Source organism: Maniola hyperantus, chromosome Z (genome assembly GCF_902806685.2).
Source record: "Maniola hyperantus chromosome Z, iAphHyp1.2, whole genome shotgun sequence".
Classification (NCBI taxonomy): domain Eukaryota; kingdom Metazoa; phylum Arthropoda; class Insecta; order Lepidoptera; family Nymphalidae; genus Maniola; species Maniola hyperantus.
The window spans coordinates 1,126,722-1,415,079 of NC_048564.1; the positions used below are offsets into that span (position 1 = coordinate 1,126,722).

General features: G+C 39.8%; 8 protein-coding genes and 2 long non-coding RNA genes across 12 annotated transcripts in view; 3 read left to right on the plus strand and 7 right to left on the minus strand.

Moving 5' to 3' along the window:
* Positions 1-679, plus strand: part of LOC138404556 (uncharacterized) — a 3,789-nt gene extending 3,110 nt beyond the window's left edge. The window contains exon 2 of the long non-coding RNA XR_011238449.1: positions 1-679. This exon is cut by the window's left edge and continues 1,232 nt beyond it. This is a non-coding gene — a long non-coding RNA (uncharacterized lncRNA).
* Positions 680-4,410: 3,731 nt separating this feature from the next.
* On the plus strand, positions 4,411-34,380 carry whd (carnitine O-palmitoyltransferase whd). Its single transcript, XM_069508988.1, has 17 exons — positions 4,411-4,772; positions 6,881-7,040; positions 8,427-8,563; positions 11,108-11,216; positions 14,886-15,053; positions 16,681-16,802; positions 17,865-18,063; positions 18,826-19,025; positions 21,869-22,047; positions 22,593-22,726; positions 23,480-23,505; positions 24,438-24,500; positions 25,291-25,469; positions 25,589-25,794; positions 26,037-26,235; positions 27,100-27,260; positions 28,147-34,380. The coding sequence occupies exons 2-17, from the start codon at positions 6,900-6,902 to the stop codon at positions 28,255-28,257; spliced, it is 2,334 nt and encodes a 777-aa protein (XP_069365089.1). The 5' UTR covers positions 4,411-4,772; positions 6,881-6,899; the 3' UTR covers positions 28,258-34,380.
* A 711-nt stretch (positions 34,381-35,091) lies between these two features.
* gb (solute carrier family 7 member genderblind) lies at positions 35,092-48,384 on the minus strand. Its single transcript, XM_034983507.2, has 10 exons — positions 47,636-48,384; positions 46,755-46,857; positions 45,846-45,961; positions 44,872-44,997; positions 44,077-44,176; positions 42,705-42,873; positions 41,516-41,716; positions 40,239-40,388; positions 38,950-39,121; positions 35,092-38,486 (listed from the first exon to the last, which is right to left on the minus strand). Exons 1-10 carry the CDS (start codon positions 47,838-47,840, stop codon positions 38,425-38,427), a joined length of 1,404 nt encoding a protein of 467 aa, XP_034839398.1. The 5' UTR covers positions 47,841-48,384; the 3' UTR covers positions 35,092-38,424.
* Positions 48,385-48,558: 174 nt separating this feature from the next.
* LOC138404489 (uncharacterized) lies at positions 48,559-50,466 on the minus strand. Of its 2 annotated transcripts, XR_011238416.1 has the most exons (6): positions 50,325-50,466; positions 50,066-50,193; positions 49,511-49,587; positions 49,266-49,386; positions 48,935-49,013; positions 48,559-48,847 (listed from the first exon to the last, which is right to left on the minus strand). It is a non-coding gene; the product is annotated as an uncharacterized lncRNA (long non-coding RNA). The 2 variants fall into 2 exon arrangements; XR_011238415.1 differs by having other exon boundaries at positions 50,066-50,466.
* Positions 50,467-52,536: 2,070 nt separating this feature from the next.
* LOC117995498 (uncharacterized) lies at positions 52,537-54,974 on the minus strand. The gene is made up of 6 exons (XM_034983509.2): positions 54,892-54,974; positions 54,715-54,807; positions 54,519-54,606; positions 53,827-54,062; positions 52,981-53,116; positions 52,537-52,693 (listed from the first exon to the last, which is right to left on the minus strand). The coding sequence occupies exons 1-6, from the start codon at positions 54,955-54,957 to the stop codon at positions 52,542-52,544; spliced, it is 771 nt and encodes a 256-aa protein (XP_034839400.1). The 5' UTR covers positions 54,958-54,974; the 3' UTR covers positions 52,537-52,541.
* Positions 54,975-55,658: 684 nt separating this feature from the next.
* LOC117995642 (E3 ubiquitin-protein ligase UHRF1-like) lies at positions 55,659-74,339 on the plus strand. Its single transcript, XM_034983627.2, has 16 exons — positions 55,659-55,903; positions 56,776-56,941; positions 57,350-57,542; positions 58,853-58,993; positions 59,559-59,761; positions 61,076-61,176; positions 62,913-63,117; positions 63,907-63,995; positions 65,277-65,361; positions 65,983-66,109; positions 66,188-66,337; positions 66,842-66,980; positions 67,631-68,192; positions 69,372-69,502; positions 70,662-70,760; positions 71,928-74,339. Exons 1-16 carry the CDS (start codon positions 55,754-55,756, stop codon positions 72,069-72,071), a joined length of 2,685 nt encoding a protein of 894 aa, XP_034839518.1. The 5' UTR covers positions 55,659-55,753; the 3' UTR covers positions 72,072-74,339.
* Positions 74,340-74,880: 541 nt separating this feature from the next.
* On the minus strand, positions 74,881-146,378 carry LOC117995492 (proton-coupled amino acid transporter-like protein CG1139). Its single transcript, XM_034983501.2, has 9 exons — positions 146,170-146,378; positions 97,359-97,438; positions 86,404-86,538; positions 83,915-84,033; positions 83,421-83,574; positions 82,478-82,838; positions 81,863-82,044; positions 81,235-81,410; positions 74,881-80,663 (listed from the first exon to the last, which is right to left on the minus strand). Exons 1-9 carry the CDS (start codon positions 146,236-146,238, stop codon positions 80,347-80,349), a joined length of 1,593 nt encoding a protein of 530 aa, XP_034839392.1. The 5' UTR covers positions 146,239-146,378; the 3' UTR covers positions 74,881-80,346.
* A 6,879-nt stretch (positions 146,379-153,257) lies between these two features.
* LOC117995643 (katanin p80 WD40 repeat-containing subunit B1-like) lies at positions 153,258-177,810 on the minus strand. The gene is made up of 12 exons (XM_069508976.1): positions 177,679-177,810; positions 176,535-176,665; positions 170,202-170,535; positions 168,438-168,636; positions 165,777-165,927; positions 164,994-165,168; positions 163,397-163,498; positions 162,728-162,789; positions 161,907-162,038; positions 158,836-158,948; positions 158,679-158,753; positions 153,258-156,679 (listed from the first exon to the last, which is right to left on the minus strand). Exons 1-12 carry the CDS (start codon positions 177,725-177,727, stop codon positions 156,421-156,423), a joined length of 1,782 nt encoding a protein of 593 aa, XP_069365077.1. The 5' UTR covers positions 177,728-177,810; the 3' UTR covers positions 153,258-156,420.
* A 19,926-nt stretch (positions 177,811-197,736) lies between these two features.
* Vps13B (vacuolar protein sorting 13B) lies at positions 197,737-285,378 on the minus strand. The gene is made up of 84 exons (XM_069508987.1): positions 285,178-285,378; positions 284,700-284,854; positions 283,808-283,985; positions 283,490-283,547; positions 282,404-282,594; positions 281,589-281,727; positions 281,042-281,238; positions 280,323-280,498; positions 279,472-279,651; positions 274,870-275,010; positions 272,652-272,833; positions 271,578-271,708; positions 270,571-270,778; positions 269,677-269,909; positions 262,113-262,244; positions 261,017-261,136; positions 260,207-260,264; positions 258,645-258,796; positions 257,322-257,395; positions 255,710-255,835; positions 254,543-254,742; positions 254,100-254,203; positions 253,147-253,421; positions 252,477-252,550; positions 251,917-251,938; positions 251,436-251,561; positions 250,877-250,995; positions 250,149-250,258; positions 249,538-249,721; positions 248,856-248,972; positions 248,055-248,118; positions 247,493-247,635; positions 246,392-246,503; positions 245,304-245,350; positions 244,476-244,605; positions 242,636-242,736; positions 241,729-241,899; positions 240,981-241,096; positions 239,571-239,718; positions 237,886-238,045; positions 237,238-237,369; positions 235,758-235,868; positions 234,875-235,025; positions 233,800-233,921; positions 233,601-233,697; positions 232,776-232,989; positions 231,892-232,072; positions 231,364-231,509; positions 230,168-230,306; positions 228,585-228,708; positions 228,051-228,166; positions 227,236-227,420; positions 226,045-226,185; positions 225,023-225,215; positions 224,323-224,507; positions 223,437-223,513; positions 222,729-222,913; positions 221,525-221,640; positions 220,761-220,849; positions 219,866-219,996; positions 218,671-218,840; positions 217,474-217,599; positions 216,546-216,657; positions 214,904-215,080; positions 214,009-214,164; positions 213,054-213,155; positions 212,454-212,545; positions 211,616-211,808; positions 210,245-210,397; positions 209,464-209,617; positions 208,780-208,922; positions 208,033-208,110; positions 207,298-207,418; positions 206,935-207,089; positions 206,087-206,321; positions 204,950-205,167; positions 204,683-204,818; positions 203,495-203,702; positions 201,420-201,490; positions 200,733-200,920; positions 200,035-200,193; positions 199,724-199,819; positions 199,145-199,219; positions 197,737-198,735 (listed from the first exon to the last, which is right to left on the minus strand). Exons 2-84 carry the CDS (start codon positions 284,790-284,792, stop codon positions 198,562-198,564), a joined length of 11,619 nt encoding a protein of 3,872 aa, XP_069365088.1. The 5' UTR covers positions 284,793-284,854; positions 285,178-285,378; the 3' UTR covers positions 197,737-198,561.
* A 1,135-nt stretch (positions 285,379-286,513) lies between these two features.
* The window catches only part of LOC117995646 (uncharacterized), a 4,184-nt gene continuing 2,339 nt past the window's right edge, over positions 286,514-288,358 (minus strand). For both annotated transcript variants that reach the window (XM_034983630.2, XM_069508622.1), the window contains exons 4-5: positions 287,649-287,887; positions 286,514-286,924 (exon numbers count right to left, since the gene is read on the minus strand). In XM_034983630.2, the coding sequence (XP_034839521.2) occupies positions 286,750-286,924; positions 287,649-287,887 (414 nt within the window). In that variant the 3' untranslated portion in view covers positions 286,514-286,749. The remainder of the gene's footprint in view (positions 286,925-287,648; positions 287,888-288,358) is intronic.

A 288,358-nucleotide genomic window follows, 5' to 3' on the forward strand; every position in this document is an offset into this window, starting at 1 on the left:
GTAGGAACAGCATTCCGAACCAGTGGTAAATTAAACTAGTTAACGATTCAAAAGCACTTGTAATAAGTCTACTTGAATAAAATATACCTATTCTATTCTATTCTAAAAGAGAGGAAAGTCGTAGATTATTACAGTTTTGTGAAAGCTGAGTGATTAGTTATTTAGCGTTTTTAGAAACACAAAACTACAGAATCAGGAAGTACTTAGTACCTAAATACAAGCCTAAACCACTAAGTGTCACTCTTTTTTTTATATCCTCATCTGGTTTTAATACTAGTCTAGATTTATGATTAAAATCCTTATTTCCCTTGAAAAGGCATCTAGCATAAACAGCGCAATTTATGAGCCTTTTAAAGGACAGGCCCTAGAAAGTTCATTTTCTTGTGAAAGTTTTGAAACGATTGGCTCGGCTGGATATCTTCTATTAAACATTCATCATTTATCTATTAAACACATATTTTATCCATACTAATATTATAAATGCGAAAGTGTGTCTGTCTGTCTGTCTGGTAGCCTTTCACGGCCCATCCGTTCAACCGATTTTGACGAAATTTGATACAGCGATAGCTTGCATCACAGGGAAGGACATAGGTCACTTTCTATCCCGGAAAATCAAAAAGTTCCCACGGGATTTTCTAAAACCTAAATCCACGCGGACGAAGTCGCGGGCATCATCTAGTCATCTATAATATGTTACCGGCAGTGTGTGTAATTCAATCATTCTATAGGATACCTAGCATTCCATGAAATACCGGGTTTTTTTTAAAGTATAAAATATATAATCTACTATAGCTTCTGCCCGCGGCTTCGCCCGCGTGGCCTACAGGAAACAAATGGCTTTTTTTTTCAGAAACAAACATTATAACATCAGGACGCGCACTCTGAACAGCACCGAAAAACACATAACCGTCCAACCACCATTTTACCCCTTTTGGGGGGCAAGAAAAAACCTACTTTCCAAATTTCAACTTAATTATAATATCAATAATTAAAACTTTCCCTTACAAACTTTCATCCCCTATTTTACCACCCTTATGGGCGAATTTTCCAAAAATCCTGAAACACGTATTTCTTCATTTGTGACCGAAAACCCAAATACCAATTTTCATGCAAATAACTTGACAAATGACGGACTTTCATACAAACTTCCATCCCCCATTTAGCCCACTTAGGGGTGGAATTTAGAAAAATCCTTTCTTATTGGATACCTACCTTTACAAAGAATAGACCTTCCAAATTTCATGTTTTTAGGACCAGCGGTTTAGGCTGTGCGTTGATTTCACATACCAACTTTCATCCCCTATTTTACCACCCTTATGGACAAATTTTCCGAAAATCCTGAGACACACATTTCTTTATTTGTAACCGAAAACCCAAATACCAATTTTCATGCAAATAACTTGAAAAATGACAGACTTTCATACAAACTTCCATCCCCCATTTAACCCACTTAGGGGTGGAATTTCGAAAAATCCTTTCTCAGTGGATACCTACTCTTTACAAAGAATAGACCCTCCAAATTTCATGTCTTTAGGACCAGCGGTTTAGGCTGTGCGTTGATATATATGTCAGTCAGTCAGTCAGTCAGGACTTTGAATTTTATATAAATAGAAAATTGTTTACCATTGCATTGTATAAAATTCTTAGGCATTCCATACAATTCGTAAATGCTCGTAGAAAATGTATGAAATGTAACATTACACTGTAGAATTCGTGAATAAGTAAAAAATAGAACGCAGGTAAACTAAGAATTATGATTATGATAACGGTATTCATGATGATAATGCTCACCATACTCAAGATCATCATCATGGTTATCATCATGATTCTCAGTTTATGTGTATTTATTTTTCATGATGATGGTGATCATATTATATAAAGGTTTTTCAAATAGGCTTGCTTCGTAGGCCCTTCATTGAAATTGTTGATTTGTTTGTTCATTAATTTAATAATATATTAATTAATTTAATAATAATAAGACTGAAAAATAAAGATTTTGACTATTGAAGATAATAATAGGGCCTGCGTACATTGGAGAACAGGACGGCAGAGGATTTTAAATGCTCGATGCTCACTGAGCATTGCAATTGTATACCTTGATCTCGATGGCATAAAATGTTAAATTCAATTGTTAAATTTAAAATCCTCTACCGTCCCGTCCTCCAATGTGCGCAGGCCCTTATGCAAGTCATACCTAATGTGATTCATTAAAACTGTGATTCGTGATTAAGTTGTGATAAATAAAATGTTATTAATTTAATTTATTCACAATGTTTTATGTAATAAAATGTTATGAATTTAATTTATTTACAATGTTTTATTTTTAGGGTTCCGTACCTCAAAAGGAAAAACAGAACACTTATAGGATCACTTTGTTGTCTGTCTGTCTGTCGTCTGTCGGTGGTCTGTCAAGAAACCTACAGGGTACTTCCCATTGACCAAGAATCATGAAATTTAGCAGGTAGGTAGGTCTTATAGCAGACATTTGGGGAAAAATCTGAAAACCGTGAATTTGTGGTTACATCACAAGAAAAAAATTGTGGTCATGAACAAATATTGCTATTTTCAATTTTTAAAGTAAGATTATTATAATGGCCAAGTGGCCGGATTGGCCGATTGGTCGAAAATACTATGAAAATTTAGGATTATTATCTACACTAATATTATAAAGAGGAAAGATTGGGCATATAATGCGGAGGGAAGAAAGCCATGTCTCTAGAAGAATGTTAAATATGTATATGGAAGGAAAGATGAGGAGAGGACGACCAAAGAAAAGGTGGATAGATTGCGTGAAAGAGGATATGCGTGTAAAAGGGGTGGATTATCCACCGTTGACGGATGACAGAAGTGAGTGGAAGTGGAGTCTACCTCATTTCAAAAAATTAAAAATTACCCTACCTTCCATATATATATATCCTCGAAATATGCAAATTTGTAAAAAGAAATATACACTCATACACAAAAAAAGAAAGCGAAATCAAATCCCGTCGATTTCCCGAAAGACATGCAAATGAATTAAATCTTCCGCAATCAAAATTAGTACTGCATACCTCGAGTCCCCTACGTAATGTCTATAAAGATGTATAATAATTTACCAGACAAAATTCGTAATATAAACAATGAAAATAAATTCAACAAAATATTAAAAAACTTTTTATTAGAAAAGGGCTACTATGCCGTAAATGATTTCCTAAACGACGAACATAAAAATAAATAATAATATCGGTTTCCCTACTAAGGTTTAAGGACCAAATTGCGACACCTAAACTGGGTACCTATCCATAATACTTTGTGCATACTTAATGTGATGTAGTTTATGGAAATGCAATAAATGAAAATTGAAATTGAAGAAAAAGACATGTTGTGCTGACCCCGTCCCCACGTCAAAGAGAATATAATCTAGGGATGAGACGTATTTACGCTAAAATTTACGCTAAAACCAGGGCTTTGCTTGGAAGTAGGGCGCCCTGGTGCGGGTGGAATTTACTTGCAAGTAATTCTTCACAAATAGGATTGTGCTCCTTATACATATGAAAACACGGACCGAATTTCTATGCAAGTATTTTTGCAAGTATTTTCCACAAATAGGAATGTGGACTTTATATGTATAACAACACGGATCGATTTCATATGTCATAAAAAGATTTCGACCTTCAACGTATTTTTTACCTGACTACGGCAAAGCCAAAAGTAAGGGTTATGAGAACGGCCGGGGCTTCGAACTTGCAAGTCTTTCTTCACAAATAGGATTGTGCACCTTAAACTTATGAAAACACGGTCCAATTTTCTATGCAGTAAAAAAACTTCGAACTTGCAAGTATTTCTCACAAATAGGATTGTGGACTTTATATGTATGACAACACGGATCGATTTCATATGCCATAAAAAGACTTCGACCTTCAACGTATTTTTTACCTGACTACGGCAAAGCCAAAAGTAAGGGTTATGAGAAGGGCCGGGGCTTCGAACTTGCAAGTCTTTCATCACAAATAGGATTGTGCACCTAATACATATGAAAACACGGTCCGATTTTCTATGTTTTTAATACTTTAAAGTATTTTAAAACCTGGTTTTAGACCCTGGTATTTTTACGTACTCTTACTTGGAAGCCCTGGTATTGAATTTAGCAAGTATGTCTCATCCCTAATATAATCACTACGTTTTTTTGCCCCACGTAATGTGGGATGATGTGGGATAAGGTACGGAAGAAGAAGATCTAAGGAGAACGTAGACAGAGTAAATAACTTCTAGAATCCAGAGCCGTAAAACCAGTTAAAAAAAGTAGGTAAATATCTGTGGAGACCTCAGACTAAGAAATGTAGGTACCTAATGTAGGCACAGCATAGGCACCGGCACAGAATATGATATACAGGCCACAGAGTACCACCTCCGACCTAAAAAAAAGGAACAGTGATCTGTGCGGACTGCGGAGTAGAAAATATGTGGAAAACTTTTATTTCTGGTCGGTGGTGGAAAATATAATACGAATGCAGGCTGCTGCGTTGTATTTTTTTCAATAATTATATTTTTATAAATCGTTTACATATATTTCCAATTTGCCATTAATTATGCGGATGAATATAAAATACCTTCATAATTAGGTAATCGGTTTCCATTAGTAATAAATATGGTGATAAAAGGTGTCGTGTAATAAATTAACCAACAAGGTACTGTTATTTCAATACTTATTTCAGTACCTATCTATCTGCATAACTGAAGACTTGCATAGGTATTCATCGAAGCTAAATCTTCACTTGGTTTTCCTAACAAAGGTAAGTAGTGATTATTAATTATTTTGCATAGATTGCTACTTTAACAATATATAATTCTTTTTTTAAATATCTACTGATGAAGTTAACTTTTAACGTGTGTCACGTTAAAGGTTCCATAGTAATATGTATCTGTTTGTAAAACTATTAATATTATGGTCGTAATCTATTGTGATATTCGTCGATTGTGATTGTTTTCTCGATATACCACAATTGCGATGATATCCACGTATGTAAAGTACCCAGCGTTCTCGGATTAGACTTTGACACCTGTTATGCATGTGTGCGTGCACAGTTGCGAATATTTAATACGTCCAGCTACGTGAATGTATTTTAGAACGATTTCTCTTAAAAAAAAAGGCAAAAAGTGCACACCTACTTTTATATTTATTTATTTATTTAAACAACTTTATAGTAAGAATACAGGATACACTTAAAAAAAGGGTGACCTTATCACCAAAGTGATCTCTTCAAGGCAAACCATAGGTACTTAAAAACTTATTTTTGGAAAAAAATCTTTTTAAAAAGCTGTGTCAAACTTGCACTTAAATTTGGGAAATCTACAAAACTAGGTTGCATGCCGCAAAGTATAACAAACAACAAACACTTATATAACAAAGTTATAACAAAGTTGGTACCTTACCAGTGGTATGCATGATCATTATCATCATCATCATCATCAACCGATAGATCATAGGTCTCTTGTAGGGACCTCCACACGCCATGGTCTTGCGCCGCCTGAATCCAGCGGCTCCCTGTGACTCGACTGATGTCGTCCGTCCACCTAGTGGGGGTCTTCCAACACTGCGTCTTCCTGTGCGAGGTCGCCTTTCCAGCACCTTGGAACCCCAGCATCTGGTTTAACGAACTATGTGCCCTGCCTTTTGCCACTTCAGCTTCGCGACCCGTTGAGCTATGTCGGTTATTCTAGTTCTCCTATGGATCTCCTCATTTCTGATTTGATCACGTAGAGAAACTCCAAGCATTTGCATTGAAATGCATATGCGTTTCCAAACCACACCTTTCTTAAAAATAAAATTTTCTATGTACTTAGATTACACCTTGGTCAATCCTCTACTTATCTGTGAAAGTCCCATCAAAATAGGTTCAGCAGTTCCGAAGATTAGGTTCAAACAGACAAAAATTTAAAAACGTGTGATTCGGTTATGTTACAGTTCAAATAACGAATTATGAGCTTAATATGAGGTAGTTGTTTTGAAATTACAGACAGACATTTTATTTATTAGTACAGATTAATTTATTCTGGTCTTTTGGCCGTCTCCTTTATAAAAAGTGTGAGTAGCCATAGTGGGCTCCCGCAATGCGAAATTATTACAAATGCGAAAGTGCGTCTGTCTGTCTGTCTGCAAGCTTTTCACTGCCCAACAGTTAAACCGATTTTGATGAAATTTGGTACACAGCTTACATCCCGGGGAAGGATATAGACTTCCTCTGTACGTATAATACGTACGTACGTACGTACGTAATTCCTCATATAAATCGTTTGAATGGATGGGCCTTTAAGGAACCCGTAGGAAGTCTTTGTTTTTCCAGGATAAAAAGTAGCCTATGCCTGTCCCTGTAATGCAAGCTACTTCTGTACCAAATATAATATGATATCAGCAACTTTGTCCAAATGGATTTAGGTTCCTTGAAAATCCAGTGAGAACTTTTTGATTTTCTGGGTCAAAAAGGAGCTTAATGTCCGTTCCTGGGACGCAAGCTACCTCTGTACCAAATTTTGTCAAAATTGGTTAAACGGATGGGCTATGAAAAACTGGCAGACAGTCACACTCTGCAATAATAATATTAATATCAGTACCCTTATTATAATTGCGAAAGTGTGTTTGTTTGTTGGTTTGTCCTTTAATCACTTCGCAACGGTGTAACGGATTGACGTGATTTTTTGCATGGGTATAGATAAAGACCTGCAGAGTGACATAGACTACTTTTTATCCTGGAAAATCAAAGAGTACCCACGGGATTTTTAAAAAACCTAATTCCACACGGACGAAGTCGCGGGCATCAGCTAGTGGATTTATATTAGCGAAGTAAAAAAGTGAAAAGAGAATGTAAATACGTAATTAGTTATTGCATTACTACAATTGCAGGTTGTGGTCGTGCGCCAAGATGGCGGAAGCGCACTCTGCGGTGGCATTCTCGTTCGCGATCACCCACGACGGATGGGATGTGAACTTTGACCGTGAGGTCCTCTACTTGGTTTGGGAGTCGGGTCTACGATCGTGGAAGAAGCGATTGGCGCGTTTTAGAGTAAGTAACTCGATTTTAGGGTTCCGTACCTCGAAAGGAAAAACGGAACCCTCATAGGATCACTTTCGTGTCTGTCTGTCAAGAAACCTAGAGGGGACATCCCGTTGACCTAGAATCATGAAGTTCGGCAGTTAGGTAGATCTTATAGCACACTTAAGGGGATAAATCCGAAAACCGTGAATTTATGTTTACATCCTGAAAAAAAAATTAAAATGTGCTCATGGACAAATATTGGCATTTGCAACTTTCAAAGTAAGATTAATATACCAAGTGGGGTATCATATGAAAGGGCTTTACCTGTACATTCTTAAACAGATTTTTATTCATTTTATGCATAATAGTTTTTAATTTATCGTGCAAAATGTCGAAAAAATACGACTGTAATACTGAACCCTCGGTGCACGAGTCTGACTCGCACTTGGTAGGTTTTTTTTAAGTCTTGAATTTAACGGGACGTGCCTTCATGCCAGTAGGCGATATGATGTGTACAGTACCTACAGATGATTGCAGCTATACACCAAGTCTCGGCAGACGGCGCATCACGAGGCCGCGAGGCCGTGGCCTACTATTGCCAGACGACGAGCTCTTATCAGTCGCGTGCTATCACGTAGGGTTGCCAAGCGTCTTGAATTTAATGGGATAGGCTGATGGGTAATGAATGAAAAATCCATATTGTGAAACATATATAACATACATAACAGACATAACATATAATATTAATTTGTGTTGTCTGGCTGCTCGCTCATCTGAATTGAACTTTCCTATCTACCAGCCGTCGACTCATCTTCTCCCCACCTTCACCTACGAAGTAGCAGTTGATTTTTTCCCCTCTTCAGGTAAAGTTCATACAAACTTTTGTATTGCCAAGCTAAAGGTTAAAATTATTTAAATATGTTTTAATAATTGACACACTAAACAAAATTTATTTATTTATTAGATAATTCTTCTACACATGACACATATAAACAAATGATGACAATATCTCACAAATATATCCCTGGTTATAATATCCTATACTTATAGGCATCGATATAAATAACAAGATATGGTCAAGCGAACAAAATTTTTTACAGTTTAGACACCAACTAAATCAGCGCCACCTCTTAGATACTAATGAACGACCGGTTTGAAATCCAGACGTCACTGAGGTTGCATTGGTGCTTATGCACCAATATGTATGCAATAATATGAGTCGGTGCCATTTTGTTTGTGCAATAACTCTGTACAAGTCAATGCTTATAGGATATTCGATTCGATATTTTTATTAAACAACTTAAAAATTGTTCGAAACTTCATTTCAGTTTCTTGGTCCTCCTGTAAAATTGAATCTTGTGCGATTACACCATTTCATTCGCCAGCTCCTCAATCGTTATCTTTGGTCCACAGAACAGCATCCATAACGGCGTGTACCCGGGCCACCTTCAGTCGCTGTACTTCCTTTGGACTGTGCTCGTGGCGGCACACTTTGCTGGGCTGAACATACCGTTCGGGCTGGTACAGAAAGCTTTGACGATACTCCCGAGGTGAGAACCTTTGCCCAATCATCATCATCATCATCAACCTATAAACGTCCACTGCTGGACATGGTCTCTTGTAGGGACTTCCACACGCCACGGTCTGGCGCCGCCTGAATCCAGCGACAACCTGCGACTCGTCTGATGTCATCCTTCCACCTTGTGTGGGGCCTGGGTCCAATACTGCGTCTTCCGCATCTCCTCATTTCTGATTTGAGTAGAGACGTAGAGAAACTCCAAGCATAGCTCTCTCCATCGCCTGCTGACTGACTCTGAGCTTTCTTATGAGGCCCATAGTTAGCGACCATGTCTCGGATATGTTATCACTGGCAACTATTCGGCCATCACTTTGCCGACTAGTGACTGATTGGCCGCAAAAAGCGGCGTAGTGGGGAAAAAAAAGGGCGACTGATCACAACTAGAGGTGTCAAATACAGGTTCATGTGTGTATCACAATATTATCACGTGTTACAGACAAATATTTAATAATTATTAACGTTACATTATTTTGTTACAAAAAAAAATTGCTTGAACCGTGAGGCGCAAGCAGAAAAATGGGTGCAATCGATTTTCGACCTTATTGACATACGTCAGAAAACAGCATTTTAGCAATCTATGAATTATACTGAGCAAGAATATGACAAAAAACAACTTTCTCATAACCGTCAATAAGGTCGAGATTTGCTTGCACCGATTTCACCATGAGGCGCAAGCAGATAAATGGGTGCAAGCGATTTCCGACCTTATTGACATAGGGAACAACATTTTAACAATCTATGAATGATACCTACTGAACAAGAATATGACAAAAAACAACTTTCTCATAACCGTCAATAAGGTCGAGAACTAGGGTATAGCTTGTATTTAACTCGATTGATTTAAATTTTAAATTTTACTCTTAATAGGTACCCAATCCATACCTTTGCGACAGGTCGAAATGGCAATCGGGGAGGGAATGCCCTGCACACCCGCACGGGCCCTGTGCTAACCCAGTGCGGGCGAGCGAGGGTGACGTGCGGGTGTGCGGGGTGTCACCCCCGCCTCATACCCCGATTGCCATCTCAACCTGTCGCGGAATACAGTACCTAGTACCTACCTATGTATGTAAAAATAAAAACAAGTAGAACGATAAAGCAATGTCAAGTAGATACCTACAATACAATAGGTAGGTAAGTTTACCTAGTTACCTATAAAAAAAACTTTTTAGTAGGTAACTACTATATTTATTATCATACATTTCTACATATTTATTATCATACGAATTATAAAATGATGATGATGATGATTTCTAAAAAGAACAATACCACTTCACGTACCTAACCTATTACCTATAATACTTAAATGTATGATAATACCTACACTTTGAAAAACATTTTCTCATACGACTTATAAAATGACGCAAGTATTTCCAAAAAGAACAAATCTACTATAATAGGTATTATTAACGCGCGACACAAATCTATCACAACACAAAAATGTACCTAATCTACATTATTTTGCCTAATCTACATTACAATTATTCGCATTAAATATTTATCGACACTCAAGTTCACAAATAAATAAAACTGCATTCAAAATTTATTACGAAACAAACAAAATGATAAAAATACTAGCCGCATACTCGTATCATCACAGTCAACATGTAACAGGCCAATACGAAAATTCGATGTAATAATTATTCACCGTCGAATCGCGACGATATTTATATTCAGCTGTACCTACCTAATATATTTTATTCTAATATCGTCGCTCGGTCGCGCCGCGCGCGGCGTATCAAAGATCTAACGCCTGAGTTATTTTTTAGGAAGGATTTTCTCAAATTTTCACTACTTATTATATATTGTATTAAATTTTGTTTTAATCTAAAAACGAATATCTTGAATACGTTTATATATTTAATAAATTTATTAGGTACATTATTTTTTGACACCTCTAATCACAACCGATCCCGTGCGGTAGAAATCCCAGTCTAAGATGGATACGGGCTAACTTGGAAAGCATGTGGTAGTTTCATTAAACCCGTACCTTTTATAGGTTTCTACTTGATATCGTACAGGAACGCTAAATCGCTTGGTGACACGGCTTTGCCGGTAGAATAGTAACTAGCCACGGCCGTAACCTACCAGACCAGAGGCAATTTAGAAAATTTTAATTCTCAAACACTCCCTGCCGGGCATTGAATCTAGGGTCGCTCACTTATAATACCACAGCGCTCATCACTGCGCCAGGGAATCCTTCAAATATTTTAATTACATATCTATAGATTTTTTTATGGTAAAAAAAAGACTTGTGCTTGATGACAATCATGTCTGCAAAACAGCAATGATGTGGTCTAGGTTGGAGCGCGCTTCCCTAGAAAATGCCTATTCACTCTTACCGTGAAGGTATTCCAGTTATACTTGGCAGGAAACATAGACGCTCGAAGGGCAATCCAACTTAGTGGTTTGTTTTGGTTTTTTTATTACAGAAAGAAAACATACAGCATAACCATAAATTAATTCACGATAATATATTGTATTATATTTATTTTTTAATTTAATTTTTTCTCTGCAGTAATTCGACGCTATGGCAAATTATAGCTTGTCTTCTGGCTGCTCTCGCGATGTGGTTGACGGTCATCTTCTTGATGCGGTATGCGCTGAAACTCCTGCTTATGTACAAGGTGGGTATCTAGCGTAGATCGACAAGGTGTAAGCTTATATAAAAATGATATTTTTATATAAAATTGTAAATGCACCCTGGTACATCAGAAATGATGATATTTTTTTTTTAACGTTGAAGCAATCCAGCTGCTTGACGTAACGGAGACAGTGAGAAGACTAAAAAGGACCAAACCTTTTGAGTTAGTGTATAGTGATTAGTGATAGTGTACAAGTGCTGAAAGAACACGTGAACAAAGTGTCATATCTCAAATCAAGAAAGACTAAGATGCGTCAGTAGACAATTTCTTAGTATATAAGATAATTTATAAGTTTAGGTTAAAATAAAATTACTTATTAGTCATACATTAGGCTAGATCGTAATATAATAGAGTAGCTAATTGGCACTCATCAATAAGGAAAAAAAATAAAAAAAATTGATAAGTTGGCTTGCTTAACAGCTTTCTGATAGTTCTAATAAGTTCAAGTGTTTTTGTCAAGTGGTTATAATAAAATAAAATAAAAATCCGGCCGAGTTTGTTGTGGGCTCTTCTCAGACCTGGGCGCGTTTGGAACCCTCGTAGCTTTCGTTTTAAGTTTGCGTAAAAATTATCACCACTATATCTTACAAATCCAACAACTAACAATCAAAAAGTGTAATTTATTATCTATTTTGAATGAATAATTGGATTTTTATTTTTTATTTTCACACTCAATCATGGTCTCGATGAGGTTTTTTTTTTTTTTTTTTTTTTTTTTTTTTTTAATACAATAAAACTTAAGGCTAGCCTTATCTAATTACTATATAAATCATGACCGCGTGGAATGGTGCCAAGAATACTGGCTGCATTTCCGCGCTGGACAGCCAGGCTGATCCGCTGCGCAAAAAATGAGCCAGCCCTTCTGTCACCAGTTGAGGCTATTAATCGCGGTGAAATGTCTCGTAAAAAATTTTTAGCACTAAGACTCCATGGCCCCAGGGTCTCCACGGCAAACGGCACAAAAATGTAACTCTCTATAAGAGAGGCATACTTGCGCCGCTTGCCGTTTTCAGCTGTTTCTGCTGCGGCTCCCGGTCTTGATGCTGTCTTCCTGATATGACACGGGGCCAATGTGTCAACGCAAGTTGCGTCCCACATTAGCGCCCGTCCCCGTTCCCAGGGAACCAGCGTCAATCCATCAGGTCTCTTGCCATCATCCCGACTAATCCCTGCCGGCTCAATGAGCGCAGGAATATTTATGGTGGCAAGAGCTCTTTTAATTGTATCGTTAAGAGAGCCATGCCTAAACAGCCTACCGGAGCTCCTTTGGCAAGAGAGTCCGTGGATTCCAAATTTATCAACCTCTTTTCCACACGGACATCTGTGCTGATGGCACAGTGGTGTTCCCAATCTGAGACCTAGAGCCACACGAAAACTTTCGTTATCTAAAAGTGTGCCGAGATTTTTTGATGGCAAGGCATGCAGCCAATACCCAGATTCCTTTTCGGATAATGCTAGAAGCCTGGCACGATCTCTGTCACTTGTAAGATTTTGAACCAAATTCGTATGTGTCAGTTGAACCAATGGCAAATCCCAAAGTTTTTGTGTAGTACGTTCCTTCGGGATGTCGACATTGGGACATCTGACCTTCCAACTCTCTAGGGCCTCTGCGGCATAGGTCAATGATGAATTGGATTTGAGAATTTGAGAGCTAAGCTCTTTTATACTATGCACAGAGGACAGAAAAGCCGGAAGAGCTACACTGGAAATTTTCCTCACGCCGATGCCACCGTACTTGACCGGTAAAGTTGCTTGGTTCCAGGAGTGCTCATCAAAAGTTAAATTTAGAATTTGTTCTAGTGTACTTTTAAGGGTGGCATCCATGTTATCGAGTAGTCCATGAAATTTCCAAATTGGGCTCGCGCGGAGAATGTAAATTAATTTAGGTACAAAAAGGCAATATTTTAGGATCGAAAATGCAATGTGAGAATTTAGAGTGCCCAATTTGTCGGTATTAGCCGAAAATGTTCTGACTTTTTGATCCAAGAGTGGTTGTATGGATTCATTATAAAGAGGAGCACCGAGAAGGCAAAGTGAACGTTTATCAAGTATTTTAATATTAGGTGAAATTTCATTGAATAATTCAGAGGCCAATAGAATTCTTTCTTGCGACAGTTTTTCTGTAAAAAACAATTCGCATTTCGAAAAATTAAGTTCTAAACCAATTTTCCCAAACTGTTGCTTAATATGATTAAGATCTTTTAGAACGTCATCCACGTTGCCCCCAATGGTTCCATCATCAAGATACCATATGTTAAATTTAGATGTTAAATTTGAGATATGGTTATGGATCCCTAAGCTGAACAGGGCCGGACCTAAAGGATCCCCCTGCTGAACGCCTACAGAAGACTTAATATCGCTATCTCCAAAGAATAATTTAGAAGCAGAGCTGTAACATTGCCAAACATATGGGTAAATTTCAGGAAGTTGCGTTGAGACTTCTGTCAGCAAAGTTGCCCTGTCCAAAGAATTAAAAGCATTCTTTACATCTACTTTCAGCAGTACCTCAACCTCGCCATTCGTTAAGAAAGTACGAGCCGAATGAACTGCTGCTTCACAACCTCCTTTACTGCCGAATCCAACTTGAATAGGTTGGAATTTATCCTTTAGGGTAGAGACTATGTGACTACACGCTAATTTTGACGCCAAACGGCGAAAAGTACAGCCAACAGCGATGGGACGGATGCCACCATCTTTCTTATTGAAAGCACAAAGCCTCGCGCCATAAAGGAATGGTAGAAAGGATGAATTTACCTCGCCAGATAACATGAAATTACATAGTCTGGTAATGTCGCTCAGTAGCGCCTTGCCGGCGTCCCCAGCAGTAACTCCCACAAGATCCTTAAGATGTTGTGGCGTTATGCCGTCCATGCCACCAGCAGAGCCACTAGAAAACGACATTATCGCAGCGTAAGTTTCTTCATCCTTTATCTGTAAATAAGAAGTGTTAGAAGGTGGATCTGGCAGCACAGAATCGGTATTTGGTAAGGGATGCTTGTCACGTAAGGCTTCCAGCGTTATATCATTGAATGGAGCCAGTGTATCACTAGAAAACAAAATGCGGGCGGCGTTTTTAAGATCCCCATCCATAACCTTGTTTTCCACAATTTTCTTCAAATTGTAATTTTGTGTTCGAAATGAGCAGTCAGGGATTGGAAAAACGCGATCAGCCAAACTATTTTGAATTATATATTAGCCAAACTATATGAGGTTTTAGATTTAATTTAATTTATTTTAATTTTAGTTTTAGTTTAATGTAGAAGAAATTGCGAAAAGAGTTATCGAGTCAACCGGGGACCCGAGAGCTGGCAGCTACCTTGGTCAAAGAATTAGTTTGGCCATCCAAAGGGGTAATGCTGCCAGCATCTTGGGTACAATGCCTCGCTGCGGTGGTCTCGATGAGGTTTTAGATTTAATTTAATTTATTTTAGTTTTAATTTAATGTTGTTTTTTTTAGATTTAAGTTTATTAATAGTTTATTTAAATAAAATAATTATTGCTGTTTGTCATAATACCTACACGTTTAATGTTGTTTTTTTATTAAATTTAGATATTAAAAAAAATCTTTGTATACCGTTGGCTTCCTATTAAATAAATAAATCCCGAGAGTATAATTAGCTGGAGGATTCGTTAACGTGTTTATATTTGCAGGGTTGGATGTACGAATCCCGCGCGCCCGGCTCGCGGATATCTATGAAGACGATGCTATGGGCCAGCGTCGTCAAGGTGCTCTCGGGCTGGAACAAGCCGCGTCTCTACAGCTTCCAGGGCTCCCTGCCTCGGCTTCCGTTGCCTGCCGTCTCTGACACCATGCGACGCGTGAGTTCAAACTTGAAACCGACTGCTCAAACCTGTGATTCACCTACAAACCCAACCCCTTTTTTTTTTTTTTTTTTTCGCTGGGAAATGCTTTTACGCATCTTCCCCGGAAGAAACGCAGCTAAACCACGTTTCTTCCGGGGAGGTATGTGGGACTCACTGTAACCCAGAATACCCACTAAAACCCAGCGGACCCGTCAGCGCCATGATGAGGCGGCACAGGAACGCAGTTTGCATACTACTATGCCGTCTCAGCGGTACAGATACCTCACAGGGCTTCCCTACAGGATGCCCCTGCCTTCCTCCTCGGGTTTACGGCCCGAGGTAGTGAGCACATCGGCGCCTCCTTTGCCCTTGGCGTTTACGGCGTATGGGATGAGCGTTGGGATCCAGCTCTCTTTCTCGTTCAGCCGCCTCCTTTAATGCGAGCACTTGCTCGCAGAAAGACACTACTGCCGTCCAACAAGTCTCGCTTGTGATCATTGCGCTTATCACGCTTGGGAGCGATAGATCACTGCCCAAGGTGAACGACAATAGATGCCTCTGCGGCGCCCAGGCTGCGCATTCCATCAGGGTGTGCTGTGCCGTATCGGATGGAGCACCGCATTCGTGACAGGCTGGGGTCACTTCCCGCCTCGCAATCTGGTGCAGGTACTTACCGAAACAGCCATGTCCTGTAAGCACCTGCACCAGACAAACCCAACCCCTCCATTTAAAGAACCGGCGGGGTAATTACTTAAAACGTTGCAGTAGCGACAGCAACGCGACAGCAGTAGCAATGCGATAGTTCATATGCTGTCTCTCTTCTTCTTCTTCTTATTTTGCTTCGTGGCTATTGCTGTCTCTCTCTAGCCGGACGTTTGACAGCAATGATCGCGAGATTAACGCATGTCGCAAGCCGGTCGCGAGATACGTTATCATCCCGCCGGTCAAGTGCGAGCGCGGGTTACGTACGGGTGTGCAGGGCGTCCCCCCACCTCATAGCCCGATTGCCATCTCAACCTGTCGTTCACGTTGTCTCACTTCGCCATTTTGGCACTATTACCATGTCACTGAGGCTATGATAGCCTAGTTAGGACGTCCGCCTTCTAGTCGGAGGTCGGGGGTTCGATCCCGGGTACGCACCTCTAACTTTACAGAGTTAGGTGCGTTTTTAGAAATTAAATATCTCTAGCTTTAACGGTGAAGGAAAACATCGTGAGGAAACCTGCATGCCTGAGAGTTCTCCATAATGTTCTTAAACGTGTGTGAAGTCTACCAATCCGCACATGGCCTGCGTGGTAGACTATGGCCAAAACCCTTATAACTCTGAGAGGAGACCCATGCTCTATAGTGTTAGCTTATTGAAGTGAGTTTAATGAATTGGGCAATATTTGACTCATCCGATGTCACGCGATCTGTGGCGGGGAGCCATCTTGAATCGATTTGTATAAATACCAGTGTTTGAAGGTTTTTAAGCAGTCTCGTAATAACATAAAATTAGTTAAATTTAACCTGCTTTTCTGACTATTGCTTTTAATAGTGAGCCGGCGATGGGTTGATCATGATGATGATGATTGTGTAATAAAGATTTTAATATAATTCTTATTACTAGGTCATCAATAACTAATTGATTGTAAATTTGCAGTACCTATTGAGCGTACGCCCGTTATTGGATGACGAGAACTACAGGCGGGTTGAAGGACTGGCTAAGGAGTTCGAAGAAACCATAGCTGTCAAGTTACAGCGATACTTGGTCCTCAAGTCATGGTAAAATATACATTATATATAAAATATCAATGATGAATACAGACACACATACACACACACATACATATGTTGTGAATCACCTACTAGGTATTTTTACTAGTTAATTGACTTTTTTTTTATTTTTTTATTTGTTTTTTGCAATCAACAGCGATATATACAATGTAATTTTACATAATAACAGACTAAAAATAAGGCCAAATAGGATTACAATTTTTTACAGATTACTTAAATAGATATTAAATATAAATTTATAACAGTACGTTTGATAATTTAAACAAGCTTTACAATAATATAATAATATGAAAATATAAAAGTCAATTAACTAGTAAAAATACCTAGTAGGTGATTCACAACATATGTATGTGTGTTTATATTTTCATATTATTATATTATTGTAAAGCTTGTTTAAATTATCAAACGTACTGTTATAAATTTATAATTAATATCTATTTAAGTAATCTGTAAAAAATTGTAATCCTATTTGGCCTTATTTTTAGTCTGTTATTATGTAAAATTATATTGTATGTATCGCTGTTGATTGCAAATAAACGAATAATAATAAAAAAATATCCATATATTTGCTTGGAAGTCATTAAACTATAAAAAAAACTCTAAATCTTGACAGAAAAGATTATAGGGCCGGGCTCCAGTATTGGTTCCGGGACCCTGCCATATAATATACATTTATTTATTTTATTTTTTATTTTATTTTTTACATCTTATTAGAACGGCAGTGCCACTTACACTAACTAGATAATTAATAATAAATTTAAATACAAATAAAGGTACAAGAAAAAAGACATAAAATACAAAACGATAAAAAATCAAAGGATTTTGAATATGTACGCTGAGAACATTGAATGACATATTCATGTAATGCTCTCAGCGTACTTCAGTTACTCCCGAACCAGTATTATAGACCCATCATTAAATGGGTCCCATTGAGCATTATTGTCCAAAAGCGCGTTGAATGATGCTAATGAACGGGGTATAGGTGACATAGATCTAGCAACAGTGCGATGATGTATGTATGTATGTATATTTTCACGATCACCCTCACAGGTGGTCAAGCAACTACGTATCAGATTGGTGGGAGGAGTACGTGTATCTACGCGGCCGGTCGCCGCTGATGGTCAACTCCAACTTCTACGGCACCGACACCCTGCTGCGACCGACGCGCGTGCAAGCCGCCCGTGCGGCCACCATCATACACTTCTGTCTGCGCTTCAGGAGACTCATCGAGAGGCAGGAATTGGAGCCGGTGAGTCCTACCTTTCCATACACTCCTCTCAAAGTTACGCTTCTTAAGAACTTCTCCGTACAAAGGTATTTACGTCTATTTATTTTCAATTTATTTATTATTAAATCGGACAACAATTGATCCATTATGTGTTAGTAACAATAAATACTTAATAACTATGTTAATACTTAAACACTAAGGAGTTAGTAACAAAATACTTAATCACTATGTTAGTACTTAATAACTAAAAGGGATTTAATCCTCTGCACGAGTTTCCCCATCAGAGGACTATCCATTTTGTCCGCTATCATGCGCAGGATCCCGTTGCTGCTTCCTCGGACTCTGGACAATAGTGATGCTGTTTTCTTGCGCCAGATGGCATCGAAGCCATCTGTCCGCGCCTCAGCAAACATAGCTGATGCACTACAGAACCGAGGTTGCCGCAACAAAATCCTGAACGCATTATTATATTGGACTCGCAGCGCATGTCTATGATCAACCTGCTTCCCTCGGGAGTTGCTCTAAAATCCCACGTTACGCTTGCGATTTATCCCGGCGTCCGTACCATTGGATTACTCCATGTTGAATAATCTACTACTAGATGATGCCGGGATTATTTTTCCGGGATAAAAAGTAGCCTATGTCCTTCCCCGGGATGCAAGCTATCTCTGTACCAAATTTCGTTAAAATCGGTTGAACGATTGAGCCGTGAATAGGTAGCAGACAGACAGACACTTTCGCATTTATAATATTAAGTAAGGATTTACATATAATTTGTCACAGATAATGCTGCAAGGCATGGTGCCGCTGTGCTCGTGGCAGTATGAGCGGCTGTTCAACACCGCGCGCGTGCCCGGCGTGGAGCGCGACCGCATCGTGCACTACCAGGACTCGACGCACGTGTCGGTGCACTGCCGCGGCAAGTACTACAAGCTGGTGGTGTACTCGCGCGGCCGTCTGCTGAGTCCCGCGGAGATACAGAGGTGAGGCCTTCCCCGCGATACGCGCCTGCTCAACACGGCGCGCGTGCCCGGCGTGGAGCGCGACCGCATCGTGCACTACCAGGACTCGACGCACGTGTCGGTGCACTGCCGCGGCAAGTACTACAAGCTGGTGGTGTACTCGCGCGGCCGTCTGCTGAGTCCCGCGGAGATACAGAGGTGAGGCCTTCCCCGCGATACGCGCCTGCTCAACACGGCGCGCGTGCCCGGCGTGGAGCGCGACCGCATCGTGCACTACCAGGACTCGACGCACGTGTCGGTGCACTGCCGCGGCAAGTGCTACAAGCTGGTGGTGTACTCGCGCGGCCGTCTGCTGAGTCCCGCGGAGATACAGAGGTGAGGCCTTCCCCGCGATACGCGCCTGTTCAACACGGCGCGCGTGCCCGGCGTGGAGCGCGACCGCATCGTGCACTACCAGGACTCGACGCACGTGTCGGTGCACTGCCGCGGCAAGTACTACAAGCTGGTGGTGTACTCGCGCGGCCGTCTGCTGAGTCCCGCGGAGATACAGAGGTGAGGCCTTCCCCGCGATACGCGCCTGCTCAACACCGCGCGCGTGCCCGGCGTGGAGCGCGACCGCATCGTGCACTACCAGGACTCGACGCACGTGTCGGTGCACTGCCGCGGCAAGTACTACAAGCTGGTGGTGTACTCGCGCGGCCGTCTGCTGAGTCCCGCGGAGATACAGAGGTGAGGCCTTCCCCGCGATACGCGCCTGCTCAACACGGCGCGCGTGCCCGGCGTGGAGCGCGACCGCATCGTGCACTACCAGGACTCGACGCACGTGTCGGTGCACTGCCGCGGCAAGTACTACAAGCTGGTGGTGTACTCGCGCGGCCGTCTGCTGAGTCCCGCGGAGATACAGAGGTGAGGCCTTCCCCGCGATACGCGCCTGCTCAACACGGCGCGCGTGCCCGGCGTGGAGCGCGACCGCATCGTGCACTACCAGGACTCGACGCACGTGTCGGTGCACTGCCGCGGCAAGTACTACAAGCTGGTGGTGTACTCGCGCGGCCGTCTGCTGAGTCCCGCGGAGATACAGAGGTGAGGCCTTCCCCGCGATACGCGCCTGCTCAACACGGCGCGCGTGCCCGGCGTGGAGCGCGACCGCATCGTGCACTACCAGGACTCGACGCACGTGTCGGTGCACTGCCGCGGCAAGTACTACAAGCTGGTGGTGTACTCGCGCGGCCGTCTGCTGAGTCCCGCGGAGATACAGAGGTGAGGCCTTCCCCGCGATACGCGCCTGCTCAACACGGCGCGCGTGCCCGGCGTGGAGCGCGACCGCATCGTGCACTACCAGGACTCGACGCACGTGTCGGTGCACTGCCGCGGCAAGTACTACAAGCTGGTGGTGTACTCGCGCGGCCGTCTGCTGAGTCCCGCGGAGATACAGAGGTGAGGCCTTCCCCGCGATACGCGCCTGCTCAACACGGCGCGCGTGCCCGGCGTGGAGCGCGACCGCATCGTGCACTACCAGGACTCGACGCACGTGTCGGTGCACTGCCGCGGCAAGTACTACAAGCTGGTGGTGTACTCGCGCGGCCGTCTGCTGAGTCCCGCGGAGATACAGAGGTGAGGCCTTCCCCGCGATACGCGCCTGCTCAACACGGCGCGCGTGCCCGACGTACACTACCAGGATATAACCGAATAGCAAGAATAGCAGTTACCGACCTAGTTTTGTTTATAAACCACTAGGGAGGTACTCGTCTTCGCCTAGTCCTTCCAATGTTACTCGGCCGGCGATTGCTTTATTTCCGGGGTTTCATGCGGGGTGATTACGTAAAACGTTACAGTAGCAACAGCAACGCGACAGCAGTAGCAATGCGACAGTTCATTTGCTGTCTCTCTTCTTCTTATTTTGCTTTGTGGCTATTGCTGTATCTCTCTAGCCGGACGTTTGACAGCAATGATCGCGAGATTTATGCCTGTCGCGAGATACGTAATCATCAGACAAAACTAGTAGTATACTATGCGTTAGCAGATTCAGTAATTAGTTATGGCTTGAGTATTTATGGCAGAACATTTAGTACCTATCTCACAGAAATTAAAAAAATACAAATTAGACTATTAAAACATATTTTAGGAAAAAAAGAGAAGAAAAATACAAAGGGCAATATGACAATGTTTTTAAAGACTTGAAAATTTTACCTGTTAACAGGAAAGTAGAATACTTAATAGTAAAAAATAATTTTTTCTCAACAAATTTTAAAAAAAAGGTTAAAATGAGGGATAATGTTAGGAAAAATAGGAAGGTGAGATTTGTAGAGCCAAAAATGTATAACTACTACGGTAGAAGAATAAGCGCATATTTAGTTCCTAAAATATTTAATGCAATCGGTTGGGCTGGGGAGGATATCGATAGGCTCAGTGAGGGAGTCCTTAAGAAGAGGTTAAAGAAACACTTACTTAGGGACTCTCTAACTGACTATCATGCTTCTTAATTATTTATTTGTATTTTTGTGTTTTCTTTGGTTATTTATTAGTAAGTTGTTAGAATACTCAATTGTGTTAGTTTATCTTTTAGTGAAGTAGGTAGGTTTAAATTTGTATGTAGTACAGTTTTTATTATAAGAATAGATATAGGTGTATGAATAGCGTTAAGGAAATATAGTAGTAAGTTATGTACTTAGTATTAAGAGCGCCACCTCGCCAACAAACTGGCCCACCAGTTTGGCGAGATAGATATGTAGGAAACTTTGTAAAATTATTATGAATAAATTAAAAAAAAAAAAAAAAAAAAATCCCGCGGGACAGTAATGTACCATTGCCTGATACGAGGAGTCGCTTCGATCGTTGTAGTAAGGAATGTGCGCGTTCCACAGTCAGCTACAACAGATCCTGGGCGACGAGTCTGCTGCCGCGCCGGCGGAGGCGAGGATCGCGGCGCTGACGGCGGGCGAGCGGTCGCACTGGGCGCACGCGCGGCAGACGCTCTTCCAGCGCGGACACAACCGCACGTCGCTGCACTGCATCGAGCGCGCCGCGTTCCACGTCTCGCTAGGTAACAACACACCACACTAAACTATACCGTGTCGTTGTACATACTATATTTTTAATCTGTGGTGTGGTTATTTTCATTCTAGCTGCCCCGGCGAACTCGTACCGCCTAACAGTTGATTCAAATTTTTAAATTTTTCTCTCCATAAGAACTATCCCCGTACATCAAGGAATCTATATATATAAAAGGTATAGGTGACTGACTGACTGACTGACTGACTGATCTATCAACGCACAGCTCAAACTACTGGACGGATCGGGCTTGCATGCAGATAGCTATTATGACGTAGGCGTCCGCTAAGAAAGGATTTTGGAAAATTCAACCCCTAAGGGGGTGAAATAGGGGTTTGAAATTTGTGTAGTCCACGCGGACGAAGTCGCGAGCATAAGCTAGTATTATATAAAAAGAATTAGCGAAATCGGTTCAAGCAACACATTTAGCGATTCATTTCTATTATTATTATTTTATATTTAGAAAGAAAATATATTTTCAAAGCCCATTCTTTATCCAAGTATAGTAGAAAGGGTGTAACGAGTCCGTTTGCACAGATGACTCGGAGTACGGGTTCGACGAGCACGACGTGTCGCGGCTCGACAACTACGGCCGCGTGCTGCTGCACGGCAAAGGCTACGACCGCTGGTTCGACAAATCCTTCAACCTCTGCTTCAGCACCGACGGTTCTGTGAGTACCTATCTTTTTTTAGTCCACTACTGGACATCCGCACTCCACGGTCTCACGGTCTCCATGATCTCCGCCGCCATCTAGCGGCTCGTCTGATAAAAATAAAATAAAATATAAACTTTTATCTATTTATTTATTTTAAAAACTTTTTTATTCAAATAAACTTTTACAAGTACTTTCGAACAGTCGGATGCATCTACCACTGGTTCGGAATGCCTTTCCTACCGAGAAGAACCAGCAAGAAACTCGGCGGTTGCTCTTTTCGAATATTTGGTATAGGTGGTATATTGACGTCCGTCCACCTAGTGTGAGTCCTCCAATGCTGCGCTTTCCGGTGCAAGATTGTCATTCCAGCACCTTAGGACCCCATGCCTAACCCCATAACGTTGCAACCTAAAAGCATTTCGACTCTTGGTTGTTTTCGATAATATGAAAGTTAGTTATAATAACCATTGGTAAAGCTCTCCGGAGCACTATTTCATAAACCAACTATGAAATGATATATTTAAATATATAAAAGGAAAAGGTGACTGACTGATCTATCAACGCACAGCTCAAACTACTGGACGGATCAGGCTGAAATTTGGCATGCAGATAGCTATTATGACGTAGGCATCCGCTAAGAAAGGATTTTTGAAAATTCAACCCCTAAGGGGGTGAAATAGGGGTTTGAAATTTGTGTAGTCCACGCGGACAAAGTCGCGAGCATAAGCTAGTAACTAAATATGTAATATATAAATAATATTGTTTCAGGTTGGCTTCAACACTGAACACACATGGTAAGTAACTGCACAAAATATTTAAATAACACCTATACTAATATACTAATAATATTATAAATAAGAAAAGTTTTTTTTAATATCACCGGTAATCCTCCGATTTGTGTAAGAATTCTTGTCCAAATCTACAGTGCAAAGCACTGATATGTCCAGATATACAACTAGCGTGGCCCTCTCAGTCCCTCTCGCTCAAGCAGAGGTACTTGTGAAATATTACTATTGAATATTATCTAAATATATAAAAGGAAAAGGTGACTGACTGACTGACTGACTGACTGACTGACTGACTGACTGACTGACTGACTGACTGACTGACTGATCTATCAACGCACAGCTCAAACTACTGGACGGATCGGGCTGAAATTTGGCATGCAGGTAGCTATTGTGACGTAGGCATCCGCTAAGAAAGGATTTTTGAAAATTCAACCCCTAATAGAGTGAAATAGGGGGTCAAAATTTGTGTAGTCCACGCGGACGAAGTCGCGAGCATAAGCTAGTTCCTTATATGTAATTTAATATGTAATATCCAATAAATTTAATTTTATTTAATTTAATTTAATTTAATTTTATTTTATTTAATTTAATTTAATTTAATTATTCCGTCTATTTTACGTTCGCTTCAGCTATTGTAGCCTAGTATACTGCAACTCACCATTGCATAATAACTTCGAAAACAACAAAACGAATCAATTTATTTATTTACAATACTTGAGTCAACATAACCTCACTTCACGTTGTTTGCCAAAAAATCACGTACAAATACATTTTGGCAAACAAAAAAAAGTGGCCACGGTGATAAGGACAAAACATAATCATTTTGTCACGTTCTAATAAGAGCTTAAATGCATTTAGCTATCTCGCTCTAACAGTAAGTGTCACAATATGGCTACTTCTAATAGTCCTTGTTCTGAGGTGCAAAGTTTTGGTTACAGGGCAGACGCACCAGTCATGGGCCATCTTTGGGAATATGTCATCTGGTCTGAGCTAGAGTACGGGTAAGTTTTCTGCCATTTAATCTACATAAATCTATCTCCCATAACTCAGAAACTAAAAGTTACACAATTACAATTTTGCATTTTAATCTTTCAGTAGTGTTTACAGTACTACCACTTTTATAATAATAAAAAAAAAAAAAAAAAACTTAGCCTGATGTACCTGCGCAGAAATCTTATTTTTGAATGGCGGGAAAAATATCTCAGACAATCAATTATAACACGCGTCCCTAATGGTTGTTGCCTAAAGCGAGGCATCTCCCGGGCGAGGGAATCGCAACGAATTCAACCAACTATCGTCGTCGATAATACCGCCCTGTGGAGATTGGCCTATAAGAGTTGTATCGAATTTGGCGCAACGGCGAGATTATCGCAGCGACTCTCTTGTGGGTGGAGACGGCGCCTACGCGATGTTTTGTACGCGCGAATTATGAGCGAGATAACACGAGTCTCTGTTCCTGTGTTTAAAATTTTATCGTCAAACAATAGGGTCTGCATTTCATTGGTGTACAGTTGGTTTTAGTCTGCATTAGTTGCGCTTTTCTGCATAAAGTGTTTTTGCCAATGCGACTTGTAAAAGTGGTAGTACAGTACGTGACGTACGCGTGGGATAGCGTACGGTTATCTTCCCACGCCGATCTAGACTTGGCAGATCGACATCGCGAAAGACACGTAAGATTGCGTTGCGTATAATTAATTGTGTAAACAGTAAAATCAGGTGTCTAGATGCATTTGTCGCGTACGTAAGCTCAGTCTGTCTCTACCTTAAGAGTTGCACCGTTCTGTCGTTCAGGTACGACGAAAGTGGAAACGCGCGTGGTGTGGTTGCAGCACCGCCGCCACCCCCTGTACGGCTAACTTGGGAGCTCACGGAGCCCTTGGTGACGGCGGTGGACACTTCGTACCGGGTCGCGGACTCGTTGCTCAAGGACCTGGATCTGCGCATACTCATGTTTACCGCTTACGGGAAAGGTACCGTACCAGCTCTTAATGGACTAACCTTTGTTATTTTATACAAGCTGAAAGTTTCTATGCACATTGTCATATCTGAAGGGCATGGTCACAACACCAAACACAATATTTTTTGCCAGGTTTCATGAAAAGCTGCCACATATCGCCAGACGCGTTCATCCAAATGATCCTGCAGTTGTCGTACTTCCGCGCGGCGGGGCGGTTCTGCCTCACGTACGAGGCGTCCATGACGAGGCTGTACCGCGAGGGCCGCACTGAGACCGTGCGCTCCTGCACGCTGGAGAGCTGCGCCTGGGTCAAAGTCATGCAGGATCCCACTGCGACGGTGAGTGACGCGATCTTAACGCCCATATGCAAATGATCCTGCAGTTGTCGTACTTCCGCGCGGCGGGGCGGTTCTGCCTCACGTACGAGGCTTCCATGACGACGCTGTACCGCGAGGGCCACACTGAGACCGTGCGCTCCTGCGTGCTGGAGATCTGCGCCTGGGTCGACTGACCCTTTTGATTACGCCTCATTGTATTTTACTCGGTTCTAGGCTCTAAATAGCGACTATACTCCCTTCAGGTGGAGGAGCGCGTGAAGCGCTTGCGAGTGGCGGCGGCGCGTCACCAACTGGGCTACCAGGACGCCATGGCCGGCAGAGGCATCGACCGCCACCTGTTCTGCCTCTACGTGGTATCCAAGTACCTCGAGCTGGACTCCCCGTTCCTGCAGGAGGTGTTCAACGAGCCCTGGCGACTGTCCACCAGCCAGACACCACATGGTAAGCCAAAATGAAGATATATACGTATTTCAGGGTTTTTAGGAATTCTACCCTCAAGGAGTTAACCTCCTTTTGAGGATAAAAGTTTCATCCCCTAAAGGGGGTTAACCCCAGATTCTCATACAGAGTCACACCCAATCGTGCAATATTGTGACTCGTTGGGCATCCAGCAAAATTTTTCTCCCATCACACCCACAGTTACAGTGTGACTTACGCCACGTTGCATGGTTTAGGTTGCAACTAGTAACAATATATCTATGTATACCTACGTCTTCTGGGTTCGCGCTACTAGATGGCATTAACAGTGGCTTCAGTAGTAAGTGAACATACATATCGCTGGCAGCAAGTGAACCATAGCCTAGCAATCAAGGCGTCGGGCGCGAACCCAGAAAACGTAGGTTAGAATCCTGTCGGTCCGCAATTTTTGATAAATATTTAAAACTGGAAGCTGTCCGCGACTTGGTCCGCGTGGATTTAGGTTTTTTAAATCCCGTGGGAACTCTTTAATTTTCCGCAATAAAAAGTAGCCTATGTCTTTCCCCTGGATATAAGGTAATTCTGTACCAAATTTCATCTAAATCGGTTGAACGGTCGGTTGAAAAGTGTGTGTCTGTCTTTCTGTCTGCTGACAGAAATTTTCATTTATTGCATTTCCATAAACTACATCATATTAAGTATGTACAAAGTATTATGGATACCCAGTTTGGGTGTCGCATTTGTAATACTAGTATGGATTACTTAGAAATTTCCTTGAAGTGTAGGTATATACACGATAAAGAATAGTTCCATAACTGTCGTGAACTACTGTGGTACTAGCACTTTTGTAAGATACGCCGTCTTACCTCCTCAACGTCCTCGTGTCAGGTCAAACAAGCCTCCTGGACCTCAAGAAGTACCCCAAGTGCGTGAGCGCGGGCGGCGGGTTCGGGCCCGTGGCGGACGACGGCTACGGCGTGTCGTACATCATCGCGGGCGAGGACACTCTGTTCTTCCACGTCTCCAGCAAACTCAACTGCCCCGTAACGGTACGTCGCTTATCATTTTTAGGGTTCCGTACCTCAAAAGGAAAAACGGAACCCTTATAGGATCACGTTGTTGTCTGTCTGTCTGTCAGTCAAGAAACCTACAGGGTACTTCCCGCTGACCTAGAATCATGGGCAGGTAGGTAGATCTTATAGCTGACATTTGGGGATAAATCTGAAAACCGTGAATTTAGGGTAAAAAAATTAAATTCTGGTCTTGAACTAATAATTAGTATTTTCGACTTTCGAAGTGAGATAACTATATCAAGTAGGGTATCATATGAAAGGTCTTCACCTGTACATTCTAAAACAGATTTTTATTTATTTTTATGCATCATAGTTTTTGAATTATCGTGCAAAATGTCGAATAAATACGACTGTAGTACGGAAGCCTCATTACGCGAGCCTGACTCACACTTGGCCGGTTTTTTTTTCATGGTCGAATTTTTATTCTCTGTCCAAATACAATAGAGCCTCAATAGCTCAACGGTTAAGGAGCGGACTGAATTCCGAAAGGTTGCCGGTTCAAACCCCACCCGTTGCACTATTGTCGTACCCACTCCTAGCACAAGCTTTTCGCTTAGTTGGAGGGGAAAGGGAATATTAGTCATATATAACAAGGCTAATATTCTAAACAAAAAAAATTGTTATACAGCGCGGCAAGGCTCTCTTGGCGCGTAGCGAATATCAGGACCGCGCTATTTTAGCTCTGTGTCAAATGTCATGTCAAAAGTACGGTTCACCCAAAGAATTTCTAAGTACTACTTTCACCTTTAAAATAAGGACTAAAATCGTACTTTTGACATGACATTGGACACAAAGTTAAAATGGCGCGTGAGAACTCAATTTTTACGCAGTATATTTGAAAAACTGTTCCGTTCGGTTGCAGAGCTCAACCAAGTTCGTGCAACAAATCGAGCAGTCTCTGAACGACGTGCGCGATCTCTTCGCAGAGTACAAAAAACTGAACAACGGTGTCGAGAAGAAAAAAAACAAATAGGTCTTGTTATAGATAATAGCATATATAAAGAGAGCTGTCGAGCATAAGTAGTCTTGTTCTGACGACGTCTCTGGACGCCTGGCTTTTGTTCAGAATAAATGGACAGAGGCTAATTTGTAGTCATGACGCTCTATAAATGGACAGTGGCCAATTGTACTCATGACGCTCTATAAATGGACAGTGGCCAATTGTACTCATGACGGTCTATAAATGGACAGTGGTCAATTGTAGTCATGACGATCTATAAATGAACAGTGGCCAATTGTAGTCATGACGATCTATAAATAGACAGTGGTCAATTGTAGTCATGACGATCTATAAATGGACAGTGGCCAATTGTAGTCATGACGCTCTATAAATGGACAGTGGCCAATTGTAGTCATGACGATCTATAAATGGACAGTGGTCAATTGTAGTCATGACGATCTATAAATGAACAGTGGCCAATTGTAGTCATGACGATCTATAAATAGACAGTGGTCAATTGTAGTCATGACGATCTATAAATGAACAGAGGCCAATTGTAGTCATGACGATCTATAAATAGACAGTGGTCAAATGTAGTCATGACGATCTATAAATAGACAGTGGCCAATTGTAGTCATGACGATCTATAAATGGACAGTGGCCAATTTTAGTCATGACGCTCTATAAATAGACAGTGGCCAATTGTAGTCATGACGATCTATAAATGGACAGTGGCCAATTTTAGTCATGACGCTCTATAAATGGACAGTGGCCAATTGTAGTCATGACGATCTATAAATGGACAGTGGCCAATTGTAGTCGAGACGATCTATAAATGGACAGTGGTCAATTGTAGTCATGACGATCTATAAATGAACAGTGGCCAATCTCGTGTAGTGATGAGCGGTAAGTTGGGCGTCCCGGGATCGATTCTTTCAGAGGCAGTTTTATAATTATACAAGGTTATACAAGGTGTTAGAAAATGTCCGTAACAACGGAATTCAATTCGCATATGTTTAAAATAAACATTCGAAATTCAATTCGAACATAGTTTCGTCTGTGATGGTTGGTGATTCAAAATGGTTAACTCCCATTGAGATTTTCGTCTCTGTGATTTGTATGGGATTGCGTAGCAGAGATAACCCTATACTAACTTCTTTCCGTGGATAAGGTATAGTAGGTCTGGCCCTGATTAATATTTTGGGGATACAAAATCGTTAGGACAAGTCTTCAGCAGTTCGACATGTACAAGGTATAACCAGAATGCTAGCAAAAGCGAAGCCAGGTGATAGTACTGATGCTTACTGGTAAGGTACCACAAAAAAACGCAAAAAATAATCAAAAATCCTGTATTTTTAAAAGTACACAATATATTGCGAATAAAACATCAAACTGACGATAGAGGTCAACGAACGCTACGTAAATAGGCCATTCGGTGTCAATGCGGCGTCGTAGGTTGGGGCATTGACCCGATTTTTGCATGCTATACATTGCGGGTTTGAAAACTACTAAATCACTGGTTATTGGTATTGGATTGTGTTTAGGTAGTATAATAATAACACTAAGTTTTTGCTAGCGTTCTGGTTACACCCTGTATGTATGTTATAGTCAAGGTCGTAGGATGTGCAATGTCGACACTGCCCGGGCAGAGTCTATTTTGCTCCTCAACTAAGCCTAGTCGACTTTTACTGTAACATATATTATTTAGTTAGTTCATTAATTAGTTCGTTTTTATATATTACTAGCTGATGCCCGCGACTTCGTCCGCGTGGAATTAGGTTTTTTAAAAATCCCGTGGGAACTCTTTGATTTTCCGGAATAAAAAGTAGCCTCTCCAGGTATTTTTGTATACCCATGCAAAAAATCACGTCAATCCGTTGCACGGTTGCGACGTGATTGAAGGACAAACCAACAAACAAACACACTTTCGCATTTATAATAACGGTACAGATTTGTTGTCTGTTTTTCGTACTTGCTAAATTATGTAGTCTATTTTTATGACTTATGTAACGTTTCTGCTTCTTTTTAACTATATAACATATAAAATCATTGACGATAAAGTATTGAAAACAAAACAACTTTATGTACTAAGTGAATAGTTAGATAATGGTACTGATTCTGAGCGCATCTAAATTTTAGAGTATTCACATCTTTTTCTTGTCAATGTAATAAGAATAGGAGAAACTAACCCAATTTGATGTAGAACTGTCAAACCCCTTGACTTTAGGTGCCAGTTGTGAGCCTAAAAATTCATTTTCCGTCCTTTTTTAGGAATAAAAACTACAAAATGAGGTAATATAACTGTAACGCTAAGTTTTGGCTAGCGTTCTGCTTACACCCTGTATAAAAACAAAAAAAAACGAAAGACATCAGAATCGGCGCTGTTTCTGACCACTTCCGAAGATTGGCTGTTTTGCGGCTTCATTGACTTCTATAAGTACACAATTACTATTTATTGATTAAACTATTTATATACTTTCATCACTATTATAAGTAAGTTTCATATTAATTTATTATAAGTAAGTGGGATGTTTCATTGCAGATAGTGTTTGTTTTTTATCGTTTTTAATCTCAATTATTTAAGCTTTTTTGTTTTAGTAGTCAAGTTTACGTCTATTTATAAAATGGTGTATATATAAATCGATGGTGTACTTTTAAGTACTTACCAAAGTTAGTTGAAATATTCTTATTTTTTCGAAATATTTTTGAGGCGCACATATTGTGTGTGGGTTACCCTTTTCTGGCCAAATTGTAATTGCATTGCAATCTCTCTCCAAAAGAATTAATTAATAGACAGATTGACAAGTTTACACAAAATATTTATTTCCTAACTAGCTGCCCTGGCGAACTTCGTTCCGCCTAACAGTCGATTCAAATTTTTTAAATTATTCTCTCCGTAAGAACCATCCTCGTACTTCAAGGAATATTATAAAAAAGAATTAGCGAAATCGGTTCAGCTGTTCTCGAGATTTGCGATGACCAACACATATAGTGATTCATTTTTATATTATGGAAGATATAGGCCTCTGTCTAGAGAAAAAATAATAGAGAACCAATAGATTTTAATGCAATCATGTAGAACAACAATACGTTCACACAACATATGTATTTTTAATGCCTTTTAAAATATTTCGAACCAATAAGGTAAGACATTATACATTTTTTCCCTTACTAATAAAATTTACACATTGCTTATTAGGAAAGGTGTGTATGATATTAGCGTAAATGTTTTCATAAATCACAATATTTATTTTTTGTATATCGAAACTGAAGTTGGCTATTTAACTATTTATTATATTAAACGATATGGTTGCTTTTATATGCATTTTACACGTTTTGTCATAATATTTAGATTAGATTTAATTGTTATTACTAGTTAGTTAATTTGTTTTTAAGCTGTAATTGGTCACATTAATCACAGTTAAAATGTATTTTACATATATGTATAATTTTGTCATAAAGAGAAAACGAGCATATCGAAATATCTTTGTATTTTTTTTGTTTTTTTTTCGTAGGCAATTGTATTTTTAAATTGTTCTACGTCGCTATATTAGTTTTGTGTTTGTTTGAAAAATGTTTTGGATATAGAAGTATTATAATAAGGTATATTTAACAATCATTTTTAACGATATACTAAGTTGGTGGAGGGGGTTATTGCGTGACGCAATCCCTATATACACTTTGATAGTTGGCTCAACGGGTCGACTTGAAAATAATACTCAATTTCGATTTATTACAATTTGTCAGGAGATTATGATTGCGACTGCGTTGCGCAATTAACCTTATTTTACGCTATCACTGTACTGCGAGCCTATTATTACACTATGATCATCGCAATTTTTATTAGTTGATTTTATGGTGTGCGAATATTTTTTTCGTAGACTTCGTCTGTCGTCGTGCTTGGCTATTCGGGGGACTTTTGGTAGGTACGGGGTAATTTTAGTCCCGTGTGTAAGTAAAATGTACCCCGAGGTCTGTCCCTCGTAGGTGCTGGCCTTCATATAGTTAAATATTAAAAGGCTCGGTTATTATATTATACATAGACTACAATAATAGAGGCAGCTACGGATTCCTGTAAACATACGTCCGAAATTATTAATCAATCCATCCATACTAATATTATAAATGTGGAAGTGTGTCTGTCTGTCAGTCTGTCTAGCCTTTCACGGCCCAACCGTTCAACCGATTTTGACGAAATTTGGTACAGAGATAGCTTGCATCCCGACGAAGGACATAGGCTACTTTTTATCCCGGAAAATCAAAGAGTTTCCATGGGATTTTTAAAACCTAAATCCACGCGAATGAAGTAGCGGGCATCATCTAGTCTAAAATAAATGTAATTTTACTTGTCAAATGGGCTTTTCTGACAAGCATTATCGACGATAACTTATCGACAGACTAGCTGATGCCGGCGACTTCATCCGCATGGATTTGGGGTCTTACAATCCCTTGAGAACTGATTTTCCGGGATAAAAAGTGTATGTCACTCTCCAAGTATATATACATAAAACAGTGTCCATACATAAAAGCACACCGATGTTGTAGCGTGATTGTAGGACAAACTGACCGAGCAACAACCAAACACACTTTCCCATTATTTTATAATATGAGAAGTGATCATTGATAGATGGATTATTACTTTCGGTCGATAGCAAACAAAGGGTAACTTTAAAGGCTCGTACCACATCTACAATATTGCCATCGGTAGAAAAGTACACATTGTGGCTAATTCCGATGTACACAATCTTTAAACTATACTAAAATCTAAATCTATTGCTATCCCTTTCATAATGTTGCTTTCGGAAAAGCATAGTACTAGATTTAAACCTGTCAATTTAGTTTAGATAAGAGATTGCGTATTCCCCGCAAATCCCAATAACGATTGTTCAAAAATTTAAATAAATCAACGAACGAGGCGCGAATGGTAACGAACAGATAGACAGCCAAACATTATTTTTATAGTACATATATCTAGATATTTACGGGAACGACTTGCTATTATGTGCGAGCCTTTATATGTTCAATAGCAAACATATTGTTAGTTCTAATTTAATCAGGCGTCGATCCCACGTGTGCATCAGGATGGCGGGTGCGTGTGTACATGAGAACAATGTACGACCAATGTACCGAATATCATCATCATGATCAACCCATCACCGGCTCACTACAGAGCGCGGGTCTCCTCAGAGTGGGAAGGGTTTTTGGCCATAGTCTACCAAGCAGGCCATGTGCGGATTGGTAGACTTCACACACCTTTGAGAACATAATGGAGAACACTCAGGCATGCAGGTTTCCTCACGATGTTTTCCTTCACCGTTAAAGCAAATGATATTTAATTAATTAAAACGCACATAACTCCGAAAAGTTAGAGGTGCGTGCCCGGGATCGAACCCCCGACCTCCGTTAGAAGGCGGACGTCCTAACCACTAGGCTATCACAGCTTCGTACCGAGCCGTGTATACATATGTACCGAATATACATATGTACAATGTACCGCTTGAATGCGTGAAACCGCTTACTTCAAAGTCAAATGATTTATTCAAGATAGATAATAAATTACTCTTTCTGATAGTTAGTTGTTGGATTTGTAAGATATAGTGGTGATAATTATTACGCAAACTTAAAACTAAAGCTACGAGGGTCCCAGGTCTGAGAAGAGCCCACAACAAACTCAGCCGGGTATTCTTTTTATTATCACCACTTTACAAAATTATTTCAACGTATTAGAACTATCACAAGCCGTTAAGCAACTCATTTCCAAGCTTGCTTATCATTTAAATAATCCTTTACATTGTTATAGGATTTTTATAGATAATTATTTTTCATCTTTAGTGGTGATAGTATTTAGCGCCATCTATAAATTTTTTATCGAACGTTGTCTGGAAACTCATTTAGTTAATTACTTGACAATTTTTAAGTAGTAAACTAGGCTTTAGCGACTCACCCTGCAGATCGCGGCCAGCGGGATCAACGCCTTACAAATTGATGTACAAAACTACACCCTACTGTGGCCTTAATTGTGTTACTAAACAATTTATTGTGAAAGTAGTCTGTATCAATCTGATTCACAATTTGTTACGTAGACGTTTTACAACAGTTTATTGTAAATATTGATCTTAAATTATAATACAATATATTGATTTTAAATTATATAAACCTTTGTTTTTTTTTCGTTCGCATTCGTTCCTTGAAATCTAAATATATGAAAGGAAAAGGTGATTGACTGACTGATCTGTCAACGCACAGCTCAAACCACTAAACGGATCGGGCTGGAATTTGGCATGCAGATAGCTATTATGACGTAGGCATCTGCTAATAAAGGATTTTTGAAAATTCAACTCCTAAGGGGATGAAATAGTGGTTTGGAATTTGTGTAGTCCACGCGGACGAAGTCGCGAGCATAAGCTAGTCATAGCTAATTTTTTTTAACAAATACTTTATAATTTTTAGGAAGTGTCTAGTAGACGGCCATAAGCGATCGATCGATATCAATAAACTAAACAGTCGCAATTTTTTTATTTGCTTCAAAAATTTGTTCCTTGATGCTAACTATTTAAGGTTCAATAATTTTTAATCGAGGTTCAAGTCTACTTCCGTTAGCCGGAGTACCTTCCCTTCATCACCCTGAACCCGCGCAGTCTGGTGGGAGGCTTCGGCCGTGGCTAGTTAACACCCTACCGGCAAAGCCGTGCCGCCAAGCGATTTAGCGTTTCGATACGAAACCAAATGGGCATGGGTTTAATAAAAAAAACTGCAATACCCTTTCCAGGCTAGCCCTACTTCCATCTTAGACTGCATCATCACTTACCACCAGATGAGTTTTTCCTATGGTTTCATTAATTAGCAAGGTTAAGAAATCAAAACAAATTATTTTAATAAAAACTTTATTTAAAAAAGCTACAAAAAGTTCATTATATAATATTATATTCAAACCAACAATATTTTGCCATACTATTTATTATAGTTTAAAGGTGCAGACCCATTGCCGTGGAGCGTTGTAACGCGACATGAGGCGATCGGAAATTCGCATTCTATATAGTACACAATGCGTAGCGTTCTGGCGTGTTTTACTCGAGGCCTATTGGTTGATCGTCGCGCCAGATTGCGTTGCAACCACCGATCTGTACTAATACAAGTACGCTGGACCTGCGATTGTCGACCTGTTTTTGAAGCAACTTGATTTTCGGCATTTTGACGCTGATAGCAGTAGTGAGCGTCATAAATCGGAACTCAATGTTAGTGATATTTGTCAACAGTGTCAACACGAAAAACATTTGAAACAAAGTGTCAATTTAGATTCCCGGTACGCTCGCTTCGACGCTTCGAATCGCCACAAAATCTCTGTCATTTAGTAGGGCGCACCGATTCCAGCGTACTTGTGTATGTCTATTTCAGTGGTTGCAACACACCACTATACAATAGTGATGCACCTTGATTTAGATAGTATACATAAGACATTTTCGCGGGTAGTCAACGCGCATTACACGGCTATCGGCCGCACAGCTCATCCAAGTTCTAACAAAATAGAAACAGATTTTTTAAATTTGAGTATAAAAATGAGACTTTTTTTTAAATCCTTTCCATTAAAATGTCATTAGCAAAATTTTTAGTTGTAAAAAGCACCAAATGGGTTATAACTAGGAATCGACCGATATTAAATATGATTTAAAACATTTATTTCATAATGTACGAATTTAATAAGTATACATTATTTTCTACAAAGACACAAGAAATCAATTTTAAAGCTGTCTATATTTTCTAACAATTTACTAAAAAGTTAACAAAACAAATTTATTAAAAAAGAAACAGTGTAAAATGAGAACAACTATAAAGAAGTTAACAAAATCAATAACACTTAGAAGCTAAACAATAATATAAAAACGTTTTAAAGATCTCAACAGAAACAAGGCCTTGAGCCTTATTTTTGACATAAATGCATATTGGCACAGAGCAGAAGCAATGCAACGCCACTCTCCAAAGTTTGAAGATTGTCCAACACAAATGTGTAAATTACATTTATTTACAACTAAACCATACAACCAAAGTTTAGTATCATCATCGTCACCATCCATTGCGGTCCCGCCTCCTCTCAGAGTGAGGAAGGTCATAGTCCAGCAGAGTACACCTAGCTGTGCGCCGCGTACACTTATGCACTATATCTCACGCTAGTTAGCTAGTTGGCCGCCGTGACCTAAATTCGATAGGGAGGTACATTTTATAAAAGACGCGTCGCGTCGCTTAGTCTCTGCGTCAATTTGCGTTGAGCCTAACATGTTACAAATTACAAAATTCGAGTAAAAAAAATTATAGCCTCTATAATTCAAAAGTACTAAGCTATTAAAATCGAGAATATGCTTCGAGCTTGGGCTCGTATGACTTATCTTATCGAGTAACATAATATTGTGATTATAAGAATAAGCGTATTTTTTTTAGTTTTTAAACTAAGTATATTTTTATACAAATGTGTAATTTTTAAGCCTCTCATGGCTTATAGTTTACGCTCCACTCTCCGGATTCGGTGAATGATTCGAGTTCAGACTTTTTTACGATAGTTCGGCATTCAGCAAATCAACTGGCCACACTATTTGAGATACGGCGAATTTTTGAATAAGCTTGGCAAATCAGCCGGCCGGCAGCCGCGACGTTCTCCCTGTGGTGTATTAGATATATTATCCCGGAAAAATAAAGAGTTGCCGAGAGATTTTTATATATTCGCGCCAACCATTCGGGTTAGCCCGAATATGTGGGACGATACGATTGCCGCCGCCCAAACAAATCGCGATATCAAAAACCATTTGCCGAATCCCGATAGTGGTGGCGTACCATTAAACTAACCGTACATTACATCTATAGTAAAATTGCGAAGCGTATGGTAACGTAAAATCAAAGAAAAATCTTTCTGCGTCAAATGTACTAACATTTGACGCCTGCCTGCGACATCGAAGCCTCGGCGTTTTGTTAGAAGTTCCATAACAGCCGTCGTGAACTGTGTTAGAGGTCAAAAATAGTTTTTTTGACAAAAAACATCGTTGCTAACAACTTATCCACAAATTACAGATATATTATATATCAACAATTATCATAATTATCAATTAACCAGTATTATAAACAATATAAACTCCCAGTATATGTTTTATCTAAGTATCACATAATAAAATAGTGAACAATTTTCTTATGTTTCTTATTCTAAGCTGAGTTTCACCATAAAATTGCTTCAACACCGTTAGCTTGAATATCGTTGGCACATCACAAAACTATAAGGTCTATTTTCGCTTACAACACCTGTAATGCATCTTATGTATCATGTCTAGGGTCTGTTTCACAAATGGCGGCATTGGGTGACAGACTGCGGTGGCGCCCTACGTGTCACCCGGCCGATTCTCCGCGAGATATAGCAATATGTACCGTACCGCATGAGCTTGATAGATTCATAAAAGTCGGAATATTAGTGAAATTGTTGTCGAAAAGGGTAAAGCAATTTTTATGTTCGACTATACATTTTCGAGACCTTGTAAGATTGTATGAGATTCTTAAAAAGTAAACATAATTAAAAATTATAATCATCATAAAGCGAAGTGTTCACTAGCAATCAAAATTGCAGAAGTTGCTTTTCAATGGCAAAACTTTTCCTTTTCTTCTCTATGGCTCTTTGTGCGGTTTTGTTTTTATACGGTTTTGTGGTGAGCAATAATTCCGCCATTGTCGATTCAGTGGAGAAAACAACGTGGTAATTGTTCGTTGGTTCTTGAATTACTTTCTTGAGACTTCACCGTCACATGACATTACAACTGAAAATTATGTAATTGGTGACTTAGGCAAGTTTTATTGCTAGTGGACACTAAGAGTGACCAATCAACACTGAGCTATGCTGCGCTCGAAGTTGTTTGTAGATAAAACATAGCACCAGAAAGTTAGCTGAGCACAGCACAGCGTAGCACAGCTCAATGTTGTTTGTAGATAGCACCAGAAAGTTAGCTGAGCGCAGCACAGCGTAGCACAGCTTAATATTGTTAGTAGATAGCACCAGAAAGTTAGCTGAGCACAGCACAGCGTAGCACAGCTCAATGTTGATTGGTCACCCTTAGCCTAGGGTTTCCTAAAAAAGCAGTTCCGCCACATAAATTTAAAAAAATGATATTATGGAGGGTGGTGATTAATTAGGAGAATCCAACAAGTTCTGTCTCTACTGTACCACTCAATTTACTCTTCCTTATCTTCGACGGCGGACATGAACAGCTTCTGGCACAGATGTGTGAATTTAACTGGAACAAACCAGTTTTACACATTAGTTTAGTAAAGCGAACACCATTCGTAACCGAAATTCCACGGATACGTACGAAGCGATTTGCCTCCTCGTTTCTAATTCGAACCGCTAGTATATAGAACACCCTTCTGACATCTGTTTTCCCCTCCAATTTTAATATACCTTCAAGTAAAAAGTGAATAGATAGCTTCTAGGCATGCGCACTCCATTTTAGGCTGCATCGTTACTTGCCAGCAAGTCTGATTGCAGCCAAGCGCTAGTCTCATCATCATTATCAACCGATAGACGTCCACTGCTGGACATAGATCTCTTGTAGGGACTTCCACACGCCACGGTCTTGCGCCGCCTGAATCCAGCGGCTCCCTGCGACTCGTCTGATGTCGTCCGTCCACCTAGTGGGGGGTCTTCCAGTGCGAGGCCGCCATTCCAGCACCTTGTCTATAAATTAAAAAAAAACTCACCAGATATGTCCCTCACGACTTTGGGCTCGGAGTTAACAAGGAGGTAGTACACGGGCACTCCGGCGAGTGTCATCAGGGCGCCGGCCACTACCGCCACGGGCTCGCTCACTATCGGCACCACTAGTAGCACCACACACGTTCCTACGAACACTATCGGCATCCAGAGTGACACCTGAAAATTTTATATGCCTTCGAGCGGGTTACACACTAATCCGATCCGAGTCCGTGAAAATACGGATGTAAAAAACTCGGACCGAACTCGAATATTGCTTACGCACTAATCCGATCTCTGATCCAAATCCCAGCTATTCAGTGGACATCTTTGACATATGTACGTCATATACGTCCGATTTGAATCAGAGGCACATCCGAGATGATGGGAGTGCAGTGCGTAATCAGTCTAAGAGCCCTCGCCCACGGCAACTTTTTGTAGCGATGCTGTCGCGCGTTTACTAAACGCACGCCAGCATCACTACTAACGCGTGTTAGTCGCATTTGCAACGCGCTACTGCATCGCGACTGTATCGATGCAAACGCGCGACTGTGTCGGACGACATCGGGGGAAGAACGGAGGGAGGGTGGCGCGTGAATGGAGAACCGAGCATCAGTGCAACATTTTTTCTCGTTTGCATCGACACAGAAGCGCGATAGTATCGCGACTGAATCCGTGGGCGACGGCACACAGCTGGCGACCGCTTCGCGACTGTATCGATGCGGACGCGCGACAGCATCGCTTCTGTATTGCTACAAAAAGTCGCCGTGGGCGAGGGCTCTTACGGTCCATGACAACGATCAGCCGAGGGCTAGAAGTCAAACTTAAACTCAAAGCATTTATTATACAGTAGCAGTACCTAACTACTTATAGTGTGAAAAGTAGAGTATTCAACGGAGGGGTAAAGTTGTCTTCGTCTTAGGCTAAACCCTTCCCCTAATCCCCGCGCTTCACTCAGGATTCTAGATGCAACACCCTCGCTACGCTCGAGAATTACACTAATATTCTTAGTTACGCTTTTGTTTATCCCGGTGCCCGTAACGTAAGACCTTGCATTACCCCCATCTATACCTATATTATAAACTTTACTAGTTTGTTTGTTTGTAGGAAGTAATCTCTGGAACTACTCAACGGATTTTAAAAATTCTTTCACCAGTAGAAAGCTACATTATCCCTGAGTGACATAGGCTATTTTATTTTAAAAAAAAATAGAAATCCCTACGAAAATTTGGATAAGCTACCCGTGCTAAGCTGGGGTGGGTTGCTAGTGCTGAATTATCTAGTAGTATGAACTTACTTTGATAGGCCTGACAAGGTCCGGCCTCTTATACCGCAGCCAAAGCACGGCGCTGCAACTAAGCGTGGTGAAGAAGGACTCCACCACGGTACAGTATGTTATGAGAGACGTCAGGTTGTCCGGCACCAACATTATAAGGGATACCAGCATCTGAAAACCATTCATCATCATCATGATCAACCCATCACCGGCTCACTACAGAGCGCGGGTCTCCTCTCAGAGTGAGAAGGGTTTTGGCCATAGTCTACCACGCTGGCCATATGCGGATTGGTAGACTTCACACACCTTTAAGAACATTATGGAGAACTCTCAGACATGCCGGTTTCCTCACGATGTTTTCCTTCACCGTTAAAGCAAGTGATATTTAATTAATTAAAACGCACACTCTGAGAGGAAACACGTGCTCTGCAGTGAGCCGGCTATGGGTTGATCATGATGATGATGATGCTCTTGTGTATCAAGGCTGTGTTGAGCTGGAATCTTTTTCCTGGTTGTGCCACCCTCGCGATAGCTCATTCCAGCGTTTCTTCTGCTTGAGGCATGTTGATAACAAACTCTGTTGTAAGATGTGATGTGTGGCACAATTTAAAAATAAACGTTTTTCTTCTCGTTTATTAGGGATCTGTACCTACTTAAAAAGAAAAAACCGGCCAAGAGCGAGCCAGACTCGCGCAGCGAGGGTTCCGTGTCTCCAAACCACCCGTTCACACTGGCGCTCTGAGCTCACTGCGAGTCTTTTTGTGTTGTAATGCTCATAGTGTGTGTACGATGTGTGAATTTGTTACAAAGTGTATTACATAGCATGATACATTGCACTAATGTGGACGGCAAAATCTTTCATTTCATGTTACACTGTATGTAACTTTCCATCAATCTATATGCAACATAAGTGCTCAGTAGTGGGCCGATGATGGGATGATTGACAACCTCCCTGGCCAAGCAATTTAGCGATTCAGCGAAACCAAAGGGGCATGGGTTTATTAAAAACTGCCGTACCCCTTCCAGGTTAGTCCGCTTTCATCATAGACTGCGACGTCACTTACCACCAGGTGAGATTGCAGTCAATGTTTCTGAATAAAAAAATTAAAAAATGATAATATTACTCATCTGCTTATATTATAACACGGAGAACGAGCAGCAGGGTGCTACTACTAACTACTGCCATCTACTGCGATCACCAACCCACGTGCCTAGCATCGTGATTATGGGCAAGCCCTCTTGATGGGAGAGGCCTTTAGTCCAGCAGTGGACTGTCACATGGTGATGATATCACTCACCAGGAACACGAGCGAAGGCATCGGCGACATGCACTTGACGTTGATGTGAGCCAGCAGTTCGGGCATGTGGCCGTTGCGCGCGCCCGCGAAGCACATGCGCGATGACGCCATGATGTGCACCGACAGGCCGCCCAGCACGGCGATCGCGACCAGCGAGGGCATCGCCCACTGCATCCAACCCAGCGCCGACACGGAGAAATCCTGAAGGCCAGCGCAAACAGATGGAGTGAATGGAGTTGTCTTTAAAATAACAACAAGATGGTTATTTTATCCCTTTTTGAAAAGTGTCTTAATTTGATCCTAAGACGATAATAAACTATCAGAAAATTCACGAAAAAATTATTCGATCGATAAATGCAATAAAAATGCATTTAAATTAGGTATTTCAAATTTCCCCGCGAAAACGCTAGCCGCCATTTTATTTAGGTTAATGAGCTGTCATGACGTCATACGGATTGGTAAACAAAAGGTGTTTAGAGAAATTCATTACAAGTATAGTATGCGATAGGTCGAGATGGCGATCGGGGTATGAGGCGGGGGGACGCCCCGCACATCCGCACATCACCCGCACCAGGTTAGCTCGGGGGATGTGCGAATGTTCGGGGCGTCCATTTCAACCTGTCGCAATACTATACAAACCATGTGACAACTATTGGCTTAAGACAAACTTTGTTATTCTATAATATAAAAATGAATCACTAAATGTGTTGCTCATCGCCAAATCTCGAGAACAGCTGAACCGATTTCGCTAATTCTTTTTTTATAATATACCTTGAAGTACGAGGATGGTTCTTACGGAGAAAAATTTGAATCGACTGTTAGGCGGAACGAAGTTCGCCAGGGCAGCTAGTTAATAATAATTATTTCAAATGTCTTTACTTTTAAAATAGTTTAGTGTCCGGTCGTGTCGGTTTCCGCCCCTACGGGCTACGAGAATGAGGGAATAGAGTACACCTGTGCACATCCACTTGTGCACTATAATATCTCCCGCGCAGTTGGCTGATCTAGGAGATTGGCCGCCGTGACCGAAATTCGGTCATCGTCATCAACGACCGATAGACGTCCACTGCTGGACATAGGTCTCTTGTAGGGACTTCCACAAGCTACGGTCTTACGCCGCCTGAATCCAGCGGCTCCCTGCGACTCGAACAAACTCGGTCGGAGGGACATTATTATGCACGGTACTCACAACAGCAATAGCTTCCGAGGCTCTGACTCCAGCTGGTCCGAGCACTGCCATGTAGGACACGTTCGCTAGCAGGTAGATCGCCGTAACCAGGGGCAACGACAGATAAATCGCTCGAGGGAGATTCACGAACGGATCCCTTAGCTCCTCCGTCATGAAGTTGAGGTAGCTCCTAAAACAAATATTTTCAATTTTATTATGATACTGTTTTTTTTACCTACACTTTACTTACCTACCACTTACCTACACTACTACCTTTAATTTTTGATATCCATACTAATATTATAAATGCGAAAGTGTGTCTGTCTGTCTGTCTGCTAGCCTTTCACGGCCCAACCGTTCAACCGACGAAATTCGGTACAGAGTTAGATTACATCCCAGGGAAGGAAGGGCATAGGCTACTTTTTATCCCGGAAAATCAAAGAGTTCCCACGGGATTTTTAAAACCTAAATCCACGCGGACGAAGTCGCGGGCATCATCCAGTATGTATATAAACATTATTTAGAAATTTCCTTATACACATATATCAAAAATTGCGGAAACGGCAGGATTCGAACCGGCGTCTCCGGGGATCGCGCCCGACGCTGTGTGACATGACAAAATTTGTGATATGTAAGTTCACTCAGTACTTGTTTGTTTGTTTATCTGTACTGAAGCGACTGTTAATGCCATCTAGTAGCGATACTTTGCAGCTATCGAAACTACAAATACCCATATTACAAAGCAGCTCCTAAAACAAAATTTTAAATTTTGAAGTCAAAAACTTCTTTAGCTACCACTTTTATAAGTAACAGTACCCGGTAGAAAATATTGTACTTCAACCTTTAGAAAGAGATAACAGTTTTGTAGAGCGTTGTCTCTGTCGTTGAGACCGACAAAACGTCACAAAGGTATGAGTGACAGAGACAATGCTCTATGGAGCCGAAACCTCTTTCTAACAGTCGATGTACAAATTACAATATTTCCGGCCAGCTACTGTACGCCATTGTACCTGCGCAGAAATCTTGCATGTAACTTCGCGTGGACTACACAAATTTCAAATCCTTATTTAATCCTCTTAGAAAAAATTCAAATTAAATTTAAATTAAATCAAAATACGTAAATTTTCAAAAATCCTTTCTTAGCGAATGCCTACGTCATAATAGTTATCTGCATGCCAAATTTCAGCCCAATCTGTCCAGTAGTTTGAGCTGTAGGTTAGACGGGTTAGATCAGTCAGTCAGTCAGCTTTTCCTTTTATATATCTAGATAAACCTACAAAGAAAATCCCCTCCTGATACTTTGCCTTCGTCTCATTTTCTAAGTTGATCAAACTCAATAACATACATTTTCTAAGTTTAGTTTTGTGAACTGCACACTTTTTTTTAAACTTACCAGCCTGAATAAGAAAAAATTCCGGAGTAAAATGCAACAGACCAGTCGCTGACTGAAGACTTGGTGCCCGCCCAGCCGTCTTCGAAATGTTCAACGCCTCCTATAACCAATATATCTTGATAAGGATTATACACATACAGGGTGTCATTAGAACGCTATCTTTTTCTTATTAGTAGCTCCTTCTTCTTCTTCCTTATCTTATCCCACGCTAAGCAGAAAATAATGTATAATGTCAAAATTGTAACTAGAGCTGACATAGCTACCATTTTAAAATCCACGCAGACAAAGTCGTGGACAACAGCTAATATTGCAATATATTAAGCTGTATTTTGAATATTTGCTATGAAGAAATGCAATTCTTAGGAAATTCGCTTCGCGAATACCAAATACCAAAATATACCAATACCAAATTCTTCACTAGTGAGCCTAGTGGTTAGTACGTCCGCCTTCTTATCGCAGGTCAGGGGTTCGATCCCGGGCATTCACCTCTAACTTTTCAGAGTTATGTGCGTTTTAAGTAATTAAATATCACTTGCTTTAACGGTGAACGAAAACATCGTGAGGAAACCTGCATGCATGAGAGTTCACCATAATGTTCTCAAAGGTGTGTGAAGTCTACCAATCCGCGCTAGCCATGTTAGCGTGGTAGACTATGACCAAACCCTTCTCACTCTGAGAGGAGACCCGTGCTCTGTAGTGAGCCGGTAATGGGTTGATCATGATGATGATGATGAGCCGTCACCTGAACAGATAAGTTGGTGACACCAGCGAAGTTACATACACGCAATGAATTACCTCCAGCCATCCAAACGATTCCGCCGACAATAATAATGACTAGTGCTGATATCTTTGTGAACATGAACACATTCTGAACGCGTGTCGTGAACTTCACGTCGTAAGCGTTTATGAAGGTGAGGAAACCTGTAACCAATGTGTACAAAAGCTTTCAAAAAGTAAAATACATAAAAATCATATTTAGGGTTCCGTACCTCAAAAGGAAAACAGAACCCTTATAGGATCACTTTGTTGTCTGTCTGTCAAGAAACCTACAGGGTACTTCCCCTTGATCTAGAATCATGAAATTTCGCAGGTAGGTAGGTCTTATAGCAGACATTAGGGGAACAATCTGAAAACCGTGAATTTGTGGTTACATCATACAAGAAAAATTAAATTGGGGTCATGAACTAATAATTTGTATTTTCAATTTTCGAAGTAAGATAGCTATATATCAAGTGGGGTACTATATGAAAGGGCTACACCTGTGCATTCTAAAACAGGTTTTTATTTTATTCTTATGCATCATAGTAACTATCTATCATCATATCTACTATCTATCTTTACCTTTGCATAAATTTAAAAAATCTATTAAAAATATGCTCGTGAAAAAAGCATATTACACAATTGAAGATTATCTAAATGATAAAAGAGCGTGGATTTGACCTGCAGCTCGTTCCAGCAACGCACAAGACTGCAAATACTTTTGTATACATGGCATAATCTTGTACCTATATCAAATATTTGAAAAGAGCAACCGCCGAGTTTCTTGCTGGTTCTTCTCGGTAGGAAAGGCATTCCGAACCAGTGGTAGATGCATCCGACTATTCGAAAGTACTTGTAAAAGTTTAGTTGAATAAAAAAGATTTTTATTTTTATTTTATTTTATCATCTTACTCCACACGGACGAAGTCGTGGGCATCAGCTAGCAATCTAAGAAAAAAAAATAGCATACGGATATAGTCACAGACAAAAGCCATGTGAAATATACTCACAAATAGTAACAGCGGCAATCAACTTCCGGCATAGTGGATCTATGGCACAATTAGGAAATATTGGCTGAAGGATATTACTGGCAAAAGTCAACGACATTATTGCATTGGTACTTGGCCTGAAAAGAAATTCATTCTAGTTAAGTACTTTAAGGTGGTTTGATACATCCGGCGCGAAAATTCAAATTTTAGTTAGTTTTTCTAAAATAGTAGACTAATAATTCATCGAAGGCTTAGGTAATGAGTTTTGTGGGCATAACATTTAGGCATCTACATACATGTTTTTCCATAAAAACTTTGGTCAAAAATACTAATTTACTACATTTTTGTGCAAATCTGGGAAAATTCAGAAAATTATCTTTCAGGAACAAATAAGTAGTCTACTATTTTCGAAAAACTAACCAAAATTTGATTTTTTGCGGCTGAATGTATCAAACCACTTTAAGATTTAATTTTCGTTTTTTTAGAGAAATCCAAATTAAACCATTTACAACTGAAATCGATTTTAAGTACAAGTTTGAAATTAAAACTCAATTTGAGTACAGTGACTGCAAAACATGTCATTACCATCATCAAGAAGAACCTATCGCCGGCTCACTACTGACCACGGGTCAGAGTGAGATGAATGGCTGTGTGAATTGGCAGATGTCACACACCTTTGACAACATTATGGAGAACTCTTACATGCATGTATCCTCACTATGTTTTCCTTGCTGTCAAGTGATATTTAATTGCTTAAAATGCACATAGCCCAAGAAATTTGAGGTGCATGCCTGGGATCTAACCCCTGACCTGTGGTGTAACAGACTATGGCCTAAGCCCGTCTCATTCTGAGAGGTGACCTGTGCTAGTGGGCTGGCGATGGGTTGATCATTATGACAGTGGAAAGGTTTATTAGCTCTTCATACTTACACAAATACTAAATTAGCATCCCATAGGTATAAAAATGCAGGCAATGGTCCATATGCTTCATTAATATAATGATAATCTCCTCCACTTTGTGCCAGGGCTGTGCCTGTGGAACAAGTGAGCTGTACACAAATGCATGATGCCTCTAAGGGCACGGTCGCGGTGGCCAATGTCCATAGAGATTAACCAACTGCACGGGAGATATTCTAGTGCACAAACACAGGCGCACTCCCTCTTCCCTCGCCCTTATAACCCAATGGGCGTAGAACAGACATCCAACATTTCTTAAAGTACAACCTTTTCATAACATTCGCTGCTAACAGACGGAAACGTTTAAGTGCGGAAACCAGCCCAGAGTGAAGAAGAAGAACATTCTCTGCTAAAGATTGTTTTTTTAATTGTTGAATCCATATCCATTCTCATATTATAAATATATGGAAATGTGTCTCCCTATCTGCTAGCTTTTTTACAGAAAAACCTTTCAACTGATTTTGACGAAATTTGGTACAGAGATAGCTTCCATCTTGGGGAAGGTCATGGACTACTTTGGTCCCAGAAAATCAAATAGTTGGTATAAGGGTTCTGTACCTCAAAGGAAAAGTGACCCTTATAGGACAAATAATTTGTGTTTTCAATTTTTAAACCAAGATAACTATACCAAGTGGGGTATCATATGAAAAGACTTTACTTGTACATTCTAAAACAGATTTTTATTTATTTTTATGCATTACGTTAGTACTATTATATATTCTGTGATAATACATAGTTTTTGATTTTTAGTGTCGTGAAAAGTCGGAAAAAATACCCGTGTAGGTACGGCACCCTCGGTGCGCGAGTCTGACTCGCACCTGGCCGGTGTTTAAGATATTATGGAGTGTATATACCTAATTCCGCATATGAAAGAGCTCCAAGCGTCGCCAGCACTCCGCAAGCTGCCCACACTGCTAAAGCACCCCACACCGATCCAGTTTTTTCTATCACTTCTCTGGGCGATATAAAAATACCACTGCCGAATATTATCCCGAGTATTATAGCCACCCCTTCCAGTAGACCTAGCTGCTTCCTCATTTTCACTCTTTCCTCACTCATATTTGAGTTTAATCCAAACTGGTGGTTACAAAAACCTTTATGTTCAGTGAAAACAAAGGTGGAAGACTCAACACGCTCTAGAATCTAGGTGAATAACCAACATAACCTATTGAAACCAAATTATAAATCCTTCGCATGAATAATAATAATTCATAACCTATAATTAGTTATAATATCGGACTAATCAGTTAATTACACATTTAAATTGTCTTGAGATTCTTCTCCGAAATCCAATAATATTTTGATGGCTATTTATATTTTAATTTTTAGGAAGATTATTGCTGTGCTGCTGACAGCTGACCATAATAATCTAAGCCACAGAACACATTTACTCCAGGAGAAGAAGCCCAACTACATACAAATAAAGTGCAGACTGTGCACCGTCACGCCATCTATTAGTGATTCCATAGAATTAAACTTTTGGCGCGAAATTACGAACCCCGTATTGTTTTTTTTTTTTTCTATATTAGGCCCGCATTTCAATCGCCAAATAATCTTTAACCGAGGAGTTTATTCCACAGTTAAAGATTATTATTTATGGCGATTGAAAAGCGGTCATAACAAAACTGGAATAAAACAAGTAAAAACTTTTTAAAATGCTATAATTTTTAGAAATAAATTTTTATATTATACTGTGAAAAGCATACAAAGATTTAAGTTATGTTTTTACTCATTTTTTTTCTAAGCTATTAGATGAAGTAAAAAAAATGTACTTTTAAAGTGTTTTATTACAAATACGTCATAATCCACAGCATACATAATGAAGAAATTACAAAAACAGGTTATAGTTAAACCAAAGTTGGATTACAGTAATAAATCTTAATAGAATTATTATCTTTTAAACAGATTAATTATTATTAAAGATCTAATACTGAAATGTTTTTCAAACTAGGGAATGTTACATAGCAAGAACTACTTATTCAATATATCATAAATAGAATAATGAACAGAACCAATATAGGCATATAGGCATATTTAGTAGTGGTTTGTGGAAGCACAGACAGGTCCTGAAATAAGGCAAAATACACAAAATTATTATATTTTTTTAACTGATGATTTATAAAAAATTGCAATAGAAACATTATATTACATACCACTGTGATGTATCTGGTGGCCGAGATAAGATAGGCACATTTGGTACCTAGTGGGTTGTGGAAGCCACACTGACTGTTCCTGGAATAAGGCAAAATACACAAAATCAATATATTGGTTTATCTACTGAGAATGTGTTAAGTAGGTACATATTGCAATAGAAATTTATATTATGTACCAACTGAATTAAATGTTGTTGTGATGTGTCTGCTGGCAGAGACAAGATAGGCACATTAGGACAGGTTCTAAAATGAGGCAAAATGAACAAAATTGATGTTTTTCTGAGATTTTTTTACAAATTGCAATAGAAATGAATAGTTACTAGGTACATACCACTGAAATTGAATGTTGTTGCAATGTTTCTGCTGGTGAGCCAGGCACACTGCTGGTGTGCAAGCTTTTCAACACCTACTCAGTTACATTGGCAAAACAATATTCTGCCCAAATTCGAAGTCTGAAACATTATAATAATACTATATAATAAACCAAAATATCAAAAACACCAGCGTTTCTGACTTCTTTAGCCGGTTTGTAGATAAAAAGAACAGCTGGTACTTAAGGGACACGACAATATTTACCTTGCATAATTAGATGCCTTTCCGGCTCTTGGTAAAGAGTGGATAGTAAGTGTTGGGTCGAAAGCCGATGCACAGCACTTAAGGCAGCTCAGTTCGGTGCTTTCTCCATACAAACGTAGGAGGGAAAATACAACAATATTCGATATTGTACGCACAAAACTAAGAATTATATCGATTTATCTCGTCATTATCTAGGTTTATTGATATATAAAATATTGAAAAAAATATTGATTTAAAAGTTACGAGGCTCAAAAGATTCCTATTTTAACACTAAATTAATGACAACTTTGGGCGTAAATAAATAAGATTAGGGATATGAAAATTCTAAAACAATTTATCATTAGACGTTGTTTATTTATTCATTAGTTGAAATAACTTTACTTTGCAAACATAAATTCAGCAGTTTGTTCTCAAAAATACTTTTCCTAAACCCTTTTCGCGCGCTTGATTTCAGTGAAAATCATCGTGCCTCTCAACTTTCTCATACAATGTCAAGTGAAAAGCAAACATGTTACCCACGTGCGCTGCCAATTTTGGTCGAGCGTCCTGCGTCACCTTAACACGCTTTCTATATTTATCAGACATGATAAATTTAATCTTACAAACGAAAAGAGTCACCAAACAATAAGTCACTGTTCTTATTTTTCTCTAGTCTCAATCACACTGCTGCGAGTTTCTTCAAGCTAACAGGGAGAGAAAAATAGAAGCAAAAACACTAAACCACATGAAATACAACTAAAAAAATACAAATTTATCACAACTGTTGGGAAAGAAAACTTTCATATTTAAACCAACAACCTAAAAACAAACGTACCATAGAGTAGATAGTTGCCAGTTGTTTATAGTTTGAAACTTTGTCTCTGACTTTGAAGTCTAGAATGAGACAAAGAATTTCTTTGTTTCATTCTAAATGATTCCATAAAAAAGTCTGCAACGGCCCCATACAAAGTTGCCACCCCCTGGATCTAAGCAGCTGACACTTGACGCATAGGGATGAAAACGTAGTGCCCGTCAAAGAGTACATACTACGTGCCCGTAGTGGTTACCATTGACCATAGATTATCTACTATATGACCTTTACAAGTTATTGTTTCGTAACAATAAACAAATTATTGATTTCTTGCGATTATTTATAACTACTATAATTTTAATTTTCAGCAAGAATCGAAATTTAAGGCTGAATGCGGTTGTGACCTTATAGGCCCCGCACACGGTCAAGCATGTTTGTCAAATTTTACGTTTTTTGACGTTTTGTTTGATGACGTCATCAAACACAAGAGCATAGTGCAAATAACTACGTAGTAGTACTTCCAACTTCTTTGCAAATAACTACCATTCAAACAGGTCTGTCAAACCAAAAACAGGCTTGTCAAAAACGTTTGTCAAACAAGGCGTCACTTTCGACGCAGTATCAGTAGAAAGGGATACTGCACTGAGCATAGGCGCTGAGTGATGAGCACCGCAGACAAAGGATTTCTTGCATTAACTTTAGCAATGTGTTTAGAAAAAAAGAAAAAAAAGGAGACGTCGGGCACGAGAATGGTTAAAACAGCGAGATATATTCACACATGAAAATTTACTGAATATACGCTAAAATGGAACGTTCGTTTGACAAACATAGCCGTACACCGTCAAGCATATTTGACAAACAGACCGTCAATTAAATTTATCAAACACTTAGTTTATTTGACAAGCACGTAGTTTGTTTGACAAACACGTGAAAAACGACCGCAGACGGTCAAGCATGTTTGTCAAACACGTAAAATTTGACAAACTTGCTTGACCGTGTGCGGGGCCTCTTAGACTATGGGTGATGCAAAGTAGTTGGAAGTACTACTACGTAGTATTTCTTGTGAGTTATGAGGAAATAATAAGGCAGATTAGCAGTGGATGAACTGGATCAATTTTATTAGGTATAACAAATTAATTTAGAGAGCTAATTAATACAATGTCGATGCCGCCATGGTTGCCCAAGAGAAGAGCAAGTAAAGGTTGGCTGTCAAACAGCAAACACTATTGGTTGTCTGTGGTCTTAGATGAAAATCAGGGTTGCCAAGTCATTTATAAATTGACCCCTAATTTTCATATTTACAACAGTATTCCTATGTCGATGGGGTGGTGAACGTTGCCTCATTGCAAGGTTTGTTAAGTACAGAAATGTCAAAATGACTTCGTAATGGAGTTTTACCGCCATAAGTTTAAATAAGTACCCCTATTATAATTAATGTGAAAGTGTCATTGTTTGTTGGTTTGTCCATCAATCACGTTGCAACGGAGCAACGGATCGACGTGATTTTTTGTTGTGATAAAAGAGAAATACCACTCACTCACTGACGGACGGACTGACTGACTGACTAATCACGAAATCTCAGAAACTATAAAGCCTACAAACTTGAAATTTGGAAGGTAGGTTCTTTGTAGGACGTTAGTGTCATCTAAGAAAAATCCCCCCCCCCCCCCCTAAGGGTGTGAAAGGGGGGGGGGGAGGATCGAAGGGTTGTATGAAAGTCCTATGTTTTTGAAGTTAGGGACGTGAAAATCAAAATATAAAAATCTGTATAATTCAATTTGGGAAAATCAAGCAACCAGCCCAGAGAGAAGAAACGTGATTGAGATACATGTGTGTAGGTACATGCCAGGTTTGAAACCGCAACCTGATGAATCTGTGCTGGAAAGTAGTGATCTGTAGAAGATAGTGACACAAAAATTAAAAAAAAAATCAATTACCTGCCTGCAAAAACTAATTTTGAAATAAGATAAAAGCATTCTTCATGTTATGCACTCAATAAAAGAAATAATACATTAGATATAATGTACCTATACTTACTACGGTGTACGGGGTATCTCCCCGCTTCATACCCCGATAGCCATCTCGACATATCGTGTACTTACTATAAAATACAGACTGCGGATACGTATACTTAACGTTAAGAAAAACGCATGGGCGTAAACCACTTATTAGAGAGCCATCAACTATTTCGCTCCCATCTTTATTTAGGTATACTTATGAACACAAAATTTAGGTACCTATTTATTTTTTAAACAATTTAGGTGATATTTCTGGATCAGGATCAGGATAATACTGTAGCAAGTCTGCAACGGGGGCTTCTTGATCTTCATAAAAATCACAAGCTAACAAATATTCACGCTTCGAATAATCGTCTCCTTTGCAAAACATTTCACCTGAAATTAAATTAATAACTTTAACATTGCAATTAATATTGATTAAAGTAGGTGTTCCTTGGTACCTACGTAGGTATAAACACACGTACGAAAGAAGAAAGCTTTATACGTTGAGTTTGTTTTGGGTTACGCTTGGTTACGCTGGTTGGTACGCTGGTACGGGTTACGCTGGTACGGTGTACGCCTAGCGTATAGATATGTATCCAACTCATACAACTCGGAATATTATGTTGATAGTTAATAACAAGGACTAAGGAGACAATACGCTCAAACCTTTTTGTACCCACCTTCAATATCCATAATGTGAACTGGACTCCTCGACTCCAAAGCGCCAACACAGTAATGCTCTTCTGTCAAACTTGGATGCCAATACATTATAGCATCTCTACAAGATGTGCCAGCTATTGGCAGTAATATTCTGTCCTGGAAAGGTAAAGCTCTACACACATAAGCCGCCGACCCAGCTGCTTGGTGCTGACGTCACAACCCGAAACGGCATGAGGTACGCGGTATCCGCGGCATACGGCCGAAATTAATAAGCTATCTATCTATCCACGATTTGCCCTACTAAGGATAGAGATTTGTGGTAACTATGGAGTTTATGCCTTTGTATCTTTAGTGGAGCAAATCGTGGATGGATAGCTTATTAATTTCGGCGGATAGGCTGTTCGCAGTTAGTGACGTCGATATACACATTGTGTTCCTCAACCGACCTGTACTCAGTAGCGATGGCGCTAGCTCACTACTGAGTACGGTTCCGAATTAGAAGTGTTTGACCATAGTCTACCACGCTGGTCAAGTGCGTATAGGCCGACTTCACGCAACCTTTAGATTGTGCAGTTACCTTACAATGTTTATGATATGAATTAATGGCTTTAAATACACACTAATGTCCGTAGCGCCGACTGCGTGTATTTAAGTTTTCATAAATCTCGGCCGTGAAAACTCTGTTGATTTTCCGGAATAAAAAGTGGCTTATGTCACTTTCGAGATCGAACTATATCCGTGCAAAAAAGCACTTGTTTTGTTACGGCGTGATTGAAGAACTAACAAACAAACAAACCCACTTTCGCATTTATAATATCGGTAGTATATACTGTTGGATATTGATATTTCTCTACTAAGAAGCTCACCTTGCATATGATTTTGTTATTAACAATAGGTTCTTTAACTTCACCAGTGCAAAAGAACTTGCGTTTTTTTCTCATGATCACTGTACTGACTTCGAGCACAGTCTTGATACTGTTACCCTTTTCTCCATTAATCGCTTCTAACTCACGCATTCCCCTCACTTGGGTTTCTCGACTGTTTTGTTGTTTCATGTATGTGGCAAGTCTACTCATTGCGTCTACAAATTCGTCTATTGGACCTAGACCAAATACAGACCGGTCACTGTTTATTATCCCATGACGTCATATTGGCATTATTACTTTATTCCATACCTACTAGCTGACCCCCGCGACTTAGTCCGCGTGGATTTAGATTTTTAACAATCCCGTGGGAACTCTTTGGTTTTCCGGGATAAAAGTAGCCTGTGTCACTCTCCAGGTCTTTGACTATGCAAAAATCACGTCAATCCGTTGCACCGTTGCGACGTGATCGAAGGACAAGCCAACAAACCAATAAACCAACAAACCAACAAACAAACACACTTTCGCATTTATATAAGGGTACCTACTGATAGTTTAGGATTTATTATTGTGTGATTTGCAATAGTGCCGACATAGCGTCAGGGAACATACTAGGTGTAGTCTGTAAATATTGAATTCCACGAAACTAAAAGTAAATATTAGGTACTTTTATATTTTCAAACAACGTTCATTACCAGTTCCAAAACTTCCTCCGTCTAAATAATTCAAGAACTGATAAAATCTTAGGGCTTCATCAGATTCAATTTCGTCCATCACTGGTCTCTGCAATTTTAACAAAAATTAAATTTAGACCTCAGAATAAACACCACTCATTCTCGAGAGCCGGAGCTCAGTATCGGAACGGTGATGGATTGAGATAATTATACTTACAAATTTACCACTCCAAGCGCCCACATCGGAATAAAGGGAGTTGACTCTGCTCGGCATCCAATCTAAGGACGAACGAGCTACCAACACAGGGTGCTTGAAACAACATGGTAAATATTAGTGATAGAGAAGATTATTTAAAAAATATATAGATCAAATACGTTAGTAGAGAAAACCTACTAAAGATGCGTGTCTAGCATAAATATGTTTTACAAGAACAATTACTAGAATTAAATTTATTTTCATGGTGGGCTGTCTATTTGTACAATTTCACGCTAACTTTAAATAGGTACGCATTTTGTAGAACAGAGCAATTTTTTTTTTAAATTGAGATAAAATAATTGGCACTACTGTAACAATTAAGGTATGTACCAGTTAGCAATATGTTTGTAATAAAAAGTTGACTTTGTTATTCTAATTGGTTCGTTATAGCCCTCGTGCTATAAAGTACAAAAGTAAATAATGTAGAGATCGGGGTTCGATTTCGAGCCAGCCCCTTTTACTGTAAGGAATAAGGTAAGTGCGTTCTATGCAAATAAATATCACTTGCTTTATTAAGGGACAACCTGTCCTCAGTAGAGGGTTGGTGGTAATGATGGCGATGGACCTAGAGTACAAGAATAATGTGTATTTTTATCCTTAATATTATGCTCTCGGCAGTGAAAAATTTGTGTATCAGTTTATGTGAGCCTTGGCTTTGAGTATTTTTTTACTACAGGACCGGCTCAATGAAAATGGGCCGTCGATATACCTACAATGTTTAACACGCTTACAATGTTACCCTTGACGACTGTACTGTGTCTATGGTATATAGTCCATGTTTATAATCTATAATCCTACTGCATCCGCCATAGAGATAGAATCGGTGATATCTGTCAGTTGTCATTTCGCCGATTTCGATGTTGACGTTTACAGAGACTTTTGGCGTTGGTACTTTTGGCGGGGTTTCTATCGGAATTGGTGACTGGTGTCCAGTCCAGTCCCTACTTTGATTAGCAAAATACTATGTAATTAGTTTTAACCCTATTCCAACATTATAAAAATGCATGTCCGAGTGCGGTTTTACGGACACCCCGAGGCTATACTCGTAGTTGAATCCAAACTCACTAAGATCGAGCAATTCAGACGTGTTGTTAGGGATAAATTCAAAGTGGAACCAAAGTTACAACGGTTAATATACGGTGGAAAGCTGGTGAGTTTCCAACGAAAACATTTCTTTATTCAAAAGGCACTTATAGGGCAGGGGTCAAATTCTACTTATCCATGAATACACAAAATTGTGCGCCAAAATGTCCTTTGTGCGCGCTCAAATTTGCTAACTCGACAAAATTTATGACGTTGATACATTAAAGTGGTTATTTAATAGCCTATGTCTTATTTAAATAGCTAAGCCCCTTCCGCATCCTCTGACACCACTTGGCACATCCACTCACAACACTGACTTAGCTTTCATTTAGGTGTAATTTCTAGTTCATTCATAGTTAGCTTAGCTATTTTAGCTTAGTTTCGTCATAGCTTAGCTGTTGGTCCGTAAACAGCTTAATGCCAGATATGTTGTTAATGTTGAGAAAGTGGAACAAAACATTTCTGATAACTTGCTGCCTAAAAGTCCTCCTTTCCCTAAAGTTAGGATGACCGGCGGGCTGATTCATTATCTGAGTGTTCAACATTGAATGATAGCCCCCGAGCTCATTTGACATTAGTTGGTTCTACATTGCTGCTTCATTGAGTGATATTTAAAAAAAAATTCATAGTGGATCAAAAATAATTGTCAAATAAGCTTGGTGGCTACCATTAATAATTGTTGAACACTTAAATAGCGAATCGATATTATTAGACTTCTAACATTTCAATAGTATATACTTTTGCTTTTGTATCTAGTGTGTATGCTCTGCATTTATATGTACTAACAAACTAAAGCTTCCTTTGAGCTTTGAGAGCAGGAATCCATCAGTGTTAGTCTGAAATTTAAAAGGTTGATGGCTCAAAAGACACTAAGTAGTGTTATATCCATTTCTAGCACAAGTAGTTTTGATATAACTTCATTTTCTTAATAATTTGCAGCTGGAAGATGGATATACATTCCACGACTATAATATCAAACTGAACGATGTCATACAACTGATGGAGAGAGTGCAGCCAGTGGATAAAACAGATAATGTGGAAACTAAGAGCCAGGAGATTGATTCAGCTTCCAAACAGACTGAGAAGAAGGACATCCAATATAAAGGTTAGTTTTGGTTACGTGAGGAAATGTGTTTACTGGCAGGTCAATACATTTAGTAAGCCACATTTTTAGAATTAGTATCATTTTTATGTATCTACTGTAAATGTCTGTAAATAAACAAAATAAATGAACTCATTTCTTAGTGGCCAGCACAAATCAGTACCCTTATTATAAATGCGAAAGTGTTTGTTTGTTGGTTTATTGGTTTGTCCTTCAATCACATACAACGGCGCAATGGATTGACGTGATTTTTGCATAAGTATAGTTGAAGACCTGGAAAGTGACATAGGCTATTTTATCCTGGAAAGTCAAAGAGTTTCCACAGGATTCTTAAAAACCTAATTCTTGGCATCAGCTAGTTTATAATATTAGTAAGAAGTAAGATCTAAGTGTTAGACTTTTAACTTTTAGATGCCACCAGCAAAATGTATAAAGTGGGAGACTACATTGATACAAAGCAAAGGGAAGGTGGTTACTGGTTGGAGGGTTCTATTACCAGGATAGTTTTTGATCCCAAACTACAAAAGGATGAAACTTTCTCAGAAAATGATACTGAGACAAATTCTGATGAAAACATTCTTCTAAAAGTTAGATTGGATCAGGAGTAAGTATATATTTATCTATAGATTATAATCTCATGACCTCAGCTACAACATCAATAGCCATCATCATAATATTATGTAGTTAGTCACAAATTAAAGATAAAGTATGATAGTCACTACCCCTATTATAAATGTGAAAGTGTGTTTGTTGGTTTGTCCTTCAATCATGTCGTAACAGAGCAACGGATCGACGTGATTATTTGGATGGGTATAGTTCAAGACCTGGAGAGTGACATAGGCTACTTTTTATGTTTTAATTTTACCGGAAAATCAAAGAGTTCCCACAGGATTTTTAAACTCCAAATCCACGCGTACGAAGTCGCGGGCTCAGCTAGTAGTTCATAAAATAGTTGCAATTTGAGATACGATAAATGTCACTTGCTTAAACCATGAAGGAAAACTTGGTGAGGAAACCTGTATACCTGAGAGTTTTCCATAATGGCCAGAGTGTCCGTCCCTTTGGCACTTAGTTGTGCCTAAACCCTTCCTTCTCATTCTGAGAGGAGAATTTTGAAAGAAAGAAAAGACGTTTATTTACAAAACTGTGCCACACATCACATGTTAAAACTAAGAGCTGGTTACTCATAAGCTAAGCATAAGCCCAACACGCTTCAATTCATAATTCATAATTTTTTATTGCAAAAAATACACGTGAAGTGGTGTTACAATATTTTTTTGGAAACAGTGTATTACCAAGTATGGCGTGCAATGTTATTAATTAGGTACAATAAATGTCAATAATGGGGCCGATTCTCTTGTACACAATCTCTAAACTATACTAAATTAACAGGTCTAAATCTAGTGCTATCCTTTTCCGCAAGCAACATTATGAAAGGGATTGCAATAGATTTAGACGTGCCATTTTAGTTTAGTTTAGAGATTGTGTACAAGAGAATCGGCCCCAATATATACCTAATTTAAATAAGTCATCAATAATCAGTATTTTAAAGGAGAATATTGAGTACGAAACAAAAGAAAAGCAAAAGAAGCGCCGGAAAAAACTGTCATGTGTGGTATAACCTGAAAAAGCGTCCCAGCTCAGCATTATGCTGTACGCCTTGTTGCACAAGAACATACAGTGCTGATTTTCAGCTGGTACCCTGAACCGGGTCACCCCACTGAATAATAATCTCACAATTACTACTAACAATAATTCTAAAATACTCATCATAACCTAACAATAATACTACAATACTAATCATACTATGTTGATTTAAAATTATATTTACATTTGTCGTTGTTATCCCAGTTATTTTGCTCAGTAGTGCTTCAGAGTTGAGATGATGACATGATGGCTATTTAATGATTGCAGTACAGAAGATGAAGAGATATTTTGTAAACTGACAGAAATCCGACCGAGAGCGAGAAATGAAATCAGCCCTGAAGACATACAGATAGGGCAGACTGTCATGATAAACTATAACATTGATGATCCCAGAGATATCGGTGACTGGTAAGCAATTCATCATTTTGTTTCTTCTTTTTTTTAAATAGAGATAGCGAGCAAACGAGCAGGCGGGTCACCTGATGTTAAGTGATTATTTATTATTATTAATAATAATAAAAAATATATTTATTTAAGAAAAAATATTTACAGGTTACACAAATTCAGGTATAATCATATTTTTAATTTGCAGCACCAGAGGAACCGGCGATGCGTTGCCGGCCTTTTAGGAATTTGTTGGTCAGCACCTTGAATAACCCCATGTTGTAATCTAGTGGAAACACCGCCGATGGGAGTTGGTTCCACAGTTTGCATGTGCGTGGAAAGAAGGATCTGGCACAGCGGACGGTTTTATTGATCTTGTACAGTACAAGCCCCGCAAATTGCTATTGCGCTGGAACCATGTCTCATTAACATCGAAATGACGTCATTTTGACGTAAGCTGAAATAAAAATATACCATCAGCTCGAAACTTCAGTCTAGTGCTGACAATAAGCAATTTGCGGGATTATATTTATTATACATGCTAGCTCTTGCTAACCAACCTGTACAATAACTATTAATTTGTTCACAGGTATGATTTCAAAGTACAGCAGGTAAAGAAACAAAGAAAAGCCTACGAGTTGACTGGCACATTATACTTGGGATCAGAATCAGTGCCTCAGAATGATACAAACATAGTGGTCAGAGATAAAGTGTTTTCTATAGAAGAGCCAGTGCCTTTGTCAAAGAGAACAGAGGAGTATAACCGAAGTATTGCAGTGGCACCGCCAAAAAGTATGTATGGCTTTAAGCTTTTTTAAATCTTCTATTGTCTGTTACAGCTTTATTATAGAAACAGACAGATTTTTTTTACAAGTTGTTTTGAATTGTCACTGAATCTACTGGTTCTGGTAGGAAGGGCTACCACGAAGAACCAGCAAAAAATTCAATTTACAATAATATACTATCATTATCATGAGCCACCCATCGCCATGCAGGTTTATTCACGATGTTTTCCTTCACCGTTAAAACAAGTGGTATTAATTTAATTAAAACGCACATAACTCCGAAGTATAGTTAGAGGTGCGTGCCCGGGATCGAACCCCCGACCTCCGACTAGAAGGTGGACGTCCTAACCACTAGGCTATCTCAGCTTTCCGCTATCACCGCTTGTAATATAATAATAATATTTATACGCAAAAAGCGGTCTTGCTGGACTCGGCTAGGATAGTCCGCCGATTTCTTCACCTGTCGCCCTGACCCTCGGCCGTTTGGTCTCCCCTGCCGGGGTGTAATCCTCCGCCCGGTACAAATATGTATGTATGTAATGTTTATGTAGGTTTATTTATTTTTGTGTATGTAAGTATATTATAACTCTTTTGGCTTTTATATGTATCTATTTTGTACACGGGCGTGAGAGTAGATATATCGAGATAATAATAATAATATAGCCTTTATTTACTGAAAACATTACATGCAATTACATTTTATTATAATATTCAGTATATACAATATTTTAATAGAATCAAAAAGACAAAACTTATACATAATACTTATTTACATTTATATTTATATATCATCACTATTATTTATGTCATCACTATTTTTTAATTATTTTTTAATTCTTACTGTATATATTTTCATTTTTTAATATGTACACAATACTATTCTGTATATCACTACTAATTTTCATATTTTATTAGGTATATACATTCTTCTTCCACTTTTATTTTTCAGTACGCCCCATTTGGACGAAGGCCTCCTCCAGTCGTTTCCACATTTCTCTATCTTGGGTCAATCGTTGCCATGTTGCTCCCATAATTTTCACAAAATCATCATTCCACCTAACTCTTTGTCTCCCTCTTGATCTTTTACCGTCTCTAGGATACCATTCTGTTACTGTTTTTGCCCATCTGTCTTGGTTTTGTCTGCAAACATGTCCGGCCCATTTCCATTTTAGTTTTCTAATTTGTACTTGTATATCTACTATGTTAGTTCTATTTCTTAATGTTTCGTTTGCTATTCTATCTTTTCTTCTTACATGTAGCATACTACGTTCCATTGTAATATCTTTGTCTAAATAATAATGGGATCTAATGTATATTACAGGAAGGCAGCCGATAAACTGTAAAAAGTGTGGTGATGACGAAAGCAGGCCCTGCAGACGCTGCGGCTGTTACGTGTGCGCTTCCAAAGACTCGCCCGGAGAAGTAACATATTTTGACTTTGACCTTTAATAATAACTAGCTTATACTCGCGACTGCGTCCGCGTGGACTACGCAAATTTCCAATCCCTATTTCATCCCCTTTATCATCATCATCATCATGATCAACCCATCACCGGCTCACTACAGAGCGCGGGTCTCCTCTCAGAGTGAGAAGGGTTTTGGCCAAAGTCTACCACGCTGGCCATGTATGGATTGGTAGACTTCACACACCTTTGAGAACATTATGGAGAACTCTTAGGCATGCAGGTTTCCTCAGGATGTTTTCCTTCACCGTTAAAGCAAGTGATATTTAATTAATTAAAGCGCACATAATTCCGAAAAGTTAGAGGTGCGTGCCCGGGATCGAACCCCCGACCTCCGATTAGAAGGCGGACGTCCTAACCACTAGGCTATCACTGCTATTTCATCCCCTTAGGGGTTGAATTTTCGATAGTCCTTTTTTAGCGGATGCCTACGTCATAATAGCTATCTGCATGCCAAATTTCAGCCTGATCCGTCCAGTAGTTTGAGCTGTGCGTTGATAGATCAGTCAGTCAATCCTTTTATATTAGATAATTTCCTACTGACTACAAGACAAAGTCAAAATCAAAGTCAAATTATTTATTCAGAATTCGTAACATGTTATACTGATGTCAAAATTGTTGTTGTTTTTTTTTAACAGAATATTAGCCATGTTAAATGACTAATATTCCCCTTTCCTCTCCAACTAAGCGTAAAGCTTGTGCTAGGAGTAGGTATGACAATAGTGCAACGGGCGGGGTTTGAACCGTCGTCGACTTTTCGGTTTTCAGTCCACCGGTTGAGCTATTGAGGCTCTATTTGTAAGAGGATATAGTGGTAATAATTAATGACGCACATAAAACTAAAGCTACGAGAGTTCCAATCGCGCCCAAGTCTGAGACAAATTTCAAACCTCTCTTATCCTTTCTTAGCAGATGTCTTTGTCATACCAGATATCTGCATGCTGTACATTGACAGATCAGTCAGTCAGTCAGCTATTTCGTCGCCTTCTTCTGGATAAGGTCTTAGATACATTTACTATGTGATTTATCCACTTCTTTTTAACCGACTTCAAAAAAAGGAGGAGGTTCTCAATTCGTCGGAATCTTTTTTATTTTTTTTTATTTTTTATGTATGTTCCCCGATTACTCGAAAACGCCTGGACCGATTTTGAAAATTCTTTTTTTGTTTGAAAGGGTATACTTCAAAGTTGGTCCCATTTCAATTTGGTGAAGATCTGATGAACATCTTCGAAGATAGATACTGGAACTCCTCAACGAATAAGAGTAAATTGCTCGCGATCAGTGTAATAGCTTAGTAAACAGTAGACTTTTAACCAGTCATAGCATAATTCCATGGGGCCACTAAAAATTGTGAAATAAATTTTTTTTACAAAAAAAATAAAAACCGACTTCGTTACACAAACACTAAAAATTGAAAAATAATTTAATTTATTACCGAATATATTATGTATACAAGAGTTAATATAGTTCCATAATAATATTTTTTGGGGTCGGTGCCAATGAGGTGCCATTGTGGAGTCCCATAAAAATATGAAGTCTAGACGATTTGCGCAGCTAAAGCTAATTGGCACCGGCACCAAAAAGTATTATTATGGAACTATATTAACTCTTGTATACATAATATATTCGGTAATAAATTAAATTATTTTTCAATTTTTAGTGTTTTTACATAATATGTACGATATCATTGTCCAGATAATACTCTGCGACGAATGTGACAACGGATTCCACCTGAAATGCCTGAAACCGGCGTTGGAAGCGATTCCGGTCGAGGATTGGTACTGCCAGTCGTGTAGACGAGACCCCACAGACGTGGTGGCGCCAGGGGCCGCGAGGCAGACCAAGAAGACCACCGGCTCTGAGACCACGCGGGATTGGGGACGCGGGATGGCCTGTGTCGGTATGTAGTTCTTCACCTTTCTACTATCATACCACAAGGCATCGTCAAGATATCCCTCCGTACGTCGTCGAAATTCCACGGTCACGTATGAAGCGACTTACCTCCCCGTTTCTAATTAAAACCGCTAGGATATTGAACAACCTTCCGGCATCAGTTTCTTCCGGTTTTGATATATAATTGTTTACCTCTATATATAAAAATGAATCACTGAATGTGTTGCTGATCGCAACAGCTGAACCGATTTCGCTAATTCTTTTTTTTATAATATTCCTTGGATTACGGAGAGACATTTTTTAAAAATTGTCTGATAAAGTCTAAAAACAACACTTCTATATTCCCATACAACAGATTCGTAATAATACTTAGGTTAGGTTTAAAGACTTTATTTTGTCAAAAAGGAACAAAAGTTCACTTACATGAGAACAATTTTAAACATAGATATAGAAGAAAACATTATTTAAGATACGGTGAATTTATACAATAATAAAACTTATATATATTTTAAAACTATAGTGTTTGACAATATTTTTTTAATTTTTCTTTAAATTTTGGAAAAGATTTTTCGTTAAAAATGTCTTTCGGCAAGTTATTATATAGTAGCACTCCCTCAAACTGTATAGTTTTCACCCCCCAATTAGTCCTACTTAAAAGTCAATTTGAACTGTAATAGCATACCATAAAGTTTAAGTGTTAGTGGAGGGGTTCCGGGAAGGCAATACAATTGAGTGACGTGTTAGGCGGTACGAAGTTCGCCGGGTCAGCTAGTAAACGAATAAATAATTGTTTCAGGTAAAACGAAAGACAGTGATATGCCAGCTGATCACTTTGGTCCCATTCCGGGTATGGAAGTGGGAATGATATGGCGATATCGCATGCAGGTAAGATGCTACCAACTCCAACTCCCTACCAACATAATGTACACAGCTCTATTTTTTTTTAATTTTTTTTTTATTCAGATACAAGTTAGCCTTTGACTGCACTCTCACCTGGTGGTAAGTGATGATGCAGTCTAAGATGATAGCGGGCTAACCTGGAAGGGGTATGGCAGTTTTTATTAAACCCATACCCCTTTGGTTTCTACACGGCATCGTACCGGAACGCTAAATTGCTTGGCGGCACGGCTTTGCCGGTAGGGTGGTAACTAGCCACGGCCGAAGCCTCCCACCAGACCAGACCAGAAATTTAGAAATGATAAAATTCCAAACCCCTGCCAGGAATCGAACCCGGGACCTCCCACTATTAAGACCACAGCGCTCACCACTGCGCCAGGGAGGTCGTCTATGGAGGGTAGGGGAGGCTCACCTGGTGTCCGCTTGGTTGCGCAATCACGCGCTGGTGGCCCACTTATATGCAACAGTCTACTGGTGCCCGTGACCTCGTCCGCGTGGATTTAGGTTTAGGAGTTAGGTTCCTCCTCTGAAACTATTTGATTTTCCAGGGTAGAATAGAATAGAATAGAATGTTTTTTTATTCATGTAAACTTTTTTAAAAGTGCTTATGAATAGTCAGGTTTAATTTACCACTGGTTCGGAATGCCGTTCCTACCGAGAAGAACCAGCAAGAAACTCGGCGGTTGCTCTTTTTAATTTTTCAATTTACAATGTTATTATACCGTACTATACAAGCCATTGCAGCCCCGTGCATTGCTGGAGCGAGTCAAATCCAAGCTTTTTTATCGTTTACATAGTCTGCAACTGTATAATATGCTTTTTTTAGGAGCATACTTTTAACACATTTTTTAAACTTGTATAAAGGCAAGTCTAAAATTGCTTGTGGAATTTTATTATAAAATATTACACTCATTCCCACAAATGACTTTCGCACCTTCCAGAGGCGGAGCGCAGGAGTAGCTAGCTTATTTTTAAAAAAAAAGGGGTAAAAAGTAGCCCGGTCTTTAAAATTCATCCATGCAAAAAATCACGCCGATACGTTGCTCCGTTGCAGTTTGATTGAAGGACAAACTAACAAAGCAACAAACAAACACACTTTGTCATTTATAATATGGGTAGTGATTTGGTCTCTCAAATTAGTGGACCACCAGGGGTTTGACCACCGGCCAGCGTGGCGGACTGTCGCCTTCTCATTCTGAGAGGAAACCCTAACGGGGTCTTAGTGGCCCGCCGACGGGTTGATAATGGAGACATCTTTTCTGTTGCCAGCTCTCAGAAACTGGACTACACAGGCCCAGTGTGTCAGGGATACACGGTCGAGACGCACTCGGTGCTTTCAGCATAGTATTATCGGGTAAGTACTGATGCATGCTAAAGTCTGCGTTGAGGAGGGACTATTGTCCGCGGAGGACCAAAATGGGGCACTAAGAACTGCATCGCATAACGCACACGATGGACTAATAGAACGGCGAAACATCGAACTAAAAGATGACGGGTTTTGTCCTCCGCGGACAAATCCCTCGTCTGTGTTGGCCCTGAATATTTATGTACTAGAAATTAGAATATACAAATATGTACAACAATAATTTTAGACTTAAATTATAATATAATATGTATGTGTGTCATATCTCTCTCTGTTCTAGATCTGTTATTTGTATACACGAGGAAATTTTAGTTGTTTTTAGAGCCGCGCAGTACTTATACAGTAATTGTTTTGGAAAACTAGGCACTCCTTTAGGATAATTGTTGTTTGTTAGGCAAGGGTGCAAAGTTGTTATTTTGGCGCTATAGCTGAATTACTGATTCTGAGCGTAGCGAGGAATTAAAAGGCACAAGCGCACATATATTTTCATCTCATTACACTCGTAAAGAAATTAATGGAGAAAGGTTATTGAATGAGTTCTTTATTTATGTTTATAGATTGATTTTTATTTTTCACCCTCAGCCTTCACTAGACAATATTGTTTTATATCAGGTGGGTACGAAGACGACGTGGACAACGGATGCGAGTTCACATACACGGGCAGTGGCGGGCGGGACCTGTCCGGCAACAAGCGCACAGCGGAGCAGTCCTGCGATCAGAAGTTCACCCGCGAGAACCGGTGAGACTGTTGTTCTCTATCTCCTCGATCTGAGAGGTGCTAAGTAGTGAGTCTGATAATGATGGACTGTTATTTCAGGGCTTTAGCTCGGAACTGCGCTGCGAAGTCAGTGAACGAGAACGGCGGCAACGCTGGCAAGAACTGGCGTCAAGGGAAACCCGTGCGGGTCATGCGCTCCTACAAGATGCGCAAGGCGTTTCCTAAGTACGCGCCGCTCGAAGGGATAAGGTGAATATAACAAACATACACGCACACAGCATAGCCTAGTGGTTAGGACGTCCGCCTCCATATCGGAGGTCGGAAGTTCGATCCCGGGCACGCACCTCTAACTTTTTGGAGCTATGTGTGGTTTAAGTAATTAATTATCACTTGGTTAAACGGTGAAGGAAAACATCGTGAGGAAACCTGCATGTCTGAGAGCTCTCCATAATGTTCTCAAAGGTGTGTAAAGTCTACCAATCCGCACATGGCCAGCGTGGTAGACTATGGCCAAAACCCTTCTCACTCTGATAGGAGACCCGTTCTCTGTAGTGAGCCGGCGATGGGTTGATTTAATTTCTTATTCGGTTAAAATGAAACTTCCTCGATTTTAACATTGACATTTTCAATATGCTCCCTAAAATTGAGAAGATTTTATTTGCTGGCAGCCTTTGTTCTAACTACGCCCCCGTCAATGTCATTCAAATGCCAAATGAGCCTTGTCGTACTGTATGTGTAATTTGTGTGTGTCAGATACGATGGCATCTATAAAGTGGTCAAGTACTATCCGGAGAAGGGGCTGTCAGGGTTCCGTGTGTACAAGTACCTGCTGCGGAGGGACGACCCCAGCCCCGCGCCCTGGGAGCCCGGCGCGAAACAGTTCTCCATTGTCGTAAGTGTACTACGACCTACTATTACTAATTTGACTACCTAGCCTAGCCTACTAATCGAAAATACTAATTACTAGATGATGCCCGCGACTTGATCCGTGGATTTAGATTTTTTTTAAATCCCGTGGGAATTCTTTGATTTTCCTGGATAAAAAGTAGCCTATGTCCTTCTCCGGGATGTAAGCGATCTCTGTACCAAATTTCGTCATAATCGGTTTAACGGATGAGCCGTGAAAAGCTAGCAGACAGACAGACACACTTTTGCATTTATAATATTAGTATGGACTAGCTTATGCTCGCGACTTCGTCCGCGTGGACTACACAAACTTCAAACCCCTATTTCACCCCCTTAGGGGTTGAATTTTCAAAAATCCTTTCTTAGCGGATGCCTACGTCATAATAGCTATCTGCATGCCAAATTTCAGCCCGATCCGTCGAGTAGTTTGAGCTATGCGTTGATAGATCAGTCAGTCAGTCAGTGACCTTTTCCTTTTATATATATAGATTATTTGATCATAACACACATTGTACACTGTACGTACTGTATTTACACATATTTTTTTTATGTAACCACAAATTCACGGTTTTGTTTGAGAGGAGTTCAACAGTTACGTAAACTACTGTCAGAAAAACTAAAATATTATTGTTCCAGTACCCCGACGGCTATTTAGAAGCCGAAGCCCAGAAACAAAAACTCAAACAGCAGAAAAACAAGCCAAAAGACAAGAAAAACGTTTCACCCGACTCAAAAAAACAAGATCTGAACGATAGTAATCACCGACAGACACGCAAAGGCAAAAAACCCACCAACGGAAGCCCGAACAAACAGACGAACATAAAGACAAACGGTGCGAGAAAAAGACGCAAGATTTCCTCTAGTGAGGACGATACAGACAGCTCTGAAGTAAACAGCAGCGAAGACTCGATTGAAATTAGTAAGAAATCTACTAAAAATGACACTCTAGACACCAGCGCAAAGTCCGTAACGAAAATCGGCGAATCTCCAGATAAATCTGGAGATAAATCTGACTCAAGCAAAAAGAGAGTTAAACTTGGCTTCGCTAAAAGCCAGGATGCCGAAGAAAGTTCGCAGCAAATTGGTAAAGGCGCAAAGAAGACGAGGAAACGGAAAAATTCTCCCGGAGATAACAAAACTCAGACCAAGCTCACGTTCTCTCCGGTTGCGAAGAAGGCCAAGAAATTTTTCAATGAAGGTATTTTGACACGTTTTGGTTTTTATTGAAATGAAATCATTTAATTTTGCTACATGTGAGTAGTAAATGATCGTACATATATAGATGGTCCTTTCACATTTTGCCATTTATGTATGGCGTGCAAAATATGTGGTACTTACAATAAAAATAAATTTAAGAAAAGAACAAATAGAAATGACCACGACAGTAAAATTTTAAAAACTTATAGTTACATTATCAAAACGTCATAATTCAAAGTAATAATAATTTATGTCAAATCCCACAGTTATCCAAAAAATCCTTAACACTATAGAAACATTGGTTAATTAAATAGTCAAACAATTTTTTCTTAAATTTAGACATTGGTAGACTTTTAATGTTGTCAGATAGTTTATTATACAAAGTGACAGCCATACAATAATAATTGCGGGAACATATCTCTAGTCTTCGCCCTGGTATTTTTAATTTAAGTTTATGTCGGCGGCGTCCGTTATCAGGCTTCATATTGACTCTCTCTTGTTTGTTTGTTTGTCTGTTCGGCACAATTTTGCGATCGGTTTTTCACTAACTACCCGATAAGCTAGACTAGCATCATTCAGAATAACATCGCAAAAACAAACAAAATTAAACATATATAACATGTTGTATTTGGATGATAATGCAACATTAACTTGCTTTCTTGTCTGTCTGTTTGTTAGTTCTTCGTGTTAGTCAGTTAGTCTGTTGTCAGTTGTGTGTTGTTGTGTTAGTCAGTTGACTAGCATCATTCAGAATAACATCGCAAAAACAAACAAAATTAAACATATATAACATGTTGGATTTGGATGATAATGCAACATTAACTTGCTTTCTTGTCTGTCTGTTTGTTAGTTCTTCGTGTTAGTCAGTTTGACTAACACTAACACTATCTTCTCAATGAGCTACGGACTGAAAATTTTAAATATGGGATGGAAGTTGATGACAATGCAATATGAACTCGCTTTCTTGCTGTGTTTGTTCATTGAGCTAAAGGCTTGAAATTTCAACTTTGGTTGGAACTGGATGCAATGTTAAATCTGTTTGTCTGTTTGTTCGTTTTTGTATAAGTCAGTATATTAAAAAAGTTTTCAATCTATTTTAATTGTCTCCGTCATTTGTACGAGATAACGTAACAGAGATAAGAACTATACTAACTTCTTTCCGTGGTATGTATTATTTTAGATTCCAACTCGAACTCGGACAAGGAAAATGCGCTGACGAAGCTAACAGACAACGAGCTGAATGCGATCCGCGCGGACCAACAAAACGCCAAACTGTGGGAAGAGTGCCTCGAGATCTGCCAGAGCAAAAAGGTATGTTAGGGTCCCGTCTTGGTCCCGTACTTCCACAAGAAAGAAATGAACATCAAAAATAAATTATTTCTCAGTGATTATTAAATAGACGATTTTCAAATATACGTAAAATCCAAGGAATAATATAAGCTGTGATAGCCTAATGGTTAGGACGTCCGCCTCCTATTCAGAGGTCGGGGTCCGATCCCGGGGAACGCACCTCTAACTTTTCAGAGTTACGTGCGTTTTATTTAATTAAATATCACTTGCTTTAACAGTGAAGGAAAACATCGTGAGGAAACCTGCATGCCTGAGAGTTCTCCATAATGTTCTCAAAGGTGTGTGAAGTCTACCATTCCGCACATGGCCAGCGTGGTAGACTATGGCCAAACCCTTCTCACACTGAGAGGAGAGCCGTGCTCTGTAGTGAGCTATTGATGGGTTGATTATGATGATGATGATGAATATAGGGTATGAATATATAATATGCCGTTTGCCGTGGAGACCCTGGGGCCATGGAGTCTTAGTGCTAAAAATTTTTTACGAGACATTACACCGCGATTAATAGCCTCAACTGGTGACAGAAGGGCTGGCTCATTTTTTGCGCAGCGGATCAGCCTGGCTGTCCAGCGCGGAAATGCAGCCAGTATTCTTGGCACCATTCCACGCGGTCATGATTTATATAGTAATTAGATAAGGCTAGCTTTAAGTTTTATTGTATTAAAAAAAAAAAAAAAAAAAAAAAAATATAGGGTATAGTTTGAGTTATTATCATGAAAAACGTCGCGCCTCGACTCTTAGTGTATGAGTTGCGCCTTCAACATCATTCCATGATTGAAAAATGTTGTTAATTATTGTCTCATTATCATCATCATCAACCAATAGATGTCCACTGCTGGACATAGGTCTCTTGTAGGGACTTCCACACGCCACGGTCTTGCGCCGTCTGAATCCAGCGGCTCCCTGCGACTCGTCTTATGTCGTTCGTCCACGTATTGGGGGTCTTCCAACACTGCGTCTTCCGGTGCGAGATCGCCATTCTAGCACCTTGGGACCCCAACATCTGGTTTTACGAACTATGTGCCCTGCCCATTGCCACTTCAGCTTCGCAACCCGTTGAGCTACGTCGGTTACTCTAGTTATTATAAATGTATTATTGTTTAATATTTGTTAATTTCAGGAGGTCATAGAGAATGTGATGCAAGTGTTCCGTTGCATCATTTGCCAGGGACTAGCCGTTTCCCCCGTCACCACACCTTGTCTGCATAATTTCTGTTTGGTGAGTATATCGTCATTAACCCATTGCCGGCTCACTACTGAGTACAGGTCCTCCCAGAGTAAGAAGGGCTATACCACGCCGGCCAACTGTGGATTGGCAGACTTCACACACCCTGCACAGCATTTTCCTGCGGCCCGAATCAATCTTGAAAATTTTATAATAATTAATTTACATGTATAGTTATTAGTGCTACAAAACAAATGCTAAAAAAATATTTTCTGCGTTGCAATTCACATGCGTAAATTATTTCAAAGAAAATGTTATTTTGAAACGCTATTTTAAAGTATCTTACCTATTTTTCAGTATACCCTACAGTACGCGGGAGAAAGTAATGTACATCGACATTTAGGAGATAGCAGATTTGTAGAGCGTTGCCCTGTCGTTGAGATCGACAAAACATCTTAATTAGTTTTTTCAGTTTAGGTCATTATTTTTATTCTAGTTTATAATAAAGTAATAAAAAATGGAGTCAAATACCCAATTTGAATGATAAGAAAGCTCGGGAATGAGTTGCTTAACATCTTTGTGTTAGTATAATATAATTTACCAGATCATCAATAAGCGTTATTTATTTTGAATAAATCATTTGACTTTGACTTTGACTTTAAGTTTAACTGATTTTGTAAAGTGGTGATAATAAATAGAATACCTGGCTGAGTTTGTTGTGGGCTCTTCTCAGACATGGACGCGTTAGGAACCCTCATCATTTTACAAATTAAAATTTTAACCATCACTAAGCGTAAAATTATACCTATTCTTTATAAACAATTTGAGTTTGAGTTTGAATTTTGTATTTGGTAAAACTAGGATAAATAAAAAAGATTCCGACAAATTGAGAACCTCCTCCTTTTTTTGAAGTCGGTTAAAAATGACGTAAACTGAAAAAACCAATTAAATCGATCAAATAACAAAAAAGTTGTAAGCATTTAAATATTTCTGATTAGACAGAGATAGCGATATAGAATTTTGACGTCACACCTTACTAATGCCAGAGATAATATATTATTAAATATAGTGCCATAGTAGCTTCGTGCGGTTTCATATAAATTTTCGTTTTGCGAGAAAGGGATAGAAGACCCTCCCAATCCATTTATCCTAGTTTATAATGAAGTAATAATATTTATCAAATTCAAAAGTAGGAAAATACCCAATTGTTACTTGTTACAGTCATGCACGAAACGGGCCTTCAAGTTATCGAAATCCTGTCCTCACTGCCGACAAAAGCTGTCCGCCTTCGAACCCAACACCAACACCCAGCTCAGGACCGCTCTCCGCACACTCCTGCCTGGTTATGATGCTGGGCAGAAGTAGAACAACCCTTGAAGAAGGCCGGCTCCACATTAGAAATTGTCTGTCAGAAAACTTTCTTTGGGACACTGGCCTCTACAGATTTGGAGACATGGGAAGAATTTAATATAGGGCTATCTCTCTTTCGTAATCCCAAACAAACGATATAGACAAAAATCTCAGTGGGCGTTAACTATTTTAAATCACCAACCAATCACAAACATTTTAAGTTTTAATGAAGATTTGTTGAACTTTTATTTTGGTGTTATACTTTGGTTTTTGAAAGACAATTTTAAGTTTCAATAGATTAATGAAAAAGTATGATTTTTGAACTTTTATTTTCAAAGACATTGGAAATTCAATTCGAAAACATAGTTTGTGATTGGTTGGTAGCTCAAAATGTCAGTATTTTACCCACTGAGATTTTTGTCTGTCATTTGTATGGAATTACGTAACAAAGCAAGCCTTATACTAACTTCTTCCCCTTTCTTTGACCGTCGCGCTATTGAGGCTTCGCCGTCTATGCCGTCGAATACAATGTGTACAGTACCCGCCAGGAAATATTGTACATCGACTTTTGGAAAGAGATAGCGGTTTTATAGAGCGTTGTGTCTGTCCTTTGTGAAGGTCGATGTACAATATTTTCTGCCGGCTTCTCTACATCGACCTCTAGAAAGAGATTTCAGCTTCGTAGAACGTTGTCTCTGTCACTCACACCTATGTGACGTTTTGTCGGTTTCAACGATAGAGACAACACTCTGAAACCACTATCTCTTTCTAAAGGCCGATGCACAATATTTCCTGTCGGATACTGTAAGTGTTGTTTATAAATTATTTCAATACTTAAAACATAAATATCATTATAATTATTACTAGGTGAGTCTTAGGATAAATAATAATTATTAGTACTTATCATATGATTATGTTTTTGCTTTGATGATAATTATGTTATTGTTTTAATATTCTTGAATAGTATTATTGTTCATATTTCAATTTTGTATGTGATAATTATTATTTCTAAATTATTGATAATGAAAATATTATGTTTTGATGTTATTGAATAGTATTAAGATGAACGTTCAGTATGTAAAAAACCATTGTTTAGGCTAGGTTTTAGGTAGTGCAGAATTTGATACACTGATTATAAAAGATAATTTTAAGTTTGAATGAAGACATAGGATTTGTTGTACTTTTATTCGTTTTTTATTTTGGTTTGTGAAAGACAATTTTAAGTCTTAATAGATTAATGAAGACGGAGGACTTTTGAACTTTTATTTCGGTTTCATATTTTGGTTTTTGAAAGACAATTAGGATTTTTGAACTTTTATTTTGGTGTCATACTTTGGTCTTTAAAAATAATTTTATGTATCAATAGATTAATAAAAAAGTAGGATTTTTCAAAGTGTTATTTTGGTTTCATATTTTGGTTTTTGAAAGACAATTAGGATTTTTGAACTTTTATTTTGGTTCCATACTTTGATTTTTTAAAATAATTTTAAGTATCAATAGCTTAATGAATAAGTAGGATTTGTCAAAGTTTTATTTTGGTTTTTGAAGGACAATTAGGATTTTTGATCTTTTATTTTGGTTCCATACTTTGATTTTTAAAAATCATTTTAAGTTTCAATAGATTAACGAAAAAGTAGGATTTTCTGAAATTTTATTTTTGGTTTCATACTTTGTGTTTTGATAGACAATTTTAAGTTTTAATATATTAATGAAGAAGTAAGCTTTTTAAAAGTTTTATTTTGGTATTATGGTGTTTTATAACGTATTTTAAGCATAATATGATAGTACAAAGCATGTGTATAGAGTCCGCTAGGCTGGCAGGAACCTATGCGTGTACGCAGTAGCGTGCAGGTCATAAAGGCATAAATGCACTGCTTACCCGAGTTGTAATAGCTCAATGCATATTTTTCATTATGACTAGCCAGTAAGCAGGTTCTCAACTAACTAATGCCTACCCTGGCTTCAAACTCTCTGCACGCCACTGCGTGTACGCTACTACCATTTTTATTTGGTAAAATTTGTTTGCGCAGAACAGCGCAGCCTAAGTTTTTGAAATATCATGTTGCAGTCGCAAATAGGCGATATTGTGTTACTTTCATACGCACCAAGGCACCCCTATGTTTATAAATGACATATTATTATTTTAAATGTTTGAACCAATTTCAATGATGGATTCACTGGGGCAGACCGGCAAGAACGATTTAGTTTAAGTTGTTTGTTATTTTATTATTTTAACAATGAAGCATGTGATTTAAGTTTTAACTGAATAAATATTTGAATGGATATGGCAGTTTATTTTCATAATAAGTCCCCCGCAAATTGCTAGTGCACGTGGCCGCCATAGTGACGTCAGCACTAGACTGAAGTTTCGAGCTGATATTTTTACCAAAGAATTTTTAAGTACTACTTCGTATGATTTTTACTTAAATGTACGTCAATTAGATGTTCCTCATTAACAATGTTAATGAGACATGGTTCCAGCGCAATAACAATTTGCGGGACTTATACTGACATAATCATGTCTACGCAAAGAAGAAATCCTTTGTGGGGCCGAGTATTCGCTCATCATTCAGAAAGCTATAACATTTGCCATTCTAGTTTATTTTCCAAACCTCGTCGCTCAGCGACAAAACTAGTAAAGCGAGTCGTCGCCGGCAGTGTGAACAGTCAGAGAGCAACTTTTGATATTATATGCATCTCTTTCGTTTACACAGAATGTACATTTATTGTTTCTTGAGAGAGAAAATCGCCGATAGTAGTTTTCTCGCCGGCGCGCGGTCGAACCACTGCCTTAAGGAGGGTAAGAGGAAAGAAAATGAAAAGATGTTTGCATTTAGATTATGATTTATTTAACCGGGAATCGACCCAAACAACTCTGAGCACAATATCACCGACGAGTTCAACACGTCACACACTGCACTAAACATAATTATTATTTACTGAAAACATTCCCTAATAAATATTCTTTACTATCTACTTTAGGCATCACAGATTAATTATAATATAAATATATTATTGTTTTACTGTTACTACTTTATTACAAGTACGCTAGACTTTTTTTTAATAAAGAATATTAGCCATGTTAAATGACTAATATTCCCCTTTCCTCTCCAACAAAGCGTCAAGCTTGTGCTAGGAGTAGGTACAACAATAGTGCAACGGGCGGGGTTTGAACCGCCGACCTTTTCGGTTTTCAGTCAGTGGACTTTGGAAAGGAGTGCCTTTACCCGTTGAGCTATTTAGGGCTTATTTTGTAAGATTGCCGACGTGTTTTTGAAGCGACTTGATTTTTGGCGCCGTTAGCAGCAGTGAGCGTTATGAGAGCATACAACAAAGTATCGACACGAAGAGCGTTTGACACAAAGTGTCAATTTTAATTCCTGGTATGCTCGGTGAGGCGCTTCGAACACCATTGCTTCACATAAAGTACCTAACTGTCATTTTGTAAGGCACACCTGTTCCAGCGCACTTGTATGATGTCTATTTCAGTGACCGTGCCACATAATAGAAGCTGCTGACGGATTCGAAAGTCCAATAATTAATAAACAATACTGCCGATCTTTTTGGAAATTAGGTACATAACAAATATTTCTTAATTAATATTTTATTTAAATAACATGTATATTTTTCATTTAGGTATATAACATAGGTCTACATAAATATAGGAATCATCTGTGATTTGGCTAACTATTAGTATAATATGTATGTACTTATTCAAGGTATCTACTCGAAACAATGATATATTAGGTACATTACAAAATATAAATACGTCAGCTGATTAACCAGTTAGATGTAAATAATAATAACATATTTACTGTAACCAATTTGGCGAGGTTATATTAAACATCTAGTACATAATATAGCTCAAATAAACAGACGAATAATAATTATATTAAACTCGTCTAAATATAACTTACGGCCGGCCTTACACGGGCTGCTTGAAGTAGTCAGGATTGACTGCTTCAAGTTGCGACTGCTTAGTGAACTACAGTATTTTTCTACAGTGAATTTGCATAAATACATGGAACCGCTCGAGCGGTTGCAACTGCTCCGCAGCACGATGAAATTTCATCTGTGGTCAAGCAGCTGTCAGGAATACACTGACTTCTCGAGCAGTCGCCTGTCTAAAGTTGCAGTTGAAACCTACTGCTGCAGCAGTTGTCAATGGCAGCTTCAAGCTGTTGACAGTGACTTCTCGAGCGGTCCGTGTATTTTGACCACTGGTTATCAGCTCGAGCTGCCTGTGTAAGGTCAGCTTCAAAGCCGAAATGCCGTCACATCACGATTATCCCTAGGCAATCCTCAGGAACGCCAAGAGCGCGAGCCAAAACTTTGAACTCTGCCTTGTGAATTTATGGTACATTCGCGAAATGCCTCCAGTGCTGGAGTTCGAGTCCAAAGCCGAAACTAAAATTTTGCTTTGTTGGACTAGGCAGTAGGTACTGAATTATGTTTTTGTTAACAAACCGTTAAAAAACGTTAAACTTTTAAACGTTTGGTTTAAAAAACGTTTACAGTTTAAATAATATAAAAGGAAAAGGTGACTGACTGACTGACTGACTGACTGATCTATCAACGCACAGCTCAACCTACTGGACGGATAGGACTGAAATTTGGCATGCAGATAACTATTATGACGTAGGTATCCGCTAAGAAAGGATTTTTGAAAACTCATCCCCTAAGGGGGTGAAATAGGGGTTTGAAATTTGTGTGGTCCACGCGGTCGAAGTCACGAGCATAAGCTAGTAAAACAATATTTTTACTTATAAAAGAAAATTTGGTGCTAGTAAAATTTTCTTCCGCGAATGGACCAAAAACTCGTCAGGCGTAAGCCGGAGTTTAGACTAGGAAGTACTTCCTGTGGTGGCATTTCAGCTTTGAACTACTTGTATATCATAACAACTTAACTGAGTGTACTTATTTACTTATCCTATTAAAATGCCGTAACATTAAGCGTTCATTCGATCGGAAGAAACACCATAAGTTTTAAGTTTTAATTCGTTTAGGGGTAGGTACCTACTTTTCGCCCCGCGGAACGTCGTATTATATAGCGGCCTGGCTACGCTCGGGCGCTAACTAACGCGATGCTATAATGGACTACAGACTATCGTCACAGAATATATTATAATCTATCGTCTACTGACAAAACGCGACGCGAGTAAGTATTTTCAAAAATGCTATCTGTTTCACGCCGCTTCGCTGCCTTGTCCTCGTGAAAGATAGAGAGAGTTGCAAATCCAGTAGGCATTTGCCGACATTTTATTCTTGAAATAAGTTTCAAACCAAAGCTCGAACGTTTCATTATTTTAGTTTAGTTAAATTAAAAAAGAAATACTCGAGAAAGTTTTTAGGTCCGAATAATAAGGATATTTAGACGCTAGTAATTTTAACATAAGTAACCGATATTTCTTTAAAATAAAACGTACGAGCATAGTAAGTTCTTAATTATAACTATCTACAAAATTTTCTAAAAATTATGAAAATTTGATCATGTACTACCTACTATGTTTACAGTTAGTTAGTTATTTTTAGTATGTTTATTGTTTATGTTTAGTATGTTTACAGCGAGAAAAACCTTATCGCTTTTTGTATGAAAATTTACATCTCCTGCGTATCGTCATGTACCTACCTACTTACTGTTAATATAAAAATTATTTTATGCATAGATGTTTATATTACAACGTAGTTAATTTAGAGAAAATCTTTATTTTCCTTACAAAGTAGAAACCGTACTTTTAGGTAGTCGACGGATCGAAGTCATTAATCTTATTTTAATTTACGGATTGTGTAAGTCTTTACAAAATATCGCTTTAATTTCTTGAGAATACAACACATAATATTATGTTTACATTTTTGCAATTATTTTATTTTTTATAGCTACCCAAAATTTATTTAGAATTACATACTTACCTAATACTAAATCAATGACATCTTGAAAAATTACAGATTTTCATAGAAAATTACATCCCAGATTAGGAGTAGAATTTAAAAGAACCTTTCATAGTGACTAGCTAGGTAGGTACATCATGAAAGGTTTTTATAGTCCGCGGCAGGTTGAGATGGCAATCGGGGTATGAGACGGGGTGACGCCCCGCACACCTGCACGTCACCCGCGCTCGCCCGCATCGGGTTAGCGCAGGCTGTGCGCCGTGCGGGTGTGCGGGGCGTCCCCCCGCCTTATATCGCGATTGCCATCTCAACTTGTCGCAGACTATAGGTATTAGCATGCAAGTATGATGCATACCTACCTACGAGTAGGGTCTCTATTTCGTTTATCATTATTTCAAAACGGAATTATTAAACCCAAAAAACTTGATGATTATTTTCTCCCTTACGAATGTCCTAACATGACATTAATTCTCACTGTTAGTTTAATACTAAGTATAACTTATATCTAACTATATATCATTATAAACCGTTTTTGAAGATTCCGTAGGTATTCATATTTATAACTACTTTTAGATTTGCTTGCTGCGAGGTAAAGCGTTAGGTACATTTTCACCGTGAGCGAACTGCAAAGCGAAATAGCGAAATACCGGCTTTTTGTCTTAAAAACCATGATTTATGTGAATGGGGGGGTATCTACAGGTATAGTTTGCGACAGGTTGAGATGGCAATCGTGGCATGAGGTGGGGGGATGCCCCGCATACCCGCACGTGACGGATGGAACTTTAATTGTCCCGTGGAAACTCTTTGATTTTCCGAGACAAAAAGTTGCCTATGTCAACTTTCGGGACGCAAGCTACCTGTGAACCAAATTTTACATAATTCAGTTAAACGGATGGACCTTTAAGTGTCCCGTGAGAACTCTTGGTCTTGGATTTTCCGGGATAAAAAGTAGCCTATATCCGGTTCCGGAATGTAAGCCGGCTCTGTACCAAATTTCATCTAAATCGGTTAGGCCGTGAAAAGCTAGCAGACAGACAGACACACTTTCGCATCAATGGATGTAAGTAGCTAGGTATTAAGAGAAGTATCTTCGCGGCAGATCGCTCACAAGGTTCAGAAATGTGTTACAATTTATAAAATCACAGTGCGAAATACTAAGGTAATTATACCTAATAAATACCAATTCCAAAAATAATAAATAACATTTTTAATAAATAATTTTCTATAGGTAATAATTATTTATTTATTATTAGGTACATTCTGTAATACATTGAATGTATAATAGTACGCAACAGGTCGAGATGGCAATCGGGGTGGGGACGCCCCGCACACCCGCACAGCCCCGCGCTAACACGGTGTGGGACAGCTCGGGTGACGTACGGGTGTGCGAGGCGTCCCCCCGCCTCATCCTCCGATTGCCATCTCGACTTGTCGCGTACTATAGGCATAGCTTGTCAGTTTATTTAATTTATAAGTAAGTAGTTATGTTTTTAATACTTTGTACTTAATCAAAGCCAGGATGCGGTATGATGATTTAAAAAATACTATAAGTAGGTAATTTATTACTTTGCTATGCCGGTAAAAATAAATAATATTATAATTCTTTACCTCCTTTAAAATCTTAGTTAAAATGGTGTAAACAACTCCAATTATATTATTATAACTAAATTATAACATGAAATTGGGCAAATAAAGGCTCTTTCATTATTTCATTACTTGTTAGGTATTATTATGAACCATGAACGAAGAAGTCTTAGACTAAAACTAATAACTACTTACTAAAATACCCATGCAGTATATATAAGTGTAGATCATCTTATCTCGATCTGGCGATACGTCTGATCTATTGTACTTATTTATGCCACGGACGGTTCTACATTATTAGGCGTTGTCCTAACTTAATACAATACGACGCGACTAACGCGCGAGTAAATGACGCGACCATCGCGTGCTTGCGTCAAATAGAACGCGAATACGCAATCATCGCGCGAATGCCAATATTCGAGATCAGTATGTTTGATCGCGCGTTCTTACGAGTAAATTTCGCGCGAACTTGCGATGATCGCGTAATCGCGTTGTATGAGGACAACGCCTTAGAGGATGGCACTGACACACTAACAAGATCAGGGCCGTTTTTACCATGGCACGACCATAGTCCCCTTGTCTTATGGGGCTTCGAAATTCTGGAAATTATGCATAATATGTACCCAGGACGAATAAAAAAAGGATAATTTTAAAACTAAATCAAACTCACACTCGCTGCGCTTGCTCCATCTTTCGATCATTAGACTTTTTTTTACGTTTTTTGCAAAAAAATATGGATTTAATTTTTCTCGGCCCATCAGCTTTGTGTATTTGAGGCAGTAGACGGCCTTATACTTTAAAATTACTTAAACTATTTTCAAGGCATTATACTGGACGTATCGTTGGCGAGGATCTGACCTACGTCAGTGGAATTTAGCACTGCAGAGTGTGCTGAGAACTTGACGATGATGCCTTCGAGAGATGTCCAAGTCCCTACAACTAAGCCGAGGACTCCAAAAACTACGACTATGGCGTTCTTGATGATCATACGGATCCTTTCCGAGTCTGAGACGTAGTACCAGTACGTACAGCTTTGGATGAAGGCCGGGAAAGCCAGGCCTAAGGCAGACAAGCAGAGGGCGCCGAACAGTGAGATGAACAGGTCGAGCTCGGGTACCGCTGCCGCCAGTCCAACTGTAAAAGAAGAGTTGGTTATTTGGTAAAATGAAAAAGGCAGTGGTAGCGTGGTTAAGATTATGCCTTTTAGCCTCCTATACGAGGGATCACCTCCAATTACCAATTTGCTGTGACAATGAAAGCGAACACCATGAGGAAACCTGCGTGCCTGAGAGTTGTCCATAATGTTCTCAAAGGTGTGTGAAGTCTGCCAATCCGCACTTGGCCAGCGTCGTGGACTGTGGTCAAGTGTTTCTCATTATGACCCATCCCCATTAATGCAGCCAGTATTATAGGCAACATTCCACGCGGGTATGATTAGTATAGTAACTAGCTTATGCCCACGACTTCGTCCGCGTGTGGTACACCAATTTCAAACCCCTATTTAACCCCTTACGGGTCGAATTTTCGAAAATCTTTTCTTAGCGGATCCCTACATCATAATAGCATGTCGAATTCCAGCTTGATCCGTCCTGTAGTTTGAGCTGTGCGTTGATAGATCAGTCAGTCAGTCAGTCAGTCACCTTTTCCTTTTATATATTTAGTTTAGACGAGGCAATATTTTCAATGATAGTAGAAATGAACTTACACGTGACGAGTACAATGACAGTCCTCAGCAGATATTCCCACAGGAACCTGTGGTTGCTGTTGAGCAGGCGGACGCCGACGTACTCGTTCCACAGGATGTCGATGGCGACGTAGCAGGCCAGGCCGTGCGTTATGAAGATCGCGAATGCTAACAGACACTGGACCACGCTCGCCAATCTGAAATCCCCATTACATTTTAAGTACTAGTTTATGGTCTACGGGCCTCATAAGAAAGCTCAGAGTCACTCAGCGGGCGATGGAGAGAGCTATGTGCGGAGTTTCTCTACGTGATCAAAACAGGAATGAGGAGATCCGTAGGAGAACTAGAGTGACCGACATAGCTCAACGGGTTGCAAAGCTTCAGTGGCAATGGACAGGGCCACATAGTTCGGAAAACCGACAGACGTTGGGGTCTCAAGGTGCTGGACTGGTGACCTCGCACCGGCAGGCGCAGCGTTGGAAGACCCCCCACTAGGCGGACGAGTCGCAGGGAGCCGCTGGATGGCGGCGGCGCAAGACCGTGGCGTGTGGAAGTCCCTACAAGAGACCTATGTCCAGCAGTGGACGTCTATTGGTTGATGATGATGATGATGATGATGATGAATCTTAGAAATGAAAAAAAAGCTTACATTTCAGTCTCTGAAGGCAAGTTCAGCGTGATACTGCCCGCTGCTTTCTCGCCATACTGAAGGTATCCGAAGAGGCCCAAGCCCACGTACAGGATGATGATGGAGACCATCGCGCGGTTCAACACTCCGAACTTTCCTACGAACGATTTGGGAGTCTTCATTTCATTTTCGAGGGGCAGAATCTGTAATAAATAAGAAATAAATAAGTAATAAATAAAGCTGCGATAGCCAAGTGGTTTAGGACGTCCGCCTTCTAATCAGAGGTCGCGGGTTCCATCCCGGGCACGTACCTCTAGGGTGCCAGCCAGGTAACCTCCCAGTGTGCCTGGATGCTTCTGGTCCCTTTTGGACCATCGGGCATCCGAGGGGAAGAGCAGTATTCGGGCCGGCGCACCCCGGTAACATGGCTAATAATCTCTCTTCGGGGATATTGTTAGCCATGGCTGGAGGGAGGTTTCTCCCCGTGTCTTTCTGACTAGCAGAGGGCACAGTCAAGAGTGAATAGGCATCTTCTAGGCAAGCGCGCTCCATCTTAGGCTGCATCATTACTCGCCACCAGATCTGATTGCAGCCAAGCGCTAGTCTATAAATTAACAAAAAAATATAGACACTTACCACACCAATAGCTTCCAAAGCGAACAACACCGTGCCGAAGAACAGAGGGAAGTCTCCGATCTTCCCCGCTGGCTGCTTTCCTTCCAACGTAGGAGCTTCTCTGAAGATGTAGTACATGATGATGCCGAAGCTGATGATCGTCACCGCGTTCGCAATCGCGGAGAAAGGCGCCAGATACTTGAGGTCTCGCACCCAGTTTATCATGACCAGAGGGATCAGGATGTAGGTCATAACCTCTATGACTGAAACCTCTAGCTCGAAGTGCTTGGTCAGGACGTAGTGTATGTTCTCTGATACGAACACCACGTACACGCAGCAAGTGCCGATCTGGTAGATTAGTAGAAACGCGTTTACGACGTGTCTGTAACAATAAAATGTGGAGGGTTTTTTATTGAAAATGCGGGACCCTAAGGATCTAGCAAAGTGATCTAGCTTTAGTGTAACTTTTTTTTAATCTTTTTTTTTGATGAAAATCAAATGAATTTGATGAAAATTGATGACAAAGGCTACTTTTTATCCCGGAAAATCAAAGAGTTCCCACGGGATTTTTAAAAACCTAAATCCACGCGGACGAAGTCGCGGGCATCCTCTAGTATTACAATAAAACTTAAAGCTAGCCTTATCTAATTACTTTACTATACAAATAATGCCCGCGTGGAATGATGCCAAGAATACTGGCTGCATTTCCGCGTGGTTAGTTATCCCCCAACAGCAAAGACGTGCCGCCAAGCGATTTAGCGTTCCGGTACGATGCCGTGTAGAAACCAAAGGGGCATGGGTTTAATAAAAACAGCACGCTTCCATCTTTGACTGCATCATCACTTACCATCAGGTGAGATTGCAGTCAAGGGCTAACTTGTATCTGAATAAAAAAAATCTGTTGGTACTACTTAACTCATTTGTCATGAATGATTTATCAAACTAACTACTAGAAATAACTTACGCAGCATAAGGCGCGCATGCCTTGCACCAATCAGGTCCCTCGGAGAGCGCGGCCTCTGCTGCACCGGTGTACGTCAGGGAAGGCACCTTCCGCCGCTTGCACAGCACGTAGCACGAGTCCAGCAGCACATGGATGCAGTATGTGCATAGCACGCCTGTGACAAAAGGGTTGGCTCATTGACGCGCACAGGATCAACATGGCTAATCGACGCAGAAAATTGAAAAATAAAAGGTACCGGCTTTTTACCCGACTGCGGCAAAGCCCAAAGGAGGGTTATGTGTTTGACATGAATGTAAGTATGTGTGTATGTATGTATGTATGTCCATTCCTACCGCTTGTAGGTAACTACTGAGCGGCTCAACCGATTTCAATAAATAATACGTCATTACTCATTAGATTCGTATTGATGACGCGAGCTTCCTTATACGTACTACGTACAAACATACACTGCTAAACTCATAACCCTTCCTTTTGGTGTGAGTAAAAGCGCTCACCTATCACCAAAGTGCCCACTGTGCCCACCACGTAACCCGACTTGGCAAAGGCGTGCGGCATCGCCAGGATGCCGGTCCCTAGGCTCCCTTTCAACAAGTGCAGGAGGGTTTCTGTATTTCTGAAAACAAACATATTATATGCTGTTATACCTGTTACTGTTAAAAGTTAATACTTAGGTAATTTTTTTAGGATTCCATACCGAAGGGTTCCAATCTATACTCATGCAAAAAATCACGTCAATCCGTTGCACCGTTGCGACGTGATTGAAGGACAAACCAACAAACCAATAAACCAACAAACAAACCCACTTTCGCATTTATAAAATGGACTACTGATAGACGAGACGGTCTCCGCAACTTCGTCCACGTTAAGTTTCGGTTTTTTGAAATGCCGTGGGAACTCTTGAGTTTTCCGGGACAAAATGTAGCCTGTGTCTTTCTCCGGAATGCAAGCTGTCTCTTTACTAAATTTCGTCAAAATTGGTTAAATGGATAAGCCGTAAAAACTAACAAACAAACAGACAGGCTTCTTCTAGGCAATCGCGCTCCATCTTAGGCTGCATCATCACTTGCCAATTGCAGCCAAGCGCTAGTCTGTAAACTTTAAAAAAAAGACTGTCGCATTTATAAACTTTTTCCCTTTGTTAGTTCGGGCGCAGTACTTGTATAATAATTTTGTATGTAGGTAGCTCGGTAGACTGACCCTACAAATTGCCATATTTAAGTCTACGCTCATAAGGAAACATTATGTTTGCTATTTTAGTAGTAAATAGGAAAATCCTTGTCGTCCTGCGATACAGTCTATGTTATACTTACGTAAGTATGAGTACGTTACAATCAAAACTTTTATCTTTTCAAAACTACTTTTAGCTGAAAAACAATACAGTCAAAACGAATTTAGATGAATGTTGCGTCTTGTAGGACTCACTTCTACCACAGAACAGCGAGAGACCATGATAATATGTATATTTATGGTCTTTTTTTCCTCATATTTTCTACCAGAAAACCGCCTGATATTTATTTATATTTCAACATCGATGATATTTCAAGAGTGTCGATTTTTTTTTCTTTTATTATTTATATGTGGTCAAAATCAATCTACCTATGTAGGTAGCAGTGGCGTGCAGGTCATAGAGGCATAAATGCACTGCTTACCCCAGTTGAATAGCTCAATGCATATTTTTCATAATGACCTGCCAGTAAACAGGCTATTACTTAACTAGTGCCTACCCTGGCTTCAAACCCTGTGCACGCCACTGGTAGGTAGGTAGGTACTCTTACGAAACGTTTTTGTTCGTTTCTGAGTTTCTGATAGTGAACATGATGATATATTTTAGCGGGAAGTTTTGAACAAACAGAGAAAACTACTTCTGACAACGCGGCTTGGCAAGACTAGTTTTGACTGGTTATTTCTAGTTAAAAGTAGTTTTTACTGGAAAATTTTGACTGCAACAAATAGGTATATTACTTAGTATGGCATAAAGAAGAGGAAATTAGGAAGAGGAAACCAAAAGAAGGCTGTACTGTGATTCATCGGACGTGTTCTGAATTAATGTTAGTAGGTAGTCTCGCGCGACACTGGCACTGGGGCATAGGTCCAACATGTAGGTCTTAGACTCCTAGAGGCTTCATGAGATTGATGCAAGCACATCCTATCTACCTTCCAGGTAAAGAGGGCTTACTTTGCAAAGACATTAAATAAACAGCAACTCTTGTTATACTTACCATCAGATTAATAATAATCACTACCCATATTATAAAAACAAAAGTGTTTTTTTGTTGGTATGTCCTACATTTACGCCGTAACGGACCAACAGATTGACCTATTTTTTACATGGATATAGTTAAAGACATGGAGAGTGACATATAGACTACTTTTAATTCAGAAAATCAAAAGGTGCCCAATGGATTTTTAAAAATCTTAACCCACGCGGACTAAGTTGCGGGCATCAGCTAGTTAGTATTAAATAAGTATAAGCTTATTGTGATAAAAAGCTTTAAAGAACGAAAAGTTTTTCAATGAGTGAATTTATTTATTTTATGTGTAGGGTGTAGAACTGAGAAAATCATGTAAAGCGAGGTTTAGACTAGCAAAAACATCTTGCAAGTTATTTCGCAAGTAATTGCAGAACTGTTTACACTACGAGCAATATTATACATGTACATACATACGCAAAATTTTTTAATGAGTGAATTTAGTTATTTTATGTGTAGGGTAGAACTGAGAAAAGCATGTTAAGCGAGGTTTAGACTAGCAAGAACTACTTGCAAGTTATTCCGCAAGTAGTTGCAGAAATGTTTACATTACGAGCAATTTTGTACATGTACAATGTACATACATTTGTGATTTGCGGCAAGTCCAGCAAGTTACAAAACCTGCGGAAGTGAGCTTGACGTGTTGTTTACACGGTAGGAATTGCTTGCGGAAGTCAACTTCTGCAAGTTTTGTTGCTAATCTAAACCTCGCTTAAGTCAAGTTGGGTAATTACGTGGTAGGATGGTCTACAACGCGGTTGTCATAGGGCTCGTACTCCTCCACCTCCTGAAGGTTCTTCTCTTTCATGTTGACTAGGTAGATGCCCTTGTCACCGGGTTTCTTCTTTTCATCTTTTACGGGTGAAAGGCTGAAAGAATAGACGTAGGTTAGTTTAAAAAGTCTGCAACCAATTTACACACTGGCGGCACGGCACGGAAAGGCTTGTCGCGTGGTGACGATTGGTCGTGTTCGCAGTGCATACGCATAGTGACCACCGACAAAAATGTATTTCTGACGTATGGTCCAATCCATAAACGATGGCGGGCCAAGTCATAGTTGATGAATTTCTATGTTTCATACAAAAAATATAGATATTTCAGATAAGCTTAGTATCATACAAATCTGTGTTACTAACCACACCGATGTGGAAGTAGAAACTGGCAAAAGTTCCCTATACAGTGTATGCATCCATGATTTGAGAAACATTCATCGAAAAGGTGACGACAAAAAGAAGAAATGTATCAAATATCATGTAATCAAGCTGTTGAAGGAAATGGACCCAAATAGTTTAGTGAACTTCGTGGCACGGGATTTGAGTCAGCTTCCTCCTGTATCTTTTAATAATGTGGACATCACTTGATTGTAAAAGATCATATGTCAATTATGAAAACTGAGACTCAACTGGAACTCAAAACGCAATTCATTACCGAACTTAAAGAAATTCGTACATGCCAAGATCGTAATGAGAGTACTCCGCGGATATCGGTGTCACCGGAGAGAACGAATTCCACTTCGCCATCTAAAACGCTTGAGCCTGTAGCGGTACCATCGCCTGTAGGTACGCACACAAACGTACGTTGCAGAAATAGTGTATACGCCAAGTTATCGCGACATCCGTAGAGCGACAAGCGCTTGTATGCAAGGCGAGCGGCTTAGCACTGTAACTACTAACTTCGTGGCGGCGAGCGACGATCAAGAAAAATTCCTGAACTACCGCCTGAAGAAAAGACGGATTCATTTACTGCCGTGGTAAATAAGAAACGTAAATCAAAAAATATGCGTCACACTTCAGACACAGAGTGTAGAATACAGGCAGCTGATTCCCAGTGCTCCATATATGTATCACGAGCGAAAAAGTCGGTTACAGCAAATTATATCTTGGAGCATATTTCAGACAGAGGGGAACAATGCATCAGTGTTGAGCAACTTTCACAAAACTAGCAGATGCGACTTCGTCCGCGAGCTCTTTTATTTTCCAGGATAAAAAGACAAAAAAAACTTTGCAATGACCTAACGGGGTTTCATGTAGGTAATCATGAAAGCAAATCACTACCTTTATTTTAAATGCGGAAGTGTGTTTGTTTGTTGGTTTGTCCTTGAATCACGCAACGGTGCAACGGATTGACGTGATTTTTTGCATGGGTGTAAAGACCAGGAGAGTGACATAGGCCAGTTTTTATCCCGGATCACTTTAAAATCGCGGATGCGGATGCGAATATCCGTAACACCTTTGGTCTAAAGTTCGGAGTACACACCTCTAACTTTTCGGAGTAATGTGCATTGTAAGCAATTAAATATCCCTTGATTTAATGGTAAAGGAAAACATGTTGAGGAAACCTGCATGCCTGACAGTTTCCCATTTTCCATGACAGTTCTCGGCGCTGTGTAAAGTCTGCCAATCCACACTTGGCCAGCGTAGTGCTAAAGCCTTCTTATTCTGAGAGAAGACCCATACCCATGGTATAGTGTGGGATAGTGATGATAATGATGAACTGCCGTACCATAAGTCGCTGTCCTGTGTGGCCATGATATAGCCGTGAATAAGGACTGTAGACAACAGAGTCTATCGATTTTATTTATAATGCCGTGGACGGTCGACAGTACAAGTAAGGGAGGGCGTTTAGTGACCAATGCAATGCCGGTGCATAAATCATAAGCATTGAATTCTATGTGATAGAATTGATATAATTATATGTTGTCTTTTATATCTGCTGGATTACGGAAAAACTGCATCAATCATTGTTACAATCTCAATTGTTGTGATTGACTGAGTTTTACTAATATTATGAATGTTTGAATGTTTGTTACTACTTTATACTGGGATGGATTCGGCTGGAATAGAGATTGCTTATGCCCTGCATGAACACATAGATTACATTTATCCCGAAAAAATCAGAGTTCCAGTCGGGGCATCATCTAGTTAAGATTCTTGCTGCAGTACTTAGTAAATAGAGAGAGAGAGGGTGAGCCAATCAAAGGAGAGATTATTACACTGTCAAAATCTGGGACAGCTCTGTAGCCGGTTTTGAGCAACTCCGCACCGAGGGTTCCTTATTACTGTCGTATTTTTCGACATTTTGCACAATAAATCAAAAATTATTATGTATAAAAAAAAAAAAAACTGTTTTAGAATGTACAAGTAAAGCCCTTTCAGCCTTTCAGCCCTTACCCCATTTGGTATCTTACTTTGAAAATTGAAAATACTAATATTTTTTCATGAACACATTTTTTTTTCTGTGATGTATTTAACCACAAATTCACGGTTTTCGAATTTATTCCTTTACTTGTGCTAGAAGACCTACCTACTTACCTACCAAAATTCATGATTTTAGGTCAACGGGAAGTACCCTATAGGTTTTCTTGACAGACACACGGACAAACGGACAGACAACAAAATGATCCTATAAGGGTTGATTTTTCCTTTTGAGGTACGGAACCGTAAAAATGCGAAATGTCGAAAAACTAGCTTATGCTCACGACTTCGTCCGCTTTGACTACACACTTTTCAAACCCCTATTTCACCCCCTTAGGGGTTGAATTTTCAAAAATCTTTTCTTAGCGGATGCCTACGCCATAATAGCTACCTGCACGCCAAATTTTAGCCCGATCTGTCCAGTAGTTTGAGCTGTACTTTGATAGAGTCAGTCAGTCAGTCAGTCAGTCACCTTTTCCTTTTATATATTTAGATATGATACTTACTTACCTAGCTTCCAAACTAACCTGTCGCTATACAAATTACAAACGTCTGTTACAATAGCAGTTATCAAAGAACATTAAATTTAATTTTTCCGATAGATACCTATTTCAATATTCCACCTTTTATTTCTGTCTAAATTAACTGTATTTAAATATAAATATGCTTCTATTATTATTTTAAACCCATATTTTAAAAGTGTAAGAGAAATGCACATACTTAGTTTTATATTCCCGAAAATTGCACATTATTTTTTTAATATCACTGATCACATCAGAAACACAACTCTAAAGATTAACCATATACCTAACATTTAAATATTACTTAAACTAATAATAAACACAATTAAATATCTCATTCTTCTTTTTGATGTAAGTTGAATAATTCAGCTATTACACTTTCGAAACAGGGCACTAATAAACAGAATAGACTACATAATCCAGTAGTTATCGTAGTAATACGTAATAAAAACATATGGAATATATTTGTTATAGTTTTGCATAGATGCTAGTGTTATAGTTTTTAATATTAGGAACGTTTGAACGGCCAACTTACTCGGCATCACTCATCGCTCGCTTGGAAACGGTAAATGTTTGCAGATATTGATTTATAGATGTTTATTTCTGCGTGATTCAAGGCTGCATTTTAAGCGGTTGGAATTAGTTTTAAGTCGTGCCATACAAAGTTTAGAGTTCTAAGTAGGTGCCTAGAAAAGAACCTTTTATAATATAACTAGAGGATACCCGCGATTTCATCCGCGTGGATTTAGGTTAAAAATCCCGTAGGAGCTCTTTGATTTTCCGGGATATAAAGTAGCCTATGTCCTTCCTCGGGATGCAAGCTATCGCTGTACCAAATTTCGTCAAAATCGGTTGAACGGATGGGCCGTGACAGACAGACAGACAGACGGACAGACAGACAGACAGACACACTTTCGCTTTTATAATATTAGTATGATTGTATTTTACTATGCTTATCTGACTTTCGTAAGCGCTTGTGTAAGTCTAAATCGAAAAATAAATATAAAAACAAATACAAATACATGTTATAGTCCGATTCTGAAAATTCTTTCCCTGATAAATAAATATATCCGTGCCACCCGTGTGCTATAGGCTATGTAGGTCATGTGCACGAAGTCGTGGGTAAAAGCTAGTTCTCCTTATAATTACCCATTACGTATTCGCAGAAAGTAATGGCAATAAATAAATAATAATACAATGGGCGATTAAGTATTGACGTCAATATCAGCTGAATATTATCCATCCAGTACATTGACTTTATGATCCAGCAGCTGATCGATATCACGTACTTCACTATGATATCATCATGACCAACGCAGGTCTCTTGTAGGGACTTTCACACGCCACGGCCTTGCGCCGTCTGAATTCAGCGGCTCCCTGCGACTCGTCTGATGTCGTCCGTTCATCTAGTGGGGGGGTCTTCCAACACTGCGTCTTCCGGTGCGAGGTCGCCATTCCAGCACCGTGGGACCCCAACGTTTATCGGATTACGAACTATGTGCCCTGCCCATTGCCACTTCAGCTTCGCAACACGTTGAGCTATGTCGGTTATTCTAGTTCTCCTACGGTGTAGGCGACGCAATTACATTATTGTCATTCCTTTTTTATTTTTCTAAATAAACGAAAGAAGATTCGAGAACGCGCGGACTTTGACCACATTAATTTTATAATAGGCGCATCGCCTCAGTCAGCCAATGCACGCGATCGTGGCAACAGTCAGTTAGTTTCTCGAGTCTCACGTATCGAATAACCCAGTGTTTTATTTTATCGCCTACAATCGAATCTGATCCTTCCGAGCCAAATCTAATAATTATCAGCGATGTTTAGTACACCACCGATATCTATTAAAGACCGGGAAAAGTTACGTAACAGACTTGAGACCGTTTCTCAACAAATGCTCGCGTACGAAAAAGACGAGAATTTTCTGCCACGTCGCGCTAAAAGCAACATTACGCCGCGCAGTGTTTCTCCTTGTAATATGTCCACATCGACCAGACGGTCTTCAACGGCCCGAAGAAAGCAGCTGGAGCTGGAAGCTGCTCAGGCCAGGGCTCGAATCGAACTGGACCTAATAAACAGGAAACTGGAGGCGGACATAGCCGCCATCGACGAAGCGGACGTAAAAGCGCGCAGCGGCTCCAGTCGAAGCGGTCGCTCCCATGTGGAAGAGTGGTTGGAGCACAGCCAGGCACAGCCGTCACAGGTTCCTCAGGCGGAACTGGCGGCAGCAGCGACGGCAGCACAGACGGCACAGCTGGCAGCAGATGGCCAGTTACTCGCCTCTTCAATGCCGGTCGACAGCCTCCTTAAAGTGGCCCAGGCTCTTAAGGACATAATGGTTGCTTCGCCCTCCTCTAAAGAAGACCGACTACTAACTAGATTGGCGACTCCCAGGGACCTGTCAACATTCAGCGGTGATTGCATCGAATGGCTGCATTTTAAAAGTGCCTTCGAAGAATCTACTCGTGTGTGTCAGTTTACAGCCTCAGAAAACCTATGGAGATTACGCCGGGCGTTGAAGGGCGACGCCAAGGAAGCGGTTACTGACCTGCTCATCGGGAACACGTCTCCAGAAGATATCATGAAAACGCTGGAACTGAGGTTTGGGCAATCTGACATCATTATAGAAAACTTAACGTATAAAATTAAAAAGCTAGCGCCTTTACCAAACAACTATCAAAATGACTTAATAACATTTTCTACTAAAATTAATAATTGTGTATCCATACTACAAGCCCTAAACAAGGATGACTATTTAAGAAGCCCAGAGCTGGCCGCTGCGGTTGTCGCAAAGCTACCTAGCGTCATTTATTCGAGATGGGCGGACTACGCTTTCCCCAGGTTAAACAAGGGCGCATCGAAATTACAGTTGTTAGCGAGGTTTTTACAACAAGAAGCAGAAATGATATCCGTGGTGGGTATCACTCATAAGAAATTCGAATCCACTACATCAGACAAAAAGTTTGATGGAAAATCTCGCGCGATACTTTTATCTTCTAACTCAGATAGCAAATGTAAATTTTGCAAGAAAGGAATACATTTATTGCCAGATTGCAGAATCTTTAAAAGAGCTTTGCGTAAAGAAAGATGGCGATTCGTAAAAGACAACAACTATTGTTTTGGGTGCTTGCTAAGCGAGAAGCACGAGCGTAGCGCGTGCCCTGCTCCTCTTTGCAGTATAGATAGTTGTGGGCTGCCACACAGTGAGCTGTTGCACTTCAAAAAGCCAAAGAGCCAAACGCCAGCACCTGCAGCTGAGCCACGGCAGGCGCTCGAGCAAGACGAGACGCCGACTTCGAGCCACAGCTCGAGCGCCGCCGTGGCCCTCGTCAGCGAGCCGCGGGAGGACTCCGAGTTTCAGCACGAGGCCGCAAGGTCTCACGCCTCCGCGCCAAAGTGTGACGTGATGTTAAAGGTAGTCAAAGTCAATTTGTGTGGTGCTAGTGGTAAAATTGTGAGTGCGTATGCCTTGCTCGATGATGGAGCGGCAGTCTCAATGATGGACGCAGAACTTGCAAAAGAGCTAGGTTTAAATAGCTGTAAGTCTGAACCTATAAAATTAGTGGATGCTTTCGGTCTAGAAGTGTATCAAGACAACTGTCCTAAAATTAATGTAAAAATCTCAAACTGTAATGATACTAAATATTATAACGTTATGTTTAGGCAAATAAATAAGCTTAAGTTACCTATGCAAAATTTATCTATTGTTAATGAACTAAAATGTAAACATTTGTTAGATATAAGACAATTTGTATGTAAAGAATGTGTTATTCCTAGATTATTAATAGGGGAGGACAATTATTATCTTTTAGCCCCACTAGAAATATTACATGGTGGTAAAAATGAGCCTTATGCCACCAAATGTCGCCTAGGTTGGTCTATTCACGGTTGCTTCGGTCGCACTCACTCGCCGGTAAGTGGTCACACCTTTTTCCTCGACAGCGTCGACACAAAGGTAAGCAGCGACATCGATGAATTGAACGAGTTAATAAAGCAATCGTTCGAATTTGACTCCATAGGAATTTCGACCTTACGCCGAGAGAATAAGGCACACTTAAGAGCCGTAGAAATATTGGATTCTACAGCTCGATATTTAGGTCAACGATGGGAGGTAGGTTTACCCTTTTGCAAGGAAACGTTTACTATGCCCGATAGTTATGAATACGCACGATCTCGCTTGCGCGGCATAATAAAAAAATGCCAAGCGGACAGTGCGTATGCTGATAGGTACCGGCGAGAGATGAAGAAACTCTTCACTAGCGGCTATGCTCGAGAACTAGATGATGAAGAACTTTCGGCTAGTCACGTATGGTATCTCTCACATTTTGGGGTTCAAAACCCCAATAAGCCCGGTAAACTCAGGTTAGTATTCGATTGTGCTGGAAAGGTGAAAGGTGTATGCCTAAATGACCTCCTGTTAACTGGCCCAGACCTTTATAATTCGTTACTCGGCATCATGTTAAGATTTCGCGAACATGCATTTGTATTGATAGGAGACATAAAAGAAATGTTCCTACAAATAAAAATTAGGCGCGAAGATCAAAATCTTTTAAGATTTTTATGGCAAGAAAATGTAAATGCACCAATTAAAGTTTGTACCATGGAAAGTCTGATTTTTGGCGCCACCTGTTCACCTTTCATAGCGCAGTATATTAAAAATAAAAATGCGCTAAAATATCAAGACTTGTATCCCGAAGCAGTCGACGTCATAGTTAACAATCACTACATGGATGATTGTTTACATTCATGCGCCAGCGAAAGTCAGGCTATAGAATTAGTGCGAGACATCACGATGATTCATAAGCAGGGTGGGTTCGAAATAACGCGCTGGTCGAGTAATAGTAAACAAGTGCTACAGACGATACCTCCCGAGGCGCTCGCGCCGACTGCAATCGAGTTCAAACACGGATCTAATAATACCATGGAGCGCACACTCGGTTTGATGTGGTATCCGAGCGATGATTCGTTTGGGTTTAAAATTTCTTTAGATCGAGTACCTAAGAATGTTTTAGACGGAATCGAACCGCCTACTAAAGCAAAAATGCTTAGTATTATTATGTCTGTGTATGACTTGCATGGTTTCTTATCTCCATTTATAATAAAAGGTAAGATTATTTTTCAAAATGTACACCGAAGTGGCGTCGATTGGAATTGCCGCATCCAACCCGACGAGCATACCGCATGGGTGAGCTGGCTGAATGACTTGAAGCGCCTCGATGCGCTCCGCATTCCGCGCTGCTACAGTGACGCGGGCGCGTGGACAGACTGCTATGCACCGAATGAGCCATCAGGTAACGATAATGAGATTTTAGAGCGACAAATGCATATTTTTTGTGACGCTTCTACCAAATCGTTCGCGGCTGTAATATACTGGCGATTTAAACGTTCGGACGGACACGTTCTTGTATGTTTTGTTGCTAGTAAGAGCAGGGTTAGTCCGCTGCGGCCTGTGTCTATACCTAGGCTCGAACTTCAGGGAGCGCTTTTAGGGGCGCGCTTAGCGAGAACTATTGAAGCCGAGCACAAAGACACGAGGCCTACTAAACGTTACTTCTGGTCGGACTCCAGCACTGTACTGCAATGGATCCGCAGTGATCCACGCAACTATAAACCTTACGTCGCTCATCGTTTGGGCGAGATCGACGATATAACTAAATCGTGCGAGTGGCGGTACGTACCGACTAAACTTAACACGGCTGATTTAGCTACGAGGGAAGACTCTCCACCGCTTACGTATTCTGATGCTTGGTTTCAAGGTCCTTCTTTCTTACGTCGTCCTGAAGAGGATTGGCCCAAGGATCGCAAGTTCACCAAACTGGCGGAGGAGGTTAAGTGTGAAGAGAGGTCTGTACACGCGGTAAGTAGTGACCGCTCGGAGTTATTTTTGCCTAATGAAAACAACATCTCGAGTTGGATCACTCTCGTACGCGCCACCGCAAGGGTTTTGTTCTTCATTAGAAAATGCCAGCGTAAAGATGTGAAGCTTGATGTTTCTCTAATGAAGGAGGCAGAAGAACTACTAATAAAAAAATGTCAATCTGACTCATTTGGAGCTGAGCTGGCCTGCTTAAAACAAGGTAAGCCGCTGGCGAATAATAGCCGTTTGTTGCAGTTGTCACCCTATGTGGACGATGGCATTTTACGTGTTGGTGGCCGAATCGACAAGGTTAGTGGTGTAGAGCGAGCTACTATGAGACCCGCCATTTTGGATGGCCAACATCGCATCTCCCGTCTCTTAGTCGAATATCACCACAAGAAGGCGTTGCATGGCGCTAACGAGCTCGTCGTAAATCAGTTGCGACAACAGTACTGGATTTTAAAGCTCAGACCTACTGTTCGCACGATAAGCTCGCGTTGCTTGTTCTGTCGGTACCGACGTGCAACCCCTCAGCCGCAACGCATGGCCGAATTACCAGGTGCAAGACTGCAGCACAATAGACGACCTTTCAGTTATTCTGGAGTTGATTTTTTTGGCCCTCTCGAAGTCACAGTCGGTCGCAGAAGACTTAAGCGGTATGGTATGCTCTTTACTTGCCTTACTGTTCGAGCGATTCATATTGAATTAACCGAGGATCTCACGGCTGATTCCACGATCCTTGGGCTCAGGAGGATGGCAGCTCGCCGAGGATTGCCACTGGTCCTTTACTCAGATAATGGTTCGAATCTACGAGCAGCAGATGCTGAACTTAAACGCAGTCTAGAGGAGCTGAACACCAGCGTTTTGCACGAAGACGGAGCTGTCAGAGGAGTAGAATGGAGGTTCATACCTCCCGGGGCCCCAGAGATGGGCGGGGCCTGGGAGCGAATGATCCGCACGGTAAAAACAGCCCTAAAGGTAGTCCTAAAACATCGTGCACCGCACCCGGACACGCTCGTTACCTTGTTGGCGGAGGTGGAGGCGCTGGTGAACAGTCGGCCGATAACTCACGTATCGACCGATCCTAACTATCCTGAGGCTTTAACGCCAAACCATTTCTTAATAGGCACATCATCCAATGGACCTACTTTCGGTAAGTACGATGATAAGGACCTGTGCCTAAGAAAGCGCTGGCGAATAGCACAACGCCTGGCGGATATGTTTTGGAGTCGCTGGGTTCGTGAATACCTGCCAACCCTCCTGCCCCGTCAAAAATGGACCCAGGAGGGTAGGTCGTTACAGGTAGGGGACTACGTAATCTTAGTCGAACCAAATCTCGAACGTAGCAGCTGGAGGCACGGCGTAGTGAGTGCGACCCACGCGGGCGCGGATGGACGAGTCCGTATTGTTGATGTGCGCACGCGCACCGGGTCGCTGCGTCGGCCGGTGACGCGCGTCGCCTTATTGTCCCCTCAGGATAGTATTTAGTACTAACTAGTTAGCACTAAGGGGGCAGATAATGTAGGCGACGCAATTACATTATTGTCATTCCTTTTTTATTTTTCTAAATAAACGAAAGAAGATTCGAGAACGCGCGGACTTTGACCACATTAATTTTATAATAGGCGCATCGCCTCAGTCAGCCAATGCACGCGATCGTGGCAACAGTCAGTTAGTTTCTCGAGTCTCACGTATCGAATAACCCAGTGTTTTATTTTATCGCCTACATACGGATCTCCTCATTTCTGATTACTGGGGAGCGCCCCGCACACCCGCACGTCACCCGCGCTATCCCACACCGGTTTAGCGCAGGGGCTTGCGGGCGTGCGAGGCGTCCCCACCCCTATTGCTATCTCGACCTGTCGCGTACTATAGGTATGTCGATCAGTAGGGCGATTGTCTAAAACCTGCGTCAATCATTATTACAATCTCAATTGTTCTGCTTGGCTGAATTTGTGCGATTCTTGTTGCAACAATGCATTGTGGCCAATAGTGAGCGAGCATTAACCAATCAGAGATGATTGCGATCGTGACATTGTAGCTGTCAAACAACCGCGGTAGGGCCACAGGATCTAGCTTATAGCTCTCATCTCATGTCGATCAGGGTCTTTACATACCTTTGTGGCAGGAAGTCATCTGGCTCGAAGGAGGGGTTGACCATGGGCCCACTTTGTCTGCGAGCCCATTCTTCCGCTTCCTGAAACAATTAGACCATATTCTTTAATACTTGCGCAAGTCTCTAACTGGCTTAGGCAGTAATCGTTAATCTTTCTATGACTGTAATTCTAAGAGTAGGTAGTATGCCTCATGTGAAAGTGTTTGTTTGTTGGTTTGTTGATCTAATTTTCTGTTCATTATGAAGCATATATCTCTATCTACGCGAGCAAGCATCGTTTGAGTAAAATTCAAATAAAATCCTCGCTTACTTCTAAAACGTAAAGTAATATACCTATAGCCTATGTCCTTACTGTACCTTATACCCTATCCTAGACACATTGACTTATATATTACTTCATTGAACAAACAAAATGGCACCTCCACCAAAAAAAATGCAACCTCAGTGGCGTCTGGTTTTCAAACGGGTCGTTCATTAGTATCTAAGAGGTGGCGCTGATTTATTTGGTTCCAAAACCGCGAAAAATTTTGTTCGCTTGGGCATATCTTGTCATTTATATCGATGCTTATACCAAAAAATTTTACATCGTCTACACAAAGATATTTCTTGTCTTGAGGCATTTATTCGGCCCACTGGCATAATTTAGTAGATAGACAAGATCACAAGAAGAAGCATTTTTAAGAAATTATGATGAGTTAATGTAATTATAGGCCGGGCGGATCACAGCAGTTATTTTTATCAGCCGCATCAGGAAGTGCGAAGATCGCTTTGTTGATCATCCCAGAATGGCGTATTCAGCGATATAAAATAATATGTTTCACTAGATGCGGCGCTTCATAGTAACAACAAGAACTTGTAACTAATAGGCTAGTTGACACTTTTTTTAAGTAGGTCTTAAATGGTTAATATTTGTCCTATTAGATCAAAAAAATTAACACTATATTTTTTTGCGCCCTAAAAACCGTAAAACTTTAATTTAAAAATATATTTTTCTTAGACAGGTGAAAACACTGTCGGCCATGTTTGGCCGATAGATTATCTGTGCTCTGACGTCATGCATTTGTAAACAACAGCATAACCTCCCAAAGTTTAATAAACATGACTTCTATACTAGTTTACTTGAAAAATATAGTAATTATCATTATTGTATCATCCGAGAATGTAAAAACGCATCGACAAAGACCACAGGAAAGTTGTGGATGAGAGTGCCCAGTGAAATAAATATACGTAACACGCGAAGACTTGCTTAAAGGGATCCTATATGACTAACGACTTCAACCCAAATTTATTTTTGCAAACATCACTTTGTTGTAAGTCTTACTTAATAACTTATTCAATTTATAAAGAGAAAACGATAATTTTTTACGTTTACTATGAGTTTTTAGAAATATATCAAAACTAGCTTATGCTCGTGACTTCGCCCGCGTGGACTTTAAATTTCAAACCCCCATTTAACTCACTCAGGAGTGGAATTTCAAAAAATCCTTTCCTAGTGAATACCTTCTCTTTACCTACAAAGAACACACCCACCAAATTTCATGTATCTAGGACCAGCTGTTTAGATGTTAAGTCTGTGCGTTGATATATAAGTTAGTCAGTCAGGACTTTAAATTTTATATGTATGGATACTACGTTAGTCCACGCGTGACATAGGGATGACATTTTTTTGTTTACATATTGAATGACGTCACATCATGACTGACAGCGTTTTCTGCGTTTCAAATAAAAATAAAAACTGTATTTTTTTAAATTGGATTTATATATCCATCCTGCGTTTTTAATAATTGTTATTGATATATTTCGTTGTCTTAAGCAAAATACTATAATAAATAATCATTTATTGGACGAAATTATGGATATGAGTCAAGTAGCCTATTCTATATCAATAATTTGTAAAATAATTGATGTATTGTTAATAAATTAATAACGTTAACTTGAAACTAATACTACGCGTATTCTTATTAATTCTTCACGCGCATTAGTCTGAGAAAAATCCCGCAACAAACGCAACTCTGTATTCTTTTTATTATCACCATTTACTAACACTAAGTCATCATCATCATCATCATGATCAACCCATCACCGGCTCACTACAGAGCGCGGGTCTCCTCTCAGAGTGAGAAGGGTTTTGGCCATAGTCTACCACGCTGGCCACTTGCGGATTGGTAGACTTCACACACCTTTGAGAACATTATGGAGAACTCTCAGGCATGCAGGTTGTTCTCGATGTTTTCCTTCACCGTTAAAGCAAGTGATATTTTATTAATTAAAACGCACATAATTCCGAAAAGTTAAAGGTGCGTGACCGGGATCGAACCCCCGACCTCCGATTAGAAGGCGGACGTCCTAACCACTAGGCTATCACTGCTTCGTACACTAAGTATATAACTTAAAACCTAAGTACACTAAGTATATAACTTAAAAACTAAGTTGCTTTAACAGCTTTGATAGTTCAAAGCTGTTAAAGCAACTCATTCCCAAACTTTCTTATCTTTTTTGAATAAGTTTACGTTTTATATATCTAAACTTTGAACTTGTTGAGAGACATCTCCAATAATATTATGTCTTCTGGAAATAAGCTCCACTGACTTAATTTTATTAGATATTCGAAACCTCGCACAGCCTTGGGGAAAAACTGGAAACTTACCGTGGAAAATTTTAAATCTATACTTATCTAGAAATATTTACTTGTGTATCTAGGTATTCATAGTTTTTACGAGATTCTAATTATAAGATCAGGAGTGGATCTGTGAGTAGAATGTCAATAGATTGTTGAACCTTCACAAATAACTTGTTTACGCCATAAAAGCCTATCGCGTATGTACCCACCCACAGTCAGCTAAGTGCTAAAGTAACTAACTTTTAAGTAAAGAGTAATTTTTAGTATTTACATTTATATGGAAACATTATTTGAATGACCAAAATAATTCTTTGCTTCCAAGAAATTCGCGATGACCGTCGCGCGTCGTGATGTATTCATTTGAATTTATTGATTTTCTATTTACATCTTTAATTAGGTAGTATCTTCTAATTGGATAAAGGTTTTAAAGATAGATTTAGGTAGAAAATGGTTTTTGTTCAGCGATGTTTTAATGACTTGAATAATTTAAAGCTAGCTACAGTAGCCGCCAAGAAATATTGTACACGAATGAGATTAAGGCTGGCAATACGCGTCAGGTTTAAGGCATTTACTATACCTACTGATTCGGAATGCCTTTCCTACCGATAAGAACTAGCAAGTAACTCGGTAGTTGCTCTTTTAAAAGATTTGATATACAATATTATGCCATCAGTAGCCTTATTATAAATGCGAAAGTGTAAGGGTATATATAGATAAAGACCTGGAGAGTCACATAGGCTACTTTTTATCCCGGAAAATCAAAGATTTTTGGCGTCAAGACGACTAGATATGCAATAAGTAACAGTAACACGCATCTTTTCTTTTTGCTCCGTGCACAAGCACACGGGACGATAGCTCGGAAACGACCAAAACCTGACGCGTGTGCAAGTATCGGACGTGTATCGCCGTGCCTTCAGGTAACCTGACCGTATCGGTCCTGATGCAAAAACCTGACGTGTATTGCCGGCCTTAGAATGAGATTTCGGCTTTGTAGAGCGTTGTCTCTGTCACTCATACCTATGTGACGTTTTATCGGTCTTAGCGACAGAGACAACGCTCTACGATACCGCTATCTCTTTCTATAGGTTGAAGGTTTTCTGCCGGGTACTGGAAGAAGAATTTGGGCCGATTACTTGATAGGATTACTCGCTTATCAATAAATAATACATACTTAGATTATGTAAAGAGACAGCTAATTTTGTATAACATAACTAAAGGCTATTTTACCCGCACCAATCGGTACCGACCCGCACCGATCTGTCAGTAGCGGAAACCCGCTTCACTATGCAAACACCCTTACACCTTAGCTAGTGCGCCAAGTAGGCAGATAACAGATCGTATTACCAATATACCTACCTTGTTACAATTTACTCAGTCAGGAGGGAAGTGTTAAATTATGCTCGCATCACGCGTGTGCAAAGTGGGTAGAACTACTCATCTTAAGATTGCCATTTTCTTCTTATATAGACCGTATAGTCCTTATCTGCGATGTTATCTGTCACCCTTAACACTTTATGGCTGAAGTTACTACTGATCAATCTATCCGTAATCTGTTAACAAGTTTTTTATTTGTATTTTTAGGGTTACGTACCTCAAAAGGAAAAACGGAACCCTTATAGGATCACTTTGTTGTCTGTCTGTCTGTCTGTCTGTCGGTCTGTAAGAAACCTACCCGTTGACCTAGAATCATGAAATTTGGCAGGAAGGTGGGTCTTATAGCTGGCATTAGTGGTAACATCTGAAAACCGTGAATTCGTGGTTACATCACACAAAAAAAAATTGTGATCATAAACTAATAATTAGTAATTCAATTTTCGAAGTAAGATAACTATATCAAGTGGGGTATCATATTAAAGGGCTTCACTTGTGCATTCTAAAACTGATTTTTATGTATTTTTTCGCATCGATACAAGTTAGCCCTTGACTGCAATCTCACCTGGTGGAAGTTTCCACTCGGCATCATACCGGAACGCTAAATCGCTTGGCGCCATGGCTTTGCCGGTAGGGTGGTAACTCTAACTAGCCAAGGCCAAAACCTCCCACCAGACCAGACCATAAAATTCAGAAATTTTAAAATTACAAACCTCTGCCAGGAATCGAACCCGGGACCTCCCACTTATAAGACCACATCCCTTACCACTGCGCCAGGAAGGTCGTCTTTACTTGACAATTTTTGACAAATAACAACGGTGCTATAAGTAACTTATCCACAAGAAACATAGAATAGTTCGCACCCGCACATCACCCGCGCTATCCCGGTGCGGGATAGAGGGGTGCCCCTCGCACCCGAGGGGCACCCCTACCCCGATTGCCAGCTCGACTTGTTGCGTACTAAAGGTACGGTGACTGGTGGTACGTCTTGCTCGCTTGGTTGCTTGCTTTTTCCGCATGTTTAGCAGTGGGTGCGTATCGTATGCAACAAAGCTTCTATTAGCGAATTAAGCTTAAAGTAGCCACTGCTCTATCCAATTGAAGTACCTGTCTCGACTCTCGTGTCTACTAAAACTCAAAGCTGTGATAGCCTAGTGGTTAGGACGTCCACCTTCTAATCGGAGGACGGGGGTTCGACCCCGGGCACGCACCTCTAACTTTTCCGAGTTAGGTATGTGCGTTTTAATTAATTAAATATCACTTGCTTTAACGGTGAAGGAAAACATCGTGACGAAACCTGCATGCCTGAGAGTTCTACATAATGTTCTCAAAGGTGTGTGAAGTCTACCAATCCGCACATGGCCAGCGCGAGACTTCCCTTCCCTTCTTACTCTGAGAGGAGACCCGTGCTCTGTAGTGAGCCGGTGATGGGTTGATCATGATGATGAGAACTCATCACAAATAGATTTAGAGGTTAGGGTATTCATAGCCCCTTTGATCTCAATGATCCATCCGCACGTATCGTTGTAACCGCAGAATGATAAGGTATCTAAAAGAAATGGTATCTATTTGAGTCTTTGAGAGAAAGACGTCACCGATTATGTGCAATTCACTCATACAAAAAAGTCAGCCAAGTGCGAGTCGCCTCACGCACACCAAGGGTTCCGTACCATCGTACAAGATATTTTAACACTCTTATGTGCAACACTGCAAGTTAACTGCTGCGCCATCTATATGTGATTTAGTAAACAAGTTATGTTCGTTTAGACTTTTTTTTCACGGTTTTCGGATTTTTCCTTTACTTGTGCTATAAGACCACAGACCACCACCTATAGACGCCTCATAGACGGACATCTCCGATCACCAGTAGCTTATGCAGTAGCTTAGCATAAAAGCCCGTTCGGTACCCTCATTCCGCACATTGTCTTGACTACGGGACTGTGACTGTGCTTTTGAAATGCCGTCGGAGCTCTTTTCCGGGATAGAACGAGCCTATGTGTTAAGTCAGGGTATAAGCTATTTCCATTTCAAACAAATCGGTTCAGTCATTATGGAGCTTAACGGCGTAACAAACATACATACATACAAACTTTCGCCTCCATAATTTTTTCGCGATTCAACCAGGCGGCTGTGAAAAATTTAAAATTTTGGTTCCTTCAGTCGTGTTTTTTAATTAGGATTTGTTTGTCTATCAAAGATTTTGATATGATTTTAATTTTGCGCACTCAAGTCAAGTCCTCCTGTCATCATCATCTTCATCAACAGATGGACGTCCACTGCTGGACATAGGTCTCTTGTAGAGACTTCCACACGCCACGGTCTTGCGCTGCCTGAATCCAGCGGCTCCCTGCGACTCGTCTGATGTCGTCCGTTTACCTAGTTGGGGGTCTTTCAACGCTGCGTCTTCCGGTGCGAGGTCGCCATTCCAGCACCTTGGGACCCTAACGTCCATCAGTTTTACGAACTATGTGCCCTGCCCATAGCCACTTCAGCTTTGCTACCCGTTGTACTATGTCGGTTACTATAGTTCTCCTACGGATATCCTCATTTCTGATTTGCCATCCATCGCCCACCGGAGTCTTCAATAACACTTCTATATTCAGAATTCCGCGGTAGTAAAGTTGTAACCTGCTTCTGACTAGGAATCGAGTAACGAGCTACTTCCGGCCCTCAGTATGCAAATCTCTCAATTAGACTATCAGATACTGTCCGGTCTGTGCCAATCTCTTCAACTACACTCGTAGGCTATGACCGCGCCTGAATGGTGAGTGACATATGTCACAGCCCTCCTGTCACCAGTCCTTCTGGTAGCAGAAGAGCTGGCTCATTTTTAGGGTTCCATACCTCAAAAAGAAAAACGGAACCCTTATAGGATCACTTCGTTGTCTGTCTGTCTGTCTGTCAAGTAACCTACATGGTACATCCCGTTGACCTAGAATGATGAAAGGACGATGGCGAGAATGCATCTATTTCGGGACCCACTGAAAGGGGATAAAAAAGCGAACGTTTGTATGTATTAGTGTGTGTGTACGTTTGTTACTCTTTCAATGAGCTACAGCTAGGTGATTCGCTAACTCAGTGTCTAACACAGAACGATAGCCACCGAGGTTGGTTGGTTCTACATTGCTGCTTCACTGGGTGGCAGCAAAATATTTTTTCGTAGAAAACCTTCAACGGACTAAAAAATGAGCTCTGTGGCTATCGTTCAGTGTTAGAGAATCACCCCACTGAACGGATTTGGCTGTTTGGCATCAAGATAGATTATATCCTAGATTAACACATACGCTACTTTTTATCCCGAAAAATGAAAGAGTTCCCACATGATTTTGAAAAACCTAAATCTACGCGGACGAAGTCATTGGCATCAGCTAGTTGGCTAATATTCTTTAAAAAAAATACAACGCGCCCAAGAGCGCTCGAGGTAAACTGCTCTTAAAAACTAGACCGCGTCAGGCAGGCACACTGTATATGAGTAGAGTACGTACGAGATATAATCTGAGTTTAAGTGTGGCAATTACTTCAACACACGAGCAAGTCCTTGACGCTATAAGATTGACCACTTTTAATTTCTAACTACCTATAGAAGTCTCCGTGATAGCCTAGAGGCTAAGATGTCCGCCCCCTATTCGGGAGGTCGGGGGTTCGATCCCGGGCACTGACTTTCCTTAGTTCCTGATAAATGTGAATTCCACAAAATTACATATATATGCATGCAAAAGCATATATCCTGTTTTTTTATTCTTTGTCATAGTATTAAGCAATAAAGATGTTTTAAATTAAAAAGTTGAGCTCTCTCTGAAAGCCTCCTTAGACCTCTGTCTAATCAGGTACAGTAAGTATAAGTATAAGTATTCATCTATCTTCTATCGTATCAAAGTCAAAGTCAAAGTCAAATGATTTATTTAAAATAGGTAATAAATTACTCTTTTCGATAGTCAGTTGTTGGATTTGTAAGATATAGTGGTGATAATTATTACGCAAACTTAAAACTAAAGCTACGTATCTATCGTATCTTCGTATCGTATCTTATCTTCTGTACGTACTAGTATGAATTTAGTAGATGGGTATTCCGGAATCCAGATATAAGTAGGTTCTTCAGTCGGTCTGTTTTGAAGAATTGACCTTCAGACATTTAGCCATGTAAATGAAAATCTCGGAATTGGTTGCCAAAAGAATGTGCATTAGGTTACGTGAATTAAGCTAAGCTGGTAAATTACAATGAATGTAACCGGATTACGACTGAATTCTGTAAATAATGCGTTCACCAAATTTCGTAATAACTTAATTGCGAGTAAGTACCTAACCGAACTTTGGATACAATTCGGGAATTTCGAGACATATTTGGGTGTGTTTTTTTTTCATTTTTTTTTATTATTTTTTTATTATTGATTGAGATTTAGTGCGTGAGGTGTCAGTATGGCGTAAATTTCGGACCATTGATTTCGTAAATTTAACAGATTTTGATTTTTTGAGTGATTACACGTACCTACCTACTGATAGATTTTCAACTGAGCCTCTACTGCTGTAATATTCGAACTTATTTTTTTTACAATCATATAAGTTTATATTTTGCTAATTTTTAGTTCCAACGCGTAGGTACCTAATATGAGGGATTGATGGCGAGCTGGGACGCCCCGCACACCCGCACGTCACCCGTGCTATCCCGCACCGGGCTACCATCTCAACCTGTTGCTATACTACTTACTTACTTACTATATCTATTTTTTATTATAAAATTTAAATTCTAAAATCTTTTCAAAACAGCACGTAAATTCACTATGACGTAATCGGTAATCATGTATTTATGCCGAAGTAAGCTATAGAATTTGGCAGTCTTGAAGAACGTTATCGGTAAAATTTTGAAAAGTATCATTATTTAAATTTTTAATATTACAATAAAACTTAAAGCTAGCCTTATCTAATTACTATATAAATCATGACCGCGTGGAATGGTGCCAAGAATACTGGCTGCATTTCCGCGCTGGACAGCCAGGCTGATCCGTTGCGCAAAAAATGAGCCAGCCCTTCTGTCACCAGATGAGGCTATTAATCGCGGTGAAATGTCTCGTAAAAAAAAATTAGCACTAAGACTCCATGGCCCCAGGGTCTCCACGGCAAACGGCACAAAAATGTAACTCTCTATAAGAGAGGCATACTTGCGCCGCTTGCCGTTTTCAGCTGTTTCTGCTGCGGCTCCCGGTCTTGATGCTGTCTTCCTGATATGACACGGGGCCAATGTGTCAACGCAAGTTGCGTCCCACATTAGCGTCCGTCCCCGTTCCCAGGGAACCAGCGTCTATCCATCAGGTCTCTTGCCATCATCCCGACTAATCCCTGCCGGCTCAATGAGCGCAGGAATATTTATAGTTGCGGACTGTATCTGTCTGTTGGAAGACCCCCCACTAGGTGGACGGACGACATCAGACGAGTCGCAGGGAGCTGCTGGATCCAGGCGGCACAAGACCGTGGCGTGTGGAAGTCCCTACAAGAGACCTATATCCAGCAGTGGACGTCTATTGGTTGATGATGATGATGATGATGATGTGGTAATAACATGAACTCGTAATTCTGCTAATCGTCAGCAGCGGTATCAATTTCATTTTCACACCTAACGTATTGTTCTTGGGTGGCTATAATAATGATTCCATTAATTTAAAAAAATACAGGAATTTAGAAATTTGAAGCTGTGGAGGTGGGGGGTTCAATCCCGGGTACGCCCGTCTAACTTTCTGTCCGTCTGTCTGTCTGTCCGTCTGTCAAGAAAACCTGTAGGGTACTTCCTGTTGACCTAGAATCATGACATTTGGCAGGTAGGTAGGTCTTATAGCACAAGTAAAGGACAAAATCCGAAAACCGTGAAGTTGTGGTTACATCACAAAAAATAAATCATGTATTCACAAACAAATAATTAGTATTTTTGACGACCTCCCTGGTGCAGTGGTGAGCGCTGTGGTCTTAAGAGTGGGAGGTCCCGGGTTCGATTCCTGGCAGGGGTTTGGAATTTTATAATTTCTAAATTTCTGGTCTGGTCTGGTGGGAGGCTTCGGCCGTGGCTAGTTACCACCCTACCGGCAAAGCCGTGCCGCCAAGCGATTTAGCGTTCCGGTACAATGCCGTGTAGAAACCAAAGGGGTATGGGTTTAATAAAAACTGCCATACCCCTTCCAGGTTAGCCCGCTATCATCTTAGACTGCATCATCACTTACCACCAGGTGAGATTGCAGTCAAGGGCTAACTTGTATCTGAATAAAAAAAAAAAAAAAAATTTCAATTATCAAAGTAAGATAACTATACCAAATGGGGTATCATATGAAAAAATTACTTGTACATACATACGAGTACATACCTTGACGACACCGCGCTCCGGCGCTGCCGCACCGCGGCCGTAACGCATCGTGTGCCCCCGCTCTCATACAATATTAATTATTAACATTAGCCTGACACATAACAGAGAAAACCAGCCCAGAATGAAGAATATTAGCCTGACGGTGACGTGACCTTCAAGTTTTACCCGTCCCAAAATCGCCCAATGCATCCGCACAAGGAAGTTTTCACTTCAAAAAATAAATTAAATTAAAGGTGTAAAGAATTCTGCCATACCTTTGCATGATTTATTATTGAAATATTTACTCGGTGCTCGTACTTAGTAATATTTTGCCAGTCGGTGTATTTATAAATGACAACTGTCTAGTCTTACATTAGTAATATCCGAAAATACAAACTGAGGTATTAGTTTGGAATAACTCCAAAGCATCACATACTTAAAATATTGCCATAACTACACTAGGTAGACTGCTTGCCACGGGTCGGGCACTGGCCTGGCTAAATTGTAAATGTATTCTATATATATATTTGTATATATAAAAGAGGAAAAACTGACTGACTAACTGACTGATCTATCAACACACAGCTCAAACTACTGAACAGATTGGGCTGAAATTTGGCAAGCAAATACCTAGCTATTATGATGTAGACGTTCGCTAAGAAAGGATTTTTGAAAATTCAACTCCTAAGGTGTAAAATACAGGTTTGAAATTTGTGTAGACCACGCGGATGAAGGCGCGGGGATAAGCTAGTATAAATTATAAACGTATAAAATCTTCCGCAATGATGAGGAGGACCCATAGAACGCAAAATAAACTAATAGATATGGTAAGTATTTGTAGTGTTTGATAATATGAAGACCGCGGACCCAATAAAGCAATTTCATGGTCGACTATAAGCATAACAAAATTAGTTGCTCGTTTTATTGTATTTTTTTGTAGAAACGGTTTTTTGTAGTATAAGTCCAGCAAATTGCTATTGCTCTGGAACCATGTCTCATTAACATCAAAATGACGTCATTTTGATGTTAATGAGTCGATGCCGTGTAGAAACCAAAGGGGTATGGGTTTAATAAAAACTGCCATACCCCTTCCAGGTTAGCCCGCTATCATCTTAGACTGCATCATCAAGTCAGCAGTCAAGGGCTAACTTGTATCTGAATAAAAATGAAAAAAAAAAAAAATTGATGTCATTTGAAGTATATTATTTTAAGTAACAGCTCGAAACTTCAGTCTAGTGCTGACGACGCTAAAATCGCGGACACGCGCTTTAGCAATTTGTGGGAATTATACCACAATTAGTTTGATGATTTTGATTTGTTGACATTTCGACCCAGTTGCAGTGGTGGTCATTTTTATTGTACTTATAGGTACCTATTGTCGTTTTATTGTAATTTTCTGTAGGTACAATGTTGTGATAATATTTAGGTTTGTAATAAGTACATAAGTAGGTATTATTTTGTTTCGTTTTTTTTAATGTGAAAATATTACAATAAAGCTTTATCTAGCCTTATCTAATTACTATACCCGTGTGGAATGGTGCCAAGAATACTGACTGCATTTCCGCGCTGGACAGCCAGGCTGATCCATTGCACAAAAATGAGCCAGCCCTTCTGTCACCAGATGAGGCTATTAATCGCGGTGAAATGTCTCGTAATTTTTTTTAGCACTAAGACTCCATGGCCGCAGCGTCTCCACGGCAAACGTTACAAAAATGCAACCGCTTGCCGTTTTCAGCTGTTTCGTTTTGTTAATTTTTTCACGGCCATGTTAAAATGAGTGGACGCAAATAGAATCAGTGGAAGAGGCGATTTGTCCAACACTTGCCAACTTTATTGATGACTAGTAGAGATTTTTTAAATCAGCAATAGGTACCCAGCAATAAAAACCGGCCATGTGCGAGTCAGAGTCGCGCACCGACAGTTCCGAACTACAGTCGTATTTTTTGCATTTTGCACAATTAATCAAAAACTATTACTTAAGTATGAATAAAAATAAATAAAAATCTGTCTTAGAATTCACATGTATATTATATTATATACTGTAAATAAAAATCTGTCTTATAATTTACAGGTACATTATATAACTTTGTATACTGCGTAGCTGAACTGGTGGAATTTCGTGGCGCCACCTGAAGGTCACGCCACGCGAAAAATCTGCCCTGTGTTGTTTTTATTTTTACCCGACTGCGACGAAGCCCAAAGCAGGGTTATATGCTTGACCTGTATGCACGTATGTATCTATGTATGTCCGTTCCTATGTCCGCTTGTAACTACTCAACGGCTAAACCTATTTTGATAAATGATACATCATTAGATTTGTCTTGAAAGCGCGAATGCCACTTGGTACATGAAATATTTAAAAATCAAAATGGCGGATTTTATGCGCTTTAGAGTAAGGGCTGAATTGTTTTCCAAGGCCCTCGAGTGAGGTCAAATGTCTGTCGTCCTAGTGGTAGGTCTTCGAACCCGGTGCGGGCGAGTGCGGCTGACGTGTGAGTGTGCAGTGTGAATTGCAAGAACTGTACGGAACCCTAAATAGTGAGGCCCGACCCCCACTTGGCCGGGTTTTCCTTTCGAGGTACGGAACGCTGAATAGCGGGCGCGGGCGGAGACATGCGTCTTCGAGAAACTTCTGGCTCGCTACTCCAGAACCAGATGCAACTGGTTTGCTTCAAGCTCATCGCATATACGAGGCGATCCGCAAGAGGCGCAAGAGAGAAAATAACCGGTTAATTGCGACACGGAACAACAAATAACACAATTTTTAGGGTTCCGTACCTCAAAAGGAAATCGGAACACTTATAGAATCACTTTGTTGTCTGTCTGTCTGTCAAGAAACTTATAGGGTAGGGTACCTACTTCCCGTTGACCTAGAATCATGAAATTTGGCATGGAATTTGGTCTTGTAGCTGGTATTAAGGGGAAAATCTGAAAACCGTGAATTTGTGGTTACATCACACACAAAAATTAATTTGTGGTCATGAACTAATAATTAGTTTTTCAATTTTTGAAGTAAGATAACTATATCAAGTGGGGTATCATATGAAAGGGCTTCACCTGTCAGCCCTTACGTCTATAAATAAGAACTTTTCGACCAGTCTTGCTCTGTCAGTATTGACGCATTTTTAATATCGGTCCACGACCGTAAATTAACGAGCTACCTATAAAAGTGAATAATCAGTAATTGCTAAAGAAGTAAACGAAATAAAGTCACGACAAATAACTAATAGTGCTCAAGAGAAATAAACGTTTTACTAATGGGAGTATGTATGTCTATCATTTCATCGAGGAACCTGGCTACGATGTTACACAAGAGTCTCAAACAACAGCGTTGCTCGAGACTCTTGCTATACTCCAGCGGCCTTACCGCTCGAAAGGCTTTTGCGGTAATGGTGATGCGTGACCACTTTACCCACGTAAGTCAAGTCAAAGTCAAATGATTTATTCAAAACTAGAGGATGGCCGCGACTTCGTCCGCGTGGATTTAGGTTTTTTAAAAACCCCGTGCGAACTCTTTGATTTTTTGGGATGAATGAATGAAAATTTAAAAAATTCAAAATGAAAAGGGGTAAACTAGGGGTTTGAAAATTGTGTAGTTGCATAGCTAGCTATAAATGTAGGATGTTAGCAGTGGCGTGCACAGGTTTGAAGCCAGGGTAGGCACTAGTTAGCTAGAAACCTGTTTATTGGCAGGTCAAAATGAAAAATATGCATTGAGCTATTACAACTGGGGTAAGCAGTGCATTTATGCCTCTATGACCTGCACGCCCCTGGATGTTAGGATATTTGATTCTCCTTCTGCCATAACCACAGACTGAACCAATTTGGCTGAGAATGGAGATGACGTAGATATACCCTGAATTAATAAATAGGTTACTTTAATCCCGCAAAATCAAAGAATTACAGACAGATTTAAAAACAACCTAAGTACTTATATCCACGTGGACGAAGTCGCGGCCATCTTCCAGTAGGTAATTAGTAGGGAAATTTTTATCTAGTTCTTTTGTCGATTTATTTAACTTTTTTAGGGTCCCATACCTCAAAATAAAAAAAGAAACCCTAAGATCACTTTGTTGTCTGTTTGTCCGTCGTGACTGTCAAAAAAACCTATAGGGTACTTCCCGTTGACAACAAATAATTAGACGTACGACGTACTAATAACTAGTTTTTTCAATTTTCAAACTAAGGTAACTATACCAAGTGGGGTATCATATGAAAGGGATTTACCTGTTTATCCAAAAAACGATTTTTATTTATTTTCATGCATGTGTTTTTGATTTATCATGCAAAATGTCGAAAAAATACTAGTGTAGTACGGAACCCGGTTTTTTGTTTCATGATAGGTAAATTTCGAATTCTTACTTCGAATTTATTGAGACAAATTATTATGAAACTCTGAAATGTTGATTGGTGCTGATTAATATGAGACGATTTAAAGCAGATGTGGCGGGCAAGAGGCGCCGCCGGCGTCGACGTTGTAGGCGTCTTGCCAACCGTCGCCTTCGACGTCATCGGACGTCAAACACGTCGCTTGGCACCCGGGGCACCAATGTGCCTCGCCTCTACTCTATGGAGAGAAGTTGGTATAAAGCCTCTCTCTGTACGTAATCCCATACAAATGACAAAAGTGAGTGGGAGTTAACTATTTTGAGTGCCCAACCAATCACAAACGAACTTATGCTCTCAAATTTAATTTTGAATGTTTTTTAGGGTTCCGTACCTCAAAAGGAAAAAAGTTGACCTAGAACCAGAATTTGTGGTTTTATCACAAAAAAAATGTGTTCATGAACAAATAATAGGTGATTAGTAAGTACGTACCTACATTGTACATATTTTCAATTTTCTAAATTAGATAACTATACTTACCAAGTGGGGTATAATATGAAAGGACTTTACCTGTAAATTCTAAAACATATTTTTGTTTATTTTTATGCAAAATAGTTTTTGATTTATCGTGTAAAACGTCGAAAAAAATAACCCAAGTACGGGACCCTCGGTCCGCGAGTCTGACTCGCACTTGGCCGGTATTTTTGAATACATAGGTTATCTAATAGAGTAGTACCGACCGAAATAATACAGGGTAGTGATGGCTTTCCGATAGCCCAAAAATAAACCATACTAACTATAATACACAAATTTCAAACCCCTGTTTCATCCCCTTAGGGGTTGAATTTTCAATAATCCTTTCTTAGCGGATGCCTACGTCATAATAGCTATCTGCATCCCAAAATTCAGCCCAATCCGTCCAGTAGTTTGAGCTGTGCGTTGATAGATCAGTCAGTCAGTGAGTCACGTTTTCCTTTTATATATTTAGAAGATTAAAGATTAATAGTAGTAATAAAAGAAGTTTTTTTTAGTTCATGATATTTAATTTACTTTATAATACCTACTATGTATTGTAATTAATAAACTATGTCTAATGTTAAATACTAACTAAAAGATACTAATCTAAAAGTGAACAATTTAAAAATTTAAACTAAAACTAAAACCTTAAAAAATATAATATTATAACTAAAATATAAATTAAGTTACATTGGAAATGCTTATCTCTAAACAGAGATTTCTTCCAGCTTCCCATTCAAGTTTGTCAGTAAGGCGTATTAAAAAGTGGAATATGTCTTACGGTACTAGAATAATTATAAAATGAATACGAGAATCCTTAGTTATATATGTAATATGTATCTACAAAAGATAATATATTATGTCTATGGTATCTACAAACTACACAAATATCTTACAATTCAGTGCTCGTAATTATTTTGCTCTCGTTAAACGTGGCGTGAAAAATACAAATCTCGGTTAACTAGGTCCGGTTAGATACAGCTTTTAGTTCCGCCTTTATACCACAAACAATAAAGCCGTCTTTGTAAGAGATGGGTAAAGAGCCATATATAACACATTTGCCCATTGTGGGGTGCGCGGTGATTCGCTAACTTAGTGATCAACATATTTTAATGATAGCCACCATTCACACACACACGCCACATGAATACACACATCTTGTATTTACAGTATGTTTACTATTTATATAACTAGGCAAGATTCTTAGGGGTGTGATTGACTGCTCTGAACTACACAACAAGCTCTGCTGCGTTTATGCACCCTCTAATTACAGCTATCTCCGCCACCGCTCCAAATGTTTCGTAAGTCCGTTTAGTCGCACGTTAGCGCGCTCCCTGGTCACCCATACCGCGCACTTTGGCTGCGCTCAACGCACTGCTGAAGGAGTCCCCTCGCTGTGACATATTTGCTGACAAATGGGCTGACCTCATGGGTCAGATCTTGCACTTTTGTGAAAATTTATAATTTTGCTTTTTAAAATTTATAATTTTAAGTTGTTAATTTTTGTAAGTATGTTTATGTTAGTTTGTACTCGTATTTTAATTAGTGTAATTGGCTTTATGGCCGTTCTAATTAAATAATAAATAAATAATAATAATAATAATAATAATAACTGTAACTCTAAAGGAATTACTAAATTTTTAGATGTTATGGACTAGCGGGACAGCCTGCCACAAGTAGGTACCTTCCTACTAGTCGACGCATTTTAAACTGAGTCGTCGAGTTATCTGTCTTTTTCGCTCGCACTTACAGGTCGTAGGTAATAGGGTCCCGACTCAGTTTAGGGTCGGTCTCGACTCAGTTTAAAATACATCGACTATAGTAGTAATACTATTCACTTACTGAGATGGTCCCAATTTCTACGTATGTACTATGTAAAATTGTTATACAGAAATAAATATTTTTGAATATGTGAATGTGAAGTCATCCAATCCGTACTTGTCCAGCAAGTACGGATGGGCGGACGGACGGACAGCGGAGGCTTGGTAATAGGGTCCCGTTGGAACCCTACGGAACCCTAGAAGCACGAGGAAATTCGCGCGGGAGCGGAGACCGGTAATACAATAATAGCGCGTGACAGGAAACGGTTATTTCTGGGAACATAGTGAGTACAAACTGTATATGTAGTTGGCGTGATGCCTGCGTCAGCTGGGCCTGCAGCTGATGCGCTCATGCACCCTGCACATGCTCCTAACTTGTCGAGTAGCTAGCTGAATGAAGGGACGATGAAGCAAGTCTTCTGGCGTAGCCAATTTATTAAACTTGTCACACTTGCGTCCCCGCTAACGAATGAGTTGAATGAACTCATCAATCATTATCATCAACATAATATTATTATACTTTCTAAAACAGTAAAAAATAAAAATGTTTTCACTTGTTGTAAAGATTTTCAAAAATTAGTGAACTATTAGCTGTTGCCCGCGACTTCGTCCGCGTTCCGGGGGAACTGTCTTTTCCCGTTCGTTTTCCAAAAAAAATATTTTATACAAACCTAGTCCTGGCCATTGGTGTTTGAGTAAATCAAAAATAAATTATTTCTCAGTGATTATTAAATAGAAGATCTTCCAAAATAAGTAAAATCTACGTAGGTACCTACTTTGTTAGTTTAAAGTGTAATAACCATTTTAAACTATCGATTCAACTAAAAAAGTACGTCATTATGATATGACGTCACATTCCAGTAGGGCGATTGTCTAAAACCTGCATCAATCATTATTACAATCTCAATTGTTCTGATTGGCTGAATTTGTGCGATTCTTGTTGCAACAATGCATTGTAGCCAATAGTGAGCGAGCATTAACCAATCAGAGATGATTGCGATCGTGACATTGTAGCTGTCAAACAACCGCGGTAGGGCCACAGTATTTTATAGAATCTCGCACTAAGCGCGCGTTTTGACGTTTGATAAAAAGTTAATTTGACTAGTTGTCAAATACCGTCTCAACAAAAGATGCAGTCGTTCGGAAGCATTTTCGGAAGTTATGCGCTTACAATGTACCTACCTGGGTACATGCATTTGTAGTTTGTACACTTGGAAAAGTAGAATAAGGAGATAGATCATACTTGGACAGATTAATTCATCCAAGGATTGATATCTGTCATCGGAACTCGACAGTCGAGAACATTTAATTGATTTATTATTATTTTTAAACAATTCTAGTAAGTAGGTATACTTAGATTAAGTTTACATTAACATATAAATCAATTACGATGTAACAAACCCCCTGTCGGGTATATATTCCGTATTATCAGTGTGCACTCTGAATTCGTAATTATATTAAACACAAGTTGATCCGCCTGGCTTCGCTCTTAAAGAAATTTTCTAATGATGACAGAATTACCTATGTACATCAATGCCTATGTATTTTGAAGTCGGTTCAGTAGTTTCGGAATTTATTGATTACAAACAAACAATTTTTGCGAACTTTCACGAGTTTTAAAGGAAAACCGTACCTATAGTTATCTTACTTTGAAAATTGAAAATATTAATTATTTGATCACTAACACATTTTAATTTTTTTTGTGTGATGTAACCACAAATCCACGTTTTTCTAGATTAATTCCTTTTATGATAATAGATCAACGGAAAGTGGGTACCCTATATGTTTTGTTGACAGACAAACGCACAGACAGACAGACAACAAAGTGATCCTATATGGGTCTTTTTTCCGTTTGAGGTACGGAACCCTAAAAATCCGATTTTTTAACGAGCATACTTAGTTTCACGTCCTTTCGTTTGAGCACTTTATGACTGGGCGACATTGTAGTAAGTCAATGGGAAGAAAGCAAAAATTTTCCATGGAGACCGGTCCCGCGCGCCAACCGGTCTACGGCTCGGCGCCGTTTCCACCGCATACGTGCACTCGAGGCCCTTGTTGTAGGTATTCGCCTCCCCTCGTCGCCCTGCGCCTGCAGTAAAGTCTAGCCCGCACAGCGATTTTTATTCGCGCGGTTTATTTTCCGCGTACGGAATTTCACCTAGCACGCGCTGCAGATGTGGTGAGCGCCATACAATTCCATACTGCACAAAATATTCGCGCGAATTTTACAACACGCCGCGTGAAATTTGTATCAAATCACAGATTTTTCCCGCGCGAATTTTATATCGCAAGAGCGGGTATCTCTCTACTACTAGCTGTTCGCCCCGAAAAGTCCTCGCGGTATCCCATGATTTTCTATGATCCCATAATAGTGCCATCTATTAATATTACTGTGAACTTATGTTAAAATTCTGATGCCCATTAAAAATGAAATAATTTCGTTTCGTAATAATATTTATATAATTTTTGTATTTGTTGTTCAAGTACAGGATATAACTGAAATTGTACACAACTTTCAGTTTCTAATATGTAGCCGTTTTTGACATAGCGTTGAATTTAAACTATACTTTGAAGTCCCCCATTTTCAATGAAATCCTTCCTGAAATAAAGCTTTTTATATTATAATTTTTCATGCAACATTCGGCTGAAGGCCATCAGTTTACATAATAGTTTGAAGTAAAAGTTCTGATAAACGGACAAACAATTTCACTCAAGTAGACTCAGAGATCCCGCTTCGCTCGGTCTATCATTATGATTGCATTATATTACAGAATTGCAGAAAAAATCGCGCGATTTTAATTCGCTGTGCGTGCTAGCTTTAAACTTACCACAGATCACTATGTATGGTGAGCGGACTATGAGAGTGAGGGATTGAAAATGCTGAAAAGCTAGCAGACAGACAGACAAACACACTTACGCATTTATAGTATTAATAGGGATTGTTATTCTAGAATCTAGTTGCTTAATTTTATTCGTTCAATAAATTATACCTATAAGTTTAGTCAGATCACACTGTATACCTAATACGTATTATATCTTTGAGAAAACGTGTTACTAATACAAACGGCTGGGTATTACATAGTGACTGTTTATAGCTACTTATTTCTCATAATTACGACATATATATTAACATATTCCTCACTAGTATGTTTATTCTGTAACATTTGTTTTCTACAAGGAACCATAAGCTTAATCTTCTTTATATATAAAATTCAAAGTCCTTACTGACTGACTGACTTATATATCAACGAACAGCCTAAGCCACTGGTCCTAGAGATATGAAATTTGGAGGGTGTATTCTTTGTATAGAGATTCAATTAAAACAAACCTGACTAAAGTTCATGTAGGTATCTACACAAGTATAACTTAAGTAATGCTTGCTAGGAATGGTGTAAAGTTTTAAGAACAGCAGCCTCTTAATAGCCAGGCTGATTCTTGGTGCAAAAATGAGCCAGCCGAGCCGAGCCGAGATCTCTTCCGAGGTCAAAATAACCTTGTAAGATTTTTTTGCTCTATAGACTTTAATTCTCTATTGCTGCTTTATTGATATAATCATAGTGTAAAAGTATGTGCGCAAACACAGGAGGTCACTCTTTATTCCCTCACTCTCATAGTCCGATGGGATCGCAATTCGACACGACCGGAACAGGAGCAAAATCGACGGTTAACGTGCTCTCTGAGGCAAGGATGTATAACACTGTCAACTTCCCAAGTCCGGCCTAAAATCGAAAATTTCTTGACAAAACATAATAAACTTTTGGTCCACCCAGGACTTAAGCTCAGAACCGATCGATCCGTAGCCGAAGAAACTAGCTAGAGATAGGCCCCACCTCCTATGTAGACAGGTAGGTATATTGCAGCGATTAAATGTAAATTAAGCTTCAACGTAAACGAATGCATCAAAGTACCGCAACGCGCAGGTAAAATGTGGTAACTGGCGAAATCCGGATCGAACCGGTTCTGCGACGCTCAAGGATCGCGGGCTGATTGACTGAAATCAGATGCTGTTGCGCGCCAAATGACCTGATTGCACAGGGCCGGTTCAGGGGTGGCGCGTGGTGCGATCGCACGGGCGCCATCACAAGGGGGCGACGAACATTACTCAAATATGTGTGTGGTAGTGCCCCCTTGGGCAATATCATAAAAAAATGCGCTTACTTATGGCCTGCGCACACTGGAGGACGGGATGGCAGAGGATTTTAAAATTATCAATTGAATTTAATATTTTATCCTACACTACTACTACTTATAATCTACATTACATTAAACAATTGGGAAGGAATGATAGCCTAGTGGTTAAAACGTCGGCCTATTTTTAGGAGGTTCAGCTGTTTAGACCCGCGCACGCACTGTAACTTTTCTAAGTAAGGTTTCAGTACATTTTACAAAAATCTTTTCAAGTTTTCACAATAGAGTACGTAATGCGAAACTTTGCGTTTGTTTAGCTCGTGCTTGTTATAAAGTTCATATTCAAGTATTTTTAATGCTATGAGAAAAATCTTTCAGACGTCTAATTTATGAAGGCAGGCACTAAATATGGAGGTGTAAAACAAATATGTGAAAAAATTACAGATCGTGGGAAACCTCGGGGCGCCAAAATGGAATGTCGCACCCCGCAAAACTGACTCGGGCCGGCCCTGATTGCACAAGCCTACAATCATTCAAAACATGTAGGTAACATAACCGTGCGAAATATCACAGTGCAATCAAGGAAAATTCTTTATTTTTTTATTCAGATAGAAGTACCTAACGTACCCTACCGTAAACAGAGTGTTATGTTATACATATATACTAGCGGATACCCTTCGTGTTCTACTTCACCCCCGGGGTTGAGCTTTCTCTTTCCAAAATCCTTTCTTAGCGGATGGATTCTTATTTAATAGCTATCTGCATGCCAAATTTCGGCCCGATCCGTCCAGTAGTTTGAGCTGTGCGTTGATAGATCAGTCAGTCAGTCATTCACCTTTTCCTTTTATATATTTAGATATCGAAGGGCTGGCACGCGCTGGCTCTCTCTCTCTATATTATTTAAATCAATTTATCATGGAATGGAACGCATAACTAATTTTCATATTCATATTTTTTCACATGCGTATTGACTTGTTGTTTATATGTATAAAAACACGACTTTGTAAAAGACTAAAAATAAATAAGTATGTAAATTGTTAGTACAAAGTGACTTCTTAGTAGTCTTTCAAAAACAAAACAGTGTACCCAATTTCTACTATCCATTAGTAATAAAATAAATAAAAATGAAAAATAAAGAACATTTCAATAAAAAAATAAAAAAACCTGTCAAGTGCGAGTCAGGCTCGCCCACTACAGTCGTATTTTTTCGACATATTGCACGTTAATTCAAAAACTATGATGCATAAAAATAAATAAAAATCTGTTTTAGAATGCACAGGTGAAGCCCTTTCATATTATGATACCCCACTTGATATAGTTATCTTACTTCGAAAATTGAAAATACTAAATTATTAGTTCATGACCACAATTAAATTTGTTTGTTTGATGTAACCCTAATTTCACGGTTTTCAGATTTATTTTTCCATTTATTTCTGCTATAAGACCTACCTACCTACCCTGTAGATTTCTTGAAAGACATACAGACATACAGATTGATTTCTGAAATTCAGGTGTTGCAGGTGTGTGTATTTTCAGAACGCCCATGTTCTGAAGACAAACACGTATCTACCTACCCGTTATCTACTTTGTAAATGTGCGATTTCTATTCTATTTTTAAATACCTACTGGGGCCAATTCTCTTGTACACAATCTCTAAACTAAACTAAATTAACAGGTCTAAATCTAGTGCTATTCTTTTCCGCAAGCAACATTATGAAAGGGATAGCAATCGATTTAGACTTGTCAATTTAGTTTAGTTTAGAGATTGTGTACAAAGGAATTAGCCACACTGTCACTCTGTCGTTGGACATTAATGATAAATGAATATTTACGTGAATAGAACATGAACTTACTCACTACTGAGTAGGTAGGTACTGGCTACAATAATCAAGTAGTGATGCGTACAAAACGAGATCTCACTCGCCATCTCAACCCTGTGTCAATTGTCATGACAAAAGTACCATTTTAATCCCCATTTTGGTGAACCGTACTTTTGACATGACAGTTGACACAGAGTTAAAATGGCGAGTGAGTTCTCATTTTGTACGGACTAGAGATACACGTCATGTATTATATTGATGTCAGAGGTGAGAGGAAACTATCCGGAGGACACTAAGTCCGCGACTGGCCGAGATGGCAATCGGGGTGTGAGGCGGGAGGGGACGCCCCGCATACCTGCACGTAATTCGCACTCGCCCGCGGCGGGTTATCGCGGAGGCTGTGCGGGTGTGCGGGGCGTTCCCTCTGCGATCGTCCTAAGTAGTTTCAGCTTTTATAATTGTAGGTTCATCATGATCAACCCACGTGTCTCCTCTCAGAGTGAGAAGGGTTTGGCCATAGTCTACCACGCTGGCCATGTGCGGATTGGTAGACTTCACACACCTTTGAGAACATTATGGAGAACTCTCAGGCATGCAGGTTTCCTCACGATGTTTTCCTTCACCGTTAAAGCATGTGATATTTAATTACTTAAAACGCACATAACTCCGAAAAGTTAGAGGTGCGTGCCCGGGATCGAACCCCCGACCTCCAATTCCTTGGTCCTCCGGATTAAACTTTTGATTGGTAGTTATTTTCTATGATTCCTTATGATAATGATGATGGTGAAGAAGATTCGCTTCCTCGTTTCTAACACCCACTATACGGAATGCCCTTTGGGCTTCCGTTTTCCCCGCCAATTTCAAGATTTTGACCTTCAAAAGAAAATTAAATGGGCACTTATTAGGAAGGTGTGGTGCACCTTCGGTTGAATTATCATCACATTCTAAGTATTTGATTAATTGCAGTCAAGTAGGTACTTTTCTATTTAGTACCTAAAAAAATTAAATAGAGTCGATGAATAAAATAAAGTCAGATAAAATGTTCCGTAAGTAGTTTAAATTTCGAATAAACATATAAAACATAATTTACGTAATATATATACCTATGAAAATTCGGGTAATTCCCTACAAGTATATCAAGCTTCCCCATACCACACGAGTAGAAGGGATATCTACTCGTGTGCCCATATTATACCTACTTAATTTTTTTTTATACTCTCATTTATTTATTCTTCTCATTTTTATCATATTTAAAAAAAAACCAACAAACAATAAAATAACAGAATCAACAAAAAAAAAAATTAAAGTAAAGTAACAGTAAATCAAATAACAGGAACAACAAAAAATAAAATAATTATTATTATTATTCGCAACGGCATTGAGACGGTATTTTGAAGCGTAGCCTTGGAAAAGAGGGAAAATATTAAGCATTTCTACTAAAAACAGGAAAACCGTATAATTTCCTTAATGTTACGACTCTTTAAGGCATTATAATTTAATGATTAATGCAAAATATAACTTAGTCATTCCAATAGACATAAACGTAGGGCGAGACTTATAAGGAACTGACCCATTTATTATTACAAAAAAACACGTCAAATGTTTATGTAGGTACTTACTCCTAACGTGTAAGATTCTATTGTATTTCATCAAGCTTCCTGCTGCGCTTTCATGGTGAAATCTAAAGATCGCACTCTGACTTTGTTTAGACTTAATGGACTTAAGACAGAGTTAAAACGAGCCAGATGTATATGTCGTGTATGTAACGAAGCCGAAATGTCATGTCAATACATAATATAAAAAAAGTAGTACAGTACGCGGCATAAAGTTATGTACATCGGCCAGTAGAATGACATTTCGGCTTTGTAGAGCGTTGTCTCTGTCACTCATACCTAAATGACGTTTTGTCGGTCTCAACGACAGAGACAATGCTCTAAAAATCTGCTATCTCCTTCTTAAGGTCGATGTACGTTACTTTCTGCTGTAAATACTGTACCTATCTTCTCTAAATGCACTCCATTTTTGTGGGCGTGGGTTCGAATCCCACCGCTGTCACCATGTTGTGAATCAAACGAGCATTTGATGGGAACTGACACATTATTATAAATAGTTTTGTAACATACCCACTTAGTTAACATAATATTACAACAGTACCTACCTATCTAGTTTATGAATCACAAATTCAATTACTTAAAGGAAATCGCAGGACATCATCGCTTTTCTTGACACTTGCATTGCAGCCGAGTCGTGAACCAATTGAATCCTATTTGATAACAATCGGAAGAATACTTATATAGCACTTGATGCAAGTTTTACCTATGTGATACGGTATCAATGCTGTTTGTACCCGACTGCGGCAAAGCCCAAAAGGAGGGTTATGTGTTTGACCTGTATGTACTTATGTAGGAATGTTACGTTCCTATGTCCGCTCTACTCCAAGGCTCTACGTCGTCAAAAATGAAAAAATTATGATTTTTTATTAAAAATTATTATCTTTAACTAACCCTGGCGAACTTCTCGTACCGCCAAACAGTCGATTCTTTTTCAGGATTTTTTTTAAAATTTTGCTCACCGTAAGAACCATCCATCCGACGGTCGATGGGGCAGACGTGTTCTGGAGTGGACTTGAGTGGAGACCGCGTACCGGTAAGCGCAGTGTGCGACAACCCCAGCCCGCTGGACCGATGACCTGAAGAAGGTGGTGGGGAGCGGGTGGATGAGGAAGGCTGGGGAAAGGCCTATGTCCAGCAGTGGACGCAAACAGGCTGATGGATTGGATTGGATTGGAAGAACCGTCCACGCACTTCAAGGAATATTATGAAAAGACTAATCCAACTTTAAAACTATTGTGGTATGCCAATAATCATAACAATGTTTCCATTGATATTTACTCTTGTGCAAACACATACGATACGGCTGGATACATTAATATAGGTAATTGAACAGTACAAAGGTTTCTTATTGATCAGAAAATTGTGTGATATAAGTATGATTTCCTGGTCTGCACTATCTTTCTGCAAAGTTACAGGTACATGCCAAGGATCGAATCCCGGATTTCAAAAGGAAAAGAGGAAGTCATATATACGATCACTTTGTTGTCTGTCAAGAAAATCTATGGGGTACTTCCCGTTGGCCTAGAATCATAAAATTTGGCAGGTAGGTCTTATGGCACAAGTAAAGGAATAAATCCGAAAACCGTGGATTTGTGGTTACACCACACAAAAAAATGTGTTTATGAACAGATAATTAGTATTTTCAATTTTCTAAGTAAGATAACTATACCAATTAGTAAAAAAATATGAAAGGGCCTTACCTATATATTCTAAACCAGATATCTGTATATTTTATGCATACCTAATAGTTTTTGATTAATCGTGTAAAATGTCGAAAAAAATTCTGGAGTTTTTTAAAGAAAAGAACATTTTATATACCCCTTCCCCCTCCAACTAAGCGTAAAGCTTTAAACCGCCAACCTTTCGGATTTCAGTCCGCTCGTTAACGTTGAGCTACTGAGGCTCTATTCACGGCACGATATTCAATAATACCTGCTTATGAAGCGCCAGTGTGTGTGTGTGTGTGTCTGTGTGCGAGCATGTAACGCGGAAATTAACTTGTTTAGTTGTTCTCCTTCGGCTGAAGCTCGCCGCAATCTCGTAGTACCAGATGTACTTGTACAGTACCTAGTTAGGTACTTGTAGACTGCAGGTTATATTGTCCTCATAGATAATATTGGAGCTGTGATAGCCCAGTGGTTAGGACGTCCGCCTTCTAATCAAGGGTCGGGGGTTCGATCCCGGGCACGCACCTCTAACTTTTCGGAGTTATGTGCGTTTTAAGTTATTAAATATCATTAGCTTTGGCGGTGAAGGAAAACATCGTGAGGATATCTAGATGCCTGGTGAAGTCTACCAATCTGCACATGGCCAGCGTGGTAGACTATGGCCAAAGCCCTTCTCACTCTGTGAGGAGACCCGTGCTCTGTAGTGAGCCGTCGATGGGTTGATCATGATGATGATGAGATAATATTGACTAGCTGAAGCCCAAGACTTCGTCCGTGTGAATTTAGGTTTTCAAAATCCCGTGGAAACTCTTATATTTTCCGTCATAAAAAGTAGCCTAAATCCTTCCCCGGTATGCAAGCTACCTCTGTACCAAATTCCGCCAAAATTCCGTCGACAGACAGACAGACACACTTTCTCATTTATTAGGGTTCCTTAGTAAACAAGGTACCCTTATAGTTTCGCCAAGTCCGTCCGTCCGTCCGTCCTCGGTTAATCTCAGAGACTTGCGTGCTTGAAGTCTGTAACTTGGCATGGGTATAAAATATTAATCACGCCGACAAAGTGTTGAAATAAAATTTTGATAAATATTTTTTTATAATATTAGTATGGAATATGGATTGTTGCAACGTTGAGGAACGGACGAAGGTCGGCTTCGAGGAATGAATGAAATCCTAACAGAGCTATATTTATCCGCGCCGAATCTGAATGTATTTGCGTTATTTGTATTTCGTATCCGCACCCGATTTGTGCATTCCATAGCTTTCGGCGGCTTTATTTGGATTCAATTAATACCAGTGGTTCGCGTCATGGCATATCATGATTCCCGATAGTTGCGCTATCTATTGACATTATTGTAAAGTCATAACTTTAAAGATACTGATGCCCATTAAAAATGAAATAATTTCGTTTCTTTATAGCATCAATTATTCTTTTTAATAATGAATTCTAGCCCCATAAACTACCGCTACACAAAAAATCACTTCACTATTAATAACTTGCAATACAGTGAAGGAAAACATGTCTGAGATTTCTCCAAGGTATGTGAAGTCTGCCAATACGCACTAGGCCATGTGGCGGACGAACTAACCCTGTCACATTTCAAGAGGAGACCCGTGCTCAGTAGTGCCCCGGTGACGAGTTGATGAACATTAATGACCGGTTATCGGACGGTTCACCTTATCAGCCATGCAAGTTTCATCACGACGATGTTTTTCTTCACCGTTAAAGCAACTAGCAAGTAATACTTATTTAACTTCTTAAAACGCACACACTTTGCTCTGAAAAGTTGAAAGCTTGCCATTTGACATAATATTATGATTTATGAACCTAATGGTCTGTCACAAAGTTAACGGACCTCTATGCCTGTGATTAAAATGTAATGCCTTGTTAGGGAAGTTAAACGCTTGTTAGTGTGTGGTCGAACACTCATTTCCAGTAACACTGACAGCAGCACTCAGAGTCGCTAATCGTTACTTCAGATTGAGTTAAAACGAGACAGATTTATGTGAGAGTCTGTCTCGTTTTAACTAAACTTAAGTAACGTCGATTAAGCGACTCCGAGTACGGCTGTCAATCTGTTAAATCAATTGAAATGATGTTAAATTAACAAACAAAGCATGGCGAAATTGTAGATATGGATAACTGATTGTTAAATTGATAGGTACCTTAGGAATCTTAGATTATATCTGACCATAGTTTTCTTACTAAGAAACTTGATCTTCCAAAAATATTAACATTATAAGAGAACTCTCATTACCAAGAAATATATTTCAAGTTCCTATATGTGTCGTAGAGCTACTAAACCTCAACGTAACGCAACTGCGCAGTGCTGCCATCTATTGAGACGTAAATAAACTAATATTAAATAAACTACGTGTTACTGAGCTTTGAGTATTTCAGTCACATTTTGGCAATGAAACTGTGTGATTCTTTCAAATCACATTTTATTTTTCTATTTTTAGATTTAATCATGATTTGATGTTATTTTGTGTTGGGTACAATGGGGCTAGCGTATAAGTCACCTAACGTATAAAGCCTCTCACTTCGTTGACTGTCTGTCTGTCTGTTTGTTTGTGACTTAAACATGTTAAATTGTATATCTACCTATCTATCATCCCTCTAGCTTGTAGTTTGTAGAGTTTGTGCGTAAACACATGTGCACTCTCTATTCCCTCACTCTCATAGCCTGATGGGATGGAAATGCGACACGACTGGGGAATCAGGTGCAGGACTTACAGCTCTACGTGCTCTCCGAGGAACGGGGGTGACAGACCGCCAATTTCCTAACTCCAGGCTAGTACTGAGAATTCATTAACAAAAAAAAACCCAATAGTTGTAGTACGCGACAGGTTGAAGTAGCAATCGGGGAAGGAACACCCCGCACACACGCACAACCCCCGCGCTAACCCGATGCGGGCGAGTGCAGGTGACGTGCGTGTGTGCGGGCGTCTCCCGCATGATACCCCGATTGCTATCACAACCTGTCGCGGACTATCTTACCTATTTTGGTCCGACCTGTGAGTCGAACCCGGTACCTCGTCATCCGAAGTCGATCATGCTAACCACTAGACCAACGAGGCAGTTTCAGTACGCGGCAGAAAATAATGTACATCGACCGTTAGAGAGAGATAGCGGATTTGTAGAGCATTGTCCCTATCGTTGAGACCGACAAAACATCGTATAGGTATGAGTGACAGAGACACCGCTCTACAAAGCCGAAATGTCATTCTAAAGGCCGATGAACATTATTTTCTGCCGCGTACTGTAAGAGGTAGGTGTCTGCAGTACAAATCAATTGGTATGTCGGTGACGTTGCAGCCAATAATGCGCTCAATTTATATGCAATCAGAGGACTACGTCATGATGATCCAATCTCAGAGACACAAAGAAAACGATGGATGGAGCCTTCAACAAACGTTCTTTAAACTGAAGCCCTGGTTACAACTGCATGCACACTATTACAACTTCACTGTAGTGTTAGTATTATTAGTGGTCTTAACAACCTGTACAATACGCGGCAGAAAATAATGTACCGGCCTTTAGAACGACATTTCGGCTTTGTAAAGCGTATGGAGCTGAAACGTGGACACTGACAGTTGGCCTCGTCCACAAACTAAAGTCGCTCAGCGTGCTATGGAGCGAGCTATGTTGGGTATCACTCTCAGGGATAAAATCCGGAACGAGGAAATTCGTAGAAGAACAAAAGTGACCGACATAGCTCAAAGGGTGGAAGGGAAAGGAAAGGGAAAGGAGGACAAAGCTCAATCAATAAGAGTAATTTATTACCTATTTTGAATAAATCATTTGACTTTGACTTTGACTTTGACTTTGGATTAGCGGGCTGAAGTGGCAATGGGCAGGTCATGTCTGTCGCAGAACCGACGGCCGATGGGGCAGACGTGTTCTGGAGTGGAGACCGCGTACCGGTAAGCGCAGTGTGGGACGACCCCCAGCCCGCTGGGCCGATGACCTGAAGAAGGTGGTGGGGAGCGGGTGGATGAGGAAGGCTGAGGACCGTGTTTGGTGGCGCGCTCTTGGAAAGGCCTATGTCCAGCAGTGGACGCAAACAGGCTGATGGATTGGATTGGATTGGAAAGCGTTCTCTCTGTCACTCATACCTATATGACGTTTTATCGATCTCAACGACATAGACAACGCTCTACAAATCCGCTGTCTCCTTCTGAAGGTCGATGTACATTATATTCTGCCATCTGAACACCTCCGTGAGCCGCGGCTGACAGGGCCGCGACTTATAGGTTTGCACAGTCATTTGGGACTTAGAAACGCGGCTTGCGAGGTATCTCTCGGACATAGTGCGAGCTCAAGGCTACGTCCGCAACTTACGTCTAACAGTTTGCACTATGTATTATCCAGGTCCCTCCTGTCAGCCGGGTCCAATAATGTTTCTAGTCTGTAAAAGATATCAGCCGGATTTCTGTCTATCTTTTTCTTTATTCAATGTGATGCACTAATAACACAGTAGCCTAATAAGCTGGAATGTCGATGCTGTAACATTGTTCGAGCAGACAGAAATCAAGAGCAAGGCCGGAAGGCGGCGTCAGAGCTCCTACCTACTTATAGTCCGCGATAGGTTTTTGTTAAAGAATATTAGCCAATGGTGACTAATATTCCCCTTTCCGCTCCAACTAAGCGTTAAGCTTGTGCTAGGAGTAGGTACGACAATAGTGCAACGGTTGGGGTTTGAACCGGCAACCTTTCGGATTTCGGTCTTTAACCGTTAAGCTATTGAGGCTCTAAAGGTTGAGATGGCAAGATGACAAGTGGTACAGACGGCGTCTGCAAAAATAACTAACCTCCATGTTTCGCAGTGGATCATCATCATCATCATGAACGATCCCAATCCACTACTGAGTACGGGTCTCCTCTCAGAATGAGAAAGCTTAGGCCATAGTTTGCCACGCTGGCCCAGTGCGGAATGACACACATCTTAGAGAACATTAAGGGGAATCTCATGCATGCAGGTTTCCTCACGATGTTTTCCTTCTATTTAATTGCTTAACTACGAAAAGATAGAGGTCGCGCTCAAACCTGCAACCTATGGGATAGAAGAATACAAGGAGACAGACGTCTTAACCACTAAACCCGGGGTCGGCAAGTAATTTTAAGTGGGGTCCGGATACTACTATTTTATCGTATTATATATTATCCTATAGTAATAATGACGTGACAGGTGAATTATGTGAATCGTGACGTCATTCAAAGCACGCGTAAAATGGCGGCGTTTTTTTAACAGATCAAATGTAGCAATGTTTTCAATATTATTTAAAAAAAATTAAGCATTTCAAACAATATTTATATTTTTTATTACTACTATTACCTTAGCGATAGAGGTAAGAAAACTAACTAGTGCAATCTACTTAGCTTGATTTTTGGTGGGCAAAAATATAACGGTAACTTTCTGTGATGCAACTGGCCGTAAGTATAGTTAGTTGACGTTCACTTAATAGAAATGTTTTTGTTTGTTAGCTTAGTTAATGACATAAATTAATTCAGTTTCAATGCTACGTAGTTGCATTGAATTCTATTGGTCGTAAATAACATTATTTATTAGCTAAGGCAAACATCTAAGGAAAATGTTTCAAGAAAAAATATACTTCCATTGTAGTGATCATGAGCGATTTAAGAAATTTTTAAAATAAACGATAGCTTTGCGTAAATCTACATTTACCAATAATAGTAGGTGACAAGTCGAGGTGGCAATCGGGGTGGGGACACACCGGACACTCGCACAGCTGCCGCGTCAACCCGGTGCGGGATAGCCGGAATCGAACCCCCGGACCTAAGATTAGAAAGTGGACGTCCTAACCACTAGGCTATCATACCTCATTTGGCTGCCATATAAATCAAAAAGAGTAATTACATAATCTCGTACGGACCCAGTCGTGTGCGAGTTCGACTCGGACTTGACACGTTTTTATCAATTTTTTTTATTGAATGATATTATAGGTAGGTATTTAATAGCATCTGCGACACTATTGGCTTACTTTTTATTTCTATAATTGCCTTTTTAAAACGGTTCTTGTTTTGGAGAAACCCACTTTAGGTAGTTAGTTGGCTAAAGCTAAGTTCAGAAAGAGCGAAATCGCCGCGAATTTGCTATCATATTAGTGACTAGCTGATGCCCACGACTTCGTCCGCGTGGATTTAGATTTTTAAAAATCCCGTGGGAACTCTTTGGTTTCCCGGGATAAGAAGTAGCCTGTGTCACTTTGCAGGTCTATATCTACCTATACCTACCCATGTAAAAAATCACGTCGATCCGTTGCTCTGTTGCGACGTGATTGAAGGACAAACCAACAAACCAATAAACCAACAAACGAACAAACAAATACACTTTCACATTTATAATATGGGTACTGATGTGTGAGTGAGTGAGGCATCTTCTCGACAAGCGCACTCCAACCTGGACCTTATCGTAGCTTTATAATAAGCGCGATTGTCGTCAAGCGCAAGTCTATCTTGCAAAAAGTCGACCAAGTACGAGTTAACTCGCGCACCGAGGGTGCCGTACTACAGTTGGATTTTTTCGACATTTTGCACGATATAAATCAAAAACGAATGCATAAAAATAAACAGAAATCTGTTTAAGAATATGCAGGTAAAGCCCTTTCAAATAAAATACCCCCACTTGGTATATTAGCCGTACCTACTTTGAAAATTGAAAATAATTACTAATTATTTTTTCATGACATTTTTTTTGTGTGATATTGTAACCACAAAAATTCACGGTTTTCGGATTTTCCCTTTACGTGTGCCTACCTACCAATCTGGGTCAACGGGAAGTTAATTTGTTTCACGGATTCTTGACAGACAATAAAGCGATCCTATAAGGGTTCTCTTTTTCCTTTTGAGGTACGGAATGGAGAATTCGTGGCTCTATCTGAACATTGCCTAAATTGTAGCAGCGTATAAACCCATTGGGCAACGTACTGAGACCTTTACTTTCAAGTCTTTAGATTTATGTTCTCAATGCCGGCCGGTGCCGATAGCCAACTCACCGATTTAGGATTAACTCGTTTCCTAACATTTTAATATTAGCCAGTTTATACCAGTTACAACTGGTATAGCAAAACTAATGGTAGTTTATTTGTTTTAATCACAAGTGGGTTTAGGTATTAACGAAACATAATTTAAGCTCGTGACATACATATAAATAATAATAAATAGAAAACTTAATCTAAACCAAATTGGAAAGGACACCTTAATTTTAATAGCTGTTACCTATAATTTTATTAATTACTAGCTTAATGCTCGCGACTTCATCCGCGTGGACTACACAAATTTTAAACCCCTATTTCACCCCCTTAGGGGTGGGGTTTTCAAAAATCCTTTCTTAGCGGATGCCTACGTCATAGTAGCTATCTGCATGCCAAATTTCAGCCCGATCCGTCCCGTAGTTTGAGCTGTGCGTTGATACTTATTAGATCAGTCAGTCAGTCACCTTTTCCTTTTATATATTTAGATTATTGAGTATGATGAGGAAAAATATCAAGCCTAGACAAACTGCAGGTAAAGTTTTGGTAAGCTGTTCGCATAGCACAAATCGCAACGCAAAAAACTACAAGTAAAAATAAGGTACGTTCATTCGCATTGCAATTAAAAAAAACTGGCCAAGTGCGAGTCAGGCTCGCGCAATGAGGGTTCCATACTACAGTCGTATTTTTTCGACATTTTTCACGATAATTCAAAAACTATGATGCATAAAAATAAATAAAAATATGTTTTAGAATGTACAGGTGAAGACCTTTCATATGATACCCCACTTGATATAGTCACTCACTTCGAAAGTTGAAAATACTAATTATTAGTTCATGACCACAATTTAATTTTTTTTTGTGTGATCTAACCCTAAATTCACGGTTTTCAGATTTTTCCCCAAATGTCAGCTATAAGATCTACCTACCTGCCAAATTTCATGATTCTAGGTCAACGGGAAGTATCCTGTAGCTTTCTTGACAGGCATGACAGACAGACAGACAGACAGACAGACAGACAGACAGACTTTCGCATTTATAATATTAGTATGGATTAGTATAATAATAAGTATAATATTCCGCACTAATTAAACTATAAGGCTCCCGCTATAGTAGGTAGTCTGCTTTGCTTTAACTTAGTAGGTCTAAAATGTGTTCCTAGACAATTTCCCCAAATACCAGCTATAAGATGTACCTACCTGCCAAATAAAAAATAAAAAATAAAACAGACAGACAACAAAGTGATCCTATAAGGGTTCCGTTTTTCCATTTGAGGTACGGAACCCTAAAAATGACACTAAACTACAAAATTCTTTCCCATTAAAAACAGTACTGTGACTCACAGACAACGCACAGCCTAATCTGGTGGACCTAGGTCCTAGAGATTTGAGAAAATATTCATAGGCACCCTATAGGTACCAAGTACTTAAGGCCAATGTCTTTTCGATTGGCTGACGACGCCACTACTCGAAATTCCTTCGCCAATAGCCTAGACTACCACTCGCAGTAATCGGTCACACTTTAGCAATAATTGATAAGTTATCAATGAACTTATCGAATAGCGCAAACTATTGATTTGTACCGAAAACTTTCACTTTATTATATTAAGTACTAAATTTTTTTTAATTTTTCTCTCCGTAAGAACCATCCCCGTACTTCAAGGAATATTATGAAAAAAGAATTAGCGAAATCGGGTCAGCTGTTCTCGAGATTTGCGATCAGCAACACATTTAGCGTATAGCGTAAGATTAGTAATATTTATTTTAATACAAATTGTTTTTTTTTACTTTCATTTATTTATATAATACCTATATTCTAGTCATAGTATAATTATTAAATAAGAAAATTACAAATCAAAAATATCATCTAAACCACCGTACTAGGCAGGTTGCCTAAAACACTAGCTGCGTTACCTCGTTGAATGGCCAGACTAATATTCTGACAAATTGCCTCTGCCAGGAATCGAACCGGGGACCTCCCACTTATACAACTACAGCGCTCACCACTGCGCCAGAGAGATCATCATTATTATGTATCTCTCAGTATGGCGTGTGAAATTAGCATAATAATTGCGTAATAGATGTAGTTTATCTGCTTCGTCGTGTCATGGCCGACCAGCCTCGGGTAACTCCCGTCTTTATTTCTACAGTTTTATACGATAGAACAGACGACATCAAACGTGTCTCAGGGAGCCGCTGGATTCAGGCGGCTCAAGACTGCGACGTGTGGAAGTCCCTACAAGGGGCCTATGTCCAGCTGTGTTCACGGTTTAAATAGTTTTTATTTCACTTATTTAATCATCATCATGATCAACCCGCCGCCGCATCAATACAGAGCATGGGTCTCCTCTCAGAGTGAGAAGGGTTTTGGCCATAGTCTACCACGCTGGCCATGTGCGGATTGGCAGACATTTCACTTAAGTATTTGGTACAGAATAAACCTCGTTCAAGTCGTACATTGTACATGTCTCACACCCGGCTTTACTCACGTGTTGAGTCGACGTTAGCCCGTTTTAACGCTAAAATAACTTCGTACATGTACCTAAATGTAATAAATAACGTATACCTATTAAGTATATTTTGATAATTTTATTTCATAATCTTAATATATAAAAGGAAAAATAATAAATAAATAAAATAAATAAAAATCTTTTTTATTCGTATAAACTTTTACAAGTACTTACGAATAGTTGGATGCATCTACCACTGGTTCGGAATGCCTTTGTTGGTTGGTTTGAAAAGGTGACTGACTGACTGATCCATCAACGCACAGCTCAAACTACTGGACGGATCGAACTGAAATTTGGCATGCAGATAGCTATTATGATGTAGGCATCCGCTAAGAAAGGATTTTTGTAAATTCAACCCCTATAGGGGTTAAATAGGGTTTAAAATTTGTGTAGTCCACGCGGACGAAGTCGAGGGCATAAGCTAGTAATTTATATGCAAGAAGTTTTTTATGAAGGCATAACACTGTGGATGTTGAGTTGAGAATTTGCCGACCGGTATTTTGATAAAAAATATGGAAATTACTTAAGGAAAACAAGACTGTCTCAAAGGCATGCCAATAGTACTTATGCTTTGAGCTTCGTTAAAATTGTCTTGACTTGTACAATATAAATAATACAACAAGGTGTTTCGATTGCGCCATTTAATTGCAATTAATGCTATTGTATTGCAGGTAACTGAGACTTGATGTTATTCATTGCAGTCAACAATATAGAAATTGTTGATGGTAGATTGTTGGTCATGATTTTAGATAGGGCCGATATTCAATCCATTTTTCAGATTCCATAGTAGGTATAGTGCAGTCAAAATAAACTGGCGTGTTTCCACATGAGACCGTTATTAACAATAACAATAGGATTAAGTCGTGGCGGCTGAATTCAAGAGTATCAACACTATACGGTTGAACCGGCTCCTTTAAAAATGAATGGGCTCTAAGAGTGTTTGGTTTATTACCCCTATTGTTTAGGTGGCATGTTGAATGTAATCCTATCGTTATTGCTAATGACGCTCTCAAGTGGAAACACGCCAGTTTATTTTGAATGCTCTATACGTCTAATGTAAGGAATCCCTTTAGTTTCATCTAGTCTGCACGTCCGTCTATTTATGTCTATGTGCCACAGCCAGAGACTATAATATTTATTAGTTTACTCCTCCATGGCCCCAGACATTACAATAAATTAAAAATAATAAGTAGCTGAAAAGTTGAAATTTAGCATACCTGTGTAGTTATAGAGCCCTAGGTTAATGCTATCTACAAAGAGGCATACAGATAGGCAAGTATATTATAATTTAAAAAAATATCAGCGAACCTACTAAGCATGACAAGCGAGAACAAAAAACCTTTTTATCCCCTCGAGCAATATCTTTGTGAATAGGTATTCTAAATATACAAAAGGAAAAGGTGACTGACTGACTAACTGATCTATCAACGCACAGTTCAAACTACTGGACAGATCAGGCTGAAATTTGGCATGCAGATAGCTATTATGACGTAGGCATCCGCTAAGAAAGAATATTTGAAAATTCAATCCCTGGGGATGAAAAAGAGGTTTGAAAGTTGTATCGTGCACGCGGACGAAGTCGGAAGCATAAGCTAGTTTAAATAGATTGATTTTTGAAAACATGCCACTACGGAATTGACTTCTGGTGCTTCTGACACGCACTTCACCAGTTATTAACTAACGAATGAAGAGTTTCTTACAGTTTTTGTTCTAGTTTGTTTGAATGTAGCAAAAAATACTTTAGAGTTTAAATCAATTGGTTCTTGTTTAAATAGGCGATTACCTTGAAAATTAATGATGTACCTAGTTACTTGATGTTTGTTAGCAGTTTAGCACCTCTATCTTTTCGGAATTACCTATGTGAGTTGGAGCAATTAAATATCACTTGCTTTAATATTAACGATACAGGAAAACATCGTGGGGAAACCTGCGTGCCTTATAGTTATCCATAATGAGCTGAAAGGTGTGTGGAATCTATTAATTCTGTTCCTCATCTCATTCTGAGTGAAGACTCGTGCTCACCCGCACAAACACACAAACACACAAACTATTTCTCTCTTATTTACGGTTACATTTTTATTTACTTAAGGTATTACATAGGTATTTACTTATAATTTAATTAGTACAGCCCCTCCGCTATCTTAAATTTTTATTATATCCTCTACCCTAAGGGTAGAGAACACAGCCATATAATAAAACCAGCTGATGCCCGCGACTTCGTACGCGTGCATTTAGATTTTTAAAAATCCCGTGGGAATTCTTTGATTTCCCGGGATGAAAAGTAGCCTATGTCACTCTCCACGTCTTTAACTATACCCATGCAAAAAAACACGTCGATCCGTTGCTATGTTGCGACGTGATTGAAGGACAAACCAACAAACCAATAAATCAACAAACAAACACACTTTCGCATTTATAATATGGGTAGTGAATAGAGAAGCTTGGATTTGACTCGCTCCAGCAATGCACGGGGCTGCAATGGCTTGTATAGTATGGTATATAATAACATTGTAAATTGAAAAATTAAAAAGAGCAACTGCTGAGTTTCTTGCTGGTTCTTCTCGGTAGAAACGGCATTCCGAAGCAGTGGTAAATTAAACTACCTGACGATTCAAAAGCACTTGTAAAGTTTACTTGAATATATATTTTATTCTATTAAAACATAACTAGCGACCCGCCCCGGCTTCGCATGGGTGCATCGTAGATACTAATGTGGTGTCATTGAGGTGTCGTTGCCTCGGAAACTCTCAAATGAGAGGATTTCTTTCCCACCTAATTCACATTACTTCAATTTCTCTAGGGATCTCTAATTTTTTGAGAGTTAAACTATAGCTATAAACCTTCCTCTTGAATCACTCTATCTATTGGTGAAAACCGCATTAAAATCCGTTGCGCAGTTTAAAAGATCTACGCTTTCATACATACATACATACATCCAGACGCGGGTAGCGACTTTATTTTATACTATACAGCGTTTTTTTTTTTTTTTTAAAGAATATTAGCCATATTAAATGATTAATATTCCCCTTTCCTCTCCTATTAAGCGTCAGGCTTGTGCTAGGAGTAGGTACGACAGTAGTGCAACGGGCGGGGTTTGAACCGTCGACCTTTCGGTTTTCAGTCCACTCCTATACCGGTTGAGCTATTGAGGCTCATGATGATGATCATAAGATCTATTACATCGATGAAACATACTCGATTCCGTGCCTCACCCGAGTACCGCGTAGTTACCGCGCCAGTTAATTAGCCAGTTACCGCGTGATGGAGGCGCTAACCGACCTTGCTAACTTATCACACTCTTGCACCGCGGGTTACTGATCGACGTACTTACAAACTCATTTTCCTTAGCTCACTTAAATCGGAAACACCTCGTTTCTCGCAGGTTTAAACTATCCATGTATATAAATGCGTAGGTAAGTGTGTTTGTTTTTTAGGGTTCCGTACCTCAAAAGGTTAAACGGAACCCTTATCTGTCAAGAAACCTACACTCTACAGGGTACTTCCCGTTGACCTAGAACCATGGCAGGCAGGTAGGTCTTATTGGAGACATTAGGAGAAAAATCTGAAAACCGTGAATTTGTAATTACGTCACACAAAAAAATAATTAAATTATGGTTATGAACTAATAAACAGATGGGTCGTGAAAAGCTAGCAGACAGACACACTTTCGCATTTATAATAGGTATTAGGTACGGAAGTATGGATTTACTGCGGACGAAGTCGCAGGCAAAAGTTAGACAATTTAATAAAAACTATTGGACCTAATAAAACGTAGCTCTATGAGTGTTTTTAAAATTACTATAATAAGTATGTTAACTCCCCGGAAATTCTACACGGAAATAATATTATACGTAGGAAACCATGTAGCAGAAAAAAAAACCGGCCAAGTGCGAGTCAGGCTCGCGCAATGAGGGTTCCGTACTACAGTCGTATTTATTCGACATTTTGCACGATAATTCAAAAACTATGATGCATAAAAATAAATAAAAATCTGTTTTAGAATGTACATGTGAAGACCTTTCATATGATACCCCACTTGATATATTCCCTCACTTGGAAAGTTGAAAATACTAATTATTAGTTCATGACCACAATTTAATTTTTTTTGTGTGATCTAACCCTAAATTCACGGTTTTCAGATTTTACCCCAAATGTCAGCTATAAGAGATCTACCTACCTGCCAAATTTCATGATTCTAGGTCAACGGGAAGTATCCTGTAGCTTTCTTGACAGGCAGACAGACAGACAGACAGACAGACAGACAGACAGACAGACAGACAGACTTTCGCATTTATAATATTAGTATGGATTAGTATAATAATAAGTATAATATTCCGCACTAATTAAACTATAAGGCTCCCGCTATAGTAGGTAGTCTGCTTTGCTTTAACTTAGTAGGTCTAAAATGTGTTCCTAGACAATTTCAAAATTAATTTAACTTGCTCCAAGAAGCTCCAAGTTACAGTTGTGGCAGCATTAGATTTTCCTTTGTGGAACACGTAATAACAAACGTGATTAAAGATTAATTTATTTAAAAGAAATAGGAACATTAAGGATTACCCAGTTTGCTCATTTATTACGCCACTCAATTTGCATATTGTTATAAATTTATTAAATTAATGGGCATTAGGTGTTAATTATTAAGAAGAATTTACCTTCATAAGCGTTTGTTAATGTGATCATGGAAAAAATATCTGTACCTACCTAAGACATTGTTTTTTAATTTTTAAAACGCTATAGGCAAGTACAGTACGCAGCAGAAAGTAATGTACATCGACCTTTAGAAGGAGATAGCAGATTTGTAGACTGCATCATCACTTACCACCACGTGAGATTGCAGTCAACGGCTAAGTTGTATCTAAATTTAAAAAAACCAGCCAAGTGCGAGTCAGGCTCGCGCAACGACGGTTCCGTAATACAGTCGTATTTTTTCGACATTTTGCACGACAATTCAAAAACTATGATGCATATATAAAAATAAATAAAAATCTGTTTTAGAATGTACAGGTGAAGACCTTTCATTTGATACCCCACTTGATATAGTTATCTTACTTCAAAAATTTAAAATACTAATTATGAGTTCATACTATAAAGATTACAGACACTTCATGATAACAATTTAATTTTTTTGTGTGATGTTACCACCTACCTACCTGCCAAATTTCATGATTCTAGGTCAACGGGAAGTACCCTGTAGGTTTCTTGATAGACCGATAGACAGACTAACAACAAAGTGATCCTATAAGGGTTCCGTTTTTCCTTTTGAGGTACGGAACATTAAAAATTATGAAATTTATCAGTAAAATTAGGTACTCACGTTCCTTATGACTTATGAGATTAGAGAAATATTTTATTAGTGGTCGCTCGGATTATGTTTTTGGCAATGATGTTGTTGGATTGTGTGTAAAATTAGCCTTTCAATACATTACCTACCTAACAGGCGGAGCTCGCATATGGTACTTTGCAGCCATTAATCTTCTGTAAATGGTGTACGTACTATGAAGCAGTCTCAATCCACGGGTGTCTGTGTAATCATCTACACCTCATCAGTCCCGCAAATTACTAACGCGCGTGGCTGCTATGTTAGTGACCTCTGCACTAGGCTGAAGTTTCGAGTTGATGGCAGGTATATTTTTATTGCAGCTGACGTCAAAATGACGTCATTTCGATGTTAATGAGACATGGTTCCGGCGCAATAGCAATTTGCGGGACTTATAGGTATAACAACTTACGAACAAGTCAAATTGGTATAAAAAACTTTTAGTAAACAAAATTTATTTTCAACCTTGTTATTTAGCTCACTAAATAAATATCTATATTTATTAAAGCAGTTCATTACAATGACGCTAGTATAAAGGTAAAAAAAAAATTGTGACGTAAGTTATCATATAAGGACACAGGAAAACCCTAGCGTGTAAAATAACTGGGCCAGCGTCAAGCCTCTTCCATGTCGTAACAAAGTTGTCTATTAGTTTTCCTTTAACTCGAATCCAACAAACAGTAACAATAGGGTCTTGGACAATAGTCATAAAATGATGTGATTTTTGTATACTTAGTGGTAGTTTATTGTAAAAGAGAATAATTTAAAAATCATGATTTTTTATATCTAACTTTACCGTTTTGATAGAAATCTCGAACCTCAGACTCAATTTTAGGACAGTTTTAGGCGGTTTTGCTTGATAATGGGTTCAAGATTCAATCCGCGTGCCAAAAACGTGCGGATTCATGAAAAAAGTATTTTGATCAGTAGTGTAAGTACACTGTTGTGTTTGCCAGCTCCTTACTATATATTATAATACTATAACTAGTAGCCTATGTATTAATTTAGGCTGTAACTTATAAGCCTATATACCTTTTCTGCAAATCCGCACTGGGCCAGCTGGGCGGACTATGGCCTAAACCCTTTTCATTCTGAGAGGAGACTTGTGCTCAGAAGTGGGTCGGTAATGGGTTGATCATGATGATGATAAGCTATCTTCATTCCAAATTTCAGCCAAACTGTTTTAGTGGCGTGAAGAAGAGATTTAAATCTGTGAATTTAGTTTTAATTTAGAGATCCCACGTGTTTGGGATGCAACGTGTGCAGATACTTTAGCTGCATACCACATGAAAACCTTCATGGGAGCTTCATATTCGTGCCTTTTGGTGTGGAGGCCTTGGGGCCGTGGAGCCTGGGGGCTCGAGCTCTTCTTGAGGAGATTCCGAAAAGGGTTGTCGAGTCAACCGGGGACCCGACAGCCGGCAAAGGGTCAGGGTTTGACCTTGGTCAAATAATTAGTTTGGCCATCCAAAGGGGTAAAGATGTCAGCATCTTGGGTACAATGCCTCGCTGCGGTGGTCTCGATGAGGTTTACGATTTTATTTTATTTATTTAATTTTAATTTAATGTTGTTTTTTAGATTTAAGTTTATAAATAAATTATGCTTAACTAAAAATTAAAAAAACGAATTTAGAGATTCTGAACAATAGAATTAGCCACAGGACTCCAATATTATAGTTAGAGCAAGAGGACAAACGTGGGTTAGCAAAATGTAATATGGATGTAAAGATGAAAAAACGACTTGGCCCCAGTCCAACGACGTCCGCTAATGTTATATTATGAGACGGTATGTGGAAATTTAAGAAAATTGCGCGAACACACTGGCTATAAAGTGACTGGTCGTCATCAACAACATAATCAACCCATCGCCGGCTCACTACAGAGCACGGATCTATTCTCAGAGTGAGAAGAGTTTTGGGTATAGTCTACCACGCTGGCCTAGTGCGGATTGACAGACTTCACACATCTTTGAGAACATTATGGAAAACTCTCAGGCATGCAGGTATGTTGTAGATATAATGAAGAACTATGCTCGTACGTTTTAATTTTTAAGAAATATTGATTATGTGTTAAATGTTATTAAGTATAGCGATTTCAAGAATAAAATGTAGGCAAACGCCTACTGGACTTACAACTTTATCTTTCACGAAGAGAAGGCAGCGAAGCGGCGGCGGCGGTGAAACAGATACCTAGCATTTTCAGATTGCCTTGAGAATATTATGGAAAACCGTCAGCCTAAATTTTCATAAAAAAAGCGATAACGTTTTTTCCCCGTAAATGTAGTCCAATTTTTATAATTTTTAGAAATGTAGATAGATTTATAATGAAGAACTATGCTCGTTCGTTTTAATATTTTTTTTAAAGAAATATTGTGGCCAATTCCGTTGTACACAATCTCTAAACTAAACTAAAATGGCACGTTAAATCTATTGCTATCCCTTTCATAATGTTGCCTGCAGCAAAGGATAGCACTAGATTTAGACCTCCTAATTTAGTTTAGTTTAGAGATTGTGTACAAGAGAATCGGCACCATTGCTTATTTTAAATATTGCTACTATAGCATCTAAATATTCATATTTTTGACCTAAAAACTTTCTTGAGTATTTTTTTTAATTTATTGCCATGCACACCCGCACATCATCCGCGCTTACCCGGGTGCTGACTCGGTGCGGGCGAGCGCGCGCAGAGGCTGTGCGGGTGTGCGGGCATTCCCTCCCCGATTGCCACCTCGACCTGTTGCGTATTATAGGTACTAAGTTAGTAAAGTTGTATTAAACTGCATTAAGGAGCTAAATGAGTTATAGTTGTGAAACAAATTTCAACAGCTTCTGAACAACGGCGTTGACTCACCATATCTGCTATCAAAAATATCTTTAAGGTGCCCACGGGTTAACTCCCGGCATCGGAAACTGTTTCATATTGCACCAAGTAAGACTAAACACGCTGATAACACATTCATACGACGAAGTTGCAACCAAGCTAATCATCTATTCGCGAAAAGTGATATTTTTCATCTCTCTCTCCATAGGTATAAATTAGCAATTAAGGATGTTATATCAAATTCTGCCTAGTTATAGTTATTACTTTAGTCGAGTTTAGTTCTGTGTTCCATAAGTTTACCTACCTAGTTAGTTTTAAATACTCTGTGCCTAGTTTTTCATACGCATACTACTTATGCCCGTGTGTTGTGGACATAATTTTTTATTATAAGTGTTAATTTCTCATTGGAGACTGCTTTGGTTTAAGTGTTTTTATATATATACTGGGGCCGATTCTCTTGTACACAATCTCTAAACTAAACTAAAATGACACGTCTAAATCTATTGTTATCCCTCTCATAATGTTGCTTGCGGAAAAGGATAGCACTAGATTTAGACCTGTTAATTTAGTTTAGTTTAGAGATTGTGTACAAAAGAATCGGCCCCATTATCTAGTTAACTAATTGTATCTGTTTGTCTCTACAAAATAAAATAAATTAAATTAAATTAAATTTTTTCTTTAGAACTAGGAGTCGTTTGATTAGGTAGGTAGGTACTAATTAGGGACCCGATCGGCAAATGATAAATTCTTAAAACCCTTATTAATTTTGCATCATTAATTTTCAAATAACCTGTGAAATACGAAGAATAAATTATTATGACTACGATCTACTCTACTATGACTTTACCTTATTGCATAGTGTAGGTAGGTTAGGTACCTAATACATATAGTCCACGACAGGTCGAGATGGCAATCGGGGTATAAGATGGGGGGATGCCCCGCACACCGGCCCGTTACCCGCACTCGCCCGCGCTGGGTTGGCGCGGGGGCTATGTGTGTGCGGAGCTTTCCTCCCCGATTGTCATCTCGACCTGTCCCGTATTTATACCTAACCTAATATCTAAGACCTGATGGATTGACGCTGGTTCCCTAGGAACGGGGACGGGCGCTAATGTGGGTTGCATCGTGCGTTGACACATTGGCCCCGTGTCATATCAGGGAGACAGCAGCAGAAATGGCTGAAAACGGCAACGGATCAGCCTGGCTGTTTACCGCGGAAATGCAGTAATTCAGTATTCTTGGCAGCATTCCACGCAGGTATGATTTGTATAGTAATTAGATAAGACTAGCTTTAAGTTTTATACAGGTATACGGTACAGCTGTAGTGAATCACGAAGTTTTTTGGTATGAAAAAATATTTTGCGTGTTTTTATTCTTGACAGACACGACAGACAGACAGACAACGAAGTGATCCTACAAGGGTTCCTTTTTCCTTTTGAGGTACGGAACCCTAAAAAATAAATCAAATCTTTGTGCCCTTTGTAAATCTAGCATCGGCAGCTTGTGAATGCGGCACTGACATTGAGTTTCGGCTTCTGTCCGCAGTTTATTTACGTCCGGCCGTGAGACTAGCCGTTCACTCGTCCACAGTAGCAACCTAGATCGAAATACCATCGCTGACTACTAGTTAGAACTCATTAAAAAAAATTTTTTTTTCTTCGCTAGCTGTACATCAGGCCCCCAATTGTGTAAGAATAACCATTTCATCGTTATCGTAATCATCAAGAAATTCTGCCCTTTGATTGGCTGTGAAAAAATGTAAACAGCGAATCAACCAATCAAAGGGTAGAATTTGTTGACGATTACGATAGCGATGAAATCGTTATTCATAACACAATTGGGGGCTGATTTACTAGTTTTTAGGGTTCCGTACCTCAAGAGGAAAAACGGAACGGAACTGACAGACAGACAGACAGACAACAAAGTGATCCTATCCCTTATAGGATCACTTTGTTGTCTGTCTGTCTGTCTGTCAGGAAACCTATAGGGTACTTCCCGTTGACCTAGAATCATGAAATTTGGTATAAAGTTAGGTTTTATAGCAGACATGAGGTATTCAAATTTTCAAGTCCATAATTGTTACTTTGAAACTACACGTTTCCATAGACAGATTATTTTATGTAAACTTCGTCGAGTTCAATTAATGAGAGGTTAATGTTCAAATTGGAACCAAATTTTTTTCATCTGGCAACGACACGAACAAATTTTGCTGAAAATGCGCCAACCCTAAGAGCACTCACCTTGCTCAATGGTCTGACTGCTCAGCACCAACAATTGGATGTTTTCAATATTAGTTTATGTGAATTCTATAAAATATGTATCCTATGTAACTTCTGACTCGGTATGCGATTTGGCGATGCTGTAAGCATACCGAGAATATTCTTTAATAAATTAATAAATCAAACTAGGTTTGTATGGAGATCGCTGAGAAGCGTGCGGGAAACTTCTCTTAAAAGTGTCTCAAACTCTAATAGAGATTTTTTAGTTTTCAAAACTGTGTTTCAAAGTGATTCTCTCTCAGCATCATGCTATATTCTTTTTTATTTATATATTCAGATACAAGTTAGCCCTAGACTGCAATCTCACCTGGTGGTAAGTGATGATGCAATTGTATGCAGCATACATATCACTTTCGTCACTGGCAGCAAGCGTGCCGTAGCTTGGTGGTTAGAGCGTCGGGCGCGATCCCAGGAGACGCGGGTTCGATTCCTGCCGGTCCGCAATCCATACTAATATTATAAATGCGAAAGTGTGTCTGTCTGTCTGTCTGCTAGCCTTTCACGGCCCAACCGTTAAACCGATTTTGACAAAATTTGGTACAGAGATAGCTTGCTTTTTATCCCGGAAAATTAAAGAGTTCCCACGGGACTTTTAAAAACCTAAATCCACGCGGACGAAGTCGCGGGCATCAGCTAGTTTTTGATATGTATTTAAAATTATTTAATAAACTATAAGTACCTACGTATAAACCTTCCCCTTGAATAACTCTAACTATTGATGATAATCCGTTGCGTAGTTTAAAAGATCTAAGCGTACGGAGGGACAGACGGCGAGTGTAGAGATTTACATTAATAAGTTTATGGGCTAGCAACGCGAAGCCAGCTAGTGATTCATAATTTTTTTTATGTACTTGTAGTTTTCGACCGTGTTTTCGAGTAGGTATTTAAGGTTCGTGATCATAATCATCATCATCTAAATTTTCAAACCATCGCCGGGTCTTCTCTCAGAATGAGAAGGATTTAGGCCATAATCCAACATCATAGAGAACTCTCATACATGCAGGTTTCCTCACGATATTTTCCTTTGCCGTTCAACTTTTTTTTTTCTTTTTTATTCAGATACAAGTTAGCCCTTGACTGAAATCTCACCTGGGAGTAAGATGGTAGCGGGCTAACATGGAAGGGGTATGGCAGTTGCTTTCAAGCAAGTGATATTAAATTGCTTATTTATTACCTACGCACAAAACTTCTAAAAGTAGAGCTGCGTGCCCACTAACTAAACTAGGGCCCACCGAATAGTATAGGCGTAACCATTAGGATGTTATCACCGCTTTAGGTGTCTAATCACTACCCCCATAATATAAATGTGCAAGTAAACCCTTCAATCACGTCGCAACGGAGCACCGGATAGACATGATTGTTTGGATGGTTAAAGACCTGGAGAGTGGCATACTTAGGCAACTATTTATCCCAGAAAATCATAGAGTTCCCACGGGATTTTTAAAAACCTTAATCAACGCGAACGGAGTTGCGGGCATCAGCCAGTAAACAAATATACAAAAAATCTGACTCAAGGTACTTAGGTATACATTCGATCAATAAAAAGATCGAAGGACTCTACAAACAAATCACGAATAAGCGGTTTTCCGGTATTAATTATGATTTATTTATAATATCTACATATTAGGAATACACAACAAAACCTTGCGATTTATACCAAACTCGAAACGTACCTACGTATTTTTTTTGTTTATCATATCATCCGCCATGTTGGATTTGTCATGACGTCATAATATTACAGCCTCGCAGGACGCTAATTTATGCAAAGCCAACTTTGCCACATTTATTAGTTTAATCTAGTACATTCTCTACTTACTCTCAGTAAGTAAGTAAATTTTCCGAAATTATTATAAAAATCAAAAATTTGTGATAGCTTAATGATAGCCGAATGGTCGGCCAGCAATTCGGGGAGTCTGAGAGTCGATCTCTAACTTTTCAGACTTAGGTATATTGTGCGTTTTAAAGCAATTAAATATTACCTACTTGTTTTCACGGACCACGGTGAAGGAACACGTCTTGAGGAAACCTGAATGACTGAGAATTCTACATAATGTTCTCAATGGTGTGCAATAAGTACGCGCTTGTTTAGTAAGGTGGACTATGGCCAAATCTTTCTCATTCTGAGAAGAGACCGGAAGGTACTCAGTAGTGAGCCGATGAAAAGTTAGTGGCGGTAATAATCAATGAAAGCCGTTAGGCTATATAAGAATTTTTAAATGTTCTACTTATACATCGAAATATATTTTAATCCGGATTCCAACATCAATGATTTTAATGGTTCCATTATGACACGTCAACTTGAATGATTTAAAATTAAATTAATTTCTGATTTCGTAAGTTTTATACATATATAAAGACATTCGCAGCATGTTGTTTGTTTATACTTTATAGTAACGCAACGTTCTGGGCAGACCTACCTAAGAACATGATTGTTATGTAAAGTTCGAACGCATCGCAAATAGCTTTGTTAAAAAATTATATAATGTTAATAAAAGCACACGTAGGTATAGGAATTTTCTTTTTCCGCCGTAAGAAAACTTTTACCTAAAGCGAAAAGAACGAAATACAACAATAAGTATACTTTTTTTTTAACTGGTTTTTAAGGAAAATTTCTTATTGAATCACCGAAATTTTCCTCTTAAATGCGTAGGTGAATAAACTTAAAATAAATAACCTAAGTACCTTTTTGTTTTGGCGAGCTGGCGTGAGCCCCACCTGGGAGCCCATCTCGGCTAAAATGTTCTTCGGCATTTTGAAACACAAAAATCACTTGGGCAAAAAAGATATACTTTTCTGTCAAATTCGCGTGCGCAAAAATCACGATCGATACGTTACGCGGTGCACGGCGTGCGCGCAAACTAGCGAATGAGAGCAGACCTGCGCCGGCGCACTTATAATGGTTGCGATCGTGACGTCACCACACCAGCCTGCACTCCTGCACCCTATAGTGGAGGGTTACACTGATGTTCTGTACACGGCAGTCAATCTCAACCAACAGTGGCGAACTGCGCAGAAGCAATTGAGCAGCTCTCCAAACACCCGGGGCCTTGCCCTTGCAGGAGCCTCGTGCCCTCGCGCTTTAATCCTAAAAAACTAGAAAAAGTCATTAAGAGGTATAGTCCGCGACAGGTCGAGATGGCAATCGGGGTGGGGACGTCTCGCACACCCCCACAGTAACCGCGCTAACCCGGTGTGCCCCGCACACCCGCATGTCACCCGCGCTATCCAGTAGTTTAACCTGTGCGTTGATAGATCGGTCAGTCAGTCAGTCAGTTAGTCAGCCACCTTTTCTTTTTATACATATATTTAGTTAACCTTTGCACTTTCTCGTCAGGCATCATGAATAAAAATACTTACAAATCACATAAATTCCACAAAGGCAAGAACTCTACCGCCCACAGAATCGCAATGACATAAGGCCGCCCCTGCGCCAGAAGACATTACTTGACGGCTGTGTGCGCATATCAGGTGCATTACAGGTCTACTCCCTATTCTCATAGTTCAGTTGGATGGCAAGTTGACAGGACCAGAGAGAGATCAGGCGTGGACCGACGGTTTTGTGCGCTCTCGGAGGCATGGGGTGTAACACAGCGAAGCAACTCCAGGCTACTACTTAATTTTTAGGGTTCCGTAACTTTTTTGTCTGTCTATCGGTCTGTCAAGAAACCTACAGGGTACTTCCCGTTGACTTAAATTAATGAAATTTGGCAGGTAGCTAGGTTTTATAGCTGACATTCGGGGAAAAATCTGAAAACCGTGAATTTGTGGTTCCACCACACAAAAAAAAATAGAGTGAGAAGGGTTTTGGCCATACTCTACCACGCTGGCCATGTGTGGATTAGTAGACTTCACAATTCAATGATTGATATACCACCATGATTACTAGGTATAGGTTGCGAAGATGAAGTGGCAATGGGGAGGGCTCATAGTTCGAAAAACCGATAGACGTTGGGGTCCCAAGGTGCTAGAATTGAGACCTCGGACTGGGAAAGCGCAGCGTTGGAAGACTCCCCGCACTAGGTGGACTCAGGCGGATTTGCTGGGATTCAGACGGCATAAGACCGTGGCGTGTGGAAATCCCTACAAGAGACCTATGTCCAGCAGTGGACGTCTATTGGTTGTTCATGACTTGGTTGGATCTCAAGGTGCTGCAAGGGCGACCTCGTATAGAAAAGCCCGGCGTTGGCAGACCACTCAATTGGTGAGCAGAAGATGTTAAGAAACCTATGTCCAGCAGCGGAAATCTATTGTTATCAAACGATGGCGATTATGTACTAGTAGTTATAATATTATGGTTTACTCCTTAACCGTTTCTATCATCAAGGCAAGTGGCATTTATCAGTTTAATTTTATAATTGCTGCCACTTCAAAGAGTTTAAAAGGACAGGTAGGTACTTAAGGGCGCCCTTCACCCAGTCTTATTATCACTGAATAATGAAGTAGCTGTTTTTCACTAAGTCTGTTTTACATAAATACAAAGAAAATCTTGAATCCACGCTTATAAAATTAGACTACCTTCATCCTAGACTGCTAAACCATTTTTAGGGTTCCGTACCTACCTCAAAAGGAAAAAGAAACCCTTATTGAATCACTTTATTGTCTGTGTGTCTGTCTGTCAAGAAACCTATAGGGTACTTCCCGTTGAGCTAGAATCATAAAATTGGTTAAGGAGCCCTCTTCCTTAACCGTTCTACTACAGAAATCGGAGGATTTCCGATTTATTAAAAACAAACCGTTCTACTACAGACCAGCAAGAAACAGTGAACGCTGGCACCCATAATAAGTGGTCGACATCCAATTCTGATAGTTCTTCATCCAGATAGTTCTCCATGAAGTTCTCAAAGGTGTGTGAAGTCTGCCAAACCGCACTTGGTCAGCGTGGTAGACTATGGCCGAACTATCAAACTCAAACTCAAACTCAAATTATTTATTCAGAATTGGTAAAATTTTACGCTTCCTGATTGTCATAAATTTTTATCTGTAAGATGTAGAAGATGTAGAAGTTTGATATAGTGGTGATAATTAATACGTACTTAAAACTAAAGCTACGAGGGTTCCAAACGCGCCCAGATCTGTGAAGAGCCCACAACAAACTCAGCTTATCTTTCTTATATTTTGGTGGTAATTTTTAAGTATAGGTACCCTAGAAATCGACGGTGTTTGCGATCCCATGATTTCTGTCGCGTCAGATTGGTGTCAGTTTTCGCGGCGATCTAGACTGTGGGAATGCAGTAATCAGGCACGTTGCGCGTGACTATGCCTGCGTAGCAATTTAACAAATGTTATCTATCAGCAACACAGTAAGAAAGAAAGAAAAGAAAGAAAGAAAAGACGTTTAATTATACAATTGTGCCACACATCACAACTTAAAGCTAAGAGCTGGTTATTCCGGCGCTTCTTCCACCTGAGAACAAGCAAAAGAAGCGCCGAAATAAACTGTCATATTGTGTGGCACAACCCGAAAAACGGGTCCCAGCTCAGCATTATGCTGTATGCCTTGTTGCATAAGAACATACAGCGCTGATTTTCAGCTGGTACCCTGAACCGGGTGACGCCACGGAATCATAAACTAATGATAACTAATAAAATTCACGGAAACATTAAAAAAAATCACTAACTAACCACAAGTAAGTAACATAGTATAACATCAGAAGTCTGGGGTTTGATATTGGACACATGCATCTCTAACTTTGACGGTTTGCGGTGACTCTGCTTTAACGGCGAAGGAAAACAACGTGAGGAAGCCTGCATACATGACAGTTTTCCATAATGTTCTCACCTCAATAGCTCAACGGGTAAAGGAGTGGACTGAAAACCGAAACGGTTCAAACCCCGCCCGTTGCACTATTGTCATACCTACTCCTAGCACAAGCCTGACGCTTAGTTGGAGAGGAAAGGGGAATATTAGTCATTTAACATGGCTAATATTCTTTCTTTAAAAAATGTGTGAACTCTGGCAAACTTGGCTAACGTGGTGGACTATGGCCATCCCTTTCTCATTCTGAGAGAAGCTCCGAGCGCAATAATCATTAAGCGATGGGTTGATGATGGTGGTGCATGGTGCGATGTAGAAAGACGTTTATTTACCATCATCATCATGATCAACCCATCGCCGGCTCACTACAGAGCACGGGTCTCCTCTCAGAGTGAGAAGGGTTTGGCCATAGTCTACCACGCTGGCCATGTGCGGATTGGTAGACTTCACGCACCTTTGAGAACATTATGGAGAACTCTCAGGCATGCAGGTTTTCTCACGATGTTTTCCTTCACCGTCAAAGCAAGTGATATTTAATTACTTATAACGCACATAACTCCGAAAAGTTAGAGGTGTGTGCCCAGGATCGAACCCCCGACCTCCGATTAGAAGGCGGACGTCCTAACCACTAGGCTATCACTAGTACCTACTAATTAATAAATACCGGCGAGTCAATAGGATTGTGGGACACAACATTTCCATGACCAGTTCGAGATTTTCCAGTAAACTAATATAGTAATTACAGATAATTGAAGCGCCTCAGTCTGTCCTACATTAGTCCTACTCAGTAAACATTCAAACAATTACATACCTGAGTACCTACATCGATTAAAATATCGAAGATGTGTTCTAGACACAGCCTAAAGGTGGATATGTATTTGTCTGACGTGTCGTGACGTGATGCATCAGAATGGAATCGATTTTATTTAAGTAGTGCTAGGTGATGATCGCGACGGCGTCCGCCAAGAGTCCGCCTATGTCCTTCCCCGGGATGCAAGCTATCTCTGTACCAAATTTCGTCAAAATCTGTTAAACGGATAAGCCGTGAAAAGCTAGCAGACAGACAGACAGAGAGACAGACACACTTTCGCATTTATAATATTAGTATGGAGCAGTGGCGTGCACAGTGTTTGAAGCCAGGGTAAGCATTAGTTAGGTAGGAATGTGTTTACTGACAGGTCATAATGAAAAATATGCATTGATCTATTACAACTAGGGTAAGCAGTGCATTTATGCCTCTATGACCTGCACGCCACTGGTATGGAGGATGGTATGGACGTTAATTAATTTTTGATAGGACTTACAGGAAAGTACCATTGTTATATTTTCATAGTTTTAACTGACTGTTGATTTTTTACATTATACTTATTTCAACTTTATGACTAACATAGAATTGCATTCCTACCTTATGCTCGTGACTTCAAACCCCTCTTTCACCTCTTTAGGGGTTGAACTTTCAAAAATCCTTTATTACCGGATGGTATGCCAAATTTCAGCCTGATCTGTCCAGTAGTTTGAGTTGTGCGTGGATAGAACAGTCAGTCAGTCACCTTTTCCTTTTATAGGTCTAGGTTTTATAGTTCTTCTCAGACCTGGGCGCGTTTGAAACCCTCGCAGCTTTAGTTTTTAAGTTTGTTCATTATATCATCTTACAAATGCAACAACGGACTTTTAAAAAGTGTAATTTATTACCTATTTTTTTTTTTTTTTATATTACAATAAAACTTATAGCTAGCCTTATCTAATTACTATATAAATCATGACCGCGTGGAATGGTGCCAAGAGTACTGGCTGCATTTCCGCGCTGGACAGCCAGGCTGATCCGTTGCGCAAAAAATGAGCCAGCCCTTCTGTCACCAGATGAGGCTATTAATCGCGGTGAAATGTCTCGTAAAAAATTTTTAGCACTAAGACTCCATGGCCCCAGGGTCTCCACGGCAAACGGCACAAAAATGTAACTCTCTATAAGAGAGGCATACTTGCGCCGCTTGCCGTTTTTGCTGCGGCTCCCGGTCTTGATGCTGTCTTCCTGATATGACACGGGGCCAATGTGTCAACGCAAGTTACGTCCCACACTAGCGCCCGTCCCCGTTCCCAGGGAACCAGCGTCTATCCATCAGGTCTCTTGCCATCATCCCGACTAATCCCTGCCGGCTCAATGAGCGCAGGAATATTTATGGTGGCAAGAGCTCTTTTAATTGTATCGTTACCTATTTTGAATAAAGCATTTGATTTGATTTGATTTTATATACTTATATAGATATTTGACAGAGGTCGATTCAGGATCAAAACCGAGAGTTTCCTCACTCTGGTTCACTCAATGCCATGGTGTAATCAAGCCTCGCGATTGCGGTAATAACCAAGACTCGTCTATAAATAATCCGAGAGCATATTACTTAATTCCCGGTACTTTATGAATTCCACAGCAAGTTACCTGTAATCAGACGCGAATGAAGATGGACAGGCCACTTTATACGCATTGGTGATGCCAATGCGTCTATAAAGTAACCTAGCTAGCTAGCAAACCTAGTTGCAACTCTGCAGTATTATTACATTCTATAGACCGACATCCGATCTGAATCAGCATAGCGATCAATGCTGATTCAGCGGCGACGAATTGAATAGTTACTTACTAGATCCTTAGTAGTGCGCGAAACAGTGACGATATTCACTTATCTGAAAAAAGTGTTATCATTTTCTTATCTATTGGGGCAAATAAAACACTAACTTTGGAAATTAGTTGCTAAAATCGGTCCGTATTCTCTTTGGTGGACAAAATAGTCTGACTGCTATAATTTAATACGCAATGTAGTTTAATACGCTAGTGCACACACTTAGTTTTCCTAGCAACAATTTTTAAGTTTTTAGCATTTGTTGTTATAGCGCCAATATTATTATTTGTGAGCTGAATAAACCTTTTTTTTACCTATTATTTTTTTACCAGCCCGCTGATAGACAGACGGACGGACAGCGGATTCTTAGGCTGAAATCTATAGAGCGCACTTTGATTTTGCTCAGATTTAAGATTGAGTGATAACGAGACAGACTTATGTGAGATATAAGATCTGTCTAAGTCTAAGCAAAGTCAGAGTGCGCTCTATAGATCTCACCCTTAGGGCCGGTTGTTTCAAACCATTGGTCTTCGTAAGATACGTTCGTTAAAATACAGACGTAGACGAACTTTAACATCTGTTAATTTAAGTGCGTTGCTTCATTGTACAAAAAACTGTTCGTCATTGTTAATTTGGTTGCGAAACTAACCCTAAAAATTAACTAACTTCTCCGTATCCTTTTTTTATTTCATTTTAAGTATATTAAATTATATACATAGTTATTAATATTGCTACTTCGCATTTTAAACACTTTTTCTTTCTTACAAATTCTCTTTCATCTTCAAAAAAACTACCATTAAAAGCTTTGAATTAAATTGATTCCATTATAATTTGTAAATAAAATATTCCGTTTGTAAGAAGTATGAAGTTACGAACTGATTTGACGATCACCAATGGCGCCAGCACTGGTTAACGTAAACGTAACTTTTTAACGAACGTTAGCGCTAATAGATGCTGAATCAACGCTTTTTCTTTACTTACGTTCGTTAGCGCCATATTTAAAGGTTACGTGTCCGTCAAAGTTTGTTGAAACAACCGGCCCTTAGTAATAGGGTCCCGTTGACACCCTTCGGAATAAAGTAGGGTTCTGTTGAATGTTTCCCCTCACCTATGCCCACAATTTCGTCTTATTGGTCTTGGTCAGCTATTGCTATATACTTAGTTAGATATTTTAAGTTTCTTCTCAAAATATATCTGACCTTGTTTCCGGCTATTTTTCAAAAACCATTTTTTCCTGTAAACATTTTGCACTCGCTTCTATTTTCAATTTCTATCTTACAGTAAAATTGAAATTTTAAGATATAGATTGTAAGATATAACTATATTGTATCTTTTGGGACCAGGAACCCCCCCCCCCCCCCCCCCCCGTTGATTAGGTCGTTTTGATAAATAAAACTTAGAGCTATTTACGAATGGAAAGATTTATTTTCATAAAATACATGCATGCACAGTTATACACTAACATATATGAAAGAAGTCTATCGCCGATAATTGGACCTACTAACAGAGGCGGATTATCCCTAAGGCAATTTAGGCACATGCCTAGGGTCGCTAGGTTGCGAATGGGCGCCTGCGATCACGTAGAGTTGGATCAGCGAGAGTTCGGGCTTCGGATATCTTCAATTCAATGCAAAACAATTAAGAATGTTATAATTGGGTAATTGACTACAATTTTTTTATTACTTTATTATAAACTAGGATAAAAATAATGACGTAAACTGAAAAAACTAATTTAATCGATCAAATAACAAAAAAGTTATAAGCATTTAAATATTTCTGATTAGACAGAGATAGCGATATAGAATGTTGACGTCGCTCCTTACTAATGCCTTAGTAGCTTCGTGCGGTTTCATACAAATTTTCGTTTCGCGAGAAAGGGATCGAAGACCCTCCCACTCTAAAATTAAAATGCCTGTAACTTTGTAAATCTTTGTTGGATTTTAATATTTTATTCAGCGTACGTCATTATTTTTATCCTAGTTTATAGTAAAGTAATAATATTTATCAAATTCAAAAGTAGGAAAATACCCAATTGTGTTGACTTATGAGAAAACGAATAGCATTCCTTCGTTAATCAAACTAAACATTGATTTCATAATACAAGTTCTATACAACCAACACGACCAACGCGCAAAATTGTGCGCGTTCGTCGCGTCGTTACGATCGCGAGCATCTGTACCCGCAGTATAAGATTTTACGTCACACCAAACGTTGCTAGAATTCGAGAGTCGAAACATTTCTGCGTTATAGTAAACTGGATCTTAAGTGCCTTGTTTTAAAGCTCAAGTTTGTCTACACATCTACAGCCAGCGCTCCAAGCGGAAACCTTGCGAAATTAAAATCAGTGGCATTGAATTTTTGACTTCAATTCAAGGCTCTTTAGGTCCATTTTACTTTGATGTTATTGTGTTTCGATTCTCGAATTTTAGCAACGTTTGGTGAGACGTAAAATCTTATACTACGGGTACTGACGTTGCAAGATTGCGGGGCATCATGGATATCCACGTTCGTTCTGATAATATCTTATTCTTTTTTGGCGTGAATTTAATGTGAACACATTTGTCAACATTTAGGAACTTACACCATTTACATAGTCTATAATAATAATAATAGTTTTTTTTATTTTCTGGCATAAAAAACCCAATATACCTACACATCTAAAAAAATGACAATAAAATAAAAGTTAGGTACATTGTAAACTAACTGAAATGGTTAAAAAACTCATTTCAGATGTAACAGGTCACTGGTATTATTTTCTGTTCTTAGCATGGTGTAGTCTTCAGTCGTAAATTGTTTTACCTTGTCTAAGTTGGGTAATGCATTGACATAATTGTTGCCTTTTACGAGTAACTTAGGATCCACGTGTAACGGTTGGATTTTAAACCGTTCTGCGAACATATTATTGACTATCTGTAGGTGGCACTGTTAAGCCATCCACTGTTACTGGTTTGCTTTGTTTATAATTAAATGTCTTAGTTTGTTTCCAAAACTTGACAATTTTTTTCTGTTTACGGTGCATATCAAAAATATTTAATTTAATGACTTTATTTCTTTGACCAACGTTTATCAAATTATCATATACAATACTAGTAGATAGCTTACCAGCCAACACCCACGATTCAAAGTACAGCTTATTCTTACTATGGCTTTCCTGAACATGAAAATTGCAACCTGTGACCTGTTTGGGCTTATAAGACAACATCGTTTTAATAAGCGTTTAGCACCTGACTGCATAATGTTGACAATAGCATTATATAAATTATTATTAATAAATAAATAGTGACTCTAAATTGTTACATCTATTATTATCACAGTCCTTATCAGTCATATTATCTGCTAAATGTTAAAAAAGAGAGGACGAAAGTTGGAACCCTGTGGGACTCCTGATTGGGCGATTTACTGTTTTACTTAAGTAATCTATGTAGCACATTAATATTACTTTATCACAATCTTTACGCAGGTACTTAAACTCGACTAGATCTAATGGATTTGTATATTTTAACTTTTGCATGACATTTATGTTTTAATTTAAAAAAATTAATCACTACCACTATCACACATTCGATAAATTAATTTCATAAATAATGTTATATAATCACTAGCTGACGCCCGCGACTTCGGCCGCGTGGATTTAGGTTTTTAACAATCCCGTGGGAACTTTTTATCCCGGAAAATTATAGAGGTCCCACGGTATTTAAAAACCTAAATCCACGCAGTAGTCGCGGGCAACCTCTAGTAATCCAATTTTTTTTTAATAATATTGACTAGATTGTCTTTTGTACATTGCCATAGTTTAACATTTAAATTATAAATTCTTGAATCGCAGGATTTCAAAAACATCCAGATACATTGTCAATATCGTCAATAGTACCTCGATGCAGGATATGGTGTATCGCGTGACAATACTGATAGTATAACTGCAGGCCTCTACGTTTAAATTTTATTTATATAAAATATCAACTGGTTTGTCATCATCATCATGATGATCAACCCATTGCCGCCCGGCTCACGACAGAGTTCGGGTCTCCTCTCGGAGTGAGAAGGGGTTTGGCCATAGTCTACCGGCCAAGTGTGGATTGATCGTTGACCACACTGGACGAGTGCGGGTTGCCAAACTTCACACACCTTTGAGAACATTATGGAGAACTCGGGCATGCAGGTTTCCTCACGACGATTTTCTTTACCGTTAAAGCAAGGGATAAATTATAAATATGGCATCTTATAATTTGTATACGGGTGCTATGAATATAAAATCTAATTATCTAGAATATAAAATCTATCTGTAATATCTAAATCTATCTATCTTATGTTGTTGATGATAATAATTATTGATTTTGATCTTCCCTTCTAAGAATTTTTTACTAGTGATCAGTTAATTTTTATTTAAAAGCACGATGGGGCCGATTCTCTCGTACACAATCTCTAAACTAAACTAAACTAAATTAACAGGTCTAAATCTAGTGCTACCTTTTTTCGCAAGCAACATTATGAAAGGTATAGCAATAGATTAAACGTGCCATTTTAGTTTAGAGAATCAGCCACAATGTCCCTGATTGGTGGATTTGGTCAGTCGAGTGCCTTCTTCAAGAGCGCGTGCAGGTCGCGAAAGGCGGCGCCGAGCTGGCCCTCCAGCGTCTGTCGCTCGGGGAGCACGCCGCGTATGTCGAGCAGCATGCTGTGGATTTGCAGACACTTAGTGTACCGCTCTTCGTGCTGAATGTCCACGCCGATGGTGCCCTCCGAAGCGTTCTTCACGTTAGCGCAAACGATCGACGAAAAGTTGCACACTATTAGCGTTAATGCACTGCAACCACATTGCAGGTACCTGTGCAAAAGAATAAATAGACTAACAGCCGTACTCAGATTCGCTTAATCGTTACTTAAGTTTAGTTAAAACGAGACAGAGATATATCTCTCACATAAATCTGTCTCGTTTTAACTCAATCTTAAGTAACGATTAGCGACTCTGAGTACGGAAGTAACTCGAAAACTAGGATACTTTTGTGACTGATCATGACCCAGCATTGAAACCCTGCTATAGTACCCGACTTTACCAAATATATCTATAAATAAATAAATAAATAATTAAATCTATAAAATCACCCACTGCGCCGTTTCAGAGCTCATTTTTGTGACACTATTTACTTATTATTTTTTATTTATTTTTATTTAACAAGAAAACTTATAGCTAATATGAAAAAACGAAATGGTAAAATGGTGAAATGAATAGGTAAAAACAGAAAAAGATTGAAGCTAATGACAAGTTTTCACAGATAGAATAAACATAAGAAAAACAAAAAAAACTCGACTGGGGGAGAGAGAATTCAGGGAAAAATAGTAAAAAACGAGATCTGGCCAACAAATTATTTAATTTAATAAATTAATTAATTTAATTATTTAACTAAAGTATGAGCGTTAAAGAATTCATTAGCCAGAGCTTTCCGAATAGTGGTAGCAGTGATGCGAAATAGGTTCAAATTTTTGTCATTTTTACAAATTTTATTAAACGATGAGGCAGATCTAAGCATAAACGAATTTCTACGAAAATAGATATACGTATGCGGTGTGTGAAACATCGAAAATAAGCGACGAGGATGAGTATTGCTAGGGACTTTAAAGTGTAACTTCTCAAGCACCGGCGCACAGTCAACGGAGTTATTTGCAAAATTGATTATTAGAACTATCAAAGCTATCTACATGCCCAGTAGAGGTGACCAATTTATTTATTAACCTGTTAATTTAACACATATTAAAGTTTGTTGATTAACTGCGATACTAAAACTTAACAATTTTAAATAAAAAAAATATTATTATTATTATTAAATATTGATTAGATAGGAAATATCAGTTATATATCTCCGAGTGGCCAGTGGTAATAGGTGCAACTGGGCACAGATGCCTTCGTAGCTCGTATTAGATTTGAGTTTAAATTTGTATTTGAGGAACCGAGTGAATTTTTTCAACAGCATGGTTGATTGAAAAGGGGGAGCAATTCATATTTTAAAAAGAAAAGTGGGTGGCATACATATCCCAATCGCCCTCACACACCCGCATAGACAGCACGGCTTGTCGTGAATCCAATTTCTGTTTTTCTAAACTACCCCTACTTTCAGACTTGCAAGGCAGCTCGACGACCTCCCTGGCGCAGTGGTGAGCGCTGTGGTCTTAATAGGGGGAGGTCCCGGGTTCGATTCCTGGCAGGGGTTTGGAATTTTATAATTTCTAAATATCTGGTCTGGTCTGGTGGGAGGCTTCGGCCGTGGCTAGTTACCACCCTACCGGCAAAGCCGTGCCGCCAAGCGATTTAGCGTTCCGGTACGATGCCGTGTAGAAACCAAAGGGGTATGGGTTTAATAAAAACTGCCATACCCCTTCCAGGTTAGCCCGCTATCATCTTAGACTGCATCATCACTTACCACCAGGTGAGATTGCAGTCAAGGGCTAACTTGTATCTGAATAAAAAAAAAAAAAAAACTTATTTACTTTTTATGCAGATTTATATAATTCTCATTTAAGCCATTCAAATCACTTTCTTGAATGATATTCGTAAACTAAACTACATCTAGGTCTATAAAAAATAGTACTTGTCTGTCTATATGTTCGTTATCTATATTATGTCGGCGTATCGTTTATCCGATTGATTTAAAATTTATAGATTTGTTGTTGGCACTTTTGGCAGGAAACTTTATAGTTTCATTCTTTGCAGTTCTGGCAGTACCATCAACATACTTACAATAGGTGGCCCACAAGTCGTTCAAAAGAGCCGAGAGGCGCTGCAACTCACACAGGACACTAGCATGTAGGAAATAAAATAAATAACTTACGTTTCATATTCACTGTGAAACAGTTCATATAATTTAGGCAACACTAGAAGGCATATATCTAAGTTCCATAATTCTCTGAAACAAAATAAATTTTTTTTTGTCCAAAAGTAAACTATGCATTTACATAAATCATTTGTAATATGAGCAATAATCTTACGGTTTATGTGCCATCACATTTAGTATGTCTACGATCACAGATATGCCCTCCAAAGCGACCACATGTTCTAAAGCAGATTTTAAACCGTTTTTAATCCTCAATGAATTGAAAATCTGAAACACAAAATTTACTTCAAAAGTAGGCACATAATATGTATAATTATTTATTTTTATATAAATCGAACATCGCTTTAATGCTTTCATCTATATTTTAATCAACATAGTAAATTAAAAATATTTTGTATTAAAAAATAAAAGGTATTGATAAAAATCTACTCAGAGCAAATGTTAATCTGACTAGAATTTTAAAAAGGCTGTAATTTCGATGAGCAGGAGGAGTGATGACGGCGAAATTGCGGTACGATCTGCTCTTTTAGACTGGGGGTACACGATGCGTTGCGGCACCGCACCGCAAAGATTTCACCGTATCAGCGGGCACACGAGCGGTGCGGCGCCGCGACGTTGTTATGTCGCAGCGGCGCCGTATAGCAGCGTTGGACAGTGTCCTTCCTTGTGACGCATAAACAACTGAGCGGTGCCGCTCCGACTTCACAACGCATTTACCCCTTGTAACGTTGTCTCATACAAAACTAAGAATTAATATGAGCTAGCGGAACCCGCAAGCATCTAACGCCGGGCGACGACGGTTTACTGCATACATAAAATCGATACGCGCGCGTTCGCTGATCCCTAAATCAAAAACTGGTCTTAGCGAAGTTGCTCTGCCGCGCCGCCAAACTACGGAGGGCGCGTGCGACGGTTTCTGGATCATTCGACGCGCGGACCTGCGGCCAGCGGTGCGTGTACTCATAGCGTGCTGCGGGCGATCTTTTCGAAGTTACCTACTTAAAGTTTTTTTTTGTTGTGCTCCTATCGGAACCCGTAAAGGGTGAGTTCCAACTTTCCTATCACTATAAGCTGTTCTCAGTGCGCTGTAGTGCTGGAGTCGCTAGGCTGCAGAGCTATTGCGCACGAGATCGTTGGGCTATCCTGACGCCAACGCTCTGGGGTTCCAGGTTCACGGATAGGAATTCTACGGACTGAAGTTCACTATAGAAGCTTCCCCGGAACCTGAGTCCGCGGGGGCGTCTCCGTCGGAGCTTCCGGATTCCTGCTTCTGGTGTGGTGTGCGTGCCTGCTGCCGTGACCCTCCTACCCTGAGGACCTACCCCGAGGACCTCCGTGCCTGGACCTGAGCGTGCCGGAAGGACCCTAGCTACTCGCGTCAGGCCAGTCCCTCGTTTACTAGCTCAATTCTGCGGTGTAGTGCGGTGGAGGAGTTGATTAAAGGCAATTGATTCACGACCCTGGTCTTTTCTTCACTCTCCTCACTACCTGTGACGGCCTACCCCGTCACACCCTCCCGCCTCGTCTCGGAGGTTGCAAGTCCGGTGCAGATATTTCTATGTAAGACGACGCAGCGACACCGCTCCTGCGCCGCACCGCAACGCATAGTTTGCCCCCCGGCCCCCTCTTACTATATTTTGATTTAGCTGTTTAAATTAGTATGAAACGTTTTGTGTAAAAGAGTGAAAATCGTGGAGGGTGAGGCGGATGTCATAAGTGGATCGCGACAAAATTATTATTACTGACATATTTTCTAGCGGCCCTTTGCCCATCGAAAATGTCAAAAAAATCAGCCTGCGGGGTGAGGGCGTCCCACTCTGTCCGAGTACTGGGTAGTGCTGTGGATATTGTTGTGAATCAAACGAGCACTTGATGGGAACTGACACTATATTATTAGTTTTGTATCATACCCACTCAGTTAAAACATAATTATTACAAGAGATATGAGGGTCAAGCTTGTATTGAATAATTTTAAATACATATCAAAAATTGGGTAACTGGCAGGAATCGAACCTGCATCTTCTAGGTTCGCGGGGCTTCTTTTTTTGGGTGGGTCCCCGTCTAACCTAACCCATCCGAGTCGGGGTGCCCCGAGTCCAGCACGCCTAACATGCGCACCACGAGAAAATTTTGTCTACGCATTTACTCGTCTTATTTGTATGAAAAAACACGAGATAATGCGTAGACAAAATTTTCTCGCGGGGCGCATGTTAGACCCTCAGAGCTAGCTTCGCTCGCTCTTGCATCATAACTTCTCTGAGACTGTATTTTCATTTATGGGGGAGTGAGTGGAGGGGATGGAAGAGAATTCCCCACTGCAATGGAGGGCAGGTCGACGGAGCCACGCTTCGCGGGGCTCCTTTTTCTGGGTGGTTTTTTTTTTTAAATTCAGATACAAGTTAGCCCTTGACTGCAATCTCACCTGGTGGTAAGTGATGATGCAGTCTAAGATGATAGCAGGCTAACCTGGAAGGGGTATGGCAGTTTTTATTAAACCCATACCCCTTTGGTTTCTACACGGCATCGTACCGGAACGCTAAATTGCTTGGCGGCACGGCTTTGCCGGTAGGGTGGTAACTAGCCACGGCCGAAGCCTCCCACCAGACCAGACCAGAAATTTAGAAATGATAAAATTCCAAACCCCTGCCAGGAATCGAACCCGGGACCTCCCACTATTAAGACCACAGCGCTCACCACTGCGCCAGGGAGGTCGTCAAAAAAAGAAAAAAGAAAGAAAGAAAGAAAGTTTAAAAAGAAATAACCACGAAGAATCCTCTCTCTCTTGTTACGTTACGTTCTCCTAAGTTCTCTGTGCCTGTTTTCCTCATCCTATAATATCATAAACTTAATTTATGCGAGAAGAGCATTTTATTAAAAATAATAATATGCTATTTCTTGTTTTACTAATTAACACGACAAAGAAATGAACCCAGTCAAATGGTATTTTATGAAATGACTATTTGTCCAGTAATTTGTTTTATCAAGTGAATTATTTGTAGAACCAAAAATTTGATAACGATGATAAAATGATTCATAATTTTGCCAGAATTTGTTTGTGGAATGAAACTTTGTTATTTGTTTTTTGTGAATTGATCGGTCACCCAATTTTTGATATGTATCTAAAATTATTTGGTAATTTCCTTGAAGTGTAGGTAAAAACACTATTATAAAAAGGATAAAAAATAAAGCTAGTATTGAGTGGTGTGTGCAGGGTGTGTGTGGTACCTGCAGGGCGCTGTCGCGGGCGCGGAACACGGCCATGACGGAATCGTGGTCGCGCGTTATGTCGTCCAGCGCCTCCGACTCGCTGGGCTCAGCGCCGGCGCCGCGCCCGCTGCCTCCCGCCGTGGACCCACACTGACGTTTATACAAATACAAATTTCTTTATTGCGAATCTGGGTAAACAGTGGAGATATTACAAAAACAAAAAGGTAGCCAAATACTGCCTATTAGCATGCAATATTATTTAAATTTAAATCTAGGTATAACAGAAGGCCAAAAGAGATTACTTAAAATTATAATTAAACTATTTTAACAGAATAGAGTTAGAATATGTTATGATATACCTAAAAACGTGTACATAGTTTCGATAAAATTAGCCAAATTAAATACTTAGTCACAAAAGAATAAAAAACAAGATAGTATTTAATACAAAATATGTCAAAAGGTAACCATCAATATACCCTAAAGGAAAAAATTACATCTTAGATATTGGTCAACACTATAAAAAATATTTTTAATTAAATATTCGAATAACTTCTTTTTAAGGCTTTCTATTTTATTTATATTTACAAGTTCTCTTATTTCCAAAGGTAGTTTGTTTAGAATTTTGACTGCCATAACATTAAAACTATTATTGATAAGAGCGGTTTTATGTGATGGGAATTTTAATTTATGTTTTTGTCTTTTGTTATCAAGTTCTGTAAACATATTTTTAATATTAGCAACAAACAAAATGGTTTCATAGATAATATATAATGAAGGTACTGTTAATAAACGAAGTTTTTGGAAGTAAAGTACGCAGCTATCTCGCTGGGACAACCTACCTTCGTGCCCGAAGTGGACGCCTCGGCCGTCTTCTTGTCCGGAGGCGTCGGTCGGCGCATCACTGAAATTGTTATACTTTTCAAATATTTAAAAACTTGAGTAGGTATATTGGCTTCAACAACGGCATTATTTTGTACCAGATTGCAGCGAAGCCCAAAAAGAGGGTTATGTTTTGACCCTGTATGTATGTCTGTTCTTATGCCCGCTCGTAACTACTCAACCCCAACCCCACTGGACGTATTATTACTTGATAATACATTATTAGATTTGATTTAATGGCGCCAGTGTCACTGAGTACATAAAATTATAAAAAATTAAAATGGCCAAACTGGGCTCAGGTTTAGACCGAAGCCGAAGGTTAAGCGCAGGAATTGAAAGACCAAAACTGACGCGTGGGGACACTGACCCCCGCCTCCCCACTGGACGTATTCTTATTTATTTATGACAAGTTCAACAAGACAAAAGTCAAACTAAAAAGAAACTATTATTTTATTCACTTGAAGTCAATTTTAAACTGAAGTTCTTACCTCCGGCTTCGGCTAAACATAGTGGCGATAGCCGATAAAGCGGCTTCGGCTTCGACCAGAATTGGAACTTCGGTCGGACACTATTACTATACAAGGTTAACATGCACGTTGACTCACATGCTTTGGACGGGCGCAACATACCTGCTGCACCAGACTCCTCGACCGCCTCCGAGTCTGACATGGACTCCTTGGACTCCTTGGACTCCTTGGACTCCTTGTCCAGGGGCGTCGGTCGGCGCATCACTGTTGATCATCATCATTGTTATACTTTTCAAATATTTAAAAGCTTAAGTAGGTATATTAACTTCGTGAAAAAAAACCGGCCAAGTACGAGTCCGACTCGAGCACCGAGACTTCCGTCCTACTGTCGTATTTTTGCAGCAATGATCGCGAGATTTACGCCTGACGCAAGCATGTCGCGAGATACGTAATCACCCCGCCGATGCCCGCGACTTCATCCGCGTGGATATAGGTTTCAAAATTGTGTGGAAACTCTTTAATTTTCCGGGATGAAAAGTAGCCTATGTCATTCTCCAGGTCTTCAACTATATCCATGCAAGAAAATCACGCCGATCCGTTGCTCCCTGCAGGGTGATTGAAGCACAAACGAACACCCATTCGCATTTATATATAACCTAAGCGTTAAGCTTTCGCGATTTGTATATGCTCTCAGCATACTGAAAGCAAATACAAATTACGAAACTGCTCTTTCCGCGTACTATGCATACGCATATTCTTGGATCCGATATGGGATAATCCTCTGGGGGGAGAGTACCAACGCACAGGATATCTTCATCCTGCAGAAAAAATGTATCCGTATCCTAGTCAACATAAAACCACGCGAAAGCTGTAGACCGCACTTCCTAAACAAAAAAATTCTAACCGTACCCTCAATATATATAATGGAGACGGCTATGTTTGTCAGAAAGCATAACAGTTTATACAAAACTACCGAAAACACAAAGAAACACGGAAGAAGCACACGTTTGCAAAATAAACTAGTATACCCCACCTATAAATTACAAATCTCTAGTCACGGCCCGTTATACAGAACAACTCACATATATAACAAAATTCCTAAATATATTACAGACGAAAATAACGATTGGACCTTTAAGCGTAAACTCAAACAATGGCTCATACAGAATAGTTTCTATGAGATAGACGAATTACTGCAAAACTAACCATACCTACCTATTTAATACATGACCTCAATTGCACGACCGACACTATATTTGCATATCCTATTTGTATGTTTAGACTTTAGACCAAAGAATTTTTAAATACCTACTAATACTTATGTAAGTTATAAGAATTATTACTTCTAAATCCATGCTTCAGACTATGTTGTACTTACCATAACCTGTTAATTTAAGTTTAATATGACATTCTTACTGATAATCGAAACTATTTTATATTAACATACTTGTACCTACTTAATATTACTAAATTATTAACAAAGAAGAAACTAATTGACATTATAACAAACTTAATTAATTAGTGCGATCAATAAATAAAAACAATTTCGATTCAAAATGAATGCCCTATATAATTACATGATAAAATCTATTATAAAATAATGTAACACGTAGTTTGCATGTAATTGTATAATAATTATATATTTAGCATGTATGTATTGCTAATGTACCTAACTTTGCAATGCCCTAACGGGGCTTCATGTAACCATGAAAGCAAATGAATAAATAAATCATAAATCATAATATTCGTAGGGACTTACCTACTATTGGTCGCTTCTTTTTGGAGAAGCTATTACGTAAACTTGTTCTTTGGAACGGCCGCGCGAGGTCTCGCACGGCAGCAGGCAGCTCGGGGGGCGGGCCGCCGAAAGGGTGTACTTTACTGAGATCAACCACTGATAATTCTATGAAAACTGAATGAAAAGATCCTGCGATCTGCAATAAAAATTACAATTTTTAACTTCTTTAACTACATATTTTTAATAAAAAGTTTTTTTTTCTGAAATGAAATAAATTGCTTATTTCTTAGTGATAATAATTTTCTCTTTCTAAAATCCGAAGGGCATGATTAGCGCCATCTATGAGGCTTCTAAGGAGCACGCTCTGGTTTCTCATTGATCCCAGTGGTGTGAGTCTCGATTATCAACTTTCCATCAGAGCCAGTTACTGTGACATATCAGTTTTTCAACAAAGCCCCAAACAGACAAATGATGCATATGTCAAAAAGAAATTATTAAAAAGAGAGTCTTCCAGCATTCGTAAAATCCACGTCCACTGTTAGTTTTAAGTTTGCTAACCGTTTTAAAGGTAAAAAGTTCGTAAAACTACGTCAAACGTTTATGTCGTTACATCTGTGTAATTCATACAAGCTCCCTTACAACGCGAGCGTTTTGACGTCTGATAAAAAGTCGCTAATTCGACTACTAAGTATACAAGCTCCCTTCCTGAGCAAGCGTTTTGACGTCTGATGAAAAGTCGCTGATTTGGTTAGTAGTCATCGTCCCTATCATATAGCATTATAATTGAATGGTAGGCACACTCACAAGTTGTATCTGTGAAACAGCGATGTCACGTATCTGCCCCCAGTCGCCACTGATAGTGTCGAGCACCCGCGCGGGCTCCCATCCGATCACGTGTAATCCGTCGTTTGCACACCCAAACAAGCTTTCACCGTCATCACTGAACGCTATGTGTCTAAAATAAATAAATAGATAAACATAAACATTTATTATCAACCCTTGGCCGACTCATTATAGAGGATTAGCTGATGCTCGCGACTTCGTCCGCGCGAATTTAGGTTTTTAAAAATCCCGTGGGAACTCTTTGATTTTCCGGGATAAAAAGTAGCCTACGTCACTCTCCAGGTCTTTATCCCATACCCATGCAAAAAATCACGTCAATCCGTTGCACCGTTGCGACGTGATTGAAGGACAAACCAACAAACACACTTTCGCATTTATAATAAGGTCTCCTCTTAGAATGAGGTTTTTGGCCATAATCTACCTACATGCAGTCTTGCAGATTGGCAGACTTCATACGCCTTTGAAATCGTCATGGAGAACTTTCAGGCATGCAGGTTTCCTCACGAGTCACGATGTTTTCTTTCACCGTTAAAGCAAGTGATATTTCATTATCTAAAACGCACATAATTCCGAAAAGTTAGGTGCGTGCCCGGGATCGAACCCCCGACCTCTAATTAAGAGGCGAACGTCTTAAGCACTGGGCTATCACAGCTACAATATAAACATTACTGTGTACAAATTAAGAACCACGGAATATTTTCGAAACATATAAAATTTAGAAACCAAAAAAGTATAATGCTCTGCAATAATTCATACATGCAAAAGTGTGTCTGTTTGTCTATCTGCTAACTTTTCACGGCCTATCCGTTTAACTAATTTTGATGAAAGCTGCAGAGATAGCTTGCATACCGGGGCCTTACATAGGCTACTTACGAACACAGAAAATCAAAGAGAATTAAGTTTTTCTTTTCTATTTTTTTTTATTCGTATATTTGCAATCAACAGCGATACATACAATATAATTTTACATAATAACAGACTGAAAATAAGGCCAAATAGGATTACAATTTTGTTTTACAGATTACTTAAATAGTTATTAATTATAAATTTATAACGGTAGGTACGTTTGAAGAGACCAAATAATTTAAGCAAAGCTTTACAATATAATAATTTTTTTTTTTTGTTTATATGAAAATATAAAAGTCAATTAACTAGTAAAAATACCTAGTAGGTGATTCACAACATATGCATGTGTGTGTGTATGTGTGAGTGTATGTGTGTCTGCGAGTGCGTGTGTGTTTGTGTGTGGAAGAGAGAGAGAGAATACTAAAATATTTAGAATTATTAAAAAACATAAATGCATATGGAAGAAGTGGCGGGCCCTAACTACTCGGTAGTTGGTACAGAGATAGCTTAAAAATGGACAGATTACTTTTGGCCCTGGAAAATCAATGTTTACATTTTTAATAAAACACTGACAAAATTTAGGCACATCTAGTTGTATTATCGACTCTTTTTTACTCTAATATTATGTATGTATATCCTCGAGCAAAGCCGGGCAGATCAGCTATAGTTATAAATTAATGTAAAAACCGGCTCATACCTACTCATTTAAACTATTCGGACATGGTCAGACAAAAATGTACGTTTGAGCCAGCTCCATATTTGTAACAAGTAGCATTTTTACAAACACAGCATTGTGATACCATTTACCATGTAAACCATTAATAATAAACTTAAAATTATGCATACGCATTATATACGGACTTAGTAATAAACTGAAGAACATGTTAAGTAACCTAAATTAAATAAATAAATGATTTATTGTTTCACAAAAATTACAACCAAAATTAGGTTAAGCCACCGATGCCTAAAATAAGTGTAAATTATGAAGCTACTGAAAAGCTAATTCGTTAATACCTACTTATATTAGGAATATACACACACACACACACATACAAACACACACACATACACAAACCCATACACCGAAACGCGCGCGCTCATACACACTCTGAAGTAAAAATAATAAATAATCACTGTCATTGCACATCTGCAGGGTTAGCATGGGCGGGGATATAATTTTCTCCCCGGGGAAAGGATAAAATCTTTATCCCCTCCGACAGCTTTATCCACTCTCCGAGCATGGGCTCACGGGTGGATATAATTATCCACAGTGAATAAACGGGGGACTTTTCGGTTTTTGGATCTTTTCCTTTACCTTTATTGGGTTAATGGTAATTGGTATTTGGGACCTATGTTGGGTTTATGTTGGGGTTCCCAACCATATTCCAAACATAACCCAAACACAACCCAAACATAACACAAACACAACCCAAACATAACCTAAACCCAACAGGTACCGCGAGACATGTTTTGATTTTTTAAGTTCTATGAGAATAAACTTAAACCCACGTCTAATGTCGAGGATAAAATTGTCCCCGAATTAGGGATAAACTTCTCCTCTCCCCTGTTGCCGTGCTTTGAGAGGTGGACAAGTAAATTTTATCCCTCGTCAGTGGATATAATTGGGGGATAAAATTTTTGTCTCCTGCCCATGCTAGGGGGGCTGGGAAGAGACTAACCATGACACAGGTTAGCCTAGTTTGGGAGTCGAGGGTAATTTTAAGTAAAATTGTAATTGGAACAAATAAAGATTTATTATTATTATACAGTGCTTACCTTATGCAAGTATTTTCTTTTTGAAATTTGGTTACTAATTGAAAATTCTCCATGTCCCAGAAGTTGACAGTATTATCTGTGCCGCAGCTGGCCAGGAGGAAATCGAGAAAGTGGAACTTGACACAAGTGACTGCCGACGTGTGCTCAGCAAACTCTTGTAATACCTTTCCCACTCGTATATCCCAAACTTTCACTAAACCTAAAAAATATAATCATCATCATCATCATGATCAACCCATCGCCGGCTCACTACAGAGCATGGGTCTCCTCTCAGAATGAGAAGGATTTTGGTCATAGTCTACCACGCTGGCCATGTGCGGATTGGTAGACATCACAACCCTTGGAGAACATTATGGAGAACTCTCAGTCATTCAGGTTTCCTCACGATGTTTTCCTTCACCGTTAAAGCAAGTGATATTTAATTAATAAAAACGCACATAACTCTGAAAAGTTAGAGGTGCGTGCCCGGGATCGAACCCCCGACCTCCGATTAGAAGGCGGACGTCCTAACCACTAGCTAGGCTATCACAGCTTATATGGATACTTGAGTTATTTATTTTTATTTTATTTAATGAAGCCTAGTACTACATACATAGAACATATGTATATGAAAATTTTTCACTTTGCCTTATGTCAGGAATATTTTTATTGTACCTACCTACTTAATATTTTCTTAAACCAGCATTGTTTAAAAAAAATTCAATATAGTACATAATAAACACAAACTTAAATGAAATAAACCTGTTATCAAAATGAAGGGGTTTGAATGTTTCAGTATGGAGCCTGGCCTACGGTGTTGAGTCATAGCTGACTATGTCACCCCCGTAAGTTCTGGCCTACCTGGTAGTCCACCTTTTTCAAAATAGCGGCTACACATGAAACCTGTTTTATTCCACGGCATCAATAAAATCAATTTCTTCCAAAGTGTCAAGTTACCAAGTTATAAGCTATCAGAGTTGTACTAATGGCTAGATGTAGTGATGACACCACCAGTGAAACAACAGACGCACAACAGACGGAAACGTTTAAGTGCGGAAACCAGCCCAGAGCGAAGACACCACCAGTATAACTTTGATAGCTTATATGCATATCGGTAACTTTACACTGGAAGATTTTGTCTCGTACAATACTTGTTTGTATTGATGCCAGCTATCGATTAATATAGGATTTATGTGTGGCTGTTCATGCTAATATGGAAAAAAACCGGCCAAGTGCGAGTCAGGCTCGCGCAATGAGGGTTCCGTACTACAGTCGTATTTTATCAACATTTTGCACGATAATTCAAAAACTATAATGCATAAAAATAAATAAAAATCTGTTTTAGAATGTACAGGTGAAGACCTTTCATATGATACCCCACTTGATATAGTTATCTCAATTCGTAGTTCATGACCACATTTTAATTATTTGTGTGATCTAACCCTAAATTCACGGTTTTCAGATTTTTCCCCAAATGTCAGCTATAAGATGTACCTACCTGCCAAATTTCTTGATTCTAGGTCAACGGGAAGTACCCTATAGGTTTCTTGACAGACAGACGGACAGACAGACAGACAGACAACAAAGTGATCCTATAAGGGTTCCGTTTTTCCTTTTGAGGTACGGAACCCTAAAAAGTACTAGGTAGGCGAAAATCTTCAAAGCCCTTTCTGACCCTAGCAGTTTAGGCTGTGCAATGACGGATCAGTCAGTCAGCCAGGATAATTTATGTCTAGATTGAGCAAGAAGTTGTATTAGCAATAGCTGTTTAGTTAAATAATTTACCTTCTTCACATGCTGATGCTATCCACAGTCCGTCGGGGCTAAAATTAAGGCTGTTAACGGCAAGGCGATGGCTCGAATAAGTAACGACACAGTCTCGCTTTCTTGTGTCCCACAGTTTAATAGTACTATCTAGTGAGCCTGTGGTCACATAATCTTCATAAGGATGAAAATCAATACAATTTATAGCCCCTTTATGTGCAGGGAACGTTCTCAAATGTTTAGCAGCTTCCAAATCCCATATTTTCAAGGCGCCTGTCTGAGAGCCGGCACAGACCAAGTTTTCAGAAGGTCCAAAACAAACACTTTTCACGGGTGTTTTATGGCCACTCAAACTCTGGAATATTAATGTTATGTATAAAAATATAATGGTGTCGATTAGGTACAGTTGTACACGACCTCTAAATTGACAGGGCTAGAATAACTAACTTTATATAGACAAAATGCATTTTGTATGGCGATTCAAATATTCAATAATCTACCAACGGCCATGAAAGAAATGACACAAATTTAAACGGAAGCTACACGAGTAGTTATTATTTCATTGTTTTTACTCGCTTAATGACTTCTTAAATTTCAAAGAATGATAATTTGGCGGATAAAGTGTTTGTTGTAAACAATTACTAATCTAAGTACTATAACTATTAATAATTTTAATGACAGCATGTTGACATACTTTTTTCCACTTTTGATGTCTGTTTTGTTTCGTACTCAATATTCTCCTTTAAATACTAATTATTGATGACTTATTACCGCCCCGGCTTCGCTCGGGTGGAGGTTAGAAAATTGAGGGGGAGGTTGAATTAAAATTTTCTCTCCGTAAGAACCTTCCTCATACTTCAAGGAAATTTATAAAAAAAGAATTAGCGAAATTGGTTCAGCGGTTCTCGAGATTTGCGATGACCAACACATTTGGTGATTCATTTTTATATTATAGAGAAGATATGGATGCTCCATGTTTTTTTTTTTTTATTTATTTATTTATTGATCAAACATAGGTACACTTAAACATACTTACTTACGAGAACTAATACATAAAATACATGATAACAAAACCAATTTGTTAAGTAGGTAGGTATACAGAAAAATCAACTGTCCCTAAGCTAGGTATACACCTGTGTTTTAGGCGACAGCACTCTCCTTAAAATTGATGGCTCATTTTATATACAAAAGAAAAGGAATCTGCATGTAAGGTAGATATTATAAAATTTAACATGTTTACTATAATTATTAGAACTATAACTATTAGTGAGTGTAAGTGTGTGTTTGTGTGTGTGTGTGTGTGTGTGTGTGTGTGTGTGTGTGTGTGTGTGTGTGTGTGTGTGTGTGTGTGTGTGTGTGTGTGTGTGTGTGGGTGGGTGGGTGGGTGGGTGGGTGTGGGTGTGTGTATTATATATTAATTTTGTAAATAATAATGTATATTTTAATAATATATTGTAATATATATTTGATATAATATATTATATTAAAATTTCCAACAGCTTTTCAGTCTCCGAATATGTTCGTGTAAGCAACCATTCTTTAACTTTTTTTTTGCATTCGTTTTTATTTAAGGGATAAATATTTAAGGCTTTATTAATTTCATTATAAATTCTACTACTAATGATATAGTATTGTCTCCCTGCAAGTTTACTTTTATGTCTACCCGTTTTAAATATTAGATCCATTCTTCTCTTTTCTAGGTTAGTATCGAAATTTAGGGAATTATGTTTACGTATTATAATTTGTAGTAAATAGAGCTGGCGAACCGTAAGAACCTTGCAATCTCTATATAGATCTATTGTTGGGAATCTAAAAGGTCTGTTAGTCATAACTTTTAAAAAAGCTCTTTGTGCTCTCTCTAGCTGTAACAGCAATGTTTTATTGCTACCTCCCCAGACCGATATGCAATACATGAGTAGCGATTTTACTATTGCAGAATATACCATAAAGATAGTACAGTTATTTGCTGACGACCTAAGATTTTTAAATATATATATCAATTTCCTTATTTTTGATGTCAAATTAGCTATGTGCAATTTCCAAGACAAAGTATTATCTATAAGTAGTCCAAGATATTTTATATTAGTAGCATATTCTACAACAGGGCATGAACAAAATGAGTTCTTAACAAAAGAATTGCATGTATGCGCTTTCAGTACGCATTTATCGGCGGAAGGTTGAGAGGTAGCTGAGGGTGAAAAAGTGAGGAATTTAGTTTTATTAATATTTAAGCTAAGCAAATTAGACGCCAACCAAACTGATACTTTTTTTAAGGCAATCTCGGCATTTTCGAATGCTTTTTCCCACGTATTGCCTGTAATTAATAAAACGGTATCATCTGCATAAGTTATAATTTTGCAGTTCGGAATAGACAGGCGACAGAGATTGTTTATGTAGATAAGGAATAGCGTGGGGCCCAAAATGCTTCGCTGAGGAACACCATAGGAAAGTGGCATGTCGTCGCTAAGGTATTCATTTACCTTAACTTGCTGCGTACGGTTTGTCAAGTAGTCTTTGAAAATGTCCAGTGCTATTCCCCTGATTCCTATTTTATCTAATTTTCCCAGTAGTATGGGGATAAAAACATTGTCAAAGGCTTTGGACAAATCCAGAAATACACCAATGCATTTTAATCTCCGGTCTAGTGATCTAGTAATGCTTTCAGTAAGGTCAAGAGCAGCATCTTCCGTAGATTTATTTTTCCTGAAACCATATTGATTTGGAGATAAGATATTTTGATTTTCTAAGTAGTTGATTAATCTTTTATTTAAGGCCTTCTCAAATATCTTTGAAAGTGCTGTAAGCATAGATATAGGTCTATAATTGTTGACACTGCTTCTATCGCCATTTTTATGTACTGGTGTAACTAATGCCTTCTTGAAACAGTTCGGAAAGATACCTTTTGACCAAGAGATATTACAAATTTTAGTGATAATTGGAGCTAAGGTAGAACAACTTAATTTTAAAACCTTAGTTGGAATACCATCATATCCAACTGCACTATTTAATTTAAGACTCATTATAATTGTTTCTATTTCTTTTTGATCTACTGGTAAGATCCCAAAAGAGTTAACAGGGGAAAGGTAATCATCCGTGTTGTCAATTTGGGAAAAGTTCGGTTTTGAGAGTATTTGTGTCGCTAAACTATTTCCCACATCTACAAAATATCTGTTTACAGAATTGAGAGAAGTTTTTGGATCAATTTGAAGTTGTAGTAGTTCATTTGGAGGAGACGGTGTAGAAGTAATATTTGCAACTTTCTTAATAACCTGCCAAGTACCTTTTGAATTGTTCTTAGTTTTTTCAAATTCTAGCTTTTCATAGTCTCTCTTTAGTCGTTTTAAAAGATTATTACAAAAAATTTTGTATCGATAATACGTTATTTTTAAGATTTCATTATCAGGTGAAGTCTTATGTTGTTTGTGCAAACGGTCCCGATGTTTAATACATTTTAAAAGTCCAGGAGTAATCCAGGGCTTTATTACTGCTTTTTTCCGTGATGTATGAACTATTTTTGTGTTTGTCTTAATAATGCTACTCAGAGTATCAACCAATAAATTTGCAGCACAGTTCGGATCTTGCATGTCAGCTATTTTGTTAAAATTATATTCATCGATGCTCTTTTTGACGCCTATATAATCAATAATGTGTCGATTTTTTGAGACGTATTGCCTGGGGATTTTCATATCAAGACACACAATTGTTGGCGAGTAATCAGTAACCGATGCATCCAAAACTAGTGTAGTATTTTTGAATTGTGTTTTTAATAATATATGGTCGATGCAGTTTTTATCATGAGTTGGGAAAAAATGAGTTGGAAAGAGACCATAACTACTAATAAAATTAAGATACTCATGGGAACGATTATCACTACTTGATTCAGTAATATTAATATTTATGTCACCCACTACAACAAGAGATTTATGTCTCAGATCATGAAGAACCGTAGCAAAACTGTTTAGAAAATTGTCTATTTGTTTAAAAGAGGGAGATCGATAAATAGCAATGAGAAATAATTTATCATTTAAATTACACATTATCGAGCTCGCATCTGCTAAATTTGGGTGTGATATAGTGTATTTAAGTTCGTTCTTAATATATATAATGACACCGTCACTTCGATTTATTACGTCTCTTGAGCAGTGCTGAGTATAGCCAGTTAAAGTAGGTATCTGATTTACATTCTTAAGCCAACACTCTGTTAAAACAATAATGTCTAATTGTAAATTTATTCGTTTTAATAGGACTTGGAGGCCGTCGAAATTTGAGTTTACACTGCGAATATTCATTTGTAAAATTTTTAAGGATTTTTTAGTGTTTGGGATATAATTTCTACACAATTCGGCTTCACACTGATATGAAGTCATGTTACCTAAGTTTTGAAGATCAGTATTTATCTCTCTCCAGTCAAAATCCAGAATGAACTAATAAATTACTAGATGAACATATTGTAATGAAAGACGAGCTAGAAAAGCCTAGCTCTAGACTATATGTATTTAGGTTAAACGAACAATAATCTCTCATAATTGTAGGTCTCGAAATTATAATATTATATTTTATTAGTAAGTGTGGACATGGCATTATGATAATTCCGTAAAAGTTATGACAATGTAGGTAGGTAAAAATTGGCAAGTTTATAACGTCGCTGTAGGTGGATGTTAGTTTAGAAACAAATGCATATATAAAATAGTTAATATAAAAGTGTGTCAGTTTGTGTATTTTGTGTGTATGTGTGTATAGAAAAATTACTCTGATACTGTAAAAAAATGGATATAGTGTAGTACAAAACAAAGATAATATGAAAATAAAACTTAAGCAAAAATCGTAAGTCCAGTTTAGCATTGCAGTATTTTTACATCGAAATGCATCTAAATTACAAGTTACTAGTCATACAGGGCCTGTCTTTAATTTTGTTAGGTCTTCCTCCGAGTCTACACGAATTTGCGGGGCACCCTCTTTTCTGCGTAAGTATATATGCCCACGAGAGGTCCAACAGAAAGAAAATCTTTTGCAAAATCTCGAGATAAGAAAAAAAATTCTTTTACTCTTTCTGGTTAACAGCTCAGATAGGTATATTGGTCGTGGGGGCCCTGGAATGTTTATATTCGTGGTATTGAATCTCCGCCCAGTGTTCATATTATTAAATTTTTTGAAATTCGCTAAGAGATTTTCCTTCGTGAGAACACTTGTGAATTCTACAACAATCGGCTTTTGCGTCTCTGATTTAGAGTACGATCTATAAATATCCTTTATATCCGAGGGTTGTATATTTAAGGAAAGTTTAGAACCCAACATTAATAGGATATCCTTTAAGTCTTCCTTGGTCTCGTTTTGTTTTGATTTCGAAATATTACGAAGTTCAACACATGAGTACACAGACCTTCTTTCTAGATTTTCGATTTTATTCTCAAGAGTAGAAATATACAATAACTGTTCTTTTCGTTCGGTCTCAAACCTGTCCAATCTATTTTTAAAAACATCATATTCCTGTGATAAATATTCAATAGTTTTGCATATTTCCTTCCTATTTTTATTTATATTTCCTACTTGCGTTTCGGGTTCATGCGTGAGTTAACATTTTTGTCGGTAGGTGAGTACAACGCTGGCTCGGAGTCACTATGCAGCTGTGTGCGCACAACGACAGGTGGTATTGATTTTTAATTTTTTAAAGTGTGTGGAAATGAAAAGCCTTTCTATTATTGATACTTTTAGGTATAAATACTATGTACACGTTGTTAGGTATATCATAACATATTGCATGCTAATAGGCAGAATTTGGCTGTACCTTTTTGTTTTTGTAACATCTCCACTGTTTACCCATATTGGCAATAAAGAAATTTGAATTGAATTGAAATTGGTAATTAGTAAGTGCAAAAAAGTCATGACCCTACCAATACCTGAAATTAACATAGTGTACATATAGCGTTGCCAGGCATCAGGATAAACAGTCACAACACAGTCAGGCTTTTTGGTTGCATGTGTGGCCAAATTAGTTTTTATTAGGCTTTAATTTGTCAATTTTTTACATTTTACAATAATAGTAAGTAAAGAATGATGATTAATAAAATAAGACTGGTTCATTCATTTGAGTTTCGTTTAATTTTGTATTCCATTACAAATTGCAATAGTAAATCTAACTATTCAAAAAAGAAGACTGATTTATTTAATTTTGTTGTTTTTTAATTAGAATTTAAAAAGATTTAAAGGTAAATGATATAGGTATGAAGTGATATACCTACTAAGACTTAAAAAATTAAGGTTCTCACAGGCCTTTTTACCTAAATGTCCGACTAAACTGGCTGGTCTGTCCGCCTTTTCGGTTTAAAAACCTGGCAACCCTATGTACATACATACCATAAGACAATCTTGACGTCCAATAGCCCATAGGTTAACTTTTCTATCATCACCTCCAGTAGCCATCATTTGGTTTGATTTACGCCCCATGGCCAGGCAATTGACATTTGCCTTGTGTCCTTCAAATTCGTCTGCAACGTTACCATTTATCTACACTAATATTATAAAGAGGAAAACTTTGTTTGTTTGTTTGTTTGTTTGTTTGTACTGAATAGGCTCAAAAACTACTGGACCGATTTTAAAAATTCTTTCACCATTCGAAAGCTACATTATCCACGAGTAACATAGGCTATATTTTATTTTGGAAAAAAATAGGGTTCCGTAAGATATTTGGGTTTTTCGGACACAAGGTGTAAAAAATCAACCAGAAAAGTTACTTATTTTGCGTACGCTGCCTAAACTATAAAAGATAGAACCATAAAATGTTCTAATTAATTGTAGATCTTATAAATATCTACAAAAAAGTCCGCGACACACTATACCCATCTATGTCGAGTGAGGCACAGCAACCATTTTATTATTTAAAAATCTTGAATTTTTTTGGACTACATTTAAACGCGTTTATTTTACTCATGCTATTAATCCTTATCAAAATAAATGATTTCATCACTAAGAACAGTTTATGGAGATAATATTTGGTCTTTGAATGATTAAAATTGGACGTTTGGTTTTGAAGTTATGGCGAAATTAATATTTATTATATAAAGAGGTAATGTCGTTAAGTTTGTTTGTAGGGGGTAATCTTTAGAACTACTGAACCGATTTTAAAAATTCTTTCATCAGTAGAAAGCTACATTATTCCTGAGTGACATAGGCTATACGGGATCTTTAAAAACCTAAATCTACGCGGGCGAAGCCGCGGGGATCAGCTAGTATTTTAATAAAGAAATATAGATAACTAAATGATGCCCACAACTTTTTCTGTGTGGACTCAGATATCTCTAAAAATCCTGTGAGAACTCTTATATTTTCTAGGAAAAGTAGCCTTTGCCCATCTCCAGAACGCAAGCTATCTCTGTATCAAATAAATGATGTCCACGGCTTCATCCACGTGGTTTTAAGTACCTAAATATCCCGTGAAAACTGTGAAAAGTTAAAAGATCTTAAGTATCGATAAAAATGCAGTTTCATTATAGGTACATACGTGATTTCCATGATCTTGATATCGAAGAAAAAACATTTGGGCTGTACATTTTCGCTTTTGGCTCAAAAATGGAGAACACCGACCAGAAATAAAAATGGAGAACATGCTATGTCGTCTTCGAAGAAATCTCTTCGGACCAGTGTTTCCATATGTAAATCGAGAATTACCGTGTTGAAGGGTTAAAATTACGGTGTTTCTAGATTTAATTACGGTGGATTAGCTAAAAGAATACCGTGTCATTTTTAAAAGAAAAAAGTCACGAATTTGCTTTTTAATCAATTATTAATATTATTCTGAATCTGACTCTCCTAGCATAGCAATATCTTTTTCATAAACGGATTTATTCATATTAATATTTTGTTAAATCTCATTAATTTTACATTTCATTCCTTCCTAATTACTTGAATAAGGACGAAAATAGATCGCTGAGATTTGATGCTTAAACCGAGAGCAAGAGAAATGTTGCCATTACGAAATATGCTAACGTGGCTGAGATTCGTACTCGTATTACGCAGTATATTATGAATTTTTAACGTGATTTTTGTATTACGGTGACACGGTCAAGGTAATGGGCATATTACCTTGACGGTAGATTAGGACTGAATGAATGAATGAATGAATGAATTATTTATTCAATAAAATGCAGGTACAATAGGTTGAAACAATGTTTGATGAGCCTTATACATTTTACCGTAACTGGTGTTTGAATATTATTACCTTAAATTAAAAACATAAAAATAAGCAGGATTTAAAATACAAGTTATACATAGACTTCATAGGTACAATCAAAACAAAATATTAGTAATGAATAAAATTTCAACATAATAGAAGTCCAAATTAATTATTCTTAATAACTTAAAATATCCTTATCCGTTACATAGTCCTTAATGTCGTAGTAATTCTTATGTATTAATATTTTGTAAAGTCTATTTTTAAACACTGTCAAAGGCTTCTCTCTTAGATCGTCAGGTAATTTATTGAATAATGCGATTGCCATACAGTACGCACTCTTTGAGTATACCGTTAGTTTTTGTGAAGGTATGCAAATTTTATTTTTTCGGTAAGTTCTTAAGTTCGCGTTATTGTTATGGACAGGGAATATGTCACTGTGTTTTTTGCAAATATAACCATTTGGAAAATATATAAACTTGGTAGTGGGAGAATCTTATGTTTCCTGAATAATGGTCTACAGCTATCTAAGAAATGCTCCAGACAAAGCTCGAATACATGCTTTCTGCCTAATAAATACCTTATTTGCATGGACGGAATTACCCCACAGAATCAAGCCATATTGCAATATAGACGACACATACCCATGATAGGCAAGTAGAGCAGTCTTTATGTTAGATGTTCGACTAAGTCGTCTCAGAACGTAAGCAAATCGGTCAAGCTTTCCGCACAATTTTTCCACATTGTCTTTCCAGTTGCAATATTTATCTAACAGGAGGCCAAGGAAAGGTACTGTATCAACTTCTTCTATTGGGAAGTTATTTAATTCAATGTGTAGATTTGAACCAGTACTGTTATATGTTAAAAATTGCACAAATTTAGTTTTTTTTATATTAACTGATAAATTGTTGGCGTCTAACCATTCCCCAGTTCTCTTTAATGCGTTATTAATTTCGCTCTCAAGCAGATTTTTATCTTTACATTTCACTGTGATTGTAGTATCATCAGCATATAAAATGCATTTGTGGTCGAGTTGATCCGGTAAATCATTAATATATAACAAGAATAGTAGTGGACCCAGGACACTACCCTGAGGTACACCGTATGGATTTTGACTTTTAAAAGGGCACGAAAACCTACTATAGTGTGTATTTTGAGTTTGCTGAATTTCAACACATTGCTCACGCTGGTCTAGATAGCTTGTTAGCCATTCAAGACCTTTCCCCCGAATTCCGTAGCGCTCTAACTTTTCTATTAATATTTTATGGGAAACTAGGTCAAAGGCTTTAGACATGTCAAGGAATATAGATGCAACAGACATTCTTTGATTTAGGCTTTCAGTTATAATTTTGTTTAGTTCGAAACAAGCAAGTGTAGTGTTACTGTTTTTCCGAAATCCAAATTGTTGCGATTTTAATATTTTGTTGTTATCTAGGAATGCCAATATTTTGTTGTACATTATTTTTTCAAATATTTTCGACAGAATAGGAATTAATGTTATGGGTCTAAAATTACTTATATTGTTTTTATCACCTTTTTTAAATATTGGTCTGACTATGAATTACGGTGCATCTACGGTAATTACCGTGTACATGGAAACACTGCTTCGGACTATAATAACTAGCGCCAACTAGTGGTCATAGACATTTTTATTTGCAAGTGTTGCTACATTAAAAAATTCAATAAATTTTTTTTGTGGCCACATTGTCATAATCGCCACTGCCGCCATTGTCCGGTAGGAGTAAGGCTAAGCGCGCACTGCGATGCAATTTTTGTCCACATGTTCAATGCAAAATTTAATCGCAATATTATTATTCCTACGCGCACCACGATTTATTTGCATACCACGAAAGACAGGGAGCCGAAATCAGTGAATACCTACTGTACCACCATGAAAACAAGACGTAAAGAACATTTAATAAATTATATCAAATAGAGTGAACATTTAAATATGGATTCAAAAAAGAAAATATGCATAATTTACTACTTAATATTACATAAAAGGAATTTGAAGAAGAAAAATACAAAACGTTACTGGGTCCATCCTTTAACAGCATTAACGCCTCTAAAAGGCTTTTTTACGAACGATATTATTATAATGATCTTCGTGCATATAACAGGAAGTTCTTTGATTATTATCAAATTCGCATCGCACCGCAGTAACGAATATTAATCGCATGCGATTTTTTTTCGCAGTGCGTGGATGATAATGTATTTTGATGGTTCACAGATTTGCGATTTTTTTCGCAACGATTTATTTTCGCTGTGCGCGCTTAGCCTTATAATGTTTTGACTCTGTGGTTGCCGCCCATGCCGCCATTTGTATCTGTGATTTGCAGTATCCCTATTAATCTGTGGTGATTTGTATTTGTATCTGCTGTCATTTAATCCGTGATTATTTTTCTAATAATTTTGGTGTGATTTCATTGCTAATTCACGTCGAGTTGAACTATCCTCAAAAGTGTTTAGCGCACCAATTGTTTTAGAGATTTTGAATTACTTTTTATATTAAGTACGTAGGGTTAAATTCAGTGCACAAACTTGGACGAATATGTACATTACACAAACTGTTTTAGAGATTTCGGACTTCTTTTATTAAATTTAAGTACCTATTTAGTGTTAAGTTCAGTGCACAAACAGTTTTAGAGATTTTGGACTCATTTTCATATTTAAGTATAAGTATGTAAATATTATCAAGATGTCAAATTGCTTTGTTATACACGGACAAGGTAAATGTTTTGATGCCTCAAGTAATACCTAATCACTCTACCTGTAATCTGTCGATAAGTTACTTAGCAAAGTCAAAAAAACCGGCCAAGTGCGAGTCAGACTCGCGTACGAACGGTTCCGTACCAGTATCTATAATATCGGCAAAACAATCATGTCTGTTGAATGGGAGCCCCCTTTAATATTTATTTTATTCTGTTTTTTAGTATTTGTTGCTATAGCAGCAACAAAAATACATCTGTGAAAATTTCAACTCTCTTACTATCACAGTTCATGAGATACAGTCTGGTGACAGACTGACAGACAGACGGACGACGGATTGGATGCAGAGTGCTAAGTGCGGATTAGCAGGCATGTAGGTTCCTCACAATGTTTTGCTTCACCTTCACCGAGCTGTGGAGTGGAAGTCTATCGGTTGAAACTAACATAATAATATAATTGTTAAGGTTTTGTACCAAAAATGTAAAAAAGCAATACTTATATTTTATTATTATGACTAAGTCTGTATGTCTGTCACACCTGCTTATTACAGTATCTACTTATGCTATTAACTTGAAATGACTATAGTTTTAAATAATGCAATGCAATTGCATAATGTACGACTTTAAAGTGAAACATTATATGAAAGGGTTTCATTTACATTCTTATAAATAGGTTTTTATTTATTTTTAAGCAAAGTTGGGAAATTAAGGTGTAACACCCTTGTACCTCTGAGCACCACATAGAGTCTGTCCTGTTCCTGATCTCGCCTCTAGTTGCGCAAAGATGGCCATAGGCAAAATTCGGTTAGCAGGATATTTAATTTTGAAAAAAATATTAATTTTTTTACAGTTTTGACGCCAAATGAACTAAAGCTGAAGGAAATAATTACAAAGTTGAAGAAACAAGTGCGCAGAAAACAAGATAGCAAACAAGTCTCTTAATGATACAATCAGGTTTCTTGCCACATAAAATTATTCCTGCACTTTCGGGATGATTGCATGAGTCTCGATGGATTGACGCTAATTCCCTGAAAACAGCGAAGGCCCCTTAATATGGAACACAACATTGGCAGTGTCCTCTCCGAGAATTACATATTATTATTTGTCTCATTTGCTGTGGAGCTGGAGACCCTGAGGCCACGGCGTAGTGCCAAAAATAAGGCTAGCCATAAGTGTTATTGTTAAATGAATCATAAAAAGTATCTTATTGTTTTTGTTAATTTCCTTGATCCCTCCATTTTATTAATAATAATGATAAAGTCAGTCTAATGGAAACAGTGAAAATGGTGGGAAATCAAAAAAATAAGTTGTGTATTCCCAGATTAACTAGGGATAAAGTATCAAATACGTTTTCCTAGTTAATCCGATGTCACAACCTATTTTTTTTATTTCCCACCATTTTCACTGTTTTCATTAGATCTATAGTAGACATTTTAAGAGTATTCAATATAGTACGTAGGTATATACATATATATCGAGTTTTGTCTATGACCACTAGATGGCGCTGCTTTCTAAGAAATAAAATTTGACGTGAGATGTACATCTATTTCAGGTAATTCAATTCAATTCCCAATTATTGGCTTTTAGGTGTGCCAGCTGGGCACAGAGTGTTTCGCCAGTGTCACGTTTATGGAGAAGGCACGAAGGAGATTGTTCGGTGAGAGCTGTTGTACAGTTAAATTGAAGAGGAAACACTCTTGACAGCAACGTTAGTTCCGATTTTTGCCACGCGCCAAGGTAGCCTTGTCGCACTGTAGTAAATACTCTAAGGATGTCCAACAGCCATGCAGCCGTAGATAGAATAATAGGTAGATTTAAGTACTGTGTAACCGCGTATGAGATAGCGATAGCACGACGTAACAATAATTATTACCATTGTTTACTAGTCAATATTTGTATTAACCGATCAACAATATTTGTATTAAACGTTTTTTATGTGAAAATAAGTAGGTAAATAACTCATAAGAAATACAATTACGCCACGAATTCTCAAAGTTTGTTTTGCAACTTCTTGTATGTATTCTTGAAAAAAAACTAGTGACACGATAAGGGACAAAAAATAGGTTAGCTGCGTCTCGGTTTATCACATTAGTAACTTTATCTGTGCTCTCTTTTTAGTGCGAATGAGAAAGCAAACGTTCCTGTATCTATCTTTATTACTCTATCTACGCATGCAGCCAACATTTTTTTATTTGGTTTTACGGCTCTGGATTCTAGCTCTTTTGAGCCTGTGATTCTATGAGTACAGATAATAATAAAATAGCAAAAATCTTTTAAGATCTTTCAGGCAATTCAGGCTTTGATTCATGCACTGTTTTTTGGAGTAAATGTATTCTGTGGTTTTTAACCGACTTTCAAAAAAGAGGTGGTTCTCAATTCAGCTCGTTTTTGATTATTTCGAGGTTTCTGGACCGATTTGCAAATTTTCGCCAACAGATGAAGTTTCCACTTTCCAGGTTAGTCCCATTTTTTTGGATCCAACTCCTTAATCCTAATGCTGCAGGGCTGCCCGCCTTTTATCAAGATTCAGGAAGTGTTCATTGTGAATGTTGTATTGAAGCAGGCGTTACTTTGCGGAAGTCCATGATTTATACAATGAACCAAAAGCTTAATTTGCTATAATCCGCTGAAACAGGTCGAATCTGTATGGCGCAACATGCAGCATGCGAATGCACCACCCGCCCTCCCACTGCTAAACATGCAGGAAGAAGCAGCCACTTGGCAAGCAATACGCACCACCACCACGCAGCACCACACAAATCCCAAACACACTCGAAACACACGGGGTGAACCGTGCGTCGTACTGTTATAAATTAATAATTTTAACATGACGTGTTAATTCGCTGCTTCAGCATTTCAATTTATATAAAGCGAACAATCCGCGAGGCGGCGAGGCAGTCCACATTTCCATATTGAATAGTTAACACTGAAACTACTGTATTCGCGTGAAGTAAAAGTTCCGTGTGTGTGAATTTCCAAATTAAATTCGTTGGACATTTCTTGTGGTTTTTTTTTTCAAAAGACTGTCGAAGCGGACCTCCTAACAATTGGTGTCAGAAGTGGGATGCTGAGAAGGTTCACGCAAGAGGACCCTTAGCATCCAAAGAATCCTGAGGTCATCGCAGTCGTGATCGACGATAAGCCTCGCCCCCAGGGTTGAGCCCGCATCACAACCACTAAGCACCGGTTCTACTCAAGATCGACGATAAGTCTCAGCCTGCCAGACTGAGCCCGCATCTCACACGAAGAACGCGAATATCCTGGACTCACTCAAAAACATCAGTGAAATAAATTTTAAGCCTTCAAAATTACGAAATACAATTTCTTCAATATCTTCAGAAACCTACTCGATATCGTCGCCGCGTGAAATACGAGACGCATTCCGTACAGTTCAAAGCCTTCACGTGTCGCAAACGCATCGACCTAATTTAACTTTCAGTGCAGTGACATCAAAGTGAAAACCTTTTTGTGAAAAATAAATCGTGATGTTTGCCGTTATCCTGTAAGTAGTTTATATTATTTTGTATAAAAAGCGTAAATTGTCTTAATTGTATATTTTCGTACTGTATTTTAAATATAAATCCTTTTTTTTTCCTCTCCATATCTCAGTTTCAGTGATCAAAAATGAGTTTAAAGTCAGAAAGTTCGGACGCAAAAGTGACTCTCTCTATACTCACTAAATTCGTAAGGTCTTATGATGGGAATCGGGAAACTCTTGCCGCGTTCCTAACTAACTGCGATAACGCAATTAGTTTAGCTGCTCCCGACCAGCACAATATCTTATGTAAATATATAATCTCCCAACTTGAGGGCAAAGCACAATTAGCCTGCAGTTTTAAAAATTTCAATAATTGGGATGAATTAAAATCATATTTAAAAAGCACGTTTAGCGAGAAAAAACACTCGTCCCATCTGCTACTCGATCTCCAAAACTGTAAACAGGGCCAGTCCGAAAGTGTGACACAATATTCTATCAGACTCGAAGCATGCCTAACTCGACTTCAAGCTGATATTCAAAATTCATGCACTGATCGTAATCTCCTTCTAGGCAAAATCACAGCTATGGAAGAACTCGCCTTAAGCTTATTCCAATTAGGTCTTAACCCTAATATTTCTAATATTGTCCGCTGCAGAAACCCTTCGACACTTAATGAAGCAATTTCTCTAGCAGTCGAAGAAGAAAAAATTTTCAAACTTGTAAAAATTACTCAACCAAAACATCCAACTAAATTTTGTTCCTTATGTAAGAAGACCAATCATAGTTTCTCAGAGTGCTTTAAGAAAAAGCACGATTTCACACAGAGATCATCTTTCCATATTCCTCCCGCTAACCCTCAATATTCTGCAGAAACAAGTCAAAGTTCATCAAAGGACTCAAATTTCGTCAAAACCTGTGCCTATTGTAAACACAAAGGACATCTTATCTCAGAATGTCGTAAGCGCCAATATAATAATAATCAGCGTCGGATGAACTCTCATCCTCCGTCAGGTCCCTCTCATAGTAACAATGCTAATATCAACATGTATGAATACTCAGAATCCTTAAATGAAGTGACGAATAGTTACGTCCCTGAATCAAAAAACTTAAACTGATTTTGGATGCGTGCCTGCCGAAATCAACAATCCAAAATGGCACTCGAACTACTAAATCCTTTTATACTAATTCTCCCAAATCGTTTATATCTCGGCAATCGCTACATGACTGTCCGAGTCACACTGAATCTTATACCAAATCTTTTATATCCCGGCAATCACCAAAAGACTGCCAAAATATCGCTGAATCATATCCTAAATCCTCACTGATTCCTACAAAATCGAATACAAAGCATTCCAAAGAAGATTGCTCAAATAATACTATATCTCATTCTAATTCTTATACTAGCTCTTATACTACAAAATCCTTTAAATCTCAGTTTCCTTCAAAGGATCAACTGAGTCTTACAAACTCTAAAGTCATTCAAAATGACCCCCAAAGCGACGCAAGCAAAAGCTCATTGCCTCTTAAAGACGTCCCAATCTTCGAAACAAGCACCCTGAAAAAGTTGGTGTCCTTACCTCATGCATTTTTACAAATAGAATGTAATAAAAAACCTCTCTGTTTCTTAGTTGACACAGGCGCAAGTGTCAGCATTATTAAGCGCTCGTGTTTACCAGCAGAGCCCCAATTGTCTCAAGAAATTATAAAACTCAAAGGCATAAACGATAAAGATTCCTATAGCGAAACTTTAGGAACAGTTGTGCTTAACCTTATTATAAACGACCACACCATTTCTTTTAAATTCCACGTCATAACTGACGCTCTGAATCTGGAATCAGACGGTATCTTAGGTACCGATTTTCTACATTTTTTCCATACTAATATCGATTATAATACTAAATCCCTTACTATCTCAAATTACACTTTACCAATTCATTATTCGAGCCCTAGATATATAATACCGGCTCGCTCCGAAGCTATTGTTGAATGCACTGTCTCAAATGACAAGTTCGAGTTACGTCATTTAAAAGACGCACTCATATTAGATCACTCTATATCCGAAGGTGTATATATAGCAAACTGTATAGTAAGTTTGAAGCCTAATTATAAAGTCAATGTCTCTGTTTTAAATACCACTGAATCTCAAATAGAAATCCAAGACTTCAAGGTTCATTTAACTCCTATAGACTTCTCTGAACTACGCCAAGTGTCTCAATCCCCCGAAATTGTCAACCACGTTTCTAATTCTTCATCAAATCGACTCGATCGTGTTCTAAGTCTTATAAGACACTCACATCTTAACGATGAGGAGAGAAAAGTTCTCTTAGAGTGCTGTTCTGAATACTCTGATATATTTTATCTCGAAGGAGACACTCTAACTCATACTAACGCTATTCAACACTCTATTGACACGGGTAATAGCTCTCCTATTAATGTAAAATCTTACCGTTTTCCCGAATGTCATAAAAACGAAGTCGATTCCCAAATCCAGAAAATGCTACAACAGAAAATTATTAAACCGTCTATCTCTCCATGGAATGCTCCCGTTTGGGTGGTTCCCAAAAAAATGGACGCATCCGGGAAAAAGAAATGGCGAATAGTTATCGACTACCGCCGCCTCAATGACGTCACTGTATCCGAAGTATATCCTATTCCCTTGATCACAGATATCCTAGATCAACTAGGTCATTCCAAATATTTTAGCACACTGGACTTAGTCTCCGGTTTCCATCAAATTCCGCTGAATCCTTCAGATGCACCTAAAACTGGTTTTACTGTAGTCAACACAAATGGTTCAACAGGCCACTACGAATTCACTAGGATGCCGTTCGGACTTAAGAACGCTCCCAGTACTTTTCAACGTCTTATGAACACAGTATTATCAGGTCTTCAAGGTTTACATTGCTATGTCTATTTAGATGACTGTATCATCTATAGTGCAGATCTCAAATCACATTGTGAAAAACTGAAAATGGTATTCAACCGTTTCAGAGATTATAATCTCAAATTACAACCGGATAAATGTGAATTCCTTAGAAAGGAAGTCACCTATCTAGGTCACATTATAACGGATAAAGGTGTCTCTCCAAACCCAGAAAAAATTAAATCAGTCTGTGATTTCCCAATTCCTAAAAATCCTAAAGAAGTAAAATCATTCCTCGGTCTCGTTGGTTATTACCGCCGATTTATTGACAATTTCTCCAAGATCACAAAACCTCTAACATCTTTACTCAAAAAGGATGTCACTTTTCATTGGTCTATAGAACAAGACCAAGCTTTTAACCTCCTGAAGGAAAAGTTAACCTCAGCTCCTCTTCTCCAATACCCTGATTTTTCTCAACCATTTATCGTTACCACAGACGCCAGCAACTACGCCGTTGGCGCAGTGCTATCTCAAGGCCCTATCGGCAAGGACAAACCAATAGCCTATGCTTCTAGAACCTTAAACAAACAAGAAGGAAATTACTCGACCACAGAAAAGGAGTTAGTTTCTATTTTATTCGCCGTTAAAACTTTCCGACCATATCTCTACGGCACTAAATTCAAAATCGTAACAGATCATCGGCCCTTAGTATGGCTCTTCAACGTCAAAGATCCTGGTTCCAAACTCGTCCGTTGGCGCCTCAAACTTGAGGAATACGATTACGAGATTATTTACAAACCTGGAAAATTAAATTCAAATGCAGACGCTCTGTCTCGCATCCCAATTCATGCTATAAATACAGATAATCTTACTAAGCTTTCCTACGAGGCATATTTTAAGAAACAACTTACAAACTCTTTACCAGATTCTAACACAAAAATTGAAGAACACTCACAAGCTTTACATCTTTCCAAATGCAAAATTATTGCATGCCCCGTTTCTCTAGATTTCGACAACTCAATGCCACATTGTGAGGAATTATTATCTCAGATAACCGACACCGCTTCATTGTTAGAAGCCGAACGTGAACAATGTTCGGTAAGGTCAGTTACAAAAAATAATAAAACATATTATTTTCTTTTTACCAAGGTTCATCATTACGATGAGACAACTTTTCGCTCCATTTACGACACTTTGATGATGCTTCGTGATGAACTTATATCACATCACCCTAGCATTGATGAAATAGCTATCTCCGATTTCTCTGAACCTTTTACTAAATTATCCTATACCAAAATTTATAATATGATTTCCTACGTATTTCATAACACTGATATCAAAATACATATTTATAAAAATCAAATAATATTTCCAACTCCAGCTGAAGTTCCTACAATTCTCAAAGAGAATCACGACACTCCCATAGCAGGACATCCTGGTGTGAATAGGATGTATAGTCGAATTAAAGCCTCATACTACTGGAAAGGAATGAGAACTGACATAGAACGCTATGTGAAGTCTTGCAAACTATGCCAAGTTAACAAACCTTTACGAGCCTGCAATAAAGCTCCTATGGTTATTACATCCACGAGCACAAAGCCTTTTGAACGATTAGCTCTGGACATAGTTGGTGTCTTACCTGAAGCAGGTTTCCAAAAGTTCAAGTTCATTCTGACTCTGCAAGATGATCTTACCAAATTCCTATGTGTCTATCCTATGATTTCTTCAACAAGTGAAGAAGTAGCCCGTAATCTGGTCCACTTTATGTCCTTATTCGCTATTCCTAAAATGATCCTTACTGATCAAGCCATGACTTTTACATCAGAACTGTTTAAACAAGTTACCGATATTTTCAAAATCAAACCCTTACTTTCTAGCCCTTACCATCCCCAAACTAACGGTGCGCTGGAACGCAGCCACGCTACTCTTAAAGAATACCTAAAATCCTTTGTAAACGAAAATCAAAATGATTGGCATTGCTACCTAGCAACAGCTGTTCTCGCGTATAATACAACTCCTCATACTACTACTCAATTTACTCCGTTTGAACTTCTGTTTGGACAGAAACCAACCCTTCCTAATTCTCTCTACGACACAGATAATAATGTTACATACCACGAGTATGTCCGTGCGCTTCAGTATAGAATGAAAGTAAGCCGCGAAAAAGCTTTAGAGTATATTAGATCAAGTAAAGAATCTTCAAAACAAATCTATGATTCAAGTTCTAATCCTAACATAGAATATAAAGTTGGTGACATGGTATATTTAAAATACCATCACAGACTTCGTAAAGCCTTATCTCCAATATGGAAAGGCCCTTACAAAATCGTTAAAATAAATGGAAAACATAATGTTACTTTATTAATAAATAGAAAACATGTTAAGTATCATACTAATTTAATTAAGCTCGCTGTAACTTAAGCTTATCATTCTTTTCAGATTTTTCTCCTACGTCTCGTCTGAGCCAATGATTACACCCATAACGCATAGCCCTGGAATATATTTCGACCCCATTACAAAAATTTATTTCTACAATGATTATTGGAGAGTAATCACGCATCTCAACACCGTCTCATTGGAACCACAGCTTGACAAAGTTGACCGGTTGATTGTTAAAACCTCTCTAGTTTGTGCTAAGTTGCAACCAGAAGAGTACTCTAGCTGCAAAAATGTTTTTAGTCCAATTGAAGTACTTCTAGAATCCAATTATCTCAAGGCTCAATCTCTATCTCATATTATCTCAAGCGAAAATCCTGCTAGATTCAAAAGATCTTTAGAATTTGGTGGTGAAATCCTTAAGTTTTTCTTTGGCACTTTAGATGCTGAAGATGCCCGAAAATATGATGCTGCAATTAGCTCTTGTCAGAAATATAACCTCAGCTCCTCTTCTCCAATACCCTGATTTTTCTCAACCATTTATCGTTACCACAGACGCCAGCAACTACGCCGTTGGCGCAGTGCTATCTCAAGGCCCTGTCGGCAAGGACAAACCAATAGCCTATGCTTCTAGAACCTTAAACAAACAAGAAGGAAATTACTCGACCACAGAAAAGGAGTTAGTTTCTATTTTATTCGCCGTTAAAACTTTCCGACCATATCTCTACGGCACTAAATTCAAAATCGTAACAGATCATCGGCCCTTAGTATGGCTCTTCAACGTCAAAGATCCTGGTTCCAAACTCGTCCGTTGGCGCCTCAAACTTGAGGAATACGATTACGAGATTATTTACAAACCTGGAAAATTAAATTCAAATGCAGACGCTCTGTCTCGCATCCCAATTCATGCTATAAATACAGATAATCTTACTAAGCTTTCCTACGAGGCATATTTTAAGAAACAACTTACAAACTCTTTACCAGATTCTAACACAAAAATTGAAGAACACTCACAAGCTTTACATCTTTCCAAATGCAAAATTATTGCATGCCCCGTTTCTCTAGATTTCGACAACTCAATGCCACATTGTGAGGAATTATTATCTCAGATAACCGACACCGCTTCATTGTTAGAAGCCGAACGTGAACAATGTTCGGTAAGGTCAGTTACAAAAAATAATAAAACATATTATTTTCTTTTTACCAAGGTTCATCATTACGATGAGACAACTTTTCGCTCCATTTACGACACTTTGATGATGCTTCGTGATGAACTTATATCACATCACCCTAGCATTGATGAAATAGCTATCTCCGATTTCTCTGAACCTTTTACTAAATTATCCTATACCAAAATTTATAATATGATTTCCTACGTATTTCATAACACTGATATCAAAATACATATTTATAAAAATCAAATAATATTCCCAACTCCAGCTGAAGTTCCTACAATTCTCAAAGAGAATCACGACACTCCCATAGCAGGACATCCTGGTGTGAATAGGATGTATAGTCGAATTAAAGCCTCATACTACTGGAAAGGAATGAGAACTGACATAGAACGCTATGTGAAGTCTTGCAAACTATGCCAAGTTAACAAACCTTTACGAGCCTGCAATAAAGCTCCTATGGTTATTACATCCACGAGCACAAAGCCTTTTGAACGATTAGCTCTGGACATAGTTGGTGTCTTACCTGAAGCAGGTTTCCAAAAGTTCAAGTTCATTCTGACTCTGCAAGATGATCTTACCAAATTCCTATGTGTCTATCCTATGATTTCTTCAACAAGTGAAGAAGTAGCCCGTAATCTGGTCCACTTTATGTCCTTATTCGCTATTCCTAAAATGATCCTTACTGATCAAGCCATGACTTTTACATCAGAACTGTTTAAACAAGTTACCTATATTTTCAAAATCAAACCCTTACTTTCTAGCCCTTACCATCCCCAAACTAACGGTGCGCTGGAACGCAGCCACGCTACTCTTAAAGAATACCTAAAATCCTTTGTAAACGAAAATCAAAATGATTGGCATTGCTACCTAGCAACAGCTGTTCTCGCGTATAATACATCTCCTCATACTACTACTCAATTTACTCCGTTTGAACTTCTGTTTGGACAGAAACCAACCCTTCCTAATTCTCTCTACGACACAGATAATAATGTTACATACCACGAGTATGTCCGTGCGCTTCAGTATAGAATGAAAGTAAGCCGCGAAAAAGCTTTAGAGTATATTAGATCAAGTAAAGAATCTTCAAAACAAATCTATGATTCAAGTTCTAATCCTAACATAGAATATAAAGTTGGTGACATGGTATATTTAAAATACCATCACAGACTTCGTAAAGCCTTATCTCCAATATGGAAAGGCCCTTACAAAATCGTTAAAATAAATGGAAAACATAATGTTACTTTATTAATAAATAGAAAACATGTTAAGTATCATACTAATTTAATTAAGCTCGCTGTAACTTAAGCTTATCATTCTTTTCAGATTTTTCTCCTACGTCTCGTCTGAGCCAATGATTACACCCATAACGCATAGCCCTGGAATATATTTCGACCCCATTACTAAAATTTATTTCTACAATGATTATTGGAAAGTAATCACGCATCTCAACACCGTCTCATTGGAACCACAGCTTGACAATGTTGACCGGTTGATTGTTAAAACCTCTCTAGTTTGTGCTAAGTTGCAACCAGAAGAGTACTCTAGCTGCAAAAATGTTTTTAGTCCAATTGAAGTACTTCTAGAATCCAATTATCTCAAGGCTCAATCTCTATCTCATATTATCTCAAGCGAAAATCCTGCTAGATTCAAAAGATCTTTAGAATTTGGTGGTGAAATCCTTAAGTTTTTCTTTGGCACTTTAGATGCTGAAGATGCCCGAAAATATGATGCTGCAATTAGCTCTTGTCAGAGATCTGAATCTGAGATATTTCATTTAATGAAAGATAATATTCATATAGTTAAGTCGTCTATTAATACTTTTAATTCTACTATTTCTAGGTTAAATCAAAATGAGATAAAGTTAAACTCTCAGATTAATAAATTAAACGATATATTGTCTTATGTTACTAGTGATAATGAAAAATTAATGTATTTAACTAGATTTAATAGCTTAGTTAATATAATCGAAAGCTCTTTACTAGCTATCTCAAATTTTCTCGATACTGTAATAAACGCAATTTTGTTTTCAAAAGACTGTCGAAGCGGACCTCCTAACAATTGGTGTCAGAAGTGGGATGCTAAGAAGGTTCACGCAAGAGGACCCTTAGCATCCAAAGAATCCTGAGGTCATCGCAGTCGTGATCGACGATAAGCCTCGCCCGCAGGGTTGAGCCCGCATCACAACCACTAAGCACCGGTTCTACTCAAGATCGACGATAAGTCTCAGCCTGCCAGACTGAGCCCGCATCTCACACGAAGAACGCGAATATCCTGGACTCACTCAAAAACATCAGTGAAATAAATTTTAAGCCTTCAAAATTACGAAATACAATTTCTTCAATATCTTCAGAAACCTACTCGATATCGTCGCCGCGTGAAATACGAGACGCATTCCGTACAGTTCAAAGCCTTCACGTGTCGCAAACGCATCGACCTAATTTAACTTTCAGTGCAGTGACATCAAAGTGAAAACCTTTTTGTGAAAAATAAATCGTGATGTTTGCCGTTATCCTGTAAGTAGTTTATATTAATTTTGTATAAAAAGCGTAAATTGTCTAAATTGTATATTTTCGTACTGTATTTTAAATTTAAATCCTTTTTTTTTTTCTCTCCATATCTCAGTTTCAGTAATCAAAAATGAGTTTAAAGTCAGAAAGTTCGGACGCAAAAGTGACTCTCTCTATACTCACTAAATTCGTAAGGTCTTATGATGGGAATCGGGAAACTCTTGCCGCGTTCCTAACTAACTGCGATAACGCAATTAGTTTAGCTGCTCCCGACCAGCAAAATATCTTATGTAAATATATAATCTCCCAACTTGAGGGCAAAGCTCAATTAGCCTGCAGCCTTAAAAATTTCAATAATTGGGATGAATTAAAATCATATTTAAAAAGCACGTTTGGCGAGAAAAAACACTCGTCCCATCTGCTACTTGATCTCCAAAACTGTAAACAGGGCCAGTCCGAAAGTGTGACACAATATTCTATCAGACTCGAAGCATGCCTAACTCGACTTCAAGCTGATATTCAAAATTCATGCACTGATCGTAATCTCCTTCTAGGCAAAATCACAGCTATGGAAGAACTCGCCTTAAGCTTATTCCAATTAGGTCTTAACCCTAATATTTCTTATATTGTCCGCTGCAGAAACCCTTCGACACTTAATGAAGCAATTTCTCTAGCAGTCGAAGAAGAAAAAATTTTCAAACTTGTAAAAATTACTCAACCAAAACATCCAACTAAATTTTGTTCCTTATGTAAGAAGACCAATCATAGTTTCTCAGAGTGCTTTAAGAAAAGGCGCGAATTTACACAGAGATCATCTTTCCATATTCCTCCCGCTAACCCTCAATATTCTGCAGAAACAAGTCAAAGTTCATCAAAGGACTCAAATTTCGTCAAAACCTGTGCCTATTGTAAACACAAAGGACATCTTATCTCAGAATGTCGTAAGCGCCAATATAATAATAATCAGCGTCGGATGAACTCTCATCCTCCGTCAGGTCCCTCTCATAGTAACAATGCTAATATCAACATGTATGAATACTCAGAATCCTTAAATGAAGTGACGAATAGTTACGTCCCTGAATCAAAAAACTTAAACTGATTTTGGATGCGTGCCTGCCGAAATCAACAATCCAAAATGGCACTCGAACTACTAAATCCTTTTATACTAATTCTCCCAAATCGTTTATATCTCGGCAATCGCTACATGACTGTCCGAGTCACACTGAATCTTATACCAAATCTTTTATATCCCGGCAATCACCAAAAGACTGCCAAAATATCGCTGAATCATATCCTAAATCCTCACTGATTCCTACAAAATCGAATACAAAGCATTCCAAAGAAGATTGCTCAAATAATACTATATCTCATTCTAATTCTTATACTAGCTCTTATACTACAAAATCCTTTAAATCTCAGTTTCCTTCAAAGGATCAACTGAGTCTTACAAACTCTAAAGTCATTCAAAATGACCCCCAAAGCGACGCAAGCAAAAGCTCATTGCCTCTTAAAGACGTCCCGATCTTCGAAACAAGCACCCTGAAAAGGTTGGTGTCCTTACCTCATGCATTTTTACAAATAGAATGTAATAAAAAACCTCTCTGTTTCTTAGTTGACACAGGCGCAAGTGTCAGCATTATTAAGCGCTCGTGTTTACCAGCAGAGCCCCAATTGTCTCAAGAAATTATAAAACTCAAAGGCATAAACGATAAAGATTCCTACAGCGAAACTTTAGGAACAGTTGTGCTTAACCTTAATATAAACGACCACACCATTTCTTTTAAATTCCACGTCATAACTGACGCTCTGAATCTGGAATCAGACGGTATCTTAGGTACCGATTTTCTACATTTTTTCCATACTAATATCGATTATAATACAAAATCCCTTACTATCTCAAATTACACTTTACCAATTCATTATTCGAGCCCTAGATATATAATACCGGCTCGCTCCGAAGCTATTGTTGAATGCACTGTCTCAAATGACAAGTTCAAGTTACGTCATTTAAAAGACGCACTCATATTAGATCACTCTATATCCGAAGGTGTATATATAGCAAACTGTATGGTAAGTTTGAAGCCTAATTATAAAGTCAATGTCTCTGTTTTAAATACCACTGAATCTCAAATAGAAATCCAAGATTTCAAGGTCCATTTAACCCCTATAGACTTCTCTGAACTACGCCAAGTGTCTCAATCCCCCGAAATTGTCAACCACGTTTCTAATTCTTCATCAAATCGACTCGATCGTGTTCTAAGTCTTATAAGACACTCACATCTTAACGATGAGGAGAGAAAAGTTCTCTTAGAGTGCTGTTCTGAATACTCTGATATATTTTATCTCGAAGGAGACACTCTAACTCATACTAACGCTATTCAACACTCTATTGACACGGGTAATAGCTCTCCTATTAATGTAAAATCTTACCGTTTTCCCGAATGTCATAAAAACGAAGTCGATTCCCAAATCCAGAAAATGCTACAACAGAAAATTATTAAACCGTCTATCTCTCCATGGAATGCTCCCGTTTGGGTGGTTCCCAAAAAAATGGACGCATCCGGGAAAAAGAAATGGCGAATAGTTATCGACTACCGCCGCCTCAATGACGTCACTGTATCCGAAGTATATCCTATTCCCTTGATCACAGATATCCTAGATCAACTAGGTCATTCCAAATATTTTAGCACACTGGACTTAGTCTCCGGTTTCCATCAAATTCCGCTGAATCCTTCAGATGCACCTAAAACTGGTTTTACTGTAGTCAACACAAATGGTTCAACAGGCCACTACGAATTCACTAGGATGCCGTTCGGACTTAAGAACGCTCCCAGTACTTTTCAACGTCTTATGAACACAGTATTATCAGGTCTTCAAGGTTTACATTGCTATGTCTATTTAGATGACTGTATCATCTATAGTGCAGATCTCAAATCACATTGTGAAAAACTGAAAATGGTATTCAACCGTTTCAGAGATTATAATCTCAAATTACAACCGGATAAATGTGAATTCCTTAGAAAGGAAGTCACCTATCTAGGTCACATTATAACGGATAAAGGTGTCTCTCCAAACCCAGAAAAAATTAAATCAGTCTGTGATTTCCCAATTCCTAAAAATCCTAAAGAAGTAAAATCATTCCTCGGTCTCGTTGGTTATTACCGCCGATTTATTGACAATTTCTCCAAGATCACAAAACCTCTAACATCTTTACTCAAAAAGGATGTCACTTTTCATTGGTCTATAGAACAAGACCAAGCTTTTAACCTCCTGAAGGAAAAGTTAACCTCAGCTCCTCTTCTCCAATACCCTGATTTTTCTCAACCATTTATCGTTACCACAGACGCCAGCAACTACGCCGTTGGCGCAGTGCTATCTCAAGGCCCTGTCGGCAAGGACAAACCAATAGCCTATGCTTCTAGAACCTTAAACAAACAAGAAGGAAATTACTCGACCACAGAAAAGGAGTTAGTTTCTATTTTATTCGCCGTTAAAACTTTCCGACTATACTATTCCGAGTATTTTTGACCAAAGTTTTATGGAAAAACATGTAGATGCATAAGTGTTATGCCCGCAAAACGCATTACCATAAGCTTTCGATGTATGATTAGTCTACTATTTTCGAAAAACTAACAATTTTTTATAAATATATTCTATGTATTTATATTTTTCATATATTATGTATATAATTATTTATTAAAAGTATTATTATTGTATATAAGTTCATTTGGGTATTTATTATAAGATATTTATGTAGTTTATTAGATTCTAGTACCGTAGACCTATTCCACTTCTTGATACGCCTTACTCACAACCTTGAATGGGAAGCTGGAAGAAATCTCTGTTTAGAGATAAGGATTTCCAATGTAACTTAATTTATTATTACTATGTAACTACAATTTTGGTACATGAAAAATAAAAATAAAAAATAAATAAAATTTGAATTTTCGCGGCTGGGTCTATCAAATCACCTTAAGGCATAATAAGGTTTTTAAACACCGCAACGTTTTTTTTAAAGCACGTAATTAATGAATAATAAACAAAAACATTTAGTATCGTATCGTGCGTCGAATACCTCTATGATAGCGGAATGCTTGGATTGTATGAATCAAACACCAAAAACTACATAGGTAATTACAATTGTATCTTTTAATCATCTAGTGATTGTCATAAATGCGCCTCTTTCTTGTGAAAGCTAAATAGGTTATCACGCATTCTATAATTCTTAAATACTATTTTAAAATCACATTGTGAAATGTCACAAAATATTAAAACCATCTAATTACAATTTATAAAAAAATGTATAATTTACAATTAGTACAATGTCAAAAATATTTTAATACATAATTATAATATTAAATTTGGCAACAAATTAGAGTCGAATATTAGAATAAAACAAATAACACAGATGAAAATATAGGTACCATTCAATAAATTCAATTGAATTTCTTATACATTATTCATTACAATATTTATAATAACTATTAAAAAAATACTTTATGTACAATAAGGATTTTGACCTAGGATACCACAGATGTGCAATAACCATCGATGTATTATAATTATATGTACATACAGTGCGCGACAGGTCGAGATGGCACCGTGTTAGCGCAGGAGCTGTCATCCCTATTAGTATCGCGACCTGTCGCGTGCTACATATAGACAAGAGATTTAAAAAAATTGGCAGTCAGTGGGGACTTCGAGCAGAAGTGAAAACTTTAATTTATAAAATAAAAAAATAAAATTTAATAATTTGTAAATTAAAACATTGAAAATTTAACACCATAATAAATGAATTCCATTTAACACCAATATAAATAAATGAAAGTCCCAATCGTTCGATCCATTGGTGTTCTCAACATTCGTACTAATTTTCAGCTCTATGCGAAATAATGCAACCATAATTTATATCCCTCAGTGTGAAATGAGTTTTTACCCACCCTTAATCACTCAACGCAAGTTTTCACTTGAAATATCATGTCTTCCCATTAATATAAATCTAGAAAATAATACAATTGGTTTCAATTAGTTTCAATTTCATGGAATTATTATGCAGTATAGGTACAACGAAATATCAAATTTTTCCAAACGTAGGTTATTCGTTAGTTTACAAGAGCGGGAAGTGAGAGTCGCTGTTGTGTTGCAGAGCGGCCGCGAGCGCCGCGTACAGCGCGTTGGAGCGTCCCGGCGGCGGAAGAAGTGAAAGCACGCGCGCTTCGCTCGTGACGTAGCCTTCCGCGCCCGTGTAGCGCGCCACGCGGGCCATCGCTGCCGCGCTTATCTACCGACAGGCATACATAAACCGGTCAAGTGCGAATCGGACTCACACACGAAGGGTTCCGTGTCACCGTACTAGATATAACACAAATGTGCAATACTGCAAGTTTGTAACTAACAGCGCCATCTACGTAATTTAAGTAAACTAATTATTTGTTCATGAACACTTGGATTTTATTTTGTGATGAAACCTCAAATTCATGGTTTTCAGATTTTTTTACTTTACTTATGCTATACATATATATATATACTACTATATACTATATACGGGAAGTATCCTATAGGTTTCGATTCCCTTTTCTTGACCGACACGACGGACAGACTATGAAGTTATCCTATAAGGAATATCCCTCTTTCCTTTTGATGTACGGAACCCTAAAAATTAAAGAGGCACACCATTTACCACTATTTACCTGATATTCGTTGTCTTCATCGACGGGAAGTCGCGATTCGGATGTCTTGGTAGCCTTTTTTTGCAATACGTGTAGCTGTCAAAAGATATTTCCAAGTTAGTACCATAGCTTAAACACCCGAGTGTTAGACAGAGATGTTTAGTTATAGAACACGCCTGCGGGGTCAAAGGGCTAGGACCACAGAATTAACTTTATTTTGCTTAATATTTCCTTAATAAGTGGTCGTTCGAGAAAATCAATTTTTATAAAGCTGTCAAAACTAGTAGGTAGACGTAATTTTTTTATTCGGAACTAGCTGCCTCGGCGAACTTCGTATCGCCTAACAGTCGATTCTTTTTCAGGCAATTTTTTAAATTTTTCTCTCCGTATGAACCATCCTCGTACTTCGATACCTCGGAATATTATAAAATAAATAATTAGCGAAATCGGTTCAGCTGTTTTCGAGATTTGCGATCAGCAACACATTTAGCGATTTATTTTTATATATAGAGATGATCAGTCTAGTGCGTAGTACATAGAGGTCGTTGGTGTGTTTTGTAAACTGATTGTGCCTAAATAAATAAATAGATAAATAAATACCTCAATGATTTGTCCTTGGTAAGGGCTGAGTGTGCAGGATTTGAAGTCAATCATTTCCACAATTCTTTCCGATTCCGGGTCCGCTACAACGAGAAACTGAAAAATGTTCGTTTGTTAAACATACATTATTTGTTTAAACATATTGGTATATAGGTATATTGATTAATAACACCAATAAAAATAGTACATGGATGCTAAATATAGGCCTCGTAAGAAAGCTCAGAGCCACCAATCAAAGCTGTTTAACAACTCACTCCCCAGCTTACTTATCTATTAAATAATCCTAAACAAGGCAATAGGTTAGGTGTTACCTTATGAGTCACAAGCAAATGCAGCTGTGCGTCATTCAGTAGCGCGTCTTCGCCCGCGAGCGCAGTGAGCTCGGCGAGGCGGAAGCTCCAACGCACGCAGTCGCGCCGCCAGCCGCCGCGGTTTGGCTCCGTCGCCAAGCGGACGCCGTCTAGCCGCGGCTGCAGGTAATAAATAAAAGAGTCAAGTCAAGAGTGAATAGGCATCTTTTAGGCAAGCGCGCTAAGATGGCTGCATCATCACTTGCCACCGGATCTGATTGCAGCCAAGCGCTAGTTTATAATTTTTAAAAAGGCAATAGTACATTATTCAACGTGCGGGTAATGAAATGTCTTACTTTACGGGCGTCGGGGTGAATCGCATGCGTCACGAGGGATGTTAGAGTAACTTCCGAGCGTAGCGAGGGTGTTGCATCTAGAATCCTGAGTGAAGCGCGGGGTTTAGGAGCGCCCAAAATAAAACAGCATTATCTCTGCGTTGATTACTCTACTTTTCACACCTCGTAAAAATACAATATAAAGTTTCGCAGATAAGATTGGATTTTGGAGGGAGGCTCTCATACGCCATAGATTCGCCGTGGCCCTGAGCGGCTTGACGATGGCGCCCACGAAAGCTCTGCGCAGCACCGCCACTACTCTCGTCCACTAGAGAAACTGATGGGCAAGGCCACCCACCGCACCTGGCAAAACTGTGATAATACCTGCGGTACAGGATTCCAGCCGGTCTGACTGAGAAGACCGTGTCCAGCATACGCTACTAGGTCTGCCGTTGCACTGAGCGGCTTGGCAATGGCGCCCACGAGACCTCTCCGCAGCGCCGCCGCGCTACTACCACTCTCGCCCACCGCCACGCCCACCAGTGGGTGATGGGCAAGGCCACCCACCGCACCTGGCAAAACGATCAAAGTTTATATATTAGTCAATTGCGATTATTCAAATAAGACTGTTTTAATACCTAAATTTGTTTAATACCTAAAAAAAATAGGTAGCGTATTTAATATGCGCAGTTTCATACATTACTTTATCTAAACTCAATCTTAAAATCCAAACCATAACATCTTCGTAATATTGTGTCATAGTAAGACGTCGTGCAAGTTTCCATCCTTATGTCGTCGTCATCCCATCTACACGCACGAAACGTTTTGCGTCATCATTCCTCATACGCACGGCTAAGGTTTGGAATACCTTTCCGCAATCTGTGTTTCCTACCAATTACAATTCGGGTATATATAAAACAATTTAAAGTGAATAGGCATCTTCTAGATAAACGTGTCCCATCATAGGCCACATCTACACTTTCCATCTGGTGTGATTGTGGTCAAGCGAATAAAAGAAAAGCAGAAATGGGGGTAGATAAATATTTTTTGCACGATGTGAGAAACACTAACCGAGTATGTTGATGGCAAAGTTAGTGATGCCTGCCACTAGGCCTGCCATCAGGCTAGAGGGCGCCCGCCTCCTGGAAGATAATAGATAATAATCATCAATATATATTACAGGCTAGCTGATGCCCGCGACTTCGTCCGCGTGTATTAAGGTTTTTTAAAATCCCGTGGGAACTCTTTGATTTTCCGGGATGAAAAGTAGCATATGTCACTCTCAAAGTCTTATACTATACCCTTGCAAAAAATCACGTCGATTCGTTGCTCCGTTGCAACGTGATTGAAGGACAAACCAACAAACCAATAAACCAACAAACAAACACACTTTTGCATTTATAATAGGGGTAGTGATGTAGTCGCCCGGCGTCGTTCGGGGGACATACCTTTTTCATACGCAAATCTGAAGGTTGGTATAAACCGAAACTAATATCTCTACATAGTATAAAATAAAGTCGCTTTCCGCGTCTGTATGTATGTATGTATGTATGAACGCGTAGATCTTTTAAACTACGCAACGGATTTTAATGCGGTTTTCACCAATAGATAGAGTGATTCAAGAGGAAGGTTTATAGCTATAGTTTAATTCTTAAAAAATTAGATATCCCTAGAGAAATTGAAATAATGTGAATTAGGTCGGAAAAAATCCTCTCATTTGAGAGTTTCCGAGGCAATGACACCTCAATGACCCCACATTAGTATCTACGTTGCACCCATGCAAAGCCGGGGCGGGTCGCTAGTTATTAATAATACCGAAAACTCATAATCATAACCATGATGATCAATCCATCGCCAGCTCACTACTGAACACCGCTCTTCTCTCGGAATGAGAAGGATGAGAAGGGCTTAGGCCATAGTCCGCCACGCTGGCCCAGTGAGGATTGGCAGACTTTACACACCTTTGAAAACATTATGGAAAGCCCCCCGGCGTACAGATTTCTTTCGCATATAAATCCGAAAAGTTAGACATGCGTGCCCGAGATTGAATCCCTGACCGCCCGAATAAGAGGTCGATGTCTTAACCACTAGGCCATCACGTTTTCAGGAATAAGGTAGGTTCGTAAAAAATTTTTTTTATGAATTTCTCGAATGAGCTCATAACTGAAGGATCCTTTTCAATCAACTTCATTGGCAATTCTGAATTCACCGGCAGTGACCACCACGAAAACTTTTTTGTTGATTTAAAAAAAAATTGCAAATCGGTTCAGAAAACTCGAAAAAATCGATGTAGAAAAAAGAACCACCTCCTTTTTGACAGTCGGTTAAAAACCGATGACCTTGAAATATTTACGGAACAATGTTTAAAATATCCCCTTTCTAACAAAAAAAGAATGAATGAAATCGGACTACGCGTTAATGAATTACAACTCAGTATACATTTTAACTTTCATCCCCTCTCCTACGGGAACCATGCTGAATTTCGGGATAAAAAGTATCTTATATTCTTCCTCATAGTATGACCTCAAATCGTACCAAGTTTCATTGGAATCCATTCAGTAGTTTCAGCGTGATGCGCGGCCGTGATACAGACAGACAGACAGACAGACAGACAGACAAACAGACAAACAGACAGACAGACAGACAGACAGACAGACAGACAGATAGACAGACAGACAGACAGACAGACAGACAAAAATGAAAAAAATTACAGTTTTGGGTTCAGTATCGATTATAGAGTGCCCTCGAAAAAACATTTTCAAAATATCTTCAATGTACAGAATTTGAACTGTTACAGTTTTATTATAAGTATATTGATTTATGAAAAACGAACTAATGACCTAACGGTGCGTGTTGCCAGTAACTATGAGCCTCATAGAAAGCTCAGTCACTCAGCGGAAAATGGAGAGAGCTATGCTTGGAGTTACTCTGCGTGATCAAATCAGAAACGAGGAGATCCGTAGGAGAACCAGAATAACCGACACAGCTCAGCGGGTGGCGAAGCTGAAGTCACGTAGAGATCTCGGTCTCATAGGGTCCTCGGGACATTAAAGGCAGTAACGGAACTTAAAACAAAACGTCGAGACCTTGACGTCACTGGCAGGCATCAAATCAAACCGTTCACTCTGAGACTAGTATATAATCACCTTGCAGCCGCAGCTCTTCTCGCGTGGTCGTCATCACCAGCTAGCAGGTCCAAGTTGCGCGCGAGCGAGCCTGCGGCCGAGCTGAGGGATCGCAGCAAGGCGCCAGCCGCGGCCGAAGCCACGCCACGGACCCCTCCCACGGCGCTCCCCACCCGCGCCGCCAGGGCGCCAGGAGCTCCGAGCAACTCCAGACCACCTACTACCCACCCTGAAAACAGAATAGGTTATAGTTCTTGCAATTCATGAAGGCGAGTGGCTCATGCTTGTGTTTAAGTCGTATCGGTATACGTAACGTACACTGAATGTGTGCGTTTGCGAGCGCTTGCTCGCGACTGATTGGTCCGACATGCACGCACACTTACGCAATGCCCGTGTATCCGACGTAACCACAAGTAAAGTCCACTCGCCTTCGTGAATTGCAAGAACTGAACACAGTTATACAGACCTGAAATTACAAACAACAACTTATAATAAAAATACAAGTGCAAAACCAAACAAGTGCGAGTAAGCTCGCAATTAAATTTACATGGCGGCCGATTCAATATTTTAACAACCTTCCTGGCGAGCGATGTGGTCTTCTAAGTAGGAGGTCCCGGGGTCGAATCCTGGCAGGGGCAATTTATAATTTTTAAATTGTCTCTGGTCTGGTCTAGTGGGAGATTTTGGTTGTCTCTAGCTAACACCCTCGCAGCAAGCCGTGGCTTGTGCCCAGTGTTTCCATATGTAAATCGAGAATTACCGTGTTCAAGGGTTAAAATTACGGTGTTTCTAGATTAAATTACGGTGGATTAGCTAAAAGAATACCGTGTAAATTACCGTGTCATTTTTAAAAGAAAAAAGTCACGAATTAGCTTTTTAATCAGCTATTAATATTATTCTGAATCTGACTCTCCTAGCATAGCAATATCTTTTTCATATACGGATTTATTCATATTAATATTTTGTTAAATCTCATTAGTTTTACATTTTACTCCTTCCTAATTGCTTGAATAAGGACGAAATACTACTATTACGCAGTATATTATGAATTTTTAACGTGATTATGTATTACGGTGACACGGTCAAGGTAATGGCCATATTACCTTGACGGTAGATTAGGGCTGAATTACGGTGCATCTACGGTAATTACCGTGTACATGGAAACACTGCTTGTGCCGGACCTTGTCTTAGGGCCGTGATATGACTGACCTGCGCCAAGTATTGCGGCGGAAAGGTAATGTACAGTGAGCGCGTGAGTCAGCCTGCCCGACGAAGTCATCACGTCCTGCAGCTGGAACGCGCTCAGCCGCAGCGAACACTCGTCCAGTGCTATGTACATCCGGACCTGAAACATCAATATGATTTTTTTTAATATGCTATGCGGCTCTGGGTTCTAGCCCTGACAGCTTTAAACTACAAGTATTGCCAACATAATATCAGGGGTCAAGTTATCGTAAACAGACAATATGTACGTACCGCAGTGTGTAGGGTCAAGGTCAGATCCAAGGGATGGAGGTGTAGCTTCCTCATCCTCAGCGGGTACTGCAAGGTCCTGGATTCCGCGATGGCGACCAGTTCCGAGGACGGGATGATGGCAGGCGCCGCCAGGTGGAACAGCTCCACCGCAGCACCCACGTATGCGTCTTCTACGTACAGACCGAGGGGTCCCAAGCGGAGTTCTACTTCCGTTAATTCTGTGTGACAAGTAAATGAACATAAGAGAATGATAAAATTATCCAGCGTTGATTATTACTATCCAAGATACATGTCATGTGTAAAAAATGACTTTTCACGTGCCATTTTAACTTTATGTGCCATATTTTATGTCAAAAGTACGATTTCAGTGAACGTGACATTTGACCCACATCTATATATATAAAAAGAAAAGGCACAGCTGAAACTACTGGACGGATAGGGCTGAAATTGTGCATGCAGAATGCAGATAGCTATTATCACGTAGGCATCCGCTAAGAAAGGATTTTTGAAAATTCAACCCCTAAGGGGGTGAAATAGGAGTTGTAAATTTGTGTAGTCCATGCGGACGAAGTCGCGGTCATAAGCTAGTAGTTAAAATGCCACCTGAGAAGTCATTTTGTATGGACTATACTACGATATAAGTACCAATACAAACACACAATCCAAGATATATATAGTAAGATATTTAGAGACATGTGACGAGATATATAGATACAACACTATCAGTTTTATAAGTCGCATAGCAAAAATTCGTTTGCGCAAAAAAGCGCAACCTAATGTCGTCTAAAACCGAATTTAGACCAATGAAATATAGACTTTATTGCTGGGCAATAAGATTTTAAACACAAGAACAAAAAAGGCACGTGCTATCTCGCTCATAATTCGTGTGTACAGAATATGGCGCATTAAAAAACCAACAGTGGACGGATGCGCGCTTTCTTAACTTTTTAAAACGACAAATCCTGATGAATAATGCAGACTTGGTGGAGAACTCCTCGTTCAACAAGCTCCACAGCGACGGCCATCTTTGCATCTCACTTCGCTATTAGCTCGTCTCGATGAACAGGGTATAGTGCGTAGTACAGTAGTCGTATTTCAATTGAACATTTTTACTCACCAGTGTTCTGGATGGCTTACCTTGATAACTGCAACCGGCCACTGTCCATCTGTCATGACAGGTTTGCAACAACAGCCTGGCATCTGCGGACTTGGTGGAGAACTCCTCGTTGAACATGCCCCATAGCGGCGGCCATCTCTCCGTCTCCTGTACATCCGCACGAGTCGCGGCCACCACCGCAAAGTCGAACTGTTCCGTCTCGTACTGCGCGTTGTCGATTTGAACGTCGGCTATCGAGATTGTAGTGCGCAGCTTCTGTTTGCAAACATATAAATCACTATACTCTATCCACGGAAAGAATTAGTAAGGTGCTCTCTCTGTTACGTAATCACATACAAATGACAGAGCAAAAACCCTCAATGGGCGTTAACTATTTTGTGGCACCAACCAATCATAAATGAAACTATGTTTGCGAATTGAATTCCGAATATTTTTAGAAAAAAAATCTAATGTTTTTTGAAGACATGTTTGCGATTGGTTGCGGTGACTCAAAATGGTTACGCCCACTGAGACTTGGTTCTGTCGTTTATATGCGATTATGTAACTTCTTCACGTTTTCAATTTCAGTTCACGCTCGGAGTTATGTGCATGTTAAGCGTTAAATATCACATTGTTGCCTAAGAGTTCTCAAAGGTTTGCGAATCTGCCTACTCGCAAGTGCGGGTATCGCTAGCGTGGTACACTATCATGGCCTAGGACTATCACCGGCGGGGTGAAAACGTATCTCGCGACCAGGGGCGTGCAGATCATAGAGGCATAAATGCACTGCTTACCCCAGTTGTAATAGCTCAATGCATATTTTTCGCGTTGCTGTCGCTACTGCAATGTTCTAGATTGGTTTTTCATTGGTTTAAGATGATGCACTTACTCTGGAGTCGGATCGCACCCGTATCCCGGCTCGCTGCAGATGCACCGCCAGCAGAGGCAGCACGTCGGCCGAGGCTCCGACCGTCACCGCTACACTACCGACCACGCATCTGACCAGCTCTATTTCCCGCCATATTTCATTGCCGCCTGACCAATCTACGAAGAATAACTTCAATTAATCCTTAAAATTTAACAATTCCACCAGCTTACGTCATAAAATATTTTATTTCGGTAGCTATCATTATCTAGTCCATAATATTGACCAGCGTGGTGGTCTTTGGCCAAACCCTTCTCATTCGGAGAGGTTACCCGTGCTCAGTAGTGAGTCGGCGATGGGTTGATGATGTAATAATTAAACAAGTACCTGTAATATCGCTTTGAGCGGCGGCAGACAGTTTCCCCATGGAGGAATGTTTGAATGTCGCGTCCACAGCGGTCATCACCACCGGGTTTCCACCCCTTCCATATTCTGGACTCGCTTGATCCTACAAAATAATAATCTATATATTATCTACATAGTTCAACGGGTTGCGAAGCTGAAGTGGCAATGGGCAGGGCACATAGTTCGTAAAACCATAGACGTTGGCGTCCCAAGGTGCTGGAATGGCGACCTCGCACCGGAAGACGCAGCGTTGGAAGACCTCCCACTAGGTGGACGTACGACATCAGACGAGTCGCAGGGAGCCGCTGAATTCAGGCGGCGCAAGGCCGTGGCGTGTGGAAGTCCCTACAAGAGACCTATGTCCAGCAGTGGACGTCTATTGGTTGATGATGATGTTGATATCATTAGTTTAAGAAGCATGGCAGTTTTTATTAAAGCCATACCCCTTTGGTTTCTCATCGGCATCGTACCGAAACGCTAAATCGCTAGGCGGTACGGCTTTCCTGGTAGATGGTAACCACGGCCGAAGCCTCTCACCAGTCAACTTTTTGACGGCCCATCCGTCTAGTGTTCTACTAGTTTTGACGAAATCTGATACAGAAATTGCCTTCTTCTGGAGACCGATATAGTTTACTTTTTACCCCGGAAAAACAAGTTAAGTATTTATATAAACCCAAAATTATATGATGTGTACTGACACAATTTTGTTGAACGTACCTCTTCTTGAAATGCTATCGAATCATCGGAAAAAGCACCGAGCAATCTTCGTCTTATGTCACTTGCGGATATATCATGCTGAAAAAAAAAACATAATATTTAAAACAGAATCCAAAAAGGTCATTTTATATTCTAGCCGTGCGTTTAGAAACGAAAATATATTGAAATATGTGATTTAATGACGAAGCATTAAGTGACACTTTCCAACAATGACAGACAGTGCTCTACAAATTTGCTATCTCCTTCTAAAGGTCGATGTACATTACTTTCGGCCGCGTACTGTATTTTAATACGCTGCTATTCGTGTATTTCAAATTGAACCTTATTGGTTTGTATCAAGGAACAAATTTTACAAGCTAATAACATTAGGATGGCGGTGACTCGAACTTGAAGTTTGTACAGATGTTCTATTTCACAAAGACCGTCTGGATCTGTTTGTGTGAGTGCACACGTTTACACGTAACACACAAACGCATAAACGCTAATCGGTACACTCACTACTACAACCAAGGCTGAGCGGACGTCGTGAAGTAGAACCTATAACCACCCCAAAACTTCCAACGCACATTGGTGCGACTATAGAGTCGACGCATTTTAAACTGAGTTTAGTAGTTATCTGTCTGTTTCGCTCGCACTTACAGGTCGTAGGTAAGCGCGAGCGAAACAGACAGATAACTCGACGACTCAGTTTAAAATGCGTCGACTATAGATGAGTTTTAACTTCAATAAAATAAACATAAGCAATACTTGGTCAACATCTTGTAGCTCGACGAGCGTGGAGTGGGGATGCGTGCGCACGCGCACTTTGATGGTCACGCCGCCCGACATCTGCAGCAGATGCTCTCCGTCCGCTATCGCGACCGGCTGCGACCAGTCGTAGTTCACGTCGCCTGCAATATTAACATTATGTAGAGACCATTATAGACGCCCTAAGCACGTCCTTAATGACCCCGACGATCAAATCATGACTGTCAATGCACGCTATCTTGTAGGTAATTCACATCTATTTATTTATTTTATTTTTATTTTGACAAAATGAAAAGTGAACATTTTACACCACACTTTAAGACCAAAGCACTAGATAAAAAGCCGAGACTGGTGTTGGCAGTTTGCAGCCCAAATAGACCGTAGTCTGTGCTAGGGCTGACAAAGTTCATCGACCTCTCACAAACATTCATACAGACCTATATAATTGTCTGAAATATTAACATTATATAAACACTGCCTAAGCACGTCCTTAACGACCCCGACGATCAAATTATGACTGACAATGCACGCTATCTTGTAAGGCAACCGACATCTACAACTTCTGCACAGCGTCTTCGCCGGCGAAGGTAAGGGCCGATTTCTAACGTCACCCGGACGTAGACCCGGTCTCACGGGGGCGTATGGACTAATCAAGTTTACTGTTTGCAGTCGCTGAATACTCACCCTTATAATGTCCAACGGTGAGGAAGGGTACGGACGGGCGCGCCGGTTGCTGCGAGGGAGGATGGCGCGCGCAGTGCGCCGGCGTGGAGTAGTGAGTAGTGCCTCCCGCCTCTACTTCGCACCACCACATCACGCCGCTGCACTCTCGTACCGGCTGGAATAGTTGTTTATGCTACAAGTGCGGCATGATGAAAATTACAATCGAGGCGCAAATTTTAATATCCTCGTCTTCGGCTCGGTTACTAAAAAGCGCCGAGAGTATCACACGACATTTTACAATAGGTACCTGGTACATGTTATTACCATGGTGTCCTACTGATATGGTAAGTAATGATTCTGAGCGCAACTAACTTTTAGAGTTTAGAGAATTTGCACGTTTCTCTTACCAATGTGATAAGAAAAGGACAAACAAACCCAATTTAATTTAGAACTGTCAAACTCCGTGACTTAAGTTGCTAGTCGTGAGCCTATTGTTTAAATTTATAGAGTGAACTATTTAGTCTAGAGAATTCATTTTACGTCCTTTATAGCAATATTCAAAATAAAAAGATGCAGATACTCTATAGTCGACGCATTTTAAACTGAGTCGTCGAGTTATCTGTCTGTTTCGCTCGCACTTACAGGTCGTAGGTAAGTGCGAGTGAAACAGACAGATAACTCGACGACTCAGTTTAAAATGCGTCGACTATAGTACTCATCGTCAAATTTAGTTTAGAGAAAAATATCAGAATCGACGTCATTGGGATAAGTCATGAGGACCGTCTCTCACGTTAGATAGTACCTGGTTGTGGGTAGCGGGGTCCTCGGTGCGGGGCTCGGCCACAGCCAGCGCGTTGGAGGTGCGATTGCGCACCACGAACTGCGGGCACGGGTCCGGCGCCACCGTCACCACCAGGCGCGACTCGTGGCGCACTTGAGTCACCACCACTGCCATCTAAAACGTCACCAACATTCACGCCACGCCAGATTCATAGCACTCGGGGCCATAACACGTGGGAAAGGTCAATGATATTGCGCTCTCACTCGCTCTTACAGACCTCCCGGGAGACGTTAGTGATGAAGAAGAAGAAGAAGAATGACGATTATTTACCAAATACACACATCATATCTTGTAACTAAGAGCTACTTATTCCCGTGACGCGTCCCGTACCTATCGATAATGCTAATAAACATAAAAAAATTGTGTTTCAGAATTTAATTAAATTTGCTAAACCATAGGAACTTGAAGTATGTCTTACTTATGACGGGAAGTTTGTTTTTAATATACGCGTTAGCTGAAAGCTGTGGTAGCTTAGTGGTTAGGACATCCGCCTTTCAATCGGAGGTCGGGGGTTCGATTCCGGGCACGCACCTCTAACTTTTCGGAGTTATGTGCGTTTTTAAGTAATTAAAATATTCCTTTAACGGTGAAGCGTGGTAGACTATGGCCAACACCACATTCTCACTCTGAGAGGAGACCTGTGCTCTGTAGAGAGCCGGTGATGGGTTGATCATGATGATCATGATCATGATACGCGTTAGCGGGCGATGGAGAGAGCTATGCTTCTCTCTTCTGGAGTCTCTACGTGATCAAATCAGAAATGAGGAGATCCGTAGGAGAACTAGAGTAACCGACATAGCTCAACGGGTTGCGAAGCTGAAGTGGCAATGGGCAGGGCACATATAATTCGTAAAACCTATAGACGTTGGGGTCCCAAGGTGCTGGAAAGGCGACCTCACACCGGAAGATGCAGCGTTGTAAGACCCCCCACTAGGTGGACGGACGACGGATCAGACGAGATCAGGGAGCTGATAGATTCAGGCGGCGCAAGACCGTGGCGTGTGGAAGTCCCTATAAGAGACTTATACCTAGCAGGTGACGTCTATCAGTTGATGATGATGATGATACATGTTAGTACACACACAACACAAAATCTGGTTCGACCGCGCATCTAGAACCGTTATAAAGAGCATCACTCACGGAATGGCCCGATTCATGTTTCAGCGCGATGGCCCTCCTCGCAGGCGGCGCCCCCAGCCGCACAGGCACAGGGCTGGTGGAGGGGTACGAGTTGGAGGGCAGCGCGAGGCAGAGGTACGGTCGGAGCTCGTCCGCGTCCCCGCCGCGCCGCCGAGCGCGCATCCAGAACCGGCATAAAGAGCATCAACTCACGGAATGGCCCGATTCATGTTTCAGCGCGATGGCTCTCCTCGCAGGCGGCGCCCCCAGCCGCACAGGCACAGGGCTGGTGGAGGGGTACGAGTTGGAGGGCAGCGCGAGGCAGAGGTACGGTCGGAGCTCGTCCGCGTCCCCGCCGCGCCACCGAGCGCGCATCCAGAACCGGCATAAAGGCGTGCCTTGGAGACTGGACCAAAATAATAGTACATTGTACAACAAGGGCATAAAAGAAGCCATTTCATCCCAGACGTTTACCCTAGTAGCAGTAGATATTTAAGTCCAGGATAAAATAGGTTTTATGACCGAGTTATACACTCGGCTCTTCACTTCGATTGCGAGGAAATGAAACAATAATCAATACCCTTATTATAAATGCGAAAGTGTGTTTGTTTGTTGGTTTGTCCTTCAATCACGTCGTAACGGTGCAAAGGATTGACGTGATTTTTTGCATGGGTATAGATAAAGACCTGGAGAGTGACATAGGCTATTTTTTCCGGAAAATCAAAGAGTTCCCACGCGATTTAAAAAAAAACCTTATTCCACGCGGACGAAGGGCGTCGTGGGCATCAGCTAGTCCATACTAATATTATAAATGCGAAAGTGGGACTGTCCGTCTGTCTTGACTTTCACGTCCAATCCGTTTAACCAACTTTGATGAAATTTGGTACAGAAATAGCTTGCAACCCGGGAAGGACATAGGCTACTTTTAATCCCGGAAAATTAAAGACTTCCCACGGAATTTTTATAAACTAAATCGCATAAGACGCGGGCATCATCTAGTCTACTAATAAATATATTTAGTCAGTAATATACAACAAGTAGTATACCATACCTTCCTTCTTTAGTTGGCTCAACGACTTTGAACATCTTCGGGCGTAAAACGGAATTGTTGTCCAACTGATCCGGGATCGCCATCGCTGACACCTAAACCCACAATACTAATTCTTCAACATCATATTATTATGATCAACCCATCGCCGGCACAATACTGAGAACGGGTCTCCTTTCAGAATGAGAAGTCTAGCACGCTGGACAAGTGTGGATTGGCAGATTTCACACAACTTCGTGAACATTGTTTTATTTTATTCTATTCGTTTATTTGCAATCAACAGCGATACATACAATATAATTTTACATAATAACAGACTGAAAATAAGGCCAAATAGGATTACAATTGTGGAGAACTCTCAGTCATGCAGGTTTCCTCACGATATTTTCTCCACCATTACAGCAAGTAGTCGTTTAAAACGCACATATCTTCGAAAAGTTTAGAGAATCCTCATTACTCGTAGCTTAAGTTTTAATTAAGTAGGTAATTAATTATCACCACTATAATCATCTTACAAATTAACAATTTTGACTATCAGTAAGCGTAACATGTTACCTATTCTGAATAAATAATTTGACTTTGACTTTGACTTATAATTCTCACCTGTATAGGGGTAGGTAGCCTGTTGATAAGAATGTACGTGGATGTGATTCCTAGTATGTTGATGTCTTCCTTTACTTCATAGCACATCGTTAGTAGCGCCACCTGTGTAAAAAAATCGGTCAAGTGCGAGTCGGAGTTGCACACGAAGAGTTCCGTACCATCGTACAAAAATAACACTTTTAAATTTTGTTTATCTTCATGGCAGCTAATTTGAGATTTTTATTATTGGTTGTTATAGCGGCAACGAAATGCACATTTTGTGAAAAATTAAATTTCTATCTATTGCGGTTTACGAGATACAGGTCACTGACAGACAGACGGTCGGACAGCGAAGGCTTAGTAATAGGGTCCCGTAGACACTCTACGAATACGGAACCGTAAAACGTCGAAGGGGTATGAGGCGGGGACGCTCCGCGCTCACCCGCACTGTTCCGCACCAAGTTAGCGCGGGGGCTGTGCGGGTGTGCGGGGCGTCCCGACCCCCATTGCCATCTCGACCTGTTGGGTACTATATTTAGATAAGTTCAGTCGTCATCTCACCTACCGCATTAATTCTGTGTGTGTGCGTGTGTGAGAGAGAGAGAGAGAGAGAGAGAGAGAGAGAGAGAGAGAGAGAGAGAGAGAGAGAGAGAGAGAGAGAGAGAGAGAGAGAGAGAGAGAGAGAGAGAGATAGATAGAGAGAGAGAGAGAGATTCAAATTCAAAGCTAATTAATCAGTTTGTAATGAGACGTAACCGATTTAACGTGCTAATTCCTTATTACATATTGCTTTACTTTACTGCCTTTTAAAGTCATAACATCATTGTACCTAAATCTTATGTACTAGCCAGTTGTTAACGTTTATGCTATGTGTCCTTTAGTTATAAATCCTTTTGTATGTAAATACTTGTGTATGTGTAAATGTTGTTGGTTACTCAAATAAAAAAAAAAAAAAAAAAAAATTTCTTTATTGCACCTTTTGGTTGCAGTGTATGGCGAAGTTGGCCGCGTGGTCCAACGCGACGTGTCCCGGGCCGGGCTTGCCGTAGCGCCCCGTTTCCTGCTTGCACACTTGCAGCTGACCGCTCACGAACGTCTCACGACCCATCTCCACCGACAGGAAGAACGGTTTCTGCGGACAATCAATTGTTTTACCAACTTTCGTAGAAACTCGTTTATGCTTAGATCTGCCTCATCGTTTAATAAAATTTGTAAAAATGACAAAAATTTGGACCTATTCTGCATCACTGGAACCACTATTCGGAAAGCTCTGGCCAATGAATTCTTTAACGCTCATACTTCAGTTAAATAATTCGTTGGCCAGATCTCGTTTCTCATTTTTTTATTTTATTACTTCTCCCTGAATTTTCTTTCCCCCAGTCGAGTTTTTTTTTTGTTATTCTTATGTGTATTCTATCTGTGAAAACTTGTCATTAGCTTTAATCTTCTTCTGTTTTTACCTATTCATTTTTACATATTAGCTGTAAGTTTTCCTGTTAAATAAAATAAATAAAATAAAAAATAAAATAAACTCACGAGGATCCTCTAGTTGCACATTTTCATACAAAAAGCGATAAGTAACATTTTTCTCCCCGTAAATGTAGTCCAATTTTTAAAAATTTGAGAAATATTATAGATACATATAATGAAGAACTATGCTTGTATGTTTTAATTTCAAAGAAAAATTGGTTACGTGAAAAGTTAAAAGACCCGTAGAGTTAAAATGGCGCCTAGGAATCATTTTTTACGGACTTACCTATTACGGACAACTATTTAAAACACTTGGCTGGTTTTTTTTTACAAAAAAAACTTTTTATGCTATAAGCGTTGGTGCGCTATATGCTTATTTCGTTCAAGACAGAAGACCTTACTTGTAAGATAGCGGAGGGCGGCGACAGACCAACACCGGGCTCGAGTCTACACAGCGGCGCGGCGTCATGGGCGCGCAGAGTCAGGGCGACAGGGGACGCGTTGGCGAGCAACACCACGGGGCACAGCTGTAGCTCGAGCGAACACCCCCCTCCCACGCGGACAGCTTGGTAACGTACCTAGATAAAGTTCAGTAAACCATATTTACTTACATGGTATGTACTTTTATAAAAGCTGTACACCCATTTGGATGGTGTCACAGATGAAAATGTTACATTTATACAATGAACCAAAAGCTTAATTTGCTGTAATCCGCTGAAACAGGTCGAATCTGTATGGTGCAACATGCAGCATGCGAAATGCACCGCCCGCCCTCCCACTGCTAAACATGCAGGAAGAAGCAGCCACTTGGCAAGCAATACGCACCACCACCACGCAGCACCACACAAATCCCAAACACAACAAAAATACAAAATGTTACATTTGTACTTAGTTTTTATCTGTGACACCAACAACAAATACATGCATTTCTTTCTTCTTTCTTCTAAAAGGTTCTAAGTAAAAAAAAAACTTTTTAAATGTACGTTTTTTAAAATTTATTTATTCCGATACAAGATAGCCCTCGACTGCGATCTCACTTGGTGGTAAGTGGTACAGTCTAAGATGGAGAGGGTCAATTTGGAAGGGGGTTATTCTATGAAAACAAAGCAGTTTAATTCCAATTCAACTGTGCTGTCATTATTCATTCACATCATCATCATCATCATCATCATCATCACTGTCATTTCAGCTTCGCAACCCGCTGAGCTATATAGATTACTCTACGGATATCCTCATTTCTGATTTGAACACGTAGGGAAACTTCAAGGTTTTAGCTCTTTTCATCGACCACTTCATCGAGTTTTCCCATGGTTAGCAGTTTAAAAACAGTTTTATAAGCGAAATCGCTTCTTGGAATGCCTCATCATTTGCCAGCAGGTCTATTTGCAGCCAAGCGCTAGTGTACTTAATTCAGTACCCTTACTATAAATGCGAAAGTGTGTTTGTTTGTTGGTTTATTCGTTTGTTGGTTTGTCCTTCAATCACGTCAATTTTTAGGGTTCCGTACCTCAAAAGGAAAAACGGAACCCTTATAGGATCACTTTGTTGTCTGTCTGTCTGTCAAGAAACCTACAGGGTACTTCCCGTAGACCTAGAATCATGAAATTTGGCAGGTAGGTAGGTCTTATAGCAGACGGTAGGGGAAAAATCTAAAAACCGTGAAGTTGTGGTTACATCACATAAAAAAAAATTGTGGTCATGAACTAATAATTAGTATTTTCAATTTTCGAAGTAAGATAACTATATTAAGTGGGGTATCATATCAAAGGTCTTCACCTGTACATTCTAAAACAGATTTTTATTTATTTTATTTGTTTTTGAATTATCGTGCAAAATGACGAAAAAATACGACTGTATTACGGAACCCTCGTTGCGCGACCCTGACTCGCACTTGGCTGGTGTTTTGCATAGGTATAGATAAAGACCTGGAGAGTGACAGGCTACTTTTTATCCCGGAAAATCAGACTTCCCACTGGATTTTTAAAAACTTAATTCCACGCGGACGAAGTCGCAAACATCAGCTAGTAAAAAATAAATACTAACAGTGACATCGCAACGTGGCTGCAACAACGCCGGTTGCCACGAGCCAGGCCAATGACTCGTCACTATCGAGTAGGGCCAGCCCGGGTGCACGTTGCTATCAGAACGATCCAACCTGCATCACACAATCCATTTTTTTTTTTTTTTTTTGTAGAGACAAACAGTTACAATTAGTTAGCTAGATAGTATATATATAAAAACACTTAAACCAAAGCAGTCTCCAATGAGAAATTAACACTTATAATAAAAAATTGTGTCCACAACACACGGGCATAGTATGCATATGAAAAACTAAGCACAGAGTATTTAAAACTAACTAGGTAGGTAAACTTAAGGAACACAGAACTAAAGCAAAATATAAACTATACTATATATTGCATACAGTTCTTCACAATTTACTTGTGGTTACGTCGTTTACACGGGCATTGTGTAAGTGTGCGTGCTTGTCGGACCAATCAGTCGCGAGCAAGCTGCCTTACTTATACAGACACGAGTTAAACACAAGCATAAGCCACTTCGTCTTCGTGAAATGCCAAAACTATACTAGTGGTTCATCATCATCATGATTCACCCATCGCCGGCTCATACAGAATACAGGTCTGCCCTCAGTATGAGAATTGGCAAAGGCAATCAAAGGTTGGCAAAAAGGCATATTTTGACAACCAATGATTGGCAATGCGGCATGTTTTGGCAACCAATGATTGGCAATGCGGCATGTTTTGGCAACCAAAGATTGGCAATGGGGGCATGTTTTGGTAACCAATTATCGCCAATGGGGCACGTTTTTACCAAAGATTGGTGATGGGGCACGTTTTAGCAATCAAAGATTGGTGATGGGGCATGTTTTAGCAACCAAAGATTGGTGATGGGGCATGTTTTGACAACCACAGATTGCTAAAAGCTATTGTTTTTCTGGTGGAAAATAACTTACCATTGTTTTATAGATTCCACTATGTCTTCAATGTTGTTGACAGGCGTTGGTTTCTCGAACACCGACGTGTCTGTCACCCCGTAGTGCAAGGGAATAGCCTCGCGCGTCACGGGACACTCGATATTTCTGTCAAAAGTTGTTTTACATTCAACATTGTAAATTTTTTGTGTTAGGGCGTTTGTGCACTCGTCCGTGAATCACGAATTCCGCAAAAATACGAATCGAATGAGTTCGTATTTGTATGACGGCCACTTCGAAGAATCACGGATACAAACTGAATACGGATGAGTGCACAAACGCTCTTAGTCCTTAGATAGTTTTGTTTGTTTTTTTATAATTAAGTTTGTGGTTTTATAATTATTTGTTCGTGGCACTAGATTAGTTGATTGCCACAGCTCGCTGGATCTAATGGCATCTATTCTCTTGTCCCCCTCTTCTTTTCAATTTTTTCTGCTTTTAACTGAAAATCTAATTTCTTATCGGTAGCTGTGGCAGTCGCTATTTCTCTCGCACGGCCGTAATTAAGTTGCAAAATTTATATTAGTCGTAATTCGTTTAATTTATTCGTCGCCCGCAATATAATGGTACGGCTACTGGCACTGCCACCCTGGCGTCACTCGTTATCACCCGCACCTCGATTGCGGGAAACCGGCATCAATCATTATTACAATTTCAATTGTTGTGATTGGCTGAATTTGTGCAATTCTTGTTGCAACAATGCATTGTAGCCAATAGTGAGCGAGCGTCAACCTATCAGAGGTGATTGCGATCGTGACATTGTAGCTGCCATTCTCCCGCAATCGCGCAGCTTAGCGACAAACACGGATGAGTATAGGGTTTGGTATAGACGTCTCCATCGACCGACAGTATGGTGTCACTCCTCACGCTGTAGTATTACGCGACAGGTCAAATGGTAATCAGGGTACGGGCGAGCGCGAGTGACGTGCGGATGTGCGGGGCGTCCCTCAGCCTCATACTCTAATTGCCATATCCACCTGTCGCAGACTATAGGTATAACTATTCTTCTTCCCTATCGTTCACTCTTGACTGAGTGGTCGTGACCCGTGGCTATGAATTATTCCCTGCTGCTCGTGCGATCTCCCTCCGGCACTTCTGTTGTTGGCATTATGTGCACACACGGAGACAGGCGTGTTTGTTGCGGATCTGATTAAGTCCGTCCACCTAGTATAACTATACCTGTATTGGAATGTAAGAGAGTGAGTGGCCGCGGTGGTGCCCGGCGCGATGAGGTGCGTGGTAGAGCCGCGACCGGGCGCCGTCTGGACGAGCGGCGGCACTTTGTCGTCCGTCGGCGTCGACACGTCTTGCACCGACGACGCTGCGCCCGTGTCTGATGAGATCATGACCTGACAACATTCAATAGTATATACCCTAGTTAATGTAGCGCTCTCTCTACCTAATCCCATACAAAAACAGAGAGAGCGCTATATTAGCTTCATTTCGCGGATAGGGTACAAGAAAACTCTGTAATCTCAACAATGGGGTCGATTCTCTAGTACACAATCTCCAAACTAAACTAAATTAACAGGTCTAAATCTAGTGCTTTCCTTTTCCGCAAGCAACATTATGAAAGGGATAGCAATAGATTTAGACGTGATATTTTAGTTTAGTTTAGAGATTGTGTACAAAGGAATTAGCCACAATAACGAGTTTAATTTGTCAAAAACGTTCCATCCCACGATCAAGTCGAAATTGAGATGTTATCAACAAACTGATAACCGCACTGGGCGATTAAAATGAAGTCACGACCCTCCACCTCCCATGGCCCCACCAACCTCTCGGTTATCTGTACTATATACTATACTTGCTCTGGGCATGTTTCCCGAGGGCATCTTCTTGACTCCCTAACAATTGTTTATCTATGTCCTTGTCCCTTGATTTGAGTCTTTCTCCCCTTTTCCACTACACGCAGATCCCCGTGTGCCCCGCGGTCCGGAGCTTCTCTCAAACACCTGCTCGTCCACGATCACGGTGCCAAGCCGCCTCTTGTGCCATTGGTGCGCGAACATCCGTAGCTTCCCGAAGCTTTCCGCTGCCGCGACCAATACCAATGTACTCTGTAGCCGCGACGAGATCTAGTAGTAGTAGACTGGAGCCTCTTTTTCGTGAAAGACCTCACCCAGAACTTCTTTTTTTTAAATAAATATAGTGAGCAGACGAGTAGGCGGGTCACTTGATGTTGAGTAATTACCGCTGCCCATGAACATTTGCAGCACTAGAGGAACCGTCAATGCGTTTCCGGCCTTTCAGGAATTTGTTGATAGCCCCATGTTGAAATCTAGTGAGAGCACCGCCGAAGGGAATTGGTTGGTCGGAAAGGAGTTTGGCCTGTCAGTTGCACATGTGATACATGAAAGTGATTGCTACTTACGTCAGCGTCGAGCGGCAAGTGCGAGCGGAGTATGTAGAAGGGCCAGACTGCAGCGACGACGCGGGGGTCGTTGCGTCCGCGGACGACGCGGCACCAAACCGATGTGTACGATATTTCGCCTCCACTGGGTACTGTGCACACAAACATTTTGGAAACCATAGTGCCAAGCTAGCTGATGCAAAGGTGAGGGTGAAATTTTTGAAATCATTCTCAGATGGGCTTTATGTTACACTAGCTTATGCTCGCGACTTCGTCCGCGTGGACTACACAAATTTCAAACACTTATTTCACCCCCTTAGAGGTTGAATTTTCAAAAGTCCTTTCTTAGAGGATGCCTACGTCATAATAGCTACCTGCATGCCAAATTTCAGCTCGATCCGTCCAGTAGTTTGAGCTGTGCGTTGATAGATCAGTCAGTCAGTCAGTCACCTTTTCCTTTTATATATTTAGATAACATGAAAAAGTTCAAGTTATCTATCCGCATTTAACGCATGCATCCCTCCTCTTAAAATAAATGTTTGCAAACTATTTTAGGTTTCTGTTCTGTGATATTGTGAATTTGTATTAAATATACTGAAAATTTAATTTTTAAATTTAATTAATTAATAATAATAATCACCATTAATAAATTATCTTAAATTTAACAATTGACAATCAAAAATGTACAATGGTGCCTGCCTATTTTGAATAAAATATGACTTTGACTCTGACTTTTCATTAAATTAAACTAAGTACAGGTAACTATAGTCCGCGACAGGTTGAGATAGCAATGGCGGAGGGATGCCCCGTATACCCGCAAGACACCTGCGTTCGCCCGCACTGGGTTAGCGCGGGGGCTGCTCCCTCCCCGATTGCCATTTCAACTTGTCGCAATCTATACATATAATCGAAATACCTTTTACGAGCCACGGCATATTTTCTTTTCGACATTCTTTTAGCGGTATGTCACCCGACCAACCGTTCTCCTGTGTAGATAATTTAACCCTGAAAAGGAATACAAACTATAACAATATAATATAATACAAAACTTAACTCTGACCACTATCACGGTAGTATGGAATAATTTTCACATACATTTTAGAAAAAGAAAGTCTAGCTGTGATAGCCTAGTGGTTACGACATCCGCCTTCTAGTCGGAGGTCGGCGGTTCGATCCCGGGCACGCACCTCTAACTTTTCGGAGTTATGTGTGTTATAAGAAATTAAATATCACTCGCTTAAACGGTTAAGAAACATCGTGAGGAAACCTGCATGCCTGAGAGTTCTCCATAATGTTCTCAAAGGTGTGTGAAGTCTACCAATCCGATACAATGCGAAAGGTTTAAACTATCGTGGGTGATGGAAATCATATATAGCACGTGATTATGTATCTCGCGACAGGCTTGCGACAGGTGTAAATCTGGCGATCATTGCTGTCAAAACAGCGGCTAGAGAGAGACAGCAATAGCCACAAAGCAAAATAAGAAGAAGAAGAAAAGAGACAGCAAATGAACTGTCGCATTGCTACTGCTGTCGCTACTGCAACATTTTACGTAATACGCTTTACTAACGTGTTTAGTCGACGGTCGACGTTAGCCCGACTAGTTTAGTTTGTAGTATTCAGTCCTTCTTATGAGGTTTTACGGATCAGTTTCAGTCAAACGTGGAGTGTCAAACTTACTTGAGCACAGTCTCGCACTCGGAGTTGCAGAGCACACTCAGGCCGATACTCTCGGCGTGCAACTCTCCCGAGCTGATAGCTTGCCACGCGTTCTTCTCAGAACACCTTGCTCGGACCTGGAGAAACAAGATTTTTTTGTGCATGCTTATACTTTTAGCGTAAAATGTTAGTGTGTTTTATTCAAGTACATTACTAGTTCGGTTGTAAAACTCGTAAATTACAGGCATAAATAGAATTAGAGCCTCAATAGCTCAACCGGTAAAGGAGTGGACTGAAAACCGAAAGGTCGACGGTTCAAACCCCGCCCGTTGCACTATTGTCGTACCTACTTCTAACACAAGCCTGACGCTTAGTTGGAGAGGAAAGGGGAATATTAGTCATTTGACATGGCTATTATTCTTTAAAAAAAATAAAAAAGTAGGTTCCTGTGGTAGTAGAGCGGTGCGGGAGGGCGACAGTGGTCACAAGTTGACGAATCACGAGTCACGTCAGCACCTCTAGTCTCAGTCTCAGGTACTTTCTACTCAGGTAAGCGTTATCCTATCCTATCCTAGAATACGTTCCATCATCACTTGCCAGCAAGTTTGATTGCAGTCAAGCGCTAATCTATAAATTAAAACGCTGAAATATTATAGTAAAATTGTTTTTCTGTCACTAGCTTTATTTTCATGCTGTAGTGTATATATTAATGCACTCAAAATTTTCTCCTCTTTCATTTGATATATCGACTCTATACGATAGCAAAAACATTTTTTGAGATCCCCACTTTTTTAGGTGCAACGTCCGCCATATTGATTTTGTTAATTTAACATGTAGCGTCACCCAGATTATAATAACACATCGATTGACACCTCATGCATCAAAATCGGCTAAGTGGTTTAGGCGCCAAGGTAGAACACACGTAAATAAACACCTACATAGACTGCTAAAATCATAACCCTTCCTCTTGGCTTTGGCGTAGTCGGGTAGAAAGAGATGGAACCAATAAAGCGGCCGGCGGGGTGATTACGTAAAACGTTGCAGTAGCGACAGCAACGCGACAGCAGTAGCAATCCGACAGTTAATTTGCTGTCTCTCTTCTTCTTATTTTGCTTTGTGGCTATTGCTGTCTCTCTCTAGCCGGACGTTTGACAGCAATGATTGCGAGATTTATGCCTGTCGCAAGCCTGTCGCGAGATACGTAATCACCCCGCGGGGAGCTAACCTTGTAGAGCAAATTGTGCCGCAACATGTTGGCCAGCGTGAGTCGGCCCGACAGGAACATGTCTCGCCTGGAGCCAACGTCTTTGACGTTGACGTACAGATACACTCCCCCCATCCTCTTCACCTCGTTGCTGACATCGCCCTCTTCGAGTCTCACCCGACAGGTGCCAGCAGAGAATGCTATACCTGTAGACAAATTTCTTACTGAATCGCCACGGCCTCGGGGGCGTACAGACTAACCAGTAGTCCAACAACTCCACCCATCCCAACGTCATCCTACGCCGTGGTCCGAGCCTCACAGGAGGCGCCCTTAGGAGGACCTTGCCCCCCGACCTCTCGAATTAATTCTATTATAGTACTAAACAACCATTGCAATTGGGCATTTGACTCCAATTTTTTTATTACTTTATTATAAACTAGGATAAAAATAATGACGTAAACTGAAAAACTAATTAAATCGATCAAATAACAAAAAAGTTATAAGCATTTAAATATTTCTGATTAGACAGAGATAGCGATATAGAATTTTGACGTCACTCCTTACTAATGCCTTAGTAGCTTCGTGCGGTTTCATACAAATTTTCGTTTTGCGAAAAAGGTATAGAAGACCCTCCCAATCCAAAATTAAAATGCCTGTAACTTTGTAAATCTTTAGGTTTTTAATATACAATTTAACACTCTAACCCAAACATAAAAAATTTGTACATACTGTTAGACCAGCGCCAATCAGCAGATGGGCTGGCGAGCGCGAAGCGTATCTTTTTTGGTGCCATGGGCAATCGCCATCTGAAATTTTTTATTTCTTAAACCCACTTTCGCCTATTTTGGTTAATGTGAGCAGGTTTTACATTTTGCAAGGTAAGGCAACAATACTAACAGATTTGACGGTTGTTTACATTGCTTAATGGAGGAATCCAGATTGCAGCCTACAAGAAAAAAATTCTATGTTCAAAGGTATTTGTTTTTTTCACTCATACACTACACAGAAATAAATCGTATAAGTAAGAGTGAATGATCAACTCTAAACAGATTTTGATTCTTGTTTTAACCGAGTTTCAAAAAGGAGAAGGTCTGCGAAATGGCCCTATCAATTTTTCGATCAGTCTCCTTAATCCTGATGCTGCAGAATTACTGCCCGCGTAAGTTATAGATATTCCGAAACCATTGAATTGAATTGAAATTCAAATTACAACTCAATTCTGATGCTGCAGAGTTTTCCACTCCCATGCGGTGGAGATTTAGGAAATGATATTGTAGGTACCAAGCAGTGACTTCATCATTGAACTTGGGGTCTCAATTCCTCAATCCATAAGCTACACGTTACTGCATTAAGTTATAGGGATAAGAAAATGCTGATTGTGAATATATTCACGTACTTACACAAAAAGTCATGAGCCTTCGATAGAACAAGTACCAAAAGTAGAAGATACAAGGCTCCGTTACCGATACGCAAGCGAAGCTCCAGCACTCATTCGTCCGTCCGTCCCCCCTTGTCCGATTTGCAACACCACGGAGCAGTTAGCAGCTGTTGTGAACCCACAGTCACACTCGCCCTTCCAAAGCTTCTACGACCAGCGTTTCACTCGCTCCCTTACCTATACGCAAGCGAAGCTCCAGCACTCAAAGGGACCAACTCGTCCGTCCCCTCTTGTCCGATCCGCAACGCTGCAGAACAGCTGTTGTGAACCCACAGTGACACTCGCCCTTCTAAAGCTTCCACGGCCAGCTTTTCACTCGCTTTCTGGATTGACTCCACTATGATTGAATCTTTTTTCATGGCCTGTATGCATCAGATTTTTATTTTATTCCGATACAAGTAGCTCTTGCAATTTTATCTGGTGGTATGTGATACAGTCTAAGATGGAAGCGGGTTAACTTGGAAGGGGTATGAAAGTTTCATTCAACCCGTTCTCCTGATCCGTTTCTACGCGGCATAATGCCGGAACGCCGAATTGCCTGGCGGCACGGCTTTGCCGGTAGAGTGGTGACTACGGTTGAAGCCGAACCAGACCAGACTAGAGACAATTTAGAAATTTTAAATTACCAAAACGCCCTTGCCGGGAATCGAACCCTGGACTTCCACTTATAATACTCAGCGCTCACTACTGCGCCAGGGAGGTTGTCAATAAATGGGCATATTCAATTAATCTTTTTATACAAAAAAAGACCTGACTCATCGAATGACTCTCTGACTCTGAGAAAGCCGAAATTTTGCACAGAGAAACCTCCATAATGTGACAAGAATTAAAACGGGGTTTCGGAGATGGAGACCTGGAACTTTAGTTATATACTTACGGCTTTATAAACATCAATCCAGTCGGTCGCGAGTGCTCGCAGCGTACAAACTCTGGGCACGTGCAAAGCGACGCGTACATCGCCAGCTCGCAACCGCAACTTCTTGTCATTGTTCAAGGACACCGTGCCTTGTACACGAAACTCTTGTACTAGCTGCTCCATCGTACCGGTGGCGCTGTCTAGTATGTCACTTCTGTAAATAAATATTGCGTTTGAAACATATTTGCAGAATGTTCCAAACGCGGCGTCCGGGTTTGAAAGAAAGCGGAAAAGAAAAAAAGCAGGAAAGCGCGGGTCCGGATTTCAAATTAGTTTTGCGAAAACCGCGATTTTTCTAAAAAAAAAGATAACGCATAACATAGTGCGATAGAATTAGAATATTTTTTGTGTTTGTTGGATTATGGGGAAGTTAACCTTTTTACATGGATATAAAAAACGTGCATTACACCCCACTTGTATACCAAAGCACTAGACAAAAACTAGAGCTGGTACTTGTAATTTGCAGCCTAAACTTAAATCATAAGCTAATTAGATATAATTTTTTTTTTCTTTAAAAAGAATATTAGCCATGTTAAATGACTAATATTCCCCTTTCCTCTCCAACTAAGCGTCAGGCTTGTGCTAGGAGTAGGTGCGACAATAGTGCAACGGGCGGGGTTTGAACCGTCGACCTTTCGGTTTTCAGTCCACTCCTTTACCGGTTGAGCTATTGAGGCTCAATTTTACCAGAACCAATTACCAGAAAAACTTATCAAAAACAGTATTACAGAATATAACTACCACTTAGCGGTTTTGTGCAAGTGGATATTATGTCGACTTAGCTTTAGTTTAGGGTTAAGATAGGATAACACGACCTCTGGCCCACTGGATCGGCAAAGGTGGCGGAAAGTGGATGGATGAGGAATGCCGGGGACCGTGTGTAGTGCGGCGCTGCCCAAAAGGTCTATGTTGAGTAGTGGACGCATACAGTCTGGATGGATAGCTATAGCTCAAGTAGAAGAGTAATTCTGCGAAGTTCTTACGATAGATAGGTATCCAGAAGTAATCTGGAGGAAGCGCCGAAGACTGCGTGCGCTGCGGTGTCCCTCACGCTGACGGAGAGTGTCCGGTGACTGCGCATGAGCGGCCTCGACACGTAGTAGCCTTCTAACGCCTTGGCATGTCTGCGTACACCACGCAAAATATTATTTTGACTTTGAAACATAATAAAAATAAATAAATAAATAAATAAACTTATATTGCAGACGTATCAACCCATAATTGTGTGTTAGTATAAAAACAATCAAATTACTTAACCTATGTTAGTACTTATTACTAGCTTAACTTAACAACTAATCCTATTTAACTAAAAACTAATTATAAAAAACTATTCACAATGCTCGTGGGAGTCTCCTAGCGCCTATGTGCGCACCATCCCCGCGCCTCCAGAGAGGACTGTCTAGTTTCATGGCCAATGCGCTGAGGAGAGTATAATAACTCAGAGGAATTTGTAAAGTGGTGATGATAAAAAGAATACCCGGCTGAGTTTGTTGTGCGCTCTTTTCAGACCTGGGCGCGTTTGGAACCCCGGTTGCTTTAGTTTTAAGATCGTGTAGTAATTAATCATCACTATATCTTACAAATCCAACAACCGATTATCATTGTACATGTAATTTATTACCTATTTTAAATAAATTATTTGAATTTGAATATTTTTTTTTTAAAAAGCAATCCAAAAATTATAAATGTATAAGACATTTGAAAGAGTACTTTTAAAACTCATGTCTATTTATTAACCGACTTCAAAAAAAGGAGGAGGTTCTCAATTCGTCGGAATCTTTTTTTTTTTTTTTTTTTTTTTTTTTTATTTTTTATGTATGTTCCCCGATTACTCGAAAACGCCTAGACCGATTTTGAAAATTCTTTTTTTGTTATATTATATTCGTTAGGATCATAAATTATGACGCGTTGTTAGCCTAAGATCTAGCGCTGCCAACCTTCCACTTTTGTACCTACTACCTGGATGCGTTTGGAACGCGATTATTATTTGGCGTTATTACATCACTATCCTGCAAATCTAACAATTGACAGTCAAAAGTGTACAATGGCATAGTACGCAACAGGTGGAGACAGCAATGGGAGTGGGGCGCTTCGCATGCCCGCACAGTCCCCTCACTAGTGCGGGTCTACGGGGCGTCCTCCTGGCCTGGGTAGTCCTGTAATAAAGCACTCACTTGGGCAGCACTGGGAGCTCATTGTGCGCATGCAGTTCCAGCGCAGTGAGGCGCAGTGCGAGGCGCACGCGAGGCATGTGCCGCGGCGCGAAGTACGAGTCCACGCGCAGCACGCCCGAGAGCTGCTCTGCGGTGACCGCACAGGTGTACTTGTAGTAGTCGCTGGCTAAGCCTGGCTCTGAAGACTAGTAAGAAAGAAACTGTGCTGTAGCTTGGTGCGGATTTATTTGTTAAAATTGGTTTCAGGTAAACAGAGCTCGGACGACAGTACAGAGAAAGTATAGTGTGTAAATTTTGAGAAAATCTGTGTGTCAACTGTGAAATCAAAAGTACGATTTGCCGTACTTTCGACATGACAATTAACACATAGAGTAAATATGGCGAGAACTTTTTTTCAAAATTTATGCATTGTACTTTCATACTGTAAACGAAAAGATAGGTCGATACTCAGATGATATTACTACTATAGATGTCGAACCAATCAGGTAGCACTATTGACAACCGCATCGCGCCGCAGTTCATACTACCAAATAGATCAGATATAGTTCTTGCAATTCACGAAGGCGAGTGGCTCATGCTTGTGTTTAAGTCGTATCGGTACAAGTAATGTACACTGAATGTGTGCGTTTGCGAGCGCTTGCTCGCGACTGATTGGTCCGACATGCACGCACACTTATGCAATGCCCGTGTATCCGACGTAACCACAAGTAAAGTCCACTCGCCTTCGTGAATTGCAAGAACTGTACCAACAAATCAGAGCTCTTCATGATACCAACTGTACGGAAAACAAAAAAGCCAAAATGAATATATCCTACCAAAGGGTCCTGTCTCGGCATGAACTTCTTAGCGTCGAACTCGAAAGGTTGATTTGCTCTGTCCTGGTCCACGTCGGAGCAGGCCCGCACGCGCCACATCAGAGCGAATACTGCATCTGTGTACAGAATCAACTAAAGTAATAGAAAACAGCCTCGATTAACATAATATAAAATATGGTATGGCATACTCCACAATTATGTACCACTATCAATGTGTATATAGTACGCGACAGATCGAGATGGCAATCCGGCATGAAGCAGAGGGGGGGAGGGCTTGAATGACGTCTCGATTCACGTCAGTCATCTATCACGTGACAGTATTACTATAGAAGAAAAATTTGAAAACGTGAATCGTGACGTAACGTTCCGTTTCGACCAATGGCGATGCGTTTCGCAAATGTAAATTTCGCTCGCTTATTTTGCACTTTTTAATTCATAATTTACGTAATTAAAAATGAACTAAAAAAAAATAGTTGCGATGTAATGTCAGGACAGTAAAAATTCGGGGAGGAAAAAATGATCTAAAACTCTTACCAGGTGTTGCAGGGCTGAGGAGCATTTCTCGGGGCTCAGACACGGGCAGCTTGAAGTAGGTGTGCGTCTCCCATCGCGTCAGCATCGGGCAGTACAGCTCCAGCGCACATTCCACTTCTTCATTCTGTACAATATTATAGTACAGTTCTTGCAATTCACGAAGGCGAGTGGACTTTACTTGTGGTTACGTCGGATACACGGGCATTGCGTAAGTGTGCGTGCATGTCGGACCAATCAGTCGCGAGCAAGCGCTCGCAAACGCACACATTCAGTGTACATTACGTATACCGATACGACTTAAACACAAGCATGAGCCACTCGCCTTCGTGAATTGCAAGAACTGTACATATTATGTTATGAGGAGAGGGAATGGTGACTTGAACCACAAGCATTTCATCATCATATCAACCCATTACCAGCCCACTACTGAGTAAGAGTTTCCTCTCAGAGCGAGAAGGGTTTAGGCCATAGTCAGCAAGTCTGCATGGATTGGCAAGCATTTACAGTACCCGGCAGGGAATATTGTAAAGAAGGATCTGGCACAGCGGACGGTCGAAGTGCACCAGACACCCAGGTGGTGAGGATGAAATTGCTTACGGTGGCGCGCGGTGCGGTTGTAGAGGCGGAGTCGTCTGGAATCGTCCTTGCGCTTCACGTAACGATCCTCGGTGCGCGAGTTTGACTCACACTTGGCGGGTTTTTAGACTACATCGAATGACCTTGAGGCGCGGTCATCTGGAATCGTCCTTGAGCTTCTCGTAATGATCTTCGGTGCGCGAGTCTGACTCACACTTGGCGGGTTTTTAGACTACATCGAATGACCTTGAGGCGCGGTCGTCTGGAATCGTCCTTGAGCTTCTCGTAATGATCTTCGGTGCGCGAGTCTGACTCACACTTGGCCGGTTTTTAGACTACATCGAATGACCTTGAGGCGCGGTCGTCTGGAATCGTCCTTGAGCTTCTCGTAATGATCTTCGGTGCGCGAGTCTGACTCACACTTGGCGGGTTTTTAGACTACATCGAATGACCTTGAGGCGCGGTCGTCTGGAATCGTCCTTGAGCTTCTCGTAATGATCTTCGGTGCGCGAGTCTGACTCACACTTGGCGGGTTTTTAGACTACATCGAATGACCTTGAGGCGCGGTCGTCTGGAATCGTCCTTGAGCTTCTCGTAATGATCTTCGGTTCGCGAGTCTGACTCACACTTGGCGGGTTTTTACACTACATCGAATGACCTTGAGGCGCGGTCGTCTGGAATCGTCCTTGAGCTTCTCGTAGCGATCCTCGGTGCGCGAGTGTGACTCGCACTTGGCCGGTTATATATAAATAGACTACGTCAACTGACCTTGAGGCGCGGTCGTCTGGAATCGTCCTTGAGCTTCTCGTAGCGATCCTCGGTGCGCGAGTGTGACTCGCACTTGGCCGGTTATATATAAATAGACTACGTCAACTGACCTTGAGGCGCGGTCGTCTGGAATCGTCCTTGAGCAAAAGGAGCGTGGAATGAGGTCAAAAAGCTCTTCAGAGCACATTATAAAGGCGAAACTTAAACTTGACTTTGGAGATACGAATTCCTTCACTTACATGGTCTGGTATAGGGAAAGCAACAAGCCGCGTGATGGCCCGAGGATGCGGGTAGCGCCAAGCGACAGTGTTGCCATAGAGAGTCACTTGATATGCCATAGGTAGTTGACCTCCAGACACAATTTTGAAGGCACCACTCCTAGAGGTAAGGTCCAATAAATTAGTGTAATCTTTAATCTTTATCATCACTTGCCACCAGGTTGATTGCAGCCAAGCGATTAAAAATTTAAAAAAAGGCGCGTTTGAAGTTAAATAAACGCGTGCAGGATTATATTTATGAAAAGTGGAGTAAATCTGTAAATACTTAGGACCTACTTGAAAACGTACGTTTACGTAACAAATTAGTGTCTTGGCTTAATGGCCTTGGCTTACTAATTAAGCGCTTAATGGCTTTTCCAATCAGTTCACATTATTATTATTATTATTATTTACTTATTTGTTTACAAAAGGATGCTTACAAGGTTTACTACTATTATGGTGTAAACATAAACTCGATTGAGTTTTTCTGTACACTATACATTTCTCAATAAGATGGCTCTCTTAAAACAGCTGTTCTATTTGGCACCCATTTTTGACGAAAGTAACGGGATACGACAATTGTTATGTAGCAGAGACAGGTAAATAATCCATGACAATATTTGATGCTACCTTTATACAAGATGGTGACCTTAAAACAGCTGTTCTGTTTCGCGGCAGTGAAACTAGTCACTAGAATTCAAAAATTCAAAATTCAAATCATTTATTCAAAATCCATATTCCATACTAATATTATAAATGCGAAAGAAAAAATGTGTCTGACTGTCTGTCTGCTAGCTTTTCACGGCTCAACCGTTCAACCGATTTTAACGAAATTTGGTACAGGGATAGCTTGCATCCCAGGGAAGGACATAGGCTACTTTTTATCCCGGAAAATTAAAGAGTTCCCACGGGATTTTCAAAAACCTAAATCCACGCGGACGAAGTCGCGGGCATCATCTAGTAGGTAACAAATTACTGTTTTTGATTGTCAGTTGTTAGATTTGTAAGACATGGTGGTGATAATTATTACGCAAAATTTAAAACTAAAGCTACGAGGGTTCCAAACGCACCCAGGTCTGAGAAGAGCCCACAACAAACTCAGCCGGGTATTTTTTTTTATCATCACCGCTTTACAAAATTACAAACACTATTTTTAACACTATTGTTTCTTTCCTTACCTCAAATCATCCTTGTAAAAGTGGTTGTTGGTATCGTTGATGTCGGCGTTGGAGTGTTCGGTGAAGAGCGACGAGCCGACTGAGACGCTCGGCATTTCGTTTGTCGGTACTGAACCACTCGACGACGACTCGGGGGTCCGCGCGCTCTAAACAATACAACAGCTTATTTTTAGGGTTCCGTATCTTAAAAGGAAAAATGGGACCCTTATAGGATCACTTTGTTGTCTGTCTGTCGGTCTGTCAAGAAACCTACAGGACACTTTCCGTTGACCTAGAATCATGAAATTTGGCAGGTAGGTAGGTCTTATAGCAGACATTAGGGGAAAAATCTGAAAAATGTGTATTTGTGGTTACATCACAGAAAAATTAAAATGTGTTTCGAACAAATAATTAGTATTTTCGATTTTCGAAGTAAGATAACTATATCGAGTGGGGTATCATATGAAACGCTAAAATAGATACAAACTGTGCGTTCGGAAATAAGTAACGACGGGAGAAGTTTATCATTCTTGAAAATATAAAACTCACCTCAGTCCATTCCATAGTATTTCGGAGAGCGTCCCGTATCCTCACCACAGTAGCGATATCGGAAGGCCGAAGGTCCAAAGTGATTCTGTCCACATCAACGCCCACTCGAACAGTTGGGTTGAGCGCCCCTGGACCTCCCTCAGACTTGCGCCAAGCCTCCCAAGTTGCGTCCAATAGAGCTCTGATCACAAAATTAAGATCATACAATTGGCACCGATTCCGTTGTCTTTCTCTAAACTAAATTTAGAGTATCTGCATCCTTTTCTTTTTAACAATGCTAAAAAGGGACAGAACATGACCTTTACATTTAAAGACTCTAAATTTTATTGCATGCTACAAATTTAAACAGTAGGCTCGCGACTGTGCGCTAAAATTACGGGTTTTACCATCTAAAAATTAAATTTAAAACTGTCAAACTGCGTCTGTCCTTTTCATATTACATTAGTAAGAAGAGGATGTGAATACTCTAAAATTAGGTTGTGCTCAGAATCAGTACCATTAATAGTCTTATGATTTTAGGCTTATTTCGTGGTTTAACGACATGTTCTGTACGAACTGTTTGATTTTTAAACGGTCTGTGGAAACAACTCGCGGATTGTGGAGTTCAATCCAATATTTTGTGCTTGGTTGTAGACTATGCTCCGCGATCGCAGACTTCTGAGGATCGTTATTTTAACCGCTTTAGTGTATTTAGATGACCCAAAATCATCGTATGAATCGTGGCACGTACCCGTTATTTACATTATGACATATTAATGATTCAACGGGAGGTGCTTGGATGCCGAAAGGAAATAATGACCCCTTCTAACGCTTAAGCTCAGATGTTATAACACCCTTCCCTACGCGCAAGCGTATCTAAACAATGAAAAATACTGTGTACTCACCCTGCCATCAGAGGTTGCACCACCACATGCCGTCGGTCAGTCTCAGGCCCCGCAGACAGTAAGACGGCGGTGACCAGGCCCCGGCAACTGAGTCGCTCGGGCCTAGTTCCAGCCGCCGCCTGTAACCTCATGGCGCTCCAACCGATAGCCCCTTCCGACCCTCGCAAGCCTATTTGTCCCGTCTGAACCGTCACACTCTCGATTTGCCGATGCACTGTATGGACAAGTTAAATAGAAGCTTTTATTATCATCTTCATCATGATCAACTCAATTCCGGCTCACTACTGAGCACGGGTAGGGATAGCCTAGTGCTTAAGATGTCAGCCTCCTAAGTCCTAGTCGAGGAGTCCTCTATCTTTTCGGAGTTACCTATATGCGTATTAATCAACTAAATATCACTTGCTCTAACTATAAAGGAAAATATCGTGAAGAAACCGGCATGGCTAAAAGTTTTCCATAATATTCTCAAAGGTATGCTAAGTCTTTCGATCCCTACTTGGCCAGCATGGTAGACTGTGGCGAAAACCTCATTCTGAGAATACTTTATTTTTCATTTATTTGCTATGTTTTCTCTTTATGAAATGAATAATTATAGTCCGCGACAGGTTTGAGATGGCAATTCGGGGGTATGACACGTGCGGGGCGTTCCCTCCCTTATTGACATCTTGACTTGTCGCGTACTATACAATATCATTTGGATCTACATCAAACAGGGTTAGCTTTATTTTAAAAAAAAGGACACTTACATATTTTATTTTTAAAACAGTTCCGAACAAAAAACTGTTTTTTTAAACAATTTAAAAACATCCTGAAAAAAATACATACCCATGAAGCGCCTAACATTGTACAAGAGAGGCATCTGATTGATATTTTCAGCAACATTTCCAACTTCACGGCGATTAATCGACGAACTCTTTTCAATCTGCAAAAATAAATTAACGAGTTTTTATTTATATCAGTCTTCTTCAGTTGTAGTTTTCCCGCAACCGAGCAGTTGTTTAAATCGAGTGTATAGAATAGTTACCAAAGCCATGATGCCTCTGATCCGTCGCAGTCTATCGGTGCACACTTGTAAAAGGACCGGCCTCTCTATGTCCAGTTGCACTGCGCCGCGGCCGCTTGCGCTGTTTACTGGTACGTAACCTCCTATGAAAATTTTCATTATGAAATTGAATCTGACGACCTCCCTGGCGCAGTGGTGAGCGCTGTGGTCTTAATAGTGGGAGGTCCCGGGTTCGATTCCTGGCAGGGGTTTGGAATTTTATGATTTCTAAATTTCTGGTCTGGTCTGGTGGGAGGCTTCGGCCGTAGCTAGTTACCACCCTACCGGCAAAGCCGTGCCGCCAAGCGATTTAGCGTTCCGGTACGATGCCGTGTAGAAACCAAAAGGGGTATGGGTTTAATAAAAATTACCATACCCCTTCCAGGTTAGCCCGCTATCATCTTAGACTGCATCATCACTTACCACCAGGTGAGATTGCAGTCAAGGGCTAACTTGTATCTGAATAAAAAAATAAAAAAAATATATAAAAAAATATGATGGGTTTATTATGATTGATTTGGATGATGAGTACAAAAATGCTGCTTCAGAATATTAATACAGCATTATAGACCCGTATGCTGTTTCTTAATTCTCAATTGTTCTTGTTTCATGTTTAGTTGATTAAAAAAATATTACACAGTGATTTTTCATATTAGTATTTTTCGCTTTAAGTTAACTGCTATAGTTCCCGGCAGTTAAATAGTCGCGTCTGACATAGGATGCAAATGCGAGCTCGCGCAGGAATTGTTTCACGCGCATACTGTGTACGAGTGTAGCACTCACACTAATGCATATGGCGAACGCGGAGTGCGGCGCGGCGTGCGGACTGGAGTGACCCATCCGCCCGACAAAAAAATGCTATATCAACGCGTCTTGAGGTTAACTTTAAAAAGAACTATTTAAATGGCGCGGACTATAACCCTGCACTTGTATAGGCCAGTAAATAAATGATGACGAATTAGTTCTTGACTGCGTCGTGGTTTCGAACGATAGACATCTTGTGTGTGTGTTGTATGTATGCTGTGAGAGATCATAACAAGCATGTGTCAAGTGTTACCGGAAGATAGATCCACGCGCAGAGTGGCGAGTGCGGGCGGGATGTCCGTGGCGGGGTCGGGGGAGCCCCGCGCGGTGCTCAGCAGCGCCGCGCTCCACTGCCCGTCCTCCGGGCCCACTCCGAGCCCGATCCATGCGTTAAATAGGGACACCTGGATAACGACAATAGTATATCACATCACCCTCTGAGACCCTGTGATGAAGTAATTTACAAAGAGAAAACTAGATGTCGCCACAGGCACAGTCAACGACAGTTAGGGAACTTCTAGTAAGCTGTGATAGCCTAGTGGTTAGGACGTACGCATTCTAGTCGGAGGTCGGGAGTTCGATCCCGGGCACGCACCACTAACTTTTCGGAGTTGTGTGTTTTAAGAAATTAAATATCACTCGCTTTAACGGTGAAGGAAAACATCGTGAGGAAACCTGCATGCCTGAGAGTTTTCCATAATGTTCTCAAAGGTGTGTGAAAGCTACCAATCCGCACATGGCTAGCATGGTAGACTATTGCCAAAACCCTTCTCACTCTGAGAGGAGACCCGTGCTCTGTAGTGAGTCGGCGATGGGTTAATCATGATGATGATGATGATGATGATGGAACTTCTAACAAAACATGGAGGCTTCGACGTCACTGGCAGGCGTCAAATGTTAGTACATTTGACGTAGGCAGTCCTATTTTTTTCGGAAGTTGCTTGTCTGTCAATTTCTCCTTCAATCACGCCGCATCAGTGCAACATATCGACGTGTTTTCTTGCAAAGATATAGTTAAAGACCTGGAGAGCGCTCCAATCTACTTTATATTCTGGAAAATAAAGGATTTCCACGAGATGTTCAAAATTTAAATCCACGCAGACGAAGTCGCGGGTGTCAGTTAGACATAAACTTACCTGCAATGTCTTTTGCTTTTTCTTTTTCCAGTAATATAAGTTGGGCTGATGCAGTGTGGCGTGAATGAGTGGTATATTCCCTTCCGTCTTTCTTGCGTATGGCAGCGTGTACTGAAATAGTATATTTCATTACAAGTGTGAAAAGGCTGTCATTGCAAAGAGTTCCGACAAATGTCTACCCGAGCCGAGGCGCAGCCGAAGGCGAGGGTTGACTGTCGGAACAAGTTGCAATGAAGGTTCCGCACGTGTACTGAACGACTATTTTTAATACAGTTGCGAAAAAATGAAGCAATTTAATAAAATAATAAAAACACAATAAACTCAACTAACTTAACATGATATGAAATGAAAATGAAATTTAATGAGATGAAACTTAACCAAACTCATTCAATCAAATCATTAAATCTGATATTAAAACAAATTAGTAGCTTCTTTTTAGAAATATACGTATTTGCATGAATCATAAAAACTTCTATGAATTTTTTTAGTAAAAACTTCATGGTTGGTTTTTCTTTTTAATAGACATTATTTTGACAGTTGGAAAAGAGAACGCACGAGTTCGGGAAAGGTAAAAAAAAGCACGAGTATGTTAGCCCACATCCCGAACGCTATACGTCCCTGCAATACGCCACTTTTTGAGCAACTGTATTAAAAAGTATATTCAAAATTATGCCCTGGACATATAATTTCCGATGTAACTTAATTTATTATTACTTTGTAACTACAATTTTTGGTACATGAATAATAAAAATAAATAAATAAAATAAAATATAATCAGTACCCTTATTATAAATGCGTGCAACGGATTGACGTGATTTTTTGCATGTATATAGATGAAGAGCTGGAGAATGACATAGGCTACTTTTTATCCCGGAAAATCAGAGTTCCTACGGGATTGTTAAAAACCTAAATACACGCGTACGAAGTCGCGGGCGTCAGCTAGTTAAAAAATAATAACATCATTCCTTATTCGATAATATGATCTCCGTCATCTCCGCTTTGTTTCACTTAGGCTGATCACATAGAGTACCCGATAGGACGAGATGGCAATCGGGGAGGGAACGCCCCGCACAACCGCACCGGCCTCGCGAGGTGCAGGCGAGCGCGGGAGACATGCGGGTGTGCAGTGCGTCCCCGGATTGCTATCCCAACCTGTCGCGGACTTATTTACTTATTTCTTTTTTTTTCTATTACAAGTTATATGTCCTTGACTGCGATCTCACCTAGTGGTAAGTGATGATTTCTAAGATCGAAGCGGGCTAACTTGAAAGGGGTACAATGAAAGTTTGACTAAACCCGTACCTACCATCGGTTTTTACGTAGCATCGTAAAGAAAAAAAAATTTAAGATTTGTGATCCCGAAATAATTTGTTTACTAAATTAAATCAAGATGGCGCTATCCACCACTAACTTGCAAATTTTTGGTTTGAGATTTCTTGCACGAAGGTGCACAACCCTTCAGAAGCAATGAAGTCATTACCACTTCCAGCTTGGTTTGGCCGATGTCCGCATTTCTGATGTTTTCCGTGAGGCTCCTGCTCGCGCTCATCGAGTCTTTTCCGTCGTCTCGGCTTCTGTCTGCTTTTGTTTCCTTTGTCTCTTCTATTTTGACCTGAATTCAAAAGAAAAGTGGGTTCTAATTAGGTATGTCACGTATACTAATTTTTTCTACGACACTACACGTATAAAGTTTAATAGTAGACGATAGAGTTGCAAGTGTGCCGATGTTGCAGCGATATTTTTTTATCATACCGGTTTAAAAAAAATGCAATTGTATTTTTACCGTTTTTTAAAAATAATGAAGCAATGGCCCCGATTCTCTAGTCTCTCTCTCTAAACTAAATTTAGAGTATCTGCATCCTTTTCTTTTTACTAATACTAAAAAAGGAACGGAACATGACTTTCACATTTAAAGACTCTGAATTTTAGTGCACAATACAAATTTAAACAGTAGGTTCGCGAGTGCGTGCTAAAATCACGGGTTTTACCATCTAAAAATTAAATTTAAAACTGTCAAACTGTGTCTGTCCTTTTCATATTACATTAGTAAGAAGAGCATGCTAATACTCTAAAATTAGGTTGTGCTCAGAATTAGCCCCAATTTCCGAGCAAGTGTGAGATAAAATACCTTTAATCCGGTAGTGGTCTCGTCCGTGTCGGGTGGCTTGTACGCGCCGGGCGGCGGTCGCAAGGCCGCGACTTCGGGAGAGCCGTCGTCGCCCGCGTAAAGCGAAACATCAATCGCTCCCATTGTCACGAAAACTTCCAAAAAGTCTGACGGCTTCGCTCTGCCAAAATAATTTAATGCCAAACCAGAAAAATAAAGCACCTCGCCGTATTGAACTCAGATCAGTCAGATCTGTGGAAAATCAGTGGAACTAATATATGCAAGACCTTAAACATAGCTGGACTGACGACCTTAAGAAGGTAGCGGGAAGTGGGTGGATGAGGAAGGCAGAGGATCGTGTGTGGTAGACATGTGTCCGCTATAGCTTAACTTAACTGAAAACCGCTGCCGTGCCTATAGCGTACCGTAGCGTTATTGTCGTAGCTAGCAACGGTTTTCAGTTATCATCTATGACGAACCACCTGACAACGCAACACTGCCAACTGGCAACTGACAATGCATTGTTTGGTTTTTTGGTAACTAGAAACGCAATAATTATGCCTTCTCTTTCTTTCTTTCACTGAAAGCTGAGAAGGAGCGGTTATTGGCTACCGGCTTAGTAACTAAGAACTTGGTAAACCAAAGCCCACCTTATCTCTATTACGCTAAGGCTTAACTGTACAAGTACTTGTCCATTACACTTTGATCTATCATTCTAAATAGTTAGCCTTAGAGTAATAGAGATAAGGTCCTCTTTGGTTTATCAATCTTCATGAAATGTTTTTGGTTAACTGGACTGTGGAAAACTATTCGTGCAGGCGTCCACTATAGTTTGACCTATGTCAATGATCAAATTAAACTTTACTGCTATGAACTTAAAGTTGTGATTACTTCACGATATTCATGAAAGTAAAATTGGTTTTATTTTAGTGAATATGCGCGCGCTAGCTATGCAGACGGTATTGATACGACAGCTAGCTTAGTTACTACTACGGAAACCGCTGCGCGTTGCGCATATTAAATTAGTTGAAACACAACTCTGATACCGATATTCGGCAACGGTTAACAATATCGGTATTGAAACTAAGTAACTGTTGATTAACCGTTGCCGTAAATAGCCAATAACGCCCATCTTTAGTGTGTGGTGGCCCGCTCTAGGGAAGGCCTGTGCCAGCAGTGGACGCAAACAGGCTGATTGATTGATTGAAACATAGTGACCATAGATTATATTATACTAGTGGCGTCCCCACACCAAATTTTATATATTTCTGGCCAGGCTAAAAATAATGTTATGTGAATAGCAGTGATAGCCTAGACGCCGGCCTTTTACTCGCCATTTTAACTCTATGTGTCAAACTGTCATGTCAAAAGTACGATTTTAGTCCTTATTTTTATACATGAACTGTACTTTTGACATAACAGTTGACAAATAAAGTTAAAATGGCGCGTGTGGCCTCATTTTGTTATCTAGTCGTTTTATAGCTAGCGTCAAATATAGGTAACATTTGACGCCTGCCACTGCCTATACTATGCCTTCAGTGCCAAAGTGCCTTCACCTATGAAGCCTCGACGTTTTGTTACAAGTCTCATTACTGCCGTAAACTGTGCTATCACGTTACTTCTTCAATGGTAAAACATTTCCTCTTTATGGCGGATACAGGCATCGTTAAATCACCCACTGCGCAGGTTTAGAGTTGTGTACTTACGTGTGATCGAAGCAGGCAATGGAGACAGACTTCTTGGGCGCGCCGCTGGACTCACGATGCAGTTTGTACGTGGACTGAGACGTGGCCGTCTCGAAGCCAGAGTCGAAAACCATACTTCGACTCGCTTCCATAGGGCTCTTTGCCACTTCTGGGGAGAGGAAATCATCACGTTCAAAGACAAAGTTAAATCAAATTAAATCAAATGGTCTATTCAAAATAGGTAAAAAATTACACTTTTTGAAAGTCCGTTGTTGGATTTGTAAGATGCTATAGTGGTGATAATTTTTACGCGAACTTAAAAACTAAAGCTACGAGGGTCCCAAACGCGCCCAGATCTGAGAAGAGCCCACAACAAACTCAGTCAAATATATTATTCAGAGTACGTACTATTGAACACCTTTTGTTTGTCAATTGTAACATTTGTAAGATAATTTAATGGTGATAATTAATTACATAAACTTAATATACGTACTAAAGCTACGAGGGTACCAAACGCACCCAGGTCTGAGAAGAGCCCACAACAAACTCAGCCGGGTATTCTTTTTACTATCACCACTTTACAAAATCACTTAAACTTATTGGAACTATCAATGCTGTCAATCATTCCCAAGCTTTCTTATCATTTATATAATTGTACATTGTATGTTGATATTAGTCCACGCTGGTCAAATGCGGATTGTTTGAAAATTACACTTTTTTTATTAAAAGTAAACAAATTATTGTATTACTGGCAAAACCTCAAAATTGTATACGCGTGAGTTGTATCTATATTGTATCGGAGTCTCCCCGGTCTGACGTGAACGCGCCAGTGGATGGAAAAGTGCCTACTCGCGTATAAAATACCTACAATCGACATCGGCCGGCCGCGAATAGACTCCTTATATGGAGCATTTTCAGGCATACAGGTTTCCTTCACCGCTAAGCAAGTTTCTTATAACGCACACCTTTAAAAAGTTAGAGATGCGTGCCCGGAATCGAACCACAGACCTCCGAATAGGAAGCCAACGTCTTAATCACCGCTTAATCCTTAATCGCTTTTAGAGCCTCAATAGCTCAACCGGTATAGGAGTGGACTGAAAACCGAAAGGTCGACGGTTCAAACCCCGCCCGTTGCACTATTGTCGTACCTACTCCTAGCACAAGCCTGACGCTTAATTGGAGAGGAAAGGGGAATATTAGTCATTTAACATGGCTAATATTCTTAATTTAAAAAAAAAAAAAAATCAGTTACAACCAATGATTTTACGCTTATTTCGTGGTTTGATAAACCGTGAATTTTTGTGGTTACATCACAAAATAAAATAAAATGACACAAACAATATGTTTACTTAATCACATCACAGATGGCGCTGTCTGTAATTAACTCGCAGTTCCGGTTTTTTTATTTTATTTATATAGATTAATCCAAACCTTCTGTAGCGGTCGTTTCGCTGTCAGTAGGCGAGAAATCCAACACATCCTGGTTAGTCAGGAATGGCGCATATGGGCACGTGTTCTCGTCGCCTAAAATGTATGAGCTGAAGGATCTGCAAGCAATTAGAAAAAGATAACATTAGGAATATGATTTAGGCTAGGAGCATATTATCAGATGGCGAAGTCCAGAAGCATTTGCGAAAATGTGTTTGTTTGTTGGTTTATTCGTTTGTTGGTTTGTCCATCAATCACGTCGCAACGGATTGACGTGATTGTTTGCATGGGTATAGATAAAGACCTGGAGAGTGACATAGGCTACTTTTTATCCCGGAAAATCAAAGAGTTCCCACGGGATTTATAAAAAACCTAATTCCACGCGGACGAAGTCGCGGGCATCAGCTAGTAGAATACAACTTCAACATCAAGTTTTAAGCAAAAGCACGTTGTTCCCGGATTTTTGTTTTGTTTAGAATGACCCGTCTATACTCTATCCGAGCAAAGAAGTTGATTAAAGTTGAAGTGATTGGTTGGTGACTCAAAATGGTTATCACTCACTGAGATTTTTGTCTCTATCATTTGGTTTGGATTACGTAACAGAGAGTGCTATACTAACTTATTTCTACAGAGTATAGTGCATGTGTCTCAGAAAGTTTTCTGCAGTTTTTGTATATTTTTTTTTAATTATCAACCTAAAAGGTTACCTGAAGAGCACAAAGAGGAGGAATTAAAAGTATTCTAGACGTACCTTTTTCTAGATGCATGTGTGAGCCCTGAAATTAGTGTTCGTACTAATTCAAGCCGCTCTATACCCAGCTCTATGGAGCAATCGGTCAGTAGGTTCAGTTCCACGGCCGGCCCGCACGCGACCGCGCCGCCGCTGTATATCGCCGGCGCCAGGATACAGCACACGTCCACGCTATCAACAGAAATACCTAAAGTTGAGCCATTATGAAAGTGCGAACTGAGTCATCAATCATTACGATCATAGGGTAGTGAGAATGCCGCAGAAGTCGTTATCGACAAAGGTAGGGTATGTGTTAGGGTAGCTAGGTATCGATAAATCCATTTTTTACTGTTACACACAACACCCGATCATCAGGTTCCAGTTCCATAAAACCTGTAAGTGCGAGATGTCTAATAAAAATGACTTATCGCTCAGTTCGCACGTTCATAACAGCTCAAATAATATAATTTGGTGTGAAAACACATTTAAAGTAAATACATGTTTTTAATGTTATAAATGAGAAAATAATTTAATGCCAGTTTGTTTATTCTTTCCTCGCGAATGGGAGAAAAGTACTATACAAGTCTCACCCGTACCTAATTGAAATTAACGAATTCGTTTAGTCAAAAAGGCCTCGGCTGCCACCTCGTCCTTTTAAAATCACTTTAAAAGGACGAGCTCAATATAAGTCGGCCGGCAATTGCTTTATTTCTGGCCAGGACAGTAATGTACTATTATTGTTATAATTGTCTTCTCTTCTCAGACCTGGGCGCGTTTCCAACCCTCGTAGCTTCAGTTTTAAGTTTGCGTGATAATTATCACCACTATATCTTACAAATCCAACATCTGGCTATCAAAAAGAGTAATTTATGACCTATTTTGAATAAATCATTTGACTTTGACTTTGTTTACAAAAATAATAACTTACGAATGCACCACAGGAGTAATAATCGGAGCTACAACTGGTTGACTCCATTTGAGAGCGGGATTTTCACCTCCTGTGCCCTTTAACATTTCTGATTCCGTTGCCTGAAAAAAGACGATTTACTATAATCCAATTTTGCAGTATAGAAACAACAGAGAAGGGTATTTAAAAATATAAAAGGAAAAGTTGGCTGACTGACTGACTAACGCAGTGTCCTATGTGAGCAACGAATACGACGCGACGCGACACGACGCGACGTAATCGTCTCGCAGACTGCCATATAGGCCGCAAGCACGGTATGCCGTTGAGTTGATCGCGTTTGTTATATTACGATAAAATTGGATACATAATTATTATGCTAAAATTCATCTAATCATAAACTTGGGAGTCCGAAATAAATATTTGTTGTAATATTTAAAACAGAATCGTTATTCCGTTTCCGGATTCAATGTCAATGTACGGAAAGAGTATGATTTAAATAGTATCTTTTCTTGTATGTTGTTTAATTTAATATTTAGGAATGTGACAATACGATAAATAATATTATGTGAATTGTCAATACTGGTAACTAATTATTCATTGTAAATAAAATACTGTCAATGTAATAAGAGTGACATTATACTAAGCTATTGTCAACATACAGTTGGCAATAGCTATTATGTAAAATAATAATGTTGTGTAAACCGTCAATTTAAGTCGCTTACTATTATTGTAAATTATTAATACGTAGACCATCAATGTCACTGATTTTATTATTGTAAATTGGGTGTGTCAACATGCCTTTTGTCAACAAACCTAAAATAAATAATGATTAATATTAAGATCATGTGATAGTCGACATCCGCCTTGTTTGCGATGGCAGTGTTATAAAAGTACCCTACCTCGACAGAGAGGGACAGTCTTGTATCGACAGCCCAGAGCAAACACAGCGGACCTTACTGAAGTTAAGTATTCTTATATTTTATTATAATGTAATGTAATCATTTGCCTTTTATAGGTTACCAGTTGTAACTGTGTACCAAATATGTACCTACTACTTTACTCAACGTTGTAATGTTTTAAAAGATGTGTGTTATGGAGTTTCTTTCCCCTTTCTTCTCCATGACTAAACACCTTAGCGAAATGGGTGGTAGATTCATTTTAATATAAATAGATCAATGCTGAACAATACAATTCAATTATTATTGGACTTGGTTGGTTTTACTTCTGTATTTATCACCTACCCTCTTGTGCTATTTATTTTATACATTGAGATAAAAGTAAACACTAGGTTGTTAGCTTCTAATTATTATAGAATTCTGTTTAGATGATTAGGATTCTTACTTTGAAATAATACAGAAGATGCTTTGCTTGATTTTTAATTACTTAGTATTTGGCCTTACCTGACAAATAATTGATAAATGATAACTTTCATTAGTAGTCATTGGATTTAATTTATCATCACTATTAAAGCCCACTGTCTTAACTTCTCTCTTTTTATACAAAATCTCACACGTTCGTCGCGTTCGCAGCGTCGCGTCGCGTAGTATTCGTCGCTCACGCAGGACACCGCGTGATCTGTCAACGCACAGCTCAAACTACTGGACGGATCGGGCTGAAATTTGGCATGCAGATAGCCATTATGACGTAGGCATCCGCTGCGATAGGATTTTCGAAAATTCAAGCCCTAAGGGGGTAAAATAGGGGTCTGAAATTTGTGTAGTCCACGCGGACGAAGTCGCGAGCATAAGCTAATTACTTATATTATTAATCATAGTGGGTAGGTAAATAGTTCGTTGGCCCAACTATAGTAATGTAGTAGTCCAGCAGTGGACGTCCACGGACTAAGATGATCAGCAGTTACCTCCTCATTGACCAGTTGACTGAACTGCGCGGTACGGACGGCGAGGCTGTTCATGAGCAATTCGTACTGGCGCCCCTCCAGCATTGACCCTGGACTGTTCCACGCGTCCGCTGCTCCGTTCACGGACTGTCTATACGAACAAACAAAGCTGTACCTAACCGGCAAACAACTTATTTTAACAAGCACGACCGTTCCCGGCGAGAAACAAAACGCCAATGAATTAAATGACAAGTGCGTCCACCTCGTGAACACTAGACATTGCTGGTGGTGGGGTTGGAGAGAGACAGCGCTATAGGATAGAGTGAGATAGATATGTTTAGGCGGGGACGGTTAAGGTACAGACAAATTAATGGAGCAATATCATGATGTTGTTAATCTAAATATATAAAAGGAAAAGGTGATTGACAGATTGACTGACTGACTGACTGATCAATCAACGCACAGCTCAAAGTACTGGACGGATCGGTCTGAAATTTGACATGCAGATTGCTATTATGGCGTAGGCATCCCGCTAAGAAAGGATTTTTGAAAATTCAACCCCTTAGGGGGTGAAACAGGGGTTTGAAATTTGTAGAGTCCACGCGGACGAAGTAGAAAGTAAAAATTTCACCCCCTTAGGAGTTGAATTTTTAAAAATCCTTTCTTAGCGGATGCCTACTTCATAATAGTTATCTGCATGTCAAATTTCAGCCCGATCCGTCCAGTAGTTTGAGCTGTGCGTTGATAGATCAGTCAGTCAGCAGTCACCTTTTCCTTTTATATTTTGGAAAAAAAAATATGAAATTACTCGGCTACTTCAGAACAAAATTAATTTTAATATTTACGTACCTGCAAATTGGGTTCTCTGGGTGGGGATTGATGGTGACTTTCCCAATCTGAAAAATTAGTCACTGTGACTCACAGGTCCAACGAATTTTGTTTACTAAGCACTAGATGGGGGAAGACTAAATTCTTCGAACAGTGCGTGTGCCAGTGATGACATATGGATCCGAGACATGGTCGCTAACTATGGGCCTCATAAGAAAGCTCAGTCACTCAGCGGACGATGGAGAGAGCTATGCTTGGAGTTCCTCTACGTGATCAAATCAGAAATGAGGAGATCCGTCGGAGAACTAGAGTAACCGACATAGCTCAACGGGTTGCGAATCTAAAGTGGCATAGTTCGTAAAACCGATAGACGTTGGGGTCCCAAGGTGCTGGAATGGCGACCTCGCACCGGAAGACGCAGCGTTGGAAGACCACATAGTAGGATGTGGACGGACGACATCAGACGAGTCGCAGCGAGCCGCTGGATTCAGGCGGCACAAGACCGTGGCGTGTGGAAGTCCCTACAAGAGACCTATATCCAGCAGTGGACGTCTATCGGTTTATGATGATGATGAGACGGGGTTTTCTTCTTCGGACTGACGGATGGACGGACAACGAAGTGATCCTATAAGGGTTCCTTTTTTCCTTTTGAGGTACGGAACCCTAATAATGAGGTAATAGAGGCAATTTAGTCATCATCATCATCATCATCATCATGATCAACCCATCGCCGGCTCACTACAGAGCACGGGTCTCTTCTCAGAGTGAGAAGGGTTTTGGCGATAGTCTACCACGCTGGCCATGTGCGGATTGGTATACTTCACACACCTTTGAGAACTTTATGGAGAACTCTCAGGTATGCAGGTTTCCTCACGATGTTTTCCTTCACCGTTAAAGCAAGTGATATTTAATTAATTAAAACGCACATAATTCCGAAAAGTTAGAGGTGCGTGCCCGGGATCGAACCCCCGACCTCCGATTAGAAGGCGGACGTCCTAACCACTAGGCTATCACAGCGTTTAAAAAATAAAATTAAAATAGGTAAAAGAAATAGGTAAAAAAATTAGGTAAAAAAAATGAGGTAATAGAGGCAATTTAGTCATACGCACCATGAACATAACGGTGTCCTCCACAGCATCCTTGTTTTCTTCTCCGCTAGTAAGCAGCAGCCGCAAGCCGCCCGCGTTCACGTAGCAAAACGGCCACTGCCGCTCACTTGGGCTGTTGAAAAGGAAAAACAAAATCAAACTTTATTAATTCCAAAAAAAATATTGAAATATTCCTGCATAAGCAGTAATATCTCTTCGGGTCTATCTGTTGCACTCCATTTTGAAATTTAGATTGTAATTTAGGTTACGATGGGGCTGGCGTGTCCGTGTCGGGCAAAAGTCCCAAAAAAATAAAGATTAAAAAAAAAAAAAAAAAAATATATTGATAAACTAGCTGATGCGCGCGACTTCGTTCGCGTGGAATTAGGTTTTTAAAAAAAAAAAACCCGTGGGAACTGTTTGATTTTCCGAGATAAAAAATAGCCTATGTCACTCTCCAGGTCCTTATCTATAGACTATACCCATGCAAAAAGTCACGTCAATCCACATACACACACACACACATATGTTGTGAATCACCTGCTAGGTATTTTTACTAGTTAATTGACTTTTATTATTTCATATTATTATATTATTGTAAAGCTTGTTTAAATTATCAAACGTACTGTTATAAATTTATAATTAATATCTATTCAAGTAATCTGTAAAAAATTGTAATCCTATTTGACCTTATTTTCAGTCTGTTATTATGTAAAATTATATTGTATATATCGCTGTTGATTGCAAAAAACGAATAAAATAAAAATAAATAAATCCGCTGCACCGTTGCGACGTGATTGAAGGACAAACCAACAAACAAATACACTTTCGCATTTATAATAAAGGTATGATTCCGAACCACGCTGCATGCAGCAGTGCTGCTGGTCCCCATACAATCTCTATAAGCTTATAGAAATTACATTCTGAGCTAGCCAGCAATGTCGCGGCAGCAATGTAGCGGAACATTGCTGCCGCGACATTGCTGCCTAGCTCGGAATGTAATGTCATATAAGCTTATAGAGATTGTATGGGGACCAGTAGTGCCGCGACAGCACTGTTGCGGCAGCACTGCTGCATGCAGCGTGGTTCGGAATCATACCTTCAGGGTACTGATTTGCTTACTTTTGTTCCTCATGTGTAACGGGGCAGTAGTGCTTGGGCGACAGCTCGTGCAGCCAGCACGTCACTTGCTCCACCAGGGCCGGTTGCAGCACCATCTCCAAGGGGGCCAGGGTCGCGTACACCTCCCACATCGTGTCTATATTCTATACAAAAATCAAACATTTAAAAATCGATCAAGTGCGAGTCGGACTCGCTCACGAAGGGATCGGTACAATCATACAAGGAATAGGATTTTTTTTTCATTTTTAGGGTTCCGTACCTCAAAAGAAAAAACGAAACCCTTAAAGGATCACTTTGTTGTCTGAAAAAAAATTGTGGTCATGAACAAATCTTGCTATTGTCGACTTTCAAAGTAAGATTGCTATACCAAGTGGGGAATCATATGAAATGGCTTTACTTGTATGTTCTAAAACCAATTTTTATTTATTTTTAGTCATAATAGTTTTTGATTCATCGTGCAAAATGTCGATAAAATAAGATTGTAGTACGGAACCCTCAGTGCGCGATTCTGACTCGCACTTGGCCGGTTTTTTTTTAATTAATAGTAATAAGTTATACATACCGCATTTTGTTCCAGCAACTTTGGATGAAGTTCTTCCTTCCAACTCATGGGTAAGTTGGAAATCCTGAAATTACAGTACATGTTATACAAGTTACAATATTTAACTAAAATTGCGTATGTCGGCGCGAAGGCGTTAATAGTTAATCGTAGTCAATCAAAAGTTAAATATTACCTTGTTAACCAAGTACTAAAATAGCCTCAGAGTTTGTAAAGTTGATTAATCATAGTGAACAATTGAAAGTGATGACGAATTGTTATTGTAAGCGAGTGATTACGCATGTTTTGGTATAAATACAGGCGGGCGACGTCTCAGGCTTCATTATTGTTTGAGACGTCGTGCTGCTCGAACCTCTCGAGATTTGCAATAAAAGTAAAGTTAAAACGAGTATTGTGTTTTCATTCATAATGGATGAAGATACTGAACACAGTGACGTCAGCAATGCTGACGTCACTCTTTTTAAAAATGGCTCTGAAACTCTTCAGCCGTCATGTATAATAAATTAAAACATTAAACTATGTAACTATGTTTCATTTTGACAACCAGAGAAATAAAAGGTAGCGCACCTCGACTACTTGGATAATATATAGGATATTAAGAATATTAGCCACGTTAAATGACTAATATTCCCCTTTCCTCTCCAACTAAGCGTCAGGCTTGTGCTAGGAGTAGGTACGACAATAGTGCAACGGGCGGGGTTTGAACCGTCGACCTTTCGGTTTTCAGTCCAGTCCTTTACCCGTTGAGCTATTGAGGCTCTAAAAGGCTACTTTGAAAACACACGCATTATTAGTCATATTTACCGTGCTTGCGTCACGGTGACCGCAAGGAAGTTATTCTCTTCTTTGGCGTTGGCCGGCTCCCGCACCTCGAGGATGCGTCCGCCCAGTACACCAGGCGTCCACTCTTCGCTCCCAGTGCTGCGTACATACAACATTTACTTTGTTATTTACTAGCTGATGCCCGTGACTTCGTATGCGTGGATTTAGGTTTTAAAAAATCCCGTGGAAACTCTTTAATTTTCGGGGATAAAAAGTAGCCTATGTCCCTTTCCAGGTCTTAAACTATACCCATACAAAAAATCATGTGGATCCGTTGCTATGTGATTGAAGGACAAACCAACAAACACACTTTCATATTTATAATAGGGGTAGTGATGTCATTATAGCAAGAACTTAAAAAAACCGGTCTAGAGCGAGCCGGACTCGTACGCGAAGGGTTCCGTACCACCGTACAGGATATAAAACTTTTATGTGCAACACTGCAAGTCAATGACAGACAGCGCCATCTACATGTGATTTAAATAAATTAATAATGTGTTCATGAGTACATTTAATTTTTTTGTGATGTAACCGCAAACTTGACAGACACGACAGACAGACAAGGAAGTGATCCTGTAAGGACTCCTTTTTCCTTTTAAGGTACGGAACCCTAAATTGGCTGACTGATCAAACGATCAACTCAATGTTAGGAGCACACACTTACCGGTTATAATGTTTCACAGACGCCGACGCCACTTTGACCTTCACCTGGTTGTAATGGTTCTGCAAGTCTACGGTGCTGATGACGTCATCCACGGCGAACGCGAGCTTCACTTGGGGCATGACGATCACCAACGTCGCATGACTGACCACCCATTGGAACCAGAAAAACGTCTTCAGTTTTGTATCTGAAAAATATTTATTTTTCAACCACCAAGGTCATCTCTCACGTAAAACGTCTATGGGACACACACACACACACACATAAACATGCTACATCCATCCATACTGATATGCGAATTTGTATCTGTCTGTCTGCTATCTTTACGGGCCCAAATTTTTTAAATTAGTAATACCAATGTCTCCACTAGCGACGCTGACATTTGAACACATAAGTTGATGGCACTGTAGCACAATTCACGACCAAAGAATTTGGACGACAGTTAAGGAATTTCTAACGTCAAGGCACTGGCAGGCGTCAAATACTAGTACATTTGACGCAGGTAGCCCTAGAGTAACCCTATTTTCCTATGACTTCACGTCACTATATCCTAGTTCACTCTGACTGCAGTTGATTTCAGAGTCATCCGAATGTATATTTGTTCCATAACCTACCCACAGCAGTATCACGGTAAGATTCGTATATACTGATGAGTTGTTCGGAGCGATTCTCGCTGGCCGTCTCCTCCGACAAGCTCTGTCTCGCGTCCATGTCTGACGCCGACCTGAAACATATGACAAATAAACGATTCAGAACTGCAAACTGAATTAAACATCAGTCATGGCGGAATTCTACTAAAGGGGTTTGAATATTCTAGTATGGAGCCCGGCCTATCAAGTAGTCCGCCATTTTCTTTTTTATTTCAAAATTGCGGCCACGCATAAAACCTGTTTCATCAAGTATTGTATAATACAAAATTCTAAAGTAAGTTGGCTTTGACGGTGAAGGTTTGAAACACGATGAAAACATCGTGGAAAACATACATGCCAAAGCAGAGAGTTGACCATAATATTTTCAAAGGTGTGTGAAGTCTGCAAATCCGCACTAGGTCAGTGTAGTGAACTATATAAGCCCTTCTCACTCTGAGAGAGACCGGTGCTCAGTGGGTGACCGGTGATGGTGAAAACTTTTTTTTTATAAAGAATATTAGCTAAATTGCTGACTAATATTCCCCTTTCCCCTCCAATTAAGCGTAAAGCTTGTGCTAGGAGTAGGTACGACAACAGTGCAACGGGTGGGATTTAAACCGGCGACCTTTCGCCGCTCCTATAACCGTTGAGCTATCGAGGCTATTAAACTTAGAGTAAAAGATAAGTTCGTAAGTAAGAGATATAATAATTACGTCGCAAGATTCCTATGGCTTGTACTGGAGGAATATCCTTGCTTTGGAGACACGGGAGCGCGTTGTAGCAGCTTCATTACATGAACGAGACCATGTATCGCCGCGCTCACAGTTTGTACCTGAAACCAAGATAGCATGAAAGAAAGAAAGAAAGCGAGAAAATATATTTCTTCTTTGATGGTGCCACAGACAAAATAAATACCTAAACGTATTTTCATCTGTGACACCACCCCAAATAAATTAAAACTACCTGACTATTCATAAGCACTTGTAAAAAATTTACATAAATAAAAAAACATTCTATTCTATTCTATTCTAATGGGTGTACGTATCTTAGCCCATCCCTGATCGAGCGGGTCGATTTCGTAAAACCTGCATCAATCATAATTATAATATCAATTATTGTGATTAGGAGAATTTGTGCGATTGTTGTTGCAACATTGCATTGTAGCCTAGTAGTATAGTAGAAATCACAGGACCGCTTGTTATCGTCATTTGGAACGCCGGCGGTTCCGGCGGCTTTTCTACGGACTATGAACAAAATGACGATGACCCATACCTGATCCTGGTCCAGTTTCACAATGACGGGCGGTGTGTCGGCATGTAAGTTGACGCCCAGAGATATCACAGGACCGCTTGTTATCGTCATTTGAAACGCCGGCGGTTCCGGCGGCTTTTCTACGGACTATGAACAAAATGACGATGACCCATACCTGATCCTGGTCCAGTTTCACAATGACGGGCGGTGTGTCGGCATGTAAGTTGACGCCCAGAGATATCACAGGACCGCTTGTTATCGTCATTTGAAACGCCGGCGGTTCCGACGGCTTTTCCTCGGGCTATGAACAAAAAAGGAAGAAAGTATAAGATTCAATCTATTTTAGGGAAATCGCCCATGGCGACTTTTTGGAGCGCTCCAAACCTTTCTGCTTTTTGCTTTTTATTAAGCATGATGATTGTCGTCTGGCGCTATTAAAAAAACACATTGTTAAAAATATAGTTACACGTAAGACGATTCAAAGAAGATATAAAACACTCACCTCAGGACTGGCCTTTTTTCGTCTGGAAAAGAAAATTATATACAATTTAAATTCACTGTACCACCAAATAAAATACATTTTCACCCAGTGAACGACAAATCATAGAAGGCGCTTTTTTAACATTCGTCATTCAGAAATAGGGGACTAAAATTCACGTCTGTTTATATCGCAACAGGCTCATGATTGGTCCGTACTGTGTCATGCGACACAGATTGCTGCTGAGATTGGCATACTCAAAGTGACAATTAGGAAGCTTCAAACGAATTCAAGATACGTGTATAGCATGCCTGAGAGTTCCCCATAATGTTCTCAAACGTGTGTAAAGTCTGCCAATGCGCACTTGGCCTGCAGCGTGGTAGACTCTTTCCAAACCCTTACACTGACAGGAGACCCGTGTTGAGTAGTGAGCCGGCGATGGATTGATAATAATATGGATGTGACAGAGAATATATGCACCAACCACCACGGTAGAGATTTCGTTAAGATATAATTGAGTGTACGGAATATTTCTATGCTTTATCGTTCACTGATTTCACCATAATAGTTAGTATAAAGCTTACCTGACAGGTCCTCGAATAAACTCCTTCAGGGAAGAAGGCTTGAAATCGACTCCAGTTGTGAAGTATTTAGTTTTCTAAAATAAAATTGAACATGTTTAAAATGAATTGTATTAAAAAGTTTTGAACTCAGTTAAATGGAAATTCCGAAGCTTCCTTTAAATCTAAATATATAAAAGGAAACGATGACTGACTGAAAGATCTATCAACGCACAGGTCAAACTACTGGACGGCTCGGGTTGAAATTTGGCATGCAGATAGCTATAATGAAGACACCCGTTAAAGAAGCGATTTTTAAAAATTCAACCCCTATGACGTAAAAAGGGGTTCGAAATTCGTGTAGTACACACAGAGAGCGCTATGCTAACTTTTTTCTGTGGATAGAGTATTTTTTTTAATAGAGATAGAGAGCAATCGAGCAGGCGGGTCACCTGATGTTAAGTGATTACCGCCGCCCATGTACATTTGCAGCACCAGAGGAACCGCCGATGCGTTGTCGGTCTTTTAGGAATTTGTTGGTCCGCCCCTTGAATAACCCTATGTTATAATCTAGTGGGAACACCGCCGATGGGAGTTGGTTCCACAGTTGGCATGTGCGTGGAAAGAAGGATCTGGCGCAGCGGACGGTCGAAGTGCACGAGACCAGAGAGTATGAAGCTTTTATGTTACTCACGTCTTCTTCCCGAGAATGTTCGCTGTGTTTGACTTTAGTTTCAGTTTTCTTGACATTCTTGATTTGCAAGCACTTGGTGACCACGGTCAAGGTCACTGTCGTGGTGACCATGTCCAGCACGGTCCGGGGCAGGACCCCTCGGGTCGCTTTCAACTGCGACTTGAGTCCGGGCGCGGGTTTATCTCTGTCAGACGGCTCCGTCCCGGCTTTCACCTCCAGGATATAACAGGACATGTCCGCCAAACGGGTTTTCCATGGAAAAGAATCTTCAATCACTGTGAGGAGTAAAGTTTAATCCTATTAAACTGCTAATGGGCACGCTTTGACACCTCCTTCACTCATAAATGAGGAAGCTGGCGAACTGAACCACACCAGTCCACGAAATTAAATTTTGCATGACGCCGAAAAAACTTATATCCAATTGCATTTTTAAGATCTTTAGTATTGGAGAATTTCAATTTTGTTTGAAAACGCACTTTTTTAAATGCCCCACATTGAGCGATCGATTGGTAATCCCAATATTCAACAACAATTTTTAGCTCTATGCGAATTATTGTAACTTTGAATATCTACTTTGGCCAGACTATAATAATTTATATCCCGTAGTGTGAAATGAGTTTTAAACCTGATTGATATCGAAATAGGGTAAAATGGATTCACTCAGTAGTTCTTTATCACTTTTTTTAAATACTAATGGGTAGTGACATTGGGTATACTCTGTTCGTTTTTTCAAACAACTAATAAGTCACCATGTATAGTCCGCGACAGGTCGAAATGTCAATCGGGGTATGAGGCGGGGGGACGCCCCGCACACCAGCACGTCATCCGCGCTCGCTCGCACCGGGTTAGCGCGGGAGCTGTGCGGGTGTGCGGGGCGTTCCCTCCCCGACTGCCATTTCAATTTATAGCGTACTATATATACTTTAAAAAATGTTTTTGAAATACCCACTTACCGTTTTGATCACGCTGCGGCCTAAAGTAAGTGGGCTGGTCGTGGCGGATGACTTGCCAGAGGTACTTCGCCTGTGAGTTGGAGTACATCGACAGGCGGCCCAAGCTGGGGAAACAAAATACAGCTTGACTTGTGTCACCCCAAATACACGGTTCAATGACTTTTTGTTGGTCAATGACGAAAAGACGGTCTTCTTCCAAGACAGTCAAGCACGTAGATTTGTTTTGCTTGATCAAGCTGCTTGATGCGTCCGTCAAGCAGCTTGATCAAGCAAATTGCACTTCTCTCACACTGTCGGAACGTCGCGTCAAGCGAAAATATAATATCGCATGAATCACGCGTCAAGCACGTAGGTGCTTGACTCAAGAATCAAGCAAACTTTGTAAACAGTCAAAATGCTTGACTTACGTGCTTGACATAAAGTCGCTTGAGCTCTTTAGTCACCTTAGTACGAGCACTGGTCGTGCTGCAGCGGCGTGGCGCTCCATCGCGTCGCGCACGGTCGCGCAGTCGAGCGCAGACACCGTAGCAGACGCCGCGTACACCTGCACCAGCCCGACCTCCGCCGACAGCAGGAGTCGGTTCAGCCGCTCGTGCAGTCGGAGCAGCTTGTCGCCGCTCAGCCAAGGTTCCGCGATGTTTGGCTACATTCAAATTAAATTCATTTATTTATTTGATGTAAGACAGCGTGTACCACTTATGATATGTAAAGATTCTACCACCGGTTAGCAAAGCAGATTTTACTGAGAAGATCCGGCAAGAAACTCAGTAGATGCTCTTTTTAATGGTACAATATGTTATAGTACGCGACAGGACGAGATCGGAATCGAGGAGGGAACGCGCCGTACACCTGCACAGCCCCGCACTAACTCGGTGCGGCCGAACGCGGGTGTGCGGGGTTTCCCCCCACCTTATACCCCGATTGTCATCTCGACCTGTCGCGTACTATAAATATACAATACACAAGCAATGTCTATTCTTCGCCGGCGAAGACGAGGTCCCCGATTTCTAACGTCACCCGGACGTGGACTCACGCCACGGCCTCGGGAGCGTACGGACTAACCAGTAGTCCAACAAACCCAACGTCATCCTAAGCCGTGGTCCGAGCCTCACAGGAGGCGCCCTTAGGAGGACGTTGCCCCCCGACCTCTCGAATTATTTCCTCGAGCCCTAGGGCTCACCCCCAGGCGGAGCTTCGCGCTCGCCAACCCCCCCGGTGACGCTGTAGCGGCCAGTAGGGTCTACGCAGCATAGTCAATCCGAAACAACACACAAAAAAGCAATGTCTATTACACGACATTGAGGGCTATTGGATAAATCAATCGCCGTCAAGTACGTAATTCTTGACTCAAGCATCAAGCAAGCATTGTAAACGGCCAACATGCTTGGCTTAAGCAACAATCTATGTGCTTGATATCAAACCACTTGACATCTCCCTTAAGCCCTTTTAGGGCCACCGAGCGCCGCGAACAATGAATAGAATAGAATAGAATAGAATACAATAGAATAGAATGGAATAGAATACAATACAATAGAATATATTTTTATTCAATTAATGCCTTCAAAGTGTCTGCCAACGACTACAAGTTAGCCACCAACAACGATACGTACCGTTTGTATTGACGGCTTCACATCCCTCTTTTCGCTGCGTTCGCTGCCCGATTCCACGCTTCGCGGTCTCACGTGCACCAACTCCGCGCCCGATCCCGAGCGACTGCCTCCGCGCCCGCTCGACGACTGCAACATCCATGCTCATTATACTACATCAGTAAGTGCGAGTCGGACTCTCACACGAACGGTTCCGTACTGTCGTGCAAAAATAACACTTATTAGTTTTTATTTAAATTTCATGCCGGCCGATTTCAATTTTTTATTATTTGTTGTTATAGCGACACATTCTGTGAAAATTTCAACTCCCTACCTCTTGCAGTTCACGAGATACAGCCCGCTGACAACCAGACGGACGGACGGACAGATACCGCAGGCATTCGGGTACAGCCCTAATACGAAAGTGTGTAGGTGTAAGTTATAGACTAGCGCTCAGGCCTGCTGGCAAGTCAGAGCCTACAGTACCAAATAAACGAACCAGGAAATATTGTACATCGAACTTTAAGGAGATTTCGGCTTTGTAGGCCGTCGTCTTTGTCACACATAGCTATGTGAGTTTTTGTCGGTCTCAACGACAGAGACAGCGCTTTACGAAACCGTTATCTCTTTCTAAAGTTCGATGTACAATATTTCCTGCCGGGTACTGCACTCAGTTATGGGCTATATTTATAACGGTAGTTTTAGTATAAGCAAAACCTGAAAGTAGTTTGTTCAGGATCAGTAACAGAATTGATTGCAATTTTTACATACGTACATTTTACACTGTGTTATTTTTGGACCAAAAATACTTCAAAATTCAGCAATTTTGGACACCTAGTTGAATGATCGCATGCACCAGCTGATTCGAGCCGCGTGAGCGGGAGCGCGCACGATTGACGCCAGCCGTCCCGTTCGCTCACAGCCGCTCGCTTGGGGTGACCATGTTTTAGCGGGGACATCGACTCAACACAACAAGCTTATAACTTCGTAAATTTTCATTAAACGCTTTTGAAATTTTGTACATTTATTCTTTACTAGCTTATGCTCGCGACTTGGTCCGCGTGGACTACACAAATTTCAAACCCCTATTTCACCCACATAGGGGTTGAATTTTCAAAAATCCTTTCTTAGCGGATGCCTGTTATAATAGCTATCTGCATGCCAAATTTCAGCCCGATCCGTCCAGTGGTTGAGCTGTGCGTTGATAGATCAGTCAGTCAATTCTTTTATATATTATTTAGATGTAAAAATTATGACACGTGATGTATAAATGACACGTGTTTCGGTTTTTGCGTATACTGAAACCAACGAGCATCACTATTAAAATAAATATGACAACAATATTTTAGAAAGTGACATTAGGACCTGTCAGTTTAGTTCAGTGAATTATTGATTCCACTATAAGTAACTTAGTTATTTGTTTAGTTAAGTAGTTAGTTAAGTTCTTTTTATTTGTCAAGATATTTTGAAAATGCTGTGTACACATTTTATAGATACATTTATCAGCCTGTGTTTGTTTATAAGTGTCGTAGTTTGTGTTACATTAATGTATTATGTGTCCCTAATAAATAAAAATAAAAATAAATAAATAAACGTTGTATAGTACTGCAAATTTTTAAGGTTAATTTATACTCACAGGAGGAGTCGCTTTTCGGCGTAACAAGTACTGGGACGATGATGTTCTCACATTGGACATCTGAGGCTGTATATCTGAAAGCCATAAAACTCGTTCCATGAAAGCGTCGACGCTTCACTGAGGTCAGGGCCAGACCTACCCCAAAATCACGCTCGGTGTTGACACTAATATTTTCCTATGTTAATCTACAGAAAACTTAATAGTATCTTGATGAATAATTTTTAAAAACATATCGAACATAGCGGATTAGACCTGCGCCTTTGACGGGGCCACGTTTCACTTACATCAACTAGTGCCGGAATTTCAGATCATACCATTTAAAAATTTCCTTGAAGTGTATAGTTCGCGACAGGTCGAGATGGCAATTGGGGTATGAGACGGGGGACGAACCGCACATCCGCACGTCACTCGCGCTATCCCGTACCGGATGAGTGCGGGTGTGCAGGGCGTCCTAATCCCGATCGACATCTCGACCTGTCACGTACTATAGGTGAAAATTATAAATAGTATAAAGCAATATTTCACTTCTCGTTCAAAAGAGCAACATTCAAAACGGGTCTTTGAAAGTAGTTACAATGAAGATACAAGCAAAGTCTGCTTCACTGCGCTTGGTACAGATGCGCTGTGCTTAAAACATAGCAAGCGATACGTGCTGGCTCGCTCGTCATCGCATTACCTATCTCGCTCAGTGTTCGTCTATCTCACTTGCACTAGTGCGCATGCATATCGCGCTGTCGCAGTTGTACGCCACACCGCGCAGCTGTTTGTTGTTTGCAGAAAAACATAGTTTCAGAAAATTAGGTCAGCTGAACACAGCACAGCACAGCGCAGTATAGCTCAATGTTGATCGGTCCACCCTTACAATATCATAAAAACCGGCCAAGTGCGAGTCAGGCTCGCGCAACGAGGGTTCCGTACTACAGTTATATTTTTTCGACATTTTGCACGATAATTCAAAAACTATGATGCATAAAAATAAATAAAAATCTGTTTTAGAATGTACAGGTGAAGACCTTTTATATGATACCCCACTTGATATAGTTATCTTAGTTCTAAAATTAAAAATGCTAATTATTAGTACATGACCACAATTTAATTTTTTTTGTGATGTAACCACAAATTTACGGTTTTCAGATTTTCCCCCGAATGCCTGCTATAAGACCTACCTACCTGCCAAGTTTCATGATTCTAGGTCAACGGGCACTACCTACCCTGTAGGTTTCTTGATAGACAGACATACAACAAAGTGATCCAATAAGGGTTCCGTTTTTCCTATTGAGGTACGGAACCTTAAAAATTATAAATAGGTAACTTTAGAATTACCAGTAGAAGTCTTCAGTCGGCTCCGGTAGCCCAGCCAAGCCCCCAGCAATGGGTCCACGCTGATCGCAGTGGGCTCGACCAACAGCCTCATGTATTCGATCATAGACGGGAGAGGATCTTTGCACCACTGGAAGGCGGTGCGGAAATATGGACTGTGAAAAAAAAAACTTGCTTGTACCTATGCTTGCGACAACTAAATAATATAAATGCGAAAGTGTGTTTGTTTGTTTGTTGGTTTATTGATTTGTTGGGTTGTCCTTCAATCGCAACGAAGCAACGTATCAAAGTGATTTTTTGCATGGGTATATTACTATTTATCCGAGGAAATCAAAGATTTTGTTGAGAGAGAAGAAAACCACGGGATTTTTAAAAACCTAAATCCACGCGTACAAAGTCGCGGGCAACAGCTAGTAACGTATAAATGGTTTTTATTATTCTTTCTCGATTTGGAAACAGCTCGGCTTTCTCAATTTCTCATTCAGTTAAAACTAGATAAAACTTACTCGACTTTCGTCATTTTTCAATATATCCCGTAAAATTGAGGAGATTTTGTTTGCTGACAACCTTAGTTCTACAACTACGCCCCCTGTCAATGTCATTCAAGTGCTAAAAGAGCATAGTCGTATAAGTGTAAAGATTTGTATTGTTTATTGAAATAAAAATCCCTGACAGGGGGGATTTTTAATCCAATAAACAATTTAAATTTGACGAAGTCTAAGACTTCAGAAAAAAAGTCGGTCACCCACCAGGGGAAAGAAAGAAGCTGGTCATTACTTAGTTCTCAAACAGGCAGTGGTAGGTGACCAAGAATTTTTGTCTGAACCTAGGTTCAGTAAAATATTACACTGTTTATGTGATGCTAGAATGGCACTGATTCTGAGCACAACCTAATTTTAGAGTATTCGCATGCTCTTCTTACTAATGTAATATGAAAAGGACAGACACAGTTTGACAGTTCTAAATTTAATTTTTAGACCCGTGATTTTAGCGCGCAGTCGCGAACCTACTGTTTAAATTTCTATTGTGCACTAAAATTTAGTCTTTAAATGTGAAAGTCATGTTCCATTCCTTTTTTAGCATTAGTAAAAAGAAAAGGATGCAGATACTCTAAATTTAGTTTAGAGAGAGACTAGAGAATGGGGGCCATTGCCGCGGTATAACTTGAAAGCCACCTAGTTAACCAGTTATTAACTAGACGACATGCCCCGGCTTTGATGTACTGAGATTTTTGAAAATCGATGAGGGGGCGAAATTTCCAAAAATCGTGAAACACGTCCTTCTTTATTCTTGCCCGAAAGCCAAAAACTACGCACTTTCATGCAAATTTTCATCCCCTATTTAACCCTCTCGGGGGTGGAATTTTTAAAAAGCCTGAAATACGTACGTTCTTTGTTGTTGACTAAAATCTTGAGCTTTTTGCTTGACCAATTTTCATAGATATTACTTGAAAAACATCAACAACTTTGGACAAAGTAGCTTGTATCAACTAGTTCACAATGAAACAAACAAACAAACAGACCGACAAGAAAGTGAGTTAATAAAAAAGTGTTAAAAATACTTACGTCACAGTTGGGCACTCCGGTCCGGAAAACAGCCACGCCTGTTTGACCTCGCCGCCAGCTAGAACACACGGACTCTTTTAATATAGACCCAGTTAAAGGCCATATAGACCCATTTGTGCCAAAATGATACGTGATCAAATCAGATATGAAAAGAGCCGCAAGAGCGTATCCTGCGCTCATACGTCGCTGTTGTATTAAAACTATTCAAAATAGGAAAATTGCAATCGCTCGAATGGCGACCTTGCACCGGAAGATGCAGCGTTGGAAGACCCCCCACTAGGTGGACGGACGACATCAGACGAGTCGCAGGGAGCCGCTGGATTCAGGCAGCGCAAGACCGTGGCGTGTGGAAGTCCCTACAAGAGACCTATGTCCAGCAGTGGACGTCTATCAGTTGATGATGATGATAGTTTTAATTGAAATATATTTTTGGCAATATATCTGGGATCTTGCTTATTGTGCGACGGCATACAGCGTGTAATCTTACTACTCCACATTGAGCTATGCTGCGCTGTGCTGTGCTCAGCTTAGCTAACATTTTGATGCTATATGTTTTTCTACAAACAACACTGAGCTGTGCGATTGCGACAGCGCGAAATGCATGCGCACAAGTGCAAGCGAGTACACAACATAGCTGTACAAAGCTCAGTGTAACAGGGTTTGTATCTTCATTATAATCTCAGAGAACTGAGGAGCAATAGCACAGCACAGCGCAGCATAGCTCAGCGTTGATTGGTCACCCTTAAAGTTAAAATCAAATAGAATTCGGTTCGACAGATGCCAAGTGCTTGGTGTATGCTTGTTACTTACTTGGTGAATGGAAGGCGGTCGCTCGCGCAGAATGCATTGTGGCGAAATGCGTGTTGGTATTCTTGGTCACGAAACCGCGCACCGACAAGTCTTCTAAAGTCACGTCCACGGCCACTAACTCTAAATCAGAAAGAGTTTGAGAGTGAAGGATAGAAATAAACTGTGATTTTAATAATCTAACTCTAACGTTTATTTATTTTATTTTTATTTTTCATGTACCAAAATTGTAGTTACAAAGTAATAATAAATTAAGTTACATTGAAAATGCTTATCTCTAAACAGAGATTTCTAAAAAAATAAAAAAAAATAAAAACGTTGCTAGTTTATGAAAGAATCCACAAAATCTATGCTATTATAAAGTAGCCGATGCTAGCGACTTTATCCGCGTGGATACAGGGTTTTTTAATCCTGTGGGAACTCTCCAGGTCATTAACTATATATCCATGCAAAAAATCACGCTGATCCGTTGCTTGATGCGGGTGATTGAAGGACAGACCGATTAACAAACACACTTTCGCATCTGTGGTAGGCGACAGGTCGGGATGGCAATCGGGGTAAGAGGCGGAGGGAGGCCTCGCACATCCGCAAGTCACCAGGTTACCGTGGGGGCTGTGCGGGCGTGCGCGGCGTTCCCTCAACGATTGCTATCTCGACCTCTCGCTTACTAACCTCTTTTGAAAATTTTAAACGTCTTTATGACAAGATCTGTTTAAACGAATGCTTTCATTTATTAAAATTTATCCTATCTATTTAAATTATATATCTAAACTCCGTATGCATTAACACTGTTGCACCAAATAAAATATAGTTTTAGTAATGTATGAATATATATAGTATAGTATAAATATAACATAGTATATAATATGATATAATATAGTATGAATGAGTTCGATGAACTTTGTCAGCCCTAGCACAGACTACGGTCTATTTGGGCTGCAAACTGCCAACACCAGTCTCGGTTTTTTATCTAGTGCTTTGGTCTAAAAGTGTGGTGTAAATTGTTCACTTTTCGTTTTGTCTAAATTAAAAAAAAAAACTATCACGGGTATTATTTTAGTCTAGTATAAAATAAAAACCTGAAGTAAAATGTACGCACCTTCGTCGTTAAGAGCGTCTTTAGCCAGCGTGGTATAGCGTAGAGGGCTGGACAGCTTTTCGTTTAGAACCGACGCGGCCACTTGCCACGCCGCCTGCAGGCGAGCCGACGAACCGCACATGTTTGCTTCGCCTTGAAGGATGGAAAAATATCTATTTTTTCAAGTAATATCTATGAAAATTGGTCAAGCAAAAAGCTCATGCTTTTAGTCAACAACAAAGAAATACGTATTTCAGGCTTTTTTAGAAATTCCACCTCCCAAGAGGGTTAAATAGGGGATGATTTTGGCTTTCGGGCAAGAATAAAGAAGGACGTGTTTCACAATTTTTGGAAATTTCTCCCACTCAACGATTTTCAAAAATTTGAGTCGAGCAAAGACGGGGCATGTTATCTAGTTAACATAAAAAACTTATCACTGAAAATTTATTTACAAAAAATAACTAATAACTGGTTAACTAGATGGCGCCACTTTCAAGTTATACCGCGGCAATATCTAGCATCACATAAACAGTATAATTAATGATTAAACGAACTTACCTGTACGTGAAGTTCTATCATAATTATACGAAGTGCTACGTCCGAAGAATCAGTAACGTCTAGATATTATTGAACACAATGTAGTACGCATAAGGAGTCACCACTTCAGCACTGTAGTTTAGAGTTTTTTTTTTTTTTTTTTATTATTACCCCCCGATTGGACAACCTCACTCGCCTCACGGCCGTCGCACCGCCGCTTTTCATTTAGTTTAGATGATTGCGATGTTTCCGCAACATTCTGGGTTATCAGGGCGGGCGGGTGTTACTGATTCTTCGGACGTAGCACTTCGTATAATTATGATAGAACTTCACGTACAGGTAAGTTCGTTTAATCATTAATTATACTCGTGCTACGTCCTCGAATCAGTAACGTCTAGATATTATTGAACACAATGTAGATGTTGAGAGTACGTGGAGGGAACGTCGCAATAAAAATAATATGAATGATGTAGGAAACTTTTGCTCATTCATTACAGTAACAAAAGAGTATTACGTACAAAGAGTAATCGTCTTCAAAAATTGCAATATTATTTATAAATGTCATTAATTTTAATCAAAGCGAACATATCGTTCTTACTAAGGCCAAGTTATCTAGGCTACTAAGGTAAACTACCTTAGTAGCCTAGATAACTTAATAACGAGTTATTGACTACCGGCCTGTTGTAAAACTTGGCAAAGGTAGTGGAACTGCCGCTACACCCAGCGGTCTATCTTATTATATCTAGATTGACCCCAAGCTTGAACGCCATAGATGTTGAGGCGTGTCGGGTGCTGTGGGAAGAAAACATGAAAACGTCAATTCCACTATCTTTCCAGGTGGACTTAATCCACTGGCTTAGCGTTTGAGGTGAAACACAATAGTCGGTCAGACTTTCGTAAGTTTTTGGTTCTGGCCATGTATATAATACCTAAGCGTTTTTGCAGGGCATATTTCTGGGAGTTCCTTGAAGGAAGGCAGGTAGTTACAAAATAGGTTTGTTATGTACCCACTTTGGACGTTTTAATAAATTCCATGATTTTTATAATTTATTGATCATTTGAAATAATTACTTTGTCAATTTTAACTTTAGATAGCGTTCGCACTGTGTGCTGTCACAAGAGCAAATAAAGTCATGCATTTCTTTGAAAGCTGTTCTACAGGGTCATACTTTCAATAGGAAACAAAGAATCTAACTGATTTGAACTATGTTTGTTTACCACGTGGATATTATGTGGTGGTCTTAGCTTGTAAGTAAACACTTTTACAAAATCTTGTAATCCTATCGTCCTGTGATATATTTCCAATTACTTATTAGATAGAGAGCAACTCTGTGACTATTGATAGTTCTATATTGATCACCAATATTAATTATCTTAATGAGGAACTCTATGACGATTGGAATGGATGGATCGTAAATGTTTAAACAATATAATCTATACAAAAGGTATAGGTACCAACGTTTGAGGCAAATGTTGTGTTTTATTATTAGTGTTAGTCGACCATGAAACCATCATGATTGATGATGATCAGGTAGGAATGGAAAGGATGGGCACACGTCGCTATAGCAATACGGTCCGGACAATACCCCGGCAACCCAGGGCAATGTTTGCTGGGACAAGGTATTAGAACATCGTTAAAATTTAACTTTACGTCTGATTTGAGCAGATGCATAAATAATGGGTACCATGGTTGATTGGGTCAATAAGTAACAACCATTATACCTACAGCTTTGTCTGTGCTCTGCAAAGTTTTTAGTATAACAGCGCTAGGTATAAATACATAAATTAAAGCTTGAGACCAGTCTAATGTGAAAGCGTCGATTTCAAAAGCATCAGGGTCCCTATGCTATGCCATGAGACGAATTTATCACATTTAGTATTTATTCGGGTAGCAAATAAATCAATTTGTGGGACTGGAAAAATTTCCCATCAATTTTTGATAGCCAGAGTTCGTTAACTCCCATTCAAACATCATGATGTGATTGACGAGATTCCCGATCAGCAATAATATTATCTAACGACTTATAGTTAATATATAAAGCTACTATAATAATCATCTGAGACTCACACTACTGCCATATGTCTTTAGTGACGTTGTTCATGGGAGGGTATTTAACGCCGCCTATGCGATTAATCTAGCTCACTGCAGTTGTGTTTAAGTAATCTCTGAAAGTCGTAAAAACATTTTGCAAATAGCTTTAGGGCAAAGTACGCAGTTAAAAGTTCGAGATGAATGATATATGTAGTTGCCCCTCACTATAAGACCAGCGACCACTTAGCGGTTTGACCATCCCGTTTTTGAGGCATCAGACCAGACATAGCTCCTCTAATACATAGCTGTCCCTTCTACGTAGTAGTATTTGCAAATTCTTTGGTCGCTTCTGATTCTATGAACTGAATTGTCAATGACATTCAGAGCCACCAATTTAAATTAGTAAGGGTTGTGACATTGTCATAAATGCTTCATAATTGTCGCAGGTTATATTGGTTTCGTACTGTAACCATCCGTATTCTATGGCCTGCATTCAGAGACAAATAAACCTAATAATTTGGCAAATTTCCGTATTTTGCAGCGTTTTAAGCGTAGCATAGGTTATGATATTATAAATTGCCATTTATGATAAGTATAACCTAAATAATTGCAAGACTTCGAAGGTATCCTGCATTCTGTTACTTTTTACTCATTATTTCCTCATTAATAATGAAGCCCAGCGCCCTTAGTAAATTTTTAATGGCCTCAATATTTTGCATACAGTCTTCGTAAGTATAACCAACGAAGTATAGCTTATGTATCTATAAGTATACTTATAGATGATACAAAACCACATGAATGTAGAAACTTTACAATAGGTTTCATCAGTTTAGTAAACATTTATGGCGCCGTAGGGTAGGTATACAGATACCGAATGGCAGGACTGGTCTATCAAGTTTCATTTGATAGCCGTTTATCTAAGATAAGATGGTATTAAATCAAAGTCAATTAAGACTTATAAAACTGGGCGAGGCGTCCAGCGTAACGTATCAGATGTACTGGCGGTGGGTCTACTTGGGCCACTGCGTGTAGCCTTGCGACAGGTTCTCACGGGACAGCACGTTCTGCGGGGCAGGTGGCTGGTGGCTGCGAGTCGTGGCCCTCGTGATGTTGAAGCTTTTGGGCTTCTTGGGAATTTCGGGTTTTAAGTCCGAGCTAGATTTTGAAACAGCCGTCGACCATCAGAACAGCAAACTGTTCTGATGGTCATCTGATGGTCTCCGGAAGGTTGCTACCAGAAAAGAATTTTGCCATTCTTAGTAGGCAAAAGCTAGTCCTTTAAATCCCTCTTAACCAAATAAAAAGTGCGAAGTTACGCCGTGCTTCCGATTCGGAATGTCGAACTTTGCATAAGATTCGACTAAGTCCCATAAGACCTCTAGTCAAATCGTTGTTCTCGGTGGCACATAGCTGATCCGATATTACTTTTCCGAGCAAGAAAATACCAGCTGTTATCTGCTTTTGACGTGCCTCAATGGCCTTGTCCATTCGACCTGATCAGGAACTGTGGCCTTAAACTTGGGATTAAGCTTTGGTGCAGCCATATTTATACAGTTCCTCGGAACCTAGAATTTCTTCAAAAGTTCCTTGTGAACATCCTTATTTGAACCGGATGTTGCTACATGGATAAATCTAGGCGCGACTTCCTTAATAATGTCAGGCCCATATCGGGTCTGTATCCAGTATATCAAGATTATGGTGTTAGCAGCGTCCTCATCACGAACACTCGATGAAATCGGTTCTCCCGACACGTTATCGGGTATGATAGAGAAGCTAATATAATTGTGGTCTACAAAGACGGCAAGATAGTCCTAAGGACTACTCTGATGCCATTTGTAAAAATCAAGCCCTTTCACGGCCGTTTACATTCAATTGCGACGATATAGTCCCTCAGACTACTCTGATGCATTTTGTTACACCCTAGAATTCCCCCAAGGGTTTAAAGTAGAACGAGTGTGGCGAAATAGTCCCGCAGACAACTCTGATATACTCTTAAGTTTATCTGTTATCATTATAATTGCGGGTAGATATTGCGGGTACAAATGCGGCAAGATAATCCTAATGACTACTCTGATGCAATTTGTAAAAATAAAGCTATTTCACAGTCGTTAACATTCAAATGCGGCGAGATAGTCCCACAGACTACTCTGATGCATTTTAAAGAGTTAGGTATTTACGGCCAATAGTTCAAATGCGGCGAGATAGTCCCGCAGACTACTCTGATGCACTTTAAAGAGTTTATGCAATTTACGGCTAATAGTTCAAATGCGGCGAGATAGTCCCGCAGACTACTCTGATGCACTTTACAGCCAATAGTTCAAATGCGGCGAGATAGTCCCGCAGACTACTCTGATGCACTTTAAAAAGTTGGCAATTTACGGCTAATAGTTAAAATGCGGCGAGATAGTCCCTCAGACTACTCTGATGCAGTTTAAAGCCAATAGTTCAAATGCGGTGAGATAGTCCCGCAGACGGCAGACTACTCTTATGCACTTCAAAGAGTTAGGTTAAAATGCGGCGAGATAGTCCCGCAGACTACTCTGATGCACTTTAAAGAGCTAGGTTCAAATGCGGCGAGATAGTCCCGCAGACTACTCTGGTGCATAGACCGTAGCGTATCATTTGAAGGTTTAAACTAGAACGAATGTGGCGAAAGAGTCTCGCAGACAATTCTGATACATTCGTAAGTTTTTTCTTTTATCATTATAATTGCGGGTAGGTAGGTACTTACCATCAACAATTTCTTTTGGCGTGGCTGGCCTCGATGAATTTGACGATGAATCCGAAGATTGGCTCGATGATGATGGAGAACTTAACGTGACCGCGTCACGTTTTTTATGTCGTGAAAGTTTCACTTCCTTTTCTTAATTTATTCACTATTAATTCCAAACTACTTTTGTTAACACGTTTCGGCATAGTTACTATAATTATTAAATTATTAAATTATAAGCCTACTGCGTGCGAGATACTGAACAAGTGAAGTGGTTGAGCACTAAAATGCGAATGAAAAGCGGCGGTGCGACGGCCGTGAGGCGAGTGAGGTTGTCCAATCGGGGGGTAATAATAAAAAAAAAAAAAAAAAAAAACTCTAAACTACAGTGCTGAAGTGGTGACTCCTTATGCGTACTACATTGTGTTCAATAATATCTAGACGTTACTGATTCGAGGACGTAGCACGAGTATAATATTTTACTGAACCTAGGTTCAGACAAAAATTCTTGGTCACCCACCACACTGTTTGGAAACAAAGTTATGACCAGCTTCTTTCTTTCCCCTGGTGGGTGACCGACTTTTTAACCGACTTCAAAAAAAGGAGGAGGTTCTCAATTCGTCGGAATCTTTTTTTTATTTTTTTTTATTTTTTATGTATGTTCCCCGATTACTCAAAAACGCCTGGACCGATTTTAATAATAATAATAATAATGTTCTTTATTTCAGGCAAAATGTACCCATTTTGAAAATTCTTTTTTTGTTTGAAAGGGTATACTTCAAAGTTGGTCCCATTTCAATTTGGTGAAGATCTGATGAACATCTTCGAAGATAGATACTGGAACTCCTCAACGGATAAGAGTAAATTGCTCGCGATCAGTGTAATAGCTTAGTAAACAGTAGATTTTTAACCAGTCATAGCATAATTCCATGGGGCCACTAAAAATTGTGAAATAAAAATTTTTTACAAAAAAAATAAAAACCGACTTCGTTACATAAACACTAAAAATTGAAAAATAATTTAATTTATTACCGAATATATTATGTATACAAGAGTTAATATAGTTCCATAATAATATTTTTTGGAGTCAGTGCCAATGAGGTGCCATTGTGGAGTCCCATAAAAATATGAAGTCTAGACTTCTTCAAATTTAATTTTTTTTGTATTGTTTCGGATTGACTATGCTGCGTAGGCCCTACTGGCCGCTACAGCATCAGGGGGGGGAAATGTAATTTAAACTACTGCGCTATATCTAAGCACAAAGCTCGCCGGTCACAACCGCAATATAACGAACAACAGGCGCCCTCTAGAGAAGTAAGTTGAAATTTTTAGGGACAGGGATTTTTAATCCAATAGACAATACAAATCTTTACAATTTTACGACAAGGCTCTTTTAGCACTTGAATGACATTGACAGGGGGCGTAGTTGTAGAACTAAGGTTGTCAGCAAACAAAATTTCCTCAATTTTACGGAATTTATTGAAAAATGACGAAAGTCGAGTAAGTTTTATCTAGTTTTAACTGAATGAGAAATTAGGAAAGCCGTCCTGTTTCCAAATCGAGAAAGAATAATAAAAACCGTTTATACGTTACTAGCTGTTGCCCGCGACTTTGTACGCGTGGATTTAAATTTTTTAAAATCCCGTGGGAACTCTTTGATTTCCCAGGATAAAAAGTAGCCTATGTAACCTATAACCTGTACCCTTTCCCGGTCTTAATCTATACCCATGCAAAAAATCACGTCAATCCGTTGCTCCGTTGCGACGTGATTGAAGGACAAACCAACAAACAAACACACTTTCGCATTTATAATAAGGATACTGATGATACTGAAATATTATGCACAATCAATGAAAAATATCACTTATGTTAACGGTAAAGGAAAAGATTGTGAGCAAACCTGCATGTTAGAGAGTTCTCCATAATGTTTTCGGTTAGTGCAGTCTGCCAGCGAGGTGGCTATCACTTGAACCATTCTCATTCTGAGAGGAGACCTCTCAGACAAAGGTACTGATTCTGAGCACAAACTAATTGTAGAGTATTCGCATTCTCTTCTTACTAATGCAATATGAAAAAGACAGACGCAGTTTGACACTTTTAAATTTAATTTTCAGATGGTAAAACCCGTGATTTTAGCGCACAGTCGCGAGCCTGCTGTTTAAATTTGTAGCGTGCAATAAAATTTAGAGTCTTTAAATGTAAAGTTCATGTTCTGTCCCTTTTTAGCATTGTTAAAAAGAAAAGTATGCAGATACTCTAAATTTAATTTAGAGAAAGACAACGGAATCGGTGAAGGTGTAACTTACGTATTTTGACAGTGTATTTAAATAGCACACTTTCCCGGCGACTGAAGAAGGCTCTATTCAGCAGTGTGTGTGTTACCAGCTTGACGTCCGCTCTGGCGCAGGGTCTAGGGGTCTCGTCTTCCGGCGAACAGATGCCGGCTTGCAGTGACGTCACGTACGCCGTCACGTGGACGCGCGCGCCTTGCCACAGCGGCCCAGAGTCTTCGGGGATCTGACATGCTGCTGAACATACTCTATCAACAAATAAATGTTTCAATGAATCAGACATGATTATAGAGTTTTAGCGTTTACACTATCCTGAGTGATTTCCATTATATACTAGATGATGCCCGCGGCTTCGTCCGCGTGGATTTAGGTTGTAAAATCCTGTGGGAATTCTTCGATTTTCCGGGATAAAAAGTAGCCTATGTCCTTCTCTGGGACGCTAGCTATCTCTGTACCTTTCGTTAAAATCGGTTGAAGATGGGCCGTGAAAAGCTAGCAGACAGACAGACAGCCCTTTTTTCACCCCTTTAGAGGTTCATCATCATCATCAGCCTGTGGACGTCCACTGTTGGACATAGGCCTTCCCTAAAGAGCGCCATCACACCCGGTCCTCAGCCTTCCTCATCCAGCCACTTCCCGCCATCCTCTTTATATCGTCGGTCCATCGTGCTGGAGGGCGTCCCACACTACGCTTGCTTAAACGTGGTCTCCACTCTAGGACTTAGTTCACGATATATTTGCAATATATCGTGAACTTTTACAAAATATAGGATATTTTTCTATATATTTCGCGTTTTTGTGGTATCATATCGGTAATCATCAGTAGCACCTGTCTTCGTTTATGCCAGCGTTCTGGTTACACCCTGTATACCTGCTAACTTCTCTCCGTGGATAGAGAATAGTCTTTACCTGTGAGGATACAAAGGGCCAGTGATCAGCACGGTCGCCTTGGGCAGTTGCAGATCCAACGCGAGCGGCGGGTTGAGCGGTCTCTCCGCGTGCTCGGAGGGCAGCAGTCGCACCCGCAGGCCCGTCACCTCCACGTTTGTGTGCTGCTGAGGCAAGTTCTCCGACAGAGACTCGCATTCCTCCACTGTCAGGGTCCGCATTGGAACCTCTGGATGGAATAACAAAGGATGGTTCATCAGCATCATCATCAACCGATAGACATGGTCTCTTGTAGGGACTTCCACACGCCATGGTCTTGCACCGCCGCCGCCGTTCAGAATGAGAATGGGTCAGAATGGGTCTCGCCCGTACCGGGTTCCACTATCCATCTATCCACTTTTTACCTTTTGTATTCTTACAGTTACAATTTTTTCATAAGAATCTAAATATATAAAATGATTGACTGACTGACTGATCTATCAACGCACAGCTCAAATTACTGGACGGCTCGAGCTGAAATTCGGCATGCAGATAGCTATTATGACGTAGTCATTCTCTAAGAAAGGATTTTTGAAAATTCAACTCCAGAAGGTACGGACAGACGTGCTCAAAAAAAGCGTGCTTTTATGCTAGCTTAATGTTAGCATGCTCATGCAACTGTTCACATTTGCCAGCAATAAGCATGCTTAAATAAACTGTAGAGTTATATGTTGTATGTTGTACTGAGTACTACTTGCTAATAAGCAAACCCTGTTCAGACGCGCTCGGAGCACGCCCCCTTCTACCCGCGCCTCAGGTAGCATGCTCGAAAATCAAACGTCGGTTGATTTTTGAGCATGCTCGAAATAAGCATGCTCATTACATGACACACGTGCTACTAATGAGCACTTGCTCAATAAAAGCATGCTTTCGTGCTAGTAATGAGCACGTCTGTCCGTACCTTAAGGCGGTGAAATAGGGGTTTGAAATTTGTGTAGTCCACGCGGACGAAGTCGCGAGCGTAAGCTAGTTAATAACGTTGAGCATACCCGGTTCCGGCATGGGCGGTACTTCCTTGATCACGTTCCGCGCCACGGCCAGGCGGTGCAGAAGGCCAGTGGACACGTTCAGCAGCATCGGCAGTGTTGTCACCTTCGCTGAGCTCTTCTCGACCCAATCGCTACAAGTATTGAAACAGATGTTACAGTACGCGTCAGAAAGTACATGCGCGTCTTCGTCGTCAACGTCTTCGTCATGGAGTGGACAGATGAGAAAGTATTCAATTTAATTGAACTTTATCAAAATACTCCGGTATTGTGAGGTCAAATTAAATTCAAATCAGATATACAAAATCTGTACTCGACATACGCGTGATACTGATCTCTTGAGACTTCATCCATCCATACTAATATTATAAATGCGAAAGTGTGTCTGTCTGTCTGCTAGCTTTTCACGGCGCAACCGTTTAACCGATTTTGATGAAATTTGGTACAGAGTTAGTTTGCATCCCGGGGAAGGACATAGGCTACTTTTTATCCCGGAAAATTAAAGAATTCCCACGGGATTTTAAAAACCCAAATCCACGCGGATGAAGTCGCGGGCATCATCTAGTATCCAATTTTAAATTATTGGAATGATTTCTATTTTGTGAATATTTAACTTTGCCAGAATCGACGTGGGCTTTTATAATTTTCGATGATATTGTACATGAATATGAACGCAGCGCTAGTCACTTGTAGCTGGTGACCGTGGACGAGCCGTGCCCACTTGCAGCTCGATACAGTATCAGATACGTTACATGCTGCACGGCTAGTTTTTTTGTGTGTGTGTTGTTTCGTATTGACTATGCTGCGTAGGCCCTACTGGCCGCTACAGCGTCACCGGGGGGGTTGGCGAGCGCGAAGCTCCGCCTGGGGGTGAGCCCTAGGGCTCGAAGAAATAATTCGAGAGGTCGGGGGGCAACGTCCTCCTAAGGGTGCCTCCTGTGATGCTCGGACCACAGCTTAGGATGACGTTGGGATGGGTGGAGTTGTTCGACTGGTTAGTCCGTACGCCCCCGAGGCCGAGGCGTGAGTCCACGTCCGGGTGACGTTAGAAATCGGTGAGTACCCTGCTTTATATACCTATACTCGAAGTCCCTGGGCGGGTTGTCATACGGATTAGTGAAAGCGCTCGATGGCGCCCTCTCGTGGCTGTACTCGAGAAAAACTACGGGAGCCATCTTCTGCCAAAATTCGTCAACTTCCTCCTGAGTTGGAGTCGCTTCCCTCGTCTCAACGGTCGGCTGTTCGTTACACTCTGACTCCTGGAAATGAAGTTTAAATCGTCATCATCACAAACCATGACTTTGTGCTGATTGCCCAAAGTGCTACTGTATCTGGCAGCCACAAGCAGTGGCGTGCAGGTCATAAAGGCATAAATGCACTGCTTACCCCAGTTGTTTAAGCTCAATGCATATTTTTCATTATGACCTGCCAGTGAACAGGCTCCTACTTAACTAGTGCCTACCCTGGCTTCAAACCCTGTGCACGCCACTGGCCACAAGGAACTATAAACGTGGTGGAGATCACAATGGCTCGGAGACAGTCGAAGTGATACAGGGTATTTTATCTAGTTTTAATTTTGTAATTTTTAACATTTTGTTATATATATTTTTTTCTTTTATTGTTTTGTGAGCTGAATAAACCTTTATTTATTTTATTTATTCAAGAATCTGCATAGCCCTAAAGAATAAGAAGAACCATATGGCATTCCACTGGTATTACCGGAAGAATTGACGACCTCCCTGGCGCAGTGGTAAGCGCTGTGGTCTTATTAGTGGGAGGTCCCGGGTTCGATTCCTGGCAGGGATTTGGAATTTTATAATTTCTAACTTTCTTGTCTGGTCTGGTGGGAGGCTTCGGCCGTGGCTAATTACCACCCTACCGGCAAAGCCGTGCCGCCAAGCGATTTAGCGTTCCGGTAGGATGCCGTGTCGATGCCGATGCATGGGTTTATCAATAACTGCCATACCCCTTCCAGGTTAGCTCGCTTCCATCTTAGACTGTATCGTCACTTACCACCAGGTGAGATTGCAGTCAAGGGCTAAATTGTATCTGAATTAAAAAATATATATATATTGGTGATCCTATCACTGACGCAGGCGAAATTGCTCAGCTTACACCACCGAAGCTATGCCACCTGGTTAATGGTCTTTTTTTTAAATAATATTAGCCATGTTAAATGACTAATATTCCCCTTTCCTCTCCAACTGAACGTCAATCTTGTGTTAGGAGTAGGTACGACAATAGTGCAACGGGCGGGGTTTGAACCGTTGACCTTTCGGTTTTCAGTCCACTCCATTATTGGGCTACGTTGAGCTATTGAGGCTACGCTTTTATAGGATATACTTTGGAGAGTGTACTCAGAAACTTCACAACCTTGTTTCTCCTTCCCCGTTCCAATATGGCTCTAGTAGGCGCCATATTGTGTTTTCATTAATTTGGCATCATTAGCACTCGCATGATTTAAAATATAATAGTGCAAGAATCAAAATCAGTCCATATGCGTTTAGTCTCTAGACATATCATATAGATCGACTAGCTTATTCCCGCGACTTCGTCCAACTGGACTACACAAATTTCAAAGCCCCATTTTACCCCTAACGGCGGTTACGCACTCATCCGATCCGAGTCCGTGAAAATACGTTCCTTTTGTTTGGTATGGTAGCTTATGACATATATCGTAGATATTTATGACATCCGTATTTTCACGGATTCGGATCGGATGAGTGCGTGTTTGCTGTTATGTGTTGAACTTTCAAAAATCCTTTCTTAGCGGATGTCTACGTCATAATATCTATCTGCATGCCAAATTTGACCTTGAACCGTCAGTATCAATGTCAGTTAGAGCTGCGCGTTGATAGATCAAGCATTCAGTCAGTCAGTCAGCTTTTCCTGTTAAATACAGGTCTGGCGAGGCAATTGCAACTATCGGGAAAATGCAACCAATCTAATTATCTTAAAAAGATAATGAGATTGGTTGCATTTTCCCAGTAGTTGCAATTGCCTCGCTGGACTACCTACCTAGACATAATATAGATACCTATATAGATGAATAGAGAACTAGAAAAGTGAATGTATAACAAAAGAAAGAAGTTATATGCCTTCAATCGGTCGCACCTCTGTTATTTCCTAACACGGTTCATGAGACACGGTTCAGACGGGCCCGCTGACAAACAGACAGACAGACAGACAACGGAAGCTTAGTACCTAATAGTGTCGTTAGTACCCTTCGCGTATGGCACTCTTCGAAGAGAGTGTATGACAAAAGAAAGAAGTTATAGCCTTGTATCAGTCATACCTCTGTTATCTCTCTCATCTCTTCGTCCGCGGCGACGGCGGTCTCTACGGCTTGGTCACTCAACTCCTCCTCCACCCAACTCCAAGGCTCTTCGTTTGGGTCGTGTATCTTGTCGAGGTATATTATTGGCTCTTCGTTGTTCTGCGTACGAATAAGGTATGGTCTAGCATATTTTTTTGACAATATTCGCCATGTTAATCATGTTCACTATTCACCTTTCCTTTCCAATCAAGCGTAAAGCTTGTGGTAAAAAGTAATATTATTACACTTTTTCTTAAGAGAGACCTATTTGTCCATGCAAAACGCTTAACAATTACGCTGCGATGCGTGACGCGACGCGGCAGCGCCTTGCTCGATACAAACTCATTAAACTATATTTGCCTTGTCGCATCGCGTCGCGCCAAGTCACGACGCGCAGCGCAGCGTGAGTGCGTTTGGACCTTAAAAGATGGCACAAACACCGACAGTTTGAAATTATTTGTATTGCACCGTAAACAAGGTACACAACAGGTGGCCTAAAAGCTGACATGAGGCACAGAATAAAACAAACAGAAGTTCAACGAAGCCGTCTAGGGTCATAGATGTCAAAATACTGTCACTCTCTTTGTACTGTGCCTGAGGTTTCATTTGGAGGTAAGCAGTTCTTCATCCCGAAGTTACTTTCTATCAACCAACCCCCAGATATTTATATTTCAGGGTCCTTGAATGTCAAAAAATTTATTATTGAGTTACTGCTTACAGTCTGGTATATTTTATTCACTAGCTAGCCGCGTGAAATAAGGTTTTTAAAAAATCCCGTGGGAACTATTTGATTCCACAGTGCCATGGAACTGGCATTGCACACGTTGGGTCCACATTTCGGGCCCCTTAAGGTCAAATATTCGCAACTCCCTTCAAACTCTCTTCGGCGGTGTTCTCACTAGATTTCAACATGTGAGTTATTTCCGGAACGGAAATTCCTGAACACCTCTGGTGCTGCAAATGTTCATGGTCGGTGGTAATCACTTCGCATCAGGTTACCCACCTGCTCGCTAGCTCGCTGTATTTTTAAACACTCTGTATTCGCGTGCGGTATAGTATATGCACAGAGAAAAAAAGGATTTTTTTAATTCGCAGAATCATTTTTTTACACCTCAAAAGCACTTTTGTATAAATAAATAGTTACATATTATAAATTTTATTGCACACAATATCTATAGAGAATATAAGAAATATACATAACTTTTATCTACGCATGCAAAGGCGGTCTTATTGTTTACAGAGCTATCTCCAGCAGGCAATGATGAGAGAAGTGAATAAGCTGTGGGTTCTCAAAGTGCTTTTGCATGAAGTAAGAGGTCTAAAAAACTTCTGATGTCATGCAAAAGCACTTGCAGATAAATAAATAGTTAAACATAAATTTTATTGCATACAATATGGAAAATATAAGAAAATATATAAATCACGACCATCTTCTCGCTAGCCCGACATTTATCAATAAAATAAAAACGACAAAGCCTTTTGTTTTGTACATTTTATCGTATTTTTAGTATATCTTTACTAATGTGTTTTGTTAGGTGGTTAGTTAAACTTATAATTTAGTTTTTAGTATTGTTAGTTAATTATTATTATTATTTCTGTAAGCTCACTATCTTTATGTATAAATATTTAAAGAAAACGCGCGCGCTTACATTCGCCTGTATATTCGTATATATATACACAGAGAAAAGAAATTGCAACTCTTTATTCGCAGAAACCTTTTTTACATCTTTGGACCTCTGATTTTATGTAAAAACACTTTTATATAGATAAATAGTTAAATATAAATTGTATTGCACACAATATAGAGAATATAAGAAATATAAAAAACTACCATCTACTCGCTAGCTCGCTATCTAAATATATAAAAGGAAAAGGTGACTGACTGACTGATCTGTCAACGCACAGGTCAAACTACTGGACGGATCGGGCTGAAATTTGGCATGCAGATAGCTATTATGACGTAGGCATCCGCTAAGAAAGGATTTCTGAAAATTTAACCCCTAAGGGGGTGAAATAGGGGTTTAAAATTTGTGTGGTCCACGCGGACAAAGTCGCGAGCGTAAGCTAGTAAAAAAAAGGCTTTTATTTACAGTATTAGGTACATTTTTATTAATGTGTTTTGTTAGGTGATTAGTTGAACATATAGTTTAGTTTTTAGTATTGTTAGTTAATTATTATTATTTATGTAAGCCCACTATCTTTATGTATGTGTATTCAAAGAAAAACGCGCGCGCTTACATTAGCCTGTATATTCGTATATACACAGAGAAAAGAAATTGCAACTACATATTTATTCGCAGAAACCTTTTAACATCTCTGGACCTCTGATTTTATGTAAAAGCACTTTTATATAGATATAAAGTTATAATATACAGATATAGGTCCGAGTTACATATAAATTTTATTGTACACAATATAGAGAATATAATAAGAAATATACATAACTATCACCTGCTCGCTAGCTCGCTATCTTTCTATATATAAAAATGAATTGCTGAATGTGTTGCTGATCGCAAATCTCGAGAACAGCTGAACCGATTTCGCTAATTCTTTTTTTTTTATAATATTCCTTGAAGTACGAGGATGGTTCTTATGGACAGAAAAATTTTAAAAATTGTAAGTAGGTTTTAAAAATAAATAAAAAATTCGACTGTTAGGCGGTACGAAGTTCGCCACGCCAGGTTAGCTAGTAATTATTAATTATGTAAGCTTGCTATTTATATTATAGACATATTAAAAAAACTGCGCGTCGCCTGTCGCCTGTAGATTCGTAAATGCACAGAGAAAAGAAATTTCGACTCTTTAGTCGCAGAAACCTTTTTTACATGTCTAGAACTTTATGCAAAAGCAATTTTGTATAGATAGAAAGGTATAATCACTATATATAAAAATGAATCACTGAATGTGTTGCTGATCGCAAATCTCGAAAACAGCGGAACCTTCATAATATTCCTTGAAGTACGGGGTGGTTCTTACGGAGATAATTTTTTTTAAAAAATCCTGAAAAATAATCGACTGTTAGGCGGTACGAAGTTCGCCGGGGCAGCTAGTATATTACAGATAATATAGGTTTGTGTTAGATATAATTTTACTACACACAATATAATAATATAATATGAGGAGCTGTGATATTCTAGTGGTTAGGACGTCCGCCTCCTTCTTGGGAGGTCGGGAGTTTGATCCCGATTGTGTTGAATTTTTTAGAGGCACTTGCGTGAAGATTTCTAATATAGTAGCGTCAACGTACTCCTACAATAGGTGGGGCCGTAAGTCATTCAAACAAAAAACAATAAAATTGATGGTTATATATGATTGCAGCGCTCGCTTAGCTAAAATAACAAAAACAGGTTTTAACCCTAAATAGTACTAAACAAAGTCGCACTCTTCATTTGTCTGTATTTTCTTTTATAACTTGTAAGCTTCTAAGTGTATTTTAATACGGTTTACATCATAATTAGGATGATTTCAATGTGCAGTTTTTATGTAAGACAGATTCATATTCAACGTTAAAGTCGCGGGCGGAAGCTTTGATAATTACTATAATATTATTTGAGAAAAATAGGACTTAAAATAGTTAATAGAAATAGAAAATAAATAATGGAAGTGTAAAGATATTTTATTCAAATAAACTTTTAAGTGCTTTTGAAGTTTAATATGTCGTGGGACCACGAAATAAGCCTAAAATCATTAGTTTTAAACTCGTGTTTCTAAATTATTAAAGCACTGTTGTGCGAAAGTAACTACTTTCTGGACTTTCGCAAATGCAAACTTGCTCCGGCTTTATCGGCTTAACACTACGCCTAGATGTAACATAACAATTAAATCTTTTTTTTAAATACATATCAAAAATTACAGAACACTCAGGATTCGAACCTGTATCGCACTCGGAGCGCCTTACAGCGCTTTGCCACGGTTCACTTGCTGCCAGTGCTGAAATTTGAGATATGTATTTTCATTCAGTCCTGAAGTGAATCCTGCCGGTTCTGCAATTTTCGATATTTATTTAAAAATTATTTAGAAAGGGCTTAGAAGATTTTGGCCTACATAGTAGTCCGCCATTTAACGTTTTTTTAATAGCTACAACACATAAAACCTGTATCAATCAATAGTACATCAGTCATCAGTACATCAGTCTAGCTATAAGTAAGTACAACTTTGATAGCTTATATCTCGGAAACGTGACACTTTGGAGGAATTTGTCTTATACAATACTTGTTTGTATTGATGATAGCTATTGATTAATGCAGGTTTTATTAAATTAGCAGGCCACTATTTAAAAAAAAGAAAATGGCGGAGATGTACAGTACGCCAGTCGAGTTAGCAATCGGGGAGGGATCGCCCCGCACATCCACACAGCCCCGGGTGCGCGGGTGACAAGGCCAGGCTCGATACTATAGTCGACGCATTTTAAACTGAGTCGTCGAGTTATCTGTCTGTTTCGCTCGCACTTACAGGTCGTAGGTAAGTGCGGGCGAAACAGACAGATAACTCGACGACACAGTTTAAAATGCGTCGACTATACAATATTCAAATTCCCATCTTATAGTGTAGGTAAAACACTATGATACAAATTATAAGTACCGTATAATTGTCGAGGTGGCCACAGACACACCTCCCGTGGGAGCTGAGGACGAGGTTCCTGGTGCCCATCTTCAGGCGCAGGAGTGTAGGTGAGCATACGGAACTCTTTATGACCGCGTCCGTAGCCATCAGTTCCAGGATACCGCGAGAGCGTTTCCGACTTCCTTCTACTTCCATTATCTGAAAATGTTTATTTTTTGCTGATACTAAAAACGGTCAAAAGTTATAGAAAAAAATCGATCAAGTGCGAGTCGGACTCGCACACGAAAGGTTCCGTAATCTGTAGCATGAGTACAAGAAATAACACTTTTTAATCTTTTTTAATTTTCATGGCAGCCATTTTGAAATGTTTATTATTTGTGTGGGCTGGCTCTGCTAAGTTATAGTTCCCGACAGTTAGGCTGAGATCTATAGAGCGCACTTTGACTTTACTCAGACTTAAGATTGAGTTAAAACGAGACAGATTTATGTGAGAGATATAGCTCTGTCTCGTTTTAACTTTGTCTTAAGTCTAAGCTAAGTCAGAGTGCGCTCTTTAGATCTCACCCTTAGTCGTGTCTGACCTTCGACGCAAGTGCGAGCTTGCGCAGGTATTGTTCCACGCACTCGTGTACTGTGAACGGGTATAGCACTCGCACTAATGTAGGTGGCGAACGCGGGGTGCAGCGCGGCGCTGGTGATTTCCGCTGCCTCGCCTCGCGTACCCCACTTACGCCTAAAAATGTTATTGCACGCGTCTTGCGGTTAACTTCAAGAATGACTATTTAACTGGCGCGGACTATATGGAATGGCAAAGTTGTGCTACGTTGGCTGCCCCGTCTATTCTCCGACGTTCGTAAGCCACGACTCACCTTAAAAACTAAGGAGACTTCGTCAAAATGTGCAGCAAACGCCAAGGGTATGGGTGTGGCGGGCGCCGGCGTCTCCTCCACGCCCTCGCGGTCAATCCACGTGGGCAGCCACGACCATGCCCATTCTGACCAACTTTCTGACCGAGCTGGCTCCGCTAAGTTGCCCGATGACGTATCTGCAATCACCATTGGACCATCTATTGAGTCGCGTATATTTTTAAAACTGCTTACTCTTTCATCATGATCAACCCATCCGACAAACTGCTGAACACGGGTCATCTAAATATATAAAAGAAAAAGGTGTCTGACTGACTGATCTATCAACCCACAGCTCAAACTACTGGACAGATCGGGCTGAAATTAGGCATGCAGATAGCTATTATGACGTAGGGATCCGCTAAGAAAGGATTATTGAAAATTCAACCCCTAAGGGGGTGAAATAGGGGTTTGAAATTTGTGTAGTCTACGCGGAAGAAGTCGCGAGCATAAGCTAGTCTCTTATAATGAAAAGGTTTTAGGCCATATAGTCTGCCATGATGGTGAGTGAGGAAACTATCAGTTCGATTTCACGTCACCCACAGCCTAATATTTGACATATCGTCGATTTGAGATCAAACCGAGATTTCTCTCACTCTAGCTCAGTCTGTGGCCTACCGGTGTAGGTAAAGTCTCGACGTTTTGTTACAAGTTTCATAATCGTAGCATTATAGTGTACATACTGATAGGCGCGGGTGCGCTGGGCGAGCGGGGCGCGGGCGGCGGCGTGGCGGGCGGCGGCGCGGCGCGCTCGCGCATCAAGCGCAGCAGCAGCTGCAGCTGCTCGCTGTTGACCCCCCACGCCAGGCACCGCGAGACCAGCTGCACGCTCAGGCTGCGCGCGCGCCGCGTGCTGGCCGACACCAGCCGCGTCAGCACCCTACCAACCCAATGAGCTTTATGTATTAGAAAGGTCGCCACGGTGACTTTTTGCAGCGAGTCTACAGTTTACTCGCGTCTGCATAAATTACAAAACTAATTTAATATCACTTGCTTTAACGGTAAAGGAAAACATCGTGAGGAAACCTGCATGCCTGAGAGTTCTCTACAATGTTTTCAAAGGTGTGTGAAGTCTACCAATCCGCACATGGCCAGCGTGGTAGACTATTGCCAAACCCTTCTCACACTGAGAGGACAGCCGTGCTCTGTAGTGAGCCGGCGATGGGTTGATCATGATGATGATGTGTATTGTAAGTGTTCTTAATTAATTACATAAAAATAAAAACTGACCTTAAGTCTAGTTGGCAGCGATACAGTAGGGGCTCATGGTAGAACCTTATCTTGCCGTCCGAGTCACTCTTGTCCAGACACAACGTGAGGTCATCCAGGCGCACTAGCCTTCTGATGGCTGGATGAGTTGAATCTATATCTGTTGGATTACAAAAGGAGTTGTCTCTCAACAAGTTCAAAGTTTTCATAAAACGTAAACTAATCGAAAAATCCTATTACTATGTAAAGGATTATTTAAATGAATAGCAAGCTTGGGAATCACTTGCTTAACGGCTATGTGATAATTCTAATAAGTTTAAAAAATAAAAAGTGGTGATATAAAAAAGAATACCCGGCTGAATTTATTGTGGGCTCTTCTCAGACCTGGGTGCGTTTGGAACCCTCGTAGTTTTAGTTTTAAGTTTGCGTAATAATTATCACCACTATATCTTACAAATCTAATAACTGACTATCAAAAAGAGTAATTTATTACCTATTTTGAATAAATCATTTGACTTTGACTTTGACTTTGACTTTGAGTTACAGTGCCCATCAGTAAATATAATGCCTAGCACTTCACGGATGGCGAGTGAAGGCGAGCGGCGGCGAGTGCAAGTGTGAGAAAGGCCCGCTTGGTTGAACTCGTGCACTCGTCTCGTGCAGACGATGACAGATTACTCCTGAGTTGAATACTCTACTTTTCACACCTCACGAAGCAAAAAAATCAAGTAATATTGATAACCACTTAGTTTAGTTAGTGAGATAACGACGACCTCGACGTTTTGTTAGATGTTCCATGTCGTGACCTGTGGTGGTGTGAAAAGAAAACAACATACCAGCGAAAGTCGGTTCCCAATTCGGTCCGACACTGTCGACTGCGAGGCGTTTAACGTTCAAAGAGAGAACGATGTCATCGTGCACGTATTTCACTATGAGCGAGTGAACTCGCACGGCGATGTTGCTTACTATGCGCCGCACCAACGCTTGCATGTACCCCGGCGGGGCTTCCACTACTTGCGTTCTGCCACTGAAATCATTTTTAGAATTACATAATGGAAAATTGGTTAAGTCAGTGGCGGATTATCCCTAAGGCAAACTAGGCACGTGCCTAGGGGCGCGAGATTACGAACGGGCGCGCGCGATCATGAATAGCTAAATTAGTGAGTCTGCGCTTCAGATATCTTCGTTTCTATGCAAAATCTTGGAGTGACCGCTTCTTTAGAATAGAATAGAATATATTTTTATTCAAGTAGACTTATTACAAGTGCTTTTGAATCGTTAACTAGTTTAATTTACCACTTGAGTGCCTCAATAGCTCAACCGCTAAAGGAGTGGACTGAAAACCGAAAGGTCGACGGTTCAAACCCCGCCCGTTTGCACTAATGTCGTACCTACTTCTAGCACAAGCCTGACGCTTAGTTGGAGAGGAAAGGGGAATATTAGTCATTTAACAAGGCTAATATACTTTAAAAAAAAATTACCACTGGTTCGGAATGCCGTTCCTACCGAGAAGAACCAGCATATTTAATATAGCAAAGTGTCAAATCTTCACTCGTTCACCAGCTTTGCAATTACAATACGCGATAGGTCGAGATGGCAATCGAGGAGGAAACACCTCCAACACCCGCACAGCCACCGCACTAACCCATGTGCGGGTGAGCGTGGGTGACGTGTGGGTGTGCGGGGCGTCCCCCCTTATTCCCCATTTGCCATCTCAACCTGTCGCGGACTATATACGCGATTCATCGTTCTTTCGAAGTTAGTATTTTTTTTAATATGGCTGCTAGTGGGGCGCCTATGAGGTGCTTGTCTAGGGCGCTCTCGACATTTAATCCGCCTCTGGGTTAAGTGCCAGTCGGGCACGCACACGGAGTGTTATGCACTATCGTACAGGAAAACCAAAATTTAGTCTTGACTCTTACCTATAAGTCTCCTGTTGAGGGACTTCGTCAGCTGGAGGGTTTAAGCTAAGGATACATTCTGAAACAAACAAGTTTTATGTTTAAGCCGCACAGGCTTCCCACGTGTAGCATTTACGCAGCGCAAGCTCTCACAGTATCATGATGCATAATTTTATGCTCTTGGTTAAAGGTTAAGCATTGTATGGACATTTATAGTGCCTGAGCCAAGCTTCCTATGCTCCTATGCTGTCCTGGTACTTTATTTGTAAGCTACAGTTGGTGTCATGTTAAAAGTTCTCCAACCTTGAACTTGCTGATATGTATCTACTATTAACTCACCTATGGTATTAATAGTGACAACAATGGGTTCGGACATGATCTTGGTCCATGGCACTTGTATGAGTAGCTCGTGTATCCTGCCAGAGACCAATGTGAACGGCAGCGCCACCTCTCGCTGCAACACATCTGCTTTGAGCACCAGGTTGTGCAATGTGACGCCGCCGGCCCACAGTGACACCTGGAAATATTCTACTTAGAAAATCCCCATCATCATTTTGAGGACCTCTTTGGCGCAGTGCTAAGCGCCGTTGGCTTACTGGACAAGGAAGCCAACAGCTTCAAAGCAAAGGAAGCAGTTGGGAAGGAGGAAGAAAGGACAATAATAATCTGGGTACCTTTAAAACAAGAGTGAATAGGCAGGTGCCTAAGATGGCCTAAGATGGGACGCGTTTGCCTAGAAGGTTCTAGGCAAACGCGTCCCATCTTAGGCCACATCATCACTTCCCATCAGGTGTGATCGTGGTCAAGCGTGCGCCTATAATGAATAAAAAAAAAGAGACAAAATAATTTGCAGGGAGTCAAGAAGGCGCCCCGGGAAAACGCCAAGAGCAAGTCCCGAACGGGCGCCCTCCCGCGATTCGGCCCATATAACCGAGAGGTTGGTGGGGCCATGGGAGGTGGAGGGTTGTTGGCTTACTGCTTGGAGGTGGATTTTATAATGTCTAAATGTTTGATCTGATCTGGAGGCTTTTTCCGAGGCTAGTTACTACTAGTTTGTGTAAAAAAGAATTGTTACAAAATTTTGTGTAAAATCTATCTACATTCCAAATTTCAGCTAAATCCGTCCAGTAGTTTTTGCATGAGAGTAACAAACATACACACACACATACAAACTTTCGCCTTTATATTAGTCTGATACACTACAAAAACTAACATAAAAGATGAAACTTACCTGAGCATCGGCTGGTTTGAAATCTCGCACATATTTATCCACATAGCTCAGTAATATCGGTGTGACGTACGATTCTATGTTGAACATATTCATTCTTCACGCGATACACTGTTTACAGTTGAAACATGGTAATCACATACTGCAGTTAAAACAACCTGAAATTATACAGTCATTTAACATTTCTAGTCACAATAGCAGCTACACCAAGAAAAACTCAAAACATTTTTACATTGAATAAAAAATAAAAAATCTTGCAATTTGGTCATGTAGAACAGTCATTTACATTAATAATATCGATTCTTCATTATTGTTTTAAACGATTACTTAGTAATTGAGATATATTTGTTATCTTGCTTTTATAATCAAACCCATTATGTACTTATACAAAAAAGTTTACAGACTTAACCTTGGTAAATACTTAGTAAAAATCCTTGTATTAGCTCTAAACTGTATGATGATTAATAAAATGAATACTTACTTTACAAAATAATCACAATAATATTGGTCAAAGTCATGGTTGCACAATAATTAACTGAAACTTCCGATTTATTCAAGTAACGACATTATTATAGTCAACTATTATAGCCGCTATTCTAGCAAGGGCACATTTTAGTAATTTTTTGCTTGTTTTTTCAGTGAAGATTACGAATCCGGAATTATTTATTTTGTTGATGTTGGACACAGAGTACTTTGTAAAATGTTGGATTATGTTGCCAAATGCCAATGCCATTGATGTCATGTTGACACTGACAACTTGACAATCACATAGGTGACGAGGACGAGACCAAAATGCGAGAAACTATGACGAGAAACCATAACATCAAACATGGATTGTACCATGATTGTACCGTTCAGAGAAACTAAGAGAGAGAGAAACTCATAAAATTTAATAAATAATAGTATTTTTTTTTAGAAAGAAAGAAAGAAAGAAAATGCACTTATTTGTTGTTTTGTTGGTGTCACAGATAACAACAAAGTAGGTACAATGGTAAAAGTACAAAATATGTAACATTTTTCATCTGTGAGTTCTGTGACACCATAGATTTTCACAAAAGGAGGAGTTTTTTTCTACCTCTAATACCTACATCGAAATCTTAGTTTATTTTTTCATCGAAATCTTAGTTTATTTTTTAATTGATAAAGAAACTTTGCGGCATTGTTCCATAAAAAAGTTGGATTCCGACTTCTTAACCTGATGCTGCAGGGGACCATCACCTAAACTGATGGGATTTAGAAATTGTCGGTTATACATTGATATTGGAGGTACCTACCAAGTAAACACTATCGTTGAACTCGAGGACCCAACTCCTCAACCCTGATACTGTAAGGAATTGCATTTCTAAATCGTGGTGATTTAAAAACTGGCCTACTAACTAAACCGACAAATCCTACCAACATTCCTATTTGCATTAGGCTTTGAAATTGGTATGTTACCTACTTGCCAGCGGTACAGGAATGGAGAAGGCGGGTAGAGACTTACGTAGAGAGGCGCGAGATTGAAGCAATGAAGAAAATAATCGGCAGAGGGCCAGAACGTCATGGCTGAAGAACTAATGTCAATGGTTTGGATCATGGTGGCTTTGGCAAGAAACAGGTAATAAAGGCGTTATCTGCCAAAGCCACCATGATCAAAACTTCATAGTCGCGGATCGTTCCTCCCTGTCTTGGGGACAATACGCAGAGAAACTTTCAGTTTTTATAAAATAACGAAGGCCCTCGCGGGCTATTAGTCCATAATAGTCGACAAGCCCACCTCTAACAAGAGACGGCAATACAAAATGAACATGGAGAAGAGAAAAATGAAAAACTTTTACAATCTTGAGAGTTTATTATATTCCGTTATCATACTATCAAAGTTGAACTCCCTATAATTATATTATAATATAAGCACTTACTTTTTAGAATTAATGTGTCACATTATTGTAAACTTACTACATATTTTACAAACTACAAATTGTTATTTGTTTAAATTTTTAAAATCTTAATAAAATTAAAAAGAACATCTAAATAAAATTATATAGGACCCAGTTATTAGGCAGGCTTGTATGTTTTACTTTTTACAGACAGAATCTAAAATTTTCTGAGTCAGATCATGGAAAAAAAGTTGGTCGGTTTCCAATAACGCGCGATATTGAAAATTCGGGCATACCATTTTTCCGAGTGCTTCTGTCTGTTTCGATCGTACGGCACTGAAATCATCCTCGTTCTTCTTCGCCGCTTGATACCTGAGGACAACAGCAATATTCAATAAGTACCTTATATAATTCTGTCTGCGTAGTATTTCTTCTTGCTAAAGGTTTGCTTTCTTAATAGTAAGTGGTTTTTTGAGATACTAATGCAGTGGACTCCTAGCTGCATCGACTAGGCTCCAAAACCATTATTATTGAACTACATTAATCTTGGATACATATAAGTCCCACAAATTGCTATAGCGTTGGAACCATGTCTCATTAACATCAAAATGGCGACATTTTGACGTCAGCCAATATAAAAATACCTATACCATCAGCTTGAAACTTCAGTCTAGTGCTGACTGCACTAAAATGGCGGCCACGCGCATTAGCAATTTGCGGGATGATAAATAGTGTTTTAATTTTTAGTGTTTGTAATTAGGTAGGTATGTATATAGGTACATATTGAAGTTGGTTTTTTTTGAATTTTTTTTTATTTCACATTTTTAGTGACCCCCATGTATTAAATTAATACGCTATGCTTGATAAAAACCTACTGTTTACTAAGCTATCACACTGATCGCGAGCACTTTACTCTTATCCGTTGAAGAGTTCCATTATTTATCTTAGAAGATATTCATCAGATCTTTACCAAATTTACATGGTGGTCCCATGTAAATTTGGTAAAGATCTGATGAATATCTTCTAAGATAAATTTACATGGGACCACCATGTAAATTTGGAAAGGGATACTCTTTCAAACAAAAAAATAACTTACACAGCATTGTTCGCGAGCTTCTCGAGTAACTCCTGCTTGTGAAGCAGATTCAAGGCGTTGTATATAGCAGCGGCGGCCGCTAACGATGGAGGGTAGAAGTTGAGGGTCTTGTAGAGCACAATCGCCGCCATGGAGTAGAGTGTGGCTGCTGTCTGAATTTCAATGTTGTACGGAGAATCACACACCCACGACAAATATTGTATATAATCCTGTGCCACTACTGGATAGATCGGGAGTTCCTGTAAAACAAAGCACGATTAGGTAACTACTAAAATAAATAAAATAAAAATTTATTCAATTAAACTTTTACAAGTATTTTTGAATCGTTCGAAAGTAGTTCGGAAAAAATTCGACGGTGGCTCTTTTCAAAGATTTGATATATAAAATACTACTAGGGGACTACCAAAAGTAGCCTATGTCCGTCCCCGGGATTCAAGCTGTCTCTATATGAAATTTGGTTAAACGTTTGGCGCGTGAAAAGTTAGCAGACAAATAGTAGTATTTATAATATAAGATTTTTTTATTGGATTAGGTAGGATCATCATCATCATCAGTCTGTGGACATCCACTGTTGGACATAGGCCTTCCCTAAAGAGCACCACCACACCCGGTCCTCAGCCTTCCTCATTCAGCCACTTCCCGCCAGCCTCTTTATATCGTGGTCCATCGTGCTGGAGGGCGTCCCACACTACGCTTGCTTAAACGCGGTC

Bases quoted from the DNA above. Each gene is read 5' to 3' on its own strand.
- whd (XM_069508988.1), top strand. From the start codon at position 6,900: ATGGCGGAAGCGCACTCTGCGGTGGCATTCTCGTTCGCGATCACCCAC. The intron at 8,564-11,107 runs GTGAGAACCTTT...TTTTCTCTGCAG, and splicing joins GCTTTGACGATACTCCCGAG to TAATTCGACGCTATGGCAAA. The intron at 27,261-28,146 runs GTACGTCGCTTA...GTTCGGTTGCAG, and splicing joins AACTCAACTGCCCCGTAACG to AGCTCAACCAAGTTCGTGCA.
- gb (XM_034983507.2), bottom strand. From the start codon at position 47,840: ATGAGTGAGGAAAGAGTGAAAATGAGGAAGCAGCTAGGTCTACTGGAA. The intron at 41,717-42,704 runs GTGAGTACCGTG...GCTGGCCTTCAG, and splicing joins CCTCGGAAGCTATTGCTGTT to GATTTCTCCGTGTCGGCGCT. The intron at 39,122-40,238 runs GTAAGTTCATAC...TAAAATTTTCAG, and splicing joins ACCTTGTCAGGCCTATCAAA to GTGTCACTCTGGATGCCGAT.
- LOC117995498 (XM_034983509.2), bottom strand. From the start codon at position 54,957: ATGAAAATAAATTTAATTCTAGTAATTGTTCTTGTAAAACATATTTAT. The intron at 54,607-54,714 runs GTAAGTATAATT...TTAAAATTGCAG, and splicing joins GCGCTTGGAGTGGTAAATTT to AGACCAGTGATGGACGAAAT. The intron at 53,117-53,826 runs GTGAGCTTCTTA...TTACCTTTCCAG, and splicing joins ATAACAAAATCATATGCAAG to GACAGAATATTACTGCCAAT.
- LOC117995642 (XM_034983627.2), top strand. From the start codon at position 55,754: ATGCATGTCCGAGTGCGGTTTTACGGACACCCCGAGGCTATACTCGTA. The intron at 66,981-67,630 runs GTAAGTGTACTA...TTATTGTTCCAG, and splicing joins CGAAACAGTTCTCCATTGTC to TACCCCGACGGCTATTTAGA. The intron at 68,193-69,371 runs GTATTTTGACAC...GTATTATTTTAG, and splicing joins CAAGAAATTTTTCAATGAAG to ATTCCAACTCGAACTCGGAC.
- LOC117995492 (XM_034983501.2), bottom strand. From the start codon at position 146,238: ATGCCGAAGAACATTTTAGCCGAGATGGGCTCCCAGGTGGGGCTCACG. The intron at 86,539-97,358 runs GTATGTAAAGAC...CTATTCTTTCAG, and splicing joins GATGACTTCCTGCCACAAAG to CCTTTCACCCGTAAAAGATG. The intron at 82,045-82,477 runs GTAAGTGTCTAT...TATTTATTACAG, and splicing joins CTTTGGAAGCTATTGGTGTG to ATTCTGCCCCTCGAAAATGA.
- LOC117995643 (XM_069508976.1), bottom strand. From the start codon at position 177,727: ATGTACAGCCCAAATGTTTTTTCTTCGATATCAAGATCATGGAAATCA. The intron at 168,637-170,201 runs GTAAATTATTTA...TATATTTTTTAG, and splicing joins AGCATCAGCATGTGAAGAAG to GTTTAGTGAAAGTTTGGGAT. The intron at 162,039-162,727 runs GTAGGTTGTCCC...TATAAACGTCAG, and splicing joins CGTCCACTTCGGGCACGAAG to TGTGGGTCCACGGCGGGAGG.
- Vps13B (XM_069508987.1), bottom strand. From the start codon at position 284,792: ATGAATATGTTCAACATAGAATCGTACGTCACACCGATATTACTGAGC. The intron at 271,709-272,651 runs GTATATAAAGCA...CAATACTTGTAG, and splicing joins CCCAGGGACTTCGAGTATAG to CGATTGGGTCGAGAAGAGCT. The intron at 247,636-248,054 runs GTATGTATAACT...ATTTTTGTATAG, and splicing joins AGTTGCTGGAACAAAATGCG to AATATAGACACGATGTGGGA.